The sequence below is a fragment of the Mobula birostris genome, chromosome 28 (genome assembly GCF_030028105.1).
Source record: "Mobula birostris isolate sMobBir1 chromosome 28, sMobBir1.hap1, whole genome shotgun sequence".
NCBI classification, from domain to species: domain Eukaryota; kingdom Metazoa; phylum Chordata; class Chondrichthyes; order Myliobatiformes; family Myliobatidae; genus Mobula; species Mobula birostris.
In genome coordinates this window covers 6,392,364-6,680,721 of record NC_092397.1, presented here as the reverse complement: position 1 = coordinate 6,680,721, position 288,358 = coordinate 6,392,364, and the positions used below count along the sequence as shown (strand labels likewise).

At 50.7% G+C, this 288,358-nt stretch overlaps 4 protein-coding genes and 1 pseudogene across 12 annotated transcripts; 1 reads left to right on the top strand and 4 right to left on the bottom strand.

Moving 5' to 3' along the window:
* Nucleotides 1-32,713: 32,713 nt before the first annotated feature.
* On the bottom strand, nt 32,714-34,384 carry LOC140188870 (sodium/calcium exchanger 2 pseudogene; annotated as a pseudogene).
* Nucleotides 34,385-53,782: 19,398 nt separating this feature from the next.
* badb (BCL2 associated agonist of cell death b) lies at nt 53,783-64,807 on the top strand. 3 transcript variants are annotated; one of them, XM_072245705.1, is made up of 4 exons: nt 53,783-53,854; nt 58,416-58,524; nt 61,180-61,388; nt 63,325-64,807. In XM_072245705.1, exons 2-4 carry the CDS (start codon nt 58,443-58,445, stop codon nt 63,424-63,426), a joined length of 393 nt encoding a protein of 130 aa, XP_072101806.1. In that variant the 5' UTR covers nt 53,783-53,854; nt 58,416-58,442; the 3' UTR covers nt 63,427-64,807. The 3 variants fall into 3 exon arrangements, with proteins under 3 accessions (XP_072101806.1, XP_072101804.1, XP_072101805.1); XM_072245703.1 differs by lacking the exon at nt 53,783-53,854 and adding an exon at nt 54,010-54,087; XM_072245704.1 differs by lacking the exon at nt 53,783-53,854 and adding an exon at nt 54,813-54,860.
* Nucleotides 64,808-70,105: 5,298 nt separating this feature from the next.
* Nucleotides 70,106-95,216, bottom strand: sf1 (splicing factor 1). Of its 5 annotated transcripts, none has more exons than XM_072245608.1 (12): nt 94,982-95,216; nt 92,287-92,418; nt 88,840-88,915; nt 82,445-82,597; nt 81,106-81,195; nt 79,682-79,865; nt 78,606-78,721; nt 77,909-78,016; nt 77,036-77,216; nt 74,317-74,536; nt 72,653-72,854; nt 70,446-71,809 (listed from the first exon to the last, which is right to left on the bottom strand). In XM_072245608.1, the coding sequence occupies exons 1-12, from the start codon at nt 95,040-95,042 to the stop codon at nt 71,413-71,415; spliced, it is 1,920 nt and encodes a 639-aa protein (XP_072101709.1). In that variant the 5' UTR covers nt 95,043-95,216; the 3' UTR covers nt 70,446-71,412. The 5 variants fall into 5 exon arrangements, with proteins under 5 accessions (XP_072101713.1, XP_072101709.1, XP_072101710.1 ...); XM_072245609.1 differs by having other exon boundaries at nt 72,657-72,854; XM_072245612.1 differs by lacking the exon at nt 72,653-72,854 and having other exon boundaries at nt 70,106-70,540; nt 94,982-95,210.
* A 3,096-nt stretch (nt 95,217-98,312) lies between these two features.
* map4k2 (mitogen-activated protein kinase kinase kinase kinase 2) lies at nt 98,313-184,352 on the bottom strand. Of its 2 annotated transcripts, none has more exons than XM_072245975.1 (32): nt 184,053-184,352; nt 156,696-156,753; nt 153,413-153,503; nt 152,058-152,122; nt 150,259-150,314; nt 149,480-149,527; nt 143,815-143,857; nt 141,448-141,520; nt 136,356-136,487; nt 134,031-134,093; nt 132,193-132,274; nt 129,725-129,835; nt 128,324-128,402; nt 126,980-127,038; nt 123,609-123,661; nt 122,651-122,689; nt 120,126-120,168; nt 118,856-119,006; nt 117,418-117,512; nt 114,171-114,212; nt 113,530-113,614; nt 112,940-113,019; nt 112,684-112,744; nt 112,379-112,502; nt 111,406-111,464; nt 110,358-110,461; nt 104,337-104,514; nt 102,891-102,959; nt 102,084-102,170; nt 100,191-100,261; nt 99,551-99,606; nt 98,313-98,541 (listed from the first exon to the last, which is right to left on the bottom strand). In XM_072245975.1, exons 1-32 carry the CDS (start codon nt 184,173-184,175, stop codon nt 98,454-98,456), a joined length of 2,568 nt encoding a protein of 855 aa, XP_072102076.1. In that variant the 5' UTR covers nt 184,176-184,352; the 3' UTR covers nt 98,313-98,453. The 2 variants fall into 2 exon arrangements, with proteins under 2 accessions (XP_072102076.1, XP_072102077.1); XM_072245976.1 differs by lacking the exon at nt 184,053-184,352 and adding an exon at nt 158,956-159,088.
* Nucleotides 184,353-188,381: 4,029 nt separating this feature from the next.
* men1 (multiple endocrine neoplasia I) lies at nt 188,382-219,439 on the bottom strand. 2 transcript variants are annotated; one of them, XM_072245683.1, is made up of 10 exons: nt 219,352-219,439; nt 210,560-211,026; nt 209,731-209,939; nt 204,799-204,927; nt 202,051-202,091; nt 201,408-201,495; nt 199,321-199,457; nt 198,370-198,505; nt 195,047-195,220; nt 188,382-188,840 (listed from the first exon to the last, which is right to left on the bottom strand). In XM_072245683.1, exons 2-10 carry the CDS (start codon nt 210,987-210,989, stop codon nt 188,397-188,399), a joined length of 1,788 nt encoding a protein of 595 aa, XP_072101784.1. In that variant the 5' UTR covers nt 210,990-211,026; nt 219,352-219,439; the 3' UTR covers nt 188,382-188,396. The 2 variants fall into 2 exon arrangements, with proteins under 2 accessions (XP_072101784.1, XP_072101785.1); XM_072245684.1 differs by having other exon boundaries at nt 210,560-211,012; nt 219,352-219,433.
* Nucleotides 219,440-288,358: the final 68,919 nt, after the last annotated feature.

The following is a 288,358-nucleotide window of genomic DNA, read 5'->3' as shown; positions in this document are numbered from 1 at the left end:
CACGGGGACGAGCCCCGTCTCCCGGGAGAAAAGGCAACAACTCTGTCAACACCACATGGCTCCCAGCATCAACAGCTCCCGGAGCCAGCTGCTCCCCACATCTCCAGTCCACTTGTTTTCCTTTCCGCTCAGCCCTCTCGGCAGGGACGGGCAGGGAACCGGGGCCCCGGGCGGCAAACTCCCGCGGGAGCAGCAGTCCCAGGGCGAGGCTCTGCGGGCAGCAGCGGCGGGGTGGCGCTCCGGGGCTCCCATACAGAGTCTCTGCCACCACGGGCGCCGACTAACCGTTCGCACAAGTAGGGTGGTCAGCGAGCTCCCACCGGCTCGCGCAGCTCGATCAACCATGGGGAGGAGGGGTGGAAACTAACTGCAGGGAGGGCTGCTGGCGACAACTGCACTGTCTGCCAACAAACGACCAAGGGACAGAATAGTCCTCAGAGAGAGAAGAGGGCACAGACCGGTCGATCACAGGCAATCCTTTCCCAATATTGAGCACACGGACCACAACCTCAAGGAAGCGGCCTTCCATCATCAACTGGACCCCACTGTCTACTTTCCTCTCTCCACCACCATCGGGCAGGAGTTCCGGGAGCCTCAGGTCCCGCACCACCAGGTTCGGGGACAGTTATCACCCCTCAACCATCAGGCTCCTGCCCCGGCCTGGGTAGCTTCACTCACCCCGACACTGAACTGATTCCACGAGCCTCAGACACACTTCCGAGGCCTCCTAACAACTCTAGTTCTCAGTATTTTTATATTTGCATAGTTTGTCTCCTTTCGCACATCTGCTGTTGGTCAGCTTTTGTAAATGAGTTCCAGTGTATTTCATAACTTTACTTTGATAATGAAGCCCAAGGTAACGAATACAGTACATACTTTTACTTTGACCTTGACACACTCAGAGGAGCAGGCAGAGACCTGGCTCGAGCCTGGCCTTACCCACAGCACAGTACTCCCCTCTAGGAATGAGAGTGATATCTGACCCCGGGAGTGTGTGATGGGACGGTGTAGAGGGAGTTTCACTCTGTGTCTGACCCTGGGAGTGTGTGATGGGACAGTGTAGAGGGAGCTTCACTCTAAGTGTCTGACCCTGGGAGTGCGTGATGGGATGGTGTAGAGGGAGCTTCACTCTCTGTCTGACCTCGGGAGTGTGTGATAGGACGGTGTGTAGGGAGCTTCACTCTGTGTCTGACCTCGGGAGTGTGTGATGGGACGGTGGTGAGGGAGCTTCACTCTGTGTCTGACCCCGGGAGTGTGTGATGGGACGGTGTAGAGGGAGCTTCACTCTGTGTCTGACCGCGGGAGTGTGTGATGGGACGGTGTGGAGGGAGCTTCACTCTGTGTCTGACCCCGGGAGTGTGTGATGGGACAGTGTAGAGGGAGCTTCACTCTGTGACCCCGGGAGTGTGTGATGGGACGGTGGTGAGGGAGCTTCACTCTGCATCTGACCCCGGGAATGTGTGATGGGACGGTATGGAGGGAGCTTCACTCAGTGTCTGACCTCGGGAGTGTGTGATGGGACAGTGAGGAGGGAGTTTCACTCTGTATCTGACACCTGGACTGTGTGGTGGGACGGTGTGGAGGGAGATTCACTCTGTGTCTGTCCCCGGGAGTGTGTGATGGGACGGTGTGGAGGGAGATTCACTCTGTGTCTGTCCCCGGGAGTGTGTGATGGGACGGTGTAGAGGGAGTGTCACTTTATCTAACCTCTGTTTCCTCTAGCCGGGAAAGTCTCACTACCACGTAATAAACAGAAAGGACAAACAGAGAGCTGTTTCCGAGTTTCTCTTCCAGACCTCCACGGTCCAAACATCACCGAGCGGGGAAGAGCGGGATAACAGGGTCCCTCTGTGACCAGAGGCCACACATCCAGCCTGCTTGCATTTCCCAGTAACACTGCGGATGCTTCCTTGGGTCTACTCCCCGGTGAGAGACGAGACTGGCACGTTTAACAGCTTCTAAGTGGACGCGGTCACAGTCACAGAAAGCGTTTCACGCCGCACTATGACAGAACTGCAAGTTTGCTTCGACTTGGGGGCAAAAGTTACATTTGCTGCATTGGAGCAGGGGAGGGGGACTCACTTGTAGTGAGGAAAGGAATTGTCAACGTCTCAAGGTAAAAAAAATAAAACCCTGCGCCCGGACCCCAAACATCGGCCAGGAACAGACAAGCGTCGCAAGCGCAGACAGGGCGGCCGCGTCAGCCTCGCCGTTCGCGGAACGCTTCACGGCGCCGGCGATCGGGGCTCAGTTCCCGCGGCTGCCTGTTCTTTCCGGGACCGCGAGGCCGATCCGGTTCGCTCCCCGCCTTTCCAAGACCGTGCGGGTTAGGGTTAGCAAATCCCTTACAGGCAGTGGTGGGAATTGAACCACGATCGCGGCCGCTGTAACTGCCCAGCCATGTTGGGAGCGTGCGTGTGCGTGATATATCCAACACGTCACCACCCCCCCCCTCCGACCTCCCTCCTCCAACTCAGTGACCCCTGCCTCACGGAGAGCTCGGGGCAGGGAGAGAGGGTTAACGCCACCTCTGACAGAGGGGAGTGCAGGGGAGGGACGGGAGGAAGGTCCCGCCGGTTCGAGAGCTCGCGGTGCGAGGGGAGCCGCCCTGGGAGAGCGGCTGGACCGGCTCCTGAGGCCAGGCCGAGTCCAGCAAGCAGAGCCTCGGTAAGTGGAGGTCTCCCTGCATCACTGGGCTGGGAACCGTCAATGGAGTCTTTGTTGCGCTATTATTTTTGGAACTTAACACCAGGCCACCATCCTGCGTAACACACACACACACACACACACACACACACACACACACACAAGATACTGGGGGGAACCCAGCAGGTCAGGCAGCTTCTATAAAAAGGAATAAACAGGCCACGCTTTGGGCCGAGACCTCTCGTCAGTACTGGGGCCGGGACAAATTCCCAAACTTGTCGTGGCTGTCATAACAAGTTTGGGTGAGTACTTGGCCGGAGAGTTGGAGGGGGCAGCACAGATCATGGGGGGGGGGCGCTGAGAGAGGGTCCCACCGAACTCTCAAAGGGAAGATATAAGTTTTCTCCTCCGGGTAGACGCAACTCCAAGAGACTTGGCGGTGGAGCCGCCGATCGTAAACACGAGGGACTCTGCGGACGCCGGAAATCCAGAGCAACACACAAAACGCTGGGGGAGCTCGGCAGGTCGGGCAGCCTCTATGGAGAGGCTCTGGGCCGAGACCCTTCATCAGGACCGGCCGTCTGATCAGTCTGCGCACACCGATCTCTGGATGGTGTTTTGGGAAGGACGCCCTGGGTTTGTCGAGCACTTCCGCGCCCTCCGCCACAAGTGGGACAAGCTGGCGGCCAAACATCTTAATTCCCGTTCTGACATGTCGGTCCACTGTCTCCTCTTGTGCCGAGATGAGGCCACCCTCAGGGTACAGGAGCAACACCCTATATTCCGACTGGGTAGCCTCCAACTTGATGGCATGAACATCAATTTCTCCTTCTGGTAAACAAATTACCCTCCCCCCAACCCTTCCACTATTCCCCACATGTTTACCTCTTCTTACCCCCTGGGTCCCCTTCTGCTTCCCTTTCTCCCACGGTCCACTCTCCTCTCCTATCAGATTCCTCCTTCTCCAGCCCTTTACCTTTCCCACCCACCGGGATTCACCCATCACCCTCCAGCCAGCCTCCTTTTTATTCTGGCCCTGGTGAAGGGTCTCAGCCCGAAACGTCGACTCTTTATTCACCTGCATAGATGCTGCCCGGCCTGCTGAGTTCCCCCAGCGCTTTCTGTCTGCGTTGCTCTGGATTTCCGGCGTCTGCACACCTCCCAGTGTGTGTAATTCTCCACTCCAGGAAGCTCAGTGCAAGTGACCCCCGCGACCAGGAACGAGATCAACACCCCCTCCGGCCGAGAAGTGGTAAATTCAGGATCCGAGTCATTGTTACCGATATAGGTCGTGAAATTTTAAACAGAACAGGCTCTGCAGATGCCGAAAATCCAGACCAACAAATACACACAACACAGGCGCGCGCACACACAGAATGCTGGAGAAACTCAGCAGGTCGGGCAGCATCTACGTTGGGAGATTTAACAGTCGGCGCTCCGAGATCAGGACGGAGTTCCTCCAGAATTTTGAGTTTTTCATGGAAGTTGTGGTTTTGCGCCACAGCTATCATCATCATTCTGCGCCGTGTCACACGACATGGGCAATCATGGTGGCCATGATGGTTCTTGGCAAATTTTTCCGACACATGTTGTTTCCCTTTGTCTTCTTCTGGGCAGTGTCTTTATAAGACGGGTGACCCTTTCCCCAGCCATTATCAATACCCTTCAGAGATTGTCTAGCCTGGAGACAGTGGTCACATAACCAAGACTTGTGATCTGCACCGGCTGCTCATACGACCATCCACCACCTACAAGTGACCCTGATCGGGGGGGGGGGGGCTGAGCAGGTGCTACACCTCGCCCAAGGGTGACCTGCAGGCTAGGAGGGAAGGAGCGCCTCACACCTCCTCTGGTAGAGACATATCCCCACACCTCTGCACAGTACAATTTACGAAATATACTATACAATAAGGAATATATATTTGAAAGAGAGAAAAATTAGTGAGGTGGTGTTCATGAACTATTCAGGAATTTGATGGCGGAGGGGAAGAAGCTGTTCCTACAGCCTGGTGCGTTTGGAGTTCGGAGATCAAATCCGGCGCCGTCTGAAAGGACGTTCCCCCCCCCCTCCACCCCGATGACCGCCGTGGGGTGTCCCCCGAGTGCTCTGGTTACCTCCCACAGTCCAAAGACTGGTCTAATTGGCCATTGTAAATTGTCCTGTGATTAGGCCGGGATTAAATCATCGCCGGGCACTACAAACGCTGTACATCCAACAAACATACTTAGTAAAAAGTGTGCGCAGAGCATCCTTTCCCAGTAGTCACGTCTTGAACAAAGGACGGAGAGAGCATGCCCCTTCCACGTGCTATTTGAGACCCCCCGGGATATCTGGCGCTGGACACCGGGCAGCCGACCAACGGGAGGAGCAGCCGCAGCTTCTAAACTAGCCAACCACAACGGAAGCGACCTTCGACGACCGGAATAAGGCACGCCCCCCCCAGGGCATTTTCACTCGCTTCTGACGCAATGACAGTGTCACAGAACCACCGAGAAGTACGGCACAGAAACAGGCCCTTCGGCCCATCTAGTCCGTGCTGCACCATTCAAACCACCTACTCCTATCGACCTGCACTGGGACCACCGCCCTCCATACCCCTACCTGTCCAAACTTCTCCTGAACGTTGAAATCGATCTCGCACGCACCACTCGCTCTGGGGGGCTCCTTTCACCCTCAACCCGTGACCTCTGGTTGTAGCCCCACCCAAGCTCAGTGGAAAAAGCCTGCTTGCATTTACCCCTCGTAAATTTGTACACCTCTATCAAATCTCTCAACCTTCCAGACGTGGAACGAGTGGAGACGTGCTAGAAGTGTTCAAACTCACTCAGGAGTAAAGTGGACGCCAGCTGATACTTCAGAATTAATCCATCAGCAAGGACAAGGGGCCATAGGTGGAGACTGCTTAAGGGGAGATCCCAAACTAACATCAGGAAACATTTCTTTACACAGCGAGTTGTGGACACAGGGACCAAACAGCCCAGTTGTGTAGTTGAGAGTAGTGCCTTTCAAACCTAAACCCCATAGTTATTTCAACAAACTATTTAAACAGGAACTTGGGAAGCTTTGCTGGGCCAAATGGCCTGTGCTTGTCAAAAACTTTCCAACGTTCTACGTTCCAAGAAATAAAGTCCTAACCTATTTAATCTTTCCTTATAACTCAGGTCCTCCAGACCCGGCAACATCCTTGTAAATTTTCTCTGGACTCTTTCAACCTTGTTTACATCTTTCCTGTAGGTAGGTGACCAAAACTCCACACAATAATCCAAATTAGGCCTCACCAATGTCTTATACGACTTCAACGGAACGTCCCATCTCCTGTACTCAATATGTAGGTTTATGAAAGCCAACGTGCCATAAGATTTCTCTACCTGTGCCACCACTGTCAATGAATTATGGACCTGTATTCCCAGATCCCTTCGTTCTACCACACACTCCTCAGTACCCTCCCGTTCACTGTGTAAGGCCTACCCTGGTTGGTCCCACCAAAGTGCAACACCTCACACTTGTCTGCGTTAAATTCCATCCGACATTTATCAGCCCATTTTTCCCGCTGGTCCAGATCCCTCTGCAAGCCATGGTAGCCTTCCTCGCTGTCCACTACACCCCTGATCTTGGTGTCATCTCCTGTACTCTGTACTTGGATTTTTGAAGCCCAAGTGCCAAAGGCTTTCTTTACCGCCTGATTACTTTACAACGAGGAAAGTGAAAGGGCTTTGTCCGTATTGGATGTCCTTGGGCCTCATGCAGAGCAATATACAGCTCAGCACATCACGGAAGCCTGCCTCCCTTCCATGGATTCTGTCTACACCTCTCTCTGTACCTCGGTAAAGCAGCCAAAATAATCATCGGCCTCACCCGCCCCGCACAATCTCTCATCTGCCCTCTCCCATTGGGCAGAAGATACAAAAGCCTGAAAGCCCGTCCCACCAGGCTCAGGGACAGTTTCCACCCCGCTGACAGTTGTCAGATTTTTAAACGGGCCTCTTGCGCAATAAAATGGATTACTGACCTCACAACCTACCTTATTATGATCTTCCACTTTATTGTTTTATAGGCATCCATTAGTCTTGTGAGACCACGGATTGGCGCCTTGGAAGGTTTCCAGGGCGCAGGCCTGTGCAAAGTTGTATGGAAGACCGGCAGCTGCCCATGCTGCAAGTCTCCCCTCTCCACGCCACCGATGTTGTCCAAGGGAAGGGCATTAGGACCCATACAGCTTGGCACCAGTGTCGTCGCAGAGCAATGTGTGGTTAAGTGCCTCGCTCAAGGACACAACACATTCCCTCGGCTGGGGCTCGAACTCACAACCTTCAGATCGCTAGTCGAATGCCTTAACCACTTGGCCACGCACCAACAACTTTATTGTTATTATCCATTTATTTATTTTCTCTTCTAGATTATGCATTGCATTGAACTGCTGCTGCTAAGTTAACAAATTCCACGTCACATGCGGGTGATAATAAACCTGATTCTGAACCGCGCTACGCTTCTTCTGTCGCTGCGACACTTTATTCTGCATCCGGTTACTGCTTCACCTCGTTCTACCTCAATGCACTGCATAACGACCTGATCTGTACGAACGGTGAGGAGTCCTGATGAAAGATCTCGGCCCGAAACGTCGACTGCAAACTCACTTCCACAGATGCTGCCTGCGACCTGCCCAGTTTCCCCAGCACTTTGTGTGTGTCCGCGTGTGTGTTACGTGTGCGCGTGTGTGTGTACGTGTGCGCGCGCTGCTCTGGATTTCAAGCGCCTGCAGAATCTCCTGTGTTTTTAGGGTACAAGGCAAGCTTTTCATGGCATCTTGGCGGACGTGACCACAATAAACCAGCACTATCCCCCAATATCCTCTGGTTCCCTTTCAGACAGTGTGCTCTCGCAAACCCAAGAAATCACAGTGGGGAAACGTTTTCCTCCTGGTTCCCTTTTACTCTGTCTCCCTCTGGTCTTGGTCCTTCTTGCTCACCCGCCCACAGACAGTACCCCCTCACTCTGCAGGGAAGCCCTCACGAGGTGTGAACGCCTCGATCACATCGCGCCCCCCCCCCAAATTAAACCTGCTTTTCCGACAGCCCACAGACCCCTCCCGTTAGGGAGTGTCCCTTTGGACAGGGGACAGTGCAGTGCAAGAACAGGCCACTCAGCCCACAGTGTCGTGCGAACCAAACCAATCAGTAATCAAACAGCCAACTAAACCAATCCCTTCTGCTTACACCATTGTACACATCCACCCCCCAACCCTCCTCACATCCACGTGCCTATCCAAACATCTCCTAAAGGCCTCTAACTTATTTGTCTCCATCACTGTACCAGGCGTTTACCACTGTCTGAGTAAAAGACTTGCCCTTTCAACTGGCCCCCTCTCACCTTCAGTGCATGCCCCCTGGTATTAGATATTTCAAACCTGGGAAACAGATACTCTCTGTCCACTCTAGCTATGTCTCTCATAATCCTAAAAATCTCTTTCAGGTCTCCCCTCCGCCGCTCCAGAAGGAATATCACCATTTTGTCCGGCCTCTCACAGCATTAAAGATGGAAGGCGAAGCCTAGAATGAATTCCCCGTCGACCTCAATTCCCTCATAAATTGAAAATTTATTCACCTCCTCTTTAAACACGTCTACTGATCCCATCCACAGTGTAGAATATAAAAGCAAGGATGTGATGCTCAGGCTTCGTAAGGCCCTGGTCAGACCACACTTGGGAGTATTGTGAGCAGTTTTGGGCCAACGCCGGCCCCCTAGGCCTGAGTCGACGTAGTACTCGTTTAGGCCCCTTATCTGAGAAAGGATCGGCTGCCGGTGGAGGGGTCCAGAGAACGATCGCAAGAATGGCCCTGGGAGTGAAAGGATTAAGGAATGAGGGGCGTTTGACGTCTCTGGGCCTGTACTCACTGGAGTCTGGAAGAACGAGGGGGAGATTTGACTGAAACCTGCTGAAAGGCCGAGGTAGAGCAGACATAGAAAAGGTGTTTCCAATTGTGGGGGAGTCTAGGACCAGGAGGCACAGCCTCAGAATAGGAGGACGTCCCTTTGTAACAGAGACGGGGAGGAATTTCTTTAGCCAGAGGGTGGTGAATCCATGGAATTCATTGCCACAGAGGGGCTGTGGAGGCCACGTCACTGGGTGCACTTAACGCGGAGGTAGACAGGTTCTTAATTAGTCAGGATGTCAAAGGTTATGTGGAGAATGGGGTTGAGAGGGATAATAAATCAGCCATGATGGAATGGCAGGACAGAAGCGATGGGCCAAATGGCAAGAATATACAGATAACCGCGGGAATTGAACCCTGATCCCTGGCGCTGTGAGGCGTTGTGCTAACCGCCAGGCCGCCCCAGTCTCCTTCGTGGAAACGCCTTGACCTGCTCTCACTTCACCCTATTATCGCCCTGATATCACTCTGCAACGCTCTGCGCTCTACGCAACACAGAACGGACCACTTTGGCTATTCCGGCCGAGCTCGCCCTCCTACGTTGACGTTAACGCAGGTCAAACTACATTCAATAATAAAGTGTATTCAAAGAGGCCAAAATGATTCTCCAATATTCACTAAATGTTCAAAAGTAGACTTTGTTACCAAAGTACATACACGTCTCCACATACAACCCTGAGGTTCATTTCCCTGCGGGCATCCTCAGTAAATCTATAGAATTGTAACTGTAAACAGGATCAGTGAAAGATCAACCAGAGTGCAGAAGACATCAAACTGCAAATGCAAATATAAATAAATAGCAATAAATAACGAGAACATGAGATAAAGAGTCCTTAAAGTGAGATCATTGGTTGTGGGAACGTCTCAATGATGAGATAAGTGAGTGTAGTTATCCCCTTTCGTTCAGGAGCTTGATGGTCGAGGAGTAGTAATTGTTCAGAGGCGTGCAAGTCTGGAGATCAAGAATGTTACAAGGGGTGCAGGTATGATCTTCAGAAAGCTGTCTCTGGGGCAAAGTGGAGATCCTGGACGAGACTAGAATCGACGAGGGATGTTCAACGGCTGTGGCAGGGTGTTAACGCCATAACCTCCCGCAAACTTAAACCTTGTGACACAGGGGCTTTGCTTCCGGATGAGCTCAATGCCTTCTGTGCTCGCTTCGATCGCCAGAACGGGGAGGAACATCGCGCACCCCCCGCCCCCCACGTCTCCCGATGATCCTTTGGTCTCGGTACCTGAGGATGACGGCGGGCTGCCTTCAAGAGTGTGAATCCAGGGAAAGCATCCGGTCCGCATGAAGTACCGGGCCGAGCACTGAAGACCTGTGCTGACCAGCTGATCAGGGATATCTCCAACCTCCTGCTCCTCCAGTGTGTGCTTCAAGAAGGCTTCAATTGTACCGCTGCTCAAGAAGAGCGTGGCGATCTGTCTCAGTGACTATCGCCCAGTGACACATCCACAGCGACGACATGGTCTGAGAGTTTGGTGTTGAAGCACATAGCTCCTGTCCGAGTGACATCTTGGACTCACTGCAGCTCACCCACCCAAGCAATGTCTGCAGCAGACGCTGTCTCCTTGGTCCTTCACTCAACCCTGGAACATCTGGACAGCAAAGCCGCACACATCTGGAGGCTCTTTATCGACCACAGCTCGGCGTTTAACACCATCATCCCCTCTGAACTAATCAGTAAACTTCAAGACCTGGGCCTCAGCGTCCCCTTGTGCAACTGGATGCTGGATTTCCTCACTTGTAGACCCCAGTCAGTTCAGATTGGCAAAAACACCTCCTCTACAATCTCCATCAGTACAGGAGCACCACAGGGATGTGTAGGTAGCCCCCTGCTCTACTCGCTTTACACCTACGACTGTGTGGCCAAGCACAGCTCCAACACCTTATACAAGTTTGCTGACGACACCGCTGTCATGGGCCGTATCGAAGGGGGTGGTGAGCCAGCACCAGGAGGGAGATCGTAAACTTGGCTGAGTGGTGTCATAACAACAACCCCTCACTCAACGTCAGGAAGACCAAGGAGTTGATTACAGACTTCGGGAGCAGAAAACCGGAGGTCCATGAGCCAGTAATCATTGCAGGATCAGAGGTGGAGAGAAACATCGAAACATAGAAAATAGGTGCAGGAGTAGGCCATTCGGCCCTTCGAGCCTGCACCACCATTCAGTATGATCATGGCTGATCATCCAACTCAGAACCCTGTACCTGCCTTCCCTCCATACCCCCTGATCCCTTTAGCCGCAAGGGCCATATCTAATATCGCCAATGAACTGGCCTCAACTGTTTCCTGTGGCAGAGAATTCCACAGATTCACCACTCTCTGTGTGAAGAAGTTTTTCCTCATCTCGGTCCTAAAAGGCTTCCCCTTTATCCTCAAACTGTGACCCCTCATTCTGGACTTCCCCAACATCGGGAACAATCTTCCTGCATAAGAGGTTCAGTAACTTTAAATTCCTGGGTGTCACTATCTCAGAAGGCCTGTCCTGGACCCATCTTATCAATATAATTGCGAAAGAAGTACAATACCACCTCTACTTCCTCAGGAGTCTGCAGAGATTCAGCATGTCATCGAAAATCTTGCTAAACTTTGAGAGACGCGAGGTGGAATGTGCGCTGACTGGCTGCATCACAGCCTGGTACGGGAACATCAATGCCCTTGAGCGGAAAATCCCACAAAAGGTAGTGGATTTGACCTAGTCCATCACGGTAAAGTCCTCCCAGCCATTGAACACATCTACATGAAACGCTGCAGTAGGAAAACATCAGAGATCCCCACCAGCCAGGCCACGCTCTCTTCTCGCTGCTGCCATCAGGTAGAAGGTACAGGAGCCTCAGGACTCGCACCACCAAGTTCAAGAACAGTTACTACCCCTCAACCATCAGGCTCTTGAACAGAAGGAGATAGCTACACTCATGTAGGAACTCTTAGTGATCAGCAGCACTGGGGCTCCACAGGGCACTGTCTTGTCTCCCTTTCTCTTCACCATTTACACCTCGGACTTCAACTACTGCACAGAGTCTTGTCATCTTCAGAAGTTTTTGGATGACTCTGCCATAGTTGGATGCATCAGCAAGGGAGATGAGGCTGAGTACAGGGCTACGGTAGGAAACTTTGTCACATGGTGTGAGCAGAATTATCTGCAGCTTAATGTGAAAAAGACTAAGGAGCTGGTGGTAGACCTGAGGAGAGCTAAGGTACCGGTGACCCCTGTTTCCATCCAGGGGGTCAGTGTGGACATGGTGGAGGATCACAAATACCTGGGGATATGAATTGACAATAAACTGGACTGGTCAAAGAACACTGAGGCTGTCTACAAGAAGGGTCAGAGCCATCTCTATTTCCTGAGGAGACTGAGGTCCTTTAACATCTGCCGGACGATGCTGAGGATGTTCTACGAGTCTGTGGTGGCCAGTGCTATCATGTTTGCTGCTGTGTGCTGGGGCAGCAGGCTGAGGGTAGCAGACACCAACAGAATTAACAAACTCATTCATAAGGCCAGTGATGTTGTGGGGATGGAACTGGACTCTCTGACGGTGGTGTCTGAAAAGAGGATGCTGTCCAAGTTGCATGCCATCTTGGTCAATGTCTCCCATCCACTACATAATGTACTGGGTGGGCACAGGAGTACATTCAGCCAGAGACTCATTCCTCCGAGATGCAACACAGAGCGTCATAGGAAGTCATTCCTGCCTGTGGCCATCAAACTTTACAACTCCTCCCTTGGAGGGTCAGACACCCTGAGCCAATAGGCTGGTCCTGGACTTATTTCATAACTTACTGGCTTAATTTACATATTACTATTTAACTATTTATGGTTCTATGACTATTTATTATTTATGGTGCAACTGTAACGAAAACCAATTTCCCCTTGGGATCAATAAAGTGTGACTATGACTCTTATCTTTTTATTTCATGCTCATTATTTATTGCTATTTATTTATATTTGCATTCGCCCAGTTTGTTGTCTTCTGCACTCTGGTTGATCTTTCATTGATCTTGTTTACAGTTACTATTCTACAGATTTGCTGAGTATGCCCACAAGAAAATGAATCCCAGAGTTGTATGTGGTGACATGTACGTAACTCTGATAATAAATTTTACTTTGAACTATTCTTGATCCTGGTGGTGCGAGTCCTGAGGCTCCTGTACCTTCTACCTGACGGCAGCAGCGAGAAGAGAGCGTGTCCTGGGTGGTGGGGATCTCTGACGATGGATGCTGCTTTCCTACGACAGCGTTTCGTGTAGACGTGCTCAGTGGTTGCAAAAGCAAACATGAATGAACACGCGCGCACACACAACAAGGAGAGGCACAATTACCTACCCAGACCCGCAGAGAGACGCACTACTGCACACACAGACACACGCACAACAACCCACAATTCCACATGAGCGAGTTCACAACCTCACTCCACAGATGTCAGCCCACCTGTTGAGTACTTCTGCCTCACCCTGATTTTATTTCAGGTTAGCAGCGCCTGCGGTTTTTTAAAAAATCCTTAAACCAGTAATCAGGCCCATGGGAGCCAGCACGGACACTGATTGGAGGGGATAAAATTCAAAGTATATTTATTATCAAGGTATTTATACATTACACAACCAGGCAGTCACAAAATAAAGCAACAGAATAGAAGGGAAGGAAAGGTACGTCGCATCCGGAGTTTCTCCGGTTAGCGACTTCCCTCCGCGCCTCTCTGACGTAGTGGGGAACTGCGTACGAGGCAAGTTACGGCAGTGGTTTGCCACTGCCTTCTGCCGGGTGAGTTTCCAAAGAGATCACCAGCTCGTAACCCCGCACGGATGGAACGCGTGCAGAGGAGCCGGCTGGATTCGAACTCAGGACCTTTCGTCCCGAAGTCCAGCACTGATGCCACTACGCCACCAGCCGGGTCAACAGAATAGAACCCATTTAAAAACAAGGCCGTCAAACCCCCAATGTGCAGAAAATGAAACAAATCTTGCAGTAAAAGTAAGCAAATCGCGTTCAGATCTGAAGTTGGTGGAAGTGAACAGACACGAAGCCAGTAACAGATTCAAAAGCTCATTAGTTGCAGGCCGCAGCCTCAGTTCAGTGCAGAGACAAGTAAAGCTCGCTGAGAAGCGGGCCGAACTGCCCCTCCCTCGCCTCCGAACCCCACCACCTCACCTTTGCAAGCAACTACTCCACGGTATCACTGAATTCAAACTGAATTTGAATTGACATCAAAACCACTCTTGCGTTAAAGAGTGACAGACCCATCAACACGAGAACGATATCTCAGCGTGACACAGTGACAGACCCGTCCCCACTGGCGCCATACCTCGGTGTTACACCGTGACAGACCCGTCCCCACCGGCGCCGTACCCTGGTGTTACACGGCGACAGACCCGTCCCCACCGGCGCCGTACCCCGGTGTTACACAGTGACAGACCTGTCCCCGCCGGCACCGTACCCCGGTGTTATACAGTGACGGAGTCGTCCCCACCGGTACCGTACCCCGGTGTTATACAATGGCCACAGTCCTCCATACTCCTACCTTCCATGTACCCATCCAAACTTTGCTTAAGCGTTGAAATCGAGCTCACATGTACCTCTTGTGCCAGCAGTTCGTTCCGCACTCTCACCACCCTCTGAGTGAAGAAGTTTCCCCTCATGCTCCCCTGAAACTTTTCGCCTTTCACCCTTAACCCATGACCTCCCACCCACCCTCAGTGGAAAAAGCCTGCTTGCATTTACCCTATCTATACCCCTCATAACTCTGTACACCTCTATGGGATCTCCCCTCAATCTTCTACGTTCCAATATTATCTGTATTCAATCTTTCGTTATAACTCAGGTCCTCCAGACCCGGCAAGATCCTCACAAATTTTCTCTGCGCTCTTTCAACCTTAATTACATCTTTCCTGTAGGTAGGTGACCAAAACTGCACACAGTATTCCAAATTAGGCTTCATCAACGTCTTATACAACTTCAACATAACATTCCATCTCCTGTACTCAATATGTTGATTAATGAAGGCCAACGTGCCATGAGCTTTCTTTATGACTCTATCGACCTGTGACGCCACTTTTAATGACCTATGGACCTGTGTTCCCAGATCCCTTTGTTCTAGCAGCCTCCTCAGTGCCCGACCGTTCACTGTGTAAGACCTACTCTGGTTGGTCCCACTGAAGTGCAAAACCTCGCACTTGTCTGCATTAAGTTCCATCTGCCAGTTTTCAGCCCATTTTCCCAGCTGGTCCAGATCCCACTGCAAGCCATGACAGACAGCCTCCCTCGCTGTCCACCACACCCCCGATCTTGGTGTCGTCCACAAAGTTGCTGAACCAGTTATTCACAACAAGATCTTTAGGATCCCAGCAAAGGACGAGAATAGTTACAACAGAAGTACAAATTATACAAACTACGAATCATATTGCAGCCGGTCCATTATAACAGATAGGACAATCCTTTATAACCATCCGGTTATAACACTAGAGCATAAACAAGCAAGAACGACTCGCTTCATGGATATAGCCATTGCAAACACTCTGATACCTCCGCAATAGTTGGGTGTATAAGGGGAGGAAGGGAGGATGAATACTGGGCCCTGGTGGAGGACTTTGTCAAATGGTGCAGACTGAATCATCTGCAGCTCAACATCAGTAAGACAAAGGAGATGGTGATGGACTTCAGGAAGATTGAGCCTGCACTGCTCCCTGTTACTATCGATGGTGAGGACGTGGATGTGGTGAGGACGTGGATGTGGTGAGGACCTACAAGTACCTGGGGGTGCACCTGGATGACAGACTTGAGGGGAACACCAACACAGAGGCTGTGTACAAGAAGGGCCAGGACGTCTCTACTTCCTGAGGAGACTAAGGTCCTTTGGAGTATGCAGGCCTCTCCTTCACATGTCCTACTAGTCTGTTGTTGCCAGTACAATCTTCTATGTGGTGGCGTGCCAGGGCAATGACATCAACACGGGTGATGCTAACAGGTTCAATAAACTGATCAGAAAGGCTGGCTCTGTTATAGGAGTCAAACTGGACACACTGGAGGCTGTGGTAGAACGAAGAACCCTACGGAAAACCCTGGTAATTCTGGACAATGTTTCTCACCCTCTGCATGCCACCTTGGCTGAACAGAGGAGCACTTTTAGTAATAGACTAAGACAACCGCACTGCTCCAAAGAGTGTTATACGAGGTCATTCTTGCCCTCGGTCATTAGAGTCAAACTATAGCCAGGGAAGTGATAACCCCTCCTGTTAAGACTTCTGAGGTAACTTATTTTTTATTCTTTCTATTTCTCTTCCCCTGGTATTAGACCATAAGAGATAGTAGGAGAATTAGGCCATTTGGCCCATCGAGTCTGCTCCGCCATTTCATCATGCCTGATCTCTTTTCCCTTGGCCCCAATCTCAGGCCTTCTCCCCGTATCCCTTCATGCCCTGACCAATCAAGAATCTGTTAATCTCTGCCTGGAACATACATAAAGACTTGGCCTGCACAGCTGCCTGAATTCCATAGATTTATCACTCGCTGGCTAAAGAAATTCCTCCTCATCTTCGTTCTAAAAGGATGTCTGTCTATTCTTAAGACTCTCCCACCATTGGAAACATCCACTCTGTCAAGGCCTTTCACCGGTCGGCAGGTTTCAAAGAGGTCACCCCTCATTGTTCGGAACTCTAGTGAATACAGGCCCAGAGCCATCAAACGCTCCTCGTACGGCAAGCCGTTCAATCCTGGAATCATTTTTGTGAATCTCCTTTGAACCCTCTCCAGTGTCAGCACATCCTTTTGTGTATATTTAAGGCAAAGGTTGATAGATTCCTGATTCTTCAGGGCATGAAGGGATACAGGGGGAGAGAAGGCAGGAGATTGGGGAGCTGAGAGGGAAAATGGATCAGCCATGATGAAATGGCGGAGCAGACTCGATGGGCCGAATGGCTTAATTCTGCCCCAAAATCTTATGGTCCAAGCAGGCTTTGAGCTGGTGCCTGGAAGTGTCAGCTGAGTCTGGATTCCTTCTTGAATTTCGGAGCATCGTTCAAAATAACTGAACTGCCAATTATCTTCGGAGGGAGATCGTTCGAATTTAAGAGGCCAGCTGAACGCACGAGAGCTCGAGCAGGACTATAAAACGTTAAGAAGTAACTAGCATCAGGTTACCAGTAGAAGTTACGGCCCTGGGAACAATCTCACCTTCCAGACTGTGCTAGGCCGCTCCTCGGGGAAGTTACGAGGATGCAAAATAGCATCACACACACACACAGAAAACCACAAGTGCAATCACACAAACAGGAGAGGAGGGCTCTACGGCTTTTATTTTTGGAGAGGCCTGACTCTCTGGATCTGAACCAACGGGGGGGGGGGGGGGGGGAGAGAGAGAGAGAGAGAGAGAGAGAGAGAGAGTGAGAGAGAGAGTGAGAGTGAGAGTGAGTGAGTGAGTGAGTTCCATCTCTAGGAACGTTACTGATGACGGGTCTTGGCCCGAAACGTCGACTGTTCATTCCTTCCCAGAGTGGCTGCTCGACCTGCGTGAGATCCCCCAGCATTTTGCAGAAAGCATGTTCTGAAAACGTATCTCCGACCCTGCCTTCCGGTTGGCAGAAAGGGAGAGATTCTGTACGGCAGACACAAAGGCAAAAGCCCTGAAATCATTCCACGGGATACCGGCAGCATTAAACAACTCGGCAAAAATTCCCCTCTCTGCCTTCTTATCAAAACCCCATCTTTGGTGAGGAACAGACCGGCAACGTTTCAAGCAGATATCTTCATCAGGACTGCCGAAACGCCAGCTGTTTATTCCTCTCCATAGGTGCAGAGTTCCTCTAGCGTTGTGTGTGTGAGTGTGTGTGTGAGTGTGTGTGTCTCTGTCTCTCTCTCAATTTCTGGCACCTGCAGAATCTCTTGTCTATTTCTACCAGCCACACCTCCCCTCTGACCTTTCCGACAGGTGAATAATCCAACACCTCAACTGCCCCGGACGTTCTGTCTCCCCCCCCCCCACCCCCCACCCTCCCGTCGGGCAGAAGATAACAAAAGCCTGAAAGCACGTCCCACCGGGCTCAGGGACAGCTTCTACCCCGTCGTCGTCAGTCTACTGAACAGTCCCCTAGTACGAAAAGGTGGCCCTTGACCTCACTTGACCCCGTGATGGCCCCTGCACCCTGTTGTCTTCTCTGTAACTGTAACGCTTTATCCTGTATTCTCTTATTGCCTCTCCGCATATTTGAAGCCGAGGTTGACAAATTCTTGATTGGTCAGGGCATGAAGGGACACCGTAAGTCCACAAGACATACGAGTGGAATTGGGCCATTTGGCCCATCGAGTCTGCTCCGCCATTCAATCATGGCTGATCCTTACCCCTCCTCAACGCCATTCTCCGGCCTCCTCCCCGTAACCTTCGATGCCGTGTCCAATCGAGAACCTATCGATCTCTGCCTTAAACCCAACGACCTGGCCTCCACAGCTGCAGGTGGTCATAAATTCCACAAATTCACCGTCCTCTGGCTAAAAGATTTCTCTGCATCTCTGTTTGAAGTGGACGTGCCCCCCCCCCCATCCTGAGGCTGTGCCCTCTTGTCCTAGACTCCCCCACCACGGGAAACATCCTATTTAAGGCAGAGGTTGACAGATTCTTGATAGGTCAGGGCATGAAGGGATACAGGGGGAGAAGGCAGGAGGTCAGGGGCTGAGAGGAAAAATGGATCAGCCCTGATGAAGTGGCGGAACAGACTCGATGGGCCAAGTGGCCTAATTCTGCTCCTAGGTCTTATGGTCCTACCTCGATGCACTGTAACGTTCCAACTGGACGGCAGTCGAAATGAAGTTGGTGACTGTACCTCGGCATACGCGACACTAATTAACCAAGTCAAGATCAGGAGAGAGAGCGTGGCCAGTCAGAATCTCTTTTCCCATGGTCGAAATTTCTCGCATCAGAAGGCATCCAAAAAAGGCAGGGGTTCCCCCCAGTTGGGAACCCTTGGCTGGAGGGGAGAGGAGGACGATCCAAAGGAGGTACGAGGAGGAAGCTTTTGTTTGTCGGGAGTGGTGAATCCGTGGAATAATCGGTCCTGGGTGTTGGAGAGGCTCTGAGACAGGCTCATCTGGAAAGACAGCGGGGGGGGGGGGGGTTCATGAGAATGCAAGGGGTCGCGTTTGACAGCTCTGGGCCTGTACTCGCTGGAGTTCAGAAGAACGAGGGGAGGGTGGATCTCACTGAAACCGATCGAATACTGAAAGACCCAGATAGAGTGAAAGTGGAGAGGACATTCCTGATAGCAGCGATCTGTACAGGTGGCAGACAACACGAAGTTCGTCACTTTGACCTCAGTACGTGTGACAGGAGCAAACCAATTATTGTGAGCCCAAAACCAGAAGCTCGCTTTGGGGAAACGCTCCCTCAACCCAGATTTTTTTCGCCAATCGCCTTCGCTCAGCGTCCCTCTGCTCTCCCACCTCCTGCATCTCTGAGCAACTGTTTCCCCTCATTTGCTCCAATGGTGGTTTTGAATACACTGATTAAATCTCCACCCACCCCCCAGCCTCACCCTGCCCTGTTGCAGGGAGCCCAGGCCCCAGCACCACACGCATATTTGCCTTTTACACCATTTATTTAACCTGGAGTGTGGAGGGAGCTTCACTCTGTGTCTGACCCCGGGAGTGTGTGATGGGACGGTGCGGAGGGAGCTTCATTCTGTGTCTGACCCCGGGAGTGTGTGATGTGACGGTGTAGAGGGAGCTTCACTCCGTGTCTGACCCCGGGAGTGTGTGATGGGACGGTGCGGAGGGAGCTTCACTCCGTGTCTGGCCCCGGGAGTGTGTGATGGGACGGTGCGGAGGGAGCTTCAGTCTGTGTCTGACCCCGGGAGTGTGTGATGGGACGGTGTGGGTGGAGCTTCACTCCGTGTCTGACCCCGGGAGTGTGTGATGGGATGGTGCGGAGGGAGTTTCACTCTGTGTCTGACCCCGGGAGTGGGTGATGGGACGGTGCAGAGGGAGATTCACTCTGTGTCTGACCCCGGGAGTGTGTGATGGGACGGTGCGGAGGGAGCTTCACTCCGTGTCTGACCCAGGGAGAGTGTGATGGGACGGTGCGGAGGGAGCCTCACTCCGTGTCTGACCCCGGGAGAGTGTGATGGGACGGTGCGGAGGGAGCTTCACTCCGTGTCTGATCCCTGGTTTCCACTTTCTGTTTACCCAGTTCTGTAGCTTTAATCTCAGCTCACCATGTCTAGATACTCCAGTCACATATTGTCTGCTGAAGGTTAAATCTGACTGCACAAAACAAACAACCTGGAGCAAATTGGTACCTGGCATGAATTACCGAGGCTGAATAACGCCCTTGAGCAAACTGTGACAGGGAGTAGGAACAACAAGAGATTCTGCAGATGCTGGAAATCCAGAGCAACACACACAAAATGCTGGAGGAACTCAGCAGGCCAGGCAGCATCTCTGGAGAGGATTAAACAGTCCACGTTTCGATCTGAGACCTTTCATCTGGACTGTTTATCAAGTCGTGATGAAGGGCTTCAGCCCGGAATGTCGACTGTTTATTGCGCTCCATAAATGCTGCCCAATCCGCTGAGCTCCCACGGAATTTAAAAAAAAATTTTTATTTCAAGATAGAGCACAGTAACAGGGCCTTCCCGCCCCAACGAGCCCGTGCTGCCCAATTCCACCCCTGTGACAAAATTAACCTACAAACCCCTACATCCTTGGAATGTGGGAGGAAAACTATGCGGTCGCGGGGAGAACGTACAAACGCCGTACAGGCAGCAGCGGGAATTGAACACGGGTGGCCGGCGCTGTCATTGCGTTACGCCGACACGACGCGATCGGGGCCCCTCCGCAATTTAGCCCCTCCCCGCCCTTCTGGACTCCGCTTGGATTCAGGTTCATTCACCCACCAATGAAAGGCGCTGTTTGCGTTCACGCCCGGCACGGCCCAAGGGTGTGCCGGGGGTGGGGGGGGGGCGGGGGACAGACCGCAACTGTCGCCGCGCACTCCGGCGCCAACACGGCAATCCCACAATGCTCGGCGGAGCAACACCAGCAGCGACGGCACCAACAGCGCAAGAAGGCCCCTTCTCCATCCTCCCACTCAACCGCGCACACACAGACAGGCCTGCAACCCCACAACAGGCTGCCTCCCAACCGTCCCGACTGGCCCGGTATGGGAACACCAAAGCCTCTGAGTGGAAAAATCCCACAAAAGGTAGTGGATTCAGCCCAGTCCATCACGGGTAAAGCCCTCCCAACCACTGAGCACATCTACATGAAACACTGTCATAGGAAAGCAGCATCCATCATCAGAGATCCCCACCACCCAGGCCGTGCTCTCTTCTCACTGCTGCCATCAGGTAGAAGGTACAGGAGCCTCAGGACTCGCACCAGCAGGTTCAGGGACAGTTACTACCCCTCAACCATCCAGGCTCTTGAACCAAAGGGGATAATTACACTCACTTGCCCAATCCATTGAGATGTTCCCACAACCAATGATCTCACCTTAAGGACTCTTTATCTCATGTTCTCGTTATTTACTGCTATTTATTTATATTTGCATTTGCAGAGTTTGTCGTCCACTGAACCTGTTTACAGTTACTTTTCTACAGGTTTGCCGAGTACGCCCGCAGGAAAATGAATCTCGGGGTTGTATTGGTGTCTGAAGAGAGGATGCTGTCCAAGTTGCGTGCCATCTTGGACAATGTCTCCCATCCACTACATAATGTACTGGGTGGGCACGGGAGTACATTCAGGCAGAGACTCATTCCACCGAGATGCAGCACGGAGCGTCATAGGAAGTCATTCCTGCCTGTGGCCATCAAACTTTACAACTCCTCCCTTGGAGGGTCAGACACCCTGAGCCAATAGGCTGGTCCTGGACTTATTTCCTGGCATAATTTACATATTACTATTTAATTATTTATGGTGCAACTGTAGTGAAAACCAATTTCCCCCGGGATCAATAAAGTATGACTATGACTATGAAAGCGGTTCCTTTCCCCAAGCAGTGAGGCTGATCAACACCACCACCCACCAGCCCACCCCTCCACACCCCCCAACCACCACTACTTTATCATTTCCTGTCAGAGTCACCCTGTGTACCGACACTCCTGTGCCTAGTGTCACTTAATGGACAGACAATCAATCTGTGTCTATAAACTATCTTATGTATTTATATTTATTGTGTTTTTATTGTTGTGTTCTTTATCTTATTGGGTTTTTTGGCACTTTACTGGATGCAGAGTAACAATTATTTTGTTCTCCTTTACACTCATCTGCCAGAAATGACTTTAAAAAGCAAAGACAAGAGATTCTGCAGATGCTGGAAATCCGGAGCAACACACAAAGTGCTGGGGGAACTCAGCATCTACGGAGAGTAATAAAGAGTCGGCGTTAAGCCGAGACACTTCCAGGATGAGAAGGGAAGTGGGAAGAACCACAAAAAGGAGCTTGGCGGGGGAGGGGAAGAAGCACAAGGTGGCAGGTGATAGGCGAAGCCAAGTGGGTGAGAGAGCGGGGAATGAAGTAAGAAGCTGGGAGGTGATAAGTGGAAGGGGTAAAGGGCTGAAGAAGAAGGGATCTGATAGGAGAGGAGAGTGGACCAGGGGAGAAAGGGAAGGAGGAGGGGAACCAGACGGCGGTGAAGGGTAGGAGAGGAGAAAGAGGAGGAGGGGAAGGGAATATCCTTAATCAAGTCCACTCTCGATGTTCTGATCTCCAGCAGGTACAGACTCAACCTGTCCAGAACACCAGTCCTGGCTATCACGGGCTCGACACTTCTGCCTCAGTAAAGCAGTCAGCATCGTCAAAGCCCTCACCCACCCCGGACATTCTCTCTTCTCTCCCCTCCCACCGGACAGAAGCTACAAAAACGCCTGGAATCACGTACCACCGGGCTCAAGGACATCTTCTACCCTGCCGTTAGACCTCTGAACAGAGAAGGTTTATCAGATCGACTGGGGATTGCTTTATAAGACCATACGATGTAGGAGCAGAAGTAGGCCGTTCGGCCCATCGAGTCTGCTCCGCCATTCAATTATGGACTAATCCAATTCTTCCAGTCATCCTCACTCCCCTCTGCCTTCACCTCATACCCTTTGATGCCCTGGCTAATCAAGAGCCTATCAATCTCTGCTTTAAATACACCCAATGACTTGGCCTCCACGGCAGCTCATGGCAACAAATTCCACAGATTTACCACCATCTGACTAAAGAAATTTCTCCGCATCTCTTTACTAAAAGGACGTCGTTTAATCCTGAAGCCGTGCCCTCCTGTCCTAGAATCCCCTACCATGGGAAATAACTTTGCCATATCTAATTTGTTCAGGCCTTTTAACATTGGGAATGTTTCTATGATATCCCCCCTCACCTTCCTGAACTCCAGGGAATACAGCCCAAGAGCTACGGTAACCCTCTCATTCCTGAAATCATTCTCGTGAATCTTCTCTGAACCCTTTCCAATTTCAGTATATCCTTTCTAAAATAAGGAGCCCAAAACTGCACACAATACTATGAGTAGTAGATTTTTCAGAAAAGTAAAGGCATCCGTTCGTCTTGCGAGACCATGGATCTGCGCCTGGAAATCTTCACTCTCCAGGGCGCAGGCCTGGGCAAGGTTGTATGGAAGACCGGCAGTTGCCCATGCTGCAAGTCTCCCCTCTCCACGACACCGATGTTGTCCAAGGGAAGGGCATTAGGACCCATACAGCTTGGCACCGGTGTCATCGCAGAGCAATGTGTAATTAAGTGCCTTGCTCAAGGACACAACACATTCCCTTGGCTGGGGCTCGAACTCACGACCTTCAGATCACTAGTCGAATGCCTTAACCACTTGGCCATGTGCCCACTTTTTAGATAAATCAACTTTATTCACAATGAAAATTATTTATACTGCACAATTCCTTCTCATTCCACATGTCACAGCCAATGTTTTCAGAACTGTTCCTAAGCCCAGTAGGACTGTTGCTGCTCATGAGGCCCCCTGGGGTGGTGCGCTACCACGGTAATTGCCTTGTTATTGTCAGCAGTCAGTGACAAACATTGTCTCGTACCATTCTGTACCTTACCTATTGCGATATCCCAGCCACGTCGCCCATCAACCCACCAACTTAACGCTGCCTGATCACGGGACAGTTTACATTGGCGTAGATTGAAATAGAGCGGGAGATAGATGGCGGGTGCGCGGCAGAGCGAATAATGTGCAAAGAATGAGAGAGGGAGAGAGAGGGTGAGAGAGAGAGAAGAATAGAGAGTGACAGAGGGAGAGAAAGAGGGAAGAATAGAGAGAGAGAGAGGGAGGAGGGAGAAGAGAGAAGAATAGAGAGAGAGGGAGGAGGGAGAGAAGGAGAGAGTGAGAGAGGAAGGAGGGAGGAGGGAGAGAAGGAGAGAGGGAGGAGGGGAGAGAAGGAGAGAGGGAGGAGGGAGGGATGTTGAAGGTGAACGTGTGGAAGAGACGTCAGGAGTTGGAAGGAAAGTACAAAACTTTGAAAATCGAAAGATCAAAGATAAGTTTTATTTGTCACACGTACATCGAAACATACTGTGAAACGTGTCGCTTGCGCCAACAACCAACACGGACCGAGGATGTGCTCCCAGCACCGATATAGCAACTTAGTAGTCCGAACCGGTTAATGCCTTTGGACTGTGGGAGGAAACCGGAGCACCCGGAGGAAACCCGCGCGGTCATGGGGAGAACGTACAGACTCTGTACTGGCAGTGGGGGGAATCGAACCCTCGTCGCCACCACGCCAGCTCTGCGCCTGAGCTCACGACCTACCACATCAGAATCTGGTTTAATATCGCCGGCGTACGTCATGCAATTGGTTGTCTTTGCAGCAGCAGTACATTGCAATACATAATAACAGAGAAAAAACGGTGAATAGTTGAATTAAATAAGAGGTGCAAAAATAGGAAGACAAATGCACAGATTCAATGTCCATTTAGAAATTGGACGGCAAAGGGGAAGAAGCTGTTCCTGAATCGCTGAGTGTGTGCCTTCAGGTAGCAATGAGAAGAGGGCATGTCATGGACAATGGGCTTTGATAATGATGGACGCCACCTTTCTGAGACATGGCTCCTTGAAGATGTCCTGGATACTACGGAGGCTGGTCACCATGATGGAGCTGACTGAGTTTACAACTCTCTGCAGCTGACTTCCATCCTGTGCAGTACCCCCTACCCACCCATCCCAGACGGTGATGCAGCCAGTTCGAATGCTCTGCACGGTACATCTGCAGAAACTTGTGACTGCCTCTGGTGATTCTTGCACCTTATTGTCTGCCTACATTGCACTCTTCCTGTGACTGTAACACTCTACCCTGCTTTCTGTTGTTGCTTCCCTCCCACCCCCCGAGGTACTGCTGCGATGTGTGGACAGACCGTGAAACAAAGTTTGCGACCGTATCGAATACCCGTGATGGTAACCGATCGCTGGTCAGTGATAAACCTTCTCCAGACAGAGGCGCCCATCACGAAGGAACACCCCCCCCCCCACCCCCAAATCACCCGGGACGCGCCCTCCTCTCGTCGCTCCCATCAGGAGCGTGAAGGCACACACCCGATGATTCGGGAACGGCTCTGTCTGTCGCAGGGGTATTGGAACACCGAGACGCACAGCGCACCACGTCCCCTGACCATGTTGGGGAGAGCCAGGGCTTCGGCTCTTGGTCGGGTCACCCATGCCAGACGGGGTCAAAGGGTAGAGGTCAGACTGAGAGTGGCCCACCGGTCCTCCAGGTTCGGGGGGGTTTCAGCTCAGGGCTGCCAACCCGGACTGGTCAAACAAAACTGTTACAGAAACAGCAACGAAGAATCCTACATCTGAGTGCGGCAGTATTCCTGAGTCTCCACCCGGGACTTGCGTGACTGGCAGTCGCGAAAACCGAGAGGAAGCTCCTGACACGATGAAGGAAGCCCTGAACACCGCCAGGGATGGAGGAGCTTCATCGCTGCCCGAAACGCCAGCGGCGTAACGGGCTGTGGTAGCTTTAAAATATAAAGGAGACCGACACCGTACATAGTGCTTCAGATGTGACCTCACCAATTCCCCACGCAACTGTAAACATCACCTCCCTCATCCTAATTACTGGAATTTATTCCTCAAGTTTCTCCCTGCCTCTTCTTTATTTAGAACCGCTTTCTACGGTCAGAGTGCACATTTTGTGTGACGGGCTAATAAGGGGGTAAAGATATTTGGATTTAATCAGGGGGTTTCTAACAGATGCGTGGAAAATATCACTCGCATTTTCTACATTAAGGAGCGGCAGTGTAGCGGGAAATGTAACAGTGACCTGGGATTCAATTCGTGCCGTTGTCTGTAAGGAATTTGTACATTCCCCCCCCCCCCCCCCCCCATGGTCCAAAGTAGGCTAATTGGTCACATGGGCCTGTTACCGCGCTAAATCTCTGCATAGACAAAAATAAAAGACAAGATTCTGCTGGTGCTACTGAGCAAGACAGGCAGCAAACAGCAGTCCAAGACCCTGGTCAGACCCCACTTGGAGTACTGTGTTCAGTTCTGGTCACCTCACTAACAGGGAGGACGTGGATGCCACAGAGAGTGCAGAGGACATCGCCTGGATTGGGGAGCGTGCCCTATGAAAACAGGTTTGAGTGAACTCGGCCTCTTCTCCTTGGAGCGACGGAGGATGAGAGGTGACCTGATAGAGGTGTACAAGACAATGAGAGGCATTGATCGTGTGGATAGTCAGAGGCTTTTCCCCAGGGCTGAAATGGCTAACACAAGAGGGCACAGTTTTAAGGTGCTTGGAAAAAGGTACCGAGGCGACATCAGGGGTAAGTTTTTCCACACAGAGAGTGGTGAGTGCGTGGAAGGGGCTGCCGGCAACGGTGGTGGAGGCGGAAACAATAGGGTCTTTTAAGAGACTCTTTAGATAGGTACATGGAGCTTAGAACGAGCTGCCAGTGCAACGACAATTTTAAGGTGATTGAAGAAAAGTCCAGCAGGAGGATGTCAGAGGTAAGATTTTTTGAGGTTAGAATTTTATTCCTTGACACATAGAAGATAGGGGGAGATTTGACAGAGGTACACAAATCTATGCAATCTGCCCTTTGGCCTTAACAGTCACATACTGAAAAGTTTCAACGGTAAACTGAACAAGCTGACTAATTTGTGTCTGAGGAAGACAGCTGGGTTTGCTGTTGGAAGTCTGCAATCATTATCTGTAAGTATGTGACTGTTACGGCCAAAGGACAGTCTGGGTAGACCTGATAACCAGTTACAAAACCCCCGTTGTCAGTGGTATACAAAGTTATGAGGGGTATAGCTAGGGTAAGCAGCCCTTTTTTACCGAGCAACACGCACAAATGCAGGAGGGATTCAGCAGCCGGGCAGCAACTATGAGGGAAAAAGAACCGTTGACGTTTTAGGCCGAAACCCTTCGGCAGGACATCTCCCCCCCCCCCCGCCTAAAACGTCGACTGTAATTTTTTTTTCTCCCACAGATGCCGCCTGGCCTGCTGAGTTCCTCCGGCATTTTGTGCGTGTTGCTTGGATTTCCAGCACCTGCAGATTTTCTGTTACTTTTTTTCTCCCGCCCACTGAGGTTGGGCGGGACTACAATCAGAGGTCATGGGTTGAAGGTGAAAGGTGAGCAGTTGAAGGGGAAAATGAGGGGGACCTTCTTCACTCAGAAGGTGGTGGGAGTGAGGAACGAACTGCCGGCACAAGTGGTGGATGTGAGCTCGATTTCAGCACTGAAGAGAAGTTTGGAGGGGTACATGGATGGTTGGGGTTATGGAGGGCTATGGTCCCGGTGCAGGTTGATGGGAGTAGGCAGGTTAAATGGTTAGGCACTGACTAGATGGGCTGAAGGGCCTGTTTCTGCGCCGTACTTCTCTGATTCTATATGATCCGGTGCTCATTTCCGGTTGCCTCAGTATAGGAAGGATGTGGAAGATCTAGAGAGGGTGCAGAAGAGATTCACCAGGATGCTGCCTGGATTGGAGAGCAAGTCTTCTGAGGAAAAGATGAGCGAGCTGGGGCTTTAATCTTCGGGGCAACAGAGGATGAGAAAGAAGGTGTATAAAATGAGAGGTCTGGAGGTAGTAAACAGCAAGTTCCCCAGGATGATACCAGAGGTGAAAGGTGAAAGGTTTAACGGGAATATGAGAGGGTGGTGAGATTGTAGAACCAGCTGCCAGCACAAATGGTTCATGTGAGCAGGATGTCAACATTGAAGAGGAGTTTGGATGGGTACATGGAGGGGAGGGTTATGGTCCCAGTGCAGGTCAATGGGATTCGACAATTTAAATGGTTCAGCATGGACTAGATGGGCCGAAGGGCCGGTTTCCGGTGCTGTATTTCTCTACGACTCTATGAGCATCCCAACAAGGCGCCGTTTGCCTGAACGACCAACACAACCCAAGGGCGTGCCGGGGGGGGGGGCAGCCACACATTCTGTCGCCAGCGTAGCCTGCCCCCCCCCCCACACCTGCCACGTTCAGCAGAGCAACATGGAGCACAGCCAACTCGGGCGTGCCGAGCGACACGAGGCCAGGTTCTGGGAGAGCTCTCCAGGGAGGGCCAGGCCCGGGACCTCTGGGACAGCTTCAAGATGCGTTATCTCCAGAAGAAGATAACGTACAATGGGCCCTCACCACCCAGGACGCGCCCTCTTCTCAGTACCACCATCGGGGAGGAGGTGCAGGGGCACTCAGCGATTCAGGAACAGCCTCTCCCCATCACCCACCCCCGCCATCGGATCTCTGAGCGGTCCGGGGAACACTACCCCACTATTCCTCCTTCGCACCATTCCCCGGCCGCAAGACCACAAACTTCACAACGCGCCCCCGCCCCCCCACCCCCGGCTCTGAGCAGCAGGGAACTGGGGGAACAGTGGGGAAGGGGCCCAGCGGAGAGGACACCAGAACCAGGAGCGCGTTCAGGCCATTCGGCCCCTTCAGCTTGCCCCGCCATTCATCCGGTCCGCGGCCGAGCTACTCAGTGTGACTTCGGACGCAGGCCTTCCGCCCAACACGGCTGCAGAGGCCGCCAACGGCGTCAGACCTGTGCCGCAGAGCTAGCCGCTGCCACACCGTACAGGCGGGGCTGTCAGTAAAGTTTGGTTCAGAATCCTGCACGCTGGCATCCTAGTGTGCTCTGCACTCTCTCCCTCAGTAACGAACACAACAATGTGCCAACCAAGATGTCTTCCTGACCTAGTCCCACTTGCTAGCATTTGCCCTCGGTCCAAACCTTCCTATAAATCGCACATTACACATTTAGACGGAGACGTAACGTAAAGATTTGTACTTCTCGTGTATGTGAAGGATGTAAGAAATAAAGTAATTTCAATTGTTCATGAGCAATTACAAGATGGGAGAGTGGAAACCTGATTGGATGAGGACTAACCAATCAGGAGGGACGGACGACGGGGGTATAAATACCACCGGACTAAATATGCCCAGATGTCATCCCTGATGAAGATGGCAAAGTTTGCCATCAAAATGTCGGTTATAATTGATATCTGTACCCGGCTAGAAGCCCGAGAAGAGTTTATTCGTCATAGATGCCTGGTAAGCACTGGATCCTTTTTCACAAGTCAGCTTCCCCTTCCCTGACACCATCTACATTTCACAATCAGATTTGTTAAAACTGACATGCTGTTAAATTTGTGGTTTTGTGGCAGCAGTAAAGTGCACTACATAAAATGCAATGTAAATTGGTGTGTGTGTGTGTGTGTGTGTGTGTGTGTGTGTGCGCGAGAGAGAGAGAGAGAGAGAGAGCGTGAGCGCGCACAGAGAGGGGCTTGTCGTGTCCATTCTGGGGCAGCTCGCTCACCTTTGCTCCCCCACCGGACACTCAGCTCTCACCTGTTTGCACGGGACAGCCGCTTCAACAGGTGGGCTAAACCAGGTGAGGAACAACAGGAACAGCAGCAGGAGTCGGCCATCTGGCCCCTCGAGCCTGCTCCGCCATTCAATAAGATCATGGCTGATCCCATAACCCTTAATTCCCCTACTGTGCAAAAATCTATCCAGCCTAGCGTTAAATCTATTTACTGAGGCAGCCTCCACTGTTTCACTGGGCAGAGAATTCTGCAGATTCACCACTCTCTGAGAAAAACAGTTCCTCCTCATCTCTGTCCTAAATCTACTCCCCCGAATCTTGAGGCTGTGTCCCCTAGTTCTAGTCTCACCCACCAGTGGAAACAACTTTCCTGCCTCTGTCTTATCTACCCCTCTCATAATTTTATATTTCTATACGGGAAGCTAGAAGTCCCCCCCTCCCCGCCGGCGAGACAGGGTCATCCCTGTCCCAGCACGTGAAGTCAGCTCCAGCGGAACTGGGCGGAGGAGATCTACAGTGAGATCCGACGGCCAGGACGGCAGATCGGCTGCGCTCCGCGGAGAGCGAAGGGGTACGGCAGGGCACCGCGGCGGTCACGGTCATCCACTGCAACCAAGGAAGACCCCAGTCGGTGACGACTACTCGGCCCCACCGGACCCGGACCCCACTCCTGAGGTTGAGAGAGAGGAACAGATCTTCCTCTTCAAAAACTCCGCTGCACAGCTGTCCTATCGATGAACAGCCAGAGCAGAATAGTGACACGCGAGTTCATGGACCGTTCAGAAATCCGACGGCGGAGGGGAATACGCTGTTCCTAAAATGTTGAGTGTGTGTGTGGGGGGGGGGGGGGACGTTATACCTCCTCCCTGATGGTAACAATGAGAAGAGAGCATGCCCTGGATGATGAAGATCCCTAATGATGCGGAAATCGTTGCCACAGGCAGCTGTGGAGGCCAAGTCTTCACTGTATATGTCAGGCAGGGGTTGGTTGGCCAGGGAACGAAGGGATTCGGGGAGAAGGCAGGAGGTTGGGGCAGACTCGAGCTGCTCCTATATCTTATGGTCTCACGTCCTGGAATGCTGGGGCTGGCTAGGGTCCAGCGAGCATCCTCAGGAAAAGCAGCAACATGACCCAGTTAAACAATCCCAACCTTCTCCCGTCCCCCCTTCCTCCCATCGGCCAGAAAACAGCTTCTACCAACAGATCTCTGACGCCTATCGGCAGCTTCCACCCTGCCGTTCTCTGACCCAGGAACAATAAAGACAGACTCTTATCTCGCAGTCATTATGAACCCCCGCAGCTTATCGTCTGCCTGCACCGCGCTTTCTCTGCGATGGCAACACAACGGTCTGTGCTCTGCCTTCCCTCGTACTACCTCAGTGCACATCCACTCAGTGGCCACTTTGTCAGGTACGACCGCTCGTTAGTGCAAAACATCCCATCAGCCAATCACGTGGCAGCATTTCAATGCATAAAGAGCACGCCGACACGGCCAAGAGGTTCAGTTGCTGATCAGACCAAACACCAGAACGGGGGAAGAAACGTGGCCTGACCGGGGAATGACTGTTGGTGCCAGACGGGGTGGTTAGAGTATCTCGGGATCTCCTGGGATTTTCACGCACAACAGTAGAGTTTACCAAGAATGGTGTGTAAAACAAAAAAAAACATCCAGTGAGTGGCAGATCTCAGTCAGGAGGGCAAATAAAACCTCTTCTTTCCACACTGTCGCATTAGGGACGTTTAGGAGACTCTTGGGTGATAGAAAAATGGAGGTGTGTGTGGGAGGGAAGGGTTAGACTGGTCTTGGAGTGGGTTAAAAGGGTCGACACAATAGCTAGGTGTGCGTGACGATACTAACCAGAATTCTATTGACCTGTGCTTCGAATGAAATAACGCCCGGTCGTTTTCAGGGGGAGGGAAAAGTTGCAAAGACTTCCCCTCTCTGTGACGCAGTTGCATATTTATCAAACTCGAGTTAGGTTGCATCACAGCATTTGGAGCCTTCAGGAAGGTGTAGAATGGGGTTCCCAAGCCCTTCTATGCCACGGGCCCCACCAATAACCGAGGGGCCTGTGGGAACCCCCTGGGTTAGATCGTACCCACCACCCCCACACACACAGAAGTCCTGCCTTCTGCACCCAGACTGTAGCTCCAAATGCTCTGTGCAATGAGATTTCTAAACCAGACACTGGCGGTCCGTGCAATTCCCCCTCCCCATCAACACCACACCACGCGGTCGAGGAGGCGGGTTAGGGTGAGTGTGGAAAGAAGGGTGTAGTGAGGCAAGGCGGGAGGGGGAGCATAGGGTAAGGGGGAGAGGGGGAGGGGTGGGGTGAAAGGGGAGGGCTGGATAGGAGAGGGAGTGACGTTGGAAAGGTTGAGGGGGACAAGGGAGGGGGAACAAGGGCAGAGGGGCTTGGGGGAAATGGGAGTTGGGGAAGGGGGAGTGGGAGGGGAGGGGGAAGGGAGAGTGGGGGAAGAGGAATGGGAAGGAAGGGGAAGTAGGGGGATGGGAGGAAAGTGGAAGTAGGGGGATGGGAGGGAAGGGGGAGTGGAGGATGGGAGACAAGGGGAAGTAGGGGGATGGGATGAAAGGGGAAGTAGGGGGATGGGATGAAAAGGGAAGTAGGGATGGGAGGAAAGGGGGAGTGGAGGATGGGAGGGAAGGGGAAGTAGGGGGATGGGAGGAAAGGGGAAGTGGGGATAGGAGGGAAGGGGAAGTAGGGGGATGGGAAGAAAGGGGGAGTGGGGGATGGGAGGAAAGGGGAAGTAGGGGGATGGGAGGAAAGGGGAAGTAGGGGGATGGGAGGAAAGGGGAAGTGGGGGATGGGAGGAAAGGGGAAGTAGAGGGATGGGGGGGAAGGGGAAGTGGGGGGATGGGAGAAAAGGGGAAGTGGGGGGATGGGAGGAAAGGGGGAAGTGGAGGAAGTAGGGGGATGGGAAGAAAGGGGGAGTGGGGGATGGGAAGAAAGGGGGTGTGGGGGATGGGAAGAAAGGGAAAGTGGGGGATGGGAGGAAAGGGGAAGTAGGGGGTGGGAGGAAAGGGGAAGTAGGGGGATGGGAGGAAAGGGGAAGTAGGGGGATGGGAGGAAAGGGGAATTAGGGTGATGGGAGGGAAGGGGAAGTAGAGGGATGAGAGGGAAGGGGAAGCGGGGATGGAAGGGAAGGGGAAGTGGGGAAATGGGAGGAAAGGGGAAGTGGGGGAAGTAGGGGGATGGGAAGGAAGGGGAAGTAGGGGATAGGAGGAAAGGGGAAGTAGGGGGCTGGGAGGAAATGGAGACTGGGGAGTGGGAGAGTGGGGGGAACTGGGGTGCGGGGGAGAAAGCGGAGGTAGAGCTGTGACTGACTTACACGGTCTCGTCGTTCTGGAAGAGCAGCTGTCCGCTGAGGCCGACGAAGTCCTCGCCCGCCTTGGCCGTGCCCTCGGCCGTCCGGTAGGGCAGCAGCACGGCGCCGCGGGAGCCGGACGTGCGCAGCACCCGCACCGACACGGCGCCCACGCTCTCGCTCACCCGCCTGTGGCCCCGCTCGAAGGCGAACATGCCGGCGTGGTCGTCGTCCAGGATGGTGACGGTGGCCAGGCTCTGCGGGCCCAGCGCCACCCGCCCGGCCCCGGCCCCGCCGCAGCCGCCGCCCTCCGCCCGCGGGTTGCTCAGCCGCACCTGGAAGAACTCGTCCGGCTCGTAGACGTCGTCGTCAACGATGCGCACCGGCAGCAGCCGCCGGGCCTCGCCCGGCCCGAAGCGCAGCGTGCCCTCGGCGTGCTCGTAGTCGGAGCCGGCGGTGGCCGTGCCCTCCTCGGTGCGGTAGTCCACGGCCACCGGGTAGCCGGCCCCGCCGCCGCCCTCCGCCTCCACCACCACCGTCAGTTGCAGCCAGCCGCAGTCCTCCAAGCACCGGTACTCCGCCGGATCGAAGTAGACCAGGACGCCGGGCTGCCGGGGCCGCTCGGGGCCGGGGCCGGGGACGCCGGCGGGGAGGCTGAGGAGGCGGCGGGTGCGCTCGGCGGCGTGCCGCTTCAGGACGTCGCCCTCGCCGGTGAGGCGGCGGGTGGCGTGGACGCGGTAGAAGGCTCGGCTCTTGCGCTGCCACAGCAGGGCCCGGTAGCTGGCCATCTCCATCAGCCGCGGGCTCCCCGTGTCCGGGTGCCGCTGCTTCAGCTCCCGCAGCAGGCGGGCCATCGTCCGCTTGGCCGCCGCCGCCTCCGGCTCCTGCTCCGGGCTGCCGGCCCCCTCCACGATCACCGCCCCGCCGGCCTTGTCGGCCCGGTAGCGCTTGCGGGCGAAGCGGCGGAGGAGCAGGCGGCGGTCGGCGGCCCAGGCCAGCAGCACGCAGGTCGGGAAGAAGGCGAAGGTGAGCAGCGCCTCCCACACCTCCACCACGCCGGGCGACAACACGGCCAGCACCAGGTAGAGCCAGACGTAGGCGAAGACGCTCCAGAAGGCGGTGGTGAAGAAGACGGGCAGGTGGCGGATGCGCCGGTGCTGGCCCGCCGGCACGGCGGACACGCAGATGGCCACGATCACCAGCATGTTGAAGGCGGCGCTGCCCACGATGGTGGCGGGGCCCAGCTCGCCCGCCTCGAAGCCGTGGCCGCACACCTCGATCACGCTGAGCAGGATCTCGGGCGCCGACGAGCCCAGCGCCATCAGCGTCAGGTTGGACACGGTCTCGTTCCACACCCGCACCCGGGTGGTGAAGACCTCGCCGTCGGCCCGCCGCACCCTCACCTCCCGCTCCTGCGACGTGATCACCTCGATGGAGGCCATGAAGCGGTCGGCGGCGATCGACATGCCCAGGAAGAGGTAGGCCATGGCCGCGAAGTAGACCGCGGCCCTCGCCGCCTTGTCGCCCGGCGACGGGTCCAGCGGCCGCCACGGCGGCAGCAGGATGCCCGGTTGGCAGTTGTAGAGCCCGCGGCAGGTGTCGTTGGAGTCGGGCGGCTCAGTGGGCGCTGCCCCGGCGCTCACGCCCGCCAGCAGCAGCAGGCCCAGGCCCAGGCTGGCAGCCGCCGCCATCCGCGGCTCTCCGCGCCTTCTCTTCATCCCCCGGCTCCCCTCGATCCTGCAAAGACGGGGAGAGACATGGCCATCAGTTTTAGGATTGGCGAGAGAAGGAAATTCATTAGTCCCTGTGGCTAATGCGCGATGGGACAGTGTGGGGGGAGTTTCACTCTGTGTTTGACCTCGGGAGTGTGTGATGGGACGGTGTGGAGGGAGCTTCACTCTGTGTCCGACCCCAGGAGTGGGTGATGGGACGGTGCGGGAGGGAGCTTCACTCTGTGTCAGACCCCGGGAGCGTGTGATGGGACGGTGCGGAGGGAGATTCACTCTGTGTCCGAACCCGGGAGCGTGTGATGGGACGGTGCGGAGGGAGATTCACTCTGTGTCTGACCCCGGCAATGTGATGGGACAGTGTGGAGGGAGATTCACTCTGTGTCCGACCCCGGGAGCGTGTGATGGGACGGTGCGGGAGAGAGCTTCACTCTGTGTCTGACCCCGGGAGCGTGTGATGGGACGGTGCGGAGGAATCTTCACTCTGTGTCTGACCCCGGGAGTGTGTGATGGGACGGTGCGGAGGGAGTTTCGCTCTGTGTCTGACCCCAGGAGTATGTGATGGGACGGTGTGGGGGGAATTTCACTCTGTGTCTGACCCCGGGAGTCTGTGATGGGACGGTGTGGAGGGAGCTTCACTCTGTGTCTGACCCCGGTAGTGTGTGATGGGACGGTGCGGAGGGAGATTCACTCTGTGTCTGACCCTGGCAATGTGATGGGACGGTGCGGAGGGAGATTCACTCTGTGTCTGACCCCGGGAGTGGGTGATGGGAGGGTGTGGAGGGAGATTCACTCTGTGTCTGACCCTGGCAATGTGATGGGACGGTGCGGAGGGAGATTCACTCTGTGTCTGACCCCGGGAATGTGATGGGACAGTGCGGAGGGAGATTCACTCTGTGTCTGACCCCGGGAGTGTGTGATGGGACGGTGTGGAGGGAGCTTCGCTCTGTGTCTGACCCCGGGGGCGTGTGATGGGACGGTGCGGGAGGTATGTGTCTGACCCCGGGAGTGTGTGATGGGACGGGACGGAGGGAGCTTCGCTCTGTGTCTGACCCCGGGAGTGTGTGAGGGGACGGTTTGGGGGGAGTTTCACTCTGTGTCTGACCCCGGGAATGTGTGATGGGACGGGGCGCAGGGAGCTTCGCTCTGTGTCTGACCCCGGGAGTGTGTGATGGGACGGGGCGGAGGGAGTTTCACTCTGTGTCTGACCGGGGGAGTTTCACTCTGTGTCTGACCCCGGGAGTGTGTGATGGGACGGTGTGGGGGGAGTTTCACTCTGTGTCTAACACCGGGAATGTGATGGGACGGTGCGGAGGGAGCTTCACCCTGTGTCTGACCCCGGAAGCGTGTGATGGGACGGTGCGGAGGGAGCTTCACCCCGTGTCTGATCCCGGGAGCGTGTGATGGGACGGTGCGGAGGGAGCTTCACTCTGTGTCCGGCCTCGGGAGTGTGTGATGGGACGGTGTGGGGGGAGCTTCACTCTGTGTCTGACCCCGGGAGTGTGTGATGGGACTGTGTGGAGGCAGCTTCGCTCTGTGTCTGACCCCGGGAGTGTGTGATGGGACGGTGTGGGGGAAGTTTCACTCTGTGTCTGACCCCAGGAGCGTGTGATGGGACGGTGTGGGAGAGAGCTTCACTCTGTGTCTGACCCCGGGAGCGTGTGATGGGACGGTGCGGAGGAATCTTCACTCTGTGTCTGACCCCGGGAGTGTGTGATGGGACGGTGCGGAGGGAGCTTCGCTCTGTGTCTGACCCCAGGAGTATGTGATGGGACGGTGTGGGGGGAATTTCACTCTGTGTCTGACCCCGGGAGTCTGTGATGGGACGGTGTGGAGGGAGCTTCACTCTGTGTCTGACCCCGGTAGTGTGTGATGGGACGGTGCGGAGGGAGATTCACTCTGTGTCTGACCCTGGCAATGTGATGGGACGGTGCCGAGGGAGATTCACTCTGTGTCTGACCCCGGGAATGTGATGGGACGGTGCGGAGGGAGATTCACTCTGTGTCTGACCCCAGGAGTGTGTGATGGGACGGTGTGGACGGAGCTTCACTCTGTGTCTGACCTCGGGAATGTGATGGGACGGTGCGGAGGGAGATTCACTCTGTGTCGGAACCCGTGAGCGTGTGATGGGACGCTGCGGAGGGAGATTCGCTCTGTGTCTGACCCCGGGAGCGTGTGATGGGACGGTGCGGGAGGTATGTGTCTGACCCCGGGAGTGTGTGATGGGACGGGACGGAGGGAGCTTCGCTCTGTGTCTGACCCCGGGAGTGTGTGAGGGGACGGTTTGGGGGGAGTTTCACTCTGTGTCTGACCGGGGGAGTTTCACTCTGCGGCTGACCCCGGGAGTGTGGGATGGGACGGTGTGGGGGGAGTTTCAGTCTGTGTCTGACCCCGGGAATGTGTGATGGGACGGGGCGGAGGGAGCTTCGCTCTGTGTCTGACCCCGGGAGTGTGTGATGGGACGGGGCGGAGGGAGTTTCACTCTGTGTCTGACCGGGGGAGTTTCACTCTGTGTCTGACCCCGGGAGTGTGTGATGGGACGGTGTGGGGGGAGTTTCACTCTGTGTCTGACCCCGGGAATGTGATGGGACGGTGCGGAGGGAGCTTCACCATGTGTCTGACCCCGGAAGCGTGTGATGGGACGGTGCGGAGGGAGCTTCACCCCGTGTCTGATCCCGGGAGCGTGTGATGGGACGGTGCGGAGGGAGCTTCACCCCGTGTCTGATCCCGGGAGCGTGTGATAGGACGGTGCGGGGGGTATGTGTCTGACCCCGGGAGTGTGTGATGGGACGGGGCGGAGGGAGCTTCGCTCTGTGTCTGACCCCGGGAGTGTGTGATGGGACGGTGTGGGGGAGTTTCACTCTGTGTCTGACCCCGGGAATGTGATGGGACGGTGCGGAGGGAGCTTCACACTGTGTCTGACCCCGGAAGCGTGTGATGGGACGGTGCGGAGGGAGCTTCACCCCGTGTCTGATCCCGGGAGCGTGTGTTGGGACGGTGCGGAGGGAGCTTCACCCTGTGTCTGACCTCGGGAGTGTGTGATGGGACGGTGTGGAGGGAGCTTCACCCTGTGTCTGATCCTGGGAGCGTGTGATGGGACGGTGCGGAGGGAGTTTCACTCTGTAACACCAAACATGGTCCAGGTGGTGGGTTTAACTGCCCGGTGGGTGCAGACCTTGGCCAGGCCCAGGACCAGACTGGTGAGCAGGTTCTCCTGAACAGCCCAGCCCGCTGCATATCACTTTGCCAAAGATGAGGAGAGTGGGTCTGGAGTGCTATCTGGTCTTGAGGAGCGGACTGTTCAGAGCCTCGGTCGTCAGGTATACAGTACGCGGAACATACAGGACCTGAGAACCATGTTGCACGTCCCTGGCGTTTAAAGAGGAGTGCTCCCATGCAGAGCGACCTCCGGTGAGACTTCCGCCTCCCCCCTCACACACAGCTTGCGGCCGGACAGGAAAGCGGACTCCCGACAACGTTCGGATGAATAAAACCCACTCGCACTTCCTCCTCGGGCCAACGGGATCGGTGTCAGGACCTCCTCCGTACCCGGCCCGCACAGAGCCTGACCCATCACCCTCCTCCCAGGAAGAAATGAGGGTCGGACTCTGAGCTGGCCAGGAGTGGAGGTGGCCCTCACCCCCACCTGCTCCTGACTGCTCCCGCCACTGTCTGGTACGCCGATTCCACTGGGGGATAAGAGGGCGGCGTCCACCGGCAAAGATCCCCACCATCCGGGCCGTAACCATCTTGCAGTGACCATCGGGCAGGAGGTCCCAGTACAACTCAGCCCAACACATCATAGGCACAAACCTCCCCCACCCTCGGTCGTGTGTGCAGGAGGCGCTGCCTGAAGAAGGCAACGTCCGTCATCAACGATCCCCACCCTCCGGACCGTGCCGGTGCCGGCTCGCAGTGACCGCCAGGAAGGAGGTACAGAAGCCTGAAGTCCCACGCCACCAGGTTCAGAAACAGCCCCTTCCTCTCGACCGTGCGGTTCTTCAACCGACCGGCACAACCCTAATCAGAATCAGGCTTAATATCACCGGCGTATGCCGTGAAGTTTGTTAACTTTGTGGCAGCAGTACAACGCAGCGCATGATAATAGAGAGAAAAAAACTGTGAACTACTTTAAAAAATATGAAGTAGTGCAAAAGTAGTTTAAAAAAGTAGAGAGGTAGTGTTCATGGGTTCGATGTCCATTCAGAAATCGGATGGTGGACGGGAAGAAGCTGTTCCTGAATCGTTGAGTGTGTGCCTTCAGGCTCCTGTACCTCCTCCCTGATGGTAGCAATGAGAAGAGGGCATGTCCTGGGTGATGAGGGTCCTTAATGATGGACGCCGCCTTTCTGAGGCGTCGCTCCTTGAGGATGTCCTGGACACTGCGGACCCGTGATGGAACTGACTGAGTTTACAACTCTCTGTAGCTTTCTTCGATCCTGTACAGTAGCCCCCTCTCCCCCTCTCCATACCAGATGCAGCCAGTTAGAATGCTCTCCAAGCTACATCTCTAGAAATTTTGACATACCACATCACTGCCTCAGTATAACAACGGTATCGTCGCTTTGCACAGCAGTAGACTGTATTTTGATCTAATTGTGTTCTCTCCTGTAAAAATTGTGCTGAATGTGTGCTTGGTTTACGTTTTCCGGGTGAATGCTGTGTACCTGTGACGCTGTTGCGAGTCTCTCTTTCCACACGTGGGACAACGCACTCCAGGCGGGGCAGCGGGGAGAGTCGCCGGCCCGCGGCCCGCGTTCAATGCTGACCTCTGGCGCTCTCGGTCACCCAGTGGCTCTGACATCTAACTGTCACGGAGTGTTCGAGGGGGCTGCTCACCGAGTCACAGAGGGACCTGTGACACGCGTGGACTCCCGGCTCCCAGGCAAACTTGACCCACTGCAGTTCGCCTCCCGCCGGAACAGGTCCACGGCCGACTCCGTCTCCCTGGCTCTACTCCGTATTCACCACTTTTATTCCAAGCAAACTCCTCACAAAATTCCAGACTCCCTCTGCGACCGGACCCGTCACTTCTGACCAACAGACCGCATTCGGTAAGGAGAGGCGGCAACCTCCCCGCGGCCAAACTGGACATTGGCGGGTCCGGGCAGCGGGCTGTCGAGGGCTCTGCCGGGGTTACATCCCCGCCAGGGCGTCCTTAGAAACGGAGCTTGCGATCATCGTGGATTCAGTGGGAGGGTTCCTGGGAACGGAGCCCCCACCCACGGGAACTGAATATTATAGATGATAAAATCTATAATTCAGTAGCTTCGTTGCAGCTCATAGTCTTTTTGAATAAAGTTTTGTGCAGTTTGGAGGGGGCAAAACAACTCCACCAGGACTAACGCTTTCGTGCCCGGGATCCTTCACGTGAACTTTAACATAGAAGTGTACAGCACAGGAACAGGCCATTCGGCCCATAATGTTGTGCTGAACCAGCTAAAAAGCAAAAACACAAACACCCAAACACTAATCGCTCCTACCTACACCATGTCCATCTTCCTCACACCCATGTGCCTACCCAAATGTCTCTTAAACGACCCTAATGTATTTGCCTCTACCAGTATACCGTGCAGTACATTCCAGACATCCATCTCTCTCTGAGTGAAAAACTTACCCTTTGAACCTACCCTTTCTCACCCTCAGCACATGCCCTCTGGTATTAGACATTTCAACCCTGAGAAGCAGATACTCTCTGTCCAATCCATCTATGCCTCTCATCATCTTATACACCTCTATCAGATCTCCCCTCAGCCTCCGACGCTCCAGAGAAAACAACCCAAGTTTATCCAGCCTCTCGTGACAGAGCAGCCCTCTAAGCCAGGCAGCATCCTGGTAAACCTCTTCTGACTTCCCTCCAAAGCCTCAACATCCTTCCTATAGTGGGGGTGATCAGAAATGTACGCAATACTCCAGATGTGGCCAAACCAGAGTTTTATAAACCTCCTCTGGACTCTGCAATTAGCCTGACACATCCTTCCTTAGACAAGGAGACCAAAACTGCTCACGGTTCTCCAAGTGCAGTCAGACCCTCAACATCACATCCTTGCTTTTATATTCTAGTCCTAAAACGAATGCTAACATTGCATTTGCCTTCCTCACCACCGACTCAACCTGCAAGTTAACCTTCAGGGAATCCTGCACAAGAACTCCCCAAGTCCCTCTGCACCCCAGGTTTCTGAATTTGTTGCCCTCTTAGTACTCACAGGAGTTTATAAAGAACAAGGGAGGATTGCAGTGAATATTGGAAGGCCCAGATAGAGTGGGCATACAGAGGATATGTCCGAATGTGGGGGAGTCTAGGACCAGAGGGCACAACCTCAGAATAGAAGGGCGTCCCTTTAAAGACCAAAAATTAAACTCTATTTGTCACATACAGTGAAATGTGTCGTTAGCATCAACGACCAACCGCCTGAGGATGCGTGAGGGCAGCCTGCAAGCGCCACCACGCTTCCTGCGCCCACGTACCACGTCCACACAACCCACGAGCCCTAACCCGTTCAGAACTGAGGAAGTTCTTCATCCAGAGAGTGGAGAGTCTGTGGAATTCGTCGCCAGGTCACTGGGTATATTGAAAGCAGAGGCTCTCGATCAGTCAGGGCGTCAAAGGTTACGGGGAGAGTGGGGTTGCGAGGGATAGTAAATCAGCCATGGCTGAGCAGACTTGATGGGTCGAATAGCCTAAATTCTCCTGTGTCTTATGGTGGGACGCAGATGACAGGGAGCGTGGGCTCTGATTACCTGCCCCAAAACCTGAGGCACCCTGACCACCTTCTTATCACAAGCACTCCACTTGCTTTCAACCCTGGCCTCTCAGAGCGTGGGGTGAGAGGAGTGAATCAGGAATCTGCCACACCCACATGGTGACCATTCAGTCCATCCAGACTATCCACCGTCCACTGAAGCCACAAGGCCATAAGGCAGAGGGACATAATTGGGCCACTCGGCCCGTCAGGTTCGTTCTGCCTTTCAGTCATGGCTGATTTAATGCCTCTCCCTTCTCCCCGCCACCCTTAGCCCCCTTTACCAATCAAGAAGCTATCAACCTCCGACTTCATGGCTTGGTCTCTGCAGTCTGTGGCAATGAGTTCCACAGATTTGCCACCCTCTGGCTAAAGAAATTCCTCCTCATCTCTGCCCTGAAGAGAATGTGCTTTAGGATGCTGAGGTACGGCCCTCACATCCTCTCTGTGTCCTCTCTACCCAGGCCTTTCCATGAAGCTTCTACCTCCCCTGGACCCTCTCCAATGCCAACACATCCTTGCTTAGGCACGGGCCCACAATACTCCAAGTGCGGTCTGACCAATGCCTTATAAAGCCTCAGCATTACCTACCTTGTTTTTGTATTCCAGCCCTCTCGAAATGAATGCTAACATCGCATTCGCCCTCCTCACCCCCGACTCAACCTTCAGGAAATCCTGCACGAGGGGCTCCCTCCCAAATCTCTTTGCGCCCCCAATTTCTGAATTCGCTCTCAATATGACTTTATTCCTTCTACCAAAGTGCATGACCACACACTTCACTACACTATATTCCACCTGCCAGTTTCTCCTGTGAAAGGGTTAACGTGCCAGGAGCATTTGATGGAGTCCTCGCTGGAGTTCATTGTGGAGAGGATGTTTCCTGTAGTGGGGGAGTCTAGGACCAGAGGACACAGATAGAGTGGATGTGGAGAGGATGTTTCCTGTAGTGGGGAAGTCTAGACCCAGAGGACACAGATAGAGTGGATGTGGAGAGGATGTTTCCTGTAGTGGGGGAGTCTAGGACCAGAGGACACAGATAGAGTGGATGTGGAGAGGATGTTTCCTATAGTAGGGGAGTCTAGGACCAGAGGGCACAGGTAGAGTGGATGTGGAGAGGATGTTTCCTATAGTGGGGGAGTCTAGGACCAGAGGACACAGATAGAGTGGATGTGGAGAGGATGTTTCCTATAGTGGGGGAATCTAGGACCAGAGGACTCAGATAGAGTGGATGTGGAGAGGGTGTTTCCTATAGTGGGGAAGTCTAGGACCGTAGGGCACAGATAGAGTGGATGTGGAGAGGATGTTTCCTATAGTGGGGGAGTCTAGGACCAGAGGACACAGATAGAGTGGATGTGGAGAGGATGTTTCCTATAGTGGGGGAGTCTAGGACCAGAGGACACAGATAGAGTGGATGTGGAGAGGATGTTTCCTATAGTGGGGGAGTCTAGGACCAGAGGGCACAGATAGAGTGGATGTGGAGAGGATGTTTCCTATAGTGGGGGAGTCTAGGACCAGAGGACACAGATAGAGTGGATGTGGAGAGAATGTTTCCTATAGTGGGGGAGTCTAGGACCAGAGGACACAGATAGAGTGGATGTGGAGAGGATGTTTCCTATAGTGGGGGAGTCTAGGACCAGAGGGGCCAACCTCAGAATAAAGGGATGTCTGTTTGGAACGGAGATGAGGAGGGATTTCTTTAGCCAGAGGGTGGTGAGTCTGTGGAATTTGTTGCAGCGGCTAAGTGTCCTATGTGAATGTCTTCCAGCTCGGTAAACAGCAACCACTCTGCCCATGGACACAGCTCAGCTCATCACGGAAACCAGCTTCCCCTCTGTGGACTCTGTCTACACTCCTCACTGCCTCAGTAAAGCAGCTAGCGTAATCAAAGACCCCCACCCCAGACATTCCCTCTTCTCCCATCGGGCAGAAGATTACAAAACCCTAAAAGCTAAAAGTCAGCGTCCTCATCATCGAGGGACCTCTGCTGGAGGTGCCTCGAGAACTCGGCCTCGCCATCCGGGGCATGCCCTCTCCTTCATCGGGTGGGGGAGTCCCAGGGGCCTGAGGGGACACACTCAACATTTCAGGGGTAGCTTCTCGGGGCGCCACGGTAGCGTCGTGGTTAGCGCGACGGTTTACAATGCAGGCGGCCCGGGTTCAATTCTCGCCACTGCCTGTAAGGAGTTTGTAGGTTCTCCCCCGTGACCGCGTGGATTTCCTCCAGGTGCTCTGGTTTCCTCCCACAGTCCAAAGACGTACCGGTTGGTAGGTAAGTTGGACATTGTAAAGTTGTCCTGAAATTTGGGCACAAAAGTTTGCCACAAAATCAAACTTTTCACCACATAATGTCGATGATAGTAAACCCGATTCTGATTCTAAAACACGTATCACCAGGCTGAAGGACAGATTTTACCCGGCTGTTAAACTATTAACTGGTTCCCTAGTCTGATAAGATGGACTCTTGGCCTCGCAATCTACCTCGTTCTGATCTTGCACCTTATCGTTCACCTGCACTGCACTTCGTTCCGCATTCTGTTACCGTTTTACCTTGTTCTACCTCAATGCACTGCGTAACGATCTGATCTGTGTGGACAGTGTGCAGGACAAGGTTTTCACCTGAAACAAACCAATTCCAATTCCAACCTGAAACATTCATTTCAATCTTCTCACCGCAGATGCTGCCTGACCGGTTGAGTGTTTCTGTTACAGGCTTCACTTCTCACCAGCCCATCTGCCAAATATCAGCGGGATCCTGCCCTGAACATCCTCAAACCAGCCCCAGATCCTTGCAAGCTCGGTTGGAATCTCATTAGAGAGCTGGGATTTTGGGACAGGGGTCTTACGGGGGGCACTAGCACTGGGAGGGAAGATAGCCAAGGGGCGGAGAGGCCAAATTCTGAGGTTCTGAGCAGGCAGGGGTGACCTTCCTCAGAAAGTAGAGGAAGCTGAGGTGAGATGATTCGTTCCTTGGGGCATAGAGGAGGCTGAGGGGTTTTGCATAAAGTCGTTCACCATCCAAACATAAAGGGCGGGAAGGTTGTGAACATGGTGGGGGGGGGGGGATGCAGATTTATTAATTTGGGGTGGGAGGGGATTTGGAAGGGGTCTGGTCCCTGATGGTGGAGGCAGAGGCAAATAGAAAGAGTTTTCTCTCAGTCACAGTCAGGTTATCAGGTGGAGCCCACAAGGTTTGTGGACTGGGAGTAGGGCTAAACCGACTGGTACTTCACTGGGCTGCAGAGACTTAATGGGCCAAATGGCCTACCTGCATAAATGGCTTCACTTACTAGTAGTGAAAATGTGCACACTTAGTTCACTCGTATAGTGTAACGCCTCCTGTCCAGCACTACAGCAGGCTCTGGGGGTATCACCGGGAGCAGCCACCACAGACCTGGGCAGAGAGGGAGGCTGTCCCATCACACACTCCCGGGGTCAGACACAGAGTGACTCTCCCTCTACACTGTCCCACCACATACTCCCGGGGTCAGACACAGAGTGACTCTCCCTCCACACAGTCCCGGGGTCAGACACAGAGTGAAGCTCCCTCCACACAGTCCCATCACACACTCCCGGAGACAGACACAGAGTGAAGCTCCCTCCGCACCGTCCCATCACACACTCCTGGGGTCAGACACAGAGTGACTCTCCCTCCACACAGTCCCGGGGTCAGACACAGAGTGAAGCTCCCTCCACACCGTCCCATCACACACCCCCGGGGTCAGACACAGAGTGAAGCTCCCTCTACACCATCCCATCACACACTCCCGGGGTCAGACACAGAGTGAAGCTCCCTCCACACCGTCCCATCACACACTCCCGAGGTCAGACACAGAGTGAAGCTCCCTCTACACCATCCCATCACACACTCCCGGGGTCAGACACAGAGTGAAGCTCCCTCCGCACCGTCCCATCACACACCCCCGGGGGTCAGACACAGAGTGACGCTCCCTCTATACCATCCCATCTCACACTCCCGGGGAGGGGACAGTATCTGTTGGACTGATGCAAGGTGGTTTGCTGGCAAGGATGAATGGAAAATCAGATCTCGATCTCTGACTAACAATTAAGCAGGTGACCCATCGGAGACATCAGTTTACAAATAACTTCGGCCCCAGAGCACCACGATTTCCCAGATCATCACCCGATGTATTCCCAAGCGAGCAGGTGCAACAGTCAAACAAAACAGCAGCTCGCTCCCTCCTCACCGCCCCTCCTGCCCCACGGTGCTCCCTCCCAGTCTCTCCCCCTCCCCTCCCGTCGGGAAGGACATGCACACTGACACAGGCTGGGAAGGGGTGAGCTTCTGTGGCCTAAGTGGTCAGTGGTCATCTGGGTGATGAGTTGTGGGGGAGGAGAGAACAATTTTGTATTCCTGAAATCTTCTGCCTTTTCGGGATAACTGCTCTCTCACTCTCGCCTGTACACGCCCCTCCCGTCTCTCTCTCTGCCGCTGTGTAGACCTGTCCTTTACGTCTCCACCCCTCCCTAGGGATGGGGTTGGGAGAGTGGGGTGAAGCAGCCTGAAGGAAAAAAAATGTCCTGTTACCAGGAAGTTTACTGAACGAACAGTCTAGATCCTAGAAGCTGATCACCCCCCCTCCTCCCTCGCACACCTTCAGCATCTCCCCCTCCCTTTCACACTCTCAACCTTGCCTCCTACCACACCCCCTCCCCTCATCCTCTGCACCTCCATCCATCCCGGAGGGAGATACCCAGGGGGTCGGGGAAGGGGGGCGGGGGTTTGTCGCTCACCTGTTGCTGTGAATAACTCCGGAGACTCCCTCGTCGTTCCTGGTTCCTCAGTCCCACTCCCTTGGCTTCTGGTCGCTGGCCTGTGACTTGCATTCCAGAGCAGGGATGAGGGGGTGGGGGGGGGATGGTAGGGGAGGACGAGGGTCTCTGTGGGGCCGGGGCCTTAACCCAGGAAGCGGCTAGTAGGAGGCAGCGTTGCCAGCATCTCTGCCATCTGATGGAGTCGTCCTCCTCGCACTCGCCCACTCTGTCTCTCTCGTGTGGAAGGAGACTGACAGAGAGACTCACACACACACACTCTCTCTCTCAGGTTGCCCCGGGCTGACTGAGAAAGAGATACATACACACTCGATGTGGGCACGGAGGCACACACACACCGGTCTCTCTATATATCTAGGGAGAGTAAAAGACACACAGAGGGACCACGAAGAGGCATACACTCACACAGAATTGGTGTACAGAGAGGGAGACGCACACAAACACAGGGGAAGATGAAGAGGCACACTCAATTAGAGACTTGGACACCGATGGAGAAATGTACACAGTGAGAGAGAGAGACACACACGGTGATTTTTGGACACACACAGATAGACCCACAGCTACACAAACGCAGAAGGAGAGAGAGAGACAGACACATACACACAGGCTAGTCACGGAAAGAGAGTGAGACACATACACACACCCCTACACAAGTACAGACACACACACACACACAAGGTAAGCACTGCAGAGACTTTAGAAACGCACAAAGCACCCTAAAATAAAGAGAAATTTCCCTGACCTTTCCTGATTAACTGCAGGCAGGCTCGCCGCCTGCCATTACCGCTCACGCCAAGGCAACGAAACACCTTGTTACCAAAATCAGCTGCTCTCCCTCCTCGCCCTCACACATCTCCCCCGAGCATTCTCTCTGATCAGATACACACATACTCTCTCTCTCCCTCTCTTTCTCTCTCTGCAAGAGGTGGGAGGGAGGGAGAAACTTAAAAGGGCATCACTGGGGAAGGGTGCGGAGAGGGGGGTCCACAGAGGAGGGCAGGGGCAACAAGGAAGGAGAGATGGGGGTAACAGGAAGAGTAGGGGGGAACAAGAAAGAAAGGGGTGGGTAGGCAGACGATACAGAAGGGAGGGGCTTACACAGAAGGGGGTAAGACAAGGGCAGGGAGCTTAAGTGGAGGGAGGGGGGACATAAACTCATACTGTGCGGCTTGGGTGCAGAATGGAGGGTGAGGGAATGAGGGAAGGACTGGGGGAGACTCCCTCTTGAATCCCCAGGCGGGAAGGTCAGGGTTGACCTTTTTTACCTGGGAAGGGGTTCTAGTCCCTGGCACCTGGGCGGGAGGGAGGAGCCCAGCGCTGCATTGTGGAAGGGGTGGAGAGGGGATAGAGAGGAGGGAGTGTTGTGGGAAGGGGCAATCAGGAGTGCAGCACCGTAATACCTCCCAAAGTTCAACAGTACAGAGACGGGGAGATGTGTAGGGGCCGGAGGGGGTTACAGAGACAGGGAGAGGTGTAGGGGCCAGAGGGGGTTACAGAGACAGGGAGGGGTTAGGGGCCAGAGGGGGTTACAGAGACAGGGAGGGGTGTAGGGACTGGAGGGGGTTACAGAGACAGGGAGGGGTGTAGGGACTGGAGGGGGTTTCAGAGACAGGGAGGGGTGTAGGGGCCGGAGGGGTTTACAGAGACAGGGAGGGGTGTAGGGGCCGGAGGGGGTTACAGAGATGGAGAGGGGTGTAGGGGCCAGAGGGGGTTACAGAGACGGGGAGGGGTGTAGGGGCCGGAGGATGTTACAGAGTTGGGGAGGGGTCGGAGGGGGTTGCAGAGACAGGGATGGATGTAAGAGACGGGAGGGAGTTACAGAGATGAGGAGGGGTGTAGGGGTCGGAGGGGGTCACAGCAATGGGGATGGAAGGGTGTAGGGGTTGGAGTAGGTTTTAGAGATGGGGAGTAGTTTAGGGATTGTGTGTGGTGGGGGGGGTCACTGTCGCCCCAGATAAGCTACAGTGCATCACGGTTAGCGCGACGTTGTTACACCCGGAGTTCAAAACGGGCATCATCTGTATGGAGCGTCTACATTACTTCCCGTGGGATACGTGGGTTTCCTCCGGGTGCTCCAGTTTGCTCCCACAGTCCAAAGAGATACCGGTCGGTAGGTTAATTGGCGATTGTGAATTTTCCTGTGATTAGGCGAGGGTTAATCATTGGGGCGGGGGGGGGGGGTTGGGTGCTGGGGCTATTCCACGCGGAAACTCGGTAAGACCGAGGGAGTGGTCCCGAGGAACTGGGAACTGAACGGGCTTGCTGTCTCGGGCTGGGAACTGAACGGGCTTGCCCGAGGAGTAGGAGCTCCCCCTGCTGCCCGTGGAGTGAGGTGCAGACTCCTCCAATCCCACCGGTCGCGTCCTACCAGGAGACCACGAGGTGTAGGGGCAGAACTCGGCCACTTGGCCCATCGAGTCTGCTCCGCCATTTCATCATTTTTCCCTCTCAGCCCCCAACCTCCCCGTATCCCTTCAAGAGCAATCAAGAAATGATTAACCTCTGCCTTAAATCTTGGCCTCCACAGATCCGCCACTTCCAGGCTAAAGAAATTCCTCCTCATCTCCGTTCGAAGTGGATCTCCTACTCTGTGTCTAAAAGGACGCCCCTCTATTCTGAGGCCGTGACCTCTGGTCCTAAGCTCCCCTCACCGTAGGGAACATCCACTCTGTCGAGCCCTTTTAACATTCGATGGGTTTCAATGAGATCCCCCGTCATTCTTCCGAATTACAGTGAGTACAGGCCCCGAGTCTTCAAAAGCTTCTCATATGACAAGCCTTTCGGTCCCGGAGTCATTTTCGTGAACCTCCTTTGAACCCCCTCCAGTGTCAGCACGTACTTTCTTCTCAGATAAAGGGCCCAGAACTGCTTGCATTACTCCAAGTGAGTGCCGTATAAAGCCTTGTAATCCTGGACCCAGATTCTCGACAGAGTAATGATACCATAAGACTGCATGTGAGGCCTCACCAGTGCCTTATGAAGTCTCACAACCCTAGACCCGTATTCTCAAGCGTAATTACGCCAGAAGACAGTAAGGCATAGAACAGAATTAGGCCATTCAGCCCATCGAGTCTGCTGCACCATTCCATCATGACTGATTTACTGTCCCTCTCAAATCCCAGTCTCCTGCTTTCTCCCCGTAACCTTTGACACCCTGACTAATCAAGAACCTCCGCTTTAAATATACCCAACGACTTGGCCTTCCACAGGCTTATGTGGCAACAAATAGCTACAGATTCACCCCACTCTGGCTAAAGAAATGCCTCCTCATCTCCGTTCTAAAGGGACATTCTTCTATTCTCTGGTCCTAGACTCCCCCACTAACTAGGCCATTCAATATTCAGTAGGTTTCAATGAGATCCTCCCCACCTCATTCTTCTAAACTCCAGCAAGCACAGGCCCAGAGCCATCAAATGCTCCTCAAAAGTCAACCCCTTAATTGTCAGAATCATTATCTTAAAACCCTGCTGGGCCCTCTCCAATGCCAGCAGAGTTTTTCCTTAAATAAGAGGCCCAAAACTGCTCACAATGCTCCAAGTGTGGCCTTATAAAGCCTTGGTATTACATCCTTGCTAGTCCACCCCAGACGAGTTATCCCTCTCCCCCGCAGTTTGAAGCTACCGTTCAATGAGATTTTCGAGCTCACTCCACATGCTGTTTTAAGTGTGCCTCCACCACCTCTCAGACTGAGCACTCTTGGTAGACAGCAACACACACCCAAAATTCTGGAGGAACTCGGCAGGCCAGACAGCATCTGTGGGAAGGACTAGACAGCCGACATTTCGGGCTGAGTCAGAAAGCTATCACTTCCTGACCTCTCACTTCACCCCCCCTCTCCCGCCCGCCTGGTCTCACCTATCACCAGCTTGTACTCCTCCCCTAACCTTCGTATTCTGGCTCCGTTCCCCTTCCTTTCCAGTCCTGGTGGAAGGTCTCGGCCCGAAACATCGGCTGTGTATTCCCATCCACAGAGGCTGCCTGACCTGCTGAGTTTCTCCAGCATCTTGCGTGTGTTGCTTGTGGATTTCTGGCAATCTGCAGAAACTGTTGGGGCTCTCGGCAGACAGCTCCTTGCGTTTATACCCCCGGGTCTACGATCACATCAGCCCTTTTGCCAAGGGAACGGAAAGCGTGGACTGAATCAGCAGAGGGGCAGAAAATGGAGAGCCCGTGTTTCAGGCCAAGTCCTTTCAGCCGGAGGGGGAGAGAGGCAGTGTGAAGAGGTGAAGGGAAATGGATCGACATCTCTACTTCCTCGGGAGGCTAAAGAAACTCAGCACCCTCGCCCATTTTTATCAATGCACTATAGAAAACATCCCATCCAAATGCATCATGATAGCAACAGCCAATGTTCCCTCTATTTTGGACCAACCGTTCAGGAAATTTTCACATGGCCTGAAAATAATGCGGCAATTTAAATGTCTCTTCCTTATACTTTAAAATCTTTTGACTAGACGGCGTCAGCGTTCCGCGGTCCAGTGGTTTATTCACAACGAGCTACCAACTTCCATTCTGTGTTTATTGTTACAATTTGTGACAGAGTTGTAACTTGAAACACTGACAGTGTAAATACGCTGAAGCTCTAAGATGTTTCAAAGTAATTGTTATTCAGAAAATTTATGGATTATATTAACATAAATTTCAAAATTATATGAACCTAATTTAAAAATTATATTAACATTATATAAAAGAAAATTCCAGCTGCGTGGCAACGAAGGCCATGTGTGTGGGAGCATCTTGGTTACTGCGCAGCCGTGCAGGGAGCAATAGTAACAACTCTGCCCATAACCGCAAGAAACTGCAGACTTATAATCAAAGTACATATACAGTCAGTGGCCACTTTAATAGTGATACTATTAAAGTGCTGGGGTTTAGATGGGTTTGGGGCAAATGGGAGTAGCTAGATGGGCAGTTGGGCTGGCACAGGTGAGTTGGGCTGAAGGGCCTTTTTCTGTGCTGTAGCCCCTCTGGATCATCTTCACTGATCCCTGTTACCAGCACCGGGTCCGTGGCCTTCTCTGCCTTGGCGATTTGTGACCCAGAGTCATACAGCGCAGACTAGTGGCCTTCGGCCCATCTAGTTCATGCTAAAGTGTTATTCTAGTCCCATCAACCCACACCAAGACCATAGCCCCCCCATACCCCTCCCATCCATGTACCTATCCAAACTTCTCTGGTGTTGAAATCAAACCGACCTGCACCACATTCCACTGGTAAATATTAAAATTTTAAATTATACATCATAAATAGAAGATAGAAAAATGGGAAGTAAGGTAGTGCAGAAAAACTGAGAGGCAGGTCCGGATATTTGGAGGGTACGGCCCAGATCCGGGTCAGGATCCGTTCAGCAGTCTTATCACAGTTGGAAAGAAGCTGTTCCAAAATTTGGCCGTATGAGTCTTCAAGCTCCTGAGCCTTCTCCCTGAGGGAAGAGGGATGAAAGGTGTGTTGGCTGGGTGGGTCGTGTCCTTGATTATCCTGGCAGCACTGCTCCGACAGCGTGCGGTGTAAAGTGAGTCCAAGGACGGAAGATTGGTTTGTGTGATGTGCTGCGCCGTGTTCATGATCTTCTGCAGCTTCTTTCGGTCTTGGACAGGACAACTTCCATACCAGGTTGTGATGCACCCTAGAAGAGTGCTTTCTACGGTGCACCTATAAAAATTAGTGAGGGTTTTAGGGAACAGGCCAAATTTCTTAAGTTTTCTCAGGAAGTAAAGGTGCTGGTGGGTCTTCTTGGCAGTGGACTCTGCTTGGTTGGACCAAGTCAGGTCATTTGTGATATTGACCCCGAGGAACTTAAAGCTTTTGACCTGTTCCACTTGCGCACCACCGATGTAGATGGGGTCGTGCGGTCCGCTACTCCTTCTGAAGTCAACAACCAATTCCTTCGTCTTGCTGACGTTGAGGGATAGGTTATTGTTTTCGCACCATGCCACCAGGTTCTTAATTTCCTCTCTGTACTCAAACTCATCATTACCTGAGATACGGCCCACAATTTTCACCGTATCTCAGTACCTGTGACAATAATAAACCGATTCTAAGTCTCCCCAGACCAACTGAGGGGTCACTGCATAGCAGGAGGGTGAGACTCACAGGACCCTCAGGCACCACGCCCACCCCCTCTACTCAGTCCTGTCTTTCTTTCTCTCTATAAAACTCTGGTGAGGCCACACTTGGAGTACTGTGTCCAGTTCTGGTCGCCTCACTATAGGAAGGATGTGGAAGCATTGGAAAGGGTACAGAGGAGATTTACCAGGATGCTGCCTGGTTTAGAGAGTATGCACTATGATCAGAGATTAAGGGAGCTAGAGCTTTACTCTTTGGAGAGAAGGAGGATGAGAGGAGATATGATAGAGGTGTACAAGATAATATGAGAAATAGATAGAGTGGATAGCCAGCGCCTCTTCCCCAGGGCACCACTGCTCAATACAAGAGGACATGGCTTTAAGGTAAGGGGTGGGAAGTTCAAGGGGGATATTAGAGGAAGGTTTTTTACGGAGGGAGTGGTTGGTGTGTGGAATGCACTGCCTGAGTCAGTGGTGGAGGCAGATACACTAGTGAAGTTTAAGAGACTACTAGACAGGTATATGGAGGAATTTAAGGGAGGTTATATGGGAGGCGGGGTTTGAGGGTCGGCACAACATTGTGGGCCAAAGGGCCTGTACTGTGCTGTACCGTTCTATGTTCACACCCACCTTAATCTTTTCTCCTCAGTCTCACTTTCACCCCCCACACACTCACATCACTCCTCACAATACCTGCTATTCCCTTCACCCTGAGTCCCCCCCCCCATTGTGAGCAGTTTTGGGCCCCTTACCTAAGAAAGGATGAGCTGACACTGGAAAGGGTTCAAAGGAGGTTCACGAAACTAATTCCAGGATTGAACGGTTTGTCATATGAAGAGCATTTGATGGCTCTGGGCCTGTATTCACTGGAATTCAGAAGAATGAGGGGTGACCTCATTGAAAACTATTGTATGGTGAAAGGCCTTGATAGAGTGGATGTGGAGAGGATGTTTCCTATAGTGGGGAGAGTCTCGGACCAGAGGACACAGATAGAGTGGATGTGGAGGGGATGTTTCCTATAGTGGGGGGAGTCTCGGACCAGAGGACACAGATAGAGTGGATGTGGAGAGGATGTTGCCTATGGTGGGGGAGTCTAGGACCAGAGGACAGAGCCTCAGAATAGAGGGCCCACCTCTCGCCTTCTTCCCCCTCCCCTCCCCTCCCCTCCCACCCTCTTCCCCCTCCCCTCCCCCTCCCCTCCCCACTCCTCCCTTCCCCCTCCCCCTCCTCCCTCCCTCCTCCTCCCTTCCCCCTCCCCCTCCTCCCTCCCTTCCCTCCCCCTCCCCTCTTCCCATCCTCCCCTCCCCCTCCCCCCTCCTCCACCCTCCCCTCCCCCTCCACCCTCCCCCCCTCCTCCACCCTCTTCCCCCTCCCCTCCCCCTCTTCCTCCTCCCCCTCCCCCTCTTCCCCTCCCCTCCCCCTCTTCCCCCTCCTCCCCCTCCCCCTCCCCCTCCTCCCCCTCCCCCTCCCCCTCCTCCCTTCCCCCTCCCCCTCCCCTCCTCCCCCTCTCTCCCCTCTCCCCTCCCTCTCCCCCTCTCCCCTCCCCTCTCCCCCTCCCCCTCCTCCCCCTCATCTCCCCCTCCTCCCTCCCTCCCCCTCCCCTCCCCTCTTCCCCTCCCCCTCCCTCCCCTCTCCCCTCTCCCCTCCACTCTCCCCCCTCCTCCCCTCCCCCCTCCCCCCTCCTCATCCCTCTCCCCTCCCACCACACTCCATGACCCTCCCCTCCGTTTAGAGTCGATGCGTCACTTCCTGCGCCGTTTCGCCATTGGCCGGGTGCTCGTGACGTCAATCCCGGAAGCGCGGCAGTCAGTGGGCGCCAGGCCGATCCGTGATCGGTAGGTGGTTCGTGTCCCGGGGGGAGCGGAACATCTCGGCCCGTGTCCGGGGGGAGCGGGACGGCTCTCTGAATGTCCGTGTCCCGGGGGGAGCGGAGCGGTTCGGTTCGTGTCCCGGGGGGAGCGGAACATCTCGGCCCGTGTCCGGGGGGAGCGGGACGGCTCTCTGAATGTCCGTGTCCCGGGGGGAGCGGAACATCTCGGCCCGTGTCCGGGGGGAGCGGAGCGGTTCGGTTCGTGTCCCGGGGGGAGCGGAACATCTCGGCCCGTGTCCCGGAGGGGAGCGGGACGGCTCTCTGAATGTCCGTGTCCCGGGGGGAGCGGAGCGGTCCGAGTCCGTGTCCCGGAGGAAGCGGTTCGGTCCGTGTTCGTGTCCCAGGGGGAGCGGAACATCTCGGCCCGTGTCCCGGGGGGAGCGGAGCGGTTCGGTTCGTGTCCCGGGGGGAGCGGAACATCTCGGCCCGTGTCCCGGAGGGGAGCGGAGCGTCTCTGTGAATGTCCCTGTCCGGGGGGAGCGGAGCGGTTCAGTCCGTGTCCGTGTCCCGGAGGGAGCGGAACATCTCGGTCCGTGTCCGTGTCCCGGAAGTAGCGGAACATCTCGGCCCGTGTCCCGGAGGGGAGCGGTCCGAGTCCGTGTCTCGGAGGGAGCGGTTCGGTCCGAGTCCGTGTCCCGGAGGGAGCGGGGTGTCTCTGTGAACGTCCGTGTCCCGGGTGGAGCGGAGCGGTTCGGTCCGTGTCCGTGTCCCGGAGGGAGCGGTTCGGTCCGTGTCCCGGAGGGAACGGAGCGATTCGGTCTGGGTCCGTTTCCGTGTCCGGGGGGAGCGGGGCGTCTCTGTGAATGTCCGTGTCCCGGGGGGGAATGGAACATCTCGACCCGTGTCTAGGGGCAGCGGAGCGGTTCGGTCCGTGTCCGTGTTCCGGGGGAGCGGAACATCTCGGTCCGTGTCCTGGGGGGAGCGGAGCCTCTCTGTGAATGGCCGTGTCCCGGGGGGAGCGGAGCGGTTCGGTCCCTGTCACGTTAAGTAGGAATGAGTTTTCTGATTCGAGGTTTGGGGGGGTTGAACCCCAATTTCTTATTCTCTCCCCCGCTTGTGAACCCCATCTTATCCCCCACTTCTGATTACCCCCACCCTCTGACTCTCCTCTTCCCTCTCCCTCCCGACCCCACTGATGCAATCTCTCGTTCTGTTGCCCCCCATTATCCTCACCTGATCTCCCCCCTCCCACCCCACCGCCTTTTCTCCTCATCTCCCACCTTGTAAGACCATGAGATATAGGAGCAGAATTAGGCCATTCAGCCCATCGAGTCTGTACCGCCATTCCATCATGGCTGATCCCAGATCCCACTCAACCCCGTACACCCGCCTTGTCGCCAAATCCTTTGATGCCCCGACCGATCAGGAAACGATCAACTTTCGCCTTAAATACACCCACGGACTTGGCCTCCACCGCAGTCTGTGGCAGAGCATTCCACAGATTCGCTACCCTCTGGCTAAAGAAAATTCCTCCTCATCTCTGTTCTAAAAGGTCGCCCCTCAATTTTGAGGTTGTGCCCTTTAGTTCTGGATACCCCCACCAGAGGAAACATCCTCTCCACATCCACCCTGTCTAGTCCTTTCAACATTCCCTCAGTTTAAATGAGATTCCCGCCCCCACACACACATTCTTCTAAATCCCAGTGAGTACAGGCCCGAAGCAGCCAAACACGCCTCATATGTTAACCCCTTCGTTCCCGGAATCATCCTCGTGAACCTCCTCTGGACTCTGTCCAACGGCAACACATCCGTTCTGAGATATGGGGCACAAAGCTGTTCACAATACTCCAAGTGAGGCCTGACTAGTCTTATATAAAGACCGGGAGACCGCTTTGCTGAACACCTACGCTCTGTCCGCCAGAGAAAGCAGGATCTCCCAGTGGCCACACATTTTAATTCTACGTCCCTTTCCCATTCTGATATGTCTATCCACGGCTTCCTCTACTGTAAAGATGAAGCCACACTCAGGTTGGAGGAACAACACCTTATATTCCGTCTGGGTAGCCTCCAACCTGATGGCATGAACATCGACTTCTCTAACTTCTGCTAATGCCCCACCTCCCCCTCGTACTCCATCCGTTATTTATTTATATACACACATTCTTTCTCTCTCTCTCTCCCTTTTCTCCCTCTGTCCCCCTGAATATACCCCTTGCCCATCCTCTGGGTTTCCCGCCCCCTTTTCCTTCTCCCTGGGCCTCCTGTCCCTTGATCCTCTCATATCCCTTTTGCCAATCACCTGTCCAGCTCTTGGCTCCATCCCTCCCCCTCCTGTCTTCTCCTAACATTTCGGATCTCCCCCTCCCCCTCCCCCTCCCACTTTCAAATCTCTTACTAGCTCTTCCTTCAGTTAGTCCTGACGAAGGGTCTCGGCCCGAAACATCAACTGTACCCCTTCCTAGAGATGCTGCCTGGCCTGCTGCGTTCACCAGCATTTTGTGTGTGTTTCTCAGCGTATCTCCCTGTTCTTATATTCTATTCCCCTTGAAATAAATGCCACCATTGCATTTGCCTTCTTTACCACAAACTCAGCCTGTAAATTAACCTTCTGAGAGTCTTGCACGAGGACTTCCGAGTCTCTCTGCACCTCTGATGTTTGAACCTTCTCCCCATTTAGATAATAGTCCGCACTATTGTTCCCTTTACCAAAATGTATTATCATACTTTTCCCAACACTGTATTCCATCTGCTATTTTATTGCCCATAATGCAATCGCATTGCTTCCTCAGCACTACCTGCCCCTCCACCTGTCTTCGTATCATCCGCAAACTTTGCCACAAAGCCATCAATTCCATTATCCAAATCATTGACAATGTGAAAAGTAGAGGTCCCAATACTGACCCCTGAGGAACACCACTAGTCACCGGCAGCCAACCAGAAAAGGCCCCTTTTATTCCCACTCGCTGCCTCCTGCCTGTCAGCCATTCCGCTCTCCATGCCAGAATCATTCCTGTAACACCATAGGGTTTTATCTTGTTAAGCAGCCTCGTGTGTGGCACCTTATCAAATGCCTTCTGAAAATCCAATTGAATGACATCCACTGCCTCTCCCTTGTCCACCCTGCTTGTTGCTTCCTCGAAGAACTCGAACAGATCTGTCAGGCAAAATTTCCCTTTACAGAAACCAGGCTGACTTTGACTTATTTTGTCATTAGTCTCCAAGTATCCCAAAACGTCATCCTTAATAATGGACTCCAACACCTTCCCAACCACTGAGGTTAGGCTAACTGGCCTATCATGTCCTCGCTTTTCCTCCCTTCTTAAAGAGTGGAGTGACATTTGCAATCTTCCAGTCCTCCGGGACCATGCCAGAATCAAGTGATTCTTGAAATCATGACCAATGTATCCGTTATCTCTTCAGCAACCTCTCTCAGGACTCCAGGATGTAGTCCATCTGGTCCAGGTGACTTATCCCACAAGACCTCTCAGTTTGCCTGGCACTTTTTCCTTGGTAATAGCAATGACACTCACTCCTGCTCCCTGAGACTCACAGACCTCTGGCACACTGCTGGTGTCTTCCACAGTGAAGACAGATGCAAGGTACCCATTAAATTCATCTGCCATTTCTTTGTCCCCCATTACTACCTCCCCAGCATCATTTTCCAGTAGTCCAATGTCAACTCACACCTCCCTTTTACTCTTTATATAACTCAAGAACTTTTGATATCCTCCTTTATCGGTTAATTTGCCCTCATATTTCATCTTTTCCCTTCTTAGTAACTTTTTAGTTGCCTTTTATTGGGTTTTAAAAGCCAACTTCCCACTCACTTTTGCTACCTTATATGTCCTTGGCTTTATGCAGTCCTTAAGTTCCCTTGTCAGCCACGGTTGCCTACCCCTGCCATTCGAGAACAACTTCTGTGGGACATATCTACCCTGCACCTGTGAACTATTCCCAGAAACTTCAGCCACCTCTGCTCTGCTGTCATCTCTGGCAGTATCCTGCTGCAATCCACCTGGGCAAGCTCACCTCTCATGTCTCTGCAATTCCATTGCGATACTGATGCAGCTGCCTTGTGCTTCTCCCTCTCAAATTCACTCATGTCATGATCACTGACTCCAAAGGGTTCCTTTACCTTAAGCTCCTATTTGCCATCTCGGTTCCTCCTCGTTCTGAAACGCCCCCTTCTAATCTCCCACCCGCTGACTCTCGTCTCTGAGCCCCTTCTCATTCTCTTCTCGATTCCCCTGTATCTGACTCCCCCTCACTCTGCTGTCCCCAATCCCCCTCCTGTCTCCGATTCCTTCTCGTTCTTGCCCCCGATCCCCTCCATCTCTGATCCCTACTCTCCTTAATTTCCCTCCTGTCTCTGACTCTCTCTCGTTCTTTTTCCCCCCCCGATCCTCCTCCATCTCTGACCGCCTACACTCCTTATTCCTGTCCCTCAGGGCCCTACTATGACCCCCGCCTCTTTTTGCCACCCCCTTGTTCCTGATAGTCCTGCTGATTTCCCTCTTCCCCCATTCTGAGATTCAGAGCCCCTGACTCCCCATCACTACTGACCTCCAGCCCTCTCTGCCTTCCAGCGGCCCCCGCCCACCACTGGTGATGTGATGGCAAAACGCTTCCAGATTGCGGAATTCCCTTCGGAACCGTTCCCGGAGGAGGCGGGCGGACGAAGCAGGCAGCCTGGAGGTAGGGGCAGCCCCCACGGTGGAGGGGGTGCCAGTCGGAGATGCGTAGGCACCTCCCTTCTCTTCGAAGCCCCAGCTGGGGTGGGGTGGGGTGTTCTGCCCCAGCTCCTCGCCTCCAGTTGTGGCCACGACAGGGTCAGCAAAGTCCGTGGTTGGGGGCTGCGGGACAGAACGCTGTGTCCTGGGGACGGTGGGGCCTGAATGTCTGAAAGGGGGCTTGTGATGGAGGCTGGGGGCTGACGAAGACGGCCTGTTTTGGGCTGGGAAGGAGGAACAGGTTGCTCTTTTGCTGCTTGTAATGTTCCCTGTTGGCGAGGCCTGCAGGCAGGTTGTTAAACGCACACGGCGCCTGTCGCTGTGCATTTCGGCTTGCGCGTGCCAAGTAAAACCGACTCTTGTGTTGTTCAGCTGATCTCTGCTGGTGCCAGAATGTCGGCCACAGCACAGAAATGGGCCCTTCGGCCCATCTAGTCCATGCTGAACCATTTAATCTGCCACTCCCATCAACCTGCACTGGGACCGTAGCCCCCCATGCCCCTCCCATCCATGTACCCCTCCAAACTTCTCTTAAACATCGAAATCGAGCTCACATCCACCACTTGTGCTGGCAGCTCGTCCCACACTCTCACCACCCTCTGAGTGAAGAAGTTTCCCCTCACGTTCCCCTTAAACCTCTCACCTTTCACCCTTAACCCATGACCTCTGGTTGTCATCCCACCCACCCTCAGTGGAAAAAGCCTGCTTGCATTTACCCCATCTATACCCTTCAGAATGTTGTACACCTCTATCAAATCTCCCCTCAATCTTCTACGTTCCAAGGAATAAAGTCCGAACCCATTCAATCTTTCCTTTTAACTCGGGTCTTCCAGTCCTGGCAACATCCCGGTAAACTTTCTCTGCACCCTTTCAATCTTACTCGCATCTTTCCTGTAGGTGGGTGACCCAGAACTGCACACAGTACTCCAAATGCTGCGTCCAGCACATCCTTCGGTGTGTTGGTTTGTTAACGCAAAGCCATGCATTTCATCGTCAGGATCAGGTTGATTACCACCGACGGGTGCTGTGAAATTTGTTGTTTTGCTGCTGCAGTACAGTGTGCAATTACGTTAAAAAATATTATAAGTTATAAAAGCTAAGTACTGTAAAAAGAAAGCAAAGGTAATAGTGAGATCTTGTTCAGTGTCCATTCAGAAATCGGACTGCAGAGGGGAAGAAGCTGTTCCTGAATCGTTGAGTGTGTGCCTTCAGGTTCCTGTACCTCCTCCCTGATGGTAGCAATGAGAAGGGGGCATGTCCTGGGTGGTGGGGGTCCTTAATGATGGACGCTGCCTTTCTGAGGCATCTCTCCTTGGAGATGTCCTGGATACTACGGAGGCTGGTGCCCGTGATGGAGCTGACTGAGTTTACAACTCTCTGCAGCTTTTCAGCTGGGACTGTTTTCCTGCAGGGGAGGGGCGACCTTACAGAGGTTGATAAAATGGAGAGGGGCACAGGCAAGGTGTATGCTCGCTGTCTTTTCCCCAGAGTCGGAGCGTCTTGAACTAGAGGCTGCAAGTTTAAGGTGTGAGGGGCGAGATTTAAAAGGGACCCAGTAGGCGTGCTTTTCACCCAGGGGACGGTCGGTATATGGAACGAGTTGCCAGAGGGAGTGGTTGAAACAATAGACAATTGGTGCAGGAGTAGGCCATTCAGCCCTTCGAGCCAGCACCACCATTCACTGTGATCATGGCTGATCATCCACAATCAGTATCCAGTTCCTGCCTTATCCCCATAACCTTTGATTACGCTATCTTTAAGAGCTCTATCCATCTCTTTCTTGAAAGCATCCAGAGACTTGGCCTCCACAACCTTCTGGGGCAGAGCATTCCGTATATCCACCTCTCTCTGGGTGAAAAAGTTTTTCCTCAACTTCGTTCTAAATGGCCTACCCCTTATTCTCAATCTGTGGCCTCTGGTTCTGGACTCACCCATCAGCAGGAACATGCTTCCTGCCTCCAGCATGTCCAATCCCTTAATAATCTCATATGTTTCAATCAGATCCCCTTTTCAATAACATTTTATTTTTAAAAAAGTATTTTGACAGATAGATGGATAGGAAAGGTTTACAGGGATATGGCCCAAACGCGGGCAAACGGGACCAGGTCAGGTCTTGGTTGGGGTAAGGTGGAGAAGAACCTGTTTTTGTATGTTATGTATTTAGAAACATGGAAAACCCACAGCACAATACAGGCCCACAAAGCTGTGCTGAACATGTCCTTACCTTAGAAATTACCTCGGGTTACCCATAGCCCTCTATTTTTCTGAGCTCCATGTACCTGTCCAGGGGTCTCTTAAAAGACCCTATCGTATCCGTCTCCACCACCGTCACTGTCAGCCCATTCCACACACTCACCACTCTGCATAAAAAACTTACCCCTGACATCTCCTCTGTACCTAATTCCAAGCACCTTAAAACTGTGCCCTCTCGTGCTACTCATTTCAGCCCTGGGGAAAAGCCTCTGACTATCTACACGATCAATGCCTCTCATTGATTCTAGTGAACCTCCCTCAGGTCTGATCTTCATTATGTAGAACATTTTGCCTGCTCTAACACTACTATTCTCCCCAACCCTTGCCTCTCCTCTCCACCCCCCCCCCCACATTTTCTCTCCCTCAGTCCCTCCGCACTCTCCCACGGAGACGGATTTCGACGTGTTCAGGGACGGGGCCTCCCAGCCTCGCAAGCTGTCTCTGCCCGAGGTTGAGGCCACATCGTTCCGGACGCGGACCCGGTCGGAGCCGGCGAACTTCACGTGCGCCCTGCAGTACGGGCGGGAGCTGCGGAGGATGAGCGACGAGTTCGTCTCCACCTTCACCGAGAGGAAGGTTGGTGGGCGCTGGCGGTCGTACGCGCTCCGCTCCCCCTCCCCCCCGTGGGCGAGTGGGACGCGGACCGTGAGCGGTGGGGTGTACGTTTCCCATATCACCACCCCCCCACCAGAAGCAGCTCTCCCTCCACCCCGTCGAGAGCTGTAACTGAAGGTGCCAGCCCTCCCCCCTCAAACACGCAGCCTTTGGGCAAGGCATAGGGGACGTGTGGATCACCACACGACAAACTCTCTGGGCCCAGGGAGCCTGCGCTAAACTTCTGCCTGCACGAACCACATCACCCCATTTCCTGCATATTCATAAGACATTTGGCCCATCAAGTCTGCTGCAGCATTCCATCATGGCTGGTTGATCTCCCCTCTCGACCCCGTTCTCCTTTCCCCTGGCTAATCAAGAATCTATCACCCTCCCGTTTTAAATATACCCGCCCCCACAGCCGTTTGTGGTCGCAGATTCCACACAATCTGATGAAAGAAATTCCTCAACAGCTCCAATAGACAACTGGACAACCGTCTATTATGCGGCTGTGCCTCCTGGTCCTAGACTCACCCAGCTCTTGAACTCAGACCCTGCTCACCCTAAGGCAGGGGATCCCAAGCCTTTTCTTTTTATGCCATGGAGCCCTACCATTAACCGAGGGGAGGGGTCTGTGGACCCCAGTTCAGGAACCCCTGCCCTTAAAGACATGTACCCTTTGCCCCACGATGTGCTGACCTCTTAACCTTGGGGCGAGCGGGTTACAAATGGTTCAAATTCAATATCGGTGACTGTGTACAGCCTAAAATTCTTACTCTTCGCAGACGTCCACAAAACAAGAACCCCAAATGAATGACAGTGACATTAAAAACTCAAGTCCCCTGCTCGCTCTCTCTCCCCCTCCATCACACACAAGCATAACCCTCCCCCTCGCGCTACCTGCACTGACCCCCACCATGCGGGCAATGCAAAGCCCCCAAGGAGCCCTTGACCTCGAGTTGATCAAAAGCTACCGTCCACAACCCAGCACTTCGGTTATCTCAGACGGGCTTGCTTGCTCTCTCCATCGAGGGAGAGAGAGGTCGCTCTCCTGGGACGACGAGAGCAGGAGACCTGAACTTCGCTGCTCTCGTGGTACAGTCTCCCGTGGGGGGGGGGGGGGGGGGGCAGAGATCAGGACCACCCCTCCTCAGCCTAAAATGAGTTTATTCCCCTCCATAGATGCTGCCTGGCCTGCTGAGGTCCTTCAGCATTTTGTGTGTGGTTGTGTTGTTCTGGATATTTAGAACATGGAACATTACAGGCCCTTCGGCCCACAATGTTGTGCCGATCCTCAAATCCTGCCTCCCAAATAACCCCCCCCCCGCACCTTAAATTCCTCCATATACCTGTCTAGTAGTCTCTTAAACTTCACTAGTGTATCTGCCTCCACCACTGACTCAGGCAGTGCATTCCACGCACCAACCACTCTCTGAGTAAAAAACCTTCCTCTAATATCCCCCTTGAACTTCCCACCCCTTACCTTAAAGCCATGTCCTCTTGTATTGAGCAGTGGTGCCCTGGGGAAGAGGCACTGGCTGTCCACTCTATCTATTCCTCTTATTATCTTGTACACCTCTATCATGTCTCCTCTCATCCTCATTCTCTCCAAAGAGTAAAGCCCTAGCTCCCTTAATCTCTGAGCATTTAGCATCTGCCAAATCGTGTGCATGTGTACGTTTTGTTCTGCGCCAGTAGGATGTGGGTGGAATCTGTGCTTTAATATGTGACTTCCTGACCTTTCTACTCTGTGCCCCCTACCAATTAAGATGAGCAAACCGTATGCCTCCTTTGCCAGCTGTTGGCGTTGCAGGTTAAGATAAACGTCCTTCCTCGGGGCCTGGTGGGCAGACCCCTGACCCTCTCTGCCGCCCACCTCCCGACCCGGGTGAAAACTCTGCCCTTTGTTTCTCGGCAGGGGCTGCGGATCTCCAGGAGCGCGGGAGCGATTGTGAGCCAGGTCTACCGGAAGGTGACGACCTATTTCCCTCAAAGCAGGAAGGCCAGTGGCGGTTCTTGACGGACTACTTCGATCACACCAGTAAGCATCCCACACCCCGGTTCCCGTTCGACTTCCGGGCTCGGCCTCTGCCCCCCCCTCCCCGGTAAGGGGGCAGGATCCATGTCTGGCTGAGGGAAAGAACATTCGACACAAGTTTCTTCCATGTCCATTCCCATCCCAGATGGACAGAACTGGCTTCACCAGGATCTCTCCTGTGCCCTCACTAGCCCACTTCAAGGGGCCAGATAAACTTGGCAACGAGGTGGTCAGGAGTCACTTGTCGACCGAGGCCTGGGAAAATTCTCTAAAGGAGGTTAACTTAAATCTTTCCCCTTGAATCTATTTTAGTCTTTAGTAATGCTTTCTTATAGGACCATAGGGACAGAATAAGGCCATTGAGTCTGCTCTGCCATTCGATCCTGGCTGATCTTTTTCTCCCCTCCTCAGCCCCACTCCCCGAAACTTTTGACGCAGTGTCCCGTCAAGAACCCGTATCGCACGCTGCAAATGTACGGGATACAGAGATGGGAACTGTGCACGGTGATTCCCAGAGTGGGATATGGAGACCGGGAACTGTGCATAACCAGAGACATATTTTAGTAGCATTTTTAAATATATACCTAGTATATTTTTCCTGCATGAAGTTGTAGCCTATTTTTACCGTGCACCATTTGTAATTCCAGGAGTGGGTTTTGGTGAACCTTTCGGAGCTGACTTCCAGCTATCCTGTAAGTCTGCCCCAGGCTTACAGTGGGGCAGTGGGCACTGTGGTCAGTCTAAGCAGACACTGCTGAGGTGTGGCCATCTGTCGGGGTGGGGGGTATTAGGGTAGGGTGCTGACACTTTGGGCTGCCCCCCCACCACACCCTCAGATTGTTAACTGTCTCACTGGACACTTCACTGTACGGGCTGATGTATGCTCGACAAATAAATTTGAATCTCGGGTGGGTTGGCTTTAGTCCAGAGCAGGGTTCCTGATTTTTTTTTTTGCGCCATCGAACCCCTGCCATTAACTGAGGGGCTCATGGACCCCTGGTCAACAGAGACACTTGACGCTTCACAATTCCAATCCAGCCACAGCGCAGTCCCTGAACACCAATGTATAAACCACGCCACTTGACCCAGGAACATCAGGGGACACAATATTGACTTGCTCAGCTCCTCCAGCATTTTCTGTGTGTTGCTGAAGCTTGCCAGCATCTGTGAACTCTGTTCACAGATATAACCTCATAAATTCCACAAAGAACATGGACTCGATATCCAGTTTCATGAAACGTTTGTGTGACGGATGAACTGAAAGCTGGTAAACTCTCCCCCAAAGCAAGGATTTTTTAAAATGATGGCTTGTGATTAAGCAATTGTACCGTTTAAAAGTTAATAAATCTTTGTTTAATCTACACACCCACTGTGCAGTGAAGTCAAGATCCTTGCATGTAGTGGCTTTTTATGTTTCAGTTTATGGGTGTTCTGGGTAAGGGCCACTTGGGAGTCTGGTAGATTGCGCGATAACAGGTCCTTGCAGGCTGAGCTGGCACTGCCAAATTTTTCTCATGGGACTAAAATGGGAGGAAACCCATGTGGTCATAGGGAGAATGTACAAACTCCTTACAGACAGTAGAGGGACTTGAATCTGGGTCATTGGTGCTGTAATAGGCTCTCTCCCCCCCCTTAAATAAAAGCAATGATGTAATGCTGAGGTTTTTTTAAAGGCATTGAGGAACTGAGTTCAAGACATGTGAGGTAATGCTATAGAACTCTGGTTAGATGCCCCCACTTGGGAGTGTTCAGTTCACCTCATTATAGGAAGGGTGTGAAAGCTTTAGACAGGGTGCAGAGGTTTACCAGGATTACAGAGCATGTTTTATGAAAACAGACTAAGTGAACTTGGGGCTTTTCACCTTGGGAGCAAAAGAGGGTGGGGGGGGGGTACAACCGGATTAAGAGGCGGATAGAGTGGACTTCTTCCCCAGGGAATCATGAATAACAGATGCCGGAAATCCAGAACAACACACACAATGCCAGAGGAACTTGGCAGGTCAGGCTGCGTCTATGTTGACATTTCAGGCTAAGACCCTTTATTCCTCACCTGCAGAATTCCTCCAGCATTTTGTGTGTTTCCCAGAGTGAAAATGGTAAACACAACAGGGAATAATTTTTAAGGTGATTGCAGAAAAGGGGGGGGGGGGGGGGGGGAGGAGAAACACTGTCACAGATGGTGGTAGAGGCAGTTACACGATGGGCTTTTAATTAACTTTTAAGACACACATGTAAGGGGGGCCGAGAGGGCTGTTTCCCTAGACGACAGCGAGCCGAGCGACCCTAAGGGTGGCCAGGGGGGCTACTCATGGATAATAGAAAAATGGAGTGTTATGAAGGAGGGGAGGGATAATTTTTTATTCTACAGTAGGTTAAAGTCTCAATTTCATGGGTCAAAGCCCCTGCCCTATATAATGTTCTGAAGGATTACTGGCATTGGAGAGAAGAGGCCACAGCCTGTACTCATTTAAGTTTAGATGAATGGGGGGGGGGGGGGGGGAGGGCGCCAAGAAATCTTATCAGACGTGCAGAGATGTTTCCTATAGTGGGGGAGTCTAGGACCAGAGGACACAGATAGACTGGATGTGGAGAGGATGTTTCCTATAGTGGGGGAGTCTAGGACCAGAGGACACAGATAGACTGGATGTGGAGAGGATGTTTCCTATAGTGGGGGGAGTCTAGGACCAGAGGACCCAGATAGAGTGGATGTGGAGAGGATGTTTCCTATAGTGGGGGAGTCTGGGACCAGAGGACACAGATAGAGTGGATGTGGAGAGGATGTTTCCTATAGTGGGGGAGTCTAGGACCAGAGGACACAGATAGAGTGGATGTGGAGAGGATGTTTCCTGTAGTGGGGGAGTCTAGGACCAGAGGACCCAGATAGAGTGGATGTGGAGAGGATGTTTCCTATAGTGGGGAGTCTGGGACCAGAGGACACAGATAGAGTGGATGTGGAGAGGATGTTTCCTATAGTGGGGGAGTCTAGGACCAGAGGACACAGATAGAGTGGATGTGGAGAGGATGTTTCCTGTAGTGGGGGGAGTCTAGGACCAGAGGGTACAACCTCAGAAAAGCAAGTCCATTTAGAACGGAGCTGAGCAGGATTTCTTTAGCCAGAGTGTGGGGAACCTGTGAAATTAGTGGCTACGGATGGTGTAATTGAACCCGGGTTACTGACAGTGTAATTGTGTTACACTAACCTTTACCATGCCGTTCGTAATCTTCTATCCTCCCTGCATCCTCTTCAACGCTCCCACCACACACTCTCTCACACACACACACACAGGGCAATGAACCTACTGGCTCTCAGGTCTTGGGAATGTAGGAGGAACCTGGAGGGAACCCAAGGGGAGAACCTGAAAAATCCACAAGGCGGGCTGCTTTGGAGGCTGGGATCTACCCTGGGTCTCCGGAGGGGTGAAGCAGCGGCGTTTCAGTTGCGTCACATGACATACTGGGGGCTGCAGTGACCTCACGGCCAAGAAAACTCAGGAGAGCAGAGAGATTAAAGTTGGCTTTCTTTTCAACTTGCCAAATCCAGTTTTAACTATCTGATTAGAACTGGTACAAAAACAGATTTATCCAGGAGTTTAAAAGAATGAGGGGAGATCACATTGAAACCTACAACCTATTTAAAAGTTTAGTTTGCATGTGATGTTTCTAATAGTGGAGCACAAGTCAATGGCCATATTTAAACAGGTGGTGGGGGAAAAGCTCTTGCTTAGTAAGTGCATAAAAGGCAGGGGAATGAGATTGAGCAGAATAATAAATCAGCTATGATTGATCAAGATCAGACTCAATGAGCTGGATTCTGCTCCTCGGTCTTACGGCTTTCACTGTGGCCGAGCAGCCTCTGCAAAGGCTTCTACCTCACCAATGTGAATGCTTCCACAAGCCACCACACCCCGTGACCTGAGCATTAATCACGCAGGCTCTTTCCTGGGAGGCACCAAGCTGCTTCCGTGTTGGTTGGAGCTGCATTCAAGTGGGGATGGTGGGGAAAAAAACTCTTCAGGCCGTTTTACCAGCCCCGGCGGCCGTAGCTTGCCAAAGGGCCAGTGTTTCTATCACCCCCGGATGTCGGTCCCAGTAACGTTAGGTGGCTGGATCCACTTGTTGGGCTAGATCATTACCTGCAGGTCTCAGCCTCAGCTGGAATATCGCTCAAGTCTTGCTACCTGCAGCATTTTCTGAGCTGACCATTAAAGAATATCCTGGTTATTAATAGAGATACAAGAAGGAGACTTCCCCCACCCAGAGTCCGTGCTGCCCAATTACACATTACGTGGCCAATTTGCCTCTGGAATGTGGGAGGAAACCTACATGGTCACGCAGAGAACGTACAAACCCGTTACAGAGGTGGGATTTGATCAACGTGTAGCTGGCATTGAAATATTTGTGCCACCGTGCCAAATGAGGGTCACTGATGAAGCGGTTGGGTCCAGGCCCCTTCCCAGTGACGTTCCCGAGTCTTACCTGCCATGAATCTTCTCCACGCCACACTGCCAGCAGAAGGTTCAATTTACATCCTGACCGGGGGAAAAACTGGTAATAAATGAAGTTTAACAAGTGGACGTACAAGGTCATGTTTTCCAGTATGAAGTAGTACTCAACAAATATTTTTGCTTCCTGAATACTTCTGTATCTTATGGATTTTGGGCTGATCACAAAAATCACCATGAAATTTCCCACCTGTTTTAAAAATCACCTATATTTTTCATACATTGCACTGCTCCCTGTCACTATTGATGGTGGGGACGTGGATGTGGTGAGGGCCTACAAGTACCTGGGGGTGCACCTAGATGACAGACTTGAGGGGAACACCAACACAGAGGCTGTGTACAAGAAGGGCCAGGACGTCTCTACTCCCTGAGGAGACTGAGGTCCTATGGAGCATGCAGGTCTCTCCACATGTCCTACCAGTCTGTTGTTGCCAGTACAATCTTCTCTGCAGTGCTATGCTGGGGCAATGGTATCAACACGGGTGATGTCAACAGGCTCAATAAACTGATTAGAAAGGCTGGCTCTGTTCATAGGAGTCAAACTGGACACACTGGAGGCTGTGGTAGAACAATTTTAGCAATTCTGGGCAATGCTTCTCACCCTCTGCATGCTACCTTGGCTGAACAGAGGAGCACTTTTAGTAATACACTAAGACAAATGCACTGCTCCAAAACTTCATTCTTACCCTCGGCCATTAGGCTCTTTAACAAGTCAACCTATAGCTGAGGAAGAGGTGACTCCCTTAAGACTGTTTGAGGTAACTTATTTCTTCTCTTCCAATGTTTGTATATCTGCACTTCTAATGCTATTGTGACTTTGTAATTTCCATTGAGGTCAATAAAGTATCTATTTACATCATTAAAGATCATTTTCTGCATTCCCATTAAGGCTTCTTCCCAGCAAATCCTGGGTACTGTCAGTGATAAGCATGGTGAAAGCCTTCACCAGGACATTGTAGTCACTGAGAAATGGTATCAGGACAACTGGAATCCATCAATGCTGTCTGATTACTGTTGGCCGCTTATGCAAGAAGCCTCAAACACTAAGTACAAACAAAAATCATAAACAAAACATTTTCAACTTTGTTAAAATATTGCTAAGCGTCAGTACTGTTATGCAATTGAATGTATTTTATTAAAGTTAATTTCTTGTACACAAGTAGTCTGATACAAGTAATCTGAAATTATATTTGCGTTTGCAAAAACCTTTGAGGAACTTTTGAAAAAAATTGTTGTCCACGTTATCAAAAGGTGAATGGAGAGAGAATGCAATTATTTCAGAGATCTAGATTTTCTAGTACATGAATCACAAAGTTAGCAGACAGATCCAACAGGGGTGCGGAACCTAATACAGTTGTGGTTTAATAGTGTAGCTTTGTTACAGTCGTACAGGGCATACCTGGAAAAATGGGCAGTGCTGGTCCCCTTATCGAAAAAAACCAAAGTGAACAATTGTAAAAGTGAAGTGTCCTATTGAAACAAGGTACACTTGAAGTCGAGGGTCAAATTCTTTGGATTTCCTAAGAATGAAGGGTAATCCTAAGGGGGAGCCAGTGGGATGAATGCTGCTGCTACAGAAAAAGAGACTGACCATTTAAAACTTCTTTTGAGAGTACAACGAATGAGGTCCTCTGCCCAAGGGAAGTGACAGCCAGGTCATTATATGGACATAAATATCTGAAAGAAATTCAAAGACTTTGGGGCATACGGGGAAATCAGTGCAGGGCATCATAGTGCCAGCAATTGCAGTTCAATTCTGTCCGTAAGGAGTCTGTACATTTCACTTACCATTGGGGGCAGTCGTACAGAGATTCACTAGCTCAACTCCCCATCACCACTGGAGCTTCTGAAAGTTCAGGACTGCACCTGAATCAGCAGCTTGTGTCCATTACTCAATAAGGAACTGCCAACCAAAGCTCCAACAAACCTCTCTGTAACTTCCAGTTTGTAGCCCTCTCTTCCACACCCCCCCGCCTTACTCTGCCCCTTTCCTTTCCAAAACATCTTGGTTATTCCCCTCCATAGATGCCTCCTGACATGCTGAGTTCCTCCAGCATTTTGTGTGTGTTATTGTAGAGGTAACAATAGCCATTTCCCGAGAATGCAAGAGAAAATATACACAAGAGACCAGGCCATGAAGGGCACAAGAATTGACAAACTGTAAGAAAACACAGGAGTTTATTTTGCTAATCTTCCTCTGTTTAAATGCTTCACATTGAGACAGAGCACAAGGGAACAAACTGTGGAAGTGCTCCAGGCTTCCAACCTTGAGCCAAAATAAAAAGTTTTACACACCATTCCTGCGAGAACATTTTACAGAGCGAAACCCCCAAGACAACAGTCGACAGCTTAAAGGGATAACCCCACCCCCCAGGTCTGGCAGGGACGAGGTCCTGGAGAACGGGAGTAGAGCAGAGCAGGAGGCAACCGAGGTAGCGACGGCTGCACCAACGGCCCACGGATTCTCTGGTTCAGGATCTGGCAGGGAGCAAGAGGCCCCATCCACCTTCTCGCAGCAGGAGGGTGCTTGATAATTCTGAATTTGGGGTTTGGGGGAAGGCACAGACCTCTTCCTCCTCCTCGTATATCTCTTGCTTGTAGCACCAAAGATCAGGTGAGAGGATGGGGGGGGGACGAGGAACACCAGGAAAGATCATTGGTTGGCGTAACAACAACAAAAAGAAAAACAACCCCCCCACCACTGTGCAACATTTACTAGCGTTACGCATTTCGAAACAAGCCACTGCCGGGAGCCCCCCGGGGAGCCCAGCGCAAGTTACCAATATGGTGCTCACACTGGAAACACCCGGAAAGCCACTTTGCAAGTGGAACTTTCTAATTTCTGAACTGGTTATTGTACCATGGAGAGAACCAGTGATACTGCTGCCTTTAACTATACAAATTCTTGATCCTTGTTTTCCCCCTCCCCTCCCCAAACAACCAGTTTATAGTGGGCATTGGTTCAACCGGAGGCAGCTTCCTCCAGTAGATGCTGAGCCTGTTAACCGCCAGAACGCTGATGCAGCTTCTGGAAGATTCAGGAATGCACAAGACACAGGCACTCGCACGCACGCAAGCCCTCAGTAAAAGGGAAAAGGAGGGGGTAAAGGGGAGGGGAAGAGTGAGAGCAGTTCCCTCTGACCCCTTCGCCCGCATCTTCTGACTGATCATGAGCCGGCCGCTGGTAACAGTTCAGAGACTCGGTGTATTTATGAGAAACTGCTTGCAGCGTTACCATCCTCCCTCTCGCTCCACCCCCCTCAACGACAACCAACTGCACTCCCGCACTTCCCCGAGCCGGACACAATGGCGGGCTCTCTGTCCGCTCGAGACACAGAGGCCGCTCTCTAGCATTTACAGTTGTGCCTATTTGTTTTTGTTCTAAAATCTTAAAAAAAATTCCACAAAAAGCGTGTCTTGGCGAGTTCCTGCGTCAGTCATGACACCGGCTTTAGAGTGAATGTCCTTATCTGTACATGTTTCGAGGGTACGGGTTATTAAGGAAGGGGTCTTTTAAGTCTGGGGAGGGGGAGGGGGCGGAGCAGGGGGCATTCCAAAGGGGGGCATTGCCGGGACGCCTACCCCCATCATCACAAAGTTGCCGGGGTCGATGGGGGGAGGGGGTGGGGGAGCGTACATCATACCGGCCGTGCCGGGTGGGGGAGGGGGTGGTGGAGGTGGGGCTCCGGGGGGGAGGGGAGGCTGGACCCCAGGGGGAGGGGGAACCATAGAAGGGGCGGCAGGCATCGGTGGAGGAGGGGCCGCACTGGAGGCCGGCGTGGGCTGGGCCTGAGGCGGCTGCTGCTGCTGCTGCTGCTGCCATGGAGGGACTGTCGCCGCAGTAGTCGTCGTGGTGTTGGTATCTGCAAGAGAAGCAAGAGAGGCACAGAGGCAGTCACTTGGAAAGTGAGTGCTACGCACAAACTGGGCATTCAGCTCCAGGACAGGCCTGTTACTGAGGCAGGGTGATCCCGCCTGCACGGAGTCTGACGAGCGGCTGAGCGGAGCTGCCCGGGAGCTCCTCACAGGGTGCGTGCGGCCCAGGGCCGGCACCGGGGAGGGCGGCTGATTCAGTCGGGGGTCAGCATGGAGTTCGCCAAGCTGAAGCACAGGGGACAGAGAGAAGAGGCGGAGGCTGAAACTGGGACAAGCAGAGACAAGAGCAAGGAGTGGCGGGGGGGTGGGGAGAAGTGCAAAAGGGAGGGAGCTAGACAACTAGACAGACAGAGAGAGCGAGCTAGACAACTAGGCAGAGGCACAGGGACGGCGCTCAACAGCTGGACGGAGACACAGAGAGGGAGCTCGTCAACTAGGCAGAGACACGGAGGGAGCTAGACAACTAGACAGACATAGGGAGGGAGCTGGACAACTAGGCAGAGACACAGGGAGGGAACTAAACAACTGGACAGAGACACGGAGGGAACTAGATATCTAGGCAGAGACACAGGGAGGGAACTAGACAGCTGGACGGAGACACAGAAAGGGAGCTAGACAACTAGGCAAAGACACAGGGACAGAGCTGGACAGCTGGACGACTGGACAGAGACACAGGGACGGAGCTGGACAACTAGACAGAGAGAGCAAGCGAGCCAGCGTGATTTGAGAGTGAACGATTCTTTTGATTTACCAACAGGACACTGTCCATTAACAAGCATTTACTGAAGGCTTTCCAAAATAACAAACAAAGTGTAGAAATGCATCCTTACTCACTCTGTTGCCAGGGTAAGGGTGCGCTGGAGGCCATGCTGCTGCTGGGAGGTGGCGGCGGTGGCTGCTGCTGCTGCTGTGGCTGCGGCTGCGGCTGCGGCTGCTGCCAAGGGGGGATGGGGCCGGTGGGCGGGGGCGGAGGCTGGCTGGCTGGCGGTGGGGGTGGTGGAGGCATCATCCCCATCGGATGGGGCATCATGTCTGTCACAGAAACAGAAAGGAGGTTGTGATGAGGTGGACGCGGAGGCTTCGCTTGCAAACAGACACGACAAGGAGTCGCCTGTACAAAAATAAAGTCACTGGGTCACAGTCTCAGAAGGCCCTCAGCGCAGAAATGACTGGCAACTTTTTTACTTTTTAAAAAGAAAGGGGCGGTGGGGGCAGGGTGTGGAATACGAGTTTACTTCTCGCTATGTTAGCTTTGCCTGGTGTCTGACTGCCTGCGAGGGGAGATGTGGTCATGGAGCTGGTGACCCACGTTGTCGGCAGAGGTGGTAGGGGTGGGGCAGGGGGTGAGGAGAGGCAGTCCTGCCCTTCCACCGTGTTGATGAAGGGAACCACAGCCCATGCAGTTGAAGTACAAACCACACCAGCCTCCGCCCACCCAGCGCCGCAACACCTCCCACCCCACCCCTCCGCCGAAATACTCCTTGGCTGTTCAGTTCCACCACCCCCAGTGGGAGCCACACCATGGGGCCGTGGGCTGTTACATTCACAGCAGAGACTTGCGGGAAAAGTGTGCTTTTATAAAACGGGAAGCGAGGCGGGACGGTGGACGGGGGAGATGGCGAGCCGATCTTGTGCAGTGCAGCAGCAGGTTTGAGGGGCCAACTGACCGACCCGTGATTAAATTTATTACATTTTCTCACCCCAATCTTGGAGTGAAGAAGTTCCTCCTGAATTCAGGCCCCGATTTATCCAGGACCACTTACATTGCCAGCTCATACTTTTGGTTTTGCCTTAACGACTGACCAGATCCTTTCATGATTTTAAAAGATCTGCCTGTTCACCTCTTCGCCCTTTCCTGTTCTAGCCTGCTCAGCCTTCCCCGTCAGGTTCAAACCTCTCAATTGTGGCCACGTCATTGCAAATCCGTACAGTGCCTGTGTCTTGGTTCCAGGTTAGAACTGTTCAGTGCTCCCCACACCACGTCAAGCAGCACAACTCACAGCCACAGCAACACGGTTTGCCGCTGAGACCCGCCGTATCACCTCCTGCCCTGACCCCCCCACACACACACGCACGCTCAAATCTCCTCTCTCGAAGCTACACATCACCCAACTGCTTGCCCGTCCTCTCTCCCGCTGCTGGAGGAGTCTTGCTCATGAAAGCTGTACCACGCAGGGTACCAACATTATCCACGCCAATTGCCTCCGCTGCCCATTACACAAAGGCGAGAGGATGGCAGCAAGCAGTTATCAGTGTGTCAGTTTTGTTATTAGTTTTACGTTTATTGACCGAGTTGCACAGTATGCTCGTTTTATTTGCATTATTTAAGTGACAGCAGCCTCGTCCTTTGAACCACCTTGGTCAAAGGCTCCAGTGCTGACTCGGAAAAAAAAACCCACCAACCACCCCTCCCAGAGTAATCACCTTTCCCACCCCCGCCTGGGCCCTCTGAACACGGCCCAGGACGCACGCAGCCAAGGAGGTTCACACTTACTCATAGGTGGGTGCACGGGCGGGTGACCCTGGTTCATCGGAGGTGGCGGCGGCTGCATCCAAGGTGGCGGAGGCCCGTTGGGGTTGTGCGGGATCGGGTGTCCGCTCATGCTGGGCATCGGGGGCGGGAAGCCAGGGTGCGGCCCTCCTGGGCCACCGTGCATCCCGTGGTAAGGTCTGGTGCTGTCTGAGGGGCCCGAGTTCATCCACGGAGGTCTGCTCTGTAAAACGGGAGAGAAGGACGTCACCCTCTGGCCCACCCCCGCATCGCAGGCTGGTAGTCACGTCCAGCTAACTCATTTCAGCCTCGGGTAGTCAGCTACGATTCCCAGTGTGTGCAGGCCTGCCAGCTTCACCCCATCCCTCCCAACCCTCCCGCTCGGCTCAGAATGCACAACATTCAATAGGAGCCACTCCACGTTAAAGCAGTGACAAGTATCAACATGGTGACGGAGGACCACCATAAAATCATATAGTTTTGCCACTCTAGTGAGATGGAATAAGAGCAGAGAAGTTGGAGTCAGATTCACAATGGCAACTACTTCATGTTCATCTGCGGAAACAGCCTTACTTCTACCTTTCGTGTCTTTCTTTTCCCTTTTCAGGGGGGCTGGGGTTCTGAAGACCCTGACCTGGAGTTACACTCAGACTTTGGCGGCACCCACTCCTGGGGGCTCACTTTTCCATATCCCAAGGACGTGGCCTGGAAGAGGAGCACGACTTCAGGGTTCCGAGGTCCTGCGGCCCTATGGATGGGCTGATTCTAGGCCTGGGCCGCTGATAAGACGTCGCGGGAGAAAACGGAACATAGGGAACAGCGGATCTGCTGTCAGAGCCCGTGTACTTGGCGAATCGTGCGCTCTCTCTAGTTGGAGGGGGAATGATTGATGCAGCTCCTCCGGGCAGAGAACTTGGAGAAAACTGGCACGACAGACCTTTAACGCCGTCTACAGTGAGTTGTTTTCATGCGTCTCCCCTCTCGCTGTGAAAGGGATACCTCTTTTTCCTTTTATTAGGGAGAGCGAGCGAGCCTGTGGTATGTCAAGTTATTGGGGGAAAGATTAGCCTTGTTCTGCAGATTATGGTCTTTCACAGGGGCTTTGCTATTGCTTGCTTGGTGTGTGGAGGGGGCTGATGCTTTTTTGTGGAAGTGGGTAGGGTCGTTGCGGTCCTGCTGCTTGTGTGTGTGTGTGTGTGTGTGTGTGTGTGTGTGTGTGTGTGTGTGGGGGGGGGGGGGAACTAATGTTTTCATGGATACCTGCGAAGAACAAGAATTTCAGGATGTATATTGCATACATTCCTCTGATATTAAATGGAATGACTGAACTACTGATTTGCAAGAATGGTGACAGGACTCAAGGGCCTGAGCTACTGGAAGAGTTCGGGCAGACTTGGACTATTTTTCCTGGGAGTGTGTGGATCTGAGAGGTGGCATATATAGGAGAACGTGCAGAATTTTTTTTTAAACCATAAGAGTTAGAAGCAGAATTAGGCCATTCGCCCCACCGAATCTGCTTTGCCATTCCATCACAGTCAACTTCCTTTCCAAGGAAAAGAAACCAAAAACTAGAGGCTACAGGCGGAGAGGAAAAAGATTTAAAACAGACGCAAGAGGCAACTTCTTCACGCAGAGGGTGGCGCATACCTGGAACGAGCTGCCAGGGAACCGTAATAACATTCAGAAGGCATTTGGAAGCTATGTGGATAGGGAAGGTTTAGTGGGTTATGGGCCAAAGTGGGTGTCTGGGTCAGCATGGACCAGTTGAGCTGGAGGGCCCCCCTTCCCCGCTTTTGTGCTATGAGACCATCGTCACAGGCCTTACGGTAGGCGACTGGACTCCTGGGTACGTGGGCTGCTTGTCTCTAAGCAACAGGCTGCACTCCCTCTAAGCTGGGCATGCACACGCACCTTTTGCAACTACTGCACAACGGAATTCAAACCGCACACAAAAGGTTGTCACCCTCTGCCTCGTTGGCATGTGAAGTATATCTCACCATCGTAGAGTCACGTTTCCTTATCCGGTTTCTGATGCGGACGGTGCTGAACTAGCTTATTTAGACCATTTTTATTGAAGAAATTATTCAGTGTGTATATTGTCACAGGGCAAAAAAAAAGTCACACAAGGTTTTTTGCGCACACTGGTCAGAGGGAATTAGAGGGAACCAGAGGGAACATTGGCTCTCGGGTACGTGGGCTGTTTGTCACTGGGCTCATTGTGCACCCAGAATGACTGATAATCTAGACCATACTTTGGAAACAGGACCACATAAAGATTACAATTCATAAATTACAATGAGTGGGTAAGAACAAGCAAAGGAAATGAGGGATAGAGAACAGTGAGGTTCCCCTTGCACTAAAAAGGGTCATCTCTAAGATGGGGTTGAGGTTTTAAAAACATAAAACAGTACAGTACTGTATCCTTCAGCCCACAATGTAATACTAACCCTTTCTCCTACTCTAAGATCAATCTCACCCTTCCCTTCCACATAGCCCTCCATTTTGCCATCACCCACGTACCCAAGTGTCCTTTATCCACCTACCTTTATAATGACCCCTAGTAGGGTGTTTTATGCCCCCACCCCCCACCACTCTCTGTTAAAGACCACTCCTCCCCATATTTTCCTCCAATTACCCATGTCCCCTTTTATTATCCAAGAGGAGGAGAAATGGGAAAGGTAATGATACCATACACCAAGGAGAAGGAAATGCTGGGACTCACTGGAATCTGTGGCTGGGTGTTACTGGGGACTGTGGTGCGCGGGACGCTGGGCTGTGAGGTACTTGGATGTCCCACTGATGTCGACGATGTCGGAACCGGTGCTTCTCCCAGTTCAGCCATTAACGAAAGATACTCCTTGTCCATCCGCGCCTTGTCTTGAGCTGACTGTGGGTCACCTGGCCTGTGGAAGGCCAGCAAGAAGAGACAAGGTAACTAGCCGCCAAATGGAGGCTATTCTGTTCACAATACTAATGCAACAAATCACTCTACAACCTCCCCACCTCAACTCTCAATCAATGTTCAACCTTCACAAAATGGGAGGTGCACACCATAGAAATCTTGTATCTTTACCTTCTGTAGGGGCGTCTGAGTTGTCCAGGGAGGGCCTACTTTGAGCAGCTCCCCACTCAACTCTCACCGGTGGACTGAAGTAGCTGTTTACATGTGATATCGGCTCCGTCCCAGTACAACACTTTGAAAGGTGGGCTAAACCAGGTGAGGGGAGCTGGCGGGTCTCATAACCCGGAGAGGTGGGGACATGCCTGACCTAGCATGTACAATCAGCTCCAACGACCAGGAAGGTCGTTTTGTAATGCTGCGTGGAGAAAAGGACATGACCAGACACAGAAGACGTCACAGTCGCCCTTCGCAACTAAGGAAGACCCCAGTTACGACTAATCGTACCAGTGACCCAGATTTCCAAAGTCAAGAGAGTGAACTTGCCCCAGTGCGACGGCTTTCCCACTTTTAAAAACTCAACAGCACCTGCTTCCTGTCATTGTTGGACAGGACAGACAAGCAACACCATCTGTAACACCAGCATAAAACCACCACCCCCCCAGTTTCCGCGAGCTCAGAGCAGCAGTTACTGACCTGGAAAACTTGCAGTCAGATGCAATGTGTCCAGCCCCACCGCACTTTGTACACAACGTTGTGTTGGTGATGCTTCGGGGCTCTGTGCTCTGCCAGGGCCGCAGGATCCTGCTCAGGAAAACAGGAAGCACATTGAAGTTGCTGTCTCAGCTTGGAAGACACAAACCCAGGAGCTCACACAGACAGCACAGATCCCTCACTCTGTTACAACCACTTCCCTATAGGCTTGGTGCGATAGTTAAGATGAATCTGAGGGGGAAGCTCCTTCACTCGGAGGGTGGAGCGAGCTGTCAGTGGGAGCGGGTGCGGGTTCAATGCCAATGTTTAAGACAAGTTTGGATATGTACATGGATGGCAGAGGTAGAGACAGCTATGGTTCAGGTGCAGGTCGATGGGACTAGGCAGAGTAACAGTTTAGCACAGAATAAATGGGCCAAAGGGCCTGTTTCCAAGCAGCAGTCCTCTAGGCTCCATGACCTTCTCCCCAGGCTTTGAGGTACCTGTTAGAAGTGAGTGTTTTTCAAAAAACGAAAATGGAGTCTGTCTCAATATGCTGCGGAGCATAAAGATAGTGAACAGAGATAGTGCTGCTGATGCCGAGAATAGAAGCAGATAGGCCATTTGGCCCATTAAGTCTGCTTCATCATTATCCCCCTCTCACCGTAATTGCTAACTACATCTATGTAGAAAGCGGTACCTGTTGTCGTCCTCCCGCAGGGTGCCATTGAGTCGAGCCAGCTCCCTCAGCTGCATCTTCCGCAGGTCATTCTGGTCCTCGGGAGTTTCAATCCCCTGCTTCAGGATACCTCGGATCTGCACAGAAACGAGCAACAGCTTCAGTCACGGCCGCAGCCTTCCCTACGCCAGCCGGCTGGCACATTACCGTGATGCCAGGCATATCCAAGAGCAAAAGATGGACGAACTAAAGACAGGAATTGTGGTTGGCGTGGACAAGAGGACTCATGTCAATTTCATCATTCTAACTTTTTGTGCACCTTCAGCAAGTTGACTGTGACCCCAAGCTCCAGAATTCTCTTGGGAACTCCTCCATCTCTTTCAGTGTGCTTCACACGATTTTAGTCACTTTCCTAATGAGTCCTTGTAGACGTTCTGAACCATGTTAAAAGATTATCTTTGTCACACGTACATCGAACCATTCTACTTTAATTTTCGAACACAGGTTGCAGTTTGAACAAGAGAATGGCTGTACGTCAAAGAAAACCAACTCTGACCTTTCACTGCAAATCCTGTTTATCAAATAGAGGGTCATCGCCCCCTGTTTAGAGCAGTGACCCAGAAACCCTAATCCAGTGGTTGGAATTTAAGCTACCCAGCCCGGTGTGTTCAGAGATAGGAATGCCCTCTTGCAACCAAATCCACAACCAGCTGCTTTACCGTCACTTTAGCGAATGCAGCACTGAGCCTTGTTCCCTTTTACGCCTTGTGGCGCATCAGGTGGCATTTTTTGGCCATTTCCTTAGCACTTGTTTGTTCTCTTCTTACGAGGCCGGGCTGCTAGCTCAACGCTCAACCTAGCATGGATGGAAAGCACGGCAAGGAGTCGGCCTGTTTCGAACCTGGGACCATTCTCACCCAAGTCTGGTGCTGATGCCACTACACCACCGGGCACTACTGATTACCAGCCCTTGACCTATGTTGTAAAAAGGGCCATAATGAAGGAACAGATTCCTAAAGATGTATCCAATCACCCAGTGGGCTCTCATCTCTGGTTGCATGTGGATAAGCAGGCAAGGGAAAAAGGGGGTGCTTTACCTGTTCCACTGCCTTCTTCACATTCTCCATGGTGTTTGCTGTGACCAGCGCGTGCAGTGGCTCGTCTTCGCCGGGGAGCATCTGTCCGTCTTTCCGCCCCACCTTCCCTTCCTTCACTGAGCCTTTCCCTCGGATCATGATCTTGGCGTTGCATTCCTTCTCAATATTTTTCAACGTGTTGCCCCTGAAAGAGAGAGAGAGGGCTCAGAAACAAACCAGGACACCCAGGCCTAGGCATACTACGCTACAACATGCGTAAAGTGTTTAGGCTTGAAGAGGGAAAGCAATGTCACCTGCACGGTGGGAAGTTCAAAGCTGCAAGTGCCTCAGGGCCAGAACTCTTTGCCCAAGACAAGGTTTTAGTTGGCTCAATCAGGATGAGGCTATAATACAAGCTAGTGCTGAAGAGGGCCCGAAAGATCGTTGAGGGCCTGAGTCACCCTGACCACACACTGTTGCAGCTGCTGCCATCAGGGAAACGGTACCGCAGCATAAATGCCAGGACCAACAAGCTCTGGGACAGCTTCTTCCACCAGGCCATCAGACTGATTAACTCACTGACACAACTGTACTTCTGTTATATTGTACATACTATCTATTATAAATTACTATAAATTGCACATTGCACATTTAGATGGAGACATAACGTAAAGATTTTTATTCCTCAGGTTTATAAATGTTGCCCGACGCCGGCCCCCTAGACCTGAGTCGATGTAGTAGTATTAGTAGTAGTTATAAATGATGTAAGAAATAGTCAATTAAATTATATGGGGAAAGGCTAAACCACCTTATTGCCGGGGCAACGCACACACAAAATGCAGGAGGAGCCCAGCAGGTCAGGCAGCATCAATGGAGAGGAACAAAGAGTCAACGTTTCAGGCCAAGTACTGATGAAGAGGATCTGCCTGAAACGTCGACTGTTTATTTGTCTCCATGAACACTGCCTGACCTGCTGAGTTTCTCCAGCATTTTGTGCGCATTGCTCTAGATTTCCAGCATCTGCAGAATCTCTATTGCTGGGATTTCTAATAACAGGAGTCAGCCATCTCCTAGAGCCTTGGTTACACTTCAAACAACATCACCACAACCCGGCGAGCTGCTCAATTGTCACCTTGGTGTCCACAACAGCAACTACATTTCCAAAAGATGAGATCACTCTTTGTCTGCAACATCCCCCTTGACCTTACTGCCATGGGTGACTCCAGCAGGAGCTAAGCTCCAGATAGCATTACTCCCGGGACCTCAGCAATTCACATGCATCTCCACCACGCCAAGGTGGCGAGTCTCGGGGTGCACAGGTAGCACCCATACCTCACAACCCACAGCTCGGCACTTCTATATACAACACAGAAGATCAATCAGCCCATTACACCACAAGGGTGTACTCATCCCGGGTGAAGAGGAGACCAAGGGGAGCTCCTTACCTGGGTCCAATCAGTAATCCGACGAAGTTGATCTCTGGGTACTCGTCCTGAGGTATCATCACTTTGTCGCTTACACGTGTGGCCGGTGGCCTGTGGAAAGTAAAACGGAGTGCAACTTAAACCCAGCACACAAAAGCTGCTGCTGCAGCAAGCAGGTCTGTGGGATCAGGATGGCAGGTTGCAGTTATGGGTCAGACTGTCCATCTATCCACACATTCATGTGCTGATTTGATACCTGGCCCGGAGTCACCATCTTTAATCTTAAATTGGAGCAGGGTGGGCCACTCAGCCCCTCAAGCTGATCCTAACATTCAATGTGATAATGCACAGCTATGCATCAAAGATTAGCTTGTGAACTACGCCCCTTGCCTCAACAACCAACACTTACAGTCCAAGGCTGTAAGGCTGGGGGCAGCCTGCAAGTACCAGCACGCTTTGGGTGGCAACAGAACATGCTAACCCTAACATCTTTGGAATATCGGAGGAAACCAGAGCACCCACAGGAAACCCACGTGACTACAGGGAGAACATTAAAAACTCCCTACATACCGCAGCAGAATTGAACCCAGGGCGCTGGCACTGGTCCTAGTACCAATAGTCACGCCAGCCGCTTCAGGGTTATTCCGAACAAGGTAGGAACTGCACCTTTTTCTGGGCATTTCAAACAAGGGGTGATATGGAGCATTTAGCAAACCCAGGCAGTGAGACGACAACAGTTTCATTCAATTAATTCCAGTTTGTTAAGGGACAGTTCAAGATCTCGTTCCCCCCACCCCCCCTGCAATTTGTTATTTATTTAGGATATAGCTGGGTAACAGACCCTCCCAGCTCATCAAGACCACACCACCCAGTTATACCCATGTGTCCAATTCCCCTACGAACCAGTACATCTTCAGGATGCCGGAGGAAGCCCATGCGGAATCGGGGAGAATGCGCGGCTGGAATCGAACAGGGGCTACCGGTGCTGCTAATGCGGTACATTAAACTGCTATGCTAGGATCCAAACTCATTTGCAAAGAGCAGTGGCTGGTTAAACACACCTGCTCACCAATAAACAAGTGTTGCTTGGCATCTTTATGGGCTTGTGTTCCTTTCAGAATGACTCAGGCAATGCATTCACCACCCTTTCTCACATTCAGTTCCACACGGGACCTTTCTGATTTTCCCTGCTCTCCTAAAGAACCTTTGGCTTTAGATCATTGGAGGAACATTTTAAATTTATAATGGACTTCTTAAATGCACATTCTTTGTACCTCATCCACGTATCCATCCTCAAACTGCTACTCATAACCCACGCAGTTAGGAGGGTGAGTGCACCTACTAAATGATTTTAACGTACTTGTAGTCCGCTGGGGGTTTGAAATCAGGATTCAGGGCAATCATCTCCTGAATAAGATTGTGTCTCTCCTCCTCCAACTTCTTCCGAGTTCGGAACTCACGTGTGTTCAGCCTCTTGCCCTCACTGTTGTAAATGGGCTCAGGAGAGGGAGACCTGTGCAGGAAATCACAAACTTGTCACGTTCGCCTCACTAGTTACCGGCTCACCTTAGTAGCTCTATTGCATCTTTTAATTAAGAACACCTCGCCTGCATTTTCCTAGTTCACTGAGACACCTTATTCTCAAAAGTGTGTTACCATGGCTATAGCAATTGATTGGAGGCGTCGAGATGAGGCAAGTTGTTAACCTGAGCTGATTATGGCTCCTGAACAGTTAATCTGGTTAGCGTCACTGTCTGCACTTGGAACACAATTAACAGTCAGTGGTCCCGCCTTTCACTGAAGAGGCAGTAGCTAGGTTAGCTAGTCATTTGGAAGTGTGCTAAGGCTGTGAACAGGGATTTAATGAGACAGTTTTAGGAAAATATCAAATAACATTTTACACTATAGAACAAGCTTGAGGTCACGTGAGCACTCAGGGCCAGCCCTCTTGTTGACTAAGCAGACTGCATTCAATCAGAAAAATACCATCTAGTCCCCCACCCAGACAAACAAGTTCTGTATATCCCGAGACTTGACCCACCCGTGCACAACTGTGACAGCAACAGAGCAAAGTGGAACTGGGCTTAGCAACTTTGGAGATGCTCTGAACTGGACAAATCCTTTGCTCATTCCAGTGACCGATCTTCTAGTTTCATTGCCTGTGAGAGTTAAGGAAAGCACACGTGAAGAGCAGTGCTCTCCAGAACCCTTCAATCATGCATCCTAACTGAGGGGTGGACCTGACCAGTTTTGGTGAGGTGTCGCTGCCTCAGCTATTTAAGAGGCATAAACAGGTCAAGAATCTTCCAAGGGTCTGTGGCACAAACCCAGAGACAAAGCATGCAACATGCCAGTACCCACTGTAACTAAGGTTCAAGTCTCATTAGTCTATAAAATGGAGAACTTGTTAAAAGTAAATCCAACCGCAGAGAGAAAACGCCAAAGGCTTTAAACGCATCAACCCAAATAACGGGTACATGGAGATAACATTTTCAAGACACGGGCTGAGGAGTCCCAATAGGAATATTCTCAGGTGGCACGGCTGCACTCTATGCAGAGGAGCAAAGCCCAGACCGCAAAGGCATTTGCCTTCGACGAATAAACAATAACAATATCCTACACGAACCACTCAATGCATCGCAACGAGGATTCCTACACTCTACATCTGCCACTGGCACAGTTTCTGTGCGAGTATGACCCCCAACACGTTGTGTTGTCCCACTGAATGTCTTCTGAACTTTGAACACAGACTCAGTCAACAAGAGGTGCTTTCCCTCCCAGCCCCTACAAGGAAAGGGGATTTTGGAAACTGCTTTACCACACAGCTCATTAATTGTAAAAGCGTGTTCTTTCTTATTCTATGGTGACGTTGTAAGATTGTACTTTCAGTTATCATCTTACAAACCTTTTGAGCAAAAAAAAAACATTAACCTGCATAGAACTCAAGGTAAGTTATGCACTAAAAAGATTTGTGGGAGGGTTGGGGTGGGAGAAGATGGGGGGGTGGGAGCTGTCTGGTGGTTGGTACCAACGGCAGTTAATCAAGATAGAATGGCCTTTTTCCGGTTTCTTCAGATGTCGAATGTAGCTCTCCTGCACCTACTGAGCTAAAGCTGCTACTTCTGTGATCGGTACTAAAGAGACGTGTTAAGCCTTACTGGCAGTCCCAGGCTGCTCTCTGGCCCCTCTTTTTCTTTTGTTTGTTTTGTATAGAAGTAAATGAAGAAAAAAATGGTCAGGAAAAGCTCAGCTTCTCTCCAAACCATGAATTGCAGGTTGGGTCCCACGCAGTGCACCTGTAAACCCTGCTATTAGTTTGTCTAAATATAAATTTTAAAAGTTTTGTTTTAGAAAGGAGTCAAAGGGGGATTTTGGTTAAAAGGAAATCAGGGGTTTGTAGGTCAATATACGCAGAATTAAACATTTCATTCTTATAAACACAGGCCTCGTCGTTGCTAGGGTTGCAACAAGTCTTATAAGATTAATCTGAACACATACGATATCCAAATGGAAGATGGGGAGTTTCGAAATGGAATCAGTATTTCAGTTGTTCATATCCATTTGACACAAGGAATCAATCAGAAAAAATTGGGAATTCAATCATACCTTTGGTGAGCATGCAAGCAGAATGAACCTGCTGCGATCCACATCGTTACAACCCTAGGAACTCGGAGGCACATTTCTCAATACTAGTTAACAGTTACTTTGGCTAATTAGACACCATGTGCTGAAGGACAAATACTTTCACAAGCCAGCCTGTGCAGCTTCAGCCCACAGAATCCAAACATGCTTTTAAAGGATTGAGACCACCTAATTACTAGTTGGACAGCAGCGACATAATGCAGAACAGAAAATGTAACCAGTCTGCCCTGTGCTGCAAACAGCCAATAGAAAGCAACTGGTCCTGCAGCCATTTCTGTCCTCTGTTCCTCTTACTCACTTGTCTGATCTGACAGGATAGCAAACACAAGTCCCAATTAAAACTAAAGGCCTCATCTTGGTGCTCTCGAATTTAAATTAAAAGCCAGGTAGTTTTAAATCCAATAAAAACACAAGTAATTACTCTATAAAGAATTAAACCCATAATCACCAAATTAAAGCTGTTGACAGGGAACTGCACACAAGATTTGAGGTGATTTGTCTCTATTGACCCCTTGGCACCTAATGGTGGCCTCTTAATGTGTGAGCACTAATGAAGTGGTGTGGGTGTGGCTCCTTTCTTACTACAGAACAAATCCTAGTCAGTTTCTCAACTAATCCCGTCAGGCAGCTGTACCATTTCGATCATGGGTGATTTATTCATATCACTCAATTTTCACCTTGAATAGATTCCACCTCCTTTACTCTCTAGGGTGGCACTCCATTCTCATCTCATTTCACTATAACTTGTCAGTCTCTTTCACACATGCTCCAACCCCAATATTACATTTATCCAAACTGCTTCTGTTAGTTACACAATCCCTTCCCACGCCAATATCCGTGCCCCAACCCTTGTGTTCATACTATCCAGAAATCCACATTACAGACCTCATCTGTCACACCCTCAAAGGACAATAGTAAGTGTGTAAAAACACAACTTCCCTTTCATAAAACATTAACTCTGCTTGATTTTGGTTAAGAAATACCCTAAGTACAGACGTTACCTGGCCTATTGCCCCTCACAGTTTGTCTTGATGTTACAGTTGCTATTTCTGCAGAATTTTGATAAGATTACAAACAATGCATTCATATTTTCTGCAGTACTGCACTGAAATCACAGCAAGCAGACCATCAGGCGCAGTTTGCTGCTACATTTAACTCTACTGATAGAAATCACTTTTAAGTGTACAAGATCTGTTACACAATTTACAGGTAGAGGAATTGAAAATAGCTGTAGAAAAGCATGGTAAGGGAATTCAAAGGCCATTTGCCTCCCTCAGATCTCTAGCAAAGACAAGCATCAGTCATTGAAGTTGGTTAATGAACTTTAGAACGGAGACGAGGAGCAATTTCTTTAGTCAGAGGGCGGTGAACTGTGGAATTCATTGCTGGAGAGGCAATAACATTGGGTATATTTAAAGTGGCGGTGGCGGCCATCCAGGGTTATGGGGAGAATGCAGAGAATTTGGGTTGAGAGGGAAAATACATGGTGGAATAGCAAAGACTCAACGGGGCAGATAGCCCAATACTGCTCCTATGTCCCTGCCTACCTCTGACCCCTCACCTACTATTGTTAGCAGAAAAGGAAATAATTATTAAGAACTTTTAACCTTTCTCCATTTCCTATGAACAATTCTATGCAGTGACATTCCATTTTCTGCACTACGGCTCAATGTCACCTGCATCTCCAGGCAATTAAAGCTTTTATAATTAAAAAATAAATTCTGGATTGTCGAATTCCAGCCAGGTCTTACACTCCAGTGCATCAGCCTATCACTTCAAGGATGGATCCTAAAGCTCCACGATGCCCAAGCTGCCATAGAATAGTTTGAAGCTCACCGTTTCCTGACCCTCCCGTGCAATGATAAAGGCTCCCAACCAATTACCCTGCACCTGCCACCTCCCAGAAGTGAAAAAAAAACCTTTCTGGTGCATTACTACTGCAAGTGTTTGCCTCGAGGGTGCTGGATCTGTACTATTGAACATGTGCTCAGCTGGCTGTCCCAGCAGCTGAGTTTTTCATCAAATGAGTCGCTATTTCCAACACTAGTATCTAAATGTTTGGCTGACAGGACCAGTGGATTTCCTGATCAAGTGGAACATTTTCGACTATCGGCATGCAGATACAAAAGCAAGTTTCTCCTCTCATCATTACAATAAAAATAAAAGCTTGTTACTCAGTAAATACTTATTTACAGTTTTAACAATTACTGAAAGACAGCTGTGGTCACCTCCTAATGTCACCATTAAAAAAAAGGCAGCAAACCGAAAGTATTCTAAATAAAAAAATTTCAGCAGGTTAAAAAGGTCAACCAAAACCAGCACCTTAAACTGTTCAAACTGAAAGAATGTAACTATGGGATTCAAATTGTGACGTAATTATTAAATGGAAAATAAAACAGTTAAATAAGCAATGGAGCATATTAAAAAAGAATATTGGTTACAAAGAGCATTTAAAGGTCCCAATGTAAACTCCTGGCAACCATGCACCAATGTAGAACACTTGTATTAAGATGGTTTTACGGTCACTAAACACAGTAAAAGCTAATTCCAGGAGAAAACAGAATTGTTAAGAGGGTGACCTTAAATTTTAGTCAAGCTAAATCAGTACGGTTAGGGGTGGCTTAGGGGTGGGATAAAGAGATGGGCAAGGACACAATAAAACAGTCACTTCAAAATTTCTCTCCCGTACACCCTCACGATTACCATTCCCAGGGCAAGCCAGCAGGAATAGGCAGGCCACATCACTGATTTAAAAAGCCACACGCTTCCTAGTCTATGTGGGAAGATCTTAGATAATTTGTGCTAGCAGGCAAGCAACAGAGTACTGCTTTGTAACCACACCAGTCTTGTCTACAATATACATTAGTTTATAAAGAGATCCCCTCTCCCTCCTGTGATGGAATTAAGAGCAGTTCACATTAGCCTGTTGAACAAGACTCCAGTAATGTTAAGAAATGGCCCATGAGCAAGGCACCATACCGCACTCCACCCTAAGAGTTACCTCAGTAATAGTTAAGACTTGCTCTGTTCAGCACTAAAATCATTTACTGTTGCAAGATCACATCAACTTGTGCTCTGGAAATAGCAGGTGCAAAAATGTTTAATCGCAATAGGTTTTAACCAATTCATTGCAAACTTCATGGCAAAAGTGCTTCAAGCGAATTTGAGGCAAGCTGCCCAACTGGACCTGATATGTTTAAAGCACAGATGCAGTTAACAGCCATTCAGGGCAGCTTGTCTGTCATATTCATGACCAACCTGGAAGTAGTGGGATTCTTGAAATGAACAGCAAAAATATACTGGACACGACGAATCTTCTGACAAATAAAAATGAACCAACCCAGATAAATCAAACAATGGGCTTCCAAATTCCAAAAGATTGCAAAGATAGCCTGAATTATTTTCATCTTTTCAAGCTTTTCAGAGCAAGGACAAGTCGAGTACTGCTGAAACACATTTCCTTCCTCGTGCATTTTGAGCATCAGAAGAAAGAGGGGCCACTTGTTAAAAGCAAAGCAGGCACAGCAAGAAGGCCTGCCATGGTTGAAGTGAAAGAACTCTGACCTGGATCAAGAGGTAGCTGGATAGAGCAAGGCTGAGATGGACTGGGTGGGGGGTGAAAAGACATTGGATCTAATCTGCCACAAGCCTGGCAATGGAGGTAATTGGCTGACATTACACCTCTCTGCGAAGCTGTGAAGCCTTCACGTTAACCACAGCAGGAATGAAATTCAAGGGCACATTGATCAAAGTTTTGCCACTACCGCCAGCAGTTACTGACAAGATGTTCCCAGACCTTCATTCTTATACTTATAACATTAACTCACTGCCTTACTTCTTAACTATCCTTCATCAGAAAAACAAAAAATATGAATTTAGACCACAGCTGTCCCCTATCCAACTTAAGTTAATATGGTTTAACTTCAAGAGATTAAAAAAAAAGTAATAAAGGTGACCATTTCCATTCCTGTACTGAAAATAGCGTCAGATAAAGGATACCACAATTGTGAGATTAGCAATTCCAATAAAACCACATCACACATTTCTTATGCGATGACACCAAGTATTGAAAAGGAAAATTGTTACTGTCAGCTGGTTTAAAACTTTCCCAACCTGTCCTCAGGGTTTGGGGGGATACCAAGGTCTCCGGTACGCAGTTTGCGAGTCAGGTCTTCAATCTGTAGTTGCACTGGAAGAAACCAGGTTAGGAAAAAAAAGGACGGAAAAGAAAAGTTACATAAATTCTCAAATCGTTATCAACACACAGCACGGAGCTTGGAGACAGTGCAATGAACGTTTCAACAGCATGAATATTAGTCAAAAAAATTAAAATCAAGAAATGAGGCATTTCATTAACATTGAACAGAGGCTTGGCCCAAGTTGCAACACAATCCTAATATGGATACCATTAAAACACGAGCTCTGTAATTGTGTCAAAGGAAAACATTATCATTACAACTAGTAAATATTAGGGTTGCCACAATATGAAAAAAAACATTAAATTAAAAAGCTCAATTTAAGTCAGCAGCTTTAGTGCTCTTTCAGGGCTGGAAGAATTGATTAATTTAAAGTCACCAGCCTTTTTCTTAATCCAATCAAGGGAAGCCAATTTCAACTCTTTTACATTTTTAGCAGGACTTCTCCAACAAGCTCAGCAATAAACATTCACAAACCTCAAACAGAACCATTTCTGTATCAGAGAAGATTTTCCAAACATAATTGGAACAGGCTGGAAGTTGGCAGATGACTTGTAGGCCAATCCAGATTCCAGACTAGCAATCTAGTCCGAGTTCAGGGGCCATGTGATTCGTCCAGCCCTGTCGATGTTAACATCTGGCCATGGAACTCTATTGGGCCCAATTTCAAGTCCGGGTACAGATGGACATATCCGATTTATTAGGGAGAATGAATTGATCAAAGTAACAAGTTGTAACAGATTTAACAGGTTAAATCTGCAAGCTGAGCACAGTTGAGACAGACAAAATAATCAAAACCCTACAGAGAATACAATGTATTTTCCTATGGGGTGCTGGGAGGAGAGGGAAGGGGGCGACAGGGCAAGAAAGAAGGTGGAAAAGAGTATTACAAGCCCAAATAATGAAGTCTTTGTCATGAAGTGCTGAAATTTGCAGTTTCTTGTTTTCAATCCAGTAAGGAGCAACAGCCCCGTACAACACAGCTTAGTGTGAAGAACTCATTTCACCTCAGCTTTGGCTGGACAGTGCTAAATGGCTGGATAACAAGATCAATTCATTGCTGTTACACAAATCCTCACACGGAGAGGAACTGCTCGTTGCAAAATCCTTTCCTACTGCACGTAAAAACCTGTCAATAGAGGTACGCATTATGGGACACAGCAAGGGCAAGAGTCTGCAAACGTAAGGTAACACAGAAATGGTTTTCTGAGAAACTAGGCGTCTGGGGCAGGGATTCTCAACCCTTTTTTATTCTATTGGGAACGCCTGCTCTAGGGTCAGTAAATCTGCAGATGAGAAGAAAAATGGTATTCTGGAGCCTCATTCTATTCTCTTCAATAACTTGTTCAGTTACTGTCTGCACCTAGAATTATTATCCGGCACCCTAGCCTGGTGGTCATCAATTACCCAAAACTTATTTTCTTTTCAGTATAAATTGCTTTGCTAAATCTGTTGTTATCTTCCAGACAGTTAAACATCAACACTTCAAGTAAACTAAACCACTCAGGATATGATCCACAATTTTCCACTAAACCCCCTTAGCCATCTGACTGAGCTGGAGTGCACCACAAATTAAACACCTGGCTACAAACACTCCCTGGTTTAAGGACAAAAATAGAAGGCCCACTCCTGCTCCAAATCTGTAACCTGGCTGCTCTTACAACATTGGGAAACGAAACAAAAGGAAAAACAAAATCCCTCAAGTGAATGCAAGGGGACTTGCTGAACTTGAACTGCAGTAGGCAGCAGTCACATTATAATCAGCTTGCTCCCAGGAACATAAACTTTTCTTTCTTCATGTGTGATACTTGCATACAAACAGTAGATGACCTTCAACTGCTGGCCATGTTACTGTCAAGACAGGAAACAACCAGACTTCTTAAGGAAGAGGAAATTGTCGTTTCCTGATATAACTTCATTAAAGATATCACCAGCCTCCTGATCTTTGTCACCTCACTGGTACACAAGTACACAACATACTTGAATGTACAATATAAACAGGAACCAACACAGAAATGTGCCACAAACCACAGCCGGGGAACAGCGCAAACATCAAGCAACAACACCCATAGGGCAACACACAGAAGCAGATGGGACAACTTTTTCCACAGGCTGAACTTACAACACCTGCTGGTGTTGTAAACTTTTATCTTTCTGCCACTAGATAGGGCTCCACAAGATGGCTGACTCAGGGTTTAGTTACAAGGCAGGACACTGAGCAAGCTTAATCAATGCCTCTCCTGATATGCCAATTAGCATACAATCCAATCAAGCCCATGACAGCTAATTAGGAATTGCATCTGTTCGATAGTACATCATGAAAATTATAGACAATGTGCAACTACAGAAAAATACATACAAAGCAGAAACAATCAGCACCATTTCAATCTTCAAGCTTTACGAATCTACTCATCAATTTTTGAAATTGTACTCCTGGCAACATGAAATTTTCTACCAAAGTGGAAATATAATGTTAAGTCAGACGACGACCTTTGCTTATTAACTAACTAATGCTTGATGGACTCTCAACTCCGATCCTGGTTTTGTCTGCTCAGCCAGAAATAAAGGTCCCTGTGCAAGCAGAAACAAATGCACACGAAACAATAACCAAATGCAAGGCTGATCAATGTTTTTCAATGGCAATAAAATTGAAGAGACATGAAGGAAGGCGAGGGGAATGGAAAACATTAACACAATTAAGAAAAATTCAATAAACATTTGGAGTTTTTGTGAAACACTGACTGATTTACTTGGCCAAGTACACACGTTACAGCAATGTACCTGTAGGTACAGAATTCAAAAGTTGCAGATTAACATGACTTGCCGCTGCGTTTTGCACATTTCTTTTCAGCAGCACAGTTCTGGATTTTACCTTCCCAGGAGCCGCACTGTTCCGACATGCATGCAGATCAACCTGCCCTGGCAGGTACACGGGCTACACGTTAAACAGCTCAGAAATGCCCTCGCCAAGTTTTGGGCAAGACGTAATTTGTAATTGTAGGACAGAATGTGAGCATCTCATACACCCACCACATTTAAGTTTACTGAGCCGATCCAAACAGAACATTGCACAGAATCCAGCCTCATTTACAAAGTTATATTAAAAATGTCTGTAAATGCAGAAGCCATGAGCGTAAAGATGAGAAGGCAAATGTTCAATAAACGTATAGTTCACCAAGATATAACTAATTATTGTGGCACCCCCAATATATTCAATAACTTTAAGAGATTACAATAAACATATCGGCAACTATAAAGTTTTGCACATGAACATTGCGAAACATGCCCGTCCAAGATGTTGCTAATTTCCTTTTCCCTATGACGCGTACTGTTTATCAGAAGTGATGTTGATGGGTATTCTTACCGATATAAGCTCGCTCCTGCTCACGGGTAAGGCCTGGTGGAATCACAGTCGGCATTCCAGGAATCACTGTCTTTTGATCAGATGTCTCATTGCTCCAGCGACTTCTCTTCCTCCTCTTCTGCCCAAAGTCATCTTAAAAAGGGACATATGAAAAAATGGATCAGAAAAACGACCTGGCAATCACTGACAGAATAGTTGGCATCATCTTCACTGCTTCCTCTCAACAAGATGTGATGTCAGCTATAACTTGCAAAGTCAGGAATAACCTAGCTAAATTCTCCAAGTACGATGGCTAGATAAATATTAAAAAAGTAAATCAACTAAGCTTTTTTTTGGGCCCAAGATGCCTTCAATACAATTAAAAAGATGTTCTTGCCATTACTGAGAGTTTCCTGCCTGTTTAAACCAAGCAGAATCTAATTCGCCCATGAGGTCATGCACAATTCCACACTCCCAAGACTCGAATTGCTTAAAATTGAAAGTTTTCAAACAACGATACAATAAAAAGGTCTCGGCCATAAACATGTATCCAACTGTCTCTTGGCAAACTTCAACAGACGTGTGGTGGAAAGTGTGCTGACTGGCTATATTACAGCCTGGTACAGGAGCAGTAATACCTTTCAGTGGAAAATCCTACAAAATATAGTAGATCCAACCCTGTACATGCCCTCCCAACCAATCAGCACATCTACATGAAACGTTGCCACGGAAAAGCAGCAGCTATCATCAAAGATCCTTGCCTAGGCCATGCCCGTATCTCACTGCTGTCACCAGGAAGAAGGTACAGGTCCCTCAGGACTCGCATCACCACTCACTCCAAGGATGCTTCATCTTGTTACTTCACGTTCTCATTATTTATTGCCATTCATTTCTACTTACATTTGCACAGTCTGTTGTTCATTGATCCTGTTTACAGTTACTGTTCTATAGATTTGCTGAGTATGCCCACAGAAAAGGAATCCCAGGGTTGTATGTGGTGACATGTATGTACTCTTAACAAATTTTACTTTGAACTGAAAAATTGTTTCCAACATTTCAAAACTTAAAATCTCAGAGCATTAATTCCTAAAATGAACTCTTGATTCACCACCCTTCCCGCAGTATGAAATATTGATGATGCAATAACTTGACTTGCAGACAAAATTCTGTATAAACATTTCACAATACTTAGCAAACTGGAAGAGACAGTGGTCACAAGATTTCCTGCTCCTTCACATCTGAAAGAAGTTGTGAGACTACAGTTGCAATAACTTTAGCTACTGAATAGGGAACGAAGCAAGCACAAGCACATAACCTGGATTTGTCCGTAGCTCTGGAACATGGTTGCTACCAGAGCATTTCAGGATGTATATTGTATACACTTCTCTGACATTAAATTCAACCTTTGAACCTTGGCTGGCCACAACAGGGAATTCAGATTGCCACATCACAAAACCATAATGAGGCAATGGTGCATCCAAGGATAACATCACATTACAAGGTTCTAACACATTACGAAAGGAAGAAGTTGAGGAAATGCAGTGGAGGGACAACCTAACTATTACCATCATTAATGCAAGGAATGCTTCCAGATATGGGCACGATCAAGGATGTAAGACAGCTGTAAGGAATTCAGAACTCTGTCTTTAGTGGTGAGGATGCTATGGGTTTCTATCTAAGTAAGATAGAAAGGTATATCAGTGAGGCTACACGACAAATATCTGAATACAGAATGGAGGTGGCTCAGGTGGAGAGGAAACACTAGCATGCTGGAAAGTCCAGTTATATCCCAAACACCCAGTACAACCCTCCAAAGTTCCCAATTCACAAAGACATCTTAAAGACTGCACATTCAGACTTGCATTTTATCAACCCACACCTTCCCCTAATCTCACCCCCCGCCAGATCTCACCCTCAACTCCCCCTCCATCAGATATCACCCCCAGTAAAATATAACCCCCAACCTCCCCCCCGAGTCAGATATCACCCCCAACATTCCCTCCAGCCAAATCTCACCCCAACCCGATATCACACCCAACAAGATAAAATTCCCAAACCCCCCCCCCGGTCAGACATCACCCCCAAGATATAATCCCCAATCCCACACCCCCCAGCCAGATAGAATTACGACCCCTCCCCACCCCGGTCAGATCTAATCCTCAACCCTCGCCACCCCCCGCCAGATTTCATTTTAACAGCTTCATTTTAACTAGAAAATATCTGGGGGGGAGTCACAATGGGAAGGACGCGAGACCGATTTAAGGCAGGCTTTGGCATTTAACCAGTTCTGAGGAGACGAGTGGGGGCCTAGTGGACGGGCTCGATCCACGGCCTTTCCTGGCCCCCATGACGATCGGGGGGGGGGAGGCCATCGGTCAACCAGAGAAAAAAAAGCTGATTATAACCGACTCCCCCCTCCCCAAGCGGCCAAGGGTGCGATAGAGGAGGCAGGGTCGAGGGGAATAGGCAGCCCGGCCCCATTATTGAAGATGAGGGGAATCTGATTATTAACTGGCGTCGCCGTCTCATCATGGCGGCCAGAAAAAGACAGATGGCGGCTATGGGCGGGACAAACACCGCTCGCCAACCCTGATTGGTGGAACGCACGTCACTCAAAAGCGACACAGCCCCCGGTTGGCCAGTGTCGCTATCACTCATGCGGCGGGAGGAGGAACCGAGAGGGAGAGGAAAAAAAAGGCTTCGAAGCACCCCCCACCTCGCTCGCGCGGCGCCTGACCGAACGAAGACATCATGTAGAAACGGCTCGGCTCCTCCATCGGTGAGTCGAGTCGTCGTCCTGCCTGCACCGACGGCGCGAGTTCCGGGGACCGCGAATCACCGCGACGGTGCCCAGTGATCGGAGCACGTTTGTCCGCCTCGGCCTTCTCCTCACTGCGCCTCCTGCATCTTGGCGCCCCCGCGCACGTCAGAATAGAACTGCGTCTGCGCACTCCGGTTCCCTCTGCATCAACACCCACTCACCTTCCGCTCATTGGTCAAAGGGGGAGAAAGTCGGTTCCCGCAGCGGATTGGCTACTGCGCACGTCGGTCAAACTCTAGACCTATGCGGCCAGCCTGTGGCCATACCCCTTCTCTCCCATTGGCTAGGTCTGCTGCCGGTCACTCAATTTTCCATGACGTCAGTGAAATTCACCCCGCCCCAACACCTTCCTTCCGCATTCATTGGTTTCGGCCGGTTCTCTGCCTGATACGTTCATTCCCTCAATCGTCGATTTTCTATTGGCCTATACATCCGTCCCTCACCGCAGCCGCCAATGAAAGGACGAGATCCTCAAAGCAGAGGGACGGCCCTATTTAACTAGGTCATGATCATTATGGTATTTAATTAGGTCTGGTATCTGATGATCTTGAAAGAAAGCTCACCACCTTCCAATGCTTTATTTAAAAAAATAATAATAATTCTTAATTCCAATTTTAGTATGAAATCTCGACTGGAATCTTAACAAAACGACAATCTAACCCCAGTACTTGATCTATAAAAGGGGTTCCCAACCTTGTTTTCATGCCAAGAACCAAGACCATTAAGCAAGGGGGCCATGGACCCTAGTGTAGGAACCTCTGCTCTAAACCTTTCCTATCCATGTACGTGTCAAACTCTATCATCAATCCCCTTGTGCATGGGATGAGGGAGCTGGGGGGGGGAAGAGGGTGGACTTTGAGGTTCTAATTTTTAACTGCCATTCATGCCTTGGGGCGCTCCTCTGTTTTCGTGGATGTTTGTGAAGAAAAAGAATTAAAGGATGTATATTGTATATTTATATTGATATATATATTAATGACTTGGATGAGGGAATTAAATGCAGCATCTCCAAGTTTACAGATGATACCAAGCTGGGCGGCAGTGTTAGCTGTGAGGAGGATGCTAAGAGGATGCGGGGTGCCTTGGATAGGTCAGGTAAGTGGGAAAACATGGCAGATGCAATTTAATGTGGATGAATGTGAAGTTATCCACTTTGGTGGCAAAAACAGGAAAACAGATTATCTGAATGGTGGCCGATTAGGAAAAGGGGAGGTGCAACGAGACCTGGGTGTCATTGTACACCAGTCATTGAAAGTGGGCATGCAGGTACAGCAGGCGGTGAAAAAGGCGAATGGTATGCTGGCATTTATAGCAAGAGGATTGGAGTACAGTAGCAGGGAGGTACTACTGCAGTTGTACAAGGCCTTGGTGAGACCACACCTGGAGTATTGTGTGCAGTTTTGGTCCCCTAATCTGAGGAAAGACATCCTTGCCATAGAGGGAGTACAAAGAAGGTTCACCAGATTGATTCCTGGGATGGCAGGACTTTCGTATGATGAAAGACTGGATGAACTAGGCTTATACTCGTTGGAATTTAGAAGATTGAGGGGGGATCTTATTGAAACGTATAAAATTCTAAAGGGATTGGACAGGCCAGATGCAGGAAGATTGTTCCCGATGTTGGGGAAGTCCAGAACGAGGGGTCACAGTTTGAGGATAAAGGGGAGGCCTTTTAGGACCGAGATGAGGAAAAACTTCTTCACACAGAGAGTGGTGAATCTGTGGAATTCTCTGCCACAGGAAACAGTTGAGGCCAGTTCACTGGCTATATTTAAGAGGGAGTTAGATATGGTCCTTGCAGCTAAAGGGATCAGGGGGTATGGAGAGAAGGCAGGTACAGGGTTCTGAGTTGGATGATCAGCCATGATCGTGCTGAATGGCGGTGCAGGCTCAAAGGGCCGAATGGCCTACTCCTGCACCTATTTTCTATGTTTCTATGTATACATTTCCCTGACGTTAAATGTACCTATTCAGCCTCATACACCATGACCACCTTCCACTAAAGTTTACTATTATTGTCGCAAACACGAAGAAATCTGCAGATGCTGGAATTTCAAGCAACACACATCAAAGTTGCTGGTGAACGCAGCAGGCCAGGCAGCATCTCTAGGAAGAGGTACAGTCGATGTTTCAGGCTGAGACCCTTCGTCAGGACTAACTGAAGGAAGAGCTAGTAAGAGATTTGAAAGTGGGAGGGGGAGGGGGAGATCCAAAATGATAGGAGAAGACAGGAGGGGGAGGGATGGAGCCAAGAGCTGGAAAGTTGATTGGCAAAAGGGATATGAGGCTGGAGAAGGGAGAGGATCATGGGATGGGAGGCCTAGGGAGAGAGAAAGAGGGAGGGGAGCCCAGAGGAAGATGGAGAGCAGGCAAGGAGTAATTGTGTCTCTGTACCCCCGTGGAATGTGTGGGTTCTCTCCGCTTTCCTCCCACAGGCCAAAGACGTCCCAGTTAGCAGGTCATTGAAAATTGTCCTGTGATTAGACTCGGGTTGTCATGGGGTTGCTGGGCAGTGAGGCACGAAAGGTCAAAGGGCCTAATCCGCACTGTATCACCAAATATTATCAATAATTTTTCAAACCTTCCTCTTCATCCTTGACAAAGCTAGACAGAAGAGGAAGGGTGTAAGGGCCGGAGGGGGTTAGAGAGACAGGGAGGGGTGTAGGGATCGGAGGGGGTTACAGAGACGGGGAGGGGTGTAGGGGCTGGAGGGGGTTACAGAGACAGGGAGGGGTGTAGGGGCCGGAGGGGGTTACAGACACAGGGAGGGGTGAAGGGGCCGGAGGGTGTTACAGAGACAGGAAGGGGTGTAGGGGATGGGGGGGTTACAGAGACAGGGAGGGGTGAAGGGGCCGGAGGGGGTTACAGAGACGGGGAGGGGTGTAGGGGCCAGAGGGTGTTACAGAGACAGGGAGGGGTGTCGGGGCTGGAGGGGGTTACAGAGACGGGGAGGGGTGTAGGGGCCGGAGGGGGTTACAGAGACGGGGACAGGTGTAGGGGTGGAGGGGTTACAGAGATGGGGAGGGGTGTAGGGGCCAGAGGGGGTTACAGAGACGGGGAGGGGTGTAGGGGCCAGAGGGGGTTACAGAGACGGGGAGGGGTGTAGGGGTGGAGGGGTTACAGAGATGGGGAGGGGTGTAGGGGCCAGAGGGGGTTACAGAGACGGGGAGGGGTGAAAGGGATTGCAAATGTTTTGAAATGAGCTTAATCCAACCACCAGTAACCATTCTGATTAAAACACAACTTTTATTATACAATTCCACTTAAATAATAATTAACAGAAGTCTCCTGCAAGCTCCTGGGGTTCTGTCCCGAACTGTACACAGAGTCTGGGTGGGTTCGAGCCCCACTTCCCTGCCTGGGGGGCTCAGTAGCTGCTCTCGTGCCCCGTCAGGATGTAGAGGTTACTGTGTGCCGCCGGTTGATCGGTGGGGGTGCTCTCCAAGATAATGTCCCTGCAGGCAGCAGAGGAAGACAGTGTCACCAAACAACAGCACACGAGGAATCCTGCCAGTGAAGTCGCAGACCACTCGGCCCCTCGGGCCCCCTGCCGGCCCTCGTGAGCACCCTCTGTCCAAATCACTCAGACACGGACGTTCGGACCGGCACACGGACTCCGGGAGAACCGGGGTTTAAATGGTGATCCGACGGGGGAATCCAATGAGATTGAATGGAATTATCGGGCATGAAAGTGGGGTAGGGGGAGAGTGTCCTGACAACAGGAACATCACACTTCATTAGAGAGAGAGGAAGGGATTTAGGGACCTGACGGTGTCACAGAGACGCGGAGGGGTGTAGCGGCCGGAGGGAGTCACAGAGACAGGGAGGGGTGTAGGGGCCGGAGGGGGTTTACAGAGACAGGGAGGGGTGTAGGGGCCGGAGGGGGTTACAAAGATGGGGAGGGGTGTAGGGGCCGGAGGGGGTTACAGAGACAGGGAGGGGTGTAGGGGCCGGAGGGGGTTTACAGAGACAGGGAGGGGTGTAGGGGCCGGAGGGAGTCACAGAGACAGGGAGCGGTGTAGGGACCAGAGGGGGTTACAGAGACGGGGAGGGGTGTAGGGGCCGGAGGGGGTTACAGAGACGGGGAGGGGTGTTTGGACCGGAGGGGTTTACAGAGACGGGGAGGGGTGTAGGGGCCAGAGGGAGTTACAGAGATGGGGAGGGGTGTAGGGACCGGAGGGGGTTACAGAGACGGGGAGGGGTGTAGGGGCTGGAGGAGGTTAACGGAGACGGGGAGAGGTGTAGGGGCCAGAGGGAGTTACAGAGACGGGGAGGGGTGTAGAGTGCTGGAGGGGGTTACAGAGATGGGGAGGGGTGTAGGGACTGGAGGGGGTTACAGAGATGGGGAAGGGTGTAGGGACTGGAGGGGGTTACAGACACAGGGAGGGGTTACAGATAGAGGGGGGATAGGAGGATGTGTGCGCCTGTGCAGAGTCCCCTGTCGCACTCACACCCGAGTCTCACCGTTGGGTGCCCAGTACACGGAACTTCCGAGATTCATCCGTGATCTCCTGAGTTATCTGTAAAAGGACACATCGAATCAATTGTGGTTACACAGTGACAGACCTGTCCCCACCGGTACCGTGCCCCGGTGTTAGACAGTGACAGACCCGTCCCCACCAGTACTGTACCCCAGTGTTACACAGTGACAGACCTGTCCCCACCGGTACCGTACCCAGTGACAGACCTGTCCCCACCGGTATCGCACCCCGGTGTTACACAGCGACAGACCCGTCCCCACCAGTACCGTATCCTGGTGTGACACAGTGACGGACCCATCCCCACCGGTACCACTCACCGGTGTTACACAGCGACAGACCCGTCCCCACCGGTACTGTACCCCGGTGTTACACAGTGACAGACCCGTCCCCACCGGTACCGTACCCCAGTGTTATACAGTGACAGACCTGTCCCCACCGGTACCATATCCCAGTGTTACACAGTGACAGACCCGTCCCCACCAGTACCGCACCCCGGTGTTACACAGTGACAGACCCGTCCCCACCGGTACCGTACCCCGGTGTTACACAGTGACAGACCCGTCCCCACCGGTACCGTACCCCGGTGTTACACAGTGACAGACCCGTCCCCACCGGTACCGTACCTCGTTTGTGTGGAGGCTCTGTCCCTGCATTCCGTGTGTCCAAAACGCCAGCACACTGTCCTGCAGACAAACTGCACAACGGAGACCAGTCAGTCAGTGTGCCCTCCTGCCTCTGCTCTGTGCCCCTCCCTTACCCTCCCTCTGTCACTCAGCCTGACCTCTGCCTCAAGGCTGGGTCGCCACAGCCAGTAACGACCGGGCAGGAAGCTGAGAACAAGCGGCGGGAGTTGGTGGGTCGTTTCCTGAACTGCAGCAGAGTCCGCCGACAAGAGCAGGATTATTCCTCGTGCAGGGCAGTAGTGGGGGCGGGATAGAGTTGTGGAATGAACGAGAAGTGGCAACGCAGTTGCGAAACGCTTCACAGTGCCACTGACCCGGGTTCAATTCCCGGCGTGGTCCCGTACGTGACCGCGTTGGTTTCCTGCCAGTGCTCCGGTTTCCTTCCACGTTCCAGAGACGTACCAGTTGGTAAGCTGTTGGCACCAGAAGCATGGGCAACCCTTGGGCCCTGTTAGTCACTGGCGCAAATGACATATTTCACTGTGTGACAGACAGCGCTCAGTTAGTGCACTCCTTACACGTATCACTGCTCTGAGTGCATGCACTTCGATGTCTTCCCCGGTATATTCCGCATAGTGGGTCCTAAACCCAGCTGATGAGCTTGAGTTGGCTGTGTTGTGGTGCCTTTCCCGCCATACACGGCAGAATATTCAATTTCTTTTAGTACTGAGGATGTGTCTATGTTGATTGCATACTGTATTCCAAATAGATAGTTCTGCTTGCTTTGTAATATGATTGTAACCACATTGTGGGGTGCATCAGATTCTGATTCTGACGATGCTGAGGATGTTCTACCAGTCTGTGGTGGCCAGTGCGATCATGTTTGCTGTTGTGTGCTGGGGCAGCAGGCTGAGGGTAGCAGACACCAACAGAATCAACAAACTCATTCGTAAGGCCAGTGATGTTGTGGGGATGGAACTGGACTCTCTGACGGTGGTGTCTGAAAAGAGGATGCTGTCCAAGTTGCATGCCATCTTGGACAATGTCTCCCATCCACTACATGATGTACTGGTTGGGCACAGGAGTACATTCAGCCAGAGACTCATTCCACCGAGATGCAACACAGAGCGTCATAGGAAGTCATTCCTGCCTGTGGCCATCAAACTTTACAACTCCTCCCTGGGAGGGTCAGACACCCTGAGCCAACAGGCTGGTCCTGGACTTATTTCCTGGCATAATTTACATATTACTATTTAACTACTTATGGTTTTATATTGCTATATTTATACTCTATTCTTGATTGGTGCAACTGTAACGAAACCCAATTTCCCTCTGGATCAATAAAGTATGTCTATGTCTATGTGTATGTGCAGTCTGAAGTTAACTTTGTTGGTAACTAAAGATGGTGTGTCCTGGTGCCTAATAAACAGAGCTTGTCACTCTCAGTAGGGGAGAGAGATCGGGGCTGCTGGGTGTTCACATGGGACAAAGTATGGAGCAGTTATTGTGTTTTGTGGTCGATACCTTTTTGTAGATATTGGCGGTTTTCTTTTTGCTATTTTTGCAGATTTTTCTAAGTTTCACTTTTGACGTACTTAATAAGCAGCCTTGCGCGACAGTGCAAAGCGGCTCCACCCAATTTTCCTCTGGCCGTAACCCATGCATCTAACAGACTTGTAAATTCTGATGTGCAGGTGACAAATAAAACTGATCCAAAACACTTGAACTGCAGCAGCATCCGCCGATAATAGCAGGATTATTTCCCCTCCCCCCCCCCCCCCCCCCCCCCGTGGGGCAGCGATTGCAGAAGAAACATCGGCCACTTCCTCCTGCAGCCCTCAACAGAGGGTAGGGGGCAAGTTGCACGCTGCCCACGCGCTCAGGCAAACTCACCCACTGTCTGGACGAAGAACTGGAAGCTCAGGTCTGCTGTCGTCCTGTGGCTCTTCTCTCCCTGCAAGTTCACAATCTTCACGCAGTCTGCGGGAGAACGACACAATCCCAGCTGATATCAGGGCGGACGGAGACTCGGACCCATCCCACACCATCGTACTGCCAGGAGTATACGGTGGCAGCTTCACTCTGGACCCAATCCTTCCTTTTCTCTTCAGACTACCATCCTAACAACACATCCCTGACCCTTTGGAGACAGCTCATCCTCGCTGTTATTACAGTCTGATGTTGTAACCTCGATGATGCCCCGACACTGGGACCACAGGGGAACTTCGTACTTTCTCATCACAAACGCCACGTGCATGTGATCAGTACACCTGGATCTCAAACTGTGCCACAGGAGTGTTTAACACCACAGTTCAGGAGAAATTTTACACTGTGATAATTGGTATAGTGCGCTGCCTTTATGTCTAGGGATCTAGGGAGTGTGCGATGGGACAGTGCGGAAGGAGCTTCACTCTGTGTCTGACCCCGGGAGTGTGCGATGGGATGGTGCGGAGGGAGCTTCACTCTGTGTCTGACCCCGGGAGTGTGTGATGGGACGGTGTGGAGGGAGCTTCACTCTGTGTCTGACCCCGGGAGTTTGTGATGGGACGGTGTGGAGGGAGCTTCACTCTTTATGGTGAGTATGTTTAAAGGGACATTCTGTGTTTTATTCTGGATGCAACTGTCCCTGGCCAGGGATAACTTAAAGGCATCCCCGGTAAAGATATCAGTCCGAGCAGTCCCACGATGTGAAGCACTTACTGTCGATGCAAACCAGAACATTTTCCCTGTCGAGCTGAGATACGTGGCTTGCGTTCAGTAGAGACGTCTCTGCAAAAAAAAAACCGGAGGAGAGAAAGCATCGAGTCAAACTGCACTGTCTGTAAGATCCCCAGACCCCACTCCCTCAGCAAAGCCCCCCCTTCCCTGTCACCCACAGATACTCACTCACTGGCCACCTCATCAGGTACACCTAATACAAACATCTGAGCAGCCAATCACGTGGCAGCAACTCAATGCATCAAAGCATGCCGACACGGTCAAGAGGGTCAGTCGGTGTTCAGGCCAGACATCAGAATAGGGGACGAAATGTGATCGGAGTGACTTTGGTCTTGGAATGATTGTTGGTGCCAGATGGGGTGGTTTGAGTATCTCAGAATCTCCCGGGATTTTCACGCACAACGGTCTCTAGAATTTGCAGAGGATGGCACGAGAAATAAAAGGCATCCAGAGACTGGCAGTTCAATGCCCTGCTAATGACTTGTTCAAGCTGACAGGAAGATGACGGTAACTCGAGTAATCACGTGTTAGAACAGTGGTGTGCAGAAGAGCATCTCTGAACGCACAACGCACCAAATTTGTAATGGATGGGCTACAGCAACTGAAAACACACACACACGCGGACGGACTCACAGAAATGAACCTCATTTGGCATTGGGTCTGAGGGACGGTTTCATGGGTTACACCGAAAGAGATGGGAAGAGCCCGGCTACCAAGGGAGCGGGAGGAGGGAAATTGGAGGGGCTGGAATCGGAGGATGTGACACTGCTGCAAGTAAGCTTTTCATCGCAACTTTTACAGTTTTTTATAACCCGATAGAGGTGTACGAGATGATAGGAGGCATAGATCGCGTGGATAGCCAGAGACCTATTCCCAGGGTGGAAATGGCCAATCTGAAGGGACATAATTGTAAGGTGTTTGGAGAAAAGCATAGAGGGGCGGCGTCAGAGGTAGGATTTTTTTTATTTTTACACACAGAGAGTGCTAGGTATGTGGAATCTGCTGCCGTTTTTAAACACACACACAGAGTGGTAGGTGTGTGGAATCTGGTGGTAGAGGCTGATACATTTGGGGCATTTCAGTGACTCTCAGATAGGCATGTGGATGAAATAAAAATGGAGGACTATGTGGGAGCTGTTTCAGAACCTGGAGGTGTGGGGGCTTCAAGCTCCAGATGGGAGCTGGGAGAAGATGGCCCGGCCCAGATAGTGGGGAATCTCTGATGATGGACGTTCGATTGAATGTTGGGGTAGGTTAAAGGGCCAGCATTGTGGGCTGAAGGGCCTGTTTGTGTTCTATGCACTGTGTGTATGACGATAAACTCAACTTTGATCACGTGGCTGAGCTGGGCCGTCACTCCATTTGGCAAGGGAGTGAGAGGCGCCCCTCCCCCCCCCCCCCACCGACTCTGACCCCGGCGCTGCCCACCTGGCCGTGAGTGGCGAAGGAGCGTTCCGGAGGACATGAGCTGGACCGTCTCGAACTGCAGCACCTGGTTGGGGTGCGTGGGGGCGCGGACGCCCAGGCACACCCGGGGATACTCCTCATCCGGGAACACCAGCAGCTCGAAGATGTGCAGAGGGTTCGGCAGACTCAGGCTGAATTGCTGAAAGGAAGAGTGGGGCTGGATCACTGCAGGAATACGGTAGGACAATAGCCGGCAACAGAGTGAGACCATTCGGGCCCTCGGGCCTGCTAACCCATCCTATAATAAAGTGGCGGCTCATTGTAACCATTTCCCCGCTAATCTCTAATATTTAACAATACAACCACTATTATGTTTAGCAGGAAAGGAAAGGTACTTCGCATCTGGAGTTTCTCTGGTTAGCGGACGATTTCCCTCCACGCTTCTCTGACGTAGGGGAGAACCGCGTACGAGGCAAGTTACGGCCATTGCCTCCTGCCGGGTGAGTTTCCAAAGACATCACCAGCTTGTAACCCAGCACGGATGGGAAGCGTGCAGGGGAGCCGGCTGGATTCGAGCTCGGGACCTTTCGTCCCGAAGTCTGGCACTGACGCCACTTTGCCACCAGCCGGGTCCTATGTTTAGTAATAATTGCAAATATGACATTAATAAAAATAACTGCTGATAACAATTCGATTGTTGAGCACATGATTAATAACGGACTTCCAGAGATCTGAAGATGAGCTTTATTTGTCACACGCAGTGAAACACACCGTTTGCGTCAATGACCGACGCAGTCGGAGGATGTGCTGGGGCCAGCCCGCAAGTGATGCTGCGCTTCTGGCGCCAACGTAGCACGCCCGCAACCCACTAACCCTGACCCGTATGACTATGGAATGTGGGAGGAAACCAGAGCACCCGGAGGAAACCCACGTGGGTTTCGTACAACATACAAGCTCCCGGCAGGAATCGGTCCCCGACCGGAAATTGCTGGCGCTGACCGCTATGCGACTTTGTATCCAATAAGGCAATCGCACGGTGATATGACAATCGCCCAATATACAACATGTCAATAGTAAATACTCGTGTCACAAACACGAGAAAATCTGCAGACGCTGGAAATCCAGAGCAACACACACACACAATGCTGGAGGAACTCAGCAGGTCAGGCAGCAACTATGGAAAAGAGTAAAGAGTCGACGTTTTGGGCTGAGACCCTTTATCATGACTGGAAAAATTAAAGGTCAGAGTTATCTTTTCTTCCCAGTCCTCATAAAGAGTCTTGGCCCGAAACACTCACTGTTTACTCTTTTACATAGATGCCGCCTGGCCTCCATAATTACTGGCTGCATCATGGCCTGATATGGGAACACCAATGGCCTTGAAAGGAAGATCCTACAAAGAGGTAGTGGCTCCAACCCAGGACACCATCGAGCACATCCAGATGAAACATTGCCGTAGGAAAGCAGCATCCGTCATCAGAGACTCCCACCACCCAGGCCAGGCTCTCTTCTCGCTGCTAGAAGGTACAAAAGCCTCAGGGCTCGCACAGCCGGGTTCAAGAATGGTTACAACCCCCCCCCCACCCCGCCCAAACCATCAGGCTCTTGAACAAAAGGTGTTAACTACACTCATATCCCTTTTGCCAATCACCTGTCCAGCTCTTGGCTCCATCCCTCCCCCTCCTGCCTTCTCCGATCAGTTTGGATTTCCCCCTCCCCCTTTCAAATCTCTTACTAGCTCTTCCTTCAGTTAGTCCTGACGAAGGATCTCGGCCCGAAACGTCGACTGTACCTCTTCCTAGAGATGCTGCCTGGCCTGCTGCGTTCACCAGCAACTTTGATGTGTGTTGCTTAACTACACTGATTCTATTTCTGGCCTTCCCACAACCAATGATCTCACCTTAAGGACTCTTCACTCATGCTCTTGTTATTTATTGCTATTTATTTATATCTGCACTTGCATAGTTTGTTGTCTTCTGCACTCTGGTTGACCTTCCATTGAACCTGTTTACAGTTACTATTCTGTAGATTTGCTGAGGATGCCCGCAGGAAAACGAATCTCAGAGTTCTTTGTGTCGACTAATGCTCCCTCTAATTTGTAATGACCAGTGTGCGCAAAAAATCTTGCGCCGTGCAATTTTTTTGCCCAGTGACTACATGTGCGCACGGAATTTTATGTAGAGAGGTATTCATTTTAACAGCTAGCAAGCCATTAAGCCATTCTGCTTTAAACGAACTCGCAGTTCTTTTGCGCTTCACGCCCTTTGCTTCTTTGGAATTCGATGTAGTGAATCAGTAATTTCCTCAATAAAAACAGTATAAATAAGCCAGTTCTAAAATCTGTGGACAAATCGTCACCAACTCCATTAAGCCTGATTTATACTTGTGCGTCAAATGGACGCTGTAACCTACGCAAGTTGTGAGCATTTATACTTGTGCGCTGGTGTGTCTGCGTCGCTCTGCAATTCGGGCACGTCGCGCATGCGCACACACCTGCCCGTGCAAGGCTTCATGGTCATGGTAGTCTTTCTCGGGGTAAACAAGTTTAAAGCGAGCGTCTTTTCTCATGAAAGCGAAATGCGTCCTCCATCATTTCGGAGGTCTGTAAAGCTTTATGGAAAGCATTGCAGCCAGAGTTCCTTCCCTGCCCTTCAGTCGCCCAATGGGAAGCTATTGCAGTGTAGGAGGAAATGCGATGCTAACAGGTGGACCAATCACAGTTGTTGCGGTCTGCGTTGCCACGACGTGTAGTTACATTTTGGGAGAGGTGCGCGTCAGGCTGCGGCGTAGGGATCCATGTAAGCTCTGCGTAGGGTTCACGGCGACGCCATACCTACGGCGTCGATTTGACACAGAAGTATAAATCAGCATTTAATGGCTAGTGTGGCGCTATTCCAGCTGGGAGGGGGGGCTCAGAGTTCAGAGTTCAACTCCAGTGTTGTCTGTGAGGAGTTTGTACGTTCTCTCGCCGTGAACCGCGTGTGGTTTCCCCCAGGCACTCTGGTTTCCACCCAGAGTCCAAAGACGTGCCGGTTGGTAGGGAAATTGGTCACTGGTGATTAGGCTAGGTGGGGAGGGGTTGTTGGGCTGGTAGTGCCTGTTCCGCACGGTATCTCAATAAATAAATCAGCCAAACTTATTTATAAACATAAACCACCAAGCTTTCTGCCTCATTCTTGACTTCCAGATCCAACACTCATCCTCCTACGTTCCAGCCCCATCCTATCCAGCTTCTCCACACCCCCACCCCGCCCCCCCAGCCCCAGTAACTCGCTCATCAATCTCCTCCGTCCCCTTTCCAGTGAAACGCCGTCCTCCCTCTGGCTGGGAGACACTCCGGGCGAGGCAACAGGGGGGGTGCCGGGGTGGTCCATGGTGTCCGGTGCTCCCGGCGTGGCCTCCTCCCCATTGGTGAGACCCGTCCCAAGTTGGGGGGGGGGGGCAGGAAACGGCTTTGTCGAGCACCTCCGCTCCATCTGCCACGAGCGAGACCTGCCGGTGGCCAAACACTTTAATTCCCACTCCCGTTCCGACGTGTCCATCCACGGTCCAATATTGTGCCAAGATGTTCGGGGCGGAGGAGCAACACCTTAATATCGTATGGGTATTCTCCAATCCGATGGCATGAATATTGATTTCTCCTTCTGATAAATAAGTTCCCCCACCCCACCCCAGAACTCTTCCTCTATTCCCCACTCTGACCTTTTTTTTAAACCTCTTCTCACCTCCCCCTGGATCCCCTTCTTCCCTTTCTCCTGTGATCCACTCCCTTCCTTTTCCAGCCCTTTACCTTTCCCGCCCACCAGATATCCTCCTCCCTCCCCCCTCCCCCCACCTTTTTATTCTGGCATCTCCCCCCCCCCCATTCCTTCTCAGTCTTGAAGAAGGGTCTCGGCCCAAAACATCGGCTGTTTGTCAGTTTCCAGGGATGCTGCCTGGCCTGCTGAGTTCCTCCAGCATCTTGTGTGTGTTGCTCTGGATCTCTAGCGTCTGCAGAATCTCTTGCGTTACTTGTCGCTGATGTCAACCCCTCAACTCCGCTACTCAATAACGACTCGGGAATATAATTCCTGGCTGCATGTTTAAACATAATTAACGCAAAATTACCAGATATAACCACTTGCAGCTAATTGCAGCAGTGGGACAGTTGAGTAGCGGCTAGCGTTAAGATTATCAGTGGCATCCATCGGGTGCGATCCCCGGTGCTGCCCGCGAGGACTTTGTACGTTCTCCTCGTGACCGCATGGGTTTCCTCCGGGTGCCCTGGTTTCCTCCCACAGTCCAAAGACGTTAGTAAGGGCCAGTGAGTTGTGGATGAGGAAGTGGAGGGATGGGTTAGTAAATTTGCTGATGACACAAAGGTTGAGGGTGTTGTGGATAGTGTGGAGGGCTGTCAGAGGTTACAGCGGGACATTGATAGGATGCAAAACTGGGCTGAGAAGTGGCAGATGGAGTTCAACCCAGATAAGTGTGAAGTGGTTCATTTTGGTAGGTCAAATATGATGGCAGAATATAATATTAATGGTAAGACTCTTGGCAGTGTGGAGGATCAGAGGGATCTTGGGATCCGAGTCCATAGGACGCTCAAAGCAGCTGCGCAGGTTTACTCTGTGGTTAAGAAGGCATGTGGTGCATTGGCCTTCATCAATTGTGGGATTGAGTTTAAGAGCCGAGAGGTAATGTTGCAGCTGTATAGGACCCTGGTCAGACCCCACTTGTAGTACTGTGCTCAGTTCTGGTCACCTCACTACAGGAAGGATATGGAAACCATAGAAAGGGTGCAGAGGAGATTTACAAGGATGTTGCCTGGATTGGGGAGCATGCCTCATGAGAATAGATTCAGTGAACTTGGTCTTTTCTCCTTGGAGCGGCGGAGGATGAGAGGTGACCTGATAGAGGTGTGTAAGATGATGAGAGGCGTTGATCGTGTGGATAGTCGGAGGCTTTTTCCCAGGGCTGAAATGGCTAACATGAGAGGGCACAGTTTTAAGGTGCTTGGAAGTAGGTACAGAGGAGATGTCAGGGGTAAGTTTTTTACGCAGAGAGTGGTAAGTGCGTGGAATGGGCTGCCAGCGACGGTGGTGGAGATGGAAACTATAGGGTCTTTTAAGAGACTCCTGGATGGCTACGTGGAGCTTAGAGAAATAGAGGGCTATGGGTAAAACCTAGGTAGTTCTAAGGTAGGGGCATGCTTTGTGGGCCAAAGGGCCTGTATTGTGCTGTAGGTTTTCTACATTTCTATGCTATGTTGGCGCTGGAAACATGGCGACACTTGCGGGCTGCCCCCAGCTCCTCCTCAGACTGCGTTTAACGCAAACGACGCACTTCAAGGTATGTTTCGATGTACGTGTGACAAAGCTGATCTTCATCTCTGGGTTTAACACCTCAGCTGAGAGACATCACCCACTCAGCACTGCCCCTCCCATGGCCCGGTGCCTCCTCCCTGCCGTCCCTCCCGCAGCGAGGACCTCCTTCACCCCCCCCCACCCCTCCCTCGGCACGCGCCCCATCCTCGCCACCCCCCTCCCGCAGCGTGGCATTCCCTCCTTGCAGACTGTAAGACACAGGAGCAGAATCAGGCCATTCGGCCCATCGAGTCTGCTCTGTCATTTTATCAAGGCTGTTTTATTCTCCCCGTAACCTTTGGCGCCCTTACTAATCGAGAGCTGTTCGTAACACGCCGCGCTCTCCCTGCTGCCCCCTCCCACAGCGCGGAGCTCCCTCACTCCCTCCCTCCCAGCTCCGGTCTCTGGTGGTCAGTTTTCTCTGACCGTCTGCGCGTACCGGCCTCAATGACAAATTTCCCTCCTGGAGGCGGGAGCTGGAGCCTCGAGCCCTCACAAAGTCGAAGTCGCAGGCAGGGGGAAGAGGATCCTGACTGTGGAAATGTCGCGATTTCAGGGGGCCCCCATCCCTCGCTCCCCCACCCACCACCACCACCCTGGCTTTGGGCGTCGCTGAGTTCCGATAAACTGCACGCCCTCCCACCCCTGCAGCCGGCAAGCTCGAGGCCCAGTAACTCCCCCGCCTCGGAATGCGTACCTTGATCAGCAGGAACTTCTGCGAGGGCTCGTACCACTGCATCAGTATGACGGCGTTGTCCAGGGCCCCGCAGAGGAAGGTGGCGTCGGTGTACGGATTCCTCACTGGCGAGAGAGAGAGACAAAGACCCTCAGCTCTCTGCAGGCAAAGCTGCGGTCCGACCATGGCTTCACATCAGGCACCAGTGAGTTTGGAGTCCGCCGGTCATAGAGGGGCAGTGGGTTACAGGTTGGGACCCAATCCAGGGGTTCAGAGATTTATATATAGAATAACAGATCCCCAGGAGTGGATTACTGGTTGGGACCCAATCCAGGGGTTCACAGATTTATATATAGAATTACAGATCCCTGGCAGTAGGTTACAGGCTGGGATCTAATCCAGGTGTAAGGGGTGTTTATATATAGAATAACAGAGCCTCAGAAATGGGTTACCGGCTGGGATCTAGTCCAGGGATTAACCTGGGGTTTACATATATAATAACAGATTCCCAGGGTATGGGTTACAAGCTGGGATCTGATCCAGGTGTTCGGGAGGTTTATAAATAGAATACCAGATTCCTGGGAGTGGGTTACAAACTGGCATCTGATCCAGCAGTTTGGGGGTTTATATATAGAATAACAGATTCTTGGGGGAGGGTTACAGGCTGGGATCTGATCCAGGGGTTCAGGTGGTTTATAAATAGAATACCAGATTCCTGGGAGTGGGTTACAAACTGGCATCTGATCCAGCAGTTTGGGGGTTTATATATATACTAACAGATTCCTGGGGGAGGGTTACAGGCTGGGATCTGATCCAGGGATTCAGGGAGTTTATATATAAAATAAGATTCCCGGGAGGTGGGTTACAAACTAGGATCTAATCGAGAGATTTACCTGGGGGTTTATATACAGAATAACAGATTCCTGGGGGAGGGTTACAGGCTGGGATCTGATCCGGGGGGGTTAATGTCGGGAATAACTGGCAGTGCGGGGTAGCTGGAATCGGCTGTGGGGTTTGCTGGCGATCTCACAGCGGGTCCATCCCGGCCGACAAGACCCTCCTTCCTTACCTACGGAACACTTCCTGCAGCCCTTGCTGTCCGGGACTTTCCAGGACACGGCGAACTTCCTGCGAGGGGAACAGATGGTCAGTTCTGTCCGCGGTGCAGACCCACAGATCCCTGTCGCCCCAGGACCAGGGACACGATCGCCTCTGGCAGCAGTGAACCAGGGGGCCGGGGGCCCCTCCGTGGCGGTCCAGGGGGCCAGGGGGCCCTACGCGGCGGACCAGGGGGCCGGGGGCCCTTCCTCAGTGATTCTCATGCAGGATCGTGTGTCAGTGTCACGGAGAGTTCACTGTGTGTTTCTGTAAGCTGCACACCAAACCGTCCCAGCGCCCTGCCTTACAGGGAGGAGGGGGTGACCCAGCGCCCTGCCTTACAGGGAGGAGGGGGCTTTCAGCTTGGCAGGGCTTGAAGTGATGACACCCTCTGCATACTGAGGGGCTCGGTGGTGTGGGATGTGGGTCACAGCCCAGGATGGAGGAGGTGAACCGAGTGACTCCACAAGGCAGTCCTGACTCAGAGAGTGAGTCTGTTCGAGGGTTCACTGCTGCCTCTGGCCCCCTCCCTCCTCATTCTCCCGAGATCCCCATCTCCAGTCCGTTTCTGTGTCCCCCATGAGCCACGCTGGCTCCCACTGTCGATTCTAAAATAATTCTCAGCCCCCCAAATACCCTCACCCTCACCCCCACCCCGCTCTCCCAGACTCTGAATCACCCTCCGTGACAAATATCCACAGAGGGAAATAGAGACAGAGAGTCAGAGATAGTTGGAATGGCAGAGAGGGAGGGAGAGAGGGGGAGGGAGAGAGAGAGGGGCAGGAGATGAGAGGGAGGGGGGGAGAGGGAGGGGGAGAGGGAGGGGGTCAGGGTCAGAGGGGAGGGGCAGAGGGCAGAGGGCAGACGGAGACAGTGAAAAACAGAGACAGAGATGCAGTGAGAGGGAGGGAAAGAGGGAGAGATGCAGTGAGGATGTTACGTACTTGGGGATGATTTTGTCGGTCAGCTTGTTGGTTGGGAGTGAGATGTGAACCTGCCTCTTGTGCAGACTCTTCCTCTGCTCGAACACAGTCACCAGGTTGTGGGAACACAGTTGTAGAGACTTCCCTGGAACACGGAGAGAGTGAGGGAAGCGGGAGACACTGGGAGCGCATCTGTGTGGTGATGCGGGGGATGGTCGGAGACCGGGGGGGGGGGGGGCGGGGGGGGGGAGGGAGGCGGAGGGGATTACTCACCTCTGACGGACGCGAGGACGTAAGATGCCGGGAGACGGGGGGGGATTACTCACCTGTGACGGACATGAGGACGTTATTCATGACGAAAAGCCAGGAACATCTGTGAGGGAGCAGCTGTGGAGACAGACAGGGGGGAGAGGGTTACATCCCAGAGTCAGCACACAGTGAACAGCAGACATATCCGACGTGTGCTACAACCCCACTCTGTGCGAGTGAGTGAGAGAGAGTGTGTGCGCGAGTCAGACCTGTCCCTCTGTGAGGGTGAGCGTGTGTTTCTAAGGAGACGGTAACAGTAGCCAAGTCGCCTACCTTTTCGATGGTGTCCTCGTGAAGCTCGTTGAGGTTCAGGGTGTAGATCCCTTCCTCGACCCCGAGGATTAAATACTGATCTGCAGCAGAAAATATCGATAGTCACAGCAGGCAGCCGGGCCGATTCAGACCCGACAGGGATCTCGGTGGGAGGAGCTGTTTTCCGGGGGGGGGGGGGGCATTGAATCAAGGGAGAGGGTGGGAGGGTCTTCCAGACTGGGGTCTGAAGGAAGCAACACCGGTCCTGACAGGTGACGTGGTTCAGGAGGAAAGAACAGTGCTCTGGATCTCCAGAAATAGCTCCTGGTGCCTAACCCACTCTCTCACTCCATAAGTCTTTCTCCCTCCTTCCCTCCTTCCCCTTCCTCTCACTCCATCCTTATGTCTTTCTTTCACTCGTTCCTTCCTGCTTTCTCCCTCCCCTTCTCTTACCCCCACTCCCTCAGCCCCTCTTCATTTCAGCACCCTCACTCCCCCCACTCTCTCTTCCCCACTGCCTTCCCCCCCTTTCTTACACACTCCCCTCTCCTCTCTCCCCTGCCACCTCCTCTCGCCCCCCCCACCACCCCCATTCCCTCACCTCTCCTTACCTCTTGTCTTGGGGTGGATCCACGAGACGGAGCAGTTCAGCTTCAGCGGGCAACCGTTGAAGACTTTTGAGAAGCAGGCCCCCATCTGTAGGACAGACCAAGGGGTCCAGGAGTTATCCGGCGGCGCGACGCATTGCCACGGCAACCCAGCGGGAAGCATTCCCCCCCCCCCCCCCGACACAACGAGACTCCCCTCAGCAGGAGATAGGGTGGACGTGGAGAGGGTGTTTCCTATGGTTGGCGGGGGGGTGGTCTAGAACCAGAGGGCACAGAGGGGCGTCCTTTTAGAACGGAAATGAGGATGAAGTTCTTCAGCCGGAGAGCAGTGAACTGGAATTCGTCGGCACAGGCGGCCGAGTCACCGGGTGTATTTAAAGCGGAAGCTGACTAGTCAGGGCGTCAAAGGATACGGGGAGAAGGCAGGAGAATGGGGTTGGGAGGGACGATGGATTGGCCATGATGGAATGGCCGAGCAGACTTGACGGGCTGAATGGCCTCGTTCTGCTCCTTTGTCTGATGGACTCAGCTTTGCCAGCCCTTCATGCCCCCCCCCCCCCCGTTATCCACTCCCCAGTATCCCTCGGCAGGGTCCTGCCTGGATGCGCTCCCACCTGTCGTAGTACCATCGCATGTCTACTTACGTGAACCTTCGGGGTCGGAGGCAGCCCATGACTGATTTCCCTCTGCAATCAAAGGGGACGCTGGTTATTCGCAGCCTGATACTGGTTATTCGCAGCCTGATACACGGGGCAGATAAACCCACGGCCCCTCCCCACCCACCCCACAGTCCCAACGCCTGGAGGAGGAACACGCCCAGAAAAGGGAGGGAGGGGTGTGTCAGCCACTCCCAGCGGACAGAGTGTGTGTGTGTAAAGCACAAATAATACAGGGGTACACTCAACACTCACACACACAAACTACAGTCACACTCAACAAGAGTGAGTGGGCTGGCCCAGTGGCGTAGTGGTCAGCACAACGCTTTACAGCACCAGCGACTCGCATTCAATTCCTGCCACTGTCTGTAAGGAGTTTGTACGTTCTCCCCGTGACCACGGGGGGTTTCCTCCGGGTGCTCCGGTTTCCCCCCACAGTCCAAAGACGTCCCAATCGGTAGGTTGATTGGTCATCAGACATGCACAATACATACACACACACACACACACAATGAACACACACCACTACAATCATACGCACCAACACACACTACAGACACACAAACACACACACTACAATCACACAACACACACACTGCAATCACACTACAATCACACACCAACACACACTACAGAGACAAACACACACTACAATCATATACACCAACACACATAATCACACACACCAACACACACTACACACACAAACACACACATTACAATCACACAACACACACACTGCAATCATATGCACCAACGCACACAACACACACTACAATCATACACACACACTACAATCACACGCACCAACACACACTACAGACACACAAACACATACTACAATCATACACACACACACTAATCAAATGCACCAACACACACTACAGAAACACAAACACACACACTACAATCACACGCACCAACACACACTACACACAAACACACACTACAGACACACACGCACACACAATCATCACACACACTGCAATCATACACAAACACACACAAAGAACTGTATACACGAGATACAGTCATACACAACAGATATACAGAACATAGACACACACAATGCACAATCAGAAACTACAGTCATACACAATGTTAGAGTGAGATTGTTAGGGTAGATGATTAGTTTACACTTAAATGACTTTGGCCACAAGACTTCTATTTGACAAAGTACTGTGGATTGAGTCCACAACAATGCGCTTCCTAAAAAGGTGTGAATACCAGATGCTTCTGGCGCCATAGTTTGACCAGATGCTGTAGTTTCGAAGACAGTATTATCTATACTTTATAAATATTAATTACCTTCTATGTTAGCATGTAAAATGCCAAATAAGTGTATTGTGGATTTAACTTGCATTCCTAAAGGCTGTGGATACCAACCCAGACATGTTGGCGTTGGAAGGAAAGGATGAAGTTAGGAGGAGTGACGTTTTGTATGTAGCTTCAGTGGGAAGCATTGTCTATAACTTCTTAAGTAGCGATCGCCTTTGTGTTTAGCATATAAATATCGAGCCCACATTGAGCTAGCAGACCTTTCAGCAGAAAGCATCTCCATCTGTAAGATGCTTGCTGTACCTTGTGTCGAATAAAGAAGCTGCTTTGTATCTACCAGTGACTCTGTGTCTCTGGTGATTTCGACCACGCTACAACAAGAGACACAGAACACACACAGTTGTACAGTGATGGGACAGGAGTCTGAGTCTGGGAAACAGACATGCTTTCAGACTCCCGCATGGACCTCTTGCACCTTCTCGTCTACCTGTGCTTACTCGGTAACTGTGACACGTTCTCCTGCATTCTGTTATTGTTTTCCTTTGTTCTACCTCAGGGCTCTGATCTGTCAGAACAGTGAGCAAGAGGAGCTTTCCATCATACCTCTGGAACAGAATAACCAACTCCAATTCGACAAATGTCAGCGAACACTGATGCAGCCAATTCCAATACTCACCCACACGTTAGCACGAGCACGTGCGGACACACAGAGTGACGGGACAGGGCGAGGTTTTGTGTCCTGATCTTCAGACCCTGGGTCTTTCCCCTGGGAACTTGTTACTTCTCCGGGATGAAATCCCAAGGGGAAAAAAAATAGTGCATCCATCACCCAGCGCTGAGGATGTACCCAGACTTGCGTCCTGAAGAAGGGTCTCGGCCCAAAACACTGACAGTTTATTCATTCCCATGCTGCCTGACCTGCTGAGGCCCTCGTGTGTGTGTGTGTGTGTGTGTGTGTGTGTGTGTGTGTGTGTGTGTGTGTGTGTGTGTGTGTGTGTGGCCCGTGACGTTGAGCCAACCCACCCTGCCCACCTCCACCCCGAGATCCCCCATACCCTACAGTTCTGACCTCCCACTCACTCCCCCATTCCCGTCGCTCTGCCGTTGGCGGCCATGCCTGGCTCCCGGCCGCTGGAATTCCCTCCCAACACCTTCCTATGGACGGGGAAGGTTCGGGGGGATATGTGCAAACGAGATTAGTCCGGAAGGGGACCCCGGTCAGCTTGGACGTTGGTCTGAAGAGCCTGGTTGACTCTCTATTTATAACAACAGGCCATTCAGCCCCTTGTTCCTGTCCCCAACAATCAATCAGACAACTGATCTTCCACCTCAGCATCACCTTCACCCCTCAGTGCCCTCAGTAACAGTAAATATACTCGGCAGCTGAGACATCGAGAGCCACTCTGCACCCTCCTCCGCCCACGCTGCCTTTCCCTGTCCCTCCTTCTCCCTCCCCTTCCCTCCATCATATCCTTCACTCTGCCTCTCCTCTCCCTCCTTCCCTCCCTCACATCCTCTTGCACTCCCTCTCTCCCTCCCCATTCCTTCTCTCTCTTCCTCACTCTACCTCTCCTCTTCCCTCCCTCACATCCTCTTGCACCCCCTCTCTTTCCCTCCCCTCCTCTTGCACTCCATCGCTCTTCCTCCCCTTCCCTCCTTCACAGCTTCTCTTGCACCCTCTCTCCCTCCCTTCCCCATCCCATTCCCTCCCTCACTTTGCCTCTCCTCTCCCCTCCCCTCCGCTCCTCCCCTCCCTCACATCCTGGCACTCCCTCGCCTCCTCACCCTACCCTCCATCTCCACCTCGCACTGCACCCGACGTTTATGTAACCTGCCCTCACATCTCTGGATGGGAGGGTGGGGATGGGAGTTATTGTGATCCACATTCACACCTCCACCCCCCCCCTCCCCCGTGCAGGAGACCAGACTGTGACCAGGGCAGGGTGGGGTTACTCACCGGGGTCTCCTGTTTGTTGGTGTCTGTGGTCTCGGTGGCCTGGGTTTGGGCCTCCCCCTCCTCCGGGGGGCTGTCGGAGAGCTGGTCCACCACCCCTAGGGCAGAAATGCTGGCAATGTCACAAACGCTCCCGTCGGCAGTCACAGTTTCCAGTACCCTCCCGACTCCATCCACCCACTCCCCCAGCAGAGTGCGTGTGCATCTGTGTGTGAATGTGGCAGGGGGAGGGGGAGAGAGGGGAGAGGGGCATTGTGTTATCTGTGTGTATGACTACATGCGAGTGGGAGAGAGGGAGGGTGATGGCAGAGAGAGAGGGGGAGGGAGAGCAAGGGACCTATCCCCCAGTGAGGGTCAGTGTGAGTGACCCCTGTCCCGGTGAAGGTTTGTCCCCCAGTGAGGGTCAGTGTGAGTGACCCCTGTCCCGGTGAAGGTCTGACCCCCGGTGAGGGTCAGTGTGAGTGACCCGTGTCCTGGTGAAGGTCTGTCCCCCGGTGAGGGTCAGTGTGAGTGACCTGTGTCCCGGTGAACGTCTGTCCCCCGGTGAGGGTCAGTGTGAGTGACCCCTGTCCCGGTGAAGGTCTGTCCCCCCGTGAGGGTCAGTGTGAGTGACCCCTGTCCCGGTGAAGGTCTGTCCCCCGGTGAGGGTCAGTGTGAGTGACCCGTGTCCCGGTGAAGGTCTGTCCCCCGGTGAGGGTCAGTGTGAGTGACCCCTGTCCCGGTGAAGGTCTGTCCCCCGGTGAGGGTCAGTGTGAGTGACCCCTGTCCCGGTGAAGGTCTGTCCCCCGGTGAGGGTCAGTGAGAGTGACCCTTGTCCCGGTGAAGGTCTGTCCCCCGGTGAGGGTCAGTGTGAGTGACCCCTGTCCCGGTGAAGGTCTATCCCCCAGTGAGGGTCAGTGTGAGTGACCTGTTCCCCAGTGAGGGTTTGTCTCCGGTGAGGGTCAGTGTGAGTGACCCCTGTCCCGGTGAAGGTTTGTCCCCCAGTGAGGGTCAGTGTGAGTGACCCCTGTCCCGGTGAAGGTCTGACCTCCAGTGAGGGTCAGTGTGAGTGACCCGTGTCCCGGTGAAGGTCTGACCTCCAGTGAGGGTCAGTGAGTGACCCGTGTCCCGGTGAAGGTCTGTCCCCCGGTGAGGGTCAGTGTGAGTGACCTGCTCCCCAGTGAGGGTTTGTCCCCGGTGAGGGTCGGTGTGAGTGACCTGCTCCCCAGTGAGGGTTTATCCCTGGTGAGGGTCAGTGTGAGTGACCCGTGTCCCGGTGAAGGTCTGACCCCCAGTGAGGGTCAGTGAGTGACCCGTGTCCCGGTGAAGGTCTGCCACGTTTTGTGGGGGAGTCTGAAACCGAAGGGGAGTCTTCCAGCTTCCCTGTGCCCTGCTGGAGCTGGTTGGTTTCCCGAGTGTGGAGCCTCACACGGAAAATGCACCACGAGATGCGGCCGCCTACCGTCTGCCCAGTTGGCTAGAGGTGCCCCCGGCCGCAGGGTGCCCCCGGCACTGCCCTCTGCCAGCTGCTCCCTCGAGGGGCGCAGGGTTTGTGGAGCGCGTTTCACCGTGCCAGTCTTGTCCACGGACCAATGTTCGTCCACCACGTCCGACTGTGGGGAGACGGGGAGACGGTTAGTACCCGACTGTGGGGAGACGGGGAGACGGTCAGTATCCGGCTGTGGGGGAGACAGTTAGTAACTGGCTGTGGGGAGACGGGGAGACGGTTAGTATCCGACTGTGGGGAGACGGGGAGACGGTCAGTATCCGGCTGTGGGGAGACGGGGAGACGGTCAGTATCTGGCTGTGGGGAGACGGGGAGACGGTCAGTATCCGGCTGTGGGGAGACAGGGAGACGGTTTGTACCCGACTGTGGGGAGACGGTTAGTATCCGACTGTAGGGAGACGGGGAGATGGTTAGCACCTGACTGTGGGGAGACGGTTAGTACCCGACTGTGGGGAGACGGAGAGATGGTTAGTATCCGACTGTGGGGAGACGGTTAGTATCTGACTGTGGGGAGACAGGGAGACAGCTAGTATCCATGGGACCGAATGGCTACATTGGTGCTGGTCTTGTAGAGTGATCCCACGTGCTGGGTTTAAAACTCCCACCCACACGTCTGGATATCTGCACGGCAGACGTGACAATAACTTGTCCTGGTCTGACAGCTGGGACTGGAATGGAGGGATGGGAGCACCCTGCTACCAGGAGGGGGTGGTTGGTAGGAGGGCCAGGAAGGAGAGAGTGCCATGCCATCGGAGGGGAGGTGAAGGGGAGTGTCACACTGAGGGTGGGGCGGTGAGGAGGGAGTGTCACACTGAGAGAGGGGCAGTGAGGAGGGAGTGTCACACTAAGGGAGAGGCAGTGAGGAGGGAGTGTCACACTGAGGGAGAGGCGGTGAGGAGGGAGTGTCACACTGAAGGAGGGGTGATTAGGAGGGAGTGTCACACTGAGGGAAGGGTGATTAGGAGGGAGTACCTCACTGTGAGGGGGGCATTGAGGAGGAATGTCATGTGAAGGGCAGTGACAAGGGAGCGCCACACAGTGTGGGGGAGATGGAGTGGTGAGGAGGGAGTGCTACACTGTCCTTTGGATGTGATATTAAAGCAGTGCCCTCTCTGCCCCGCACTCGGAGCTGTGCAAGCTTTCTGGGCTGAACTGCGTTTACCCCAGTGTCCAAAAAAAAAAGTGGCAGGGTCTGGGTCCTCTGGTTACGCTGGGACGATCTTACCTGCAGAAGCTTGGATTCCGGTCCACGTTTGATTGTGAGATTGCTGGAAACACAGAGATATATTTCAGCACCCAGATGGAGCAGGCGGGGAGAAATCTGACACTAAATTACAGTCAGTGCACCAGAGAGAGCCCACAATGAGTTGACATTTGTAAATTGTGTGTGTGTGTGTGTGTGTGTGTGTGTGTGTGAATGTGTATGTCTGTGTGTCTCTCTCTCTAAAGATATAGGAGCAGAATTAACCCCATTCTCCTGCTATCCTCCCCCTACCACCCCTGTACCCAATGACTTGACCTCCACACCCACATTGGCAATGAATCCTGGCTTTAAAAAAATTCTCTTCATCTCTGCTCCATCTGGTCCTGGACTCTCCTGCTATAAGAAACATCCTCCCCACATCTACTCTATCTTGGTCTTTCAATATTCAATAGGTTTCCATGAGATCCACCCCCCCACCCCGAGTTCTTCTAAACTCCAGCCAATACAGCCCCAATGCCATCAATCACTGTTCATAAGTCCACCCTTTCCTTCCTGGAATGACTCTCGTGAACCTTCTCCAGACACTCTCCAATGCCAGCACGTCCTGCCTTGGAATAGGGAGCCAAAACAGCTCACAGTCCTCCAAGTGTGGTCTGACCAATGCCTTCTGAAACCTTACTTTAAAAGCAAGCACCTTTAACTTTTACATTCTGGTCCTCTTGGAATGAATGCTAACATCGCATTTGCCTTCCTCACCACAAACTCAACTTGCAAAGTTAACCTTTAGGGAATCCTGCACGAGACTCCCCAAAGTCCCTTCGCACCTCGGAGTTTTGAACTCCCTCTCCGTTTAGGAAAAAATCCATATTCTTTATTTCTTCTACCTTAGTGCATGACCGTACACTTCCCGACACTGTATTCCACCTGCCTCTTCTTTGCCTGTTCTTCAACTCTGTCCAAATTCTTCTTCAGACTTCCTGCTTCCTCAGTATTACCTATCCCTGCACCCATCTTCATATTGTCTGCAAACTTGGCTACAAAGCCAAGAATTCCATCATTCAAATCATTGACATATAATTTGAAATGATGGTCCCAACACTGACCCCTGAGGAACACCACTAGTCACTGGCAGTCAACCAGAAAAGGCTCCCCTTTTTCCCCCACTCCTGCCAATCAACTAATGTTGTGTCCATGCTAGCATCTTTCCTGTAATACCATGGGCTCTTGTTAGGCAAACTCATGTGAGGTCTTCTGAAAATCCAAATGAGCAGCATCCACTCTTCTTTGTCCGTCCTGCCTGTAATTTCCTCAAAAGAATCCAACAGATTTGTCAGGCAAGATTTTCCCTTAAGAAAACCACGCAACACACACACACACACGAAACGCTGGAGGAACTCAGCAGGCCAGGCAGCATCTTTGGGAGAGAGTGAACAGTTGACGTTTCGGGCCGAGACTCTTCAGTAGGACCGGACTTCCAGCATTCTGATTTTGGCCCCTCTATCACGTGCAAGTATCAAGTGCCTCCAAGTACCCTGAAACCTCATCCTTAACAATAGGCTCCAACCTATTCCCAGCTATTGAAGTAAGGCTGGCTGGCCTATGGTTTCCTTTCTCCTGCCTCCCACCCTCCCTTCAGAAAGAGAGGAGTGACATTTGCAATTTTCCAATACTCCGGAACCACTCCAGAATCTAGTGATACCTCCGTACTGGTGGCCCCTGTTTCCACCCAGGGGGTCAGTGTGGACATGGTGGAGGGTTACAAATACCTGGGGATACGAATTGACAATAAACTGGACTGGTCAAAGAACACTGAGGCTGTCTACAAGAAGGGTCAGAGCCGTCTCTATTTCCTGAGGAGACTGAGGTCCTTTAACATCTGCCGGATGATGCTGAGGATGTTCTACGAGTCTGTGGTGGCCAGTGCAATCATGTTTGCTGTTGTGTGCTGGGGCAGCAGGCTGAGGGTAGCAGACACCAACAGAATCAACAAACTCATTCGTGAGGCCAGTGATGTTGTGGGGATGGAACTGGACTCTCTCACGGTGGTGTCTGAAAAGAGGATGCTGTCCAAGTTGCATGCCATCTTGGACAATGTCTCCCATCCACTACATAATGTACTGGGTGGGCACAGGAGTACATTCAGCCAGAGACTCATTCCACCGAGATGCAACACAGAGCGTCACAGGAAGTCATTCCTGCCTGTGGCCATCACACTTTACAACTCCTCCCTTGGAGGGTCAGACACCCTGAGCCGATAGGCTGGTCCTGAACTTATTTCATAATTTACTGGCATAATTTACATATTACTATTTATGGTTCTATTACTATTTATTATTTATGGTGCAACTGTAACAAAAACTAATTTCCCCCGGGATCAATAAAGTATGACTATGACTATGTAACCCTGAAGGAAATGGTGGAGCAGACTTGATGGGCCAAATGGCCTAATTCTGCTCCTATATCTTACGGTCTGACAATGTGTGTGTGCGTGCGCGTGCATGTATACGTACGTACTATACACACTCTGGGACCGTGACACAACGTACCTCTGTTCCAGAGCCTCCTGCACACTCCGCAGCAAGCTTCTGAAACCAACAAAGCCCAGCGTTAGTGAGGCCGCAGCTTGTCCTCTCTTCTCCCTCGCACTCGTTCCCACTTGTACACCCGGCCACTCACACCTACCCCAAGCTACCACCAGAAAGACACACACCCTTCCCCCCACCCACTTGCGTTTCTGTGTTCTGTGTGCGCACACACACAGTCTGGGCTCCCTGTCACACGCTCACACTTGTGCAGATACACACACCCCAAAACGCTTGCACTCGTGTTGTTTTGTCTGAGGAGTGTTTGGTGTCTCCGGGCCTGTACTCACTGGAGTTAATAAGAAAGAGAGGGGGATCTCACTGAAATCTTCCAAATGGTGAAAGGCCTGGATGGAGTGGACGTGGAGAGGTTGTTTCCTATGGTGGGGGAGCCTAGGACCAGAGGGTCCTCAGAGTTTCTGGAAATCATCTGGATTGCCATTTCTGGGACTGTGCTTGAGTTAAGATTTAAGAAGAACTGATCCCAAACCTGACACCGTTTGTGACTTAAAAATGCGTAGCACTGTTAATTTTTATTTAAGGGAGTAATTTAATTGTCTGACAGCCTCAGAATAGGACGTCCCTTTGGAACAGAGACGGGGAGGAATTTCTTTAGCCGGGGGAGGTGAATCTGTGGAATTCATTGCCAGAGGCGGCTGTGGAGGCCATGTCATTGGGGATATGTAAAATGGAGGCTGATAGTTCCTTGATTTGTCAGGGCATCAAAGGTTATGGGGAGAAGACAGGAAAACGTGGGTTGAGAGCGAAAATAAATCAGCCAAGATGGAAGTGGAGCATGAGCGATGGGCCAAGTGGCTTTATTCTGCTCTGATGGTTTTGTGGTCTTATTCATTATATTTTTCGTTCTGCACACGCACAAGGCAATCTAGAGAAGTGGGAGTTTCAGAAAGAAATTCCTTACAGACTGTTGTCGCCTTCCTCGTGGATCTTCCACATGTCATCCTGATCGGTGTCCTGGGGAGCAGACGGGATGGTTACCGAGGGCCACTGCCCCTGTTGCCGGGGGTGGGGGCGGGCACAGATGGGGCCACGGACAGCAAGCTGCCCTTGGTGGTGTAGCGGTTAAGTCACGGGACTGGCAGCCAGAGGCCCGGACGCTGAGGTGGGGGTTCAAATCTCACCGCGGGGGTTGACAACTCGAGGTAAAAAAAAAAAAAAGCCGTTAGTGACGATGGTGGGCGGTGGGTAGAGGTCGCCGCCTCGCAGTGCCAGAGACCCAGGGTCGATCCCCGCCTCTGGCCCTATCAGTGTGGAGTTTCCCTCAGACACTCCACTTTCCCCCCGCACCCCAACGATATGCAGGGTCAGTAATTGAATTGAGAGCGTTCGCACATGGCCAGGTGGTTAAGGCATTGGTCTAGTGATCTGAAGGTCACTAGTTCGAGCCTCAGCCGAGGCAGCGTGTTGTGTCCTTGAGCAAGGCACTTAACCACACATTGCTCTGCGACGACACCGGTGTCAAGCTGTATGGGTCCTAATGCCCTTCCCTTGGACAACATCGGTGACATACTGGTCTTCCATACAACCTTGCCCAGGCCTGCGCCCTGGAAACCTTCCAAGGCGCAAATCCATGGTCTCACGAGACTAATGGATGCCTATAGGTGGGAGGAGAAGATGGTGGCGCGCCTGCGTGTGCGTAGCCCTCCAGTGAAAAGTGATATCGTATCTGTTAAATAGGGGCCGTGGACAATTCTGATTTGATGGAGAATGGACATGAAAGCACAGAGGAACATCTGGAGAAATTTCTGAAACGCCCGTTCGCTGCTGTCGTTACTGTGCGGTCGGGAATCTTTCGGAGGGTAGGCCTGAAAATCCCCGGCCTTGCCTGTTTTTGGCGACCGAGAAGGAGGTCGAATCGTTCGGATAGTGATGGCGCTCAGTACTCAGTGTCGGAGAGCTGATCAGAGTTCCAAGTTTTCGGATGACTCAGAGTCGGACTGTGGTCGGGCATGGCAGGGAGAGTTTTTCTTCCTTCTCCCATCTGCGTGAGATGTGGGACATTTGAGAAACTTTGAACTTTATTGTGCTCATGGACTTCTTCATCAAGTTATGGTATTGTTGCACTGTTGTAACTATATGTTATAATTATGTGGTTTTGTCAGTTTTTTTCAGTCTTCGTCTGTCCTGTGTTTTGTGATATCACACCGGAGGAAATATTGTATCATTTCTTAATGCAATGACAATAAAAGAGGACTGCGTGTCCTCATAATCTAAAAAAATGAAGGGAGAGCTGAGTGGGAAGTAGGACTGGAGGGGTTTGCTTTAAGAGCTAGGATGGAAATAAACGGACTGAATGGACGCACCTGCCCTCATCGAGGGCTCGGCAGCAGAAATGGTGAGCAGCTTCCTGTCGTCTCTGAAGACCTACCCCGGGCGATGCAGTTACGCAGAAGACACGCCAGTGGCCACGTCTCACTCGGAGCCTGAGGCAGCCCGGAGGGTCACCGAAGACAACTCATAAGTTTCTGCAGATGTACTGCGGACAGCAGTCTAGCTGGCCGCATCACCGTCTGGTACGGGGCATTGGGGGAGGATCGGAAAGAGCTGCAGAGGGGGTCCGAACTCAGCCGGCTCCATCGCGGGCAGTAGCCTCCCCCGGTGTCGAAGACACCTCCAAAGGAGCCGTGCCCCAAGAGGGCTGAGTCCGTCATCTAGGATATCCCCTTTCCATTGCAACCATCGGGGAGGGGGTACAGGAGTCCGAAGGACCCGCACTCAACGTTTCAGGAACAGCTTCTTCCCCTCGACATCAGGTTCCTGAACGGCCCATGAGACTCCTTTCGCACTATTTATTTATATTTCTTATTCAATTTTATAGTACTTTTAAGGCGCTGCTGCAACGAAACAACAAATTTCACGACACGCACCCAGTATCTGAGTCTATCTTCTGCACCGAATAAAGTGACCACTTTGGGTTTATGTTCATTGTCTTCTTCCTCCATAGCCCGTCCAAGGCTCGACGCGTTGCGTGTTCGGAGATGCTCTTCGGCACACCACTGTTGTAACGCGTGCTTATTCGAGTTCCTGTCACCTTGAACCAGTCTGGCCCATTCTCCTCTGACCTCTCTCATTAACGAGGCCCCCGAACTGCCGCTCACTGGACGTTTTCTTTTCCTTTCTCGCACTGTTCTCTATAAACTCTCAAGGCTGCGCTGCGCGGAAGTCCCAGGAGGCCAGCGGTTTCTGAGATACACAGACCACCCCGCCTGGCACCGACAATTGTTCCACGGTCAACAGCTGAGCCTCTTGACCACGTCTGTGTGCTTTTATGCATTGGGCTGCTGCCACATGACTGGCCGAACAGATATTTGCATCGACGAGTGTTTACCTAATATTTAAATTAAATTAAATTGCATTTACCTAACAAACTGGCCACTGAGTGCAGGTCAGTGGCAATAAACCTGATTCCGAAAGGCTTCCTATCTCGTAAGAAAGGGCAGGGAGCTTCCCCTGGGGCCAGGAGCAGAGAGGTAGATCATGGGGTCTGTCTCCCACATATCAGACTTCTAAAAAATAATTTTAGTTTAGAGATAAGGCACGCCCTTCCATCCCAACGATCCGCACCGCCCAGTTACATGCACGTGGCCAATTAACCACATTTTGGACTGTGGGAGGAAACCAGAGCACCTGGAAGAAATCTGCGCAATCACAAGAGGAACGTACAGACAGCAGTTGGAATCGAAGCCCAGCGCTGTAAAGTGTTATGCTAACCGCCCTCGAATCAATCCCGTTTCCCCCCGTGTTTATCATGTTTCCTTAGACTAGACAGGCCAGTCGGCCCGTCCAGTGTCTGCCAGCTCTCAAATCATTCCCATTCCCTCCCCCCCACCCCGCAACGCCGGTTCCCCTTAACCCGCCCACAGCTCAGTCAACACTCCTCGATTATCAGCGCACAATCAGCCCGCCGACCTGCGGGGGATCCCGCTGTTTCGATTAGCTTTACTTGGAGCTAATAGGGCCTTCCGGCCCCTGCGCCAGCCGGTTACACCCACGCGACCAATTCACCTACTGACCTGTACATCTTGGGGAGGCGGGAGGAAACCAGGGGAGCTGGAGGAAACCCACACGGTCACGGGGAGAACGGGATGGGTTACTGCCGACCACGGTGGAGTGGGAGACCTGGGTGTGTCTGTCTCGCGACGCAACAAGAACATGGCTGACCAATCAGAGGCCATGGGGCGATCTGGGGGGTGGGGGGGTTTTGGAGGAGAGGTGGGGGGGAGGGTTGTGGAGGAGAGGTGGGGTCTGTTCTCCCCACCAACGTGTACTCACCAAGGTGCTCTGAGGCTCAGTCTCCTTCCTTATAGGGCAGCTGAACTGTACCTGCCGGACTGAATGCGGAGAGGGGCAGTGATATGAGGTCTCTCCCTGCCTTGTACCACCGCCCACTTCAACCTACAACCCCCGTCACTGCCTCACCGGCTGCCTGAAGGCCCCAGCTCCCCAAACTCACCGGTGCCTCAACTTCCACGGAAGCTCACGGCCCCGATGACCCTCGCCCACTTCAAAGTTCAGAGTGTACTTATTGTCACCTTGAGATCCGTCCCCATACAAAACAAAGAACCCACAAATAAATCATCCTGTCCAGAAGCATCACGGCTCGGAACGGCAACTGCCCTGCCCAGGACCGCAAGGAACTGCAGAGAGTTATGGAGGCAACTCAACACGCCATGGAAAACAGCCTCCCCTCCATGGGCTCTACACTTCTCGCCACCAGCATATGCAAAGACCCTAGGCATTCAGTTTAAGTCTATAAAATATAGGAGCAGAATTAGGCCATTCAACCCATCGAGCTTGTTCTGCCATTGAACAGTGACTGTTTCTTTTACTAATCCCAGTCTCCTCCCTTCTCCCTGTGACCCTTGACCCGCTTATCAATCAAGAATCTATCAATCTCTGCCCAAAACCCCCTCCCATATGCCTCTTATCACCCGCGACAAATATGAGTACCGATTATCAAACTCCCTCCACCTTAAAAAACATTCAAAGACTTTGCTCAGAGATAATTTAAAAAAATAACCTCAACTTCAGGAGGCAACTTGCTCTATTTTTAAACAGCAGCCTCTCCGTTTCCACCCCCCACCCCACCAAAATAGAACTCGAGCTGTTCCACATCCCTGCCTGGCACGCGGTCTGACTTCATAGGGGGCGAGCTGTCGGCGTGTCGTCAAAGACTAGCCGGTTTCTCCGGACGGACCGCGGAGAGCATTCCGACCGGCTGCCTCGCCGTCTGGCATGGAGGGGCCACCGCACAGGGTTGGGAAAAGCTGCAGGAACGTTGTCAACTCAGCCGGCTCCAACGCACTGGCAGCCCCTCCCGGCACCCAGGATGTCTTCAAATGGCGGTACCTCAGAAAGGCAGCGTCCATCACAAAGGACCCCCACCAGCCGCGGCATCCCCCTTCTCATTGCTACCATCAGGGAGGAGGTACAGGAGCCTCAACGATTCAGGAACAGCTTCTTTCCCTCCGCCATCCGATTTCTGAACGGACAACGAACCTACAAACACCACCTCACGATTTTTCCTCTCTTTTTGCACTATTTGTCGATCATATCTACTTATTAAACTTCACCACTGACGTCAATAACAACGAATCTCATTCCGCTCCGACTTACACTGTATCTCCGAGCGGGTCCTCTCGGCTCTCATGTGGGATCCCAAAGAGTGGATTTTGTCCGGGAAAGCGTCGCAGGTCTGCAAGACGAGGAGAGTCTTACTCGTGGAGAGAGCTGCCACCCCCACCCCGTCAGCCCGAGGGCCCTCCTCTCCCCGCAGAGGGAGCCGTTGACCGCTGCGGCCAGCCACATGGGATAGGACGGATGGGCTGCAAGGCCTCCTCCCTCCTCGTCCCACTGCCTTAAAAGGGCGGCAGCTGCGGCCATGGATTCCCCCGCCACCCAATGCCATCTTCTCGCAGCTCCCACCGTGCAGGAGGTGCAGAAGCCTGAAGTCCCACACCACCAGGTTGTCGGACCGACCTGCACAACCCTGACCTCCCTCAGCAACAGAACGCCACAGAGCACCTCTCGCGCTGTCGTCGACGTGACTATGAGCTTGTGTTTTGCACAGACATTTCTTTCCCCCCTCACTCTCTTGTGAAATAAAAGCACAATTTGCCTCCTGAGCAAGCAGAGGCGTTGGCGGGCATTCTTGGCCGTGACGTCAATGTGGTTGGTGATGTTCTATCATCACAAAAGGTCGGTTTGCAGGTGCAGCAGGCTATCAAGGAGGCAAATAGGATATTGGCCTTCATTGCTAGAGGGACTGAATTTAAGAGCAGGGAGGTTGTGCTGCAACTGTACAGGGTACTGGTGAGGCCGCACCTGGAGAACTGTGTGCAGTTCTGGTCTCCTTACTTGAGGAAGGATATACTGGCTTTGGAGGCCGTTCACCAGGTTGATTCCAGAGATGAGGGAGTTAGACTATGAGGAGAGATTGAGTCGCCTCGGACTGTACTCTAAGAAGCAATTGGAATTCGATTGTAAACAAGATGGGAGAGCAGAAACCTGATTGGATGAGGACTAACCAATTGGGAGGGACGGACGACGGGGGTATAAATACCACCGGACTAGATATGCCCAGGCATCACCCCTGATGAAGATGGCAGAGTTTGTCGTTGAAACGTTGGTTAAAATTGATACCTGCACTCAGCTGGACGCCCAAGAAGAGTTTATTGTGCACAAAAGGTTGTCACCCTCTACCTCATTGGCTTGTTTTCATGTTTTATTGTTTTACAACACTGAATCACAGTGGATTTAATTTGGCTTTTTTTTTGGACACTGATCAACAGAAAAAGACTCTCATGTCAAAGTGAAAACAGATCTCTACCAAGTGATCTAAATTAATTACAAATATAAAACACAAAATAATTGATTGCATAAATATCCTACAGGATCATATACAGGAGGGTGCATCAACTTGAGGGGCGGGAGCTCACCCCACCCCCTCAGGGACTCAGTAAGCCACAAGCCTTTCCCCTCCTCCATTACCCCCCCCCCCCCCCCAGGCTACAATACCTCCAGATCACTGTCGTCCATCAGACCGCCCTCGTGAGGATCTGGGTTGTTTAACTTGTCAAGGAGTTCGATCCCCTGCAGCCGACTCATGGCCTGGCTTGCGAACGGGTGCTGGTGAGGGAGAGCAGGGCAGAGTTGTCAGTGTGGGTGGGGCAGCCTGACGGCAGTACGGCAAGCAACAATGGGCAGAGTGGCTGTCGCTGCTCCCTGTTCCTCCCCCACACACGTGCATTCGCTCTCTCTCTCTCTCTCACACACATGCATGCATGCACGTGCACGCACGCACGCACACACGGTCAACGTGTAATCATGCGCAAAACACACTCACTCACAAACGCAAACACACTCGCATACAAACGAAAACACACGCAAAACATACACACACAAAACACATTCACACGCAAAACACGCTCACGTGCACCAGCACATTTTTATAAATGACCTGGATGAGGAAGTGGAGGGATGGGTTAGTAAGTTTGCTGATGATACAAAAGTTGGGGGTGTTGTGGATAGTCTGGAGGGCTGTCAGAGGTTACAGCGGGACATCGATAGGATGCAGAACTGGGCTGAGAAGTGGCAGATGCAGTTCAACCCAGATAAGTGTGAGGTGGTTCATTTTTGTAGGTCAAATATAAAGACAGAATATAGTATTAATGGTAAGACTCTTGACAGTGTGGAGGATCTGAGAGATCTTGCGGTCCGAGTCCATCGGACACTCACAGTTGCTGCGTGGGTTGGCAGTGTTGTTAAGAAGGCGTATGGTGTGATGGCCTTCATCAACCTGGCACTGAGTTCAAGAGCCGGGAGGTAATGTTGTAGCTATATAGGACGCCGGTCAGGCCCCACTTGGAGTACTGTGCTCAGTTCTGGTCGCCTCACTGCAGGAAGGATCTGGGGCAGATGAGACTTACAAGGATGTTGCCTGGATTGGACAGCGTGGCTTATGAGAATAGTTTGAGTGTACTTTCTCTTTACTCCTTGGAGCAACGGAAGATGAGAGGTGACCTGATAGAGGTGTACAAGATGATGAGGGGCATTGATCGTGTGGATAGTCAGAGGCTTTTTCCCAGGGCTGAAATGCTAACACGAGGGGGCATAGTTTTAAGGTGCTTGGAAATAGGTACCTGGGGACACCAGGGGTAAGTTTTTCACACAGAGTGGTGGGTGCATGGAATGCACTGCCAGCGGCCGTGATGGAAGCGGATACAACAGGGTCTTTTAAGAGCCTCTTAGAAAGGTACATGGAGCTTAGAAAAATAGAGGGCTATGCGGCAGGGAGATTCTAAGCAGCTTCTAGAGTAGGTTACATGGTCGGCACAACATTGTGGGCCGAAGGGCCTGTAATGTGCTGTAGATTTCCAGGTTTCTATGTTCACACAAAACACACTCACATGCAAACACAAACACACTCATACACAAATGTAAATGAACACGCAAAACATACACACATTCAAACAGAAACACAGGCAAAACATACTCACACGCAAACACACACAAAACACACATGCAAACACACACACAAAACGCATTCACATGCAAACACAAGCATACACGCAAAACACACTCACATGCAAACGGAAACACAGGCAAAACAAACTCAAACACACATGCAAAGCACACACACACAGACCAGACACACTCACACACAGACCAGACACACTCACATGCAAACACAAACACGCACAAAACACATGCAAATGCAAGCACACACGCAAAACGTACACAAAACACGCACATGCAAACGTGCACACAAGACACTCTCACACACATAAAACACACTCACGCAAGTGCAAACACACACACGCAAAGCACAGCTGTGTAAAAACACAGAACACACATACACTGACATACACACACTAATGCCCCCAAAGGCTCAGGACTGTGCCCATCTCTGTGAAGGATCTTTGCAACTGTCCCATTCTCCCCCTTCACATTTGCTTCCCATCTCCTGTGAAATCTGCTCCCCAGGTGGAAAAACACACCCCTCGTCTCTCCCCCGCCCCTGCTTCTCTCCCGTATCCCTCGTCCCTCTGACCTCCAACGTCCCCACCTTCCCTTCCCATTCACTGCCTCTCTCAGAGCCCCCAGCGGGTATAAATCTGCCCTAAACCCGCTCCGCTCTGGGTGGGAGCCCTCCTCTATCCTACCAACCGACCCATGTCCAAGGACCCAAGTATTAGGCAGGAAGGGGCCACATCTATAAGGTGTCCCCCCCCACCACCACCAACTCCCCTTCTCGGGCTGAGCAAGGAGATCCTGGATGAGGACTCATCAGTTGGGCTGCTCCCATTCCAGAGGATACAGTAGGGATACAGCCAGTCCATCGCAGGTAAGGTACATTTACATGTACTTGGATAATGAATTTACTCCGGACTTTGAATTTTAAATGGGAACCCTCCCCCCCACCCCCAGACGGCACGGGCAACAGCTTCCGTTCCTCCCCCCGCACCCTTGTGCGCCCCCGTTACCTGTAACAGTTTCTCCGCTGTGGGCCTTTTCTTCGGGTTTTTCCGCAGGGTCTGCTTAACAAAGCTGTGACAGTCGGCAGACCTGTAACGGAGCGCAGGAGCAGTGAGGGAGTGAGGGGGCAGAGGTCAGTGTCAGGGGGCGTTTCCTTTCATGGGGGAGTCAGGGAAACAGCCCAACCTGTTCACATCAGTGAAGATTGTTGTCTAAACTTGTCCCATTCCTCCACAAGACTCTGGAGCAAAATTGGGCCATTCTTGGTTGAGGCTCCTTCACCATTCAATATTGGCTGATTTATTATCCCTCTCAAACTCATTCTCCTGCCAAGCTAGTCCCATTTCTCCGTAACAGTACAAGACATAGCAGCAGAATTAGGCCATTCAGCCCATCGAGTCTGTTCTGTCATTCCATCATGGCTGATTTATTATACCTCTCAACCCCACTCTCTTATCTTCCCCCCGTAACTTTTAACGATAAGACACAGAAGCCATTCTTCTCCACCATTCCGTTATGGCTGACTTATCAACCCTCTCAATCCCATTCCCCTGCCTTCTCCCCGTAACCTTTGACAGCCAGAATAATCAAGAACCTATCAGCCTCCGCTTTAACTATACCCAATTCCTCGGCATCCACGGCCGTCCGTGGCAATGTATTCCACACATTCACAACCCTCCAGCTAAAGATATTCCTCCTCATCTCTGTCCCTCTACTCTGAGGCTCTGTCCTCTGGTCCTAGACTCCCCCACTACAGGAAACATCCTCTCCACATCCACTCTATCTGTGTCCTCTGGTCCTAGACTCCCCCACTATAGGAAACACCCTCTCCACATCCACTCTATCTGTGTCCTCTGGTCCTAGACTCCCCCACTATAGGAAACATCCTCTCCACATCCACTCTATCTGTGTCCTCTGGTCCTAGACTCCCCCACTATAGGAAACATCCTCTCCACATCCACTCTACCTGTGTCCTCTGGTCCTAGACTCCCCCACTATATGAAACATCTTCTCCACATCCACTCTATCCGGGCCTTTCAACATTGGATAGGTTTCAAAGCGCCCCCCACTCCCCCCGCTGGCCATTCTTCTAAACGATGACAAATTCAGCCCTAGAGCCATCAAACGCTCCTCACACCCTCTCATTCCCGGGATCGTTCCCGTGAACCTCCTCTGGACTGTCTCCAATACCAGCACATTTTCTTAGATGAGGGGCCGGAAACTGCCCACGATACTCCAAGTGCAGTCTGACCAATGCCTCATCAAGTTTCACCATTCCACCGTCCCTACCCATGTACCTGTTCAATTGCCTCCTCAGTGTCGTGAGACCATTTTCCTCGCAGGAGCTGATATCCAAGGGAACAAGGCCCAAATCCACCCTGGGAGAGTTGGAGCCAGAAGATGCAGAGAACTTGGCCATTTGGGCCCATTGAGGCTAGCCCACACAGGGCTTCTTTTTCCCTTCCTCAAATCAACTGCATTCTCTTTGTAGAACTTACCCATCAAGAACCTATCAATCTCTGCCTTAAATACACCCAATGACTTGGCCTCCACAACCATCCTTGGCAATGAATTCCAGAGATTTCTGGCTAAAGAAATTCCTTCTCAAGGGCCATGCCTTTGTTCTGAGGCTGTGCCCTCTGGCCCTAGACTCTCCTACTGATGGGGAGATCCCCTCCACGTCCTGTCAGCATCCAGTGGGTTTGAATGAGATCCTTCCGAGCGCAGTTTCTGAATACAAACAACGCAACTTTCACTCGATGTTCCACTGCTGTGCTCGTGGCGAGCAAACATGGCTCGCCGCCCCACCCACACGAGCCTCCCATCACAACTCAGAGTGACTCACCAGCGCGTCTTATCCTTCAGCTTGGGAGGCTGGAAGCTGCTTTTGGACATCAGCACGAGAGCCCTGCGGGGGAGACAGTTCCAACGGAGAGGTGAGTCACGGACGCGCGTGCGGTACCGGAGCGCACCGACTGGCATCATGCTTTACAGTGCCCGCGGTCACTCGTCGAGCTTCACTTTCGGCCGCCGTCTGTAAGGCACTTGCACGTCTTCTCCGTGAATACGTGGGTTTCCTCCGGGTGCTCCAGTTTCCTCCCACGTTCCAAAGACAGGTGGGATGCTCCTTTATCTCTTCCACCCATCACCTCCCAGTGTCTCACTTCATCCCCTCTCTCCCCCACCCACCCACCTTCCCCCTCACCTGGTCTCACCCATCACCTCCCAGTGTCTCACTTCATCCCCCCTCTCCCCCACTCACCCACCTTCCCCCTCACCTGGTCTCACTCATCACCTCCCAGTGTCTCACTTCATCCCCCCTCTCCCCCACCCACCTTCCCCCTCACCTGGTCTCACCCATCACCTCCCAGTGTCTCACTTCATCCCCCCCTCTCCCCCACCCACCTTCCCCCTCACCTGGTCTCACCCATCACCTCCCAGTGTCTCACTTCATCCCCCCTCGCCCCCACCCACCCACCCACCTTCCCCCTCTCCTGGTCTCACCCATCACCTCCCAGTGTCTCACTTCATCCCGACTCTCCTCCACCCACCCACCTTCCCCCTCACCTGGTCTCACCCATCACCTCCCAGTGTCTCACTTCATCCCCCCTCTCCCCCACCCACCCACCTTCCCCCTCACCTGGTCTCACCCATCACCTCCCAGTGTCTCACTTCATCCCCCCTCTCCCCCACCCACCCACCTTCCCCCTCACCTGGTCTCACCCATCACCTCCCAGTGTCTCACTTCATCCCCCCTCTCCCCCACCCACCTTCCCCCTCACCTGGTCTCACCCATCACCTCCCAGTGTCTCACTTCATCCCCCCTCTCCCCCACTCACCCACCTTCCCCCTCACCTGGTCTCACCCATCACCTCCCAGTGTCTCACTTCATCCCCCCTCTCCCCCACCCACCTTCCCCCTCACCTGGTCTCACCCATCACCTCCCAGTGTCTCACTTCATCCCCCCCTCTCCCCCACCCACCTTCCCCCTCACCTGGTCTCACCCATCACCTCCCAGTGTCTCACTTCATCCCCCCTCTCCCCCACTCACCCACCTTCCCCCTCACCTGGTCTCACCCATCACCTCCCAGTGTCTCACTTCATCCCCCCTCTCCCCCACCCACCCACATTCCCCCTCACCTGGTCTCACCTATCACCTCCCAGTGTCTCAGTTCATCCCCCCTCTCCCCCACCCACCCACCTTCCCCCTCACCTGGTCTCACCCATCACCTCCCAGTGTCTCACTTCATCCCCCCCTCTCCCCCACCCACCTTCCCCCTCACCTGGTCTCACCCATCACCTCCCAGTGTCTCACTTCATCCCCCCTCGCCCCCACCCACCCACCTTCCCCCTCACCTGGTCTCACCTATCACCTCCCAGTGTCTCACTTCATCCCGACTCTCCTCCACCCACCCACCTTCCCCCTCACCTGGTCTCACCCATCACCTCCCAGTGTCTCACTTCATCCCCCCTCTCCCCCACCCACCCACCTTCCCCCTCACCTGGTCTCACCCATCACCTCCCAGTGTCTCACTTCATCCCCCCTCTCCCCCACCCACCCACCTTCCCCCTCACCTGGTCTCACCCATCACCTCCCAGTGTCTCACTTCATCCCCCCTCTCCCCCACCCACCTTCCCCTTCACCTGGTCTCACCTATCACCTCCCAGTGTCTCACTTCATCCCCTCTCTCCCCCACCCACCCACCTTCCCCCTCACCTGGTCTCACCCATCACCTCCCAGTGTCTCACTTCATCCCCCCTCTCCCCCACCCACCTTCCCCCTCACCTGGTCTCACCCATCACCTCCCAGTGTCTCACTTCATCCCCCCTCGCCCCCACCCACCCACCCACCTTCCCCCTCACCTATCGCCTCCCAGGACAATTTACAATGACCGATCAACCTACCAATCAGTAGGTCCTTGTAACCGAGCACACGGTGGAAACCCACGCGGTCACTCCTTACAGGCAGTGGTGGGAAGTGAACCCAGGTTTCTGGTGCTGTAAACCGTTGTGCTGACCACTACGCCACCTTGACACCCTGTTGCAGGGTCTCGGTCCGAAGGGTCTTTATTCCCCTCCGCAGATGCTGCCTGACCTGCCGAGTTTCTGCAGCATTTTATGCGTGATTCACAAGCTGGCAAACCCCCTTGCCCCACCCCGCCCTCCGTACCTCATGGGATGCAGTTCAAACATGGGGGGCTGTAACTCGGCCAGCTCGATGGCTGTGATGCCCACGGCCCAGATGTCGCACTGCTGGTTGTAACCGCCCTTCTTCTCCACCGCTGCCACCTCCGGGGCCATCCTGCGCTGGCGAGAGGGAAGATTAGTGCCCCGAGGGCCCAGGGGTGAAGGGGACAGAGGGTTCACTCTCACCGTTTATCCCTCAGAGTGGCACTCCCTCCTCACTGTCCCTCCCTCAGTACAGCACTCCCTCCTCAACCTCCAACCCTCAGAGTGGCACTCCCTCCTCACGAACTCCCCCTCAGCGCAGCATAGTGCTCCCTCCTCAACCTCCCTCCCTCAGAGTGGCACTCCCTCCTCACCGTCCCTCCCTCAGCACAGCACTCCCTCCTCAACCTCCAACCCTCAGAGTGGCACTCCCTCCTCAGCAACTCCCCCTCAGCTCAGCGTAGCGCTCCCTTCTCACCGTCCCTCCCTCAGAGTGGCACTCCCTCCTCACTGTCCCTCCCTCAGTACAGCACTCCCTCCTCAACCTCCAACCCTCAGAGTGGCACTCCCTCCTCACCGTCCCCCCCTCAGCACAGCACTCCCTCCTCAACCTCCAACCCTCAGAGTGGCACTCCCTCCTCACCAACTCCCCCTCAGCGCAGCATAGTGCTCCCTCCTCAACCTCCCTCCCTCAGAGTGGCACTCCCTCCTCACTGTCCCTCCCTCAGTACAGCACTCCCTCCTCAACCTCCAACCCTCAGAGTGGCACTCCCTCCTCACCGTCCCCCCCTCAGCACAGCACTCCCTCCTCAACCTCCAACCCTCAGAGTGGCACTCCCTCCTCACCAACTCCCCCTCAGCTCAGCGTAGCGCTCCCTCAACCTCCCTCCCTCAGAGTGGCACTCCCTCCTCACCGTCCCTCCCTCAGCACAGCACTCCCTCCTCAACCTCCAACCCTCAGAGTGGCACTCCCTCCTCACCAACTCCCCCTCAGCTCAGCGTAGCGCTCCCTTCTCACCGTCCCTCCCTCAGAGTGGCACTCCCTCCTCACCAACTCCCCCTCAGCGCAGCATAGTGCTCCCTCCTCAACCTCCCTCCCTCAGAGTGGCACTCCCTCCTCACTGTCCCTCCCTCAGTACAGCACTCCCTCCTCAACCTCCAACCCTCAGAGTGGCACTCCCTCCTCACCGTCCCCCCCTCAGCACAGCACTCCCTCCTCAACCTCCCTCCCTCAGAGTGGCACTCCCTCCTCACCAACTCCCCCTCAGCTCAGCGTAGCGCTCCCTCCTCAACCTCCCTCCAAAGGCATGGCACTTCCTCCTCACCAACCCTTCATGATGCTCCCTCTTCCCCACCCCTCCCTCAGCACAGTGATCCCCCCCTTCCCTGCCTCCCCCTCAGCGTTTCGCTCCTTCAGTCCCACCGCCCAGAGTCACAGGCACCCCTTTAATGACGGACACAGGGAGAAGTTCCCTCCTCCCACCCCTCCGGTCGCGACAGCCCATTGACCGAGTGGCCGCTGAGGGATCTTGCTGAGCAGGAGTGCAGCAGACTGACTCCATGTTTGGGGCATCCCGTGGTAGGACGGACTGGGGTCCTGGCAAGTCCACGGGAGCAATCCCAATCTCTCCCCGGACCCCGGGCCCCGGACCCCGGACGCCATCAGGGCGGGCGAGATGTCACGGAGCCACTGTGGCACCGAGTGGGGCGGGTTGGGGCCGCTGGAGCCCGCCTGCCACCCAATCGGGAAGGAGCAGAGCTGACGGACAGGCCCGCTAGCCAATTGTGAGCGAGGATCGGGGCCGCCGGCGGTCACGTCGGGCGGGAACTGCATCGACGATCGCCCGAAGGGAGGGGTGAGGGGCGAGGGGGGAGGGGCGAGGGGGGGAGGGGCGAGGGGGGAGGGGAGGGCGGAGGGGTGAGGGGGGAGGGGGAGGGGGGAGGGGTGAGGGGGGAGAGGGGGGAGGGGTGAGGACGGAAGGGCGAGGGCAGAGGGGCGAGGGGTGAGGGCGGAGGGGCGAGGGGTGAGGGCAGAGGGGTGAGGGGTGAGGGCAGAGGGGTGAGGGGCGAGGGCCGAGGGGTGAGGGGTGAGGACGGAAGGGCGAGGGCAGAGGGGCGAGGGGTGAGGGCGGAAGGGCGAGGGCAGAGGGGCGAGGGGTGAGGGCGGAGGGGGAGGAATGGATGACAGTGGTTAGTGCCAGGAAACATGATGGATGCAACTACAACTGACATGTTCAAGAGGCTCTGAGACAGGGAAAGGAATGGAGGGATTAGTTTAGCTGGTAGGATGGTCCCTATGCTCCTTCCCTCCGCTAGCCTGCAGGTCACCCTAGGGCAAGGTGTAGCTTAGCTTCCGCCCTCCCCACCCGATTAGGGTCATGTGTATCCTTGGGAGCAGGTACGAGCAGCCGGTGCACATCACGAGTCCTGGTTCTGCGACCACTGACGCCAGGCTAGACAATGCCTGAAGGGTATTGATAATGACTGGGGGGTCACCCGTCTTGTGAAGACACTGCCCAGAAGAAGGCGAAGGCAAACTACTTCTGTGGAAAGATTTGCCCAAGAACAATCATGCTCACAGAAAGACCATGATCGCCCACGTCAATACGACACGCACAGAATGATGATGATGAGTTTAATTGGATGTTTGATTACTAATTTCATTAGTTCAGTACGACATTTTGGGCCAAACAGCCCATTCCAGAGCTGTACTGTTCAGTGTCCTGGGTCCTGTGTCCTATGAAGTGATTCGACCTGAAACGTCGATTGTTCATTTCCCCTCCACAGATACTGCCTGACCCATTGTCTTCCTGGTGGGCATTCTGAGGTAAGAAAAGTACGGATAGCAAAAATCTGACAGCAGCAAAGATTCAAGGTGCCGGACAGTCTCCGTGGAGGCAGAGTCTTGCATTGGCATTATTGAACATAGAACATGGAATAGTACAGCACAGTACAGGCCCTTTGGCCCATAATGTTATGCAGACCCTCAAACACTGCCTCCCATATAACCCCCCACCTTAAATTCCTCCATATACCTGTCTAGTAGTCTCTTAAATTTCACTAGTGTATCTGCCTCCACCACCGACTCAGGCAGTGTATTCCACACACCAACCACTCTCTGAGTAAAAAACCTTCCTCTAATATCCCCCCTTGAACTTCCCACCCCTTACCTTAAAGCCATGTCCTCTTGTACTGAGTGTGGGCACGTGGCCAAGTGGTTAAGGTGTTCGACTAGCGATCTGAAGGTCGTGAGTTTGAACCCCAGCCGAGGCAACGTGTTGTGTCCTTGAGCAAGGCACTTAACCACACATTGCTCTGCGATGACACTGGTGCCAAGCTGTATGGGTCCTAGTGCCCTTCCCTTGGACAACATTGGTGTCGTGGAGAGGGGAGACTTGCAGCATGGGCAACTGCCAGTCTTCCTTGCCCAGGCCCGCGCTCTGGAGAGTTAAGACTTTCCAGGCGCAGATCCATGGTCTCGCAAGACTCATGGATGCCTTGTACTGAGCAGTGGTGCCTTGGGGAAGTGGCGTTGGCTGTCCACTCTATCTATTCCTCTTAATATCTTTTGTACCTCTATCATGTCTCCTCTCATCCTCCTTCTCTTCAAAGAGTAAAGCCCTAGCTCCCTTAATCTCTGATCATAGTGCATACTCTCTAAACCAGGCAGCATCCTGGTAAATCTCCTCTGTACCCTTTCCAATGCTTCCACATCCTTCCTATAGTGAGGCGACCAGAACTGGACACAGTACTCCAAGTATGGCCTAACCAGAGTTTTGGATCCAGAAGGTTGTCAACTGTCCAGTCAGAGGGTGAGGTGCAGTTTGCTTGAGATGGTATTGACCATAGGAGAGAGGTCAGAAGCTGAAGTTCAGGTTGCTCAAGGTGGTATTGACCATAGGAGAGAGAGGAGTCGGAGGGTGAACGGGAGGGAAATGAAGACAAGAGTCTGCAAGATGCTGGAATACCGAGCCACACACGAGATGCTAGAAGAACTCAGTAGGTCAGTCAGCATCTGCGGAGGGAGAGGTGGGAAGAGCGTTTGTGTACCATGGAGAGCATTCTAACTGGCTGCAGCACAGAAACAAGACCCTTCAGCCCATCTAGTCAGTGCTGGACCATTAATCCGACCAGTCCCAGTCCTTCGAGTCTTAGAAAGACTGCAGAAAGTTGTAAACTCAGTCAGCTCCACCAGCCTCCCCTGCATCGGGGACACCTTGAAAAGGCGATGCCTCAGAAAGGTGGCGTCCATCACTAAGGACCCCCACCACCCAGGACATGCCCCCTTCTCATTGCTACCATCAGGGAGGAGGTACAGGAGCCTGAAGACACACACTCAACGATTCGGGAATAGCATCTTCCCTCAGCCACCCGACTTCTGAATGGACATTGAACCCAGGAACACTATCTCACTACTTTTTTTGCACAACTGTTTAACTGTTTTATTTATATATATATACACCCACACTGCAATTCATGTTTTTTCTCTATTATAACATTTTGCATTGTACTGCTGCTGCAAAGACAATAAATTTCACGACGTACACCGGTGATATTAAACCTGACTAAGATTCCAAAGTGATGGCGACTGGAGTCTCAGAGAGGAGATTAGAGTCCAGCACAGGAACAGGCCTTTTGGCCCATCTAGTCCATGCCAAACCATTTAAACTCCTGACTCCCCTCGACCTGCACCGGGACCATATCGCTCCATACCCCTCCCGTCCATGTACCTATCCAAACTTCCCTTAAAAGTTGAAATCAAACTTTCCACACTCGTTCCACACTCTCACCACCCTCTGAGTGAAGAAGTTTCCCCTCGTGTTCCCCTTTCACCCTTAACCCATGACCTCTGGCTGCCGTCTCAGACCACTACAATGGAAAAAGCCTGCTTGCATTTACTCTATATGTATCCTTCATAATTTTGTAGACCTCTGTCAAATCTCCAAATGGTTGACAGATTCAAACAGCAGGGGTAGAATGGGAGTTTCTCTCTGGGAATCTCAAGGTGAGAATGACTGAGAAATGCTGGACGTCTGGCCAGGAATGGTGGGAGGGGCAGGAAGAGAGCCAGAGGTAGGGAGGTGTCTGTTTACCAGTAAGGGGTGCCGATGAACGATTTCCTCTTGCCCACCGAAGCTGTGAGTTCGGCCGAGACCCCGAAGTCGGCTGGAAGCAGACAGAGAGAGAGGTGGTCAAGGTAAGGAAGCACTCGCGGGGTCCGAGTTTGGCTCACAAACGTTACGGGGACGCAGGAGACCGCGGGAGCTGGAATGCGGAGCAACACGTGACGGATCGGTGGAAATCCAGAGGAAAGCAGCGTTTTACAGATTCGACCGATGCAGCCTGAAACGTCGTCTGTCCGTTCACCTCCACAGCTGCTGCACGTAGTGCTGAGTTCCTCCAGCACCTTGTGTGTGGCCGATGTACTCCTGTCGCTGGGTGTGGCTCCGCCAAAAGCCCCACTCCCAATGCGCACGGTCAAAATTCCCTCCTCACCGCCCCTCTCCCACCTATCCACCCCTCACGCATCACGGCACTCCCTCCTCACCGCCCCACTCCCACCTATCCACCCCTCACGCATCACGGCACTCCCTCCTCACCGCCCCACTCCCACCTATCCACCCCTCACGCATCACGGCACTCCCTCCTCACCGCCCCTCTCCCACCTATCCACCCCTCACGCATCACGGCACTCCCTCCTCACCGCCCCTCTCCCACCTATCCACCCCTCACGCATCACGGCACTCCCTCCTCACCGCCCCTCTCCCACCTATCCACCCCTCACGCATCACGGCACTCCCTCCTCACCGCCCCTCTCCCACCTATCCACCCCTCACGCATCACGGCACTCCCTCCTCACCGCCCCTCTCCCACCTATCCACCCCTCACGCATCACGGCACTCCCTCCTCACCGCCCCTCTCCCACCTATCCACCCCTCACGCATCACGGCACTCCCTCCTCACCGCCCCTCTCCCACCTATCCACCCCTCACGCATCACGGCACTCCCTCCTCACCGCCCCTCTCCCACCTATCCACCCCTCACGCATCACGGCACTCCTTCCTCACCGCCCCTCTCCCACCTATCCACCCCTCACGCATCACGGCACTCCCTCCTCACCGCCCCTCCCACCTATCCACCCCTCACGCATCACGGCACTCCCTCCTCACCGCCCCTCCCACCTATCCACCCCTCACGCATCACGGCACTCCCTCCTCACCGCCCCTCTCCCACCTATCCACCCCTCACGCATCACGGCACTCCCTCCTCACCGCCCCACTCCCACCTATCCACCCCTCACGCATCACGGCACTCCTTCCTCACCGCCCCTCTCCCACCTATCCACCCCTCACGCATCACGGCACTCCCTCCTCACCGCCCCTCTCCCACCTATCCACCCCTCACGCATCACGGCACTCCCTCCTCACTGCCCCTCTCTCACCTATCCACCCCTCACGCATCACGGCACTCCCTCCTCACCGCCCCTCTCCCACCTATCCACCCCTCACGCATCACGGCACTCCCTCCTCACCGCCCCTCTCCCACCTATCCACCCCTCACGCATCACGGCACTCCTTCCTCACCGCCCCTCTCCCACCTATCCACCCCTCACGCATCACGGCACTCCCTCCTCACCGCCCCTCTCCCACCTATCCACCCCTCACGCATCACGGCACTCCTTCCTCACCGCCCCTCTCCCACCTATCCACCCCTCACGCATCACGGCACTCCCTCCTCACCGCCCCTCTCCCACCTATCCACCCCTCACGCATCACGGCACTCCCTCCTCACCGCCCCACTCCCACCTATCCACCCCTCACGCATCACGGCACTCCCTCCTCACCGCCCCTCCCACCTATCCACCCCTCACGCATCACGGCACTCCCTCCTCACCGCCCCTCTCCCACCTATCCACCCCTTACGCATTACGGCACTCCCTCCTCACTGCCCCTCTCTCACCTATCCACCCCTCACGCATCACGGCACTCCTTCCTCACCGCCCCTCTCCCACCTATCCACCCCTCACGCATCACGGCACTCCCTCCTCACCGCCCCACTCCCACCTATCCACCCCTCATGCATCACAGCACTCCCTCCTTGCCATTCCCCCCCCACATTGCAATGCTCCCCCTCCCTCAGCGTGGAACTCCTTCCACACCGCTCCTCATGCAGCACAGGGCTCCCTCCTCATCACCGCGCCCCCCCCCCGCACCAGGGCGCTCCCTCCTCAAAGCCCTTCCCTCAGCGTGGAAAGCCCCCCACACCGCACCTCCCACTCTCTGCAGGCTGCCTCTCCCAGGAGACCTCGGTGACTGTGGGGGGGGGGCATACCACTCAGCAAGGCACGGACACCACACTGACCTCCGGCCTCCCCTCCCTTCGCCCCACAGCAGCGGTCGAAACCTTCACCGCCCACCGCCCCCCCCCCCCCGAGTTAGAGTCCTCGCCCCTTGGCTCACCCAGTTTGATGTCTCCTCGATCGGTCAGCAGGATGTTCGCTCCCTGTGGGAATTAAGCAGAGAGTTATTCCCACTCCTCACTCCCTCCCCTCGAGAGAGACGCCCGTCTCAGGAGGACTGCAAGGTACGGGAGCAGAGGTGGGCCATTCGACCCATCGAGTCTGCCCTGCCATTTCATCATGGCTGATCTGCTTTCTCTCTCAGCCCCCAGTCTCCCGCCTTCTCCCCGTATCCCTTCATCCCTTCATGCCCTGACCAATCAAGAATCTATCAACCTCTGCCTTAAATATACTCAATGACTTGGCCTGCACAGTTGCCTGTGGCAACGAATTCTGAGGCTGTGTCCTCTGGTCCTAGACTGCCCCACTATAGGAAACATCCTCTCCACATCCACTCTATCTGTGTCCTCTGGTCCTAGACTCCCCCACTATAGGAAACATCCTCTCCACATCCATTCTATCTGTGCCCTCTGGTCCTAGCCTCCCTCACTATAGGAAACATCCTAACAACATCCACTCTATCTGTCTCCTCTGGTCCTAGACTCCCCCACGATAGGAAACATCCTCTCCACATCCACTCTATCTGTGTCCTCTGGTCCTAGACTCCCCCACCATAGGAAACATCCACTCCACATCCACTCTATCTGTGTCCTCTGGTCCTAGACTTCCCCACCATAGGAAATATCCTCTCCGCATCCACTCTATCTGTGTCCTCTGGTCCTAGACTTCCCCACCATAGGAAATATCCTCTCCGCATCCACTCTATCAAGGCCTTTCACCAGTCAATAGGTTTCAATGAGGTCACTCCTCATGCTAGTGAGTACAGGCCCTGAGCCATCAAATGCTCCTCATATGACAAACCTTTCAATCCTGGAATCATTTTTGTGAACCTCCTTTGAACCGTCTCCGGTGTCAGCTCATCCTTTCTTAGGTAAGGGGCCCAAAACTGCTCACAATACTCCAAGTGAGGCCTCGCCAGTGCGTTATAAAGTCTCAACATTACGTCCTTGCTTGTATGTTCTCACTGAACCCCGCATCTGTGCCACAGATCACAGACAGTGACTGCCTCTGTCCACTCATAGAGCACAGAGACAGGTCCCGTGTGTCCCGTCAAGAACCTATCCCGTAGCGGTTGGGAACCTCGCAGAACAGCGGGGACCCAGGATGCAGGGGTAGGATTCACTGTAAGCAGAAGGCAAGTAAGGCCACCACCAGGAAGGAGGTACAGGAGCCTCAGGTCCCACACCACCAGGTCCAGGAAGAGTTATTACCCTTCAACCATCAGACACTTGAACAACTCACTCTCCACAACCCTGAACTGATTCCACAACCTACAGGTTCACTTTCAAGGGCTCTTTACAGCTCATGTCCCCAGCGTTATTTAGTTATTCATATCAATCAGCTAATTAATTAATTGATTATTTATATCGTATTATTCGTATTTGCGCAGTTTGTCTTTTGCACACTGGTTGCCAGTCTTTGTGTGCAGATTTTCATTCATTCTGTTGTTCAACTGTGAATGCTTGCAAGAAAATGAATCTCTGGGTTGTATACTGCAGTGGTCCCCAACCTCCGGGCCATGGACCGATACATTGCCGTGAAGCATGCAGGGGCGCAGCAGTAGCCGGGACACACCCAGCACATCTTTAAGAAAAAAAGCCGAAATAAGCAAGCTAATTAATTAGGTGCCGCCCGGCAATCGCCTCTGATCTGGGCCGACATTTACGTGCCGGGTGGCACCTAATTAATTAGCTTGCTTATTTCGGCTTTTTTTCTTGAAGATGTGCTGGGTGTGTCCCGGCTATCGCTGCGCCCCTGCATGCTTCGCGGCCCGGAGGTTGGGGACCACTAGTATATGGTGACATATACGTACTCTGATAATAAATTTACAGTACTTTGAACCTGAAATCTACTTTGAAGGTGGTGTTTGGGGTGGGTGGGACTGGGCTCCATCAGTCAGGGCGCTGAGCAAGTTGGATTCGACCCGAACATAGGAGCAGAATTAGGCCATTTGGCCCACTGATGGCCATTCAGTCATGGTTGATTCTTTCTTACCCTCCACAGTCCCACTCCCTGGCCTTCTCTCTGTAACCTTTGATGCCGTGTCCAATCAAGAACCTGTCAAGTTCTGCCTTAAATACACCCAACGACCTGGCCTCCACAGCTGCCTGTGGCAACAAATTCCACAAATCCACCACCCTCCAGCTAAATAAATTTCTCCGCATCTCTGTTTTAAATGGACGCCCCTCTATCCTGAGGCTGTGCTCTCTTGTCCTAGACTCCCCCACCATGGGAAACATCCTTTCCACATTTACTCTGTCTAGGCCTTTCAACATTCGAAAGATTTCTATGTAATCCCCCCTCATCCTTCTGAATTCCAGCGAGTACAGACCCAGAACTATCAAACGTTCCTCGTATGATAACCCTTTCATACCTGGAATCATCCTTGTGAACCTCCTCTGGACCCTCTCCAATGCCAGCACATCTTTTCTAAGATGAGGGGCCCAAAACTGTTCACAATACTCAAGGTGAGGCCTCACCAGTGTCTTATAAAGCCTCAGCATCACACCCCTGCTCTTGTATTCTAGACCTCTTGAAATGAATGCTAACATGGCATTTGCCTTCCTCACCACCAACTCAACCTGCAAGTTAACTTTCAGGGTGTTCTGCACAAGGACTCCCAAGTCCCTCTGCATTGAACTGTTCTGCTAAGTTTACAAATTTCACGTCACATACCGGTGATAATAAACCTGATTCTCACTGTGATTCTCCTGATCTCAGATTTTTGGATCTTCTCCCCATTTAGAAAATAGCCCGCACGTTTATTTCTACTGACCATGCACTTTCCAACATTGTATTTCATTTGCCACCTTCTTGCCCTTTCTCCTAATCTGTTGAAGTCCTTCTGCAGCCTACTTGTTTCCTCCACATGGGCCACTGACTCCCCCACCCCATACCCCGCACTCCCGTAGATGCTGCCTGACCTGCTGAGTTCCTCCAGCTTTTCCTGTGTGAACGCTGAAGAATCTCTTGTATTTATCGGGCGGGGGGGGGGGGGCGGGGATATTACATTGCAGTTATACCAGACGTTGGTGAGGCCACTCTTGGAGTTCTGCCTGCAGCTTCAGTTATAGGAAAGATGTGATAAAACAGGACAACACAGAAACAAACCCTTTGGCCCACCAACGTCTCGCCTTCTGCCTAACGCCAAACCTCTGCCATCTGATTTCTGAGTGTTCTAAAAACCTATGAACATCTCCGCTTCGATACTGTTCATATATTTTTATTAGGCACACCTCCTCGTTTATACAAACATCTAGTCAGCCAATCACGTGGCAGCAACTCAACGTATCAAAGCATGCCGACACGGTCAGGAGATTCAATTGTTTGGACCAAACATTAGAGTTGGAGGGGGGGAAGAAATGTGATCGAAGTGACTTTGACCGTAGAATACTTGTTGGTGCCAGATGGGGTGGTTTGAGTATCTCGCGCGAACTGCTGACGCCCTGGGATTTTCAGGCACAACGGTCTTTAGAGTTTACAGAGAATGGTGTGAGAAACAAAAAAAAACATCCAGTGAGCAGCAGTTTTGAAGGGGAAAATGCTTTGTTAATGAGAGAGGTCAGAGGAGAATGGCCACACGGGCTCAAGCTGACAGGAAGGTGACAGTAACTCAAAGAACCACCCGTTACAACAGTGATGTGTAGAAGATCATCTCCCAGCGCACAGCATGTCGACCCTTGAAGTGGACGGGCCACAGCAGCAGCAGATTACAAACCAGGTTCCACTCCATCTATCTCATAAAGCGGCCACTGAGCATGTGTCATGAAAATTGTTGTTCCGGGACAGCAGTACAATGTGTAATACATTTTCAAAAAATTAAATAAGTTACAATTAGAAATACAAAAAGAGAGCAAATTAGTGAGGTGTTCATAGACCGTTCCAGAAATCTGATGACGGAGGGGAAGAAGCTGTTCAAATGAAAACACCCAAGTTTGACCTTCCAAAGTGAATTACTTTGGGGTTGAACTCCTAATAAATGAAGGGAAGTATGGTTGGTTCCTTAAGGTTGTTACAGCTGAGGGTGGTAATGGGGACAAGCTCCCACTAACTATTAAATGCTCCCAATGGCGTTCGTCTCAAGTAGCCTCTGACAACCAAGTCCAGCTCCCGGCCTTCACGTGTGGCTTAGCTACTAAGCCTGGCGGAACCGTTTCTACTGACAGGAGAAGGGGCGAAGGCGGGTTCCTGGCGCCTTAAAGCCCGTCACTTCGGGCAGAGGGGACTCATCAGCCGTGGTTGGCAGCTCATCTAGGGGAAGGAAAACTCTGATCTCAAACCTCCGCTGCCTTGTGGCCGTACCCGCTCACGGGGAAGACTACAGGAGGAAACCCCGAGGGAAAAATCCGGAGCTGGAGTCCCTGAGGCAGCCCAACGTTGGGTTCATTGCTGACTGGTGCCAACCTGTATCAGCCTCTGACGCTCCTTTGGGCTCATCAGATGCGTGGAGGGGGGGGAGCTCGCCACATGGGCAACAGCTCGCTCTCCGTATCGTAACTGCCCTGGCTTGCGCATCCAGACAGCTGGGACACAATATCCACAGTCAACGCTGACCGACGCAGGCCTCAGACCCAGAGTTGTGCTGCGGAACAGGACACAGAGGGAAGAATGTGGTAAGGGACCCGTAAAGAGGAAGACGATGCCCAAAGGCGGGTGAGAGCACGGATTTCTGAAGGGGGAAAATTGGAAGGGAGAAGAACCAGATGGACTTGGACCCCAAGTTCCCTTTGTGCCCCGCACTGCTAAGGAGCTTCGCCATTAACCCCAGTACTCTGCCGTCAAGTTCGGCCTTCCCAGTGTATCAAGCTGTGATATTAGTCGGGGGGACTGAGTTTAAGTGCCTTGAGGAAATGTTGTAACCTTATTAAGCACCATTGGAGTATTGTGTTCAGTTCTGGCCCATAAGACATTGGAGCAGAATTAGGCCACCTGGCCCATCGAGTCTGCTCCACCATTCAATCACGGCCGATCCTTTTTTCTCTCCTCCTCAAGCCCAGTTCCCGGCCTTCTCCCCGTAACCTTTGATGCCCAATTTATCAATCTCTCACCTTAAATACACCCAACAACCTGGCCTCCACAGCTGCATGCAGCAACAAATTCCACAAATTCACTGCCCTTTGGCTACAGAAATTTCTCCGCATCTCTGTTTTGAAGGGGCGCCCCTCTATCCTGAGGCTGTGCCTTCTTGTCCTAGACTCCCCCACCATGGGAAACATCCTTTCCGCATCTACTCTGTCTAGGCCTTTCAACGTTCGCAAACTCGCCGCGTTACAGGAAGGACGTGGCAGCTTCAGAGAAGGTGATGAGGAGATTTACCAGGATGCTGCCTGGATTTGGGAGCCGGTCACATGAGGAGAGGTCGAGCGAGCTAGGCCTGTGGGGAGAGCGGAACTGATCTGAAAGTTCTCGGCAAAAGTCCACTCAGACTGGGTGGATTGAATTAGGTCATAGGTCACAAACCTGGAACAGGCTCCAGGGTAACAGGATGGACAGGAGGAGCTGGGGCCAATTCTGCTCCTGACTAGAACCAGGATGTTCCGCTGCAGCTGTCCCACCCAACCCCAGCTGGGGATTATAAACACCATTTTCATTTTCTCTGGAATTACCTTAATATCACGATGAATTTTCCCACTGCTGTGTAGATAATGGAGACCCTTAAAAAGAAGATTATTTAAAATTAATTGTTAAATTCATCGCTGTCATGTCTCAAGAAATTTTTAGAGTAAATCTCTCTCTACACTGTCCCATCACACACTCCCAGGGTCAGACACAGAGTGAAACTCCCTCCACACCATCCCATCACACACTCCTGGGGTCAGACACAGAGTGAAGCTCCCTCCACACCATCCCATCACACACTCTCGTGGTCAGACACACAGTGAAGCTCCCTCCACACCATCCCATCACACACTCCTGGGGTCAGACACAGAGTGAAGCTCCCTCCGCACCGTCCCATCACACACTCCCGGGGGTCAGACACAGAGTGAAGCTCCCTTCACACACTCCCGGGGTCAGACACAGAGTGAAGCTCCCTCCACACCGTCCCATCACACACTCCCGGGGTCAGACACAGAGTGAAGCTCCCTCCACACCGTCCCATCACACACTCCCGGGGTCAGACACAGAGTGAAGCTCCCTCCACACCATCCCATCACACACTCCCGGGGTCAGACACAGAGTGAAGCTCCCTCCACACTGTCCCATCACACACTCCCGGGGGTCAGACACAGAGTGAAGCTCCCTCCACACCATCCCATCACACACTCCCGGGGTCAGACACAGAGTGAAGCTCCCTCCACACTGTCCCATCACACACTCCCGGGACACGAGTTAGACATGTCATGACAAGCAAGGATTGAGCTGGCATCTACCCCTGTGAACGCACCTGAAGGGTCTCCCTGCAAACATAGGCGATCTGTTTCTCCAGCAGCGGGCCTGTGACTGTGACGAAACATAGGGTGTGTTAGAACATGGTGGAGGAGACCCAATCCGCTCTCACAACTGGGACACGGTTTCTGAGTTTACCCCTGACCCCTCAGCCAGTAACTCCCCCAAAAATACGAATTAAACGTCCCATCAAACAGTCCCACGTCAGCTGATTTCATCAATTAAGAGAACTCTGTATGGGGATCTCGATGGACGGTTTACGGAGGGCTATGGTCCAGATGCGAGTCGATGGGGCTAGTCATGGACTAGACGGGTGAGTGGCCTATTTCTGTGCTGTGCGACTCTGTGAGTATTGGAGAATCATTGTGCATTGTCCTGGGAATCGAATGGAAATAGTTCTGGACCTCCAGGTCCAGGGTGGAACCCATCTGGATAGCCTGCAATCTGATGGCACGAACGTCAATTTCTCCAGCTGCCAGTCGCCGGACGCATTTTGTGTTCAGTGCTGTCCACGTCGGCGCCAGAACGCGCGGCCAACTACTTGGACAAACTACTCCCCTCTGAAAATACGTGGCTCCTCCCGAGAGAGAGTTAAGCGCACCAAATTCCTGGGAGCGCAAATCGTGGACGATCTCAATTGGTCCCCCAGTATCTCCCCCCTGAATAAGAAGGCACAGCAGTGCCCTTGTTTCCTGAGGAGACTGAGGAAGAAGAGACCCTCTCCTCCCATATTAACTGTCTTTTACAGGAGGGCGTCCTGACAAGTTGCATCTCCATCTGGTCTGGGAGCAGCCGCGCATCGGACCGGAAGTCCCTACAAAGGACTGTGAGAATGGCCGAGGGGATCATAGGGGTCTCCCTACCATCCATCAGGGACATTTATCAGGAGCGCTGCCTACGCAGGGCCCTTAGTATTATCAAGGATCCCACCCATCCATCCAGCATCCTCTTTGACTTTCTACCATCAGGCGGGAGACTCCGATGCGTAAAGACAAGAACGGTCAGGATGGGAAACAACAGGAATTCTGCAGATGCTGGAAATTCAAGCAACACACATAAAAGTTGCTGGTGAACGCAGCAGGCCAGGCAGCATCTCTAGGAAGAGGTACAGTCGACGTTTCAGGCCGAGACCCTTCGTCAGGACTAATTGAAGGAAGAGTTAGTAAGAGATTTGAAAGTTGGAGGGGGAGGGGGAGATCCAAAATGATAGGAGAAGACAGAAGGGGGAGGGATGGAGCCAAGAGCTGGACAGGTGATCGGCAAAAGGGATATGAGAGGATCATGGGACAGGAGGACAGGACAATTTCTTTCCTCGGGCCATTAGGCTTCTGAACTCGAAGTCAGTGGTTAATCTGTTCTGTACTCGACAGTATTTAATTTAAACACCCTAGTTTGATTATCCTCGCTTTCCTAAATCACTGTGTGTTATGTGTACTACTAAACTTTACACCCTGGTCTAGTTGTCCCGTTTAACGGTGTACATGTATCTAGTTACATGACGATCAACTTGACTGGGAGCTTTGGAGGGGGGTGCGATGCTGAGGCAGAGAGACCTTTAATAAGTGACACGGGTGGGATTTGGGGCAAAGCTAGCGGGACAAAGATGGGAGTCCAGAAGCGGGTGGTCTCCTGGTCAGATTGGTGGGCCGTGTGTTCTGGTTACGACAGGTTGGGATGTGAACCCCGGTGTGGGGGAGATCCATTCAGACACCCCTGGAGGAGTTGCTGCAGACTTTCCCCACCCTGGGGAGCTCCCCCCTCCTCCTGGGATTGACCCCCCAGACAGACGTCACTCACCCTGGTAGATGTCCTGCAAGGACCCTCCCCCGCAGAATTCCATGCAAATCCACAGCTTGTTGTTCCTGGGAGGAGACGAAGCAGAGGGGAGACAGGCTCAGCCGATGTTCTTCACCAAACCGCACCGGGACGATGACCGCCCCCCGACCCGTCAGCGGCGGCACTTTCTGCCGACTGACCGAGGCCGCTCGGCCCACCACGCGCCTGCTCCCCTGGGGGTAATGCCGCCGAACCGCCTCGTTCCGGGCCGCTGGAGGACGTGCTGGGTGCAGCCTCCGCAGGGGCTCGGTGGGGAGGGAGTCCCCCGCCACCGGGGGAGGGGGAGCGGCCGAGCTGTGTGAGGAGGCTGGTTGGTTATTACGGTGGTGTAACGCCGAGTGAGCTGGCCGCACCCCTTTTGGCTTGAGGGAAAGGTTCCGAGACCAGTCAATGCAAGCCTGAAAAGGCTCTACATGGTTTGTTCTTCAAAATAATTTTTTAAAAAAATTATGAGCCAAGTTTATTCTGGTTGTTAAAAAGGAATGACACACCACCTCCTGCTTTGGAAGGACACAACTCTTCACTTCCAATCCGGGGTCAGTGGGACAGCGACACGGGGGGGGCGTGGGCGGTGGGCAAGGAGGGAGTATCACACTGAGGGAGGGGTGGCGAGAAAGGTTACACTGAGGGAGGGGTGGCGAGGAGGGTCACACTGAGGGAGGGGTGGTGAGGAGGGAGTGTCACACTGAGGGAGGGGTGGCAAGGAGGGTCACACTGAGGGAGGGTTGGTGAGGAGGGAGTGTCACACTGAGGGAGAGGCGGTGAGGAGGGAGTGTCACGCTGAGGGAGGGGCGGTGAGGAGGGTCACACTGAGGGAGGGGTGAGGAGGGAGTGTTCCGCTGTAGGAGGGGCGATGAGCTACGTCTAATAGTCGTACAGTCTGGGGGTGGGTGGGGGTCAGTGTTTGATCACATCCACGTGGCCCTGTAGCTCTGGGCCGCTGGTTATCAAGTACCTGCCCAGCAGAGGGCAGCACAGCAGCCGGGATTCAACGTCACCTCTGTCTGCAGGGAGTTTGTGCGATCTTCCTGCCTCCGTGTCGGTGTCCCCTGGGTCCTCCCACAGTCCAAAGATGTATGGGTTAGGGTCAGTGAGGTGTGGGCGTGCTACGTTGGCGTCAGGACCACGGAGACACTTGTGTGCATCCTCAGACCGTGTCGGTCATTGACTCAAACAACGCATTTTGCTGTACAAATAAAACTCATCTTTCATCTTTAAGTGGTTCATTAGACCCCAGTAGGAACCCGGTGATGGGGGCAGGGGGCAGATGAGACCTCACCCCAGGGGCAAATGGGTGAAGACCCCCCCCACCTCACCTGAAGTAGCTGCCGAAATAGGCGACGATGTTGTGATGTTTGCAGCCCCTCATCATGCTGATCTCCTGCTGTAGGGAGGACAAGTCGTCACCTGTGGGCGGAGGGAGGGAGGGAGGGAGTGTTAACGAGGAGGGCAACTCTCTCCACCCCGCCATCCCGTGAGAGGTGCTGCCGTGGTGGGCGCCCTGTACCATCGGGCGGGCCGGCAGCCTCCAAGGCCACGACCTTCCAAACGGTCAACCCTCCAAACCTTTGACACCACCAACCCTCGGCACTCGATCAACGAGACCCACCAAGCAAAGGAACTTCCAAACTCTCGAGCCTCGATCAGCAAGTCCCCTCCAAGTCCTCAAACCACCAAATCTCGAGCCTCCAAATCCCTTGACCCTCAGTCAACAAGATCATCCACAGGACCCTCAAAATCCTGAAAACTCCAAATCCCTTGACCCTCAGTCAACAAGATCATCCACAGGACCCTCAAAATCCTCAAACCTCCAAATCCCTTGACCCTCAATCAACAAGATCATCCACAGGACCTTCAAAATCCTCAAACCTCCAAATCCCTTGACCCTCAATCAACAAGACCGTTCAAACAAAAGGAACTTCCAAACCTTGAACCCTCAACCCTCAATCAATAAGATCCCACAATCACTTGAACCTCAATCAACAAGCAAGGGATCCTCAAAAATGCAGAAGCCCCAGCTCCTCAAACCTCCAACCCTTTGAATCTTGACCAAGAACACCCTCCTACCCCTTGAAACTCCAACTACATGACTCTCTATCTCCTTGAGGAACCCCTCCAACCCCTAACCCTTTGAATCTTGATCAAGAACACCCTCCTACCCCTCAAAACTCCAACTACATGACTCTCTATCTCCTTGAGGAACCCCTCAAACCTTCAGCTCCTCTTGAACCAACCTGCATAACCCTAACCCTCCAGAACACCATGGACCATCTAGTGCACTGTAAGACTCATCGTCGTCACATGTCGTATGACATGGGCGATCCTGGTCTTTCCACGGCGTGATTGCTCTTGGCAATTTTTTTCCACGGAAGTGGTTTACCATCGCCTTCTTCTGGGCAGTGTGTCTTTACGAGACGGGTGACCACAGCCAGTATCAATACTCTTCAGAGATTGTCTAGCCTGGTGTCAGTGGTCTTGTGATTTGCATCGGCTGCTCATACGACCATCCACCCCCTGCTCCCACGGCTTCACGTGACTGATCGGGGGTGCTAAGCAGGTGCTACACCTTAGTCCAAGGGTGACCTGCAGGATGGCAGAGGGAAGGAATGCCTTCCACCTCTTTTGGTAGAGAAATATCTCCACCTCACCACCTTATAAGACTATACTTATATATATGTAAGGGGGTTTCGACTTTTATGTTACTGCAGAGGCTAATTAAAATGGTGTCTTTGTTATGTTAATCTGGGGAATGCGGCTTTGTTGTGTTAAACGCTGAGAAAGTTTGCACTAGCAGCTTGTTTTGGTTTAGAGGGTGATAAATACGTTATTAACCAATTGGGATAGTTGTTATGGTTTTGGTGTATTTGAAGATACTGTATGCGCGGGGTTTTGGGGCAGAAGGCGGGAGAGCGAGACAGAGGATGGACGAGGTGCTGTGAGTCCGCTAACGGAGTCGGACCCCGAGGAGGGCGTTCGGCGAGGAGACGGAGACAGACTCGTGTGGAGCGTCTGGTCGACCACTGTTGTTGGTCCCAGGCGGCCGGTCGAGGTGGTCCGAGGGGGTCGCAGGGTGAAGAAGAAGGTCCTTGAGCTCCAACTGTTTGTGCACGAAGAGATTGAACTTTGATAAGTGTGGCACCTTTTATTTTCCTTTTATATTTTATTCTCTTTTAATTACATAGTTCCAGTAATATCTATAAACTGTAAATCATTTAATTGCATCTGGTGTATTGTCTGTTATTTGGGCAGGGTGGGGTACCTCACACAGCATCCACACAAACTAATTACCCAGTTTGCCGGGGCCGAGGGCTGTTTCCCTGGACGACAGCGAGCCGAGCGACCCTGAGGGTGGCCGGGGGGCGGGGGGCTACATATAGTTATAAAGCTAGTAAGTAGTTCCTTACAAGGTTGGACTCTTGACCTCACAATTTATGACATTTACGCCTTATTGCCTACCTGCACTGCACTCTCTCACTGTAGCTGTGACACTTTATTCTGCATTCTGTTACTGTTTCACCTTGTTCTACCTCAGTGCACTGTGTAATGATCTGATCTGTATGAACAACGTGCAAGACAAGACTTTCACTGCACAATAACAAACCAATTCCAATTCATTACTATAGACTTGTGCCCGATTATGTCTTTGCCATTAATGGACTAAGGGCTTGCTTTCCTGCACTTTCACTCCCCGGATATGGTATAATTTTATGTAGACTCAGTGGCCGGGTTATTAGGTACACCTGCTTGTCAACGCAAATATCTAGTCAGCCAATCATGTGGCAGCAACTCAGTGCGTAAAAGCACGTCGACACGGTCAAGAGGTTCAGTTGCTGTTGAGACCAAACATCAGAATGGGGGAGAAATGTGATGCAAGTGACCTTGACCACGTTGGGAAAGTCTGCAGATGCTTTAAGTCCAATGCAACACAGCTACGCATCCTTCCCGGGAACATATCTTTACCGCATGGACTTCCGTAGTCTCCTATGCTCTCCCAGCAGATTCCCGCTCCTCCAGCCCTTGACCAACTTCCCAGCTCTTTACTTCACCCCTTCCCCTCTCCCAGTTTCACCTACCACCTTGTACATCTGCCTCCCCTCTCTCCCCCCCATCCCACCTTCTTACTCTGACTTCTCTCCCCGCGCCCCCCCCCCCGCTTCCTTTCCAGTCCTGACGAAGGGTCTCGGCCCGAAACGTCGACTGCTTACTCTTTTCCACAGATTGCTGCCTGGCCTGCCGAGTTCCTCCAGCATTCAGTGTGTGTTGCTCTGAGCTACATTGGGGGGCCAGACAGAGTGGCTTGAGTATCTCAGGAACTGCTCCTCTCCTGGGATTCTCACACACAACTCTCTCTAGAGCAGGGGTTCGCAACCTGACGTCCACGGGCCCCTTGGTTAATGGTAGGGGTCCATGGCATAAAAACATCGGGGATCCCTGCTCTAGAGTTTACCGAGACTCCGTAACAGTGTGGGTAACGGGAGCCACACTGTTCCCCTTCTGCATGGTTAAAATAACGCGCGGTCCAGTAACGAGTGAGAGTCCGGTCTGTCGGCGACGGCGGTACCTCACTGTGCTTCTGTTCGTGACGGCTCGCTAACTTACCAGGATCCAACTTAATGATCTTGATGGCGGACATCTCGCTGGTCTCCGTGTTCCGAGCCTGGGCAATGGAGGGAATGAGAGTTAGCGGCAGCGCTGGTAACGTTCGGAAAGGGCCGCGGGCGCAGCTAAATTCTGGGGGGGGGGGGTAGTCTGAGACAAAACACGGGAGATGCACAGGAGGCCGGGCAGCGTGCGTGGGGAGTGAAAGAGAGGCTCCAGGACGACGGGGCACCTCACGGAGCGATCATTGGCCTGATAAGTGAGCTAACTTTTCGGCTGATTACAGAAACGGTAGCCTCATGGCTAGCATAACACCATGACAGCACCAGCGAGCCGGGTTCAATTCCCACCACTGTGTAAGCAGTCTGTACGTTCTCCCCGTGACCACAGGGGTTTCCTCCCACAGTTCAGAGACGTACGGGTTAGGGTTGGTGAGCTCTGGCCATGCTAGGTTGGCACCCACACGCACAGACAGCCCCCAGCAATCCTCGGACTTTGTTGGTTGTCGATGCAAACATTTCACTTTATAGTGCAATGTGCATGTGCCAAATAGTGTTAATTTTTCATCTTTTCCCTCTCCCTGCAGATGCTGCCCGACTTGCGGAGTGTTTCTGACTTTCCCTGCTTTCATTGGATCTATCCCGGCTTTCCGGCACTCCTGGTTTTAATGGGATATTAAATCCCATCGACAGTTTGGGAGGGGGGGGGCGGGGTGACAGCTTCTCCAACACCGCAACTCTGCAAATCCTCGACCCTCCATCCCCTCAACCCTCAATCGATAAAACTGTCCCAAGGTCCCTCTAAACCCTCGACCCTCCGAATCCTCGTTCCTCCATCCCCTTGACCCTCAATCAACAAGACTGTCCAAAGGGTCCTTCTAAACCCACAACCCTCCAAACCCTCGACCCTCCATCCCCTCAACCCTCAATCGATAAAACTGTCCCAAGGTCCCTCTAAACCCTCGACCCTCCGAATCCTCGTTCCTCCATCCCCTTGACCCTCAATCAGCAAGACTGTCCAAAGAGTCCTTCTAAACCCACAACCCTCCAAATCCTCAAACCTCCTTCCCCTCAACCCTCAATCAACAAGCCTGTCCAAATGTCCCTCTAAACCTTCGACCCTCTAAATCCTTGTACCTCCATCCCTTTGACCTTCAATCAACAAGACTGTCTGAACCAAGGACCCTCTAAACCCTTGACCCTCCAAACCCTTGAACCTCCATCCCCTCAACCCTCAATCAACAAGACTGCCTGAACAAAGGACCCTCTAACCCCCCAATCCTCCACCCTCCAAATCCTCAACCCTCCATTCCCTCAATCCTCAGTCAACATGACCACCTAAAGGACCCTCCAAATCCTTGAACCTCCAAACACCCAACCCTCAATCAACAAGATTGTCCAAACAAAGCACCCTCGACCAGCGAAATCCTCAAACCTCCAAACCCTCGACCCTCAACCCTCAATGCCTGGATGGACAGTGCAGGGACCTCAGTGATTACCGAGGAGAACGGCAGGAACAGGATTGTGTTCCAGTACAGCCCACAGTCGATCCACTGGAGTTCTGCTAATAGTGCAGAGACTGTGCCCAGCACCGCGCTGCGGGAGGGAGCGTCGCGATGTGGGAGGGGCAGTGAGGAGCACACACATTTCAGCCCTGATCGAGGCCCTCGGACCCAAAACGCCAACCGTTCCTCGTTCCCCCCCCCCACAGATGCTGCTGAACAAACCGAACTCTCCAGTGCTGTGCTCACTGCACAGCCATGATTGTGTAGCCAAGTTTCCATCAAACTCAATATGTAAGTTTGCTGATGACACAACAATTGTAGGCCGTATCTTGGGTAATGATGAGTTTGAGTACAGAGTATCCCTCAACGTCAGCAAGACGAAGGAATTGGTTGTTGACTTCAGAAGGAGTAGCGGACCGCACGACCCAATTTACATCGGTGGTGCACAAGTGGAACAGGTCAAAAGCTTTAAGTTCCTCGGGGTCAATATCACAAATGACCTGACTTGGTCCAACCAAGCAGATTTCACTGCCAAGAAGGCCCACCAGCGCCTTTACTTCCTGAGAAAGCTAAAGAAGTTTGGCCTGTCCCCTAAAACCCTCACTAATTTTTATAGATACACCATAGAAAGCATTCTTCTAGGGTGCATCACAACCTGGTATGGAAGTTGTCCTGTCCAACACTGGAGGAAGCTGCAGAAGATCGTGAACACAGTGCAGCACATCACACAAACCAATCTCCCGTCCGTGGACTCACCTTACACCACACGCTGTTGGAGCAGTGCTGCCAGGATAATCAAGGACATGACCCACCCAGCCAACACACTTTTCATCCCTCTTCCCTCCGGGAGAAGGTTCAGGAGCTTGAAGACTCGTACGGCCAGATTTGGGAACAGCTTCTTTCCAACTGTGATAAGACTGCTGAACGGATCCTGACCCGGATCTGGGCCGTACCCTCCAAATATCCGGACCTGCCTCTCGGTTTTTTTGCACTACCTTACTTTCCATTTTTATATTTTCTATTTATGATTTATAATTTAAATTTTTAATATTTACTATTGATTTGTAATCCAGGGAGTTTGAAGCGCAGAATCAAATATCGCTGTGATGATTGTACGTTCTAGTATCAATTGTTTGGCGACAATAAAGTATATAAAAGTCTCCGCCCCCTGCGGTGTCTTTCTGTGCGCACGAGGGCAGCCCGCCCACCCTCTGTCACGGGAGTGGCCATAGGTTGCCCCACCCCTATGGTGAGCGGGAGTGGGGGGGCCAGAGAAGGATCAGGCGCAATATGAATGCACACATTTCTTCACAGCCGGATGCTGTTTCAAAACAGGAAGCCTTGCTAACGATCTGCGGAGCTGACGACAGAGATGGTGCCTGAAGCAGGGAGGGTTTGTCCCATCACGGTCGCCAGTAGCTGAGGTGGGGGGGGGGGGGAGGGAGAGGGAGGACATCCCACCTATCCCAAGTCCGTGGTGGGGTCTGTGCCCCATCGGGGGGTGGGGGGCAGTAGCTCCTGCAACACTGTGACTCTGCAAGTCCTCGAACCTTCATCTCCTCAACCCTCAATCAACAATACTGTCCGAACAAAGGACCCTCTACACCCTTGACCCTCCAATTCCTCTAACCTCTATCCCCTCGACCCTCGATCAACAAGACCGTCCAGTGGACCCTCTAAACCCTCAGACTTCCAAACACTCGACCCTCAATCAACAATACTGTCCGAACAAAGGACCCTCTACACCCTTGACCCTCCAAAACCTCGAACCTCAGTCAACAAGACTGTCCAAAGAAAGGACCTTCTAAACCCTCAATTCTCCAAACACTCGAACCTCCATCCCCTTGACTCTCGATCAACAAGACCGTCCAGCGGACCCCCTAAACCCTTGACCCTCCAAATCCTCGAACCTCCAAACACTCAACCCTCAATCAACAATACTGTCCGAACAAAGGACCCTCAACACCCTCCAAGTTCTCGAACCTCTGCAACCTCCACCCTCCAAATCCTCAAATCTCCATCCCCTCGACCCTCAGTCAACAACTCTGTCTGAATGAAGGACCCCCTAGACCCCAGAACCTCCAAACCCTTGACCCTCAAGAATGTCCAAACATAGGACCTGCTAAACCCTTGACCCTCCAAATCATCAAACCTCCATCCCCTCAACCTCCTAAACTCTCAATACTCCAAATCCTCAAACCTCCAAACACTCAACCGTCAATCAACAAGACTGTCTAAAGAAAGGACCTACTAAAACCTCGACCCTCCCAAACACTCGAACCTCCATCCCCTCGACCCCCAATCAACAAGGCCATCCAGAGGACCCTGTAAACCCTCGAACCTCCAAACCCTCAACCATCAGCACTGTCCAAACAAGGGACCCTCTAAACCAGGACTCCCCAACCTATTTTACGCCATAGACCCTGACCACTATCGGAGGGGTTTCTTGACCCCCGGGTTGGGAACCCCTGCTCTAAACCCTCGAACTTCCAAATCCTCGATCCTCAATCAACAAGACCACCCAAATAAAGGACGTTGTAAACTCTCAACGCCGCTTCGACCCCGGGCACATCCCTCCCCTCCGTCGATAGGATCTGCAGGAGGAGAAGCCTCAGGAGGGCAACGTCCGTCATCGGCGACCTCCCACCAGCCTCCCACCGGGCAGGGGGTGCAGGAGCCTGAGGTCCCACACCACCAGGTTCAGGGACAGCGACTTCCCTTCGACCGTTCGGTTCTTGATCCGACCCGCACAACCCTGCTCACCGCCACGCTAGGACCCACTTTGCGGTCTTAAAAGGACCTTCACTTTGTCGTAAATGTGACCGTCTCTGTAGAAACTTGCGTAACATTTGTAAACGCAAGAGACCCTGCAGGCGCTGGAAATCCAGAGCAACACACACACACAAAATGTTGGAGGAACGCAGCAGGCCAGGCGGCATTCACGGAGAGGAATAAACAATAAAAATTCCCTCCAAAGACGCTGCCTGATCTGCTGACTTCCTCCAGCAATCTAAATAATGTATATTTAATTTCTACTTTTCTTCCGAATGCCGCTTATCTGACACATCTGAAAATCAGGTTTTTTTCAGAGCACGCCTGCAGATGAGGAACTGTGTATGTGACAATAAACTTCACTTTGATGTTGGATTCTGTTCCCCAGTCAGGCACCTGCCGCACTGCGGACTGAAAAGCTGGTGCTTCCAACTTGGGCTCTGGGTTAGATGGAGGATACAACACCCCCGGGGCTCTCACCACGCTGAGGGTGACTTCCTGTTGTCCTGGGCCAGCAGTCATCAGATCAACCCCGGGAGTGTGTGATGGGACGGTGTAGAGGGAGCTTCACTCTGTGTCTGACCCCGGGAGTGTGTGATGGGACGGTGTAGAGGGAGCTTCACTCTGTGTCTGACCCCGGGAGTGTGTGATGGGACGGTGCAGAGGGAGATTCACTCTGTGTCTGACCCCGGGAGTGTGTGATGGGACGGTGAGGAGGGAGCTTCACTCTGTGTCTGACCCCGGGAGTGTGTGATGGGACGGTGTGGAGGGAGTTTCACTCTGTGTCTGACCCCGGGAGTGTGTGATTATGAAAAAGCAGTGTGTTGCCTATGTGAAATCTCCTGCTTCCTGTGAGGGTGGGGAGGTTTACTGAGAGGCTGTTTCCCAGGGAGGGGGAGGTGCTGACACTGTAAGGTAATCAGCTTCCGTTCGTTGCTTTCCTGTTCCCTGCACATCAGCATCTCAGCACAGCAGCCCTGGTGATGGGACAGGAACGACATACCAACTCACACAGAGAGGCAGACCTACACTGATAACCCCCCCCCCCCCTATGGATAAACCCAGGCCCATGCCCCCTCCCACAAAGTCAATAAAGTGTGTTGTTCAGAGTTTGCATCAGTCTGGGCACAAGTTTCTACTGTTGCACAGCCTAATGTTCCGATCACTGTAAGGATCATTAACAATCTCAATTGGCAGCCTTAAAGGCTTCCCATTCACTCCCACCATCGACACTCCTATGGGATCGCACCCCTTCCCATTCACTCCCACTGTCCACACTCCCAACGGGACCCACCCCTTCCCATTCACTCCCACCGTCCACACTCCCAATGGGACCCACCCCTTCCCATTCATTCCCACCATCCACACTCCCAACGGGACCCCACCCTTTCCCATTCACTCCCACCATCCACACTCCCAATGGGACCCCACCCTTTCCCATTCACTCCCACCATCCACACTCCCAATGGGACCCACCCCTTCCCATTCACTCCCACCGTCCACACTCCCAATGTGACCCACCCCTTCCCATTCACTCCCACCGTCCACATTCCCAATGGGACCCAATCCCTTCCCATTCACTCCCACCGTCCGCACTCCCAATGGGACCCACCCCTTTCCATTCACTCCCACCGTCCACACTCCCAATGGGACCTCATCCCTTCCCATTCACTCCCACCATCCACACTCCTAAGGGATCCCACCCTTCCCATTCACTCCCACTGTCCCATTCACTCCCACTGTTCTCACTCCCAATGGGACACACCCCTTCCCATTCTCTCCCACTGTCCACACTCCCAATGGGACCCTCCCTTTCCCATTCATTCCCACTGTCCACACTCCCAATGGGATCCACCCCTTCCCATTCACTCCCACTGTCCACACTCCCAATGGGATCCACCCCTTCCCATTCACTCCCACTGTTCACACTCCCAATGGGATCCTACCCCTTCTCATTTGTCCCCTCTATCCACCCTCCCAACGTGACCAATCCCTTTTCAGTCTCTGAATCAACTGAAATATTCACAGTGCACAAGGATTTGTAAACACCAATCTGATTCAGCAATCATGAAGATTAATTGCCACCATGAGCTGACTTGGCCTACGTGAGAGTCCACTCTCCAAATGACAGACTCCCGTCTGACTGAAATAACCACAGTCATTTATCAACCAAACAGCTACAGCACTATCTCGGGTTAGTGCTGGGCCATGCCGCTCAGATGATCTGAGCCCACTGTGTAATTATCCTGCTATTATCGGGAGAAGAGGCTGTAGTTTTGAAGGAGTTGGATTTAATTACTGTTGGTCGATTGTTGTGAATCAGAAGTCCAAACCTGTGCCTCAGTGTGACGTCCAACAACCCAGCAGAAAAACAAATTTCCATAATTTATGTCCCGACTTTATCACTACTAACCAAGACAGTCAGTGTTAGTAGTAGCTGGAAGTCAAGTTATGCACAGCCAGATCCCACGGATAGTGATGTAATCCCCCAGTTCCTGCCTCTCCAATGATAGGGCACACCCCTCCCCTACCTGCCCCCATTCCCGTGGTGTGGTGCTCCCGCCACCCCCCCACCAAACCGCTCCTCTGGCAGCTTGGCGCCAACAGCAAAGTGTAACCTGGATGCCTGCGGAGGCAGCTGGGCAGGAGCCGGGCATGAGAGGATGTGCTGTGCCGTGCCGTAGGCGGGCATCAGTGACACCACCGACCACAGACACCTTCCCGTGCGTCTTGTTGGGGGGGGGGCGGCAGGGGCCAGAACCAGCTGAGGGCCCCAGGTCACGGAGAGGAGGAAGTTGTAGTCCTCACGTTCTCAGAGATATTAAACTCCAAAATGGGCATTTGCTTGAGATGGCACAGCACATTTGGATATTAATCATCAGTGTGTGGCTCTCAGCAATGAAAAAGGAGGAAAGGGAATTTCTGTGAAGTTTCAGTAAATTAGGACCACATTACAGATCAGAGTGAAGCTCCCTCTACCCCATCCCATCACACACTCCTGGGGTCAGACACAGAGTAAAGCTCCCTCTACACTGTCCCATCACCAACTCTTGGGCCCTTACCAGCTTCTATCCAACTCCCCCTCTCACCGCACCCCCTTCTCAGAAGCACAGGAAGGTGTCTGTGGTTGACATTTCGTAAGATCACTGCCACAGCACAGTGCTTCTTCTGACACCCATTTCACACCATGCTGCCTCTGCCAGGGGCCACACAGCAGGAGGGGGTGGTGAGCTCTCTGCTGGGGGAGGGTAAGAGGGTGAGGTACACTGAGGGACGGTGGAGTGAATGGGATGGAGTTTGGTCCCATAGAGTATGCGGATGGTGGGAGTGAATGGGAAGGGATGGGGTCCCATTGGGAGTGTGGATGGTAGAAACGAATGTGAAGCTGTGGGATCCCATTGGGAGGGGGGATAGACGGGGGGGAATAGGATGGTGTGGCTTCCCACAGGGAGTGTGGATGGTGGGAGTGAATGGGAAGGGATGGGGTCCCATTGGGAGTGTGGATGGTAGAAACGAATGGGAAGCTGTGGGATCCCACTGGGAGGGGGGATAGACGGGGGAATAGGATGGCGTGGGGTCCCACAGGGAGTGCGGACGGTGGGAGTGAATGGGAAGCCTTTAAGGCTGCCAATTGAGATTGTTAATGATCCTTACAGTGATCGGAACATTAGGCTGTGCAACAGTAGAAACTTGTGCCCAGACTGATGGAAACTCTGAAAAACACACTTTATTGACTTTGTGGGAGGGGGCTGTGCACACACTGCCAGCATGGGCCTGGGTTTATCCATGGGGGGGGGGGTTATCAGTGTAGGTCTGCCTCTCTGTGTGAGTTGGTATGTCGTTCCGGTCCCATCACCAGGGTGCCAGGGCTGCTGTGCTGAGATGCTGATGTGCAGGGAACAGGAAAGCAACGAACGGAAGCTGATTACCTTACAGTGTCAGCACCTCCCCCTCCCTGGGAAACAGCCTCTCAGTAAACCTCCCCACCCTCACAGGAAGCAGGAGATTTCACATAGGCAACACACTGCTTTTTCATAATCACACACTCCCGGGGTCAGACACAGAGTGAAGCTCCCTCCACACCATCCCATCACACACTCCCGGGGTCAGACACAGAGTGAAGCTCCATCCACACCGTCCCATCACACACTCCCGGGGCCAGACACAGAGTGAAGCTCCCTCTACACCATCCCATCACACACTCCCGGGGTCAGACACAGAGTGAAGCTCCCTCCGCACCATCCCATCACACACTCCCGGGGTCAGACACAGGGTGAAACTCCCTTCACCGTCCCATCACACAGTCCCGGGGTCAGACACAGAGTGAAGCTCCCTCTACACCATCCCATCACACACTCCCGGGGTCAGACACAGAGTGAAGCTCCCTCCGCACTGTCCCATCACACACTCCCGGGGTCAGACACAGAGTGAAGCTCCCTCCACACCGTCCCATCACACACTCCCGGGGTCAGACACAGAGTGAAGCTCCATCCACACCGTCCCATCACACACTCCCGGGGCCAGACACAGAGTGAAGCTCCCTCTACACCATCCTATCACACACTCCCGGGGTCAGACACAGAGTGAAGCTCCCTCCGCACCATCCCATCACACACTCCCGGGGTCAGACACAGGGTGAAACTCCCTTCACCGTCCCATCACACACTCCCGGGGTCAGACACAGAGTGAAGCTCCCTCTACACCATCCCATCACACACTCCCGGGGTCAGACACAGAGTGAAGCTCCCTCCGCACTGTCCCATCACACACTCCCGGGGTCAGACACAGAGTGAAGCTCCCTCCGCACTGTCCCATCACACACTCCCGGGGTCAGACACAGAGTGAAGCTCCCTCCACACCGTCCCATCACACACTCCCGGGGTCAGACACAGAGTGAAGCTCCATCCACACCGTCCCATCACACACTCCCGGGGCCAGACACAGAGTGAAGCTCCCTCTACACCATCCTATCACACACTCCCGGGGTCAGACACAGAGTGAAGCTCCCTCCGCACCATCCCATCACACACTCCCGGGGTCAGACACAGGGTGAAACTCCCTTCACCGTCCCATCACACACTCCCGGGGTCAGACACAGAGTGAAGCTCCCTCTACACCATCCCATCACACACTCCCGGGGTCAGACACAGAGTGAAGCTCCCTCCGCACTGTCCCATCACACACTCCCGGGGTCAGACACAGAGTGAAGCTCCCTCCGCACCGTCCCATCACACACTCCCGGGGTCAGACACAGAGTGAAGCTCCCTCCACACCGTCCCATCACACACTCCCGGGGTCAGACACAGAGTGAAGCTCCCTCTACACCATCCCATCACACACTCCCGGGGTCAGACACAGAGTGAAGCTCCCTCCGCACCATCCCATCACACACTCCCGGGGTCAGACACAGGGTGAAACTCCCTTCACCGTCCCATCACACACTCCCGGGGTCAGACACAGAGTGAAGCTCCCTCTACACCATCCCATCACACACTCCCGGGGTCAGACACAGAGTGAAGCTCCCTCCGCACTGTCCCATCACACACTCCCGGGGTCAGACACAGAGTGAAGCTCCCTCCGCACCGTCCCATCACACACTCCCGGGGTCAGACACAGAGTGAAGCTCCCTCCGCACCGTCCCATCACACACTCCCGGGGTCACACACAGAGTGAAGCTCCCTCCACACCGTCCCATCACACACTCCCGGGGTCAGACACAGAGTGAAGCTCCCTCTACACCATCCCATCACACACTCCCGGGGTCAGACACAGAGTGCAACTCTGTCATCTTAAATGCCTTCAATTTCACATTTCAGTCTGTCTCGACGCACATGTGAAAAACAGATTCGTTTTGAACCTGAAGCTTCAATTCCTCAATCTCTCAGATGTTTGACGCGATGTTTCAGTGCACACGTGACAAACAGAGCTAATCTAATCTTCATATTTTCTCTTTTTGAATATCATTTCCCTTGACTCTTCTAAACTCCAGACAGTGCACAGCCAACCTCTCTGGCTTCTCCTGGTAGAGTTCCCAAGGTTTAGTTGGACATACAGCGCAGTCTGGGCCCTCCCAGCCCACCGAGCTGCAGCGCCCAGCAATACACCTATTTTTCCCTGGGCTAACCGCGGGGCCATTTACAATGACCAGTTAACGACTAACGGATACACCTTCCGACTGCGAGAGGAACCGTACTGATTGGGAGGCTGTTTGGTCTCTGTAAATGGTCCCGTGAGGAGGCTGGGGTTAAATCCATACCAACATAAGACACAGGAGCAGAATCAGGCCATTCGGCCCATCGGGTCTGCTCTACCATTCTGTCATGGCCGATCCGTTTTCCCTCTCAGCCCCCAATCCCTTGCCTTCACCGCCCCCCCCCCCCCCACCGCTGTATCCCTTCACGCCCGGATCAATCAATAATCTATCAGCTCCAGCCTTAAATATACCCAATGACTTGGCCTCCACAGCTGCCCCAGCAACAAATTCCACAGATTCACCACTCCCTGGCTAAAGAAGTTCGTCCGGTGGGTTGCTGGGCGGCAAGACTTGAAGGGCCAGATCTACACTGTACCTCAAATTAAATAATAAGAGGGGGCTTAATTTCAAAGTGATTTGAGGGAAGTATGGTGGGGTGGGGGGGGGGATGTCAGGGGAAGTTTTTTTTCTTTCTTTCTTCTTCAATCTTTTTATTAATTTCGAAATATAGAAACAAAACATAGTAATAATACAAATAGTAGGAGATATATTGTTACACTTACGCAAAGTAGTTGTAGAATCAAATAGCGTAAGTTAACAAAGCTCCCAATCATGCAGAACTGACAACGGATAATACGAATCAAAAAAAAAGCTGAAAAAAAAACATGAAAAAGAAAAAAAAAACAAAACCAAAAAAAAAAAACAACCCCATCCCCAAAGAAAAACAAAATTAATCAACTAAACTAAAAGACTTGGGCAAAACTAACAACTTAAAAATGGGAAAGAAGAAAAGCTCAGTGCCGACGACTCTATTCCTCTCCAACAGCAGTACAGAGAGATAACACAAGTTTGGAAATGATCAAAGTACATCAAATGAAAGTGCTGAATGAATGGCCTCCAAGTTTTTTCAAACTTAATGGAAGTGTCATAAACTGCACTCCTAATTTTCCCCAAATTCAAACACGCCATAGAAGTTTTTTTTAAACACAGATTATGGGGTTCTCATGAAAGCCACTGGCAGGGGACGGTGGTGGAGGCAGATACATTAACGACATTTAAGGGACACATGGATGATAGAAAATTGGAGGGCGATGCGGCAGGGAAGGGTTAGATTGATCTTGGAGTAGGATAAGGGGTTGGCACAGCATTGTGGGCTGAAGGGCCTGTGCTGTTCTACCTTCTATCTGGGGAAGGTGAGCTGGGGGACCCTCGAAGTTTGGGAGAGCCTCATTGCATTCGCCTTCCACCAGCCACTGGAGGAGGACGCCCAGGGGAATGTCCCACCGCGCCCTCTGGACCTCGGACCCATGCCCGCGGGGAGGTGGAGCACACTCGGGAGACCCACCCCTCAACTTCCGGGTGGGCTGGTTCCTGCTCAGAGGACCAGGGTGCTCCCCTTGCCCCCACCACTCCTGCTCCCAGCAGTGGGCTTGGGGAGCTGGCGCCGAGCGACGGGGGGTGGGGTGGGGTGGTCTCCCAGATGGACTGAAGGTGTTGAGGGCAACCAAGAAGGCAAAGCGCCTCATGGCGGGTCCCCAATCCTGAGCTCATTGTCAGGCTCCGCACGAGTTGGGGGCGGAAGGGAGGGGTTGAAGGGGGTTGGTGTCAGGCAGAAGATGGGGTTGGACGCGGACCTCTCAGAGCTCAAAGCCAAAGTGAATTTGTGATCAAAGTCCATACACGTCACCATGTACTACCCCGAGGTACATTTCCTTTCAGGTATTAACAGGAAGATAGAATAGAATTTATGATGCATAACCAAGGACTGCCAAGCAACCAATGTGCAGAAGAGTTGCAGAGTCCCTGAAAGTGAGTCCGTAGGTTGTGGGACCAGTTCAGTGTTGAGATGAGTGAAATTACCCACACCGGTTCAGGAGCCTGATGGTTGAGGGGTAATAACTGTTCCTGAACCTGGTGGTGTGGGACCTGAAGCTCCTGTAGTGAGAAGACAATGTGGTCTGGAAGGGGGTTTCTTGATGATAGAGGCTATGTTCTTCTGACAGCGCTGCAGGTAGATGTGCTCAGTGGTGGGAGGGGGCTTTGCCTGTGATGGGCTGGGCTGTGTCCGCCACTCTCTGTTGGATTTTCTGGAGAGGGGCATTGCCAAACCTTCTCAGCTCTCGGGAGCAGGAGAGGGGAGATGGCCTTCCTTGGGTGGGGAGGGGGTCAGATGTCAGAGGTATCCAGAACTCCCCCACCAAACTGGTCGTGGGGATTGGGCAGCGGGTCCAGCTCGCTGGATAAAGGGTACCAGGAGTCCACAATATTGTCATCTCTCCCATAGGGGTGTGAGGGTCTGGGATGGGGGTTGAGAACGCAGAACACAGCTGCAACAGGCCCAAGTAATTAATCCCAGTTATCCAGATCCCTCCGGTCTCTGCACGTTCACGTGCCCAGGAGTCTCTTAAACACAACTGTACAGGGTACTGGCGAGGCCACACCTGGAGTACTGCGTGCAGTTCTGGTCTCCTTGCTTGAGGAAGGATATACTGGCTTTGGAGGTGGTGCAGAGGAGGTTCACCAGGTTGATTCCAGAGATGAGGGGGTTAGACTATGAGGAGAGATTGAGTTGTCTGGGACTGTACTTGCTGGAATTCAGAAGAATGAGAGGGGATGTCATAGAAACATAAATTTATGAAAGGGATAGATAAGACAGAGGCAGGAAAGTTGTTCCCACTGGTAGGTGAGACTAGAACTAGGGGACATAGCCTCAAGATTCAGGGGACTAGATTTAGGATGGAGATGAGGAGGAACTGCTTTTCCCAGGGAGTGGCGCATCTGTGGAATTTTCTGCCCAATTATACAGTGGAGGCTACCTCAGTAAATATATTTAAGATAAAGTTCGATAGACTTTTGCATAGTAGGGGAATTAAGGGTTATGGAGAAAAGGCGGGTAGGTGGAGATGAGTCCATGGTCAGATCAGCCATGATCTTATTGAATGGCGGGGCAGGCTCGACGGGTCAGGTGGCCGACTCCTGCTCCTATTTCTTATGTTCTTATGTTGCATTCCACTATTGTTGGCAGAATCTCGGCTGCCGAGAGGCGGTGTACAGGAGTGAGATAGATCAGCTGGTTGAGTGGTGTCACTATGTCAACTTTGCACTCAACATCAGTAAGAGCAGGGAATTGTCTGTGGATTTCAGGGAGGGGAAGTTAAGGGAACACACACCGTTCCTTATCGAGGGGACCCAGCCTCCTGGATGACCACATCTACACCAGGTGTGACGAGCTGCAGATACCTAGGGACCGGGTTAGGGAACTGGAGACGCAGCTCGATGACCTTCGTCTGGTCAGGGAGAGTGAGGAGGTGATAGAGAGGAGCTATAGGCAGGTAGTCACCCCGGGGCCTCGGGAGACTGATAAGTGGGTAACGATCAGGAGAGGGAAGGGCAAGAGTCAGATACCAGAGAGTACCCCTGTGGCTGTCCTCCTTAACAATAAGTACTCCAGTTTGGGGGAAGCAATAGTGGCTGTGCCTCTGGCACAGAGTCTGACCCTGTGGCTCAGAAGGGTAGGGAAAGGAAGAGGATGGCAGCAGTGATAGGGGACTATAGTTAGGGAGTCAGACAGGCGATTCTGTGGACACAGGAAAGAAGCACGGATGGCAGTTTGCCTCCCAGGTGCCAGGGTCCGGAATGTTTCTGATCGCATCCACGACATCCTGAATTGTGAAGGTGAACAGCCAGAGGTCATGGTACGTACCGGTACCAACGACATAGGTAGGAAAAGGAAGGAGGTACTGAAGTTAGGAAAGAAGCCGAGAAGCAGGACCAGAAGGGTAGTGATCTTGGGATTACTGCCTGTGCCACGTGACAGTGAGTGTAGGAATAGAGTGAGGGGGATAAATGCGTGGCTGAGGGATTGGAGCAGGGGGCAGGGATTCAGATTTCTGGATCACTGGGACCTCTTTTGGGGCAGGTGTGACCTGTACAAAAAGGACGGTCTGCACTTGAATCCCAGGGGGACCAATATCCTGGCGGGGAGGTTTGCTAAGGCTGTTGGGGAGAGTTTAAACTAGAATTGCTGGGGGTGTGGGAACCGAACTGAAGAGACGGAGAAAGGAGGGTCACAAACAGTGAAAGCTTTGAGACCGTGTGAGAGGAAGGACAGGCAGTTGATGCACTCAGACCGATGGTTCGAGATGTGTCTATTTTAATGCAAGGAGTATCATAAACAAAGCGGATAAGCTTAGAGCGTGGATCAGAACTTGGAGCTATATTTTGTGGCCGTTACAGAGACTTGGATGGCTCAGGCAGGGGAATGGCTACTTAGAGTGCTAAGCTTCAGATGATGCAGAAAGGACAGGGAAGGAGGCAAAAGAGATGGGACGTGGCACTGCTGACCAGAGATAGTGTCACGGCTGCAGAAAAGGAGGAAGTCATGGAGGGATTGTCTACTGAGCCTCTGTGGGTGGAAGTTAGAAAGAGGAAGGGGTCAATAACTCTACTGGTTGCTTTTTATAGACCACCCGATAGTAACAGGGACATCAAGGAGCAGATAAGGAGACAGATACTGGAACGGTGCAATAATAACAGGATTGTTGTGATGGGAGATTTTAATTTCCCCACTATTGGTTGGCATCTCCCTAGAGCAAGGGGTTTAGATGGGGTGGAGTTTGTTAGGTGTGTTCAGGAAGGTCTCTTGACACAATATGTAGATAAGCCTGCAGGAGGAGAGGCTGAACTTGATCTGGTATTGGGAAATGAACCTGGTCAGGTGTCAGATCTCTCAGTGGGAGAACACTTTGGAGATAGTGATCACAATTCTATTTCCTTTATCATAGCATTGGAGAGGGATAGGAACAGACAAATTAGGGAAGTGTTTAATTGGAGTAAGGGGAAATATGAAGCTATCGGGCAGGAACTTGGAAGCATAAATTGGGAACAGATTTTCGCAGGGAAATGTAAGGCAGAAATATGGCAAATGTTCAGCGGTATTTGAATGGCATTCTGCATAGGTACGTTCCAATGAGACAGGGAAAGGATGGTAGGGTACAGGAACCATGGTGCAAAAAGGCTGTTGAAAATCTAGTCAAGAAGAAAAGCTTACGAAAGGTTCAAAAAAACTAGGTAATGATAGAGAGCTAGAAAATTATAAGGCTAGCAGGAAGGAGCTGAAGAATGAAATTAGGAGAGCCAGAAGGAGCCATGAGAAGGCCTTAGCGAACAGGATTAAGGAAAACCCCAAGGCATTCTACAAGTACGTGAAGAGCAAGAGGATAAGACGTGAGAGAACAGGACCAATCAAGTGTGACAGTGGAAGAGTGTCTATGGAACTGGTCTGTGGAATACTTTGCTTCAGTATTCACTACAGAAAAGGATCTTGGGGAATGTAGGGGTGACTGGCAGTGGACTGAAAAGCTTGAGCATATAGACATTAAGAAAGAGGATGTGCTGGAGCTTTTAAAAAGCATCAAGTTGGATAAATCACCGGGATTGGATGAGATGTACCCCAGGCTACTGTGGGAGGCGAGGGAAGAGATTGCTGAGCCTCTGGCAATGACCTTTGCATCATCAGTGGGGACAGGAGAGCTTCCAGAGGATTGGAGGTTTGTGGATGTTGTTCCCTTATTCAAGAAAGGAAGTAGAGATAGCCCAGGAAATTATAGACCAGTGAGTCTTACTTCAGTGGTTGGTAAGTTGATGGAGAAGATCCTGAGAGGCAGGAATTATGAACATTTGGAGAGGCATAATACGATTAGGAATAGTCAGCATGGCTTTGTCAAGGGCAGGTCGTGCCTTACGAGCCTGATTGAATTTTTTGAAGATGTGATTGAACACATTGATGAAGGTAAAGCAGTAGATGTAGTGTATATGGATTTTAGCAAGGCATTTGATAAGGTACCCCATGCAAGGCTTATTGAGAAAGTAAGGAGGCATTGGATCCAAGGGGACATTGCTTTGTTGATCCAGAACTGGTTTGCCCACAGAAGGCAAAGAGTGGTTGTAGACGGGTCATATTCTGCATGGTGGTCAGTGACCAGTGGTGTGCCTCAGGGATCTGTCCTGGGATCCCTTCTCTTTGTGAGTTTTATAAATGACCTGGATGAGCAAGTGGAGGGATGGGTTAGTAAATTTGCTGATGACACAAAGGTTGGGGGTGTTGTGGATAGTGTGGAGGGCTGTCAGAGGTTACAGCGGGACATTGATAGGATGCAGAACTGGTTTGAGAGGTGGCAGATGGAGTTCAACCCAGATAAGTGTGAAGTGGTTCGTTTTGGCAGGTCAAATATGATGGCAGAATATAGTATTAATGGTAAGACTCTTGGCAGTGTGGAGGATCAGAGGGATTTTTGAGTCCGTCCATAGGACACTCAAAGCTGCTGCGCAGGTTGACTGTGTGGTTAAGAAGGCATGTGGTGCATTGGCCTTCATCAATTGTGGGATTGAGTTTAGGACCCGAGAGGTAATGTGGCAGCTATATAGGACCCTGGTCAGACCCTGCTTGGAGTACTGTGCTCAGTTCTGGTTGCCTCACTACAGGAAGGATGTGGAAACCACAGAAAGGGTGCAGGGGAGATTTACAAGGATGTTGCCTGGATTGGGGAGCATGCCCTATGAGAATAGGTTGAGTGAACTCGGCCTTTTCTCTTTGGAGCGACGGAGGATGAGAGGTGACCTGATAGAGGTGTGCAAGATGATGAGAGGCATTGATCGTGTGGATAGCCAGAGGCTTTTTCCCAGGGCTGAAGTGGCTAACACAAGAGGGTTTTAAGGTGCTTGGAAATAGGTACAGAGGAGATATCAAGAGTAAGTTTTTTTTTTTACGCAGAGAGTGGTGAGTGTGTGGAATGGGCTGCCGGTGACGGTGGTGGAGGTGGATATGATAGGGTCTTTTAAGAGACTCCTGGACAGGTACATGGAGCTTAGAAAAATAGAGGGCTATGGGTAACCTTAGGTAATTTCTAAGGTAAGGACATGTTTGGCACAGCTTTGTGGGCTGAAGGGCCTGTATTGTTCAGTAGGTTTTCTATGGTTCTATGTTCTAACATCTACGAGGAGCATCCATCATCAGGGACTCCCATCATCCAGGCTAGCCTCTCTTCTCGCTGCTGCCGTGAGGAAGGAGGGAACAGGAGCCTTAGGCCCCACACCACCAGGTTCAGGACAATTTATTACCCTTCCACCGTCAGACTCCTGAACTGGCGTGGATAACTTCACAAACACAAAAAAGTCTGCAGAGGCGCTGGGAATGCAAAGCAACACACACAAGGCGCTGGGGGAGCTCAGCAGGCCGGGCAGCATCCACGGAAATAAACACATACAGTCGACATTTCGGGCCGAGACCCTTCTTCAGAGCGGGAAGGGCCACCTTTTTCATTCCGGCGTCTCCCCCCCTTCCTTCTCAAGAAGGGCCTCGGCCCGAAGCTTCCCGTTTGTTCATTTCCACGGAATGCTGCCCAACCGGCCGAGTTCTTTCAACGTTTTGTGGGCCACTTCACTCACCCGCCAACATGTGAACCGATTCCACAACAGCCTCACCTTCTGGGACTCTCCCACCTGTGTTCTCAGCACGGTAGCACAAGGCCTTACAGTTTGATTCCCGCCACTGTCTGTAAGGAGCTCGCACGTGTTCCCCACGACCGCGTGGGTTTCCTCCCACAGTCCAAAGACATACAGGTCAGTAGGTCAATTGGTCACGTGGGTGTAACTGGGCGGTGAGGCCTTGTTGGGCTGGAAGCTCCTGTTACAATGCTGTATCTTTAAATAAAATCATTTAAAAAAATATCTGCACCATTTTTCTTCTTTTGTACATTGCTTATCAGACTTTATCGTGTGGGCACGTGGCCAAGTGGTTAAGGCATTGGACTAGTGACCTGAAGGTCGTGAGTTCGAGCCCCAGCCGAGGCAGCGTGTTGTTCCCTTGAGCAAGGCACTTAATCACACATTGCTCTGCGACGACACCGGTGCCAAGCTGTATGGGTCCTAATGCCCTTCCCTTGGACAACATCGGTGTCGTGGAGAGGGGAGACTTGCAGCATGGGCAACTGCCGGTCTTCCATACAACCTTGCCCAGGCCTGCGCCCTGGAGAGTGAAGACTTTCTAGGCGCAGATCCATGGTCTCGCAAGACTAATAGATGCCTTTACTTTATCAGACTTTATGTATATTTTTCATAAATTCTATTGTATTTCAATATTTTCCTGTATTTCAAAAATGAATCTCAAGGTAGTAAACATACTTTAATAATAAATTTACTTTGACTTTTAAACTGGAAAAAAAAGGGCAGACAAACCAAGGACTAGCCTTTGAAAGCCAATAAAGATATACTTTTAGATATATTGGACACTAGGTGGGCCACCTTATTTGGTAGACCTGCTCGTTAATGCAAATATCTAAATCAGCCAATCACGTGGCAGCAACTCAAAAGCATAAAAGCACGCCGACACGGTCAAGAGGTTCAGTTGTTGTTCAGACTGAACATCAGAATGGGGGAAGAAACATGACTTTGACAGTGGAGTGATTGTTGGTGCCAGATGGGGTGGTTCAAGTATCTCAGAAACTGCTGATCTCCTGGGATTTTCACGCCCAGCAGTCTCTAGCGTTTACAGAGAATGGTGCAAAAAAACAAAAATAATCCAGTGAGCGGCAGCACTTTGGGTGAAAACGCCGTGTTAATGAGGGAGGTCAGAGGAGAATGGCCAGACTGGTTCAAGCTGACAGGAAGGCGACAGTAACTCAGTGGTGTGCAGGAGAGCATCTCTGAATGCACAGCACGTCGAACCGTGAAGTGCGGCAGGAGGGAACACTCCTGTACCTAATAAAGTGGCTACTCTGCGTAAATAAGGTCGCCTCTGCACTGCAACTTTACAAAACGGTTCTGAAACTCATGGTAAAGTCGTGGGGGTGTTGCTAGCCGGAAAACCACAAGTAACTGAACTGTTTACTTCCTTTGCTCAGTGCGGCACCTTCTCTCGGTCCCTCTCTGGGTGCTGAGTATCCGGGGCTGCCTGCTGCCCCGTACTCCAGCTCCTCCCGGCGGGCCGGGGTCGGGCTGCGAGGGCCGCCCCAGCCAGCCCGAGCGCCGGCACTCCGCCGCCTCGCGCTGCGGGCGGGAGGAGGAGGAGGCCAGGTGCGGGCTGCTCGCTCAGTCGCGGGAGGGTCAGCCACCCGTACAGCCGACTCGCATGGGTGCAAGGGTGTGCCTCTCGCAGGCAGGAAGGATGGTGGGGGGGGGGGAGGAGGGCCAGTTACCAGGTTTCTGAAGGGGCCCTTGAGAGAGAACTCCCCGTGGGTGGGCACTGACCCACCCCCAAATTACTGCAAGCCACAGCAAAATAATCCCAACCAAGAGAGAGGGGCAGATGCTGGAGATCCAGAGCCACACACACACACACACAAACAAAGGTGCTGGAGGAACTCAGCAGGTCAGGCAGCGTCGGTGGAGGGGGAATAAGCAGCCAAGACTGCCGGAGGAACTCGGTGGCTCAATGCTTATGGGGTGAAATTTTTTGGCAGTGCGCCCAAGCCGGACCACTAGCGAAGACACCAGCACAAGGTCTGGGAAGGTGCATGGGTGCTGGGATCTCCCCCTCCCTGCTTGTTCTCCAGCGAGGAAGGCATCTCAGTGTTCAAAGTACTGTGCCTATACGTCACCATACACCACCCCAAGACTCATTTTCTTGCGGGATTTACAGGAAAAGAAAGAAACACAATAGATTAATTATACTTAAATAATACTGACAAACACCCAAAGACAAGTTGTGCAAATTATACATTAAAAAGTAAATAGATAACACTGAGATTATGAGTTACAGGGTACTTGAAAGTGGGTCCATAGGTTGTGTAGTCAGTTCAGTGTGGAGGTGAGGGAAGGGACTTGGGGTTCTCGTGCAGGATACCCTAAAGGTTAACCACCAAGTTAGATTGGCGGTAAGGAAAGCGAATGCTATATTGGCATTCATTTCAAGAGGAATAGTGTATAAGAGTAAGGAGGTGTTGATGAGGCTCTATGGGGCATTAGCGAGACCTCATTTGGAATACTGTGTGCAGTTTTGGGCCCCCTACCTTAGAAAGGATGTACTGATGTTGGAGAGAGTTCGGAGAGGATTTACGAGGATGATTCCTGGAATGCAGGGGCTAACATATGAGGAGCGTTTGTTGGCTCTTGGACTGTATTCATTAGAGTATAGAAGAATGAGAGGGGATCTCATAGAAACGTTTCGAATGTTGAAAGGGGTGGACAGAGTAGATGTGGAAAGGCTGTTTCCCTTGGTGGGTGAGTCCAGGACAAGAGGCCATAGTCTTAGATTTAGAGGGAACCCAGTTAAAACAGAGATGAGGGGAAATTTTTTTAGCCAGAGGGTCATGGATTTGTGGAATTCGTTGCCACATACAGCTGTGGAGGCCCGATCATTGAGGGTGTTTAAGGAGGAGATTGATAGGCATCTAATTAGTCAGGGTATCAAGGGATATGGGGAAAAAGCCGGAAATTGGAACTAGGAGGGTGAATAGTTTAGTTCATGGGGGAGCTGCAGAGCAGACTCAATGGGCCGAATGGCCTACTTCTGCTCCTTTGTCTTGTGATCTTGTGAAGTTATCCACACTGGTTCAGGAGCCTGATGGTTGAGGGGTGATATCTGTACCTGAACCTGCTGGTGTGGGACTTGAGGCTCCTGTACCTCCTTCCTGATGACAGTAGCAAGAAGAGAGCGCATGGAGGGGGACGGGGTGGGGGGGGGGTCCTTGACGATGGATGCTGCTTTCTTGAGGCAGCGCTCCCTGGAGATGTGCTCAGTTGGCGGAGAGGGCTTGTGGATCAGGCGTGACTGCAGTGGGGGGGGGGAGGGGTCGGGAATGGGTTCAAACTGGCTGGCGGGATCTCCACACGGGTCTCCTGGAGGTGACAGCACGGCTCTCTGGGGGGGGGGGGCGCAGGTCAGCGCTGTATGGGTGGCCGCAATGGCTGGAGAAGATTAGAGGGGTGACCCAACACAAGCCTGAGGCGCCCCTCACAGCACCAAAGACCTTGGCCCAGAACGCTGACTTTTCATTCCCCTCTGCGGGCGCTACCTCTGCCCTCTGTCCTGCTGAGCTCCCCCAGCATCCTGGGCACCTGCGTCCCTCTGGACTTCCAGCCCCTCGTGAGTTTACCACCCTCCGTCGCTGTCGCAGGCCTCCTTCCTTCCCTCGATGTTGCGACACCGTGTGATGCTTCACCAAGGTCGCAAGTGCATATTCTGCCTTCCGCAAACCAAAATTTTAAAACAGCAAAAAAAAAAGACTGCAGATGCTGGGGGAGGGGGGGAGGAATCCGAAATGGAGAGTGCTGGTGGGGGGGGGGGGTCAAAAAAAACATCAAAGAAGGGCTCAGCAGGTCGGACAGCATCCGTGGAGAGAGGAAGAATGAAGCTGTCAATGGTTCAGGTCCTTCCACAGGCGTTGTCTGATCTGCTGGCATTTCTCCCCCAACAACCCCCCCCCCCTTGAAATTCCGTTTCTTTTGTGTCCGCCCAAGTACACAGGAAAATGGGACCAGGAGCAGGCCATTCAGCCCCTCTAACTTCTGCTACCGCTCAACAGGACTGACTTCTATTATTTTTTCATATTTTGGAGGTACAGTACGGGCTCCAGGCCCTACTGGCCCAACGAGCCCGTGCTGCCAGTGACACCCATGTGACCAATTGCGTCTTTGGAACGTGGGAGGAAGTCCACGCGGTCACAGGGAGAACGTTCGAACCCCTACAGACAGCGGTGGGAAGTGAACCTGCATCGCTGGCGCTGTAATAAGACCAGGAGATATAGGAACAGAATTAGGCCATTTGGCCCATCGAGTCTGCTCCACCATTCCATCATGGCTGATTTATTATCCATCTGAACCCCATACTCCTGCCTTCTCCCCGTAACCTTTGACGCCCTGGCTAATCAGGAACCTATCAACCTCCACTTTAAATCTACCCATTGACCTGGCCTCCACAGCCGTCTGTGGCAATAAATTCCACAGATTTACCACCCTCTAGCTAAAGAAATTCCTCTTGGTCACTGTACTGAAGGGATGTCTTTCTACTCCAAGGCTGTGGGCCTCTGGTCCTAGACTCCCCCAATATAGGAAACATCCTCGAGGCCTTTCAATATCTAATGAGTTTCAATGAGATCTCCCTCTCATTCATCTAAATTCTAATGAGTACAGGCCCGGAGCCATCAAATGCTCCTCGTATGTTAAGTCTTCCATTTCCAAGATGGTCCTCGTGAACCTGCTCTGGACCCCTCCAAAATCACATCGTTCTTTAGAGAAGGGGCCCAAAACTGCTCACAATACTCCAAATGCAGCCTCGTGAATGTTTTTATAAAGCCTCCTTGCTAGTCCTCTTGAAATAACGTCACCGTTGCATCTGGGCCTCCCTCACCACTGACTCAACCTGCAAGTGAACCTTCAGTGAATACTGCTGAGGTCAGCTCCTCTCCTACACCAGTTGCTGTAGGTCAACATGCAGGACTAAGGCATTCATTCAAATGTCCAAATGCTCCAAGGTCTTCAGTCGGTGGCGTGTGCCCCAGTTTCTATGCCTACGCAGCAGCTAATGCTGCCTCCTGGGGGATACGTTCAGCTTTAGTGGAATTTGAACGATTGCAATCTCCCCAGAGTCCATTGGTGGATGCAGGGAGGAGCTGGACGTAGCCCAGTCCTTCATAGGCTCAGGACTTTCCCCACCACCACCAGCGTCCATCTTAGCCCGGTGGTTCGAGCCCACCCAGAGGTGCTGGTGCTCCAGCGGGTTTACCTCTGCGCTCTGTCGCCAGCTGGGAAACGCTGCGGCTGCCGCGGTGAGCTCAGCTGCAATTGAAATTGTCCGGGGCGGGGCAGCACGGTAGCGTTAGTGGTTAGCACAACGGTTTACAGTGCAGGCGACCCGGGTTCGATTCCCGACACTGCCTGGCAGGAGGTCATACGTTATCCCCGTGACCGCGTGGGTTTCCTCCCACGGTCCAGAGACGGACTTGGTTGGTAGGTACACAGCCCGGGACCTGTGTATTGTCCAAGTCTGGCTGCATTTGAACTCCGCCACAGACGGGCCCAAGGCTGGCTGTGAAAGGAGGAGGGCATCCACCCTATCCCGTTAAAGAGCCTGAGCCACAGAAACACCAACAGAAGCTCCAAGGACCTTGTCCTTTGGAGGAGGAGGATTTTTGCCCAAAAATGAAACCCTGGCCCAGGGCAGTGGACTCTGGCGAGCTGTTGTCAGTGGTCCATGCCCCAGTGGGGGTGATGGGCTCAAGTGAGTAACCTTGGGGAAGGAGGTATCGAAGCCTGAAGCTTCCCACACCAGGTTCAGGAACAGCTACTTTCCCCACAATCAAGCTGCAGGACCCTAGCCACTAACTCGGCAACAGACTACCAAGGTCTTGTCTCTTATTATGTCTTCGATTTGCACTGAAGTCCTGTTTTTGCAAACAAGAGAAAACCTGCAGATGCTGTTCCGTGCGCTAGATCCCCCAGTAGCTGCTTTCCGTTTCGATATGCCCATCCATGCCTCCCCCACTGTCGTGATGAGGGCACACTTAGGTTGGAGAAACAATGCCTTATATTCTGTTTGGGCAGCCCCCAACTTGATGGCATGAACATCGATTTCTCAAACTTCCGGTAATGCTCCCCTTCACCATTTCCCATTCCCTTTTCCCTCTTTCACCTTATCTCCTTGCCCACCCATCGACTCCTTCTCCATTATTCTTTCTTCCATGGCCTTCTATCTCTTTCACCAACCGACTTCCAAGCTCTTTACTTCAACCCTCCCCCTCCAGGTTTCACCTATCACCTGGTATGTCTCTCTCCCCTCCCCGCACCTTTTAAACCTACTCTTCAACTATGTTTCTTCACTCCTGCCGAAGGGTTTCGGCCCAAAATGTCGACTGTACTTTTTATTTCTATAGATGCTGCCTGGCCTGCTGAGTTCCTCCAGCGCTTTGTTCTTGTTTTTGCAGTTCCTTTGCCACACTGTACGACTGAACAGAGCCATAGATCACTACAGCACAGAAACAGGCCCTTTGGCCCATCTAGTCTGTGCTGTACTGCTGCTCTGCCTGGTATAATCTATATTCTGTGTGCTTTCTGCAATGCTGCTGTAAATTTTCTCGTATCTGTGCCTCAGCATTCTTGTGCACTGAAAATAAACTCTATATGACACACGTCCCAACTCATCAGTCATCCCCTGACCTACTCTGGGTTCCTGAACAGTTTAAAATCAGTGTCACAGCATTTCCTCCCTCCCCCCAGTTTCAGATTTATCACATGTACATCGAAACGTGCAGGAAATGCGTTGTTTGCATTAACAACCAACGCAAGCTAGGAGTGTGCTGGGGGCAGCCTGCAAGTGTCGCCACGCATTCAGACGCCAACATAGCAATCCCACAATGCTCGGCAGAACAGCACAAACAACAGCAGGGCATACTGACCGGCTGCATCACACCGACGCCTTTGAGCAGAAAGTCCTACAGAAGATGGTGGATTCAGCCCAGCAAGCCCTCCCAACCAGTGAGCACATCTACATGAAACGCTGTCGTAGGAAAGCAGCATCCATCATCAGAGATCCCCACCACCCACCATGCTCTCTTCTCACTGGTGCCATCAGGTAGAAGGTACAAGAGCCTCAGGACTTGTACCACCAGGTTCAGGAACAGTTACTACCCCTCAACCATTAGGCTCTTGAACAAAAGGGGATAACCACACTCACTTGCCCATCCACTGAGATTGTCCCACAACCAGTGATCTCACTTTAAGGACTCTTCATCTCATGCTCTCGTTATTTATTGATATTTGCATTTGCAGAGTTTGTTGTCTTCTGCACTCTGGTTGATCTTTCAGTGATCCTGTTTAGTGTTACTATTCTATGGATTTGCTGAGTATGCCTGCAGGAAAATGAATTTCAGGGTTGTATGTGGTGATATACGTGTACTCTGATAAGAAAACTTACTTTGAGCTTTGAATAAGAAAACAACAGCAAACCCAGACACTATCTCTCCCCCACCCCACTGACACATGCAGACAGGCCTCTGACCCCAGGCCGGGTGTCTCTGGGACGCCGGCCCTTGGCCCCGGACTTGCAGACGTTGGGCCTCTGGCCTCTGGACTGACCAGCAAGCTACATCCGAATACAGCCAGACCTGGGCTGAAAGTAACTTTCACACCACACTGACGCCAGGCAGTCACGCCGTCCTATTCCCCAACGTGCCCCTAGTGGATCCCACTCCCCATCGTTCTGCTGTTGGGGGGGGGGGGGAAACGTGCCTTCGGAAGCCGGCAACTCCAGCTCTGGAACTTGCTGGCATTTAGGGCAGCAATGAAGGTCCTCCATCTCTGTCTGCTCATACCGTCGCACACAGATAGAGAAGGGTTCTGCATCACTGCTTCTGAAACCATTTTTTAACTAGTCTGCTCTCTGCCCTTTCACCTGTTTGGCCACGAGTGACCCTATCACGAGCCAAAGCAGAAAGCCCTGACTCCAGCCAATATAGTCACTGAGGCATGGAAGCCTCCAGACCTGGTTCTGGAAGTCCCTCCCAAAATCTCTCCACCTCTCTCCATGCTGGTCAAAACTGGGTTCTGATCGCCTGTTCCCAACGCTTAGGTACAGAGTCCAATTTTGTTATTTTTCTTAGCACTGTGGAGGGACCAAGGTACTCACAATACACCCAAGTGCGGCCTTTATAAAGCCTTGGTGTTACGTCTGCTTTTATATTCCAGTTGTCTCGAAACGAACCGCCCCTCTGACAATGCAGCACTCCTTCCTCACTGCCCCTCCCTCTACCCTGCCCTTCCAACAGTTTGGTGCCCCCTCTACCCTTTGTGGTTTCTCCATGGGAACAATTTCGACTCAAGAAGGGGTGTAAGGGTCAAAAGTTACAGGGTGAAGGCAGGAGAATGGGGCTTAGATGGAAAATAACTCGGCCGTGATCAGCAGATCCTTTCTTAGATAAGAGGTCCAAAATGGCTCACAATACTACAAGTGTAATCTAACCAAAACCTCGGTATTACATCCTTGCTTTTAAATTCTAGTTCTCTAACATTACATTTGCCTTCCTTACCACCGACTCAATCTGCAAGTAAACATTATGGGGAATTCTACAACTCCCAAGTCCCCTTTGCACCTCTGATTTCTGAATTCGCTCCCCATGTAGAAAATAATCTATGCTTTTATTCCTTCAAAGTCACCCCGTACCATCAGGCATGAGGTATATCCTAGCATCAGGGCAAGAACTGGAAACGACTTGGGAAATGTGTGGGTTGGTTAATTGATGATCGGATTGAGTTGCTCTCCGATTGTGGCAATTTACTTGCAAACGTTTTTGTCACCATGCGTGCAGACTTTTAGTCAGTGCATTTGTTAGTTGTGGTGTGTCCTGACAAGGACTGTTGGGATGGGGAGCAGCCCCAGGCCGTGAGACTTGCAAATTGCCTGCCACCACCAAGCATACTGTTTACCTTTTGAACTTATGTCGGAAATGCATCTTATAAATTGTTAATTGATATGTGGTGATAATACTCAGAGTGTTTTGTGTTTGAGTTAAATATACCGTGCTGTGCATTGTTTTGTTTGGTGGTATACGGTTGAGACGACAGAAAACCTGATCTTGAAGGGTTTGGTTGAAGGAATAACGGCGTAGACTGTTTCCTACCACTAGTGGCGACTGAACGGGCTGAATGGCCCGATTCTGCTCTCGTTTTATGGATCAGGAAGCCCCTACTGTACATTCACCATGCTAACAGAGTACATTTTAAAACAGATCCAAAGCACCACAGGAAAAAGTCTCGTGGCTCTAACACCAAAATATCCCACGCATCTCTGTTTAAACACCAGATACAGCCGGAGGAAGCTGAGGGGAAACAACAGGAGACAGAGATGCGTACTTCTGCTTTCAGCAAGGGAGATTTGCAAAGGTGAACGTAGCCAGACCTTAAAGACATCGCCGTATGTGCCACTTCCAATCCGCTGGATCAGCTCGAACTCGTCCAGGGGGTTTTTGTTCGAGATCATCTGCTCCAGATTGGGGGCATCGTAAAACACACTGTTCATCATCCCGGGGAGCTAGCGTTCCTGCCTGATCGCTGAGGCGCCCAGATCCCGCTCCGTTCGTTTCCCTTCCCTCTTGACCTGGTGGCGACCAGCGCTCCTCACACCAAACTGGGCCCCTCGCGCTCAAAGGCTCTCCAGCATCGGGCGGCTGAAACTCTCTCGCTGTGATCAATCTCTCTTTTCCTGTTCCTGTCATGTGCGGTCACAAAGGCAAGGTAGTTTCTTATCCTCCTGCTCGTGTGAGTGTGACACCTTGAGGCTGGTCTGTTCGAAACGAACATCGTCTTTTTTTCTCTGTCTCCTCCGTCCCTGTCTGCTTGTTCTCTTTATTTCTGCCTGCCTGTCTTTCTGTTTCTCTCTCTCTGGCTGCCTGTCTGTCTCTATCGCTATATATCTTTCTCTATCCTTCTCTCTCTCTCTTACCAGGGCCTGGCAGCAGAGGCACCCATGTCTAGCCAGCTAGATAGCCACTGCCATAATGTCCTGAGCAAATTCCCGTAATCACTGCCTTAGAACAGCCACAGCATGATAATGCTGGATCCCATAGCATTAGGCCTGAAGTCAATTGACAGCATCATCTAAACTGCATGCCTTGGGAAGTCATTACCCACACTGTTCCTGGCAAGAACCTCTGATCTTGCAGGTGGGCTGTGGAGAGGATGTCCACGTGAGCAGGGGGCGCGAGGGTCCGTGAGCCAGCAGGCCCGCAGCTTGAGCCTGGAGTTCGGGGTCCCGTCAATACTGAAGATGGAACCTGAGGATTGACCATAAGACACAGGAGCAGAATTAGGCCATTCAGCCCATCGAATCTGCTCCACTATTCCATCATGGCTGATTTATTTTCCCTCACAAGCCCAATCTCCTCATGACCTTTGACACCCTTACCAATCAACCTCTGCTTTAAATATACCCAAAGGCGTGGCCTCCACAGCCATCTATCGCAATGAATTTCACAGACTTATCACCCCCTGGCCAAAAGAATTCCTGTTCTAAAAGGGATGTCCTATTCGAAGGTTGTGCTTTCTCGTCCTGGACTCTCCAACTATTGGCAACATCCTCTCCACATCCACTTCCGATTAGAAGCCTGGAACCCAAAGCCCGGATACTGGAGGCCTGGGTTGTCCATGTGTGCGTGGGAGGGAGGAAAGGGGCCTGTTTCATTGTCGTTGCTTGCTGTGTTCTGCCTAACATGGTGGACATACTAAGTTGGCAATGGAATGTGTGCCGACACTTGAGGGAGGCCCCAAAAGCACATCCTTAACACAAACAACATGTTTCACCGTACGTCTCCATGTACATGTGGCAAAGAAACCTGCATCTTCTGGTCGCACTTGGAACCACTGTTTAGAAATATGATACCTCCATCTTAGGAGATGAGGTCAAATTCAACTGCGGGACTTTGAAACGCACTCTGTTATTTTGATTTGGCTTTTGTAATGATGTTAACAGACAGGGGTTAAACTGCCCCTTCAGGGAGGAGTGTGGTGGGGACATTTACATGGCCATCGCCGGTCGAGGTTCAATTCCTGCCGCTGACTGGAAGGAGTTTGTACGTTCTCCCCGTGACCATGTGAGTTTCCTTCTGGGTGCTCCAGTTTCCTCCAAAGACGTACAGGTTATCAAGTTGTGGGTCTGCTAAGGTCGGCACTGGAAGTAGGGCAACAGTTGCAGGCTGCTTCCTGGCACATCCCCGGGCCGTGTCGGTATTTGACGCAAAACGACAGCGGTCACTGCACTCTTCGACATACATGTGACAAATAAAGCTAATCTAATCTTTAATCCAACGGGGCCACAACCTTGTCATAGAACTTGGAGGCCTGCGCGCCTCAATGGCCCGGTTCAGCTACGTTGGCTGGAGACAGGGCTTTATGCTTTGGCTCCTGGTAGAGTCACCCACGCCCAACAGGTCAGAGGGTAGAGTGGTCCACCAGTCCCCCAGTTTTGGGGTTCAGCTCAGGGCTAACAACCCTAACTGCTCAAGTTTTTAAAAAACGGAAACAGCAATGAAGAATCCTACTACCGATGGAGGATCTTCATGTCTGCCCTAAATGCCAGCGGAGTAACAGGCCGTAAGTAAGTTTAATCCTTATCATGGACAGGGAGAGCCAGCATGGTGCATTGGCCAACACACACAACGTTGGAGGGACTCAGCAGATCATCCATGGAGGGACTTCGTTTTGAGACCTTCACCAGGACATTGAACAGCAGCACCTGCCGCCTTTCCCTACAACTATGCACGCACACGTAATTGGGCCAATTACATCACGTGACACTTTGCGGGCTGCCTCCACCCTCGGACAGCGTTGGCCGCTGACGCGAAATGAAACGGACTGCAACGTTTTGGAAGACCCCCAAGGTTACAGCTCTTGTCCAGCTGACGAACACCATCTCAGTGACTCGGGGAGAAATTTCTGCGGCTCCCCCAGAACGAGACGGGTTTGGGTCTGTCGATAGCCACACGGCGAAGCTGTGCAGGGATCAGGAGATCATTCATCGATTTAGGACACGTGACTTTCTTTCAATACAAATTCTATTTTACAAAACATTATTCACAGACTGAGAATACAAAGCGAGCAAATCCTGGAGGACGAATTAAAGGGCTGTGCCCCCAGGGGATCCGAAACCTGGTTCCCAGCGGCCCTCACCAGAGGTGAACTTCAGCCCAGCCAGCTTCGGTTTGCTTGTGGGGCACTGCTGATTATTACCGGCCCAGCAACAGGCAGTGATGTGGGTGGGTGGTGCCGAGCTGGCAGGGACCCCTGGGCTGGGGTGGAAAGGGGACAGCTCCACCCAGATACAAGCCGGTTAGCAACAGCTGGATGGCTTCAAGTGTTGGGAGAGGGTTCCTTGGTCTCGAGTCCAGTGTTATTGGGGAATGGCAGGCGGGCGGTGTGGAAGAGGCTCCTTTGTCTTGAGTCCAGTGTTTTCGGGGTTGGGTGGAAGGGGCAACTCTAACTACCAACTTTGGCTCCAAAGGCTAGTCACTGTACTCTTCCCCAGCACAAGCCAAGGGGCCTCACAGAGGTCTCCTGGCTGGGAATGATCAGCACCTAACCAGAGAGGATGGCACTGCAAAATCACCTCCAGATCATCCGCAGAAAAAGGGCAGCTGGTTATCCCCGTCTCCCCATCCTGAATCTTTCCCACACCCCCCGCCTTCACTCCCTCTCCCTCCCTGGGTTGACTTTGCCCTATTGATTTCATGCTCTCTGTCCCTGAACCTCTAGCCCTTTCTTCCACCCTCTCCCCATCCCACCCTTCACTCTCTCCCCTCGTCTGTCCCACCCTTCACTCTCTCCCCTCGTCTGTCCCACCCTTCACTCTCTCCCCCTCGTCTGTCCCACCCTTCACTCTCTCCCCTCGTCTGTCCCACCCTTCACTCTCTCCCCCTCGTCTGTCCCACCCTTCACCTCTCCCCTCTTGTCTGTCCCACCCTTCACTCTCTCCCTTCTTGTCTGTCCCACCCTTCACTCTCTCCCCCTCGTCTGTCCCACCCTTCACCTCTCCCCTCGTCTGTCCCACCCTTCACTCTCTCCCTGCTTGTCTATCCCACCCTTCACTCTCTCCCCCTCATCTGTCCCACCCTTCACTCTCTCCCCCTCATCTGTCCCACCCTTCACTCTCTCCCCGTTTGTCTATCCCACCCTTCACTCTCTCCCCCTCATCTGTCCCACTCTTCACTCTCTCCCCGTTTGTCTATCCCACCCTTCACTCTCTCCCCACTTGTCTGTCCCACCCTTCACTCTCTCCCCATTTGTCTATCCCACCCTTCACTCTCTCCCCCTCATCTGTCCCACCCTTCACTCTCTCCCCCTCGTCTGTCCCACCCTTCACTCTCTCCCCCTCGCCTGTCCCACCCTTCACTCTCTCCCCCTCGTCTGTCCCACCCTTCACTCTCTCCCCATTTGCCTGTCCCACCCTTCACTCTCTCCCCCTCGTCTGTCCCACCCTTCACTCTCTCCCCCTCGTCTGTCCCACCCTTCACTCTCTCCCCACTTGTCTGTCCCACCCTTCACTCTCTCCCCGTTTGTCTGTCCCACCCTTCACTCTCTCCCCACTTGTCTGTCCCACCCTTCACTCTCTCCCCATTTGTCTGTCCCACTTCACTCCCACTCCGTCCTTCTCCCACCCTTCACTCTCTGTCCCTCCACCCCTCTTTCACTCACTCCCCTCCTCTCTCAACCCATCTCTCTCCACTAACCCCCCCCCCCCCAACCTACGCTTTCAGAGGGACTTGCGTTGCCTCTTCAGGAAGGAGAGAGTGTAGTCGCTGGCCGAGCTGTGTTTCTGCTTTTTCATCTGGACCTGGGACTGGGCGGTGAGCTGCAGTTTGATGGCGCTCGAGTTGATCTTCAGGGCCGTCAGCAGCTCCTTCATGCCCTTCATCTTCTCGCTGTGGAAGGTGACGCAGGGACCCGTGGGGGCAGGGGCAGGGGGAAGGGGGGTAGTGGGAGTGGGGGCTGGAGGGGGCGCCGCCCGCTGGGTGGGGGCCGATCGCCGGCGCTCCACCACTTTCTCTGCCTGGAACTTCTTGGCGGGGGGCGGCTCCTCGGCCTTGGACTCGCGGCGGGGCCCCCGGCGCCGGGCGTCCCGCGAGTCATCGCTGTGCTGGTCGTCGTCCTCGTTCGCCTCCGCGTCCTTCACGATGATCGTCACCTTGTGCCGCACCTAGGGCAGAGACAGAGGTGTCACTCAGACGGTGAAGGGAGGGAAAGCATCTCCCCGACCTCCTGCAGGCCCTTTGGCCCTCTGAGTCAGTGCTAACCCTATTACACTGATCTCATTTCAATCCCTTTTTACATTCCTACTCTCCTCAGATTCTACCATTCACTCACATTTGGGGGGGGGCGAATCAACTCCTTAACCCCATTAGATTTAGGAGCACAATCAGGCCATTCGGCCCATACTATGCTTTCGATAGTAAGGTTTATTTAGAGATACAGCACATTAGCGAGCCTTTCGGCCCATCCAGCCACTGCCATCCAATTATACCCATGTGAACACTTAACCGACTAACCCGTAAATGTTGGAGGAAACTGGAGCACCCTGAGGAAACTCGCACGGTCTCGGGGAAGACGTACAAACTCCTTAAATACAGCAGCTGCCATTGAACACAGATCACTGGCGCTGTAATTGCATTACGCTACCGTATCCATATTTTTTCCAACCTCATTCTCCCTGTGACCCTGAGCCCCCTTACCAATCAAAATCCTTTTAAGTATACTATCAAAATGTCCAAAATATACTATTAATCTCTGCCTTCTGTGAAACAAGTAACAGATTCACCACCCTCTGGCTTAAGAAGTTGCTCCTCATCTCTGCTCTAAAGAGACGTCCATCTATTCTGAGGCTGTGCCCTCTAGTTCGAGACTTCTCTACGGATGGAGGAGTCTATCATCTCCACGACCACTCTAGCCAGCCTTTCAGTATTCGGTAAGTTCCAATCAGATTTCCTCCTCATCCTTCGGAACTCCGAATACAGACTCTCACCCGCATGGCGTTGAGATGCTAAGGACAAACGGCATTACAGCGTGGCACAAGCCCCCTTGGCACATGGTACTGTGCCAACCTTTTAACCTTCTCCAAGATCTAACCCTTCTCTCCTACATAGCCCTTCATCTTGATTGCTGGTGGGATTGCCCTGCTGTCGGAGAGGGAAGCCTGTGTGGCCTGCTGGGGAACGCTACCCAGGTTTTCTGTGTTTCGGATCTGAACTTGGACTATGGACTTTTTTCCCCAGTTTTATAGTCTTCTACATTCTGTGTTTTTGTCTGATTCTTCTCATTTTTTTTTATTTACAGGGGTGGGGGGATTTGAGGGGTCAGGTCGATGTGCGTGTTCCATTTTTAGAAACATAGAAAACCTACAGCACAATACAGGCCCTTCGGCCCACAAAGCTGTGCCAAACCTTAGAACTACCGATAGCCCTCTATTTTTCTAAGCTCCACGTAGCCATCCAGAAGTCTCTTTAAAAGACCCTATCGTTTCCACCTCCACCACCGTCACCGGCAGCCCATTCTACGCACTCACCACTCTCTGCATAAAAAAAACTTACCCCTGACATCTCCTCTGTACCTACTTCCAAGCACCTTAAAACTATGCCCTCTTGTGCTAGCCACTTCAGCCCTGGGAAAAAGCCTCTGACTATCCACACGATCAATGCCTCTCATGATCTTGTACACCTCTATCAGGTCACCTCTCATCCTCCGTGGCTCAAGGAGAAAAAGCTGAGTTCACTCAACCTATTCTCATAAGGCATGCTCCCCAATCCAGGCAACATCCTTGTAAGTCTCCCCTGCACCCTTTCTATGGTTTCCACATCCTTCCTGTAGTGAGGTGACCAGAACTGAGCATAGTACTCCAAGTGGGGTCTGACCAGGGTCCTATGTAGCTGCAACATTACCTCTCGGCTCTTAAACTCAATCCCACAATTGATGAAGGCCAATGCACCGTATGCCTTCTTAACCACAGAGTAAACCTGCGCAGCTGCTTTGTGTCTTATGGACTCAGACCCTAAGATCCCTCTGATCCTCCACACTGCCAACAGTCTTACCATTAATACTATATTCTACCAAAATGAACCACCTCACACTTACCTGGGTTGAACTCCATTTGTCACTTCTCAGCCCAGTCTTGCATCCTATCAACGTCCTGTTGTAACCTCTGACAGCCCTCCACACTATCCACAACACCCCCAACCTTTGTGTCATCAGCAAATTAACTAATCCATCCCTCCACTTCCTCATCCAGGTCATTTATAAAAATCACAAAGAGTAGGGGTCCCAGAACAGATCCCTAAAGCACGCCACTGGTGACTGACCTCCATGCAGAATATGACCCGTCTACAGCCACTCTTTGCCTTCTGTGGGCAAGCCAGTTCTGGATCCACAAATCAATGTTCCCTTGGATCCCATGCCTCCTTACTTTCTCAATAAGCCTTGCATGGGGTACCTTATCAAATGCCTTGCTAAAATCCATATATACTACATCTACGGCTCTACCTTGGTCAATGTGCTTAGTCACATCCTCAAAAAACTGAATCGGGCTCATAAGGCACGACCTGCCTTTGACAAACTGCCGAGACAGTTTGGCACCAGGGGTTGCCAACCAGCATTGAAGTCAACAAACAAGAGAAAATCTGCAGATGCTGGAAATCCGAGCAACACAGACAAAATGCTGGAGGAACTCAGCAGGCCAGGCAGCATCTATGGAAAAGAGTACAGTCGATGTTTTGGGCCGAAACCCTTCAGCAGGACTGGAGAAAAAAAGCCGAGGAGTAGACTTGAAAGGTGGGAGAAGGGGAGAGAGAAGAACGCCAGGCGATCAGTGAAACAGAGGGGGAGGGATGAAGCAAAGAGCTAGGAAGTTAGTGAAAGAGAAAGGAAGAAAGAAAGGAAAAGAGGGAGTGGGAGGGGCACCAGAGAGAGGCAATGGGCAGGCAAGGAGATAACATGAGAGAGGGACAAGGGATGGAAAATGGTGAAGGGAGGGGGAGGGGGGGAGGCATTATTGGAAGTTTGAGAAATTAATGTTCATGCCATCAGGTTGGAGGCTACCCAAATGGAAGATAAGGTGTTGTTCCTCCATCCTGAGTGTGGCCTTAACCCGACAGTGGAGAAGGCCATGGATGGACATATCGAAATGGATTGGGAACTGGAATTATAATGGGTGGCCACTGGGTGATCCCATTTGTGATGCTCGGCGAAGCGGTCTCCCAGTCTACGCCGGGTCTCACTGATATACAGGAGGTCACAACGGGAGCACCGAACACAGAATATGACCCCAACAGACTCACAGGTGAAGTGTCACCTCACTTGGAAAGACTGTTTGGGGCCCTGAATGGTAGGGAGGGAGGAGGTGTAGGGGCAGGTGTAGCACTTGTACCGCTTGCAAGGATAAGTGGCAGGAGGAACATCAATGGGGAAGAATGAATGGACAAGGGAGTTGTGTAGGGAGCAATCCCTGCGGAAAGGGAAGAGAGAGAGAGAGGTGTTTGATGGTGGGATCCAGTTGGGGGTGGTGGAAGTTTCGGAGAATTATGTGCTGGATGTGGTGATAGGTGAGGACAAGAGGAACCCTATCCCTGGTAGGGCAGTGGGAGGATGGGATAAGAGCAGACACGTGTGAAATGGAAGAGATGTGGTTGAGAGCAGCATTGATGGTGGAGGAAGGGAAGCCCCTTTCTTTGAAAAAGGACGACATCTCCTTCGCTCTAGTATTTTTTTTTGTGTGAAATGGAAGTCATTGAAGTTAACGCAGGACTGCCTTAGGGATTCCAGCCCCGGATTTTTCCCTCAGGGTTCACTCCCGAAGCCTTCCTCATGAATGGGTACACCTGCAAGGCAGCAGAGGAGGTTTGAGATCAGAGTTTTCCTTCTCCTGGATGAGCTGCCAAGCATGCCCACGGGCACCAGTAACCCACCTTTACCTTCTCCTGTCAGCAGAACCGGCTCTGCCGGGCTTAGTAGCTAAGCCAAACGTGCAGGCCAGGAGGCCCAGGCCATTTGCGACGCACGCCATTGGGAGCATTTAATAGGTAGTGGGAGCTTGTCCCCGATACCACCTGACTATGACAACCTTAAGGAACGGTGCAGAAAAGGCGCTCTTCTAGCCCAATAAGCTGCACTGCCCAGCAACCCACCTATTTAGCCCTAGCCTAATTGCAGGACAATTTACAGTGATCAATTAATCTCTGAACTGATGCGTCTTTGGAACGTTGGACGAGAACATACAAACTCCTTACAGAGGACGCTCGGGTTGAAGTTCGAACTCTGGGACACACAGAGCTGTAATAGAGTTGTGCTGAGCACTATCCAACAGCACAAGGACTTCTGCAGATGCTGGAAGTCCAGAGCAACAAACACAAACACACACACACACACGCACACATACACGCACACACAAAATGCTGGAGGAACCCAGCAGGTCAGGCAGTAGGGGAATAAACAGTCGACGTTTTAGGCTGAGACCCCTCATCAGGATTCATTTTGATACACGACCACCTTTTGATCCCTTTGCACTGAAACTGACTATGTTTTGTTCTAATTCTGCTCTTTCTTACAAGAATATGGCAAAGTTATTTCCCATGGTAGGGGAGTCTAGGACAAGAGGGCACGACTTCAGGATTGAAGGACATCCATTTAGAACAGAGATGCAGAGAAATCACTTCAGTCAGGGGGTGGTAAATCAGTGGAATTTGTTGCCACGAGCGCCTGTGGAGGCCAAGTCACTGGGTGCGTTTAAGGCAGAGATAGATAGGTTCTTGATTAGCCAGGGCATCAAAGGGTATGGGGAGAAGGCTGGAAGAATTGGATCAGCCCATGACTGAATGGCGAAGCAGAGTCGATGGGCTGAAGGAGCGAGGAGAAGATGGCGGCGTGACGCAGTGTGCGCGGCCTCTTCAGTGAAATGATATCGTATTTGTTAAATAGGGGCCGTGCACAATCCTGATTTGATGGAGACGGACGTGAGGAGCACGTAAGAACATCTGGAGAAACTTCTGAAATGCCCGGTTCGCTGCTGCTGCTACTGAATCTCCGGAGGGGAAGGCCCCGAATCCTCGGCTTTGCCTGTTGCTGGCGGCCAGGGCTGGGGTTGACGCGCTCAGCAGAGATGGTGCTCGATGCTTGGTGTCAGAGGGCTGGTTGGAGGCTCGGAGTTTTCGGACGGACTCAGAGTCGGACTGTGGTCGGGTGCTTCCAGGATGCTGCATCGGCAAGTTTGCAGCGCTGGAAGCTCATGGCAGGGAGAGCTTCTCCCTTCAGCCGTCTGCGTGAGATGTTGGGACTTTCGAGAGACTTTGAGACTTTTTTTTTTTACCGTGCCCATGGTTTGTTCTTCTATCAAATTACGGTATTGCTTTGCACTGTTGTAACTATATGTTATAATTATGTGGTCCTTGTCAGTTTTAGTCTTGGTTTGTCTTGTGTTTCTGTGATATCATTCTGGAGGAACATTGTATCATTTCTTAATGCGTGCATTACTAAATGACAATAAAAGAGGACTGCGTGTCCTCATAATCCAATCTAATCTAATATCTAATGGTGATGCCGTGTGTCTCCCTGATTGCTGCTCCAGGTGAGACTTTCACCGCACCTGCGCATACATGTGTTTGTACGCGTGACAGTAAACGCCACTTTAGACGAAGCAATCATTTTTGTGCTGTGAAGTGGTTACTTTATCCCTACCCTCTGGTTTAAGATCACAAGGCATAGGAGCTGAATTAGGCTATTCAGCTCATCATGTCTGCTTCACCATGGCTGATTTAAGATCCCTCTCAATCCCATTCTCCTGCCTTCTTCCCGTAACCTTTGATGCCCTTATTAATCAAGAGCCTATCAATCTCCACTTCAAATATATTCACTGACTTGGCCTCCTCAGTCGTCTGCGGCAATGAATTCCACAAATTCACCACCCTCTAGCTATATAAAAAAATTCTCCTCATCTCTGTTCTGAGGCCCCCCAGTCCTAGACCTCCCCACTATAGGAAACATCCTCTTCACATCCACTATCGAGGCCTTTCAATATTTGATATGTTTCGATGAGATCCCCCCCCCATTCTTCTAAACTCCAGTGAGCTGACAAACGCTCCCCATGTGTTAACCCTTTCATTCCCAGGATCATTCTCATGAACCTCCTCTGGGCTGCCTCCAATGTCAACACATCTTTTCTTACGTAATGGGGCCCAAAACTGCTCAAGATACACCAAAAATCAGTCTGACCAGTGGTCTGCCTCTGCAGGGAATGGGGGAAAGTAAACACGTGTTGAAGGGGAGACTGGAGAGGGAGAAAGGAACAGGAGGGCCTGAAGAAACAGAAGCACGTTTGAGAGGAGCAAAGGGTCAGGTGCTTTGTGTGGAGGAGGTGCACATTACCTGCCCATCGAACTTGCTGATGGATTGAACCAGGAAGGTGGCCCAGCCTACGTGGAGGACCGGCGTGGAGCTGCCTTCTTCCCACTTGCAGATGCCATCATAGAAGCGGAGCAACTGGGCGAAGCTCTCGGGGTCCTGCAGAGCTGTGCTGGGCGCGGACCGTCCTTGCTGACCCTGGGAAATAAGAGGAGGAGATGCGTACAGTGCTTCGGACTCGCACACTGCCTTGGGGACAGAGATGGAGAGAGAGGAATGGGGCAAGATACTGAGTGGGGTGTGGGCGAGAGATGGAGCTGGGTGGGGGGGAGGAGGGGGGAAAGAGTGGGAGAGAGGGACAGCGGGGTGCTGGGAAAGTGGGGCACACACAGGGGGGAGAGAGGAGGGGGAGGGAGGGAGACACACACACACAGTGTCTACGTTACACATGATCCCTTGACTCAACCACACAAGGCAGCTTGGATTGTGGAGAGAGAAAGAAATAAGACTGAATGCTTCACCCAACAGAGCAGCAGGCTACAATATGCACTTACATAAAACCAGGCATCCTTGCAGATAGATTAACGAGAAAGATTAGATTAAAGATTAGTTTTATTTGTCATATGTACATCAACACACACAGTGAAATACGGATGTTTCCTGTAGTGGGAGGGAGTTCAGGACCACAAGACACAGCCTCAGAATAGAAGGACGTTCTTTTAGAACAGAGACGAGGAGGAATTTCTTCAGCCAGAGGGTGGTGAATCTGTGGAATTCATCGCCACAGGCGGCTGTGGAGGCCAAGTCTTTCTGTATATTTAAGGCAGAGATTTATAGACTCTTGATTGGTCAGGGCATGAGGCAGGAGACTGGGGGCTGAGATGGAAAATGGATCACCCATAATGAAATGGAGTAGACTCGATGGGCCAAATGGCCTAATATAGCTCCTATATCTTGTGGTCATATGGTTGGCATCAACAACCAACACACTCCGAGGATACGCTGAGGGCAGCCCACAAGTGTCACTAGGCTACCAGTGCCAACACAGCGTGCCCACAGCTTACTAACCGAACCCGTACATCTTTGGATGTGGGAGGAAACCCACGCGGTCACAGGGAGAACGTACAACTCCTTACAGACAGCGGGGACTGAACCAGGGTTGCTGACATTGTGAAGTGTTATGTCACCACTATACTTTCGTGCCACCCGAATTGGTGAAGATCATGGACAAACTTCTGCAGAAGCAGCCGGAAAGCTGGAGGACTGTTGAGGAATTTAAATTGAGGCCATTAAGAGTCATAGAAAAGTACATCACAGAAACAGGCCCCTTGGCCCATCTAGTCCGTGCTGAACCATTTAATCTGTCTACTCCCATCAACCTGCACTGGGACCCCAGCCCTCCATACCCCTCCCCATCCATGTACCTGTCCAAACTTCTCTTCAACGTTGAATTCGAGCTCGCTTGCACCATTTGTACTGGCAACTCATCCCACACTTTCATGATCCTCTGAGCGAAGAAATTTCCCCTCATGTTCCCCTGAAACTTTTTACCTTTCACCCTTAACCCCATGACTTTGAGTTGCAGTCCCACCCACCCTCAGTGGAAAAAGCCTGCTTGCATTTACCCTATCTATACCCCTCATAATTTTGTATACCTCGATCAAATCTGCCCTTAATCTTCTCCGTTCCAAGGAATAAAGGCCTAACTGATTCAATCTTTCCTTATAACTCAAGTCCTCCAGTCCCGGCAGCATCCTTGTAAATTTTCCCTGTACTCTTTCAACCTTGTTTACATCTTTCCCGTGGGTAGGTGACCAAAACAGCGCACGGTACTAAATGAAATACACCTGGAATTAAAAGCTGGTCTCGGTCATAACAAGTCGTCTACTGTCTGTTACGCTGCTGATGTTTAGGGCATCAATGAAGCTCCTCCATCTCTGGTGGTGCTCAGGGATTCCTTCATCGTGTCAGTAGCCTTCGTCTCAGCTTTCGCTACTGTCGGTCATACAAGTCCCGTGTGGAGACTCAGGAGTACCGTCCCACTCAGATGTGGAAGGTTCTTCACTGCTGTTCCAATTTTGTTTGACCAGTCAGTTGTTAGTCCCGAGCTGAACCCCCGAACCAGGAGGAGAGCGGCTGACACACTCTTAGTCTGCCCTCTACCCTTTGGCTCTTGGTAAGGTCGCCCATGCCAAACAGGTCAAAGCATAAAACCCTGACTCCAGCCGATACAGCTGCCCGGGGCTTTGAGGCACGCAAGCCTGCAAACCCAACGACAAGGCTGTGGTCCTCTTGGAGTTGTAATAACGAGTGGATACCTATGAATTGTCATAAGTGCATGTCTGGTTCACTGACTTTCCCTGGGGGAAGGGAAAACATAGAAACATAGAAAATAAGTGCAGGAGTAGGTCATTCTGCCCTTCGAGTCTGCACCGCCATTCAGTATGATCATGGCTGATCATCCAACTCAGAACCCCGTACCAGCCTTCCCTCCATACCCCCTGATCCCTTTAGCCACAAGGGCCATATCTAACTCCCTCTTAAATATAGCCAATGAACTGGCCTCAACTGTTCCCTGTGGCAGAGAATTCCACAGATTCACCACTCTCTGTGTGAAGAAGCTTTTCCTAATCTCGGTCCTAAAAGGCTTCCCCTCTATCCTCAAACTGTGACCCCTCGTTCTGGACTTCCCCAACATCGGGAACAATCTTCCTGCATCTAGCCTGTCCAATCCCTTTAGAATTTTATACGTTTCAATAAGATCCCCCCTCAATCTCCTAAATTCCAGAGAGTATAAGCCTAGTCGATCCAGTCATATGAAAGTCCTGCCATCCCAGGAATCAATCTGGTGAACCTTCCTTGTACTCACTCTACGACAAGAATGTCTTTCCTCAGATTAGGGGACCAAAACTGCACACACTGTCTGGGTTGAAATGTGATCCAGATGTACTCACCTGGTTGAATTTCTCCTGTCTCCTTGATGTAGGAGGCCGTTACAGATTGAAATTAAGATTTGTTTCATTTGTCTTGTGTCAAACCAAATCAGTGAGGGCTGCGTTGGGCCATGCTTCCAGCACCAATGTAGCACGCCCACAACTTACTAACTCTCACCCGTGAGTCTTTGGAGTGTGGAGGGAAACTGGAGGTACTCGGAGGAAATCTGCATGATCAGGGGGAGAACTCCTCACATTCAGAGTTGGCAATCGCACAGCCCGCGCTGAGAAATGTTGCGCGAACCGCTACGCTGCCTTGACGCGCAAGCGAGCAGAGAAGAACCGCGTGAGCAAGCAGAGAAGCAGGAAGACGGTTACAGTGTGAAAAGGCTGCCCTCCCACTCAGGGGCTTACTTCAGCGCCTCTGTCCCCGTGCTCCTCCGAGCTCTCCGTTACGCTGGCCATCTCCTTGATTAAATTCGGGATGATGTCATTAGCAATATCAAAGAACTCCTTGTAAATCTCCTCATCTTCTCTGCAGTAGTTGTAACTGGAACAGAGGGGTAGAGGGTTAAAAGTGAGATTCAGAGACCCTCCCGGAGAGAAGCATTAAAGAAAAACAACTAAATTTATGGCTTTATCATCAAAAGTGATTCAACAGGTGCTGGAAATCTTGAGCCACACACATACCCCACACCTACCCTATTACCAGTTGTTTTGCATGCCGTACATACAGATAATTTCATCACATTGGTGCATCGGGGTAGTACAAGGGAAAAGCAATAACAGAATGCAGAATAAAGTGTTACAGTTACAGAGAAATTGTCCCCCTGTACTGCACAGTGGTGCAAGGGGCTGAGACGAGGTAGGTTGTGAGTTCAAGAATCCTTCATTATTGTCCATTCAGTAGCCCTGTAACAGCGGGATAGAAGCTGCTTTTGAGCCCCTAGTGGTGCACATTTCAAAAGTTCGAAGTTCAAATTTATGATCAAAGTACGTACATGTTACCATAGACTGCCCCGAGAATCATTTCATTGAAGGCACTCACAGTAGAACTAAGAAATGTAGAGGGGTAGGGAGAGGGGAGATGCAGACAGAGAGGGAGAGGGGGGGGAATCGAAAGCAGGACGGAGACAAGGGAGGTAGAGGGAGGAGGGAAGGTATAGCGGGAGGAAGGGTGGACTGCCGATGGAGAAGGGATGAGGTAGAGAGGTAGCAAGGAGGGGGAGGGAGAGTGAGGAGATGCAGAGAGGGAGAAGCAGGAGGAGAAAGGTGGAGGGGGAAAAGAGGGGGAGAAAGATGTTAAAGGGTGGAGGGGGGAGGAAGATACGGGGGGGGTGGGTAGAAGGGAAGGTGGTGACTTACTCTTGAATGACGGTGGCTGCATCACCCCAGGAAGCCAGGGCATCCTTCACATTCCTGTTACGGCAGAAGTAACTGGCCAGGTAGACGTAGGGATAGATGTGTTCATTATTGTAGTACTTCTTTGCCGATGATATGCCCTGTGGTGTGAGAAGGCAATTAATAGTGGGTAGCGAGACACAGATGATCAAATCAGCGACTCGAGTGCAACAAAAGGCATGTAAAGATCAAACATGATCTTCTTGATCTCGAATGAGTGGTTGTACCCAGACTACGAGGGGCAGTGGTGACTGCATCAACTGAGAAAGAGAGAGAAAGGGGGCAGAGAAGGAGGGGGGAAAAGACAGAGAGAGTGTCTGGAGAAGAGAGCAGGAGAGGGAGGGAAGGCAGAGAGGGTGGGTGGGGGGGGGAGGAAGAGGAGAGACAGAGAGGTAGGGAGAGTGGGAAGACTGGACAGAGGGAGAGAACACAAGACCATCAGAAATAGGAGCAGGAGTCGGCCATCCGGCCCGTCAAGCCTGCTCTGCCGTTCAATAAGATCATGGCTGATCTGACCATGGACTCATCTCCACCTACTTGCCTTTTCCCCACAACCCTTAATTCCCCTACTATGCAAAAATCTATCCAACCTCGTCTTAAATATAGTTACTGAGGTAGCCTCCACTGCCTCATTGGGCAGAGAATTCCACAGATTCACCACTCTCTGGGAAAAACAGTTCCTCCTCATCTCCATCCTCAATCTACTCCCCCGAATCTTGAGGCTGTGTCCCCTAGTTCCAATTTCACCTACCAGTGGAAACAACTTTCCTGCCTCTATCTTATCTATCCCTTTCAAAATTTTGTATGTTTCTATAAGATCCCCTCTCATTCTTCTGAATTCCAGTGAGTACAGTCCCAGACGACTCAATCTCTCCTCATAGTCTAACCCCCTCATCTCTGGAATCAACCTGGTGAACCTCATCTGCACCATCTCCAAAGCCAGTGTACCCTTCCTCGAGTAAGGGGACCACAACTGCACACAGTACTCCAAGTGCGACCTCACCAGTCCCCTGTACAGTTGCAGCATGACCTCCCTGTTCTTAAATTCAATCCCTCTCGCAATGAAGGCCAATATCCCATTTGCCTTCCTGATAGCCTGCTGTACCTGCAAACCAACCTTCTGTGATTCATACACAAACACTCCCAAGTCCCTCTGCACAGCAGCAAGCTGAATTTTCTTACCATTTAAATAATAATCTGATCTTCCATTTTTCCTTTCAAAGTGGATGACCTTGCATTTACCAACATTGTACTCCATCTGCCAGATCCTTGCCCACTCACTTAACCCATCTATATCTCTCTGCAGACTCTCCATATCTTCTGCACAATTTGCTTGTCTACTCAATTTAGTATCATCAGCAAACTTAGATCCACTACACTTGGTCCCGTCTTCCAGATCGTTGACGTTTATCGTGAACAGTTGTGGGCCCAGCACCCACCTCTGTGGGACACTGCTCACCACTGATTGCCAACCAGAGTAACACCCCTGTATCCCAACTCCCTGCTTTCTATTAGTGAACTGATCCTCTCTCCAAGCTAATACATCACCCACAACTCTGTGCTTCCTTATCTTATGGATAGGTCTTTTATGTGGCACCTTATCGAACGCCTTCTGGAAATCCAAGTAAATAACGTCCATCTGTTCCCCTCTACCCACCGTGCCCGTTACATCCTCAAAGTACTCCAGTAGATTTCTCAAACAGGACCCGCCTCTGCTGAATCCATGCTATGTCTGCGAGAGGGGGCAAGTCCGTTCTGGCAATCAACATACTCCCCACAAACCAGTGGCGGTCATTTGAACAATGACTCCTCTCCCTGTGGTCTTGTGGGGGTAAGGAGTCACTGTGTATGTAACCCCTGGGAATATTTGAAAGGACAATTTAGGAGTATCTAACCCTACGTATGCCCTGGGAGTACCTGATGGATTGAAGAGCAGGGCACTTTACTTTGTACCCGACCCTGAGAGACAAAAGTGGAGGCATTTTAACACAACACAGGAATATCTTACTAATAAATGTATGGGAATCTTGGTATCAAACAACAGATTGAACCTCATGAAACAGAGTCAGTGGATCTGGTCTCCCTGGCATGGGCTCCAGCTCCTCGAGATCTGCAAGGTTTCCCAGTGCCATTGGATACCTGCAGGGGCAAATAAGAAATGCTTTTTAAAGATTAGCTCCAGATTTGCTTTATTTATCCCGTGTACAGCAAAGTATGGAGAGAAATGCGGTTGGACCAAGGACCAAATGCAGTCCGAGGATGCAGGCTGCCTCCAGCACAAGTGTCGCCAGGCCTCTGGCCACAACACGGCACGCCCGCCAACCACTAACCGTCCCTGTATGCCTCATGTCTGTGGGAGGAAACCAGAGCACCCAGAGGAAACCCACGGAGAGAGCGCACAAACACTTACAGACGGCGGTAAACTGTACCGTAAGCTGCTACGCTGCCTTGCCATCCAACACACAAAGCCATACCTACACAACACACAGAATAGCAACCTGCTTGCGGGAGCTCTCTGTGCGTAAATCAGTTGCTGTGTTTCCTACAGGTTAGCTTGACCCTCGTGGGCTGTATCGCCCTTTGGGATGTAAAAGGCGCTACTGAAACGGAAGTCAGTTTAGGTGCCAACTTACAGCGGGGCACCCATCAGAGTTGCTCAGGGAACTTTAAGGGAGACATGATACAGCCACTCACTTTTTTAGATGTCCAAGGTCGTACAGCAGCCACAGGAGGTGCTGGAAGAGATGAAAAGCAAGAAGATTAATCCTTGGACTATCACTCTGGAGCACCCTCCACTGACCTAACACCTACTGGAGAGCAGTCGAAAAGGGAACTCCCATTAGCAAGGAGTGGCTGAGCCAAAAAGTCAAGAAGAAATACACAAGGGAGAGGGAAATAAGAGGGCGAGAAGGTGGAATGAGACTGGTGTGGAACCATCTGGGCTATTAATTCAATGGCGGGTATAGGGCAGCTTTGCAGAGATTTGAGGTTTAAATTTCTCTACAGGCACTGGTAGGTATAGGGAATGAGCTGTCCCAGAAGGCAGCAGAGGCAGGTAGAATTACGATACAGCTAGAAAGCGCCGTGGTTAGCGTAACGCTTCACAGCGCTGGCGATCGGGGTTCAATTCCCGCCGCTGTCTGTAGGGGGCTTGTACGTTCTCCCTGTGACCGCACGGGTTTCCTCCCACAGTCCAAAGCCATACAGTTAGGCTTAGTGAGTTGTCGGCTGGCTACGTCGGTGCCGAGAGCGTGGCCACACTGGAGAGCTTCCCCCAGCACATCCCCAGATTGTGTTGGTTGCTGACACAAATGACGCATTGCATTGTACCTTTCGATGTGCGCGTGCCAAATAAGGATCATCTCTTCCTCGTTGAACAGCTACAGGTATAATGTGACTGGTGGGGTTGAGGAAGACTACTTTCACTGCTCAGTGTACATTAGTTATGGCGCTATCACCACTGGGAAAACCTGCTCAAATCTGCGCTTTGAAGCAACTACTGGAAAGCAGGGATGTGACGCCGAGGCTTTATAAGGCACCGATGAGGCCTCACCTTGAGTATTGTGAACAGTTTCAGGCCCATCACCTTAGAAAAAGATGTGCTGGCATTGGAGAGGGTCCAGAGGAGGTTCACAAGGATGATTCCAGGAATGAAAAGGTTATCATACAAGGAACATTTGATGGCTCTGGGTCTGTACTCGCTGGAATTCAGAAGGACGAGGGAGGAGCTCATTGAAACCTTTCGAATGCTGGAAGGCCTAGACAGAGTAGATATGGTGGGGGAGTCTAGGACCACAGAGCACAGCCTCAGGGTGGAGGGGGTTCATTTAAAATGGAGATGCAGAGAAATTTCATTTAGCCAGACGGTGGTGAGTTTTTGGATATTTTTTTTTAACTCAGGCAGCTGCGGAGGCCAGGTCGTTGGGTGCATTTAAGGCAGGGGTTCTTGACCGGCCACAGCATCAAAGGTTATGGGGAGAAGGCCAGAGAGAGGGGCTGTGGAGGGGGAAGAAAGGATCAACCATGATTGAATGGCGGAGCAGACTCGATGGGCCTGATGACCTAATCCTGCTCCTATATCTTACGGTCCTATGGACTTTCTAGAATGTTAGGTTTATTAGGAACATAACTTTCACATTAGAGCAGAATTCCCTATATTTGGGTAGGAACGGAGTAGAGGCGCGTAGGCCTAGTGTAGGCAAAATGGAGCTGTTTATTTCTTATTGAGAATATGGCACGGTAACAAGCCCTTCCAGCCAATTCCACCCATGTGACCGATGAACTTACTAACCCGCATGTCTTTGGAATACAGGAGGAAGCTGGAGCACCCGAGCAGTCACGGGGAAACTCTGCTTACAGACTGTGGTGGCAGTTGAACCAGGAGCACTGGCCCTGTTAGCATTACTATGCCACTAGGCCTCATGGCCAGCATGAACGAGTTGGTCCGAAGGGCCTGTTTCTGTGCTGTGTAATTCCACTGGATGCAAATCCTTTTGATTGAGTAGTTCTCTCTCCGCTTAACAGATTCAGAGAAGGGATTGGCTTTATTTGCCACGCGTATATCGAAGCACACAGTGAGGTGCATCGACAGCTACCACAGTGCGAGGGCTGTACCGGGCAACCCGCAAGGTGTCGCGATGCTTCCGGCGCCAACACAGCATGCCCACAACCCACATTCCTTGGAATGTGGGAGGAAACTGGAGCGGCTGGAGAAAGCCCATGTGGTCACAGGGAGACAGTACAATGTGGGAATTGAACACGGATCAATTTTAAAGCGTTACGGTAACTGCGCCGGTGCCGTGTGTTAATTATTGATGATGTTGCAGTGGGGCCACTACATAAATACATGTTCTAACTGAAGTATAGCTATGAAGGATCACCACCCATCCACACCCCCCCTCCACAATTGCTTAGCAAGCTGGAGAGAGCTGATGATTAATTCTCTCCCTCGCATACAGTGGCTCAAGCAGAGCCCAACATCAGAAGATTGAGGGGGGGGATCTGATTGAAACGTATAAGATCCCAAAGGGATTGGACAGGCTAGATGCAGGAAGATTGTTCCCGATGTTGGGGAAGTCCAGAACGAGGGGTCACAGTTTGAGGATAAAGGGGAAGCCTTTTAGGACCAAGATGAGGAAAAACTTCTTCACACAGAGAGTGGTGAATCTGTGGAATTCTCTGCCACAGGAAACAGTTGAGGCCAGTTCATTGGCTATATTTAAGAGGGAGTTAGATATGGCCCTTGCGGCTAAAGGGATCAGGGGGTATGGAGAGAAGGCAGGTACAGGGTTCTGAGTTGGATGATCAGCCATGATCATACTGAATGGCGGTGCAGGCTCGAAGGGCCGAATGGCCTACTCCTGCACCTACTTTCTATGTTTCTATCAGGGTGTCTCTAATCTCGCGCGTTTGTTCTGCCCAGCCCAAGCCCGGCGCCCTCACCTGCTGCAGCTGCAGCAGCTCCACGCTGTCCGTGTGGTGGTCGATGGACGGGTTGATGGCACACACCATGAGGGCCACCTCCATCTTGCGGTCGCACTTGAGGTAGGAGCCCTTCAGGTACAGCCAGCTCTGGGCAAAGCAACAAGATCGAGGTTTACCTGCGGCACAGTGGCAGCTACGACAGAACCGGGCACAGGGCGATACACAGTCCAGGGCAAGTCAGCAGGCACAACACAAAGGCTAGCAAACACTGCAAGGGCAATGATAGTGCTGTGTGTATAATAAAAAACATAGATAGGAGTGGACAGCCAGCAACTCCTCCCCCAGGGCAGAGGCAGCTAACAGAAGAGCGGGAGTTTAAGGTAGAAGTCGACGGCTTCCCGATCGGTAAGGGATATGGCGAGAAGGCTGGCGTATGGGGTTGAGCGGGATCCGGGATCAGCCATAATGGAACGATGGAGCAGACTCCATGGGGTGGACGGCCTCATTCTGCTCCATATGGTCTTACGGTGTAAGAGAGCCAAATTATAAGCTGATTGGAAAAAAAAAAGCTTAGAAGTGTTAGATGTGCTGACGTTGGAGAGGGAACAGAGAAGATTCACTAGAATGATTCCGGGAATGAGAGGGTTAACATATGAGGAACGTTTGTCCGCTCTTGGACTGTATTCCTTGGAGTTTAGAAGAATGAGGGGAGACCTCATAGAAACATTTCGAATGTTGAAAGGCATGGACAGAGTGGATTTCCCATGATGGGGGAGTCTAGTACGAGAGGGCATGACTTAAGGATTGAAGTTGTTTCCCATGATGGGGGAGTCTAGTACGAGAGGGCATGACTTAAGGATTGAAGTTGTTTCCCATGATGGGGGAGTCTAGTACGAGAGGGCATGACTTAAGGATTGAAGGGCACCCATTCAGAACAGAAATGTGAAGAAATTTTTTTCAGTCAGAGGGTGGTGAATCTATGGAATTTGTTGCCACGGGCAGCAGTGGAGGCCAAGTCATTGGGTGTATTTAAGGCAGAGATTGATAGGTATCTGAGTAGTCAGGGCATAAAAGGTTATGGTGAGAAAGCGGGGGAGTGGGACTAAATGGGAGAATGGATCAGCTCATGATAAAATGGCGAAGCAGACTCGACGGGCCGAATGGCCGACTTCTGCTCCTTTGTCTTATGGTCTTATTATGGTGTAGATTTTTTTTGTTGTCTAATGTTCCTGTACTTTCTTGTATTTTCATATAATCACGTACATACACTTCAAATCAAATCAAGTTTAAAACAGCATTCCTCTGGAGCCAAGGAGCAAAACATAGACAGCACATTCAAAATAGCGAGGGAAAAAAAAAATCACACAAAAAAATATCATATATAGTCCAAGATCCTGAGTGACATGTCCCACAAATTGATGGTACAGTTCCCAGCAATCCAGCCTGTCGTTCCACTGATCGAACACCAGAGGGCAACACTGGCAGGAGAGCCCAGCCCCCAACCGAGCACGGATGCCACGCTACACCGCCTCCGATGTAATTCAGTGAATTTTTCAGCAGTTTCATGAACACAGGTGATCCTACAAAAACTACAGGTTTGGCCCAGGAGATCACGAGTAAAGCCCTCACCACCTTTGAGCTCATCTACATGCAATGCTACCCTAGGACAGCAGCATCCATCATCAGAGATCCCCATCAACTCAGGACATGCTCTCTTCTCGTTGCTGCCTCAGGTACAGGAGCCTCAGGACTCGCACAACCAGGTTCAGGAACAGTTATTATCCCTCAACTATCAGGCTTTTGAACAAAAGGGGACAACCGCACTCACTTGCTCCATCATTGAGATGTTCCCACAACCAAATGCTCTCACCTCAAGGACTCTTTGTCTCATGGTCTCATTACTTATTGCTATTTATTTATATTTGTATTTGCACAGTCCGTTATCCTTCTGCACTCTGGTTGATCTTTCATTGATCCTGTTATAGTTACTATTCTATAGATTTGCTGAGTATGCCCACAGGCAAGTGAACTCCAGGGTTGAATGTGGTGACACGTATGTACTCTGATAATAAAATTTACTTTGAACTTTTGATTATATGAAGATCAAGCTAAGCAGCTTCTAGAAAAATACAGAAGCAAATGAACCATAATAGCTCAGTGAATTTTCCAGCAATTGCAGTACAGTTGCTTCTGCATTTTTCCAGAAGTTTCTTAGTTTTCAGTAGCAGGTTTTAAGCCACTTGAATCTGACTATTTTATATCACTGGAATTAGTGTTATCTCTAGTCTGAACATGAAACATTTTTCCCCTTTCCTTTGTTCTTTTGGCTTCTCTTTCCTTCTCAACAAAACAGCCGTAAGCAGCAAGCTTTATGCCTCATTCTTGACTTCCAAAGAATGTTGGGATCGCAAAAGCGTCTGGATCCAACAGGAGTATTGTCAGAGGTTGTTTGTTTTTTTTAAAAACACACAGAGAGTGGTGGTAGAGACAGACACAATTAGAGTTATTTAGGTGACTCTTGGATGAAAGTAAAATGAAGGACTATGTGGGAGGAGGGGTTAGATGGATCTTGGAATAGGTTAAAGAGTCGTCACAACATTTATACTGTTTACCTTTTACCTTCCGTCGTAAATGCACCTCATTATTTGTTAATTTATTGTGGTAATATTACTTTACGTGTTGTCTGTGAGTTAAATGTACTGTATTGTGCATCTTGGTCCAGAGGAATGGTGTATCGTTTGGTGGTGTGCATGTATAGTTTCTTAAGGTTGTTATAGCCGGGGTGGGGGGTAAGCTCCCACTACCTATTAAATGCTCCCAATGCCATGCGTCTCAAATAGCCTCTGACCACTAAGTCCAGCTCCTGGCCTTCACGTGTGGTTTATCTACCATTTCTACTGACAGGAGTTACTGACACCATAAAACCAGTCGCTTTGGACAGAAGGGGCTCGTCATACATGGTTGACAGCTCACCTAGGAGAAGGCAAACTCTGATCTCAAATCTCCGCTACCTTGCCACTCATGGGGAAGGCTTCGGGAGTAAACCCCGAAGGAAAAATCTAGAGCTGGAGTCCCTAAGGCAGTCCTACATTGAGTTCAACGCTGACTGGCAACTCCTGTGATGGTGCTGGTGCCGAACTGTATCAGTCTCTGCCGTTCCTTTGGATTCTTCAGCTGTGTGGGGAGGGGGAGCTTGCTGCATGGACAACAGCTTCTTCTCCGTACTGCACTACCCTGGCCTATGTATCACATAGATTAGGATGCAATATCCGTGGTTGACCCTGACCAACGGAGCTCCTCAAGTCCGTGTATACGTTTGAAATGACAATAAACTAGAACTAGGTTATGTCAGCTGGCTCACATCACTAAAGTTGACAGACAGGGTAGGGTACGATTTGTAACACAACTCACAGCCTAGTATACATTATACCAGGGGTCCCCAACCACCGGGCCGTGAGGAAATGATATGAGCCAGCTGCACCTTTCCTCCTTCCCCGTCACTCACTGTTGAACTTGAACACAGGGTTGCCAACTGTCCCGTATCCGCCGGGACATCCCGTATATTGGGCTAAATTGGTTTGTCCCATACGGGATCGCCCTTGTCCCGTATTTCCCCTGCTAAGGTAGAACGTTCCTATGAAACCTTTCGTGCCGAAATGGCATTAAGCAAAGAAGCAATTACCGTTAATTTATATGGGAAAATTTTTTGAGCATTCCCAGACCCAAAAAAAACCTACCAAATCATACCAAATAACACATAAAACCAAAAGTAAATAACACTAACATATAGTAAAAGCAGGAATGATATGATAAATACACAGCCTATATAAAGTAGAATAATGTATGTACAGTGGAGTGGGGAAGATGAAGGCAAAACCGATTTGTGGGGGAAAAAATCGGCACGCACGCGCATGCGTACGTCACCGGCACAAGGATTCATGGTCATTGTAGTCTTTCCTGGGGTAAAGTGTCCCGGGATTTGACTGCTACTTTTGTCCCTTATTTGGGAGTGGGAAAGTTGGCAACCTTAACTGTAAAAGACATGTTCAGGTGAGTTTAACCCTACTTGAACACACCTCCGCCCCCCCACCCCCGGGGTCGGCCGGTCCGCAAGAATATTGTCAATATTAAACCGGTCCGCGGTGCAAAAAAAGGTTGGGGACCTCTGCATTATAGAGCAGAATGCACGGCGCAGTGTGCATAAGGAGGAACATACACAAACCAGCATTGTTAGATATGCAGACTGGCAAGACTGGTTACACAGAACTGACACATAATACAATGGATGTTACAAGTATGGGTAGGGGTATACCAATGCCTTTGAACAGAAAATCCTACAATAGGTAGTGGATTCGGCCCAGTCCATCACGGGTAAAGCCCTCCCAACTACTGAGCACATCTACATGAAACGCTGTCGTAGGAAAGCAGCATCCATCATCAGAGATCCCCACCACCCGGGCCGTGCTCTCTTCTCGCTGCTGCCATCAGGTAGAAGGTACAGGAGCCTCAGGACTCGCACCAGCAGGTTCAGGAACAGTTACCACCCCTCAACCATCCAGGCTCTTGAACCAGAGGGGATAACTACACTCATCCATTGAGATGTTCCCACAACCAATGATCTCACTTTAAGAACTCTTTACCTCACGTTCTCGTTGTTTATTGCTATTTATTTATATTTGAATTTGCAGAGTTTGTTGTCTTCTGCGCTCTGGTTGATCTTTCATTGATCCTGTTTACAGTTACTATTTTATAGATTTGAGTATGCCCGCAGGAACATGAATCCCAGGGCTGTATGTGGTGACATACATGTACTTTTATAATAAAATCTATTTTGAATTTGAATATTGAACAAGTGGGCGTGCACTAGTGTTGATGATACAAGCTGGCACGTACGATGCTGGTTAGACAAGGTCAGCGTGTGTTACAGGGATCTGGTGATCTGGTGCTCACCCTCTCAGCCACGCCGGCAGTCACGGTCTGCCCCCGCCTGTCCTCGTTCCCTTTGCCGTGCCAGGTCACCTCCGCCGTCTCCTCTCCATTCTCGCCAAAGATCACCCAGGCGTGATCCTCCGACAGGCCCAGGTGAACGTCGTGGAGCCCCAGCACCTGGCAGGCAGCCACCACTGCGAACGCCACCCCTGAACTGTCCAGCTTCGTGCCTGGGGGAGGGAAAAGAAAAGCGTAAAGAACAGCTCGAGGCTGGGCTGCTTCAGAATAACCACATCAGAGTCCACAGGTAGGATCCTCAAATCAAAGCAACGTTTTTGAGAGGGAGGAAAACTGAAAAGAGACGGGTGGGTAAGTTTCTTTTTGTTACGCAGAGAATAGTGGGTGCCTGGAATGTACCACCTGGGATGTTGGAGACGGACATATTAGACATGTTTAAGAGGCTCTTAGACAGTAAGATTGTAAATATTCTCTGCACTCTCTCAAGGATGTTGCTGGGTTTGAGGATCTGAGTCACAGGGATTGGCTGAGTAGCTTAGGACTCTACACCCCCCACCCCCAGTAGAAGAATGAGGGAAGATTTGATAGAGGTGCACAGAACTATGAGGGGTATAGATAGAGTAAATGCATGCAGGCAATTTTCACTGAGGTTGGGCAAGGCTAGAACTAGACGTCATGGGTTAAGGGTGAAAGGTGAGATGTCGAAGGGGAACTTCTTCACTCAGGAGGGCAGAGGAAGTGTGCAACCAACTGCCAGCGGAAGCGGAGGATTGCCAGGGATTGCGCCAACCAGCTTATCTGTGCGGAACAGACAAACCAGCCGAGAGCTTACCAGTGATAAAGCTGAAAAGGGACTGGATGTGCGCCCTGTCCTTGAAGTACGAGCGGCTCAGGCTGTTCCAGATCACGTCAGACACCTTCTTCACCAGGTCCCGGCTGGAGTAACCCCCTTTGGTGGGGTAGAGCGAGCGGTCCACGGCCCCCCGGATCATTGTGGTGAACCTGGCGTGCAGCGCCTTGATCTGGACCAGATCCACGCGGGGGAAACAAGTCCTGGACTCCGAGCTCCCATTGAAGCTGTATCCTGGCACGTTGATGGGGATGACTCGGTTGACGGCCAGGAAGTGCTCCACAAAGCCCAGCACCAGGGACAGGAGGGTCAGGTCCGGTTCGTCCTTTTTCAGCTCAAACTCAAACAGCTTGACCACGTCAACGATGCTGCAGATGGGGAAGAAGGCCGCCTGCGTGGATTTCAGCCCCATCGCGTCTCCTCCAGGTTCGGCACCTGTGCAACGACATCTGTGGTGAGGGTGGAGAATGCATCCTGATCACAACTCAGGGTCTGCATAACACAGGGGTTCCCCACCCGAACCCCATGCTCAATGGCATTGGTCCATGACATCAAAAAGACTGGGATCCCCTGGCATAACATGATAATGAAATTTAGAACTGCCAACGTTGGAAATAGAATCATAGACTTATAGAATAGTACAGCACAGTACAGGCCCTTCGGCCCACAATGTTGTGCCGACCCTCAAACCCTGCCTCCCATATAACTCCCCCACCTTAGATTCTTCTGTATACCTGTCTAGTAGTCTCTTAAACTTCACGAGTGTATCTGCCTCCACCACTGACTCAGGCAGTGCATTCCACACACCAACCATTCTCTGAGTAAAAAAACCTTCCTCTAATATCCCCCTTGAACTTCCCACCCCTTACCTTAAAGCCATGTCCTCTTGTATTGAGCAGTGGTGCCCTGGGGAAGAGGCGCTGGCTACCCACTCTATCTATTCCTCTTATTATCTTGTACACCTCTATCATGTCTCCTCTCATCCTCCTTCTCTCCAAAGAGTAAAGCTCTAGCTCCCTTAATCTCTGATCATAGTGCATACTCTCTAAACCAGGCAGCATCCTGGTAAATCTCCTCTGTACCCCTTTCCAATGCTTCCACATCCTTCCTCTAGTGAGGTGACCAGAACTGGACACAGTACTCCAAGTGTGGCCTAACCAGAGTTTTATAGAGCTGCATCATTACATCACGACTCTTAAACTCTATCCCTCGACTTATGAAAGCTAACACCCCATGAGCTTTCTTAACTACCCTATCCACCTACACTACAGCATAGAAACCGGCCCTTTGGCCCATCTAGTCCATGCCTAGCTATTAATCTGCCTAGTCTCATCGACCTACACCCTGTGTACCTATCCAAACTCCTCTTAAATGTTGCAATTGAACCCGCATCCACCTCTTGCTCAGGCAGCTCATTCCACACTCTCACCGACCTCTCAGTGAAGTTCTCCCTCATGCTCCCCTTAAACATTTCACCTTTCACCCTTAAGCCATGACATATAGTTCTAGCTTCACCTCAGGGGAAGAAGATTGCTTGGATTTACCCTACCTATACCTTTCATAATGTCACACACCTCTGTCAAATGCCTCCTCCAGGGAGTTAAATCCTAACCTATTCGACATTTCCCTATAACTGAGGACAAGCACTGGCAACATCCTTGTAAACTGAAGTAATCTCACCGTCCCTCTTCTTGGTGAATACCCATGCAAGGTACTCATTCAGTCATAGAAAAGTGCAGCACAGAAACAGGTCTTTCAGCCCATCTAGTCTGTGCTGAATCATTTAAACAGCCTACTCCCATCGCCCTGTACCGGGACCATGGTCCTGTCATACCCCTACTATCCATGTACCTATCCAAACTTCTCTGGAACATTGAAATCGAGCCTGTCTATACCACTTGTGCTGGCAGCTCGTTCCACACTCTCACCACCCTTTGAGTGAAGAGGTTTCCCTCATGCTCCCCTTAAACTTTTCACCTTTCACCCCTAACCCACGACCTCTGGTTGTCGTCCCACCCAACCTCAGTGGAAAAAGCCTCCTTGCATTTTTCCTATCTATACCTTTCATAATTCTGTATATCTCTATCAAATCTCATCCCAATCTTCTACGCTCCAAGAAATAAAGTCCGAACCTGTTCAATCTTTCCTTATAACTCAGATCCTCCAGACCAGGCAACATCCTTGTAAATTTTCTCTGTGCTCTTTCAACCTTATGTACATCCTTCCTGTAGGTAGGTGACCAAAACCGCACACAATACTCCAAATCAGGCCTCACCAATACTTCAACGGTCCCATCTCCGGTATCCCCGGGTTCCAGGCATGCATCTCCTTCTTTGCCCTCAAGTGATGCTTCCCTCTCCTGGCCGCATCCTTGTTATTAGTGCCTTTGGATTTCTTGCCACTTTCCTCCTTCCTACTACCCTGCTGAGTTCTTTCTCAGGAGCCTCAGGTCCCACACCACCAGGTCCAGGAACAGTTATTACCCTTCAACCATTAGACTCCAGAACCGGCGTGGATAACTTCACTCACCACTACTCTGAACTGATTCACGGCACACAGCCTCACTTTCAAGGACTGAACAACTATAATTTATTTTGTGTTTGCACTATTTGTCTTCTTTTACACTTTGGTTGCTTGTCAGACTTCATTTACTGTATGTATACTTTTTTGGTTCCTTGAGGTTGTTATAGCTGGGGGTGGTCGTGGGGATAAGCTCCCGCTGCCTACTAAATGCTCCCAATGGTGTGTGTCTTAAGTAGCCTCTGACAACCAAGTCCAGCTCCTGGCCTTCACGTGTGGCTTAGCTACTGAGCCCGGCGGAACCGTTTCCACTGACAGGAAAAGGGGCAAAGGCGGGTTCCTGGCGCCTTGATACCAGTCGCTTCAGGCAGAGGGGACTCGTCAGCCGTGGTTGGCAGCTCATCTAGGAAAAGGAAAACTCTGATCTCAAACCTCTGCTGATTTCACTGGGGAGGCTTCGGGAGTACACCCCAGTGGAAAAATCCGGAACTGGGGTCCCTAAGACGGTCCTATGTTGAGTTCAATGCTGACTGGCAACTCCAGGGTCTCTGCCGTCCCTTTGGATTCATGATGCATGGACAGAGAGAGCTTGCTACATGGGCAACAGTTTGCTCTCCGTATCGTACTGCCCTGGCTTGCATATCTAGACAGCTAAGGTGCAACATCCAAGGTCGACCCTGACCGACGAAAGCCTCAACGTATAGTTTTTCATAAATCTTATTCTATTTATTTTCCCTATAAATGCCTGCAAAACAATGAAAGTAATGCATTATTTCAATAATAAATTCATTGATCTATCTATATTTGTCAAGGGACTTGATAATTTAATCTGCCTAAATCGTACATATGCTTCCTTTTCCTTTTTGATTGCATGGAGAGTTGAGCGGTGTAGCAACAACCTTGTACTCAACGTTATTAAGACTGAGGACTTCAGGAAAGGGAAGTCGAGGGAACACATACCAATCCTCATCGGGGGGGTCAGAAATGGAGAGGGTGAGCAGCTTCAAGTTCCTTGGTGTCAACATCTCTGAAGCTCTATCCTGGGCCCAACATGTTGAAGCAACACACATCAAAGTTGCTGGGAAACGCAGCAGGCCAGGCAGCATCTATTGGAAGAGTTTCAGTCGACGTTTCAGGCCGAGACCCTTCGTCAGGACTAACTGAAGGAAGAGTTAGTAAGAGATTTGAAAGTGAGAGGGGGAGGGGGAGATCCAAAATGATAGGAGAAGACAGGAGGGGGAGGGATGGAGCCAAGAGTTGGACAGGTGATTGGCAAAGGGGATATGAGAGGATCATGGGACAGGAGATCCGGGGAGAAAGACGGGGGGGGGAAACAGAGGATGGGCAAGGGGTATAGTCAGAGGGACAGAGCGAGAAAAAGGAGAGTGAGAGAAAGAATGTATGTATAAAAATAAATAACAGATGGGGTACTAGGGGGAGGTGGGGCATTAGCGGAAGTTAGAGAAGTCGATGTTCATGCCATCAGGTTGGAGGCTACCCAGACGGAACATAAGATGTTGTTCCTCCAACCTGAGTGTGGCTTCATCTTTACAGTAGAGGAGGCCGTGGATGGACATGTCAGAGTGGGAATGGGATGTGGAATTAAAATGTGTGGCCACTGGGAGATCCTGCTTTCTCTGGCGGACAGAGTGTAGGTGTTCAGCAAAACGGTCTCCCAGTCTGCGTCGGGTCTCACCAATATATAGAAGGCCACATCGGGAGCACCGGGCGCAGTATATCACCCCAGCCAACTCACAGGTGAAGTGTCGCCTCACCTGGAAGGACTGTCTGGGGCCCTGAATGGTAGTGAGGGAGGAAGTGTAAGGGCATGTGTAGCACTTGTTCCGCTTACAAGGATAAGTGCCAGGAGGGAGATCAGTGGGGAGGGATGGGGGGGGGGCGAATGGACAAGGGAGTCGCATAGGGAGCGATCCCTGCGGAAAGCAGAGAGAGGGGGGAGGGAATGATGTGCTTAGTGGTGGGATCCCGTTGGAGGTGGCGGAAGTTGCGGAGAATATGTTGGACCCGGAGGCTGATGGGGTGGTAGGTGAGGACCAGGGGAACCCTATTGTTAATGGGGCGGCGGGAGGATGGAGTGAGAGCAGATGTGCGTGAAATGGGGGAGATGCGTTTGAGAGCAGAGTTGATAGTGGAGGAAGGGAAGCCCCTTTCTTTAAAAAAGGAGGACATCTCCCTCGTCCTGGAATGAAAAGCCTCATCCTGAGAGCAGATGCGGCAGAGACGGAGATATTTTGTTAGGGGGTTTGAGGAGACTTAGTCTGTCACCAAAGACATTTGCAAATTTCTACAGGTGGACAGTGGAGAGCATTCTAAGTGGCTGCATCACCGTCTACTACGGAGGGGCCAACGCACAGGATCGGGAAAGGCGGCAGAGGATGGCAAACTTAACCAGCTCCGTCAAGGGCACCAGCTGCCCCGCCATCAAGGGCAACTTCAAAAGGTGATGCCTCAAGAAGGTGGCAGACATCATTAAGGACCCCCATCGCCCTGGACGTGCGCTCTTCTCATCAGGGAGCCTGAAGACACACACTCAACATTTCAGGAACAGTTTCTCTCCCTCCACCATCAGATTTCTAAATGACCAATGAACCCATGTACACTACTTCACTATTTTGCACTACGTACTGATTTCTTAAAATATTTCTTATCGTCACTTATAATAATTTTATGTATTGCACTGTACCACTGCTGCAAAATAACAAATTTCATTACGAATGTCAATATGTCAGTGATAATATACCAGATTCTGATATCTTTCGTCATTGAACTTGCCGTCTTTACTAGAAATCGCTGCTTCTGAACAGGTCTTTAAACAGCTCCCGCATGCCAGGCCTGGACCTGCCCCATAATAGCTGCTTCCAATCTGCTCACTCTAGCTCCTGCCAGATACTTTGCCTTCCCCCAGCTGAGTGCCCTTTAACTCCACTTTCCACACTACTGCTAAACACTTCGGCTAAAATTGCCACCCCGCCCCTGCAGAGGCGTAGCAGCAAAACTGATCTAGAACCAAACGAGAAACAATTGCCACTTGCCTACGGCTGCATGGATTTGTTTCACTGCGTGACACGCCCACAGCTCCAAAAGTCAAATTCCTTATCTTGATCCTTTATTAGCAATTAGCAAACATACAATTAAGTATTAGAGTGCTATCTCAGCGGCCAGCAAAAATACGACTTCTGCCAGTCCCAAGATACAAAGTGCCACAAAATTACTTGTAATCAGAGATTAAGGGAGCTAGGGCTTTACTCTCTGGAGAAAAGGAGGATGAGAGGAGTCATGATAGAGGTGTACAAGATAATAAGAGGAATAGATAGAGTGGATAGCCAGCGCCTCTTCCCCAGGGCACCACTGCTCAATACAAGAGGACATGGCTTTAAGGTAAGGGGTGGGAAGTTCAAGGGGGATATTAGAGGAAGGTTTTTTTACTCAGAGAGTGGTTGGTGTGTGGAATGCACTGCCTGAGTCAGTGGTGGAGGCAGATACACTAGTGAAGTTTAAGAGACTACTAGACAGGTATATAGAGGAATTTAAGGTGGGGGGTTATATGGGAGGCAGGGTTTGAGGGTCGGCACAACATTGTGGGCCGAAGGGCCTGTACTGTGCTGTACCGTTCTATGTTCTATGTTAAAATAAGCATAAATAGGTAACTCATTCCCTTCGGTTCTACTGCACCCCCATTAATGTGACTAGCTACCATAATGAACAAGCAACACAGAATGCAGAGTTCCGACGAATGCTATTGTTCACAGACACAAGAGCTCGGCTCACAATCTAGTGTGCACATTACTGGAGAATATGCAGCTAAATCCATAGTATCCAGGACATCTTCAAGGAGCAATGCCTCAGAATGATGGGCAGCCATCCTTAAGGACCCCCATCACCCCCAACATGCCTTATTCTCATTGCTACCATCAGGGAGGAGGTACAGGGGCCTGAAGCCACCCACTCAACAATTCAGGAACAGCTTCTTCCCCTCCACCATCTGACTTCTGAATGGACATTGAACCCAGGAACACTACCTCACTACCTTTTTTTATTTCTATGTTTGCACAACATACTTAACTATTTTATATATATATATATATACACATACACACACACACATATATATATATATATCTATATATATATAAATATATATTTACTATATTTGAATTTTTTCCCCTATATTATCATGTATTCCATTGTCCTACTGCCACAACAGCAAATTTCACGACTTATACCGGTGATATTAAACCTGATTCTGATTGTAAATTACCTACTGTGGCATTATACAACGATACTGTGTCAAGTCCTCAACTAGCGTAAGCGAAGTCAGAATCAAAGTAAACTTATTATCAAATAACGTACTGGATATGTCACAATATACTACCCAAGACTCATTTTCTTGCAGATGTTCACAGGGAAAAAAAAGAAATATAATAGAACTTATGAAAAACTACAAATAAAAATTGACAAACCACCTGTACTGATACTGAGAGGCTGACTCCACACTGAACAATAAATTGCTCCTCCGTGGACAGAATTAGGAGCACCAAATTTGTGGGAGTGCACATAACGGGACGATTTCACCTGGTCCCTCAACAAAGCACAGCAGCGCCTCCACTTGCTGAGGAGATCGAGGCGAGCGAGGTTCTCCGGCCCATCTCCATTCTAACCAATTTTTACAGGAACACCTTCGAGGGTGCCCCGACCAGCTGCATCAGCGTCCGGAATGGGGATTGCAAGGCAGCTGACCGCAAGATCCTGCAAAGGATCACAAGGGCTGCCGGGAGGATCATCGGGGTCTTTCTTCCATCCATCGGAGATATTTATCAGGAGCACCGCGTGCACAGGGCCCTTAGCATTGTCAATCACCCCTTCCATCCATCTAACAATATACTTGACCCTCAACCATCAAACAGGACGTAACAGAGCATTAGGACATGGACTGTTAGGTTGGGAAACAGCTCCCCCCCCCCAAAGGCTGTAAGACTACTGAGCTCCTTGAGACCACCCAGGGTCTCATCACCTATGAAGCACCGGTAGCATTATACTGTTTACTTTCTAACTTGTGGGTTAAAATAATGGTCTCTCTCTCTCTCTCTCTCAGATCCCACACCACCAGGTTTCAAAACAGTTATTACCCCATAACCATCAGGTTCCTGAACTGGTGTGGATAACTTTACTCACTACAACTCTGAACTGATTCCACAATCTATGGACTCACTTTCTATAACCCATATTTTCATTATTACTTATTTCTTTATATTTGCTCAGTCTGTCTTCTTTTGGCAGTCTTAGTGCGCAGCTTTGCATTGATTCTATCGTAATTATCTGTTCTACTGTTCTTGCCGGCAGCACCTCTACTTCCTTGGGGGTCTGCAGAGATTCATCATGACATCTAAACCTTTGACAAGCTTCTGTAGATGTGCGGTGGAGGGTGCATCATGGCCTGGTATGGAATCACGGAAAATCCTACAAAAGATTATGGATTCAGCCCAGCACATCACGGGTAAAGCCCTCCCAACCATTGAGCACATCTACACGAAACGCTATTGCAGGAAAGCATCATTCACTCACCACCCAGGCCATGCTCTTTTCTTGCTACTGCCATCAGGTAGAAGGTACAGGAGCCTCAGGACTCACACCACCAAGTTCAAGAGCAGTAACTACCCCTCAACCATCGGGCTCTTGAACGAAAGGGGATAATGACACTCACTTGCCCCATCCATTGACATTTTCCCACAACTAATGATCTCACTTTATGGACTCTATCTTGTTATTTCATGTTCTCGTTATTTATTGCGATTTATTAATATTTGCACTTGCACAGTTTGTTGTCTTCTGCACTCTGGTTGATCTTGTCATAGTTACTATTCTACAGGTTTGCTGAGTACGTCCACAGGGAAACGAATCGCTAGATAGTGCGTGGTTGACATATACGTGCTTTGATAATAAATTTCCTTCGTGAACTGTCAAATATCCAGCCCTCCACCCGTTATCGCTTGTTGATAAGGGCCACATCCACGATTAGTTGGGCAGATCTGCCCGTGGGAAGGCACGGTGCGCGCCTCTGGACAAAGAGGGGGAATTTCACTCTGCTGCGACCCGAGGCCTGGCTGTGGCCAAAGCATGGCAAGGAGAACGCCAGCATCCAGCCCCGCCATTCACAACTGCACGCCTGCTTCCTCGCCACCGTCTCCTCCCTCTCCCACACCCCCCACCACCCCCACTTCCTGCCCTCGCATTACCTGAGGCCACTCAGCTTCTCCCTCCCACGCCAGGCCGCCTCACGGTCGCCTCAGCAACCCTGGCACAGGCTTCTACCCCCGATGCACCTTGGGACTTGTAGTTCCAACCCTACGCGCACCGGGCGGAGGGCGGCGCTGATTGCACGCCGGGAGTTGTAGGCGGGCGCGCCTAGGGCGCATGCTCGCCACTCCTCCTCCGCCTGCCTCCGCTCAGGGCGGGCCGGTTGTTTCGCCTAATGCGCTTGCGCGGAGGTTTTGGCGCCCTGTCCTCTTGCCTCATGGTCTCCCCGCAGGGAGGTCGCCATTGAGTGAGGGTGGATGGAGTGGCAGGCGTTGGTTTTAAATCGTCACCTCACGGTGATCTGAACCATATCAAAAGATTCAAAATACATTCATTATCAAAGTGTGTATGCAATATACAACTCCCCAACCCATTTAATGAGGAAAAAAACAGCAACTCCATCCCTCCCACGCAAAAAGAAAACAAAATTCGTACAAGTTGCAACAAGAAAAAAGCAAGCGAAAACGCAGGATATATGCATTGATTAAACCTTGCTCCAGTGCCAACCTCTGACAGCCTCGAGGGAGGGAGAGGTCGTTCGAAAGCAAGGACCTTCTCTCGGGAGCATCGAGTGAGAGGGAGAGAGAAGCCATCACACGCAGACACCCTCCTCCGGCAGCAACGAGCGAGAGGCCGGCAGACGGTGCTGAGGGCTCGCTCGCCTCCACACCCGCCTCGATGATTTCAGTCGTACTCGGCGAGAGATGGAGTCAATCGTTATGGCTCTTCCCAAAAGAAACTGGCATGTCAGTGGCACAGCAAGACCCCAACTCATCTGGGCACCAGTTGCGCATGCCGCCTCAGGATGAGGTAGTGTTTCATAACCAGCGGCAAAGCACCTTAATTTTGGCCCACAATGAGGGAGGTGGATTTAGTGCATAGCAAGATCCACATGCAGCAATTTCCTCGCCACCGTTACAATGGCGCTGATCAATTAGATCTGGGGGATGGGACAGTGACTGTACCCATGTACCAGAGGCATACCCCTTGCCCTCTCTGCCAAACGATGGCTGAAGGGTTATCGGTGGAAAATTAGAAAGACTTACTTATAGAACATACAGACGATTCTGTGAATGCTGAAAATGCAGAGACACGCACAAAATGATGGAGGAACTCAGCAGTTCAGGCAGTATCTACAGAAAGGAATAAACAGTCGATGTTTCGGGCCAAGACCCTTCTACTGTGGAAGACACTAGCAGTGTGCCAGATGTTGAAGGCTGTGAGGGAAGAGAAGTGAGTGCAGTTACTGTTGCAAGGGAGAAAGTGCTCAAAATGCTGAAAGAGCTAAGAGTATGTAAGTCACCCTTACTAGATGAACTGCACCCTAGGGTTCTGAAAGAGGTAGCAGTTGATATTGTGGAGGCATTAGTAATGATCTTCCAAAAATTATTGGACTCTGGTATGGTGCCAGAGGACTGGAAAATTGAAAATGTCACTCCACTCTTTCAGAAAGGAGGAAGGCAGCAGAAAGGATATTATAGACCAGTTAGCCTGACCTCAGTGGTTGGGAAGATGTTGGAGTCAATTGTAAAGGATGAGGTGATGGAGTACTTGGTGACACAGGACAAAATAGGACAAAATCAGCATGGTTTCCTTCAGGGAAAAACTCGCCTGACGAACCTGTTGAAGTTCTTTGAGGAGATTAAAAGTAGAGAAAGGGGATGCAGTGATCATATCTGGACTTTCAGAAGGCCTTTGACAAGGTGCCACACATGAGGCTGCCTTCCAATTTAAGAGCCCGTGGTATTACAGGAAAGTTACTGGCATGGTTAGAGCATTGGCTGATTGGTAAGAGGCAGTGAGTGGGAATAAAAGGATCCCTTCCTGGTTGGCTGCCGGTAACTAGTACTGTTCTGCAGGGGTCGGTGTTGGGACCACTTCTTTTTATGCTGTATATAAATGATTCAGATGATGGAATAGATAGCTTTGTTGCCAAGTTTATATGAAGAATAGTAGAGGGGCAGGTAGTGTTGAGAAAGCAGGAAGGCTGCAGAAGGACTTAGGAGAATGGGCAAGAAAGTGGCACATAAAGTACATTGTTGGAAAATGCATGGTCATGCATTTCCGTAATGGAAATAAAAGTGCAGACTATTTTCTACACACGGAGAAAATCCAAAAATCTGAGATGCAAAGGGACTTGGGAGTCCTTGTGCAGAACACTCTAAAGGTTAACTTGCAGGTAGAGTCAGTGGTGAGGGAGGCAAACGCAATGTTAGCATTCATTTCAAGAGGTCTTGAGTATAAGAGCAAGGATGTGGTGCTGACGCTTTATAAGACACTGTGAGGTCTTGCCTTGAGTATTGTGAACAGTTTTGGGCTCCTTATCTTAGAAAAAATGGCATTGGAAAGGGTTCAGAGGATGCTCACATGGATGATCTGGGAATGAAAGGGTTATCATGCAAGGAATGTTTGATAGCTCTGGGTCTGTACTTGCTGGAATTCAGAAGGATGAAGAGGGATCTCATTGAAACTTTTCGAATGTTGAAAGGCCTAGAAGAGTAGATGCAGAAAGGATGTTTCCCATGGTGGGGGAGTCTAGGACAAGAGGGCACAGCCTCAGGTTAGAGAGGCATCCATTTAAAAGAAAGATGCAGAGAAATTTCTTCAGCCAGAGGGTGGTGAATTTGAGGGATTTGTTACTACAGGCAGCTGTGGAGGCCAGGTCAAAAAGGCAGAGATTGATAAGTTCTTGATTGACACGGCATCAAAGGTTACGGGGAGAAGGCCGGGAGGTAGGGTTGAGGGGGGAGAAAAAGATCAGTCATGATTAAATGGCATAGCAGACTTGATGGACCAAATGGCCTAATTCTGCTCCTATGTCTTATGGTCTTATGGTCTAATATTACTTATATAACACCTGCTACAAGTATGTACTTATTTTTAGAGATCTGCATTGTTTGTACACAAGTACATTGAAACATACAATGAAATGTGTCACTGCATCAATGACCAACACATTCCGGATATGTGCTGAGGGCCGCCTGCAAGTGCTCCTGGCGCCAACCAAGCATGCCCATAAAATGACATCTCTCCGCTGATGATCAGCACCTTAACGATGTCTGCTTAGCCCACTGCTCTACTCTCTCTACACCCACGATTCTGTTGCTAGGCGCAGCTCAAACGCCTGCAAGAAAATAAATCTCAAGGTTGTATATGGTACAATAAATTTAATACTTTGCTTTGAACTTTGAATTTTCAGAAATATATGTCTCTACCAAAGGAGGTGGAAAGAGATCCTTGCCCCGCTAGCCTGCAGATCACCCTCGGGCAAGGTGTAGCACTTGCTTAGCCTCCCAATCAGGGTCACGTGGAGCCATGAGAGCAGGTCATGGACAGTTGTATGAGCAGCCGGTGCATATCACACGTCCTGGTTATGCGACCACTGACACCAGGTAGACAATCTCTGAAGAGATTGTCCTGACGAAGGGTTCCGGCCCGAAACATCGACTGTACCTCTTTCTAGAGATGCTGCCTGGCCTGCTGCGTTCCACCAGCAACTTTGATGCGTGTTGCTTGAATTTCTAGCCATCTGCAGAATTCCTCGTGTTTGAATCTCTGAAGAGTATTGATTACGACTGGAGTCACCTGCCTTGTAAAGACACTGCCCAGAAGAAGGCAATAGCAGGTCACTTCTATAGAAAAATTTGCCATGAAAAGTCATGGAAAGACCATAATCGCCGGCGTCATACGACATAGCACATTCTGGACGAACGAACGATATGAGAATCCAGCAAGATTCTCTTCAAGTTTCTATAGATGCACTATAGAAAGTACCCTGAGGGGTCGTATCTCAAGTTGGGATGGGACCTGCTCTGCTCTGGACCGACAGAACAAGCAGAGAGTTCACATTAGCAAGGAATTTCTTTGCACCGTGGTGTATATATCTGACAACAAACTGAGCTGTATCTGATGTGATCTCCACTGCAGAGACCTGTGGAGGTGGAGTCACCGAACATATCAAAGGTGGACATTGATGGCCAACGAAGGGTACGTGGGAGAGCACGGGGAAATGGTGCAGAGGTCAAAACTGAGTCGGCCATGATGGATCAGACTCCGTGCATCGCACAGCCTCCATGTCAACCAAGGTACAAGAGTGCACCCTGAATTTTTCAGTAATGGATTATCTCTGCTGGCTGTTCTTGCTTCTTGGTTGCTTCCATGTTGGGTCAGATCGATTTAAAAAAAAATCATGGACTGTCCAGTGCTTGGTGTTAAAGAATTTAGACAACACAATGCAGGTCTGTCAGCCGATCATTTAACCTTCTCCAAGATCAATCTAACCCTTCCCGCCTGCGTAACCCTCCATTTTTCTATCATCCATGCGCCTACCTAAGAGCTTCTAAAATGGCCCTAACGTATCTGGCTCTACCACCAGCCCTAGTACCACGTTCAATGCACCCACTGCTCTCTGTGTGAAAAACCTACCCCTATACTTCCCTTCAATCACCTTAAAATTATGCTCTCTTGTATTAGCCATTTCCTTCCTGGAGAAAAACTCTCTGGCTGTCCACTCCACCTGTGCCTCTTATCATTTTGTACACCTCCATCGAGTCACCTCACATCCTCCTTCACTTCAGGGAGAGAAAAGCACTCTGACTGTGTCCATTGACAGATATAAGAGAGATTAGCTTTATTTACATTAAGACATTGCAAATTCCTACAAGAAAATGAATCTCAAAATAGTATATGGTGAGATATGTACCTTGATAATACACTTATTTTGAACTTTTGATACATCAAAACATCAAATGCAATATTTGCATCATAGACCAAACCAACACAGTCCAAGGATGCAAACAAGAGAAAATCTGCGGACGCTGGAAATCTGAGTAACACACACAAAATGTTGGAGGAATTCAGCAGGTCAAGAAGCATCTATGGAAAAAGGTACAATTGACATTTAGATTAGATTATGAGGACACGCAGTCCTCTCTTATTGTCATTTAGTAATGCATGCATTAAGAAATGATACAATATCCCTCTGGTGTGATATCACAAAAACACAGGACAGACCAAGACTGAAAAACTAACAAAACCACATAATTATAACATATAGTTACAACAGTGCAACAATACCATAACTTGATGAAGAACAGGCCAGGGCACAGTAAAAAAGTTCAAAGTCTCTCGAAAGTCCCACATCTCACGCAGACAGGAGAAGGAAGAAAATTCTCCCTGCCATGCCCGACCACAGTCCGACTCTGAGTCATCCGAAAACTTTGAGCCTCTGATCAGCCCTCCGACACCGAGTACCAAGCACCATCTCTATCCAAATGATTCGACCTCAGCCTCGGTCACCAGCAGCAGGCAAAGCCGGGGATTTGGGGGCCTTCCCTCTGGAAGATTCTCGATTGCCCAGTAACAGCGGCAGTGAACCGGCGTTTCAGAAATTTCTCCAGATATTCCTCTGTGCTTTCATGTCTGCCTCCATCAAATCAGAATTGTCCACAGCCCCTATTTAACAGATACGATATGATTTTCACCGGAGAGCTGCGCGCCCGTGTCGCGCTGCCATCTTCTCCTCCCGCCTTTGCAGGCCAAAACGTCGACTGTACTTTTTCCATAGATGCTGCCGGCCTGCTGAGTTCCTCCAGCATTTTGTGTGTTGTGACAGCCCAAGGATGTGCTGGGGGCAGCCTGCAAGTGTTGCCTCGCTTCCGGTGTCAATGTAGCACGCCCTCAACTCACTAACCCTAACCTGTGCGTCTTTGGACTATAGGAGGAAACCGGAGCACCCGAAGGAAACCCATGTGGTCACAGGGAAAACGTGCAAGCCCGTTACAGATGGCGGTGGGAATAGAGGCGTGGGAGTGGCAGTAAGGCGAAAGTTAAAATGGTGTGCTGACAGAACAGAGTGCAGGCATTGTACCAACACAGGGTGAGCGAAACCTTTCAGAGCGTGGCTGCCCTTTGTACAGCCTTTTCTGTTCAAACCTGGGAACCAAGATTGCCAAACATATCAAGACAAGATAAAGGTGCAGAGTGGCACTTACAATTTGACAATTATTTTAGTATTCTTTAGCACAGAGATTTAATTGGTAACACCTGAAATTTATACACGAGGAATTCTGCAGATGCCAGAAATTCAAGCAACACACATCAAAGTTGCTGGTGAACGCAGCAGGCCGGGCAGCATCTCTAGGAAGAGGTACAGTCGACGTTTCGGGCCGAGACCCTTTCTCAGGACTAACTGAAAGAAGGGCTAGTAAGAGATTTGAGAGTGGGAGGGTGAGGGGGAGATCCAAAATGATAGGAGAAGACAGGAGGGGAAGGGATGGAGCCAAGAGCTGGACAGGTGATTGGCAAAAGGGATATGAGAGGGTCATGGGACGGGAGGCCCAGGGAGAAGGAAAAGGGGGAGGGGGGAAAAACCCAGAGGATGGGCAAGGGATATAGTCAGAGGGAGAAAAAGGAGAGAGAGAGAAAGAATGTGTATATATAAATAAATAACCGATGGGGTACGAGGGGGAGGTGGGGAATTAGCAGAAGTTTGAGAAGTCAATGTTCATGCCATCAGGTTGGAGGCTACCTAGACGGAATATAAGGTGTTATTCCTCCAACCTGAGTGTGGCTTCATCTTTACAGTAGAGGAGGACATGTCAGAATGGGAATGGGATGTGGAATTAAAATGTGTGGCCACTGGGAGATCCTGCTTTCTCTGGCGGACAGAGCGTAGGTGTTCAGCAAAACGATCTCCCAGTCAGCGTCGGGTCTCACCAATATATAGAAGGCCACATTGGGAGCACCGGACGCAGTATATCACCCCAGCCGACTCACAGGTGAAGTGTCGCCTCACCTGGAAGGACTGTCTGGGGCCCTGAATGGTGGTGAGGGAGGAAATGTAAGGGCATGTGTAGCACTTGTTCCGCTTACAAGGATCTTCGGTACTTGTATATACTGCTGAATATGTGGATCCTGGATCGGCCTCTACAGCCACCTGAGGACCCACCAATAGACAACCCCTTACAACAGGGGTTCCCCACCTGGCTCCACGGACCCCTCGGTTAATGGTAGGAGTCGATGGCATAAGAATGGTTGGGAACCCCTGCCTTAGAAGACCGTGATCGCCCATGTCATACGACAGGGCACATAATGAATGATTGAATGCATCCCTGCCCCAAATTCCTTTGCTCTCCTTACCGGGACTGTGTTATTGGCTGCCTGGGCCTTGAACTCTGAAACGTCTGGAAGCCCCAGCGTTTCAGAGCAGTAGGGCTAGAGGAGGGTAGAGTGATAGCGGGGTGTAGTTCCGTGGACGTAATCAGGACTCTGACTTCTCACTCAAATGTAGTCTCTTGGTGCAATGTTTCAGGAGCACACCCACCCTCTCACCCATTCCAACAGGGATAACGATCGGGAACGAAAGAAAGAGTTGTTCTCATAACAAGTTGTCCCTGAGTTAGGTGGTACAGGCCATCCAGATTAAGTTGCAGAAGACAGAATGGGAAGTAACAGTACAGTTCGTTCGTTTCTTTTGTGCCATGTCGTATGATGTGGGTGATCATGCTCTTTTCATGATTACGATTGTTCTTGGCAACATTCTTCTACAGAGCAACACACATCAAAGTTGCTGGTGAACGCAGCAGGCCAGGCAGCATCTGTAGGAAGAGGTGCAGTCGACGTTTCAGGCCGAGACCCTTCGTCAGGACTCACTGAAGGAAGAGTGAGTAAGGGATTTGAAAGTTGGAGGGGGAGGGGGAGATCCAAAATGATAGGAGAAGACAGAAGGGGGAGGGATGGAGCCAAGAGCTGGACAGGTGATTGGCAAAAGGGGATACGAGAGGATCATGGGACAGGAGGTCCAGGAAGAAAGACAAGGTGGGGGGGACCCAGAGGATGGGCAAGAGGTATATTCAGAGGGACAGAGGGAGAAAAAGGAGAGTGAGAGAAAGAATGTGTGCATAAAAATAAGTAACAGATGGGATACGAGGGGGAGGTGGGGCCTTAGCGGAAGTAGGAGAAGTCGATGTTCATGCCATCAGGTTGGAGGCTACCCAGACGGAATATAACGTGTTGTTCCTCCAACCTGAGTGTGGCTTCATCTTTACAGTAGAGGAGGACATGTCAGAATGGGAATGGGATGTGGAATTAAAATGTGTGGCCACTGGGAGATCCTGCTTTCTCTGGCGGACAGAGCGTAGATGTTCAGCAAAGCGGTCTCCCAGTCTGCGTCGGGTCTCGCCAATATATAAAAGGCCACATCGGGAGCACCGGACGCAGTATATCACCCCAGTCGACTTACAGGTAAAGTGTTGCCTCACCTGGAAGGACTGTTTGGGGCCCTGAATGGTGGTAAGGGAGGAAGTGTAAGGGCATGTGTAGCACTTGTTCCGCTTACACGGATAAGTGCCAGGAGGGAGATCAGTGGGGAGGGATGGGGGGGACGAATGGACAAGGGAGTTGTGTAGGGAGCGATCCCTGCGGAATGCAGGGGGGGGGAGGGAAAGATGTGCTTAGTGGTGGGATCCCGTTGGAGGTGGCGGAAGTTACGGAGAATAATATGTTGGACCCGGAGGCTGGTGGGGTGGTAGGTGAGGACCAGGGGAACCCTATTCCTAGTGGGGTGGCGAGAGGATGGAGTGAGAGCAGATGTACGTGAAATGGGGGAGATGCGTTTAAGAGCAGAGTTGATAGTGGAGGAAGGGAAGCCCCTTTCTTTAAAAAAGGAAGACATCTCCCTCGTCCTAGAATGAAAAGCCTCATCCTGAGAGCAGATGCGGCGGAGACGGAGGAATTGCGAGAAGGGGATGGCGTTTTTGCAAGAGACAGGGTGAGAAGAGGAATAGTCCAGATAGCTGTGAGAGTCAGTAGGCTTATAGTAGACATCAGTGGATAAGCTGTCTCCAGAAACAGAGACAGAAAGATCTAGAAAGAGGAGGGAGGTGTTGGAAATGGACCAGGTAAACTTGAGGGCAGGGTGAAAGTTGGAGGCAAAGTTAATAAAGTCAACGAGTTCTGCATGCGTGCAGGAAGCAGCGCCAATGCAGTGGTCGATGTAGCGAAGGAAAAGTGGGGGACAGATACCAGAATAGGCACGGAACATAGATTGTTCCACAAAGCCAACAAAAAGGCAGGCATAGCTAGGACCCATACGGGTGCCCATAGCTACACCTTTAGTTTGGAGGAAGTGGGAGGAGCCAAAGGAGAAATTATTAAGAGTAAGGACTAATTCCGCTAGACGGAGCAGAGTGGTGGTAGAGGGGAACTGATTAGGTTCTACAGAAGTGATTTTCTGTTGCCTTCTTCTGGGCAGCGTTTTTTATAAGACGGGTGAACCCCCCCCCCCCAGCCATTATCAATTCTCTTCCGAGATTGTCCGCCTGGCATCAGTGATAGAACCAGGACTTGTGATGTGCACCAACTGCTCATATGACCATTCACCACCTGTTCCCATGGCTTCACGTGACCCTGATCAGGGGGCTAAGCAGGAGCTACATCTTGATCAAGGGTGACCTGCAGGCTAGCGGAGAGAAGGAGCACCTTACACCTCCTTTGGGAGAGACGTATCAACACCCACCACCCAAACAATACAGTGTAGAATTAAAAATACATTACCACTCAATCCCTGAGGAACCTTTCTTTGAGTCCTGACAAAGGGCCTCAGCCTGAAATGTTGACTGTACCTCTTCCTATGGATGCTGCCTGGCCTGCTGCGTTCCACCAGCATTTTGTGTGTGTTACTTGAATTTCCAGCATCTGCAGATTTCCTCATGTCTGCGTTTTTAAAAGAACCTTTCTTTTGTGCCTTTAATGTTGTAGGTGCATCATCAGAGCCTTATCATACAACTATTACCTTCTGGGCGGATAAAAGGTTACAAAGAAAAATATTTTCATCTTACTCCGGGAGAATTTGTTCATTTGATGTCTGACAGTTAAAGAGCCAGCTTAGCAGGTAAAACTGGTCGAATGAGGATCTATGTTTAGATCTCTGATGTGGTTGCGGTATAGGAACTCCAGGAGGCAGTGTTGCATTTCATATTGAAGTGCTGGTTTATTATTGTCCCGCGTACCAAAATAGCAGCGAAAAGCTTGTTTTGCAACACACATCAAAGTTGCTGGTGAACGCAGCAGGCCAGGCAGCATCTCTAGGAAGAGGTACAGTCAACTGCGTTCACCAGCAACTTTGATGTGTGTTGCTTGAACTTCCAGCATCTGCAGAATTCCTCGTGTTTGCGAACTTGTCTTGCATACTGTAAGGGTAAAACAATAACAATGCAGAATAAAGTGTAACTTACTGCCCATTGTGCTGCAGGCGGTTAGGACTGCAATGAAGGTCCTCCATCTCTGGCGGTGTTCAAGGCTTCCTTTGTCATATCAGTAGTTTCCACTAGGATTTCACAACTCTCAGCCATGCAAGTCGGTGGTGGAGTCTTGGGAATACCATCGCACTCAGGCGAAGGGTCCCAGCCTGAAACATGGACTGTACCTCTTCCTAGAGATGCTGCCTGGCCTGCTGTGTTCACCAACAACTTTAATGTGTGTTGCTTGAATTTCCAGCATCTGCAGAATTCCTCGTGTTTAGGATCTTTCATTGCTGTTTCCGTAACAATTTTGTTTGACCAGTCAGGGTTGTTAGCCCTGAGCTGAACCCCCGAACCTGGAGGACCAGTGGACCACTCTTACCCTTTGCCTTTTGACCCTGCTTGGCATGGGTGACCTTGCCAAGAGCCAAAGCGTAAAGCCTTGACTCCTGCCAACATAGCTCTTCGGGTCATTGAGGCACTCCAGCTCCAAACCTGACGACGTGGTTGTGGTAGCCTTGGAGGAATGAAGTGTAAAAGTTACCAGAAAAAATCTAAGTACAGGTAAATGATAACGTGTGAAATAGGATGTGAAGACCGCATATGTGAATAGGTTATGATCGCAAGACCCTGCTGGGCATTAAGAATTTAAAGTACTGCAGGTCGGTCTCATCAGTGAGTTACTCATCGGTGGAGAAACTCAAGGAGCTGGACTTGGTGCAGACCGTGCCGGTGCCCGTGTCAGATAGGCAACGGGGTGCGAAGGCAGTGTACGTACAGTCTAACCGCGAGCAATCGCCTTAGTCGCTTTTCTTGTGATTGCAAGACCCTCTTGGACATTGGTAATGTGGAAAGCTGCAAGTCCGATTCACTGTTTTATTGGCGAACGGTGGGGAATCTGTGTGTCCTCACTACGACCGGGGCCTCAAACCGCGGTGTTGCCCGTTTGCAGTCACTCAGTAGAGAGGCGTCGGTGAGCTGCACTGAAGGATGTGTGGGTGTGATGTCCGTGCTGAAACTGGTGTTCACTTGGCAGAAGAAAAGATGACTTCAGACTGCTGCAACATTCATGGATTCAGGAACTTGGACTATTTTTGTGTGTGTGTGCGACTGTTTTATATGTGCTATGGAGTAACTCAGCAAGTCAGGGAGCATCTATAGAGAGGAATAAACAGCCAATGTTTCAGCTGTGGCCCTGCACTGTAATTAGAAATGAAGGAAGCAGAAGCCAGAATAAGAAGCTGGGGAAAGGAGAGGGAGTACACATCGGTAGATGATAAGTGAAACCAGGTGAGATCGAGCACCTTCGCTCTGCCTGCCACAAAAGGCAGGATCTCCCAGTGGGTATCCGTTTCAATTCAACTTTCCATTCCCATTCTGACATACCTGTCCATGAGGCCAAACTCAGGTTGGAAGAGCAACACCGTATATTCCATCTGGGTAGCCTCCAACCTGATGCATAGCCATCAATTTAGAAACATAGAAACATAGAAAATCTACAGCACACTACAGGCCCTTCAGCCCACAAAACTGTGCCGTACATGTCCTTACCTTAGAAATTACGTAGGGTTACCCACAGCCCTCTATTTTTCTAAGCTCCATGTACCTATGCAGGGGTCTCTTAAAAGAACCTATTGTATCCGCCTCCACCACTGTCGCCGGCAGCCCATTCCACGCACTCACCTCTCTTTGTGTAAACAAACTTACCCCTGACATCTCCTCTGTACCTACTTCCAAGCACCTTAAAACTGTGCCCTCTCGTGCTAGCCATTTCAGCCCTGGGGAAAAAGCCTCTGACTATCCACACTTTCTCCAACTTCTGGTGGTTTCTCCCCAATCCCTCCTTTTCTCTTTTTCCATTCCGCATTCTGATTCCTCACTTACTCCTTCTCTTCACCTGCCTGTCACGTCTGTCTGGTTCCTCCCCTCCTTCCGTTTCTCCCATGGCCCACTCTCCTTCCTGTCCTTTCATATTTGTTCTTCTTCAGCCCTTTACCTTTTCTGCCTGTCACCTTCCAGCTTTTTACTTCGGTTTCCCCCCCCCCCCCCACCTTTCCCCTCACCTGCCAGCTGGTACTCCTTTCCTATCCCCCGCCTTATTCTGGCCTCTGCCTTTCCAGTGCTGCTGAAAGGTCTCAGTCTGAAACATCAACTATTTATTCCCCTCCATAGATGCTGCCTGACCTCCAGCATTTTATGTGTGTTACTTTGGATTTCCAGCGTATGTAGATTTTCTTGTGTTTGTGGAAATACATACACTAACGTGCTTTCCTGATCTTCACATTGATGTTGAGAGAATCCTAGGATGCACTGGGACACGTCACCAGTGATGTAACCTGTGGTCATCGGCTGTTTCAGGTCTTTCAACATCAGACACTCTGGGGCAGGTGACCCAGCCAGGGTTGATGAGACCCTGGCTTGTGTCCCAGTAGCATTGGGGCACGGGTCACACCTCTTGATCCGTAGCCACCTGGAGGCTCGCTCAGCAACCTCTGTGACGGCCCTGATGGCTCCTTCCTTCACAGCCCCCATAATGCTAAGGAGAGAGTAGGTTCTGCAGAGAGAGCAGCCAGCAAGACCTGTACACCCCACCTCTATAGGCTCAAGTTATGCCCTCCACCTCTTTCTCTGGCACACCTCTACCAGCTCCTGGTATCTGGCTGCCTTACATTCAAACGCCTCCTCAATCCAGTCTTCCCAAGGAACTGTCAGTTCTAGCATGACCAACCTGCTTCGTGGTTTCTGACAGAGTGACCATGTCAGGCCTCAGGGGTGACGATGCGATGAAGTCAGGGGACTTCAATTGCTTGTCAAGGTCGGATTTCAGCTGCCAGCCAGACGCCGTGGGGAGCAAACTGGCTGGTGGTCTGGGCCGAGGCTGTGGTCGGCCTCCAGCTTTCACAAAGACTACGGCCTTTCTGGGTTGGTTGAGGTGCCCATTGTTGTTAATGGCCAACACGATAGTTTCTGCCACTGCCTTCAGCACGAGGTCATACAGACATTCACCATGGCAGTTCAGAGTCTCAAAGTACCTCATGAGTGAAAGGAAAATACATTCTGACCAAACCTACCTCATAACAAAGAATACCCAAGTCCACTGACACATTGCCCATCTCTGTTCTACCTGGGCTATTCCACATACTTACCACCTATTACGCCATGGGCATTTAGGGCAGCATCAAAAGTCCTCCAACTCTGTCTCTCCTTGTTGCACACAGACATATTCACTGCTGTTCGTAACAATTTTTTTTGACCAGTCAGTGTTGCTATCCCTGAGCTGAAGACCCCAAACCTGGAGGACCGGTGGACCACTCTTGGTCTGGCCTCTACCCTTTGACCTGCTTGGCATGGGTGAGCCTACCAAGAGCCAAAGCATCAAGCCCTGACTCCAGCCAACATAGCTCTCAGGCAGGCAAGCCTCCAAACCCTACGACAAGGTCCTCTTGGAGGTGGCAGCCATTCCACTGCTGAAACTCAAACCCTGCTTTGGAGAAATTTGAGTTCAAACCATTACGTCTGGAATTCCTGAAATTCCTTTAACCACAAAACTGTCTTCATTCCTGTTCATTATTGTTATTCAGGAGTAAAAATCCAGCAGGCTTACCTGGTCCGGCCTATATGTGACTCATGACCACCAGAAGAAGATTCAGAGTCACTTATTTATTGTGCATACTGTGAAAATGTGTCGTTTGCATTAACAACCAGCACAACGTAAGGATGTGCTGGGGCCAGCCCGCAAGTGTTGCCACTCATTCCAGCGCTAACATAATGTGCTCACAACGCTCAGCCGAACAGCACAAGTAACCACAACAACAACAAAATGAGCCCCTTTCCTCCATCCCACCCACCCACCTACTCACATACAGACAGTCCTCTAACCCCAGGACAGACTGCTGCTGGGCCGCCAGCCTCCAGTGGACTCGCATACACTGGGTGTTCGAGTTTCCCAGTGGACTCACAGACACAGGAATCCAACCATCAGGCCTCGACTTCTGGACTTCCAATTGACCTTCGAGCTTCAATCTTTGGCATTGACTCCAGGTCTTGCCGATGGCAGTGCCCCGAACTCCAGCCCTCCAGCTGCGGACTTGCCCACGATGGGACCTTGTACTCCAGGCCTCCAATTCTGGACTCCAGGCCTTGAATGCCAGACTCGCTGAACATGGGACCCCGTAATCCAGACCTCCAACTCTGGATATGGTGGTCACCGTCCTTTGTGCCTCCTCTTCTGCATTGGGGCCCGCTGAAGAAGAACTTGAAGGTCTTGATCTACTGGGCAGAAGTGACCTCTGCTCCCCTGTATGCTTCTGAGGCACAGACTGCCTAAGTCAGACACCTCAAGCCACTGCAGGAACACCACCTATTTATCTCTCGGCCTGTTACTCCAGAAAACTAGCACAAGGAGTTTGCAAGTTCTCCTCGTGATCCCTTGGGTATCCTCCAGGTACTCCAATTTCTTCAACAGCACAAAAACAGTTGGTAGGTTAATTGGTCATTGTAAGTTGTCCCGTGATTAGGTTAGGATAAATAAAGGGACTGTGGGCACGTGGCCAAGTGGTTAAGGCATTGGACTAGCGATCTGAAGGTCGTGAGTTCAAGCCCCAGGCAAGGCAACATGTTGTGTCCTTGAGCAAGGCACTTAATCACACATTCCTCTGCGACAACACTGGTGCCAAGCTGTATGGGTCCTAATACCCTTCCCTTGGACAACATCGGTGTCGTGGAGAGGGGAGACTTGCAGCATGGGCAACTGCTGGTCTTCCATACAACTTTGCCCAGGGCTGCGCCCTGGAGGGTGAAGACTTTCCAGACGCAGATCCATGGTCTCGCAAGACTAACGGATGCCTTTATTTATTTAAATAAAGGGATTGCTGGACATGCAGCTCAAAGGGCTGGCGGGCCCTGTTCCGCACTTTATCACAATAAAATACGTGAATAATCTTTTTTAAAAAATCACACCAAGGTCTGTGTCCTCTTCCAGGCCATCGTTCCCAACTAGCTTTGCGGCAGAAGACGTAACTATTGCTACACTATGCCATCTTCCTCAGTGGGAAATTATGACGGCATAGCCTCCTGCTTGCTAGTAGCCGAGAGAAGATGGCATGGCCTGCGCCGTGAGGGTTCGTTGTTGATGGATTCAGGAACATAGGGAGGTAAGGAATTTTTTTTTTTGAATTTCTAAATGCTTTCCGGTCAAGATGTCCCTGAGCTATCATCATTAAAATGTTCCCGTAACCTATGGAATCACTTTCAGGGGCTCTTCATCTCGTGTTATCGATATTTATTGTTTATTTATTTGTTGTTATTATCTTCCCTACTGGTATTTGCACAGTTCGTTGCCTTTTGCACACTGTTTGAATGCCCAAGTTGGTGCGGTCTTTCATTGATTCTGCTACAATTATTAATCTATTATAGAATTATTGAGTACGCCCACAAGAAAATGGATCTCAGGGTTGTATATGGTGACATGTCTGTACTTTGATAACAAATTTACTTTGAACTTTGAGCTGTGGTCTCCATGGAGGTCGTCGTTCAGATTTAGTTGTACTCTATTTCCGGCTGTTTTTTAGATTTGTTAAAGATGGTGCTGGCGAGACATGGCAGCAAAAGAAAGGTGTCCTATTAACGACACTTTCTCTGAACGTCTGTCACTGCAGACGTCTGCAGCCTGTGATCTCCCTCTGGGAGTTGTGCTTTTGAACCATCTGTACGACCTGGCATTTTTGCGGAACTGGACTCTCGAGAATGCAGGTTTGGCTGTGACAGCCGTTGCTGGACTCGGGGCCGGATCGAAGCAGCGGGGCCTGGGCACGAGATCGAAAAAAGAACCAATGTTTGGTCTTTGCTGGAGCAGACTTGGGGCCAGATCAAAGCAGTGGGTCTGGGGCTGAGATTGAAAAATGACTCAGGGATAGCTTCTTCCCTTCTGCCATCAGATTTCTAAATAGTCATAGTCTTACTTTATTGATCCCGGGGGAAATTGGTTTTTGTTACAGTTGCTCCATAAATAATAAGTAGTAATAGAACCATAAATAGTTAAATAGTAATATGTAAATTATGCCAGTAAATTATGAAATAAGTCCAGGACCAGCCTATTGGCTCAGGGTGTCTGACCCTCCCAGGGAGGAGTTGTAAAGTTTGATGGCCACAGGCAGGAATGACTTCCTATGACGCTCAGTGATGCATCTTGGTGGAATGAGTCTCTGGCTGAATGTACTCCTGTGCCCACCCAGTACATTATGTAGTGGATGGGAGACATTGTCCAAGATGGCATGCAACTTGGACAGCATCCTCTTTTCAGACACCACAGTCAGAGAGTCCAGTTCTGTCCCCACAACATCACTGGCCTTACGAATGAGTTTGTTGATTCTGTTGGTGTCTGCTACCCTCAGCCTGCTGCCCCAGCACACAACAGCAAACATGATAGCAAACATGAACGGACATTGAACCCATGAAGACTATGTTTTTTTCTTTCTTTTTGCACTATTTGTTTAACATTTTTAATATATATCTATACCTATCTATTTGTCTATATATATATTTACTGCAAATTGCAGTTTTTTTCTACAATTTTGTATTGCAATGTACTGCTACCGCAAAGAAAACAAATTTCACGACATATGCCGGTGATATTAAACCTGATTCTGACTCTGATTTCGCTGTGTGTCCCGATGTACCTGTGATAATAAAAGAATCTGAATCTGAAGTTGTGTAAGATATTGGTGAGGCGTAATTTGGATTATTATGGTAGTTTTGGTCCCCTTCCCACAGGAAAGCTGTAAATAAGGTTGAAAGAGCACAGAGAAAATTTACAAGGATGTTACCAGGTTTGGAGGACCTGAGTTATAAGGAAAGATTGAATAGGTGGGGCCTTAATCCTTAGAACGTAGAAGATTGAGAGTTGACTTGATAGAGGTATATAAAATGATGAGGGGTATCGATCAGGTAAATGCAAACAAGCTTTTTCCACTGAGGTTGGGTGGGACTACAACAAGAGGTCATGGGTTAAGGTTGAAAGGTGAAGAGTTTAAGGGGCACGTGAGGGGAAAGTTCTGCATTCCGAGGGTCGCGAGAGTGTGGGATGAGCTGTCAGCGCAAGTGGTGCAAGTGAGCTCGATTTCAAAGTTTAAGAGAAGTTTGGATAGTAGGGGGTATGAAGGGCTGTGGTCTCTGTGCAGGTCATTGGGAACAGGCAGTTTAAATGGTTTCATCATGGACTAGATGGGACAAAGGGCCTTTTTCTGTGCTGTACTTTTCTGTGACTATGAGAAGGGGAAGACGCGATTGATGGGACTGCTCTGCTGGGAGCCGCACGGAATCAAAGGGCCTAATGCAGACATCCCACCCTGCAAAAACTCATTTCAGGGAGGTAGCACCATCAATTTGCGGGAGACTTCCAGGAGAGGTGGGATGTCTGCAATAGAGTAGCTCCTTAGCAGCTAGCCAGCTAGTTTAAATAATGTTAGCTATGCTAATGAACCAAATGACGCCTGTTAAACTCACGTCAACATGTTTGTTACAGTCTTAACCCACCATGGGCAATAGAAAAGTCACTGTTGCAAACAGTGCAGCGAGCAACGCTGTCATTATTTTTGACCCCTATTAGGCAGGGGTACACTTTAATGTAGTCTGGGGTGACGTACGCTTTATATTTTTTTTGGAACACTCTGCCATGGCGTGCTCTCGCTCGCGCTCCCTCTCTCTCATGGTCGCTCTCGCGCTCTCTCTTGCTTTCTTGCGCTCGCTCTCAAAAAAAAAGATTTCAGTGATATTGTATATAATTTGCGGGCATCAGGGAGCCATTATTAATATGCGGGAGACTCCCGGAACTTCTGGGAGAGGTGGGATGTCTGCTAATGGCCTCTTGCTCAGCAGTAATAGATAAGATTAGGAGAGTGCCTAGTAGATGGAGACATGGAGGAGAGGGGCTGAATAGCCAGTTTCTACACTGGACAATCGAGTGATCCTTAACAGAACAGAGCGTTTGGACTTTTCAGAGTCACTTCTTGCAGTCGACCCGCTTGCTGCCTCTGCCAGGGGGCTGAGAAGCCGGAAGCTACTGGAAGGGAGGCAAAGGTCGTTGGGACAGGGAGAGTGAAATCCAGTCAAATTTGCATCCACACTGAGCGGACTGTTTACTCACAGCTGTTTGCTTCGGTCACAGTCCCTTGGTCAAGGTAAACCTTGCCCTATCAGAGCCGGACAGGCCAGCACACACAGGATGACAGCAACCCTCCTGTGTCAACAGAATTTTAGACCTCGCAACCCCTGCCCCCTGACACCCACTGTCCAATGTCCTCCTAATCACTGATTTGGAGAATGGTGAGCGAGTTTTATCAGGAATATTTGGAGCATAGCGAGCAGTTTCGGCCCCCCCCCCCCCGTTTCTAAGAAAGGATGTGTTGATGTTGCAGAGAATCTAGAGGAGGGTCCCAGGAATGGTCCCAGGAATGAAAAGGTTAATGTACGAGGAGCATTTGATGTCTCTGGCCCTGTACTCGCTGGAGTTTAGAAGAATGAAGGGGCGGGGGAGATCTCATTTAAACCAATCGAATAGCGAAAAGCCTAGATAGCGTGGATGTGGAGAAGATGTTTCCAGTAGTCCAGGAACACAGGGCACAGCTCCAGAATAGACGGACGTCCTGTCAGAAAGGGGACATGGAGTAATTTGTTTAGCCAGAGAATGGTGAATCCGTGGAATTCATTGCCACAGACAGACGTGTAGGCCGAGTCATTGGGTATATTTAAAGCAGAGATTGATAGGTTCTTGACTAGTGAGAGCTTGAAAGGTTATGGGGAGAAGTTAGGAGAATGGGGCTGAAAGGGATAATATTTTCTTTCAAGTGTGGTTCTGTTACTGTCGGAGACGGTGATCTACATTTTGGTGGTGTGTTATCAGGCTGATTGAGTGATCTGGCGCTTGGCTGTTTCCGAGGGAGTTCGGTGAGGTTTCAAGCGAGGTGTGCGGCTTCGAGGCCAAGAAGCCTGGAGACTCCATTTCTCAGCAATCTTGCCGTTTAGAGCATCGAGGAGGATTGAAATCATTGAGGTGTGAGCGGAAGGCGAGCAGATGTTCGGCGCCTTCTACCATCCTTTTGCTCGCTGCTGTCGGAGGAAGGCGTCTGTGTGTGATGGGGTCTCTCTCTCTCTCTCTCTCTCTCTCGCTCTCTCTCTCATCGTGCCGGAGTCTTGGGTACGTTTAATCGACGCGGTTTGCGGATTGGACTCTGTAGGTCCCATTATGATGTGTTTCTGGTCACTCCTTTTTTGTTGCTATTTTGGGTGATTTTGATCGGGACGTCCTGCAGATAATGAACGAAACAGCGCTAGGTTGAACTGAATATGCCTGCACTCTTTCGATTTTGTGTTTTATATTCTGCATTTTTCACTTGTTGTATTTTGCCCATTGTGTGATCTGTTTTTTTTTGGTGCGTGGGAGGAGGTTTGATGTTTTCTTGAATGGGTTCCATGGTGTCTCTTTGTCTTGTGGCTGTCTGTGGAGGAGACGAATCTCAGGGTTGTATACTGCGTCCATACTTTGATAATAAATGCACATTGAATCTTTGAAATCAGCCATGATAAAATGGCAGAGCAGATTCGACGGGCTGTATTCTGCTCGTGTGATGAGTTAAAATGTTGCTCATTTAATTCAGCCCAAAGCAACACAAACCAAACTAGAAACTGGGACGGGGATAAGGATTTAATTTAAGCAAGGGTGTAAACACAAAATATATTGGGGTGTAGAATATATTTTTTGATTTTGTACAGAGGAAAAGGGGTTTAGTCAATTGATCTCTTTGTTCCAAAAAATATCTTCTTTCCATCTATCCCCACATAGTATTCCTCATTCCCTTATTCTCCAAATATGCCTCAGTTCCATCTTCTGCATTTTCCTCCCACAGTGCAATCCTCCCTCCTCACTGCCCCTCCCGCAGCGCGATGCACCCTCTCGCAGTGTGTTGCTCCCTCCTCACCACCCATCTCACACCGCAGTGCTCCCTCTTCACTGCCCCTCCTACAGTATGGCGTTCATTCCTCACCACACATCACACCATGCAGTGTTCCCTCCTCAGCGCCCCCTCCCACAGTACAATACTCCCTCTACATCATCTCTCTCACAGTGCGGTCCTCCCTCCTAATTGCCCTCCAGTGCGGTGCTCTCTCTGCACTACCTCTCCCACAGTTTGGTGAGCCCTCCACAAAGCCCTCCCACAGTGTGGCACTCCCTCCTCACCTACCCTGCCACAGTGCGATGCTCCCTCCTCACCACCCCCTCGCACAGTGCAGTGATCCCTCAGCCCCACCCCACAAAGATTCCGCAGGCCCTCAGTACCACCCCTGCACCATTGCAGTCCTCACTCATTACTGCCCCTGCAACGGTGCGCGTTCTCTTGGTATCACCCATCCATTGTGTTAGTGCTCCCTAAAACGATTGTTTTGGAAGATGCTAGTCACAGTCACAGCACAACTTGAATGTGAAAGGCAAATGCAGCACACTCAATGTTGGGGGGAAGAGAAGATGGTGGCGCGAGGCAGCGCGCACAGCCGCTCCGGAATGATATCGGTATTTGTTAAGTAGGATGCCGTGCACAATCCTGATTTGATGTAGACAGACGTGAGAAGCAAGGAGGAACATCTGGAGAAACTTCTGAAATGCCCGCTTCGCTGCTGCTGCTACTGTGCGATCGAGAATCTCTGGAGGGGAAGGCCCCAAATCCTCGGCTTTGCCTATGGCTTGGTGGCTGGGGCCGGGTTCGAAGCACTTGGCAGAGATGGTGCTTGGTGCTCAGTGGTGGAGGGCTGGTCGGAGGCTCGAAGTTTTCGGACACTCTCAAGAGTCGGCCGTGGTCGGGTGCTTCTAGGATGCTGCATCGGCAAGTTTGCTGCGCTGGAAACTCATGGCAGGGAGAGTTTTGTTCCTTCTACCGTCTGCGTGAGATGATGGGACTTCTGAGCGACTTTGAGACTTTTTATTACCGTTCCAATGGTCTGTTCTTTATCAAATTACGGTATTGCTTTGCACTGTTATAACTACATATTATAATTATGTGGTTTTTGTCAGTTTTTTTAGTCTTGGTTTGTCTTGTGTTTCTGTGATATCATTCTGGAGGAACATTGTATCATTTCTTAATGCATGCATTACTAAATGACAATAAAAGAGGACTGCATGTCCTCATAATCTAATCAATGTGTCCTGCTGTGATAAAGTAAGCCTCAGATACTTGGTGTGCACCATTCCCATTGAAAACGTAGGCAAGCTTCTGTCAACCCTACCTTCGTTCGTTCCGTGCTGTGTCGTATGACGTGGGCGATCCTGCTCTTTCCATTTCCGTAATTGTTCTTAGCAAATTTTTCCACAGAAGTGGTTTGCCATCGTCTTCTTCTGGACAGTGTCTTTACAAGATGGGTGACCCCGCCTCCCCCCACCACCTCACCCCAGCCATTATCAATACTCTTCAGAGACTGTCTGTCCAGCGTCAGTGGTCGCAAAACCAGGACTTGTGATATGCACCGGCTGCTCGTACGACCATCCACCACCTGCTCCCACGGCTTCCCGTGACCCTGATTGGGGGCCAAAGAGGGCCTGCACCTTGCCCGAGGGTGACCTGCAGGCTAGCGGAGGGAAGGAGAACCTTACACCTCCTTTGATAGAGGTGTACCTCCACCCCAACCCTGCAGACAGGCAAAAAAACTCAAACACATTTTTTTTTGGATTTGATCTTTCCAACAGTTTATCCAGTGTTTCAGCTTATGCTGACAAGGGTTCCCTGTGGAGCGGGGTATATCCGTAGCAACGGGTATGAGTTTCCACATCTGGTACCTTTGCAGTCTGATGATTTAAGAGGTTACTGAAGGACCAGTTACTTTCTGCCATCAAGGAAACCAAGTGCATTTTCACTTTAGTTGGATACTTACTGCCCGTTATGCTGCAGATGCTTAGGGCAGCAATGAAGGTCCGCTATTTCTGGGGACGTTCAGGGCTTCAGCCATCATGTCAGTAGCTTCCTCTCAGTTTTCACTATTGTCAGCCATGCAAGACTCGGGAGTGCCATCGCACTCAGATGCAGAAGGATTCTTCAGTGCTGTTTCCATCACAATTTTGTTTGACCAGTCGGGGTTGTCGGCCCTGAGCTGAACCCCTGAACCTGGAGGGCCAGTGGACCACTCTTAGTCTGTCCTCTACCCTTTGACCTACTTGGCACGGGTGACCCTACCAAGAGCCGACACACAAATCCCTGACTCCAGCCAACATAGCTCAACCAGGTCATTGAGGCACACGAGCCTCCAAACTCTACGACAAGGTCCCCTTGGATTAAAGATTAGATTAGCTTTGTCACATGGTGTGAGCAGAATTATCTGCAGCTTAATGTGAAAAAGACTAAGGAGCTGGTGGTAGACCTGAGGAGAGCTAAGGCACCGGTGACCCCTGTTTCCATCCAGGGGGTCAGTGTGGACATGGTGGAGGGTTACAAATACCTGGGGATATGAATTGACAATAAACTGGACTGGTCAAAGAACACTGAGAATGTCTACAAGAAGGGTCAGAGCCGTCTCTATTTCCTGAGGAGACTGAGGTCCTTTAACATCTGCCGGACGATGCTAAGGATGTTCTACGAGTCTGTGGTGGCCAGTGCGATCATGTTTGCTGTTGTGTGCTGGGGCAGCAGGCTAAGGGTAGCAGACACCAACAGAATCAACAAACTCATTCGTAAGGCCAGTGATGTTGTGGGGATGGAACTGGACTCTCTGACGGTGGTGTCTGAAAAGAGGATGCTGTCCAAGTTGCATGCCATCTTGGACAATGTCTCTCATCCACTACATAATGTACTGGGTGGGCACAGGAGTACATTCAGCCAGAGACTCATTCCACCGAGATGCAGCACTGAGCGTCATAGGAAGTCACTCCTGCCTGTGGCCATCAAACTTTACAACTCCTCCCTTGGAGGGTCAGACACCCTGGGCCAATAGGCTGGTCCTGGACTTACTTCCTGGCATAATTTAGATATTACTATTTAACTATTTATGGTTTTATTACTATTTATTATTTATGGTGCAACTATAACGAAAACCAATTTCCCCTGGGATCAATAAAGTATGACTATCACTATGACTATGACTAAATCAAAATACTGAGTACAGGAGATGGGATGTTTTCTTGAAGTTGTATAAGACATTGGTGAGGCCTAATTTGGAGTATTGTGTGCAGTTTTGGTTACCTACCTACAGGAAAGATGTAAGTAAGGTTGAAAGAGCTTAGAGAAAATTTACAAGGATGTTGCCAGGGCTGGAGGATCTGCGTTATAAGAAAAGATTGAATAGGTTACAACTTCATTCCTTACAATGTAGAAGATTGAGGGGAGATTTGATGGAGGTGTACAAAATTATGGGGGGGTATATAGAAAGGGTAAATGGAGACAGGCTTTTTCCACTGAGGTTGGGTTGGACAACAACTAGTGGTCATGGGTTAAGGGTGAAAGTTGAAAAGTTTAAGGGGAACGTGAGGGGAAACTTCTTCACTCAGAGGGTGGTGAGAGTGTGGAATGAGCTGCCAGTGCAAGTAGTTCATGTGAGCTCGATTTCAATGTGTAAGAGAAGTTTGGATAGGTGCATGGATGGTAAGGGTAATGGAGGGCTATGGTCCCGGTGCAGGTCGATAGGGGTAGGCTCTTTTAAATGGTTTGGCACTGACTAGATAGGCCAAAGGGCCTGTTTCTGTGTTGTACTTTTCTATGATTTTATATCTACCGGTCCTGAAAAAAAAATCAGAAGGACCATCCCCCTTCTCTGTGCTGAGAGATACTGAATAACCTAGGAAAGAAAAATTAGGTAAACAGATCGTAGACAGCTGCTTAAGATATCAATGAGTCTTCTTTTAAAGAACAACAAATGAGGTCTTTCTTTTGAACATCTGAAGCAATGTCTGTGTACTTGGATGGAGCCAGGATCTCTGATATTCAGGAAAGGTTTGGCGGGGTGGGGGTGGGGGGTAGGTGAGAGGGGAAGGCATTAACGTGGAGCGGAATAAGCCCAAACACAAACACCAGAGACTCAGCGGGTGCTGCAGATTAACACTCACAAAACGTTGGAGGAACTCGGCAGGTCAGGCAGCATTTACGCAGAGGAATATATAGTCAACGTTTCGAACTGAGACCCTTCGTCAGCCTGAAACGTCGACTGTTTATTCCCCACCAACACACACAAAATGCTGGAGAAACTCAGCAAGTCAAGCAGCACCTATGGAAAACAAGTAAACGGTTGGCATTTCAGGCCGAGGCCCTTCTTCCAGCTAGCCGCTTTCCCTGCCCGCTCAACCTTCGTAGATGCCTTTCCATAGATGCTGCCCGGCCTGCTGAGATCCTCCTGCATTTTGTGTGTATTGCTCTGGATTTCCCGCATCCGTAGAATCTTGTCTTTGTCTTTTCATTCCGCCATCGCCCGTCTCCTCTGCCCTGGGTGACCTCAACCGTCAGCTCTCCACTTCCCTCCCACGGACGCTGCTTGACCTGTTAGGTTTCATCAGCTTCTCATGTGTGACTGCTGGCGGGCCCAAATCCAGGAGGACCATCACTGCCCTTCCCCTCCATCTGCAGGGGAAGGGTACCAGTTACAGGGGCAACTGTGTCCCCGTCTGTAGCTGGCATGAGTCAGTGACCCCTACTTTGTACTTCGGGTGAAGACCAGAGGTGACAGGTAAAGATGTCTGCTCCTACATAGAGTCATAGAACACTACAGTACAAATACAGGCCCTTTGGCCCATCTAGTTCATACCAAACTCTTATTCTGCCTTGCTCTGGACCATCCCCTACCTACCTCTCCCATTCATGTGCTTGTCCAAACCTTCCTTTAGTTTTGCAATCAAACCCCCAAGTACCACTTCTGCTGTTCCACACTCTCACCACCCTCTGAGTGAAGAAGTTCCTCTTCAGGTTCCGTTTAAATATTTCACCTTTCACCCTTAACCCATGACTTCTAGTCTCATCCGACCTCAGTGAAAAAAGCCTGCTTGCATTTACCCTATCTATACCCCTTAGTTCGAGCCCCAGCCGAAGGAACGTGTTGTGTCCTTGAGCAAGGCACTTAATCACACATTGCTCTGCGACGACACTGGTGCCAAGCTGTATGGGTCCTAATGCCCTTCCCTTGGACAACATCGGTGTCGTGGAGGGGGGAGACTTGCAGCATGGGCAACTGCCAGTCTTCCATACAACCTTGCCCAGGCCTGCGCCCTGGAGAGTGAAGACTTTCCAGGCGCAGATCCATGGTCTCGCAAGACTAATGGATGCCTTTAACCCCTCATAATTTTGTATACCTCTGTCAAAATTTCCATTTGTTCTCCTTCACTCCAGGAAGTAAAGTCCTATTCAATCTTCCCCCATAAGTCTGGTCCTCAAGTCCTGGCAACATCCTCGTAAATTTTCTCTGTACTGTATCCTGTAGGTTGGTGACTAAAACTGTACACAATACTCCAAATTCAGACTCAGCAATGTTCCTCATGGTCTTATAGTATCACTTCACGTTGTTCAGTAACATCGAGGGGCCTCCTATAATCTAAGCGACAGTTCACTGTATTAAAGGTAGTGCATAAGTTCAAAACACAAGAATGTCTGAAGATGCTGGAAATCCAAATCCACAGGAAATGCTGGAGGGACTCAGCAGTTCAGGCTATGGAGAGGAATAAGCAGTCGACGTTTTAGGCCGAGACCCTTCTTCAGGACTGTAAAAGAAGGGGGAAGACACCAAAAAGGAGGAGAAGGCGACTAGCTGGATGATAGGTGAAACTAGATGTGTAGGAAGGGTAAAGGGCTGGAGGAGAGAGAATCGGATAGGAGAGGAGAGTGAACCACAGTGACTCTCTTCAGTTGAGAAAGCGGGAACGCGGAGGGAATCGTTAAGACAGAAATTCCTTCCAGCTCTCTTATGCTATACCCACAGCCAAGCAGCAGCAGCTCTGCAATTCTGGTACGTCACCAAAGGTTAACAGCAAATTTCTACAGATGTACGGTTGGAGAGCATCCTGACTGCTTGCACCACCGGCTGGGATGGGGACTCCAGGGCATAGGATCGGAAGTAGCTGCAGAAGGTTGTAGACGCAGCCAGCTCCATCACAGGCAGGCGCTACCCTCCCCAACAACAAGGAGGCACCCATCACCCTCCAGCCTGAGTGTGGCTTCATCTTGACAGTAGAGGAAGCCGTGGATAGACATATCAGAATGCGTCCGGTGCTCCCGATGTGGCCTTCTATATATTGGCGAGACCCGACGCAGACTGGGAGATCGTTTCGCTGAACACCTACGCTCTGTCTGCCAGAGAAAGCAGGATTTCCCAGTGGCCACACATTTTAATTCCACATCCCATTCTGACATGTCTATCCACGGCCTCCTCTACTGTAAAGATGAAGCCACACTCAGGTTGGAGGAACAACACCTTATATTCTGTCTGGGTCGCCTCCAACCTGATGGCATGAACATTGACTTCTCTAACTTCCGCTAATGCCCCACATCCCCCTCGTACACCATCCGTTATTTATTTATATACACACATTCTTTTTCTCTCTCCTTTTTCTCCCTCTGTCCCTCTCTCTATACCCCTTGCCCATCCTCTGGGTTTTTCCCCCCCTCCCCCTTTTCCTTCTCCCTAGGCCTCCCATCCCATGATACTCTCGTATCCCTTTTGCCAATCAACTGTCCAGCTCTTGGCTCCATCCCTCCCCCTCCTGTCTTCTCCTATCATTTCAGATCTCCCCCTCCCCCTCTGAAGGACCTTCAATAGCTCCAAAAGACTGAAGTAGGGTAAATACTGAAAGGCTTTTATTCGGAGTAAAATACGACTTCCATGCTGAGTGCCTGCCCCTGGACTGAGGGGGTGGGGCAAGGTAAAATCACCTTTATACAGGGATCTGTGGGAGGAGCCACAGGAGCAGTCAGCAGAGGGGTGTGTCCAGACAGTTAACCCAGTTACAACATATATATATGGTTTACCACACCCTGCCACTTTCAAATCTCTTACTAGCTCTTCTTTCAGTTAGTCCGGACGAAGGGTCTCGGCCCGAAACGTCGACTGTACCTCTTCCTAGAGATGCTGCCTGGCCTGCTGCGTTCACCAGCAACTTTGATGTGTGTTGCTTGAAATTCCAGCATCTGCAGATTTCCTCGTGTTTGCAGTTAGTTATTTATTATTATTTTTAAAATTTTATTTCTTTTTTCTCTCTGCTGGATTATGTATTGCATTGAACTGCTGCTGCTAAGTTAACAAATTTCACGTCACGTACCGGTGATAATAAACCTGATTCTGATTCTGACTTGTGTGACTGACAGTAGCGAAAACAGAGCCTGTAGGGTAGCGTAATTGGGAGAAATGCACATAGTTCACAACCACCAACATTGAGTTGGAGTTTTGCTTTGAGAGGCTGGTCTGACATGATGACGTTATGTAAAGTTTTTTAGCACGCTTTCGTGTTTAGGTTTTGGAGTTCAACAAAATGTGTTACAGGTTTCATTAAACATAAAACGCCTCACACATCAAAGTTGCTGGTGAACGTGGCAGGCCAGGCAGCATCTCTAGGAAGAGGTACAGTCGACGTTTTGGGCCGAGACCCTTCGTCAGGACTAACTGAAGGAAGAGCTAGTAAGAGATTTGAAAGTGGGAGGGGAGGGGGGATCCGAAATGATAGGAGAAGACAGGAGGGGGAGGGACGGAGCCAAGAGCTGGACAGGTGATTGGCAAAAGGGATATGAGAGGAGCGTGGGACAGGAGGCCCAGGGAGAAAGAAAAGGGGGAGGGGGGAAGAAAACACCTCACTTTGTTTTATTTGCGAAAGCCTACATTGGTGACCACAATACTCTGGGACGATTCCAGAATTATTCAACATGTCAGCCGATGCAGATGCTTTGAAACTGCTGGAGCTTTCGGAGCAAAATGCAGTCGTTTGGTGAGGCCCAATTCGCTCTGCGGGAAATCACCGCCGACAACACCAAATTCTATGACGTGATAGCGTTGCTCAGCAATTCCGCGTCTGCAAGAGTGGTGAGTCTGCTTGAGCGCCCGCCTGAACACGATAAATACCCATACTGAAAACTCAAACACGAGGAAACCTGCAGATGCTGGAAATTCAAGCAACACACGTCAAAGTTGCTGGTGAACGCAGCAGGTCAGGCAGCATCTCTAGGAAGAGGTACAGTCGACGTTTCAGGCCGAGACCCTTCATCAGGACCGAAAGCTCATCTTTTACAGACCTTTGAACTATTGGAGTCTGAGTGTGCCAAACAGTTGCTCTCATTACCCAGTCTTGGCGATGCTAGGCCTTCGGAGCTAATGGAACACGTGCTGCGCCTCCTGGGAAATCACCATCCTTGTTTTATTTTTAAAGAACTCTTCATGTAGCACAGCTGTCAATAGTGCACCTGTGAAGAACTACAGGGAGCTTGCTAAAATGGCTGATAGTCTACACTCAGCTGGACAGTGATGCATCATCTTCCTTTCTCTACCTCAATAAGCCCAGTCTGCAAGGGCCCCAACATAAAGACACCCGCAGCTGAGGGAAAGACAACAGGGAGCCCAAGTTTTTACCACGCTTGTTTTGGTGCGAATGCTAGAAAGGGTTGACTGCCTTACTGCTTTGACAGTGCCAGGGCATCAGGACATCAGAAATCTGTGATTACCACGGATTCCAGCTGCCAGGGTCGTCTACTGTTCATTACGGACACCCTTTCAGGGCTTCTTGTGTGACACAGGTACCCTACTTGGTGCAGATTTCCTGCGTGCCCAAGGATTGTTAGTCGATCTTAAGAACTGCGGCTTGAGGATATCAAGGACTTTGGGTCAAAGTGTTACCCTCCTCATTAAATTCCATAAGACCATAAGATACAGGATCAGCAGTAGGTCATTTGACCCATCGAGTCTGCTCCGCCATTCAATCATAGGCTGATCCAATTCTTCCAGTCATCCTCACTCCACTGTCTTCACCCCATACCCTTTGATGTCCTGGATAATCAAGAACCTATCTATCTCTGCCTTAAATACACCCAATGACTTGACCTCCACAGCCACTCGTGGCAACAAATTCCACAGATTTACCACCCACTGACTAAAGTAATTTCTCCGCGTCCCTGTTCTAAATGGACCTTGCCTTCTTGTCCTAGAATCCCCTACCATGGGAAATAACTCTGCCATATCTAATCTGTAACTTCAATACCTCTTCACCTATTCCTACCTCCCTTCATGGCATACAGCATTCTTGGGTCCCTGTTGACTTACATCCCGCCTCGTTTGTTTTCGCCCACCATGATGCACAGCAACATCCCCTTAGGTCCCTTACACTGGAATTTAGAAGGCTGAGAAGGAATCTTATTGAAACATATAAGATTATTAAGAGATTGGACACATTGGAGGCAGGAAACATGTTCCCGCTGATGGGTGAGTCCAGAACCAGAGGCCACAGTTTAAGAATTAGGGGTAGGCCCTTTAGAACGGAGTTGAGGAAAAACTTTTTCACCCAGAGAGTGGTGGATATACGGAATGCTCTGCCCCAGAGGGCTGTGGAGGCCAAGTCGCTGGATGCTTTCAAAAAAGAGATGGATAGAGCTCTTAAAGATAGCGGAATCAAAGGTTATGGGGATAAGGCAGGAACTGGATACTGATAGTGGATGATCAGCCATGATCACAGGGAATGGCGGTGCAGGCTCGAAGGGCCGAATGGCCTGCTCCTGCACCTATTGTCTATTGTCTAATGGCCACTTCCATACTTTGGAACAGGGTGAGAAGACTTTTACCGGAGATAAGAGGGGTAAAGCTGAATGTATTTCAGTAGATCGCCTTAAACCAGCCCACCAAAATTTGGAGCACTCTGCTGCCATTCTCCCGGTGTCACACCATGACTGTGAGCGTGGAGCTCAATAAAACATGTTACGGGTTTCATTCAATATAAAACACCTCACTTCATTTTATTTGTGAAAACCTACAAGTGGAAGCTACTGACATGAAGAAGGAATCCCTGAACACCACCAGATGGAGGACCTTCATTGCTGCCCTAAGCACCATTTTGATTTTGATTTTGTTTCAATTAATTTTGGAACTGGGGTAAGTAATAACTTATTTATTGTATGCTTGCTGGAAGCAAACTTCAAACCCAGTCATTAGCGCCTATGTCACAGAAGAAGAAAATTGGGAGAGGATATTAAACTATTCGTTTTCTTTTAATTTGACTTTCTTGGCAACGAACTGCAATATTTGCAAGAAGGCCCAGGCTTATTTGTGTCAAAGTTAATGCCTGATTAAAGCTGGATTTCTGCTTAGCACCTTCAGAGATGGGAAAAGGCCAATTAACAAGTTTGCAGGCAATTTACACGGACTACCCAGGTGCTGTCAAGTCCCTGTGTGCTTTCTGCTTTCGAGAGGAAATTCTGAAAGGAGATTTGGAACCTTAAAAAAGCATAAAACAAAAAGAAACGCATTAATGATTAACGAAGTTAAAAGCTCTGCTGTTTGCGTTCGTGTGTCAGTTATCTCGCAGGCTTGTGATTGGTATGGGTTGTTTCTTACCGTTAAAGCTAAGCCACTCAGTAAACACAGGTGGCCACCAGAGGCTCAGTCCTACAAAGTGTGGCATTGAGCAGTGACTGGAGATTTGGGCCTCTCTGTTCACAGCCAGCTGAGCCTCAGTTCACATGTCTACCACGTGCCTAATATTAACCTTTCAACAATAGTCATAGTCGTAGTCATATTTTATTGATCCTGAGGGAAATTTGGTTTTGTTACAGTTGCACCAACCAAGAACAGAGTATAAATATAGCAATATAAAACCATATATAATTAAATAATAATATGTAAATTATGCCAGGAAATAAGTCCAGGACCAGCCTATTGGCTCAGGGTGTCTGACCCTCCAAGGGAGAAGTTGTAACAAGAATCTATCTCTGCCCTGGGAGTACTGATGGGACGGTGCGGAGGGAGCTTCACTCTGTGTCTGACCCCAAGAGTGTGTGATGGGACAGTGTAGAGGGAGCTTCACTCTGTGTCTGACCCCGGGAGTGTGTGATGGGACAGTGGGGAGGGAGCTTCACTCTGTGTCTGACCCCAGGAGTGTGTGATGGATCAGTGGGGAGGGAGCTTCACTCTGTGTCTGACCCCAGGAGTGTGTGATGGGACGTGTAGAGGGAACTTCACTGTGTCTGACCTGGGAGTGTGTGTGGGCTGGTGTAGAGGGAGCTTCACTCAGTGTCTGACCCCAGGAGTGTGTGATAGGATGGTGCGGAGGGAGCTTCACTCTGTGTCTGACCCCGGGAGTGTGTGATGGGACGGTGCGGAGGGAGCTTCACTCAGTGTCTGACCCCAGGAGTGTGTGATAGGACGGTGCGGAGGGAGCTTCACTCAGTGCCTGACCCCAGGAGTGTGTGATGGGACAGTGTAGAGGGAGCTTCACTCAGTGTCTGACCCCAGGAGTGTGTGATGGGACAGTGTAGAGGGAGCTTCACTCAGTATCTGACCCCAGGAGTGTGTGATAGGACGGCGCGAAGGGAGATTCACTCAGTGTCTGACCCCAGGAATGTGTGATGGGACAGTGTAAAGGGAGCTTCACTCAGTGTCTGACCCCAGGAGTGTGTGATGGGACGGTGTAGAGGGATCTTCACTCTGTGTCTGACCCCGGGTGTATATGATGGGACGGTGTAGAGGGAGCTTCACTCTGGGTCTAAGCCATGACCTATAAGCGTATGATGGGACAGTGCGGATGGAGCCTTCAACTGTGTCTAACATGTGTTCTCCCTGTAGGAGGAGCGTGTCAGAACAATGTAGAGGACGCTCTGCTCTGTATCATCCTGTGTGGTCTCTGCTTTGGGATTGTGTGATAGAGGAAGCTTTTTTCTGTACCAGTTTATCCTACCCCAAGTGTGTTTAATAGTGCTGTGTAATGGGTTTGAAATGTAGTTCTTTTTGAAGGGTCCTTGATCTGAAATCTTCTACTCTTTTTTCAGAGAAAGATCCGCTGAGTGTTTCCAGCATTTTCTGTTTTTAATTTAATGTTTAATCTTCATCTGACTTGCCCACACACTTGTTAACCATAAACACGAGAGAGTCAGTCAATGCTGGAAATCCAGAACAACACACACAAAGTGCTGGAGGAACTCAATTGGCCAGGCAGCATCCATGGAGGGGGTGCCATAGTAGTGTAGCGGGTGTGTAGTGGAGGGAGTATTGACTGGCTGCATCATGGCCTGTTATGCAAATACCAATGCCTTTGAATGGAAAATCATACAAAAGGTAGTGCATTCAGCCCAGAACATCATGGGTAAAGCCCTCCCAGCCGTTGGGCACATCTACATGAAACGCTGCTGTAGGAAAGCAGCATCCATCATCAGAGATCCCCACCACCCAGGCCATGCTCTCTTCTCGCTGCTACCATCAGGTAGAAGGTACAAGAGCCTCAGGACTCACACCACCACGTTCAAGAACAGTTACTACCCCTCAGCCATCAGGCTCCTGAACAAAAGGGGATAACCACACTCACTTGCCCATCTATTGAGATGTTCCCACAACCAATGATCTCACTTTAAGGACTCTTTATCTCATGTTCTCGTTATTTATTGCTATTTATTTATATTTGCATTTGCACACTTTGTTGTCTTCTGCACTCTGATTGACCTTCCATTGATCCTGTTATAGTTACTATTCTATAAAATTACTGAGTATGCCCACAAGCAAATGAATCTCAGGGTTGTATGTGATGGCATATATGTACTTCGGTAATAAAATCTACTCTGAACTTTGAAATTACGACTCGGGGTGTCAGAGTTTGGGGTTCGATTCCTGCGTCCTCTGTAAGGAGCTTGTACGTTCTTCCCGTGAGTGAGTGGGTTTTGTTTGGCTGCTCCAGTTTCCTCCCACAGTCCAAAGACATACTGGTTAGTAGGTTAATTGTCCTGTGATTGGGCTGGTGTTAAATAAAGTGGGTTGCTGGACGGGGAGGCTCACTGGGCCAGAAGGACCTATTCCGCAGTGTATCACCAAATAAAAATAAAATAAAGACTCACTGTTTCGGACCGACACCCTCCATCATTTGTTTAACCAAGTCTTCCAGTCCCCTCAGCTCTGTTAGAGGAAGTTTAGGTTTTTCCCTGATCACAGTTCCAACATCACTTGGAAAAGATTGGTGCATTGGTTTAGTATTGTCACATGTACAGGAGTTGAGTGGGAACTTACTTGCATGCTGTCCTTACAGTTCATTTCATTACATCAGCACATCGAGGTAGTACAGAGGAAAAACAATAACAAAGCACAGAATATTCCCATGGTTATCTTGACGGTGCTTCCTCCCACACTATCTCCTGTAAAATTACTACAGTATTCTCTTTTCTCAGTTTCTTTGCCTCCACCGCATCTGTTCCCGGGATGCCGCTTTCCATTCCAGCACATCAGCGATGTCCCACTTCTTTAAAGAACGAGTTTCCCTCCCTCTACTATTGACGCTGCCCTCACCCGCATCTCCTCCATTTCCCGACCATCCCGTCTTTTTGCCATCTCAACAGTGATAGACTTTCTCTTGACACCCCATCAGCCTCCACATCTAACACGTTATCCTCCGCAACATCCGCTATCTCCAAAGGGATCCTACTACTAAACGTATCTTTACCTCCCTCCCACCTCCGCTTTCTGCAGGGATCGCTCCTTCCCCGATTCCCTTGTCCGTTCGTGCCTCCCCACTAATCTCCCTCCTGGCGTTTATCCCTGCAAACAGCCCAAGTGCTACACCTGGCCATACGCCTCCTCCCTCACCTCCATTCAGGGCCCCAAACACTCCTTCCAGGAGGAAACACTTCACCTGCGAACCTGCTGGGGCCGTCTATTGCGTCCGGTGCTCCCGATGCGGCCTCCTCTACGTTGGTGAGACTCATCGTAAATTGGGCGACCGCTTCGTCAAGCACCTCTACACCACCCACCTCAAGCGGGGTGGCCAAACGTTTTAATTCCCATTCCGACATCTCTTGTGCCAAGATGAGGCCACCCTCAGCGTGGAAGAGCAACACCTTATATTCCGTCTGGGTAGCCTCCAACCTGATGGCATGAATTGTGAGGTCAAGATGAGGAACTGGAAAGGTGGACAACAGGAATTCTGCAGATGCTGGAAATTCAAGCAACACACATCAAGGTTGCTGGTGAACGCAGCAGGCCAGGCAGCATCTCTAGGAAGAGGTACAGTCGACATTTCGGGCCGAGACCCTTCGTCAGGACTAACTGAAGGAAGAGTGAGTAAGGGATTTGAAAGTGGGAGGGGGAGGGGGATCCGAAATGATAGGAGAAGACAGGAGGGGGAGGGATGGAGCCAAGAGCTGGACAGGTGATTGGCAAAAGGGATACGAGAGGATCATGGGACAGGAGGTCCGGGAAGAAAGACAAGGTGGGGGGGAACCCAGAGGATGGGCAAGGGGTATATTCAGAGGGACAGAGGGAGAAAAAGGAGAGTGAGAGAAAGAATGTGTGTATAAAAATAAATAACAGATGGGGTACGAGGGGGAGGTGGGGCATTAGCGGAAGTTAGAGAAGTCGATGTTCATGCCATCAGGTTGGAGGCTACCCAGACGGAATATAAGGTGTTGTTCCTCCAACCTGAGTGTGGCTTCATCTTTACAGTAGAGGAGGCCGTGGATAGACATGTCAGAATGGGAATGGGATGTGGAATTAAAATGTGTGACCACTGGGAGATCCTGCTTTCTCTGGCGGAGAGAGCGTAGGTGTTCAGCAAAGCGGTCTCCCAGTCTGCGTCGGGTCTCGCCAATATATAAAAGGCCACATTGGGAGCACCGGACGCAGTATATCACCCCAGCCGACTCACAGACGAAGTGTTGCCTCACCTGGAAGGACTGTTTGGGGCCCTGAATGGTGGTAAGGGAGGAAGTGTAAGGGCATGTGTAGCACTTGTTCCGCTTACAAGGATAAGTGCCAGGAGGGAGATCAGTGGGGAGGGATCGGGGGGACGAATGGACAAGGGAGTTGTGTAGGGAGCGATCCCTGCGGAAAGATGAAGCCACGCTCAGGTTGGAGGAACAACACCTTATATTCCGTCTGGGTAGCCTCCAACCTGATGGCATGAACATTGACTTCTCTAACTTTGGCTAATGCCCCACCTCCCCCTCGTACCCCATCTGTTATTTATTTTTATACACACATTCTTTCTCTCACTCTCCTTTTTCTCCCTCTGTCCCTCTGAATATACCCCTTGCCCATCCTCTGGGTTCCCTCCCCTTTTTCCTTCTCCCTGGGCCTCCTGTCCCATGATCCTCTCATATCCCTTTTGCCGATCACCTGTCCAGCTCTTGGCTCCATCCCTCCCCCTCCTGTCTTCTCCTATCATTTCGGATCTCCCCCTTCCCCTCCCACTTTCAAATCTCTTACTAGCTCTTTCTTCAGTTAGTCCTGACGAAGGGTCTCGGCCCGAAACGTCGACTGTACCTCTTCCTAGAGATGCTGCCCGGCCTGCTGCATTCACCAGCAACTTTGATGTGTGTAACTGGACAGGTGGGTTAGTCATCATCATAATGTGCCATGTCGTATGACGTGGGTGATCATGGTCTTCTATATGTCTCCTGTGGGCAAGACCCCCTTCAGTGCTGTTGTGCTTGTTCTTTTCTTTGTCCATGACCATGATTGGTCTTGGTAATTTTTTTCTACAGAAGTGGTTTACCATTGCTTTCTTCCGGGCAGCATCTTTACAAGACGGTTGACCACAGCCGTTATCAATACTCTCCAGAGATTCTCTGCCTGGTGTCAGTGGTCGCATAACCAGGACTTGTGATATGTACCGGCTGCTCGTCCGACCGTCCACTACCTACTCCCCTGGCTTCACGTGACCCTCACCGGGGGGAGATAAGTAGGTGCTACATCTTGCCCAAGGGTGACTGGCAGGCTAGCAGAGGGAAGGGGTGCCTCACACCTTTGGTAGGGACGCATCTTCACCCTGCCTCCCAACCCATACAGAGAGGCAAAATAAAGTCTCAAACGCGTGGCCTGTGGGTTAGTAAGTCTGCAGCTGACATGAAGGTCGGTGGTGGTGTGGATAGTGCCGAAGGGTGTCGTAGGTTACATCGGGACATTGACACCATGCAGAGCTGGGCTGAGTAGCAGCAGATGCAGTTCCATCTGAGAAAAGTGTGAAGGGATGCACTTTGGAAGGTCAAACTTTAAGGCAGAGATTTTTAACAGAGGGACCTTGAGGTCCACATCTATAGCTCACTGAAAGTTGCTGTGCAATTAAGAAGGCACAGAGTGTGTTGGCCTTCATTAGTTGGGGAATTGCATTCAAGAGCCACACAAGTTAAGGCTGCACCTCTATAAAACTCTGGTTAGACCACACTTAGGTTACAAAACCCAGGTGGCCACGGGGAGAACATACAAAAATCTTCACAGACGAGCAGTGGCCATCGAACCGGATCGCTGGTGCTGTAAAGCATCATGCTCACCGCCACGTTACTACGCCCGCCAGCACAGCCCCGGATGGTGGGTGTCTTCGACGATGGACGGTGCCTTCCAGAGGCAGCGCCTCCTGTAGGTAGATACTACCGATGGTGGGAAGGGGTGTGCGCCCGCGACATATTGGCCTTAGTCCGCCACTCTCTGCCGCTAACAGGTAATAGTTGTAGGTTAAGATGCAGGGCAGGTAATAAGACAAGGAATCGGAATCAGGTTTAATGTCACCGACATACGCCGTGAACTTTTTGACTTTGTGGCAGCAGCAAAATGCAGAACATAATAATAGGGAAAAAGAAGTGTGAGTATATACTATATGTAATAAATAAGTAACTAAGTAGTGCAAAAATAAAAATTAAAAAATAGTGAGGTAGAGTTCATGGGTTCAGTGTCCATTCAGAAATCAGATGGCGGGGGGGGAGGAAGCTGTTCCCGAATCGTGGAGTGTGTGTCCTCAGGCTCCTGTACCTCCTCCCTTAGGTGGGCACGTGGCCAAGTGGTTAAGGCATTCGTCTAGCTACCTGAAGGTCGTGAGTTCGAGCCGCAGCCGAGGGAACGTGTTGTGTCCTTGAGCAAGGCGCTTAATCACACATTGCTCTGCGACGACACTGGTGCCAAGCTGTATGGGTCCTAATGCCCTTCCCTTAGACAACATCGGTGTCGTGGAGAGGGGAGACTTGCAGCATGGGCAACTGCCAGTCTTCCATACAACCTTGCCCAGGCCTGCGCCCTGGAGAGTGAAGACTTTCCAGGCGCAGCTCCATGGTCTTGCAAGTCTAACGGATGCCTTTATACCTCCTCCCTGATGGTAGCAATGAGAAGAGGACATGTCCTGGGTGATGGAGGTCCTTAATGATGGACGCTGCCTTTCTGAGGTATCGCTCTTTGAAGGTGTCCTGGATACTACAGAGGCTGGTGCTCATGATGGAGCTGACTGAGTTTACAACTCTCTGCAGCTTACTTTGATCCCCATATCAGACGGCGATGTTAGAATGCTCTCTATGGTATATCTGTAGAAACGTTTGGGTGTTTTTGACCTGAATGGTGAGGTCACAAGCTTCTCATGGAAGGAGTTGTGGCTCGTGATCACCAGTATTAGGCTTTGTTTGTGTTATTAGCTGGCCCTGCCCTCTTTTACACCAAAATGCTAATATCCCGGACTTCATTGTTGATCCAAGTCTATCGTGTTTTGGTCAAAGAGTTGGGCTGGTCGCTTAACGTTGACAAGGTAGGGCGAATGATGGATAGGTCAAAAGCCTTCGCAATCAGTACTGGTGTGTTTTACAGGGTGTGTCCCACCTGAGCCTTTGTCTCGACTGAGATGAGGGAGATGAGAGTTTCACTTCCCTGGCTCCCAGCTCCCTCAGCTTTATCGACACGAAGGTGCAGAAGGTGAGACACACCCTGTAAACATTCCGGCATCGATGGGTGTCCGGCGCCCAGCTCTGTGCTTCGGAGTTCTGATCCCTGTTTTCACATTCTCCAGGGCCTTGTGTCCACAACCAGTAACACCCCCCCCCCCCCACACACACACACACACACACACACACACACACATGTACAGAGACACAAATAGACACACACACACATCATAGTCACAGCCACACATGCACACACACACATACACACACACACACTCATTGCAGTCACAGCCACACACACACACACACACACACGCACAGAGACACAAATAGACACACACACACACACACAAACACTCACACACACTCATCGCACAGTCACAGCCACACACACACACACACACACACACACACACTCATCGCACAGTCACAGCCACACACGCGCGCGCGCACGCACACACACACACACACACACACACACACACACACACACACACACACACACGCATATTTAGGTCAGCACTCGAAAGCCAGCACTGTGGACAAGGTAGTGTTGAGCAGAGGATTTGGACAGATTAGGATAAAGGGTAAAGAAACGGAAGGTAGAATACAGTGCAGGAAATCGTATGGTCATGCACTTTTGTAAATGGAAGAAAAAGGCATAGATTATTTTCTAAATGGGGAGAAAATTTAAAAATCAGGGGAGCAGTATTTCCCAAAGGTTAATACAGGTTGAGTCAGAGATAAAGAAGGCAAATCCAATGTTAGCATTCATTTTCAGAGGGCTAGAATATAAGAGCAAGGATGAGCAAGGCCTTGTAAAGCTAAAGCCAAAGCTTTAAAAGGCATTGATCAACCACTCTCGGAGTATCCTGAGCCATTTCGGCACATTATCTAAGAAAAGATGTGCTGACATTGGAGAGGGTCTAGAGGAAGTTCATGAGAATGATTCCAGGAATGAAAGGGTTAATGAAAAGTGAAAGACCTCAGTAGAGTGGATGTGGAGAGGATGTTTCCTCTTGTGGGAGAGTCTCGGACCAGGGGGCACAGCCTCAGAATAGAATAGTCCATTTAGAACAGAGGTGAGGAGGGATTTCTTTAGCCAGAGGGTGGTAAATCTGTGGAATTCTTCATTGCCACGGATGAGCATGGAGGCAGAGTCACTGGGTATATTTAAGGCAGAGATTGGTGGGTTGATGGGCCAGGTCGTCAAAAAGTTATGGGGAGAAGCTAGAAGATTGGGGTTGAGAGGAAGAACAAATCAGCCATGATGGACTAGTGGAGCAGATTCGATGGGCCGAGTGGCCTAAATCTGCTCCTATGTCTTATGGTTTAATTTCAGACACCCACGGTTTTTTGTGTAAACAAACTTACCCTGCACATCTCATTTGAACTTATCCTCTCTCACCATATCTGCCCTGAATCCCACTGTTCTGCCATTGGTGTCCACAGCTGGACTTCTCTCTCTCGGCCTCCTTGCAAGTCCCCCTCTTTTAAAACCTACTTCTTTGACCGTGGTTTTGGACACCTGCCAATCCTTATATAACCTTCAATGCCATGAGAACCTGCCTTGTGGAGTTGCCTTTTTATACCTGATCATATCAAAAGCCTTCTGGAAATCCAGATACATTATCAAAAGCAAAAGGACGCAGGTTTAAGGTGAGAGGAGGGAGTTTTAGAGGGGATTTGAAAGTCTTTTCACCGGGAAGATTGCAGAATAAGATGCCATTTAGGCAGACACTCAAATAGGCAAGGCGTAGAAGGATACGATCCTAATGTAGGCTAATTTGAGGCCTGGAGTTCAGCGTCCTATCATTGTTGAGTCCTGGGGTCAACACCGAAGCTTGAAGCCTGAAGGTCAATTGGTAGTCCGAAAGTCAAGGCCGATGCCGGAAGCCCTGGGTCTATGAGTCTACTGGGGAAGTTGGAGGTCCAATATCCTGGATGCCAGGAGGCAGCTTGTCTTGGTTGTCTGAGTGTGTGCCGTTAGGGAGGAAAGGGGTTTGTCTTGCTTTTGTTTTGTCGCTGTTTCTTATGTTGGCCTGAAATCATTCTCGTGAACCTTCTTGGAACCCTCTCCAATATCACCATATCCTTTCTTAGATAAGAGGCCCAAAACTGCTCACGATACTCCAAGCCAGGCCCCTCCATGGCCTTATCAAGCCAAAACATGACATCCTTCCTTTTATGTTCCAGTCCTCTGGAAATGAATGCTAACATCGCATTTGTCTTCCTCATCACAGACTCAACTTGTAAGTTAACTTTAGGGAATCCTGCTAGACCCCCAAGTCCATTTGCACTTTGGATTGTTAAATTTTCTGCCAATTTAGAAAATAGTCTACGCTTTTGTTTCTCCTACGAAAGTGCACTTTCCCACACTGTATTCTATCAGCTACTTCTTTGTCCATTTTCCTAATCTACTTTATACTTTATACTTTATTGTCGCCAAACAATTGATACTAGAATGTACAATCATCACAGCGATATTTGATTCTGCGCTTCCCGCTCCCTGGATTACAAATCGATAGTAAATATTAAAAATTTAAATTATAAATCATAAATAGAAAATAGAAAAATGGAAGGTAAGGTAGTGCAAAAAAAACCGAGAGGCAGGTCCGGATATTTGGAGGGTACGGCCCAGATCCGGGTCAGGATCCGTTCAGCAGTCTTATCACAGTTGGAAAGAAGCTGTTCCCAAATCTGGCCGTACGAGTCTTCAAGCTCCTGAAGCTTCTTCCGGAGGGAAGAAGGACGAAAAGTGTGATGGCTGGGTGGGTCGTGTCCTTGATTATCCTGGCAGCACTGCTCCAACAGCGTGCAGTGTAAAGTGAGTCCACGGACGGAAGATTGGTTTGTGTGATGTGCTGCGCCGTGTTCACGATCTTCTGTAGCTTCTTTCGGTCTTGGACAGGACAACTTCCATACCAGGTTGTGATGCACCCTAGAAGAATGCTTTCTACAGTGCATTTATAAAAATTAGTGAGGGTTTTAGGGGACAGGCCAAATTTCTTTAGTTTTTTAAGGAAGTAAAGGAGCTGGTGGGCCTTCTTAGCAGTGGACTCTGCTTGGTTGGACCAAATCTAAGTTCCTCTGCGGCATCTTTGTTTCCTCAATACTACCTAGCCCCTCCACCTATCTCAGTATCATCTGCATACGTAGTCACAAAGCCATCAATTCCGTCATCCAAATCATTAGCATACAACGTAAAAAGAAGTTGTCCCAACACTGACCCCTGTGGAACACTACTAGTCACTGGCAGCCAATCAGAACAGGCCCCCTTTCATGCCTCTCTTTACCTCTGGCCAATCAGCTAATCCTCTATCTGTTCCAGTATCTTTCCTGTAATACCATTAGATCTTGTTAAGCATCCTCATGTGTGACATCTTGTCAAAGGCCTCCTGAAAATCCAAGTAAACAACATCTATCCATTGTCTAACCTGCCTGTTATTTCCTCAAATAATTCCAATAGATTTGTCTGGCAAGATTTTCCCTTAAGAAAACCATACTGACTTTGGCCTACTTTCATCATATGCCACCAAGTACCCCAAAACCACATCCTTAACAATCGATTCCAACATCTTCCCAACCACTGAGGTCAGACTAACTGGCTTATAAATTTTTTTCTCTCTGCTTCTCTCCCTTCTTGAAGAGTGGAGCGACATTTGCAATTTTCCAATCTGAAACCATACTAGTGATTCTTGAAAGATTATTACTAATGCCTCCACAATCTCTCCAGTCACCTCTTTCAGAACACTGGGGCGTATGCCATCTGGTACAGGTGACCTATCCACCTTCAGACCTCTCAGCTTCCCAGGCACCTTCTCCCTAGTAATAACACTTATGCTAGTTTCTGCCTACTGACACTCTTAAACTGCTAATGTCTTCCATAGTGAAGATGATTGCAAAATGCTTATTTAATTCATTCGCCATTTCTTAGTCCCCCATTACTATCTCTCCAGCATCATTTTCTAGTGGTCCGATATCTGCTCTCACCTCTCTTTTATTCTATATATATCTGGAAAAAACTTCTTGTATCCTCTCTTATATTATTAGCTAGCTTTCCTTCATGTCTCATCATTTCACTCCTTATGGCTTTTTTAAGTTGCCATCTGTTGGTTTTTAAAAGCTTTCCAGTCCTCTAACTTCCCACTGCTTTGCTCTTGGATGGGCCCTCTCTTTAACTTTTATATTATTTTTGATTTCCCTTATCAGTCACGGTTGCGTCATCCTGCCTATAGAATATTTCCTGCGCCTTTGAATTTCTCCCAGAAACTCCAGCCGTTATTGTTCTGCCATCGTCCCTGCTAGTGTCCCCTTCCAATCAACTTTGGCCAGCTCAACTTTGGTCTCTCATGCCTCTGTAATTCCCTTTACTCCGCTGTAATACTGATACATCTGACTTCAGTTTCTCCTTCTCAAATTGTAGGGCAAATTCTATCTTATGATCACTGCCTCCTTAGAGTTCCTTTCCCTGAAGCTCCCTAATCAAATTAGGTTTATTACACAAGACCCAATCCAGAATAGCCTCCCCCCCTAGTGGGTTCAACCACAAGCTGCTCTAAAAAGCCATATCATAGGTATTCTACAAATTCTCTCTCTTGGAAAGTGGGGTCTATTACCAACCCCACTTTCCCAATCTGCCTACATATTGAAATTCCCCATGACTATTGTCACATTGCCATTTTGACATATGTTTTCTATTGCCTGTTGTAATTTGTAACACACATCCTATATGGCTACTGTATATAACTCCCATCAGGGTCTATTTATCCTTGCCGTTTCTTAACCCTACTCACAAGGATTCCACGTCTTCTGATCCTATGTCACTTCTTTCTAAGGATCTGATTTCATTATGTACCAACAGAGCTATCTCACCTCCTCTACCTGCCTGCTTGTCCTTTCAATACAATGTGTATCTTTGGATGTGAAGCTCCCAACTATGATCTTCTTTCAGCCACAACTCAGTGATGCCCACAATGTCATACCTGCCATTCTCTAATGCACTATAAGATCATCTACCTTATTCCATGTTCTGTGTGCACTCAAATATAACACCTACAGTCCTGTACTCAGCAACCTTTTTGATTTTGGCCCCCTGTTACACGGCAACTCCTCCTGTTGACTGCAATTTTGTTCTATCATCTGCCTGTCCTTCCTGACGGTCTCACTACACACTGCCTCTGTTTATGTACCAACTGCCCCATCCTCGGCCCTATCACTCAGTTTCCCATCCCCCTGCCAACTTAGTTTAAATCCTCCCCAGCAGCTCTGGCAAACCTGCCTGCAAGGATACTGGTCCCCTCGGGTCCTGATGTAACCCGACCCTTTTGTACAGGTCATACCTACCCCTGAAGAGATCCCAATGACCCAGAAATCTGCACCCTTACCTCCTCCACCAGTTCCTCAGCCATACATTCACCTGCCAAATCGTCCTTTTCTTACCCTCACTGGCAAGTGACACAGGTAGCAATCCAGAGGTTACTACCCTGGAGGCCCTGTTTTTCAACTTTCTACCTTGCTCCCTTAATTCACTCTTCAGAACCTACTCCCTTTTAGATTAGATTCAATTCAACATTGTGCCGAGTACAGATACAAAGTCAATGAAATGCAGTTAGCATCTAACCAGAAATGCGAAGAATAGTGTTATTTACAAAATAACTGCGAATAAAAAAGTGCTACAGCACACAAATATAAAAGTACTGAGACAGTACAATATGGGTGCAATACTGCTTAGCGCTGTGATGTGAGGTTCAGCAGGGTCACAGCCTCGGGGAAGAAGCTCTTCCTGTGCCTGCTGGTGCGGGAGCGGAGGCTCCTGTAGCACCTACTGGATGGGCGGAGAGTAAAAAGTCCATGGTTAGGGTGAGATGCATCCTTGATAATGCTTTTCGCCCTGCCCAGGCAGTGTTTATGGTAGATGTTCTCAATGGTGGGCGATTGGGTGCCGATAATCCGCTGGGCAGTTTTCACCACACGCTGGAGTGCTTTGCGGTCCGATACGGGACAATTGCCACACCACACTGAGATGCAGTTGGTGGGTATGCTCTCAATGGTACAGTGGTAAAGGTCCGTCAGTATCCTGGGACAGAGGTGAGCTTTCTTGATACTACGCAGGAAATAAAGGCACTGTTGTGCCTTTTTGATCAGGATGGAGGCGTTCAGGGACCAGGTGAACCTGCCTCACTGGTGCCAATATGTACCAGGACTTCTGGCTGTTCACCCTCCCCTTTTAGAATGCAGTGGACCCAGTCCAACACGTCCCTGACCCTGGCACCTGGGAAGCGACGTTACAATCCAGGTGTCTCTATCTTGTCCACAGAATCTGCTGTCTGCTCCTCTAATGGAATCCCCTACCACTACTGCAGTCTTCTTCTCCCCTCCTTCCCTTCTGAGGCACAACGCCAGACTCTGTGCCAGAGACCCAATTGCTGCAGCTCCCCCTTGTAGGTCGTCCCTCTCAACAGTATCCAAATTGGTATACTTACTATTGAGGGGAAAGGCCACAGGGGTGCTCTGCGCTGGCTGCCCACTTACCTTCCCTCTCCTGACTGTCACCCAGGCAGGCCTCCTGCAACTTGGGGGTGACTACCTCCCTGTAGCTCCTATCCATTACCTCCTCAGTTTCCCGTATGAGCCAAAGGCCATCGAGCTGCAGTTCCAGTTCCTTAACACATTTTCCGAGGAACTGTGGTTCAGCGCATCTAGTACAGATGTGGTTCTCTAGGAGACTGGAGGTCTCCCAGAATTCCTGCGTTTCAGACACTCCAAAGCCCCTGGAGCCATTCTCACTGCACTAACAGATGAAGAATGAAGAAGAAGCTTATTCCATAGATGCTGCCTGACCTGCTGAGTTCCTCCAGTGTTTTGTGTGTGTGTTGCTTTGGATTTCCAGCATCTGCAGACTGTCTCGGGTTTGTGAGAAACTTACCTTGCCCATCCTGTTTTTGCCAAAGCCTGCTGAGCCAAGGCCTCCCCACTCCAACGCTGGTCCACTCCAACAATAGCCGCTCTGCTTATCAATACATTATTTTTATTTGCCCATGCTAATGAATCACGATCCGATTGGGCTGTTGGGAAAAGCTGAAAGCCTACGAACGTTCCTTTTTAAGTTGCTCACCCTGACCTGTGTGTAGCCTCCTCTTTCGGGAATGAAAGGGTTAATGTATGTGGATTGTTTGATAGATCTGGGCCTATTTAGAAGAATGAGTGTGGGGGTGGGGAAAGGCAATCTCATTGAAGCCTATCGAACATTGAAAGGCCTAGACAGATTGTATGCGGAGAGGATGTTTCCTATAGTGGGAGAGCCTAGAGATACAGCCTCAGAATAGAGGGACGTCTATTTAGAATGGAGATGAGGAGGAATTTCATTGTGGCTGAAGGGTCTGTACTGAGGTAGTGTTCATGGGTTCAATGTCCGTTCAGAAATCAGATGGCAGAGGGGAACAAGCTGTTCCTGAATCGTTAGTGTGTGCCTTCAGGCTCCTGTACCTCCTTCCCTGATGGTAGCAATGAGATCAGGGCATGTCCTGGGTGGTGGGGGTCCTTAATGATGGATGCTGAAGATGTCCTGGATACTACGGAGGCTAGTGCCCATGATGGAGCTGACAGAGTTTATAACTCTCTGGAGCTTCAAACCTGTGCAGTAGCCCCCTGCCCCCCCCGACTCCCAGACAGTGGTGCGGCCAGTTAGAATACTCTCTGGCAGTACACCTGTAGAAATTTGCGAGTGTCTTTGGTGACTTACCAAATCTCCTCAAACTCTGAATGAATTATAGCCGCTGTCGTGCCTTCTTTGTAGCCACATCGATACGTTGGGTCCAGGTTAGATCCTCAGGAAGCTGAAATTGCTCACTCTCTCCACTTCTGATCCCTCTATGCAGACTGGTATGTGTTCCCTCGTCTTCCCCTTCCTGAAGCAGATGGGGCTTTTGGCTGTATATTTTGACGTTTCGACGCTGTGATGGTACTAATGCGATCACTCGAGCTGAGCGTGACGCCCTCCTTGGTGGTTGCCTATTGGTACGTCCTCAGGAGGCTGGAGCAGCCAACCCGGGATCCAGTGCGGGCAAGAGTACGTGGTGACTGTGGTTAGTGGTTGGGTCTTTTGGTTGTACAGTCTCTCCTTTCCATGTACATGTGACAAATAAAGCTAATTTTATAATCTAATCTGTTATCCCATAAACTCAAGGATATTTGAAGGGGGATTTTGGGGCGCAACGGTGACGGGGCGGATAGCACGATGCTATTACACCTGGGGAGGGGCGCATCGGACTTTAGAGTTCAATTCTGGCGTCCTCTGTAAGAAAGTTTGTACTTTGCCCCCATGTGCGCTTGGGTTTCCACCAGGTGCTCTGGTTTCCTCCCACAGTCCAAAGGTTAATTGGTCGTTGTAAATTAACCTGCGATTAAGCGAGGGTTATATCAGTTGGATGCTGGGCGGCGCGGCTTAGTGGGCCAGAAGGGCCTGTCCTGTGCTGTATCTCTGAATAAATGTCTTGTCAAATGGTGTGAGCAGAATTATCTGCAGCTCAATGTGAAAAAGACTAAGGAGCTGGTGGTAGACCTGAGGAGAGCTAAGGCACCGGTGACCCCTGTTTCCATCCAGGGGGTCAGGGTGGACATGGTGGAGGATTACAGATACCTGGGGATACGAATTGACAATAAACTGGACTGGTCAAAGAACACTGAGGCTGTCTACAAGAAGGGTCAGAGCCGCCTCTATTTCCTGAGGAGACTGAGGTCCTTTAACACCTGCCGGATGATGCTGAGGATGTTCTGCGAGTCTGTGGTGGCCAGTGCGATCATGTTTGCTGTTGTGCGCTGGGGCAGCAGGCTGAGGGTAGCAGACACCAACAGAATCAACAAACTCATCTGTAAGGCCAGTGATGTTGTGGGGATGGAACTGGACTCTCTGACGGTGGTGTCTGAAAAGAGGATGCTGTCCAAGTTGCATGTCATCTTGGTCAATGTCTCCCATCCACTACATAATGTACTGGGTGGGCACAGGAGTACATTCAGCCAGAGACTCATTCCACCGAGATGCAGCACTGAGCGTCATAGGAAGTCATTCCTGCCTGTGGCCATCAAACTTTACAACTCCTCCCTTGGAGGGTCAGACATCCTGAGCCAATAGGCTGGTCCTGGACTTATTTCATAATTTCCTGGCATAATTTAGATATTACTATTTAACTATTTATGGTTTTATTACTATTTATTATTTATGGTGCAATTGTAACAAAAACCAGTTTCCCCTGGGATCAATAAAGTATGACTATGACTATGACTATGACTATTAAATAAATAATTAGCCATACAATGATGAGGAGGCTATTTGGCTCATTTTTCCATACTGGCCCCCTGTAGAAGAAGCATCCATTCCCTCATTGTTTGACCATGCCAGTTACATTTCCTCTGCAGATTATTTTTCAAAGCCCTGGTTGGGCCCTGATTTTCAAACCCTAACCACTCTCTTCTTCCGATTCTCAATGCACCTCTGGTTTTGAATCTGTCTACCCACCACCCCATCCTCCCTCTAAACCTACTCTGACCTTCGCTCCCAGTGCAGCCTCCTCTACATGGGTGAGACCCGACATAGATCAGGGGACCTTTTTGTTGAGCATCCCCGCTCCGTCTGCAAAAAAAAAAGCAGGATTTCCCAGATGCCAACCATTTTAATTCCCATCCCCATTCCCATTCTGACATGTCAGTCCATGGCCACCTCTTAGTTGGAGGAGGAGCACCTCATATTCTGTCTGGGCAGCCTCCAACCTGGTGGCATGAACATCGATTTCTCCAGCTTCTAGTACTTTTTCCCCTCCCTCTTCCCTATTTTTCAGTTTCCCCACACTGGCCCCTTACCTCTTCTCCTCACCTGCCCATCATCTCCCACTGGTGCCGCTCTCTCCCATGGTCCACTCTCCTCTCCTATCAGATTTCTTCTTCTCCAGCCCTTTATCTTTTCCATCTCTCACCTCCCAGCTTCTTACTTCATCACCTCCCCCACCAGCCTGGCTTCGCCTATCACCTACCTCCTTCCCTTGCCCCCACCTTCTCATTCTGGCATCTTCCCCCTTTCCTTTCCAATCCTAATGAAAGATCTCGGCACAAAACATTGGCTGTTTATTCCCCTCCAAAGAGCCTGCCTGACCTGCTGAGTTCCTCCAGCATTTTATGTGTTTTTCTCTGACTAACTAGAACCAAGTTCCCAAACACCCTGATCAGTCGAGCGAGCGAGCTTTTAGGAGCCAGGAGTAGCACTGATACCAATATCCAAAGCGATAATGAAGTTATTTGGGTCTGGCTGCCGCAGCCAGCCTTGTCCAAATCAAACAGCTCTGTTTGTTCCCTGAGTCATTGGCTTACACAGGGTTGCAGTCTGATTGTTTGAGCTACAATACGTACCAGCTCTCTCTGTTAGAACAACCAGCCGAGGAGTAGTTAGGTACAGGGCACAGCCCTTTGTGAAAGTATTTACTCACTCGCCTGTGGGTGTTTCGCTATGCCTCTAACCCCCGTCAAGCATCTACTGCAGAGGAATCCCACTGCTTTGTTTCCAGAAACACCCCAGCCAAGTGAGTCTTCAGCTCCCCAAGTCAACTAATACTTCTTCTTAAGCCCATCGCCCCTACTGGGGCATAGGCCGCTGACAACAGCTCACCAGAGTCCTCGTCCTGGGCCAGTTTTCAAGTCGTACACAGATGTCGTCCATCTTCCAAGATCCTTCCTCTCCCAGGGATGGAGTCTTTGTCCAAAAACTCCAAAATTCAAAACAAATTTATTATCAAAGTCCAAAAGTTCAAAGTAAATTTATTATCAAAGTACATATATGTCATCACATGCAACCCAAGAATCACCTTCTTGCGGGCATACTCAATAAATCCATTACAGAATGATAACTATAGCAGAATCAGTGAAAGACCGCACCAACTTGGGTGTTCAACCAGGCAACAAACTGTGTAAGTACAAAGAGAAATAAATAATAATAATAAACAAATAAGCAATAAATATCGTGGAATGAGATGAAGAGTCCTTGAAAGTGAGTCCATAGATTATGGGAACATGTCAAGTGAAGTCATCCCCTTTGGTTCAAGAGCCTGATGGTTGAGGGGTAGTAATTGTCCCTGAACCTGGTGGTGCGAGTCCTGAGGCTCCTGTACCTCCATCCTGATGGCAGCAGTAAGAAGAGAGCATGGCCTGGGTGGTGGGGGCCCCTGACGATGGGTGCTGCTTTCCTGCAGCAGATGCGCTCAATGGTGGGGAGGGCTTTACCCATGATGGACTGGGTTACATCCACTAACTTTGCAGGATTTTCTGTTCACCGGCACTGGTGTTTCCATACCAGCCTGTGATGTAGCCAGTCAATATACTCTGCATTTATAGAAGTTCATAAAAGTTTTCGATGTCCTGCCAAATCTCCGCAAACCCCTAAAGCAGAGACGCTGCTGTGTTTTTTTGATAATGGCACTTATAAGGGCCCAGGACAGGTCCCCTGAAATAATAACACCGAGGAATTTAAAGCTGCTGACCCTCTCCACACCTGATCCTCTGATGAGGACTGGCTCCTGGACCTCCGATTTCCTCCTCCTGCAGTCAATAATCAGAGTCAGGTTTATTAGCATCGGCATGTGACGTGAAGCTTGTTAACTTAGCAGCAGCAGTTCAATGCAATATGTAATATCGAAGAGAAAAAAATAATAAATAAAATTTTTAAAATAATAAATAAGTAAATCAATTACTGTATACATATATTGAATAGATTAAAAAAGGTGCAAAAATCAGAAATACTGTACATTAAAAAAAATGAGGCAGTGTCCAAGGGTTCGATGTCCATTTAGGAATCGGACGGCAGAGGGGACGAAGCTGTTCCTGAATCACTGAGTGTGTGTCTTCAGGCTTCTGTACCTCCTACCTGATGGTAACAGTGAGAAAAGGGCATGCCCTGGGTGCTGGAGGTCCTTAATAATGGACGCTGCCTTTCTGAGACACCGCTCCCTGAAGATGTCCTGGGTACTTTGTAGGCTCGTGCCCAAGATGGAGCCGACTAGATTTACAACCCTCTGCAGCTTCTTTTGGTCCTGTGCAGTAGCACCCCCTCCCACCCCATACCAGACAGTGATGCAGCCTGTCAGTAATCAGCTGCTTGCCCTTGATGACACCGAGTAACAGACTGCTATTGTGGCACCACTCAGCCAGGTTTTCAATCTCCCTCCTAGATGCTGATTCATCGCCACCCTTCGGTTTGGCCCACGACAAGCGGCGTCATCAGCAAACTTGAACGTGGCATTGGAACTGTGCTTGAGCACACAGTTCATTGGTGTAAGGTGAGTAGGGCAGGGGGCCAAGCACACATATGTCAGGGGCAAAGTACATATATGTCACCATATACTGTGGGCTCCAAAGGTAGTCATAGCCGAAGGGTGGTAGTGGGGACGAGCTCCCTCTGCTAAACAAATGCTCCTCACGGCGTGCGTCTCAACAGCCTCTGCCAACCAAGTCCAACTCCTGGCCTTCACGTGTGGCATAGTTCTTATGCCCGGTGGAGCTGTTCTCACTGACAGGAGAAGGGGCAAAGGCGGGCCACTGGCGCCTTAAAACCAGCTGCTCCGGGCAGATGGGGCTCGTTAATCACAGATGGTAGCTCATCTAGGAGAGGGAAAACTCTGATTTCAAACCTCCGCTGCCTAGCGGCTATACCCCCTCACAGGAAAGGCTTTGGGAGTAAATCCCGAGGAAAAATCCGGAGTCGGAGTCCCGAAGCCGGCTGACTGCTGTACCCAGCACTATTTTCTTCACATTTACGTGTCTATCTAAATGTCTCCTAGAAGTCTGTAATGTATTTGCCTCTGCCACCGTACCAGGCAGCTACTACTCTGTATAACAACTTACCCGTCACATCTGCTTCGAATTATTCCCTGGCACCCTAAATGCATGCCCTCTGGTGTTAGACATTTCAAATCTGGGAAAAAGATATTGTCTATGCCTTTCATAACCTTATAAACCTCTATCAGATCCCCCCTCAGCCTCCGTGCTCCAGAGAAAACAACCCAGGTTTGTCCAACCTCTCGTTACAGCACATGCTCCCTGATCCAGGGAATATCCTGGTAAGCCTCTTCTGCACCCTCTCCAAAGCCTCAACGTCCTTCCTATAATGGGGTGACTCCTCCTCAACACTGATGCCCCAGTTACACCTAGTAGACAGCCCATATCATTTACAGCCCAGCATCTCACTCCCGTATGTGAAATCCCGCCTCTTGTGGAGCATCCAATTGCTTGGAAGTCCTGACAGTGCAGCAAATGCATTAGTCCAGAGTATGAACCAGGAGTCCAGTGGGCAAGTGAGGCAGGTGAGCGGACCTAAGGTTTAGGATTCAAGATTCAAGATTGTTTAATGTCATTTCCAGTACTCAAGTGTAAAGGAGAACGAAATAATTGTTACTCAGGATCAGGTGCCACACCAAAAAAAGACACAATGAGATAAAGAACACAACAATAAAAACACAATCAATATAAATACATAAGATAGCTTATAGACATAGGTTGATTGTATGTCTATGAAGTGACGCTGGGCACAGGAGTGTCTGTACACAAGGTGATTCTGACAGGAAATGATAAACTAGTGGTGGTTGGGGTGTGTGGAGGGGTGGGTTGGTGGGTGGAGCTGTTGATCAGCCTCACTGCTTGGGGAAAGGAACTGCTTTCGAGTCTGGTGGTCCCGGCGGGGATGCTACGTCGCCGCCTCCCTGGTGGGAGTGGGACAAACAGTCCATGAGCAGGGTGGGTGGGATGTTACTGGCCCTTTTCTGTATAAGTGCAGACACGAGGAAATGTGCAGATGCTGGAAACTCAAGCAACACACACAAAACGTGCTGGTGGAACGCAGAGAAGAGAAGTGTCACGAGCATAGGTGGGAAGGGATTGAACAAGGGGGGATAAAACAGTGTCGAGGTATGCAGAAATAAGTTCGGTGGGGCAGGAGCAAGCTAAAAGAGAAGTGTCCTGACGAAGGGTCCCGGCCCGAAACGTCGATTGTACCTCTTCCTATAGATGCTGCCTGGCCTGCTGCGTTCCACCAGCACTTCTTGTGTCTGTGTAGATGTCCTTGATGGCGGGTAGGCTGATGCCAGTGATCCACCACACTGTCCATCACAGTGAAGTTTCCGTACCAAGCAGCGAAGCAGGTCGTTAGGGTGCTCTCCACTGCGCATGCATATAATGACGCGAGTATGGATATGCAAAGCCCAACTCTCCCGACTCCTGGGAGCAAAGGGGTCTAGGGTCAGGAGCCTGGTCTGGGATGGTCTGAGCCCTGAAGGAGGCTGTAGGCTCAGACCGCCGACTGTTTGTTCATTTCCACGGATGCTGAGTTCCTCCAGCATTTTGTGTGTGTTGGCCTGGGACGTTTTGTCCCATTTTCCTCCACGGAGGCTGCTTGACCCACTGAGTTCTACAACAGCTCTTTTAAAACATTTACTTTGAGATACAGCACAGTAACTCCTGGCCTTCCTGGCCCAACGAGCCCGCGCTGCCCAATTACACTCACGTGACTAATTAACCTACTAGCCCAGACATCTACACAATGTGGGGCACACCAGAGCACCCAGAGGAAACCCAGGCGATCACAGGGAGGACGTACAAACTCTTCACAGATGGCAGCAGGATTACTAGCTTCAGATCCTAGCGTCAACAAGTCTCTGCATTTCCATAAGATAAAACCGTTTTGGGATACAGTGGCCACTTTATTAGGTACACCCGCTCTAAGCAGCCAATCGCATGGCAGCAACTCTATGCATAGAAGCATGCAGCCATGGTCAAGAGGTTCAGTTGTTGTTCAGACCAGACATCAGAATGGGGGAAGAAACGTGATCTAAGTGACTTTGATTATGCAAGTGTTTGCTGGTGCCAGATGGGGTGGCTTGAGTATCTCAGAAACTGCTGATCTCCTGGGATTTCCACGTACAACAGTCTCTAGAGTTTACAGAGAATGGTACGAAAAACAGAAACTCATCCAGTGAGTGGCAGTTCTGTAGACGAAAACGCCTTGCTAATGAGAGAGGTCAGAGGAGAACGGCCAGACTGGCTCAAGCTGACAGGAATGCCACAGTAACTCAAATAAACACCTGTTACAACAGTGTTGTGCAGAAGGGCATCTCTGAACGCACAGCACGTCGAACCTGGAAGTGGGTGGGCTACAGAGGCAGAAGACCATGATCATTTTGGACGACTTGTGCCTGGCCAGATTGAAAAGTTCGGGGTGTCGGGTTCGGAGGCAAAGGACGGGTCGGTTTAGCCTGCTGATCCACGAGCTTTACTCGTCTCTGCGCTGACCCGAGGCTGCGGCCTGCAACTGACAGACTCCTGAATCGGCTGCTGGCCTCGTGACTGTGGACTCACTTTTGTGAACTTCAGTTCTGGATGTTGTTCACTTACTTTTAATGTTCGCTTAATTTTTTTTCTCTTTGCGCACTGGGTGGTTGGACAGCATTTTTTAAAAGATGGGTTCTATTGGGTTTATTTGTTTTGTGGCTGCCTGTAAGGAGAAGAATCTCAAGATTGTATATCGTATACGTACTTTGATAATAATGTAAGAAGTGTGTATGCTTTCCCTGTGGCTGCGTGGGTTTCCTTCGGGTGCTCTGGTTTCCTCCCACAGTCCAAAGACATACCAGTTGGTAGTTAATTGATCATTGTCAATTGTCCTGTGATTAGGCTAGGGTTTAATCGGGGGATTGCTGGCAGCGTGGTTCAATAGGCAGAAATGGCACCATTCCTACTGCCTCTCTACTTTTTTATTTCTATTTTCTGCACTAGTTATTTAATATATGTGTTGGCGCGTGGCCAAGTGGTTAAGGCGTTTGTCTAGTGATCTGAAGGTCGCTAGTTCGAGCCTTGGCTGAGGCAGTGTGTTGTGTCCTTAAGCAAGGCACTTAATCACACATTGCTCTGCGACGACACCGATGCCAAGCTGTATGGGTCCTAATGCCCTTCCCTTGGACAACATCGGTGACGTGGAGAGGGGAGACTTGCAGCATGGGCAACTGCTGGTCTCCCATACAACCTTGCCCAGGCCTGCACCTTGGAAACCTTCCAAGGCACAAATCCATGCTCTCATGAGACTAACACGGATGCCTATGTATGATTTAATATAGGTATATATATATATATATATATATAAAATAGTTACCATAATTCAGAATCAGAATCAGAATTCAGAATCCGGAGTTTGGAGCTTGGATCTGAGGACTCAGTTTTTGGTTTGGATTATTGTTCGCTTCAAGTGTTTGCATGATTTGTGTTTTTTTTTTCCTTTCTCTTGTGCATCGGGTGTTAGTCTTTTTCTTTTTCTTGATTTGGTTCTTCCGGATCTCTGGCTTTGTGGCTACCTGTAAGCAAACAAATCTGAAGGCTGTATAATTTATGCAACACACACAAAATGCTGGAGGAACTCAGCAGGCCAGACAGCACCTATGGAAAAAAAAGTACAGAAGGGTTTCAGCTTGAAACGTCGACTAGTTTTTTCCCACAGATGCTGCCTGACCTGCTGAGTCTCTCCAGCATTTTGTGTGTGTTGCTCGGATTTCTAGAATCTGCAGATTTTCTCTCGTTTGTGGTTCTATAATTTATGCATTCTTTGATAATAAATGTACTTGAATCTTGAGTCAGAATCAGGTTAAGTATTGCCGGCCTATATCACGGTTTCACAGGATTTTTTCTTTTCTATTATCAAGTATTGAATTGTCCTGCTGCCACAAGATTAACAAATTCCATGACATATGCCGGTGATATTAAACCGTATTCTGATTCTGCACTCAATAAATAGAATCTGTGAACGTAGACTCAGTGGCCACTTTATTAGTTACAAGACGTACCTAATCAAGTGACCAACGTGGCTACATCAGTGTCAATGAACGGGATTCGGATTTTGTAAATGGAACAGCAGGTTACTGTGCTAGAGACGAGATAAACCCAAATATTCATCCCCTCCCACCCCACAAGAGTAAGCAATCGACGTGTTTCAGGCCGAGACCCTTCATTGAGTCCTGAAAAAGGGTCTCAGCCCGAAATGTCAAGTGTTGTCTCTATCCTGCAGATGCTGCCTGGCCTGCTGAGTTCCTCCAGCATTTTGTGTGTGTGATCGCTCTGGATTTCCGGCTTCTGCAGATTTTCTCGACTTTGTGCTGACGCTGTGAAGCTGCTGGGTCTAACGCTGGGGAATAAAAGAACACACAGACCAAAGGAGGAGGGGCTCAAGCCTGAGTAATCGTCACACAAAAGCCACCCAGGGAGAGGCTTGAGGAGGGGGAGCTCACAGTGATCTGTGCTTCAAGTCAGAGATTTCATTAAGCATTCTGAGTGTGCAGACACAGTAATTAGATCAACTTCGACCAGATCCAATTCACCGGTGCAAATTACCCAGTGTCAGCCGGCACACTCTCTCACCTATGAGTCAGATTAACAGTCCAAGTGCATTATCTAGAGTGACGGAGGATGAGAGGTGACCTGATAGAGGTGTATAAAATGATGAGAGGCATTGATCATGTGGATAGCCAGAGGCTTTTTCCCAGGGCTGAAATGGCTAACATGAGGGGGCTTCGTTTTAAGGTGCTTGGAAATAGGTGCAAGGGGGATGTCAGAGGTAAGTTTTTCACACAGAGAGTGGTGGGCGTGTGGAACACATTGCTGGTGACGGTGGTGGAGGCGGATACAATAGGGTCTTTTAAGAGACTCTTAGATAGGTACATGGAACTTAGAAAGATAGAGCGCTATGCAGTAGGGAAACTCTAGGCAGCTTCTAGAGTAGGTTACATGGTCAGCACAACATTATGGGCCGAAGGGCCTGTAACGTGCTGTAGATTTCTATGATATTCACTGGTGCCTTTCGTGAGGGGGACGAGCTGAGACAGTTCAGAATCAGAATCAGGTTTATTATCACCAGCATATGTCATGAAATTTGTTAACTTAGCAGCAGCAGTTCAATGCAATACATAATATAGAAGATAAAAATACAATAATGATAATAATAAATAAATAAGTAAATCAACTACAGTATACGTATACGGAATAGATTAAAAATCTTGCAAAAAACAGAAATAATATATACTTAAAAAGTGAGGTAGTGTTCATAGGTTCAAATGTCCATTTAGAAATTGGATGGCAGAGGGGAAGAAGCTGTTCCTGAATCGCTGAGTGTGTGTCTTCAGGCTTCTGTACCTCCTGCCTGATGGTAACAGTGAGAAAAGGGCATGCCCTGGGTGCTGGAGGTCCTTAATAATGGATCTGCCTTTCTGAGACACCACTCCCTGTAGGTGTCCTGGGTACTTTGTAGGCTAGTGCTCAAGATGGAGCCGACTAAATTTATAACCCTCTGCAGCTTCTTTCAGTCCTGTGCAGTAGTCCCTCCATACCAGACAGTGATGCAGCCCGTCAGAATGCTCTCCACGGTACAACTATAGAAGTTTTTGAGTGTATTTGTTGACATACCAAATCTCTTCAAACTCCTAATGAAGTATAGTCACTGTCTTGCCTTCTTTGTAACTGCATCGATATGTTGGGATTCAAAGTTCAAAGCGAATTTTTTATTTTTAAATTTGAGAACAGCGTGGAAAAAGTCCTTCCAGCCCCTTCAGCCCACCACCCAGCAATCCCCCAATTTAATCCTAGTCACGGCACAATTCACAATGACCAATTAACCTACCAACCGGTACATCTTCGGACTGTGGGAGGAAACCAGAGCATCCGGAGGAAACCCACGTGGTCACGGGGAGAACGTACAAACTTCTTTCAGGCAGTGGCGGGAATTGAACCCAAGTCACCTGAACTGAAAAGCAATGTATGTATATATCACAGTGAGATTTGTTTCCCGTGATAAATACAAAAAAAACACAATTGGATCAATGAAAAACCACACACAACAAAGAGGGATAAAAGGACAAAGTGCAAAAGATAACAAACTGTGAAAATACAAAAAACAAACAAAATAATAATAACAAATAATTAAGTAATAAATATTGAAACAGAGTTCGTACCCCGTGATCAAGTGGGTTTCCTCCAAGTGCTCTGGTTTCCTCCCACATTCCAAAGACGTACCGGTTGGTAGGTTGATCGGTCATTGTAAATTGTCCCGTGATTAGGCTAGAGTTGCTGGACAATGGGGCTCAAAGGGCTAGAAGGTCCTACTCCGCGCCATATCTCAATAAATTAATAACTTGTGGAGTCCTTGAAACTGTGTCCAAGGGGACCAGTTCAGTGTTGGGGTGAGTGAAGTTATCCACGCTGGTTCATGAGCCTGATGGTCGATGGGTAATAACTGTTCCTGAACCTGGTGGTGTGAGTCCTGAGGCTCCTGTACCTCCTTCCCGATGGCAGCAGTGAGAGGAGAGCATGTCCTGGATGGTGGGTGGGGGGGGGGGGGTTGGGTCTGCAGTGTCAAAGGGGAGAGACCAGGGGGAGTGTCGAAAGAACACCAGACGTTTGAGATGAGGAATGTGTAGATCCTGAAAACGAACCTGATGAAAACCCTGAGACCCTCCGTTGGTTGGGTCACAGCTTTCTACATGATATGCAAGTCTGCGTCCAAGCCAGGGCAGTACGACAGGGAGAGCAAGCTGTTGCCCATGCAGCAGGCTCCCCATCTCCACGCAGCAGATGGATCCAAAGGAACGACAGAGCCCAGTACAGTGTGTCACCAGCAGGAGATGCCAGTCAGGTTGGACTCAACGTAGGACTGCCTCAGGGACTCCAGCTCTGGATTTTTCCTCGGGGTTTACTCCTGAAGCCTTCCCCATGAGCGGGTACAGCCACAAGGCAGCGGAGGTTTGAGATCAGAGTTTTCCTTCCCCTAGATGAGCTGCCAACCACGGCTGACGAGCCCCGTCTGCCCGAAGTGACTGGTTTTAAGGCGACAGTAACCCACCTTTGCCCCTTCTCAGAAACAGTTCTGTCAGGCTGGGTAGCTAAGCCAGACGTGAAGGCCAGGAGCCGGACTTGGTCGTCAGAGGCTACTTGAGACTCACGCCCCGGGAGCATTTGGTGTTGTTTTCATTATCTTATTGTGCTTTTCTTTCGTGCTACATCGGATCCGGAGGCGCAGTTATTTTGTTCTCCTTCACACTTGTGTACTGGAAATAATGTGAAACAATCCTGAAGAAGTACGTGCTCTGCCGAGCCTTTTTATGGATGAAGGAGATGTGCTTCTCCTGCATGTACAGGGAGGAGGTAAAAAATATGAAACAATGTACAGGGAGGAGGTCAAACACCTAGAGAGCTGGTGCAGGGATAACAACTTGATGCTTAATGTCACCAAAACCAAGGAGATGATCGTCGATTTCAGACGGTCTCAGCCTGAGCACACACCCCTCAGCATCAGCGACTCCACAGTGGAGAGAGTGGAAAACATCAAGTTCCTTGGGGTGCAGATCTCGGACAATCTCACCTGGTCCAGGAACATCACTGGGATCATGAAACGGGCCCAGCAGAGATTGCACTTTCTGAGGAAGCTTAAACAAGCATCACTCCCCACTAACATCTTAACTACATTCTACAGAGGCGTGGTTGAGAGTGTGCTGACCTTTTGCATCACAACCTGGTACTCCAGCTGCAGTGCTGTCGACAAAAAAGCCTTGCAGAGGGTGGTTAGGGGAGCAGAGAAAGTTATTGGGGTCTCTTCTGTCCAAGACCTCTTTCAGAGTCGATGCCTCCAGAAGACACGGTACATCATTAAAGACCCCTCACACCCTCTCCATGAACTGTTTGTTCTTCTGCCATCAGGCAAACGTTACAGGAGCATCAAAACTAAAACCACAAGGCTACTAAACAGCTTCCTCCCACAGGCAGTCAGACTGCTAAATAGCTGCTCCACCTGACTCTGCTTTGGACACTTTTAACTTGCACTGGACACTTATAACTGATTTTAACTGACATGTGGCTGTTGTGTTTTACTATTTATTGTTATGTTTATTATTTAATGTTGCGTTTGTTATGTTATGATTGCACTGCCCCTGAGAAACGCTGTCTCATTCTGCCCTGCAGAGCTGATGTACGGTTAGAATGACTATAAAGTTTTTTGAATCTTGAATCTTGAATTAGGCAGAGGCTCCTGATACACACTCAGCTGGAGCCGCTCAGATACCTGTTGGAATGGGGCTTAGCACATTAAAAGATAAGGAATGGGGCTGTGTGCATCATTGTTGTGGGACACAATGCCTGTGGTAGATAGCATTGTCCCACAGGAGATATTGTCCATACCATTGCAAGCCAATAAAGAACAGTGTAGAACTGTTGAAGGTAACTCAAGATAGGGAGCCCTGGCTGGCTAAAAAGGATTATGTTTTTTTCTCTCTTAGCTCATGCTGGGTCAGAGTTTACACAATGGGGATTAGTTGCATAAAACTAAAGAGGCTTTTGCAGAGTGCAAGGACAAGGGATTCTGCAGATGCTGGAAATCCAGAGCAACAACACACACACACACACACACACAAAATGCTTGAGGACTTCTGCAGGGCAGGCGATATTTATGGAAAGAATCAGAATCAGGTCTAATATCACCGGCGTATGTGGTGAAGTTTGTTGACTTCGTGCTAGTGTTCATGGGTTCGATGCCCATTTACAACGCAGAATAATCTGCAGATGCTGGGGTCAAAGCAACAGTCACAACACGCTGGGGGAACTCAGCAGGTCGGGCAGCATCCGTGGAAACGATGAGTCGACATTTCGGGCTGGAACCCTTCGTCAGGACTGCAGAGGGAAGGGGCAGAGGCCCTATAAAGAAGGTGGGGGAGGCTGGGAAGGAGAAGGCTGGTAGGTCCAGGTGAAAAGCTCTGCCCCTTCCCTCTACAGTCCTGACGAAGGGTTCCCGCCCGAAACGTCGACTCATCGTTTCCATGGATGCTGCCCGACCTGCTGAGTTCCTCCATGCCCACTTAGAAATTGGCTTCTGTACTTCCTTCCTGACAGTAGCAATGAGAACAGAGCACAATCTTGGTCCTTAATGATGGACGCCACCTTTTTGAGGCATTGCTCCTTGAGGATGTCCTGGACACTACAGAGGCTGGTGCCCAAGACACAGCTGACTGATTTTCCAACTTCCTGTAGCTTCTTTCTAACCTGTGCAGTTGCCGCCCCCCCCCCCACCCACCATACCAGACGGTGAGGCAGCCTGTCAGAATGCTCTCCGCAGTACATTCGTAGAAGTTTGAGTGGATTAGTTGACAAACCAGAATCTCCTCAAACCCCTAATGACATATAGACGCTGTCTTGCCACCTTTATAGCTGTATCGATATGCTGGCACCAGGTTAGATCCCAGGAACCTGAAATTGCTCACTCTCTTCAATTCTGATTCCTCTGTGAGGGTTAGTTTGGGTTCACTTATCCTACCCTTCCCGGAGCCCACAATCAGCCCTTTGGTCTTACTGACACTGAGTGTAAGGTTGTTGCTGCGACATCATTTGACTATAGTAGCTGGTGTATCTCACTCCTCTACGCCCTCTCGTTGAGATTCTGCCAACAATGGTTGTATCCTCAGCAAATTTACTGAAGGCACTTGAGCTATGCCCAGCCACACCATCATGGGTATAGAGAGAGTAAAGCAGTAGGCAAAGCACATAATCTTGAGGTGTGTCACCTTTGATTGTCAGACAGGTGGAGATGTTATTACCAATCCGCACAGATTATGGTCTTCTGGTTAGGAAGTCAGGATCCTAACCAGAAGGAGGTACAGAGGCCCAGATTCTGTAGCTTATCAGTCAGTACTGTGGGATTGATGGTGTTAAACGCTGAGCTGTAGTCAATAAACAGCATCCAGACAGAGGTGTTTGTATTGCCCAGGTGATCTAAGGCTGTGTGAAGAGCCAATGAGATCGCGTCCGCCATAGACCTACTATGATGATAGGCAAATCGCAGTCAGCCCATGTCCTTGCTGAGGTAGGAGTTGTTTCTAGCCATGACCAACCTTGCAAATCACTAAAAGAATGGGAATAAAGCATTGATGTTTCTGGCCCGAGACCCTTCATCAGCTCGTTATGAAGGGTCTCGGCCCGAAGCTGACCTTTCACCACACGACTGGTGCCCAATATGGTGAGGCTCCCCTGACGGATTTTTGAGTCTTCCTTCCTACTTCGGAAGTCTTTGGATGGAGAGAATAATGTTGATGGATTGGATTGCATCATGACCTGCTACAGAAACACCAATGCTCTTGGATGGCAAGCCATACAAAACGTAGTGAATACGTCCCAGTCCATCACGAGTCAAGCCTGCCCCACCATTGAGCAGATTTATACAGAGCCCTGTCGCAGGAAAGCATAATCCGTCATCAAAGACCCTCACCATCCAGACCATGCTCTTTTCTTTCTGCTGCCATCAGGTAGAAGGTACAGGAGCCTCAGGAACCTCACAACCAGGTTCGGGAACAGTTACTACCCCTCAACCATCAGGCTCTTGAACCAGTGGGGATAACTTCTCTCAACTTCACTTGTCCCATCATTGAAATGTTCCACAACCTGTGGACTCACTTTCAAGGACACATCATCTCATCTTCTTGATATTTATTGCTTTTTTTTTGTATTTGAATAAAGTTTCTTTTCTTTTTTGCACATTGGTTGTTTGTCCATTCTGTTGGGTGCGGTCTTTCATTGATCCCATTATAGTTTTTGGATTTATTGAGAGAACATGAATCTCAAGGTTGTACATAATGACGTAAGACCACAAGACATAGGAGCGGAATCAGGCCATTTGGCCCATCGAGTCTGCTCTGCCATATCATCATGGCTGAGCCATTTTCCCTCTCATCCCCAGTCTCCCGTATCCCTTCATGTCCTGACCAATCAAGACTCCTTCAGCCTCTGCCTGAAATATACCCAGTGGTTTGGCCTCCACAGCCGCCTGTGGCAATGAATTCCACAGATTCACCACCTTCTGGCATATATATGCAGTACTTTGATCATAAATTTACTCTGGAACTTTGACCTGCTGAGTTTGCAGGGTGTATTGAAGTTCCAAGCGGACGGACGAGGACTCCAGAACGTAAGGGTAGCAACAGTAGCCTGGCGGCTAGCCTAACGCTTTACGGCGCCAGAGATCGTGTTAAGTTCCCACCACTGCCTGTAAGGAGTTTGTACGTTCTCCCTGTGACTGCATGGGTTTCCTCCGGATACTCCCGTTTCCTCCCGCATTCCAAAGGTGTATGGGTTAGGGTTAGTAAGTTGTGGGCGTGCTATGTCGGCGCAGGAAGCGTGGAAACACTTACGGACTGCCCCCAGCATGATCACTGGGCTGTGTCGGTCAATGACACCATTCACCGTATGTTTTGATGTACATGTGACAAGTAAAGTGAATATTTAATCTTTAATCTTTAAAAGAACTGGTTCAGAAGGATAGGGGTCAAATGTGGGCAAATTAAAATCAGGATTAATATCACCAGAATATGTCATGAAATTTGTTGTTATGCGACAGCAGTACATTGCAATACATAATAATAAAACCTGTGAATTGTAGTGAGAAGTATATATATATATATCAAAGTTCAAAGAAATGTATTACCAAAATACAGGTACAACCCTAAGATTCAATTTCTTCAGGGCATACTGAACAAATCAAAAGAATACAAACTATAACAGAATCAATGAAAGACCGCCCAACTAGGGCTTACAAGCAGAGTGAAGAAGACAAAGACTGTGCAAATGGAAATAGAAATAAATAGCAATAAATAACGAGGACATGAGATGAAGGGTCCTTGAAAGTGAGATCATTATTAGTGGGAATGGTGGGGGTAGTGTAGTTATCCCCTTTTGTTCAAGAGTCTGATTGTTGGTGTTGGGTGTAGTAACTGTTCTTGAACCTAGTGGTTCAAGAACATATATATTAAAAAGTCAAATTAGATAAGTAGTGCAGAAGTGAGGTAGTGTTTACGGGTTCAATGTCCATTCAGAAATCTGATGGCAGAGGGGAAGAAGCTGTTCCTAAAATGTTGAGTGTGTGTCTTCAGGCTCCTGTACCTCCTCCCTTCCTGATGGTAGCAATGAGAAGAGGGCATGTCCTGGGTGATGGAGGTCTTTATTGATGGACGCTGACTTTCTGAGGTAGTCATAGTCATACTTTATTGATCCCGGGGGAAATTGGTTTTCGTTACAGTTGCACCATAAATAATAAATAGTAATAACACCATAAATAGTTAAATAGTAATATGTAAATTATGGCAGGAAATAAGTCCAGAACCAGCCTATTGGCTCAGGGTGTCTAACCCTTCAAGGGAGGAGTTGTAAAGTTTAATGGCCACAGGCAGGAATGACTTCCTATGACGCTCAGTGTTGCATCTCGGTGGAATGAGTCTCTGGCTGAATGTACTCCTGTGCCCAACCAGTACATTATGTAGTGGATGGGAAGACATTGTCCAAGATGGCATGCAACTTGGACAGCGTCCTCTTTTCAGACACCATCGTCAGAGAGACCAGTTCCATCCCCACAACTCCTTGAGGATGTCCTGGAAGCTCGGGAGGCTAGTGGAGCTGTCTGAGTTTATAACTTTCTGCAGCTTTTTTTGATCGTGAGCTGCAGCCCCCTCACTGCACCCCCATACCAGATGGTGATGCAGCCAGTTAGAATGTTCTCCGTAGTACATCTGTGCAAACTTGTGAGTGTCTTTGGTGACATACCAGATCTCAATCTCCCAATGAAATATACCTGCTGTCGTACCTTCTTTGTGGCTGCATCGGTATGTTGGCCCAGTAGAGATTCTCAGAGATGTTGATACCCAGGAATTTGAAATTGTTCACTCTGTACTTGTTGTACTTCTGATCTCTCTGTGAGGACTGATGTGTGTTCTCTCATCTTACCTTTCCTGAAGTCCACAGTCAATTCCTTGATCTTACTGACGTTGAATGCAAGGTTGTTGCGACAACACCACTCAACCAGCTGACCTATCTCGCTCCTGTGTGCCTTCTCCTCACCATCTGAAATTCCGCCAACAATAGTTGTGTCATTGGCAAATAGAACTAGTTTAGATGTGAATCATGGTAGGCATGGATTAGTTGGGCCAAAGGGCCTGTTTCTGTGCTGTATGACCCTGTAACAGTTTTTCTCTTCTTGCAGATTTTGCATTTTAACATCCTGTTAGTCCCTCGGTTTAGACAGAGCTTTCACCGTGAATAGTTTCTTGTGGAGTTTATCTCTGTGGGGTCAAAGGTGGAGGTTCAACTTCAGCTGGGCAAATAGAATGGCTGCAGTTTTGTTTGCTGTTCTTGAGGGCACTGAACTGCAGTGGAGTGGCTCAGCGATCTGCATCAATCTGTGTGTGCCTTCCAATTGAAGCTCCCGTCGCTTCCCTTCCCATGGAGCAGGTCGTCAGGGCTGAGGGGGTGCTCACTGGGGGGGGGGGTGAGGAGGGAGTGTCACACTGAGGGAGGGGCAGTGAGGGAGTGTCACACTGAGGGAGGGTCAGTGAGGAGGGAGTGTCACACTGAGGGAGGGGCGGTGAGGAGGGAGTGTCACACTGAGGGAGAGGCAGTGAAGAGGGAGTGTCACACTGAGGGAGGGGCGGTGAGGAGGGAGTGTCACACTGAGGGAGGGTCAGTGAGGAGGGAGTGTCACACTGAGGGAGGGGCGGTGAGGAGGGAGTGTCACACTGAGGGAGGGGCAGTGAGGGAGTGTCACACTGAGGGAGGGGCAGTGAGGGAGTGTCACACTGAGGGCGGGTCAGTGAGGAGGGAGTGTCACACTGAGGGAGGGGCGGTGAGGAGGGAGTGTCACACTGAGGGAGAGGCAGTGAAGAGGGGGTGCCACACTGAGGGGGGGAGGAGGGAGTGTCACACTGAGGGGGGGGCGGTGAGGAGGGAGTGTCACTCTGAGGGAGAGGCGGTGAGGAGGGAGTGTCACACTGAGGGAGAGGCAGTGAGGAGGGAGTGTCACACTGAGGGAGGGGCGGTGAGGAGGGAGTGTCATGCTGAGGGAGGGGCAGTGAGGAGGGAGTGTCACACGGGTGAGGAGGGAGTGTCACACTGAGGGAGGGGTGGTGAGGAGGGAGTGTCACACTGAGGGAGGGGCGGTGAGAAAGGAGTGTCACTCTGAGGGAGGGTCAGTGAGGAGGGAGTGTCACACTGAGGGAGAGGTGGTGAGGAGGGAGTGTTACGCTGAGGGAGGGGCGGTGAGGAGGGAATGTCACACTGAGGGAGAGGCGGTGAGGAGGGAGTGTCACACTGTGGGAGAGCTGGTGAGGAGGGAGCACTGCACTGTGGGAGGGGCAGTGAGGAGGGAGCACTGTACTGTGGGAGGGGCAGTGAGGAGGGACGTTGGAGGCTGAGGGGAGACCTGAGAGAGCTTCATAAGATTTAATTTATATTTATCAGGAGCGCTGCGTACGCAGGGCCCTTAGTATTATCAAGGATCCCACCCATCCATCCAGCATCTTCTTTGACTTTCTACCATCAGGCAGGAGACTCCGATGCGTAAAGACAAAAACGGTCAGGATGGGAAAGTTTCTTCCCTCAGGCCGTCAGGCTTCTGAACTCCCTGTCGCATCATATTTGAAGTGTCACCGGTTAATCTGTTCCATACCTGACAATATTTAATTTATGCACTTTAGTTTGTTATTCATATGTGATTCATCCGTAGCTTTTATCTTTACCTTCATAAGTTATCGTGTGTTACGTGTGCTTTACACCCTTGTTCGGAGAAACGTCTTGTTTCCGTATACATTATATATGCTATATACATTTATGTAGTTAAATGACAACAAACTTTACTTGACTTGACACTTGACTTTAATTTAGTTATTGAGATACAGTGTGGAATAGGCCTTTCTGGACTTTTGAGCCATGCTGCACAGCAATCCCGCAATTTAATTAGCCCAATGACCGATTAACCTACCAACTGGAACGTCTTTAGATTGTAGGAGGTAACGGGAGCCCCTGGAGGAACCCCCACGTGCTCACGAGGAGAACGTACAAACTCCTTACAGGCAGCGGTGGGAATTGAACCCAGGTTGCCTGTACTCTCAATCGTCCTGCTGCCCACACTACCGTGCTGCCCAGATTTTGGGAGGCATGGACAGAGTGAGTTGCCAGTATCTTTTTTTCCCAGGATCAAGATGTCTAATACCAGAGGGCGTGAATTTAGGAGACCATGTAGGAGACGTGCTAGCTAAATATTTTTTTACAGAGAGAGTTAGATGTCTGGACTGGGGTGGTGATGGAGACAGATAAGATAGAGGCACAAGGCTATGTGCTTTAGCCCCCTCGCTCTACTTGCTTTATACTTACGACTGTAAGGCTAAGCACAGTTCCAATGCCATATTCAAGCTTGCTGACGACAGCACTGTCGCAGGCCGAATCAAAGGATCCCCAAAATCTGGCTGAGTGTTGCCACAGCAACATCAATGTCAGCAAGACCAAGGAGATGATTATTGACTTCAGGAGGAGGAAGCCAGGGGTCCACGCGTCAGTCCTCATCGGGGGGATCAGAGGTGGAGAGGGTCAGCAACTTTAAATTCCTTGGTGCTATTATTTCGGAGGCCCTGTCCTGGGGCCAGCGCACAAGTGCAAATTATGAAGAAAGTACAGCAGCACCTCTACTTCCTTAGAGGTTTGCAAACATTCGGCGTGGCATCTAAAACTTTGACAAATTTCTATAGACAAACAAGAGAAAATGTGCAGATGCCGGGGATCCATGCAGCACACACAAAAATGCTGGAGGAACTCAGCTGGCCGGGCAGCATCTATGGAAAAAAGTATAGTCGACGTTTCGGCCCGACTTTTTTCCATAGATGCTGCCCGGCCTGCTAAATTTCTATAGGCGTGTGGTGGAGAGTATATTGACTGATATGTCCACACATTCGAATTCCACATCCCATTCCCATTCTGATATGTCCACACATTTTAATTCCACGTCCCATTCCCCTTCTGATATGTCTATCTATGGCCTCCTCTACTGTAAAGATGAAGCCACACTCAGGTTGGAGGAACAACACCTTATATTCCGTCTGGGTAGCCTCCAACCTGATGGCATGAACATTGACTTCTCTAACTTCCGCTATCGCCCCACCTCCCCCTCGTACCCCATCCACTATTTATTCATATACACACATTCTTTTTCTCTCTCTCCTTTTTCTTCCTCTGTCCCTCTGACTATACCCCTTGCCCATCCTTTGGGCTCTCCTCCCCTCCCCCTTTTCTTTCTCCCTGGGCCTCCTGTCCCATGATCCTCTCGTATCCCCTTTTGCCTATCACCTGTCCAGCTCTTGGCTCCATCCCTCCCCCTCCTGTCTTCTCCTATCATTTTGGATCTCCCCCTCCCCCTCCCACTTTCAAATCTCTTACTAGCTCTTCCTTCAGTTAGTCCTGACGAAGGGTCTTGGCCTGAAACGTCGACTATACCTTTTCCTAGAGATGCTGCCTGGCCTGCTGCGTTCACCAGCAACTTTGATGTGTGTTGCTTGAATTTCCAGCATCTGCAGATTTCCTCGTGTTTGAGTATATTGACTGGTTGCATCACAGCCTGGAATGGAAACACCAATGCCCACGAATGGAAAATCCGACAGAAAAGTAGTGGATACGGTCCAGTCCATCAGGGGTAAAGCTCACCCCACCACTGAGCACGTCTACGTGAAACGCTGTCGCAGGAAAGCAGCATCCGTCGTCGGTGGCTCCCACCACCCAGGCCACGCTCTCTTCTCACTGCTGCCATCAGGAAGAAGGTACAGGAGCCTCAGGACTCGCATCACCAGGTTCAGGGACAGTTACTACCCCTCAACCATCAGGCTCCTGAACCAAAGGGGATAACTTCACTCAACTGTTCCCACAACCTATGGACTCACTTTCAAGGACTCTTCATGTTGCTGATATTTATTGCTTACTTATTTATTATTTCTTTCTTTTTGTATTTACAGTTTGTTGTCAGTTTGTTGGTTGTCTGCCCTGTTGCTGTGGTCTTTCATTAATTCTATTATGACAATAGACAATAGGTGCAGAAGTAGACCATTCAGCCCTTCGAGCCTGCGCCGCCATTCTGAGATCATGGCTGATCATCTACAATCAATACCCGGTTCCTGCCTTGTCCCGATAACCCTTGATTCCCCTATCCATAAGATACCTATCTAGCTCCTTCTCGAAAGCATCCAGAGAATTGGCCTCCACTGCCTTCCGAAGCAGCACGTTCCACAGATCCACAACTCTCTGGGAGAAGTTCCTCCTCAAACTCTCTGGGAGAAATGGTATTGGATTTATTAAATGTGCCTCCATGGAAATGAATTTAAGGTTTATATATGGTGACATATATGTACTTTGAAAATAAATTAAACTTTGAAGTAGGGGTGCTTGAGAGGGTTTTAGACAGGCACGTTATTCTGCTGCAAATGAAGGGTGTAAGACTATAAGATATAGGACTAGAATTAGGCCATTCGGTCCACCGAGTCTGCCCCACCATTTCACCATGGCTGATTTATATTTCCTCATCCCCAATCCCCTGCTTTCTCCCCGTATCCCTTCATGCCCTGACCAATCAAGAATCTATCAGCCTCGGCCTTAAGTATACTCAATGACTTGGCCCCCACAGCTGCCTGTGGCAATGGATTCCACAGATTCACCACACTCTGGCATATATGTACAGTACTTTGATAATAAATTTAGACCATAAGACCGTAAGACAAAGGAGCGGAAGTCAGCCATTTGGCCCATCGAGTCTGCGCTATTTTATCATGAGCTGATCCATTCTCCCATTTAGTCCCACTCCCCCGCCTTCTCACCATAACCTTTGATGCCCTGGCTACTCAGATACCTATCAATCTCTGCCTTAAATACACCCAATGACTTGGCCTCCACTGCTGCCCGTGGCAACAAATTCCATAGATTCACCACCCTCTGACTAAAAAAATTTCTTTGCACTTCTGTTCTGAATGGGTGCCCTTCAATCC

What these genes read in the sequence shown, in the direction of transcription:
- badb (XM_072245703.1), top strand. Translation starts at nt 54,025, where the DNA reads ATGTCCGTGTCCCGGGGGGAGCGGAACATCTCGGCCCGTGTCCGGGGG. An exon ending in GGGGGGAGCGGAGCGGTTCG is followed by an intron (nt 54,088 to 58,415) that starts GTTCGTGTCCCG and finishes TCTGCCTTCCAG; the next exon opens with CGGCCCCCGCCCACCACTGG. An exon ending in CCACCTTCACCGAGAGGAAG is followed by an intron (nt 61,389 to 63,324) that starts GTTGGTGGGCGC and finishes GTTTCTCGGCAG; the next exon opens with GGGCTGCGGATCTCCAGGAG.
- sf1 (XM_072245608.1), bottom strand. Translation starts at nt 95,042, where the DNA reads ATGGAGGAGCCGAGCCGTTTCTACATGATGTCTTCGTTCGGTCAGGCG. An exon ending in TCAGGCGCCGCGCGAGCGAG is followed by an intron (nt 92,419 to 94,981) that starts GTGGGGGGTGCT and finishes TCCCTTTTTAAG; the next exon opens with ATGACTTTGGGCAGAAGAGG. An exon ending in CTGCGGGAGGACGACAACAG is followed by an intron (nt 78,017 to 78,605) that starts GTACCGCTTTCT and finishes TTTCCTGAGCAG; the next exon opens with GATCCTGCGGCCCTGGCAGA.
- map4k2 (XM_072245975.1), bottom strand. Translation starts at nt 184,175, where the DNA reads ATGATGAACAGTGTGTTTTACGATGCCCCCAATCTGGAGCAGATGATC. An exon ending in CTTGCAGGACATCTACCAGG is followed by an intron (nt 150,315 to 152,057) that starts GTGAGTGACGTC and finishes GTTTCGTCACAG; the next exon opens with TCACAGGCCCGCTGCTGGAG. An exon ending in TCTAGCCAACTGGGCAGACG is followed by an intron (nt 117,513 to 118,855) that starts GTAGGCGGCCGC and finishes TTTCTGCCCTAG; the next exon opens with GGGTGGTGGACCAGCTCTCC.
- men1 (XM_072245683.1), bottom strand. Translation starts at nt 210,989, where the DNA reads ATGGGGCTGAAATCCACGCAGGCGGCCTTCTTCCCCATCTGCAGCATC. An exon ending in GACCTTGGACATCTAAAAAA is followed by an intron (nt 201,496 to 202,050) that starts GTGAGTGGCTGT and finishes TTGCCCCTGCAG; the next exon opens with GTATCCAATGGCACTGGGAA. An exon ending in GCAGCCACCGTCATTCAAGA is followed by an intron (nt 198,506 to 199,320) that starts GTAAGTCACCAC and finishes CCTCTGTTCCAG; the next exon opens with TTACAACTACTGCAGAGAAG.